The 288,358-nt window shown below is 38.6% G+C and overlaps 2 protein-coding genes and 1 long non-coding RNA gene across 5 annotated transcripts in view; 2 read left to right on the top strand and 1 right to left on the bottom strand.

The window, feature by feature from the left end:
* The first annotated feature begins 89,048 nt into the window (after positions 1-89,048).
* Positions 89,049-214,778, top strand: nav3 (neuron navigator 3). The gene is given in 43 exon segments (XM_043236579.1): positions 89,049-89,547; positions 126,933-127,050; positions 127,635-127,687; positions 136,581-136,653; positions 141,493-141,676; positions 148,232-148,300; positions 152,740-152,888; positions 156,089-157,115; positions 161,122-161,234; positions 168,259-168,367; positions 173,723-174,091; positions 175,167-175,298; positions 185,641-185,761; positions 185,986-186,253; positions 187,177-187,906; positions 189,457-189,891; positions 190,063-190,104; positions 191,952-192,103; positions 192,230-192,418; positions 192,509-192,561; positions 193,343-193,363; positions 193,715-193,738; positions 194,265-194,288; positions 194,508-194,585; positions 198,046-198,129; positions 198,941-199,052; positions 199,499-199,623; positions 200,761-200,781; positions 201,784-201,807; positions 202,651-202,826; positions 203,135-203,221; positions 204,110-204,263; positions 205,419-205,605; positions 206,720-206,817; positions 206,918-207,013; positions 207,091-207,259; positions 207,343-207,578; positions 207,791-207,945; positions 208,578-208,649; positions 208,827-209,023; positions 209,110-209,228; positions 209,323-209,526; positions 212,047-214,778. Coding segments are annotated over 43 exon segments (7,245 nt in total). The 5' UTR covers positions 89,049-89,271; the 3' UTR covers positions 212,167-214,778.
* Positions 162,561-164,365, bottom strand: LOC122342624. Its single transcript, XR_006250620.1, has 3 exons — positions 163,386-164,365; positions 163,193-163,257; positions 162,561-162,801 (listed from the first exon to the last, which is right to left on the bottom strand). It is a non-coding gene; the product is annotated as an uncharacterized LOC122342624 (long non-coding RNA).
* Positions 214,779-230,892: 16,114 nt separating the features above from the next.
* syt1a (synaptotagmin Ia) overlaps positions 230,893-288,358 on the top strand; it is a 157,816-nt gene continuing 100,350 nt past the window's right edge. The window contains exons 1-2 of one of the 3 annotated variants that reach the window (XM_043236652.1): positions 230,893-231,115; positions 279,005-279,060. The gene's annotated coding sequence lies outside the window, so the exon portion shown is untranslated. The remainder of the gene's footprint in view (positions 231,116-279,004; positions 279,061-288,358) is intronic. The other 2 variants (XM_043236655.1, XM_043236654.1) reach the window with 2 other exon arrangements.

Here is a 288,358-nt window from a genome sequence, read left to right on the forward strand (position 1 = left end):
CTAGTTTTATAATGAATTATACATAAATGTTTAGGTGTTGCCTAGTCACTGAACTAATAAAAGAGTAAAAAAAAATGTTATTGCTTAACTTAATTGGATTATATGCACTGTACATGCTTAAAACATGTAATTCAAATCACTTTTCTTTTTGTACTCTCCAGTAAAAAAAAAGAAAAAAGGTCTGATTTGTGATTTGTTAAAAAACGGTTCACACGTTTGAAATATACTGAATAGAGAATGACTTTTACAGTAAAAGCTATATAGTGGATAGGACGATTTTCAGCTAATAATGTTTTTAAGCTTTTAAAACCTCAATGAACAACATTTATCCTCAAATTTATGAGCTGAATTCACTGCCCTAACCATTTGAAAAGAGCTAATAGCTGTGCCAGGGAATCCTCCAATCAGATTTCCAAGAAAACCGCTCTGTTGCTCCCATTGTGGCCCACTTTAGATCGTTGGTGTGTGAACGCACACTGTGGCATGGCTATTTGTTCTGCCACATGCTAGCTCCCTAATAAAGCACTTGCTAATTTCACACCTTCCTTCTCTCTCTCTCGTCTCCGAAACATCATATCAGTATTAAGTACTTAATAGTAAATTGCTGAAATCAATCCCTCTGCTCTTGCTGTTTGGAGTCTTAATGGAAATTTGGATTGAAATAAAACCAAGAGTTGCAGTTCTCCTAGCAACAGGCTGTGTACGTCTGAGACCATGTTGTAAATGATCTGAAATTATAACGCTGTGTGGAGGATGTGTGGTTTAGCATGTCTCCATTGGAGAAGCTTTGTCTCTTCTGCACCACAGCCTTAATGAAATTTTAAAATAGCATGAAACCATAGTTTGTTTTAGCCTGCCATTGCTGGTCTAGTTAGTGGAGCTGTGTGCTGTGCTGTTCATCAGAAAAAAATGTAATATAGATAAACGTGTATAGATGAATATAGATAGATAATATAGATAGAAGAATACCTTTCCCAGTATACATTAGCTGTGGTGACATTTGAGATAAAATGAATTTATCTTACTATTCTAACTTAGAATTGCTTCAGTTTGGTTGTGATTCACTTCTATAAAATTCATTTTGCGTTTGTTTCGTGACATTTAGACCTTGTTTGTTTATTTATGTGGCCTTTAAAATGCATTTTCACAGACAGCCTGTTAATCTCAGAGTTTCTCTTCTCACACACTCCTCTAAGCTATTGAGCTCTTATCTTCTAATGCACCCCGGCATTTTAGGAAAACGTAATTTGCTAAAGCACCGAATGTCGCAATAGAGGGGCGGAATACAAAAGAGAGGTCTCACAGCAGTTTAGAAGTGCACCTGTGATGTTCTCTGTTTGAGTAAGAGAAAGAAAACATCTAATGACTCGTTGAAACTACTCATCAATACTCGTAAACACTCATTTAAACACACCTCTAGGCTGCTCCTTACATGTCCAGCAGTTTTGCGCTGTGTTTGCTGTCTACAAACAACATTCTTTAGTACTGATGTTCTTGTGACACGAGGAGGAATCATCTGAGCTCAACAAGTACAATTCTGCTAGTCAATCTAAACGCCTCCGTGTCTCTTCAGTGCTGTAAGTGCAGCTGTTTTTCCATGTTGTGTCGATGCCTCGAGGGCCGGGGGAATTCTGTTGGAGTGTAGTCATGCTGTTGTGGATTTAGTCAGCGATAGTCATCCATATGCCCACCTGAGACCCACCTGTCAGAGAGGACGTGATGGGGATAAGGGAGAAAGAGGCTGTTTGTCTCCTCTCATATATTTAAATTAAGATCCTTGTCTGTTCTCAGCGAGGGAGGGAAAGAACTTTCAGAGCTGCAGGTAATTGATTTTTGGGGTTGAAATTGCCTATATGCTCCACAGCGCTCTTGAATCCATCCTAGTGGAAATATTAGTGTTGGGAGGAAACGCATAAGAGCCATCGTAAGAAGAAAAAAAAAAGTGAGGAAATATGTTTTTACCAAACCAAATTTTATTTGAACTTAGCATGCATTGTGAAGTGGTTTGAAACATAAAAAAGAACTCGTTCATCCAAATACCATCTCAGTTTTGAAAAAAAAATGTTTTGTTTTTTGCTCATAAATCCTTTCAGCAAGGCCAGGCTTTTGTTGATTCCTTGCAATAGTTTCAACTGTCTGTGTTTGAGGAAGGTGCTCGCAGAAATTTCATTGGGTCATTTTTCAAATCATATTACTGTCATGTTTGAGGAATGGCTGTGTTTCTGTTATTTTGCATCTTTTTTTGAAGTTGACTGAAAAATCTCACACTTGCTGTCAGGGAAAAGAGCAAGGATGACACTTCTGAAAGGTATGTTTTTCCAGACGGCAAGTTTAAAGCTGCTGTAAATGTTTTTTTTCTTTTTTTCCAGCTACCTGACAGATATCACTGAAATTGGTGACTTTTCTGTATGACAGCTCTAAGCTTTGTAAACAGTAAAAAGAATCTTAACACACAGAGTAAAAAAGTAAAAGCACACTAAATTTGTAAACTTTAGATAAAAAAAAGGATAGTATAGTATAGTAAAAAAATAAACAAATGCAAACTTACAAAATACAAATGAATTGTCTATTTCTCCTTTTTTATTTAAACCTAGTTTTATTTACATACTTATTGTACATACTTTTAATGTACAGTGAAATAGTTAATTAATTATTGTAAAATAAAAAAATATATACATAATATGAAAATAAAATTTAGTTAATTAATTTGAAGGATGATTACTATAACAAGTATGCTTAAAATAAAGGTTTTTTAAAATAATTGCAAATTAGTCCACATCACAAATAATGATAACAGGACTTTTTTCCACATTTTTTTCACATGATTAATGAGAATTATAGCCAATCAAAAGCCATCCTGCCAACTTGTAACATAGCTGTGGTGAATGTTTGCAATGGTGTGGATGCTAATATAGTTATGTTTATAGACTTGATGCCAAGTCTGGTGGAAGTGGCTTTAGATGGCTAACAAAAAAGCACTTAGGAAAATGCCTAACAAAACCACTATTGCATTGGACCTTTCAAGCACCTGTTCATTCAGTATTCTCAAGCATTAGCTTATCAGCTTCTGAGTTCAGAGATTTTATTAAAGGCAGACAAATAGTCTTCAGATCCCTTAAAAGCCTTGTGTTTTTCAGAGCGGGCAAAGCCTGGAAACCGTCATAAATGAGCTGAAAATATAGATGAAAGTTCATGTTTGCTGCAAGACGATGTGTTTGTGCCAGAGCCAGAGGAAATCATTTTCTCCTAATGTATGTACATAGTAAATAACCCAGCACTGGTTTATTTTGATTCATGAGTCAATCAATGTAGCTGCGATCGGCTGTGGCTGCAGATGGCTGACGGGGGTTCCACGTTGTCTCCCTCGGTTTGCCGTTTCTTTATTTATTTATGCCAGAAAGAGGGGGGAGAAAGTGATAAACAGAAGGATAGAGAGGTGATCTGGAGAGAAATAGACCGTATATCTCTTATCAAAGCAGCAATCCGCTTTGACATGGATGAGCGTATCGATGTTGAACTCCTTCTCTTTGTTCCACGCCGCATGTGTGCGTACAAGCGTGTCTGGAGAGCATTTGATCGAGGGTGGATCCGTGTTTGGCGCCGCACTCCCGACGCTGTCGAGTAGGGAGGGGGGAAGCTGTCATAGAGAGTGTTTGATGTTTGGAGTTGCGAGCTTGTGTGTGTACGTGTGTTAGAATGTGTTTGTTTTTAGGGGCTCTTTGTGTCGGATGTCCACCTGTGCGTTTGGCTGTGTGCGCCAATGTGTGTGCGCTATCATGTTGGTTTGCGTAGTACAGAGATCTTGACCCCTGGGGACCAGCCTGTTCATTATTCTTCTTAAAAGAAGCATTAAAATTTCATCAGTGCAACGCAATATCCGCTTCAGCACAGAGACCAGAGCGTAGCTGGGATGGGGAAGGGGGTTGGGAAGCTGAGCATCTCTCTCTCTCTCTCTCTCTCTCTCTCACTCTTGGATTGGTTGGAAACGTGGAGGACGGCACACACCCTTGGATTGTGATGGAAGTGATCGAGTGGCCCTTTTCGTGCTGTCTGTTCGTAGGGTCTGGTGCATACAGGCGGGGGCTTTAAAGGAGGGGTCAACGAGGACCAAGTGGATTTTCCATCAGATTTAGGCACTATGGCACTTGTTGTAGTACAACCTGGCTCTCCATGTGAGCCTTGCCCACCTCCTGCAGGGAGGGATGCTGTAGACACACTGGGGGATTGGAAGGTAAGATAGGCATCTGGTGTTTCTACATGAAACTCTACCTGTTGGTCTCTCTGCATGTGAGGTCCCTGTTAGGACTGGGTGATATTGAGTATTCAGTTCAAAAATAATTGTAAAATATTTGATAATTATTGCATTGAATTTAAGTACATTGCAGTGCAATTTAAAGACAATTTTGAGCACTTACAGATCCTTCCTTCATTGTAAGTGCTTGAGTATGAAAGTGTTAAAAAGCATCATATCTTCTGTTTTGTGATATATATCCAAGTTTAACAGGTTTTTGGTAAAATTGTAGTGCAGAGGTTTGGGTGTTGATTGAATAGAGGCGGATCTGACTGTGGTCTGATTGATTGATCCATAATGACTTGATTAGTCCGGTATACATCACCAGAGAAAGGTATGCTTTTTCACCAGAAGGTTGAGTTATGATATTTTGATTTAAAATTACAATGTAAACTGGATAATAAGATAAACGCATAGATAAACGCATGCATTGAAGAAAGATATAAAAAAAATATTTATATATTTATATTACTTTGAAAAATAAGCATTTTAGGAACCATATTTTCATTTCATGCTGACTTTAGAACTTTCATGCTGACTTTTTAAAAGTCACTAGTTTAAACTTCAGACATAAAAATACCATGACTTTGTAAACTGGATTTATTGTCACAAATCAGACAAACTGTTAAGTAAAAGTATTTTAAACTCAAGATTTGTAGCATTGCAAAACAGTTTATGTATACAAGATAATTACATTATGTTAATACAGATTATTATATTAATATGAATAATGGCATTTTTTACTGACAGTGTAAAAATGTTTTGATTCATCATACATTAAATATTTAAATCATTCTAGTCAAGAACTTAAATGTTGGTTGTTTCTATATTACTTCAGTGAAATAACATACATAAACATCTTTTTTTAAGCTAGGTTGCACATACTCATACACAGCAGATTTATAATGCAGTGTTTCGCATTCTTTTGCCTAATGTTGATAAATGAGGATATAACGGTGGAGCTGAGTTTGAATGGCTTAATCTCCTGCTCTTCACGAACATGTGTTCCACACGACATAAGGTGTGCATTGTGCATTGTACTGTTCATGTCATGCCACTTTGTCTCCTTAGAGGACCTTGTGAGAAAGTCAGAAAGCACAGCTGCCTGGCACCTGCCACTCCCTGTGCATATGCTGCTTTGTTTCCAGCATCTTACCTAGACGCTCTTTCATCCCTGTCTTTCCGCTTCTCTCATTTTATTGTGGCGGCAGTAAGAAGCTGATGAATATCTCCCAGGTCAGTAATGGTTTGCGGTATGTTGGAGCGTGTGGTTGAGCAGGGCCATGATCGCTGGGTAATTCACCTGCGTGGGACACTGGATCTGCGCCGTTGCATGATGGATCACCTCTGAGGATGAGGGGGGGAGATAGAGCGAGAAAAGGAGGGGTCCTGCTGGTGGCAGTATATCACGGTCGGGATAATAGAATTCTGCAGAGTTGACAGATCTGCGCTCACCTAATATCCTACCTGCATTTCTGCACAGCTCGGGTCCCCAGCTCAGATCGCACAAGAACACTGCTAACCCACATTCCGACAACCCTTTGCCTCTTATGGGTCAATGGCTCTGCTGCGGATTGAATCTGAGGTTGAGGATGATTAATTGTCAATAACAGGCTTGATGAATACAAACTCCGCCCCCACGGCCGCTGTTGCTCCAACGGCTGCCTTCACATTCATTAAATGTACTTATGACTTCCATCTTGATAATGACTAATGTGTCTAATCCACTCAGCTTCACAGATTACCCAGCTGCCCGCTTCGTTAAACGAAACCAAAGTCTCGAATCTGTGCGGCGGCGGCGGTTTCACGACTCGAGACACTTTAAGTGATTTCCTTTTACCGTTGAGTGTGTAAAGTGTGAGATGGAGTTTGTTTACTCTGAGATGGATTTTCCGAACGCATTGAAGATTCTCAGCGCGGTCCACTCGCAGTACTTTTTTCAGGTAATCATCAGCACGGAGCTGTGAAAATGCACACCGTTCTCACACAACTTTGATTGCGTTACGTGTTGCAATTTTCCCTCCCATTACCTTCTCAGGTACTTGTGGTTTAGCAAGCAGTGCCGGGGCTCGCCTACAGGTCGGATGAGTAAAATAAGAAGAAGGCTTCTGCAATCTGCACCCGTAGCATGCCTGCATTCAGTTCGCCGTTTATCTGTCATTTTGACGCATTCATGTGATTTGCTAAGGCTCACACTGTTCAATAAATACCCATGACCAGGAGCGAGCGGTGGGGGGTTGGCGGGAAGAATGTGCATTTGTGTGTGCGCTCTGGTCACAGGCTGTTGCGTTGTGTATATATACCCCCGGGGCGAAGGATGTGTGTAGAAATGAGATTTGGGCCCAAATATTGGACAGAAGAAGTTGTTTTATTAAGGAGACCATGGAAACGAAGAGCATCTAAAATGCAACAAAAATTGAGCTGAGCGCAGAGGGAGGCTGTATATCATGCCGGCAATTACACCTCAGTGCTACGCCTTGTAATAAAAGCGATTTTATGCAGGCAGAGTGCATGAATAAGATATGTTCATGGTGAAGAAGATATAAGAATGGAAATCACCACTGAGCCATCAGTGAGGTCAAATCTGACCTCACTGTCTGGGCGGCTACACATTCTGTTCAAGTGGTGCTGGTTGTAGTAGTTTGAGAGTTAAATCACACTGTAACTATGTTTATTTATATATATATATATATATATATATATATATATATATATATATATATATATATATATATATATATATATAAAATTCAGCTTTTTCATCACAGGAATAAATTACCTATAGACAACAGTTAGACTTTTAAGGTTTTTAATTATTATAATTTTTTTAATCCTAATTATTCCAGATGTTCTTATTTATAGATTTTTTTTTTAACCTGAAGTGTACATTTATTTTATTTAAACAGAAAAACAGTGGCTGGACCTGCTGAGCATCAACACCCTGCTACCCGGCATCCTCAAAAACAGGAAAGCGAACACAAGAAAACCCTTTATAGGATTTGATCATGGGATTTTACATGTTAACACTACACGCTCAAAACTGAGATTTCATGTTATGATTTGGTCCCCGTTTCTGTGGTTCTGCCAGCTTGCCGTAATGGGATTTTACCGTAATCCCTCCATAATCTCACTAGATTACTCTGTTCTCTAGATTAGCAGCTCAGGAACTGAATGGAGAAGGCAGTTCTGTGGTTTGGTATTAGTGTAATCTTAGTATAATTGGCTTCTAATTCGAAATCCATTGAAACGAATGAGTGAATAAAGGTGTTTTATGTCTAGCTGTGCTTGCTCTGCCTTGAATAATGAGGCAGGGACTGTTGCTCAGATAGAATATTTCTTGCTTCTGTTCTCTGAATGAGAAAGGGAGTGCCACAGAATGGTGGAGAGAACAAAGAAACGAGTGCTGGCTTCACATTTTTACACAAGGGAATGCAGAAGAACAGGAAAGAACATTGTGCATAGTATTTCAAAAATTTGATGTAGTATGGGGAACCTTTGTAAATGATAAGTTACCCCGTTTTTGCTAAATATTAAAGACCTAAAGCATTTGATTCAAGTGTTGTTTATATAGGGCTTTTCACAACACGTATTGTTCCAAAGCATACTTAATGTACAATAAATGTGATTGGAAAGAAAAGTGCACATGCTTTATGAACATGACCATAAGATACTAAAATATTTGAGACATTTGAGAATTTACTCAAATGCATTAACCTGCTTTTTTAGAAGTGGCACTGTTGTAACACCATGTTTTGGGCGCTACCAAGTATTGCATGTAGACTTACACGAAAATCCCATGACATATTTTTATTGAAATCATTCAATGCCACGATATAACCTTCTGTTACTTTCTTGTATTGAAAATGTATTGCATGTTTCTGTGGTTTCATTTTTTAAATATTGGATATATTCAGATTTGATAAGAACAGTACAAGATCTCAAAGAGAAAGAGATGCTTGGTATCCACCTGCCTGCCTCTCCCTGTTACCGTGACAACAGGAAAGCCAGGGTCATTCCAACAGCAGCAAACCAATCAACCCCATCAGAGAAGGACAAAACGTGTGGTACTCCACCGAACTGTATCAGGGGAGGGATGTTTTCACACTATGAATGATTTGAACAGCGGTGTTACTATGTAACTGTGTAAGCGGCCACTGACCGGATCGTTTCCCGGAGCGGCCACAGTGTGATGAGCGGATAACTGTTTGTTTTATAATCCCTTTTGTGTGTTCCATCCTGTATTTTGTTTGCTCTGCTACGGAGTAGGCCATGCAGGTATATGGGCTAAAGTTTAAGACACTCTCCTTTTGCCTGAGGGCTCAGGGCTCGGTAAACAGAATTGTAAATTCAGCTCGGCCTCGAGGATGCTGAGAAACTTTTGTAGTAAATGGGCACAGTTGGGACTCGCATAGATACTGTTATGACAGTTGTTGTCCAATTAAACGGCCACGCAGAATGTATTCAGTAGGTACTGACATCTAAATTTAGCTTTTACCTGTGTGTAATGTTGTATACCTACACATAGGAATCTGTCGGATAACCTTTGCATTGACTTTATAATTTCTTCGTCATCATGTTGTTCCCAAATTGGACCTACTTTTTTCTGTAGAAAACAAAAGAACATGTTTAAGGAGATAGATAGGACGTACCATTTCTGATTGAACTGCCTACTTTACTACACTTCAATTCACAGTACAAGCCACGCCCTCTTTTATCCCCATTCAATATTCTGTTTCTCATAGAAGTACATTACAATATGGAAGTAAACTCTGAATTTACAGTTCACACGAACTTTAACGGTACATGCATTTGGTTTTGGTCCAAACAAATCCAAAAATATGCTACATAAAAATAGCATTTTTATATATTTATATTGCAATTTTTTATTAGTTATTGATTTATGTATTTCTTTATATGTCAAATTAATTTTTTTATTTTAAATTTTTTGTGGTCAGAATGTTGTTTTATTTTATTTTCAGTTTGTTTCCAAAGCAATATTTAAAAAATGTTGAAGTTGTTCAGTTTTCAATTTTATGTATTTTGGAGTGTTGTAATTACAAATGTAACTGTTTAGATTTTTTTTATTATTATGATTATTTATTTATTAGTTAATAATAGACAACGAGCCAGAAACAGTCCATATGATTTGCTTGCTTAGTCTCACAAAGTCATAAACATTAGCTTTTTATTTGAGAAACATACTAAAATGTAAGTAGTTTTTCATAATAAATCTTCCTCTCTTTTGTAGATCTTGAATATCGTTCGTATTTTCCCACAGATCAAGCCACTTAATTCCAGATATGATGTCATGCAGCTTTGGAATGACTTCACACAGGATGCACTATCCCTTCAAAAGCCTCATGGCTTGGAAGCCACAGTAAGAAGTGACATACCAGATCGATATTTTTAAAATAATACATTTTTAAAAGCATTAGCCGATGCACTTCGAATCAATACCCAAATCATATGAAAGGACCGAACGAATCAGAGTTCGCTGCATTTGTTCTCGGTAATGCTGAGGCAAGCAGTTGGCACAGACACAAGCAAGTCTGACACGTTTATGTCGTATGGGGGTTTCAATAGCCCGTCCAGTTTTATTTAAAGCATGTTGCTTGGCATGCATTTAGAGTGATGTTACAGCTCCTCCCGTTTATCTCTGAAATGTGCCTCGTTCACGGCCGCTCTCTCTGCAGATTTCCCTCCATAAACCGGGAACGGGAATAAATCACTCTCGGGAAAGCAGTGAAATCAATTTATTGCTGGCGAAATAAAACTCATCTTTTGTCTTTGCGAGTGCGGGGAGGACAGGTACGAAAGCTCGGCTGGTAATTACACGTTTATTATGTTTTAATCATCGTCTGTCTGAGGTTTCTCTGCTATCGGTTGATCCCTGATGGACACATGCCGGGTTGGGCAGACTATTTGTGTGCGCAATCTTATAACAGTCTTTTTACCACTCTAGCACATCCACGGCTCTGCGGTTGCCAAGTGTTCAATTGCCAGTCAATTTTAATCTAAATTTGAGGGAAAATCTGCGTTACTTAATTTTTATTATTGGTATTATTTTTGATTAACCGCTTAAAAGTAACAGATACTCAAAGATTTATATAACAATGTTTTTGTTTGTGCGTTGCAATGCCTGATGCATTATGGGATGCCTATGATCAGTTGGGTGTTTTTAATGTCACTGACCTCTGATCTGTTATGAGACAGTACAGGAGACATCTCCATGCTTTGATCGCTTCTCCCTGAGGAAATCAGTGGAAGTCCACCATAGACATTTACATCTTTACATCAAATTAAATTGGCAGCACAGAGGCCAAGCCAATGAATCATATTTTATTGGATGTACTCTAGCTCACTGACTATGAATGCTCAATGAATAGCAAATGTCAGTAAAAGGGCAGAGAAAGAGACTTTAGTTCGTCAATACTCGGTTGCTCTAGATGTCACACTGACTTCACAATAAAAAAAAATTAAATCTTTTACAGTGCTATTATTGATATCCTGTGCTATCCTACAAATTATTGATATCCTACAAATTTCAAAGGATTTTCACAGAAATATTTTAGTTTTTATAAAAATCAGGAAGATTTTTGTAATGTAAAGTGAACATAAAAAAACTATAACTATTTATATAATTTCATTCATTTTTGTTAATCTTCGATTTAAAGTTTTCTTTAATGTTCACTTTACAAAAAAATCTAAAACAGAATAAAATGTGCCACATGGCTAATCCAATCACAATTTCATATATATTATTTTTAATAAATCATGCTTTAGAAAAAATTACGAGGCTGCCTGTTTCTCCTCAGCTACTTTCACTGATTCTTTCCATAAATTGTTTTTTGCACATATTTTTTTTTTATAAGTAGCTCTGGTTTGTTTAAATAACTATACTTACGACTGAATGACACGATTAAATCAAACATGTACCTGTCTGACCTGTTTGAATTAGCACATTGTTATTCAGATAGCAAATGTGATTTCTTTCCACTCTATTGGTTTAATAACAGGCTTCTGTTCTCAAGTGTAGCGGGTGTATATGAGATTGCCCGCGTATACCCGCTTCATTTGCTTTATATTTCTGCCTCTTTTTCTAATCACAATGTTCTGGTCTACAAATTTCTGTATAATTATTGCGCCTGGTTTCGCATTAATGCCTCTGGCGACAGACTGGAAGCCAAGATATCCATTACAAGGGCACATACATTTTGTACGTGCAGATCCCAACATGGCAAAGTTTGCTAAATCCAGAACCACATTACTTTTACCATATTGATATATTCTGAATTCAGCAGTTATTTTTCTCTCGCTCTCTGATTGTGTCAATTAGCTGTGAAATATGCAAATATGCATATTGCTCTTGAAATAATAGAAACTGTTCTTCACCTCAAAATGACAACAATTTAGATGCTTTTATCTATTCAGTTTGATAGGCTGGTTTCATACCAAATAAGTACTGCCCTTACTGACAGGGGTACTCTTAGTAAGGGCATTTATTAAAGTAAATGCTGTAAAATGAACAGCCAAATCAGGTATGAATGATAGAAACCATGGAGATATGCAGAGTAAAGTGTGTCAGTCCTTTGCAGGGACATGTGAATGTTTCTTTTTTGTAAAAATAAGGGAAATTAGGACTAATGAATAATGCAGGAGATGGTAGCACTCGGTTGTGCTCTTCAGAGGAGCCTTCGAGTGATGCTGTGTGTTTAGTGCCTTGTAAGGCAGATGTAGCATGTAGATTTATGTGCATTTGTTGATTCAATCAAGCTATTGTTTTGCAAATCCTGTGAGACCCAGGGCCTATTTTTCTAAGAACCGTTCTCTGACAAATAACAATAACATAACAGTACTATCCCACTATGAATTCCTCAAGATGGTTCTTTCCATCTGGATTCAGGACAGTCAGACTGACAAAAATGACTTCTTAATTACCTTTTTGTATTCCAATTTTGACAAAAGCGATAACCACATGTTACATTGCGGTATAAAGGAAAACAAGATGACTGCAACTGAAAATCATTGGGGATGTATATCAGTTCATTTTAAGTGAACCGTTTCAAAAATTTGATTCAGTTGAGCCATGGCTCAAAAGAATTCACAGAATTGAGAATACTCAACCAGTTTAGATTTCTTAGTGTGCCTCTTGATGCATGGCGAGAGGTCAATATGAAGGTAAAAATAAAGAAAAATACAATAAAAAGTTGTAGGAGATGTAGGAGCTAGACAAGAGTAAAAAAAAATTGGCACGGGGAGGGCGGTTAAATGGACGCTTTTACACAAATAGCCACAAGTCAATGCATTCTGAGGTTTAAGAACTATTATTAACGAAATCCAAAACCTAGTATATCTCAGTCCTAAAGATGAAAATTGTGAATCACGAGCCAAAGTGTCTTTCCGTGTCATTTTGCTTTATAGTGGTGTCCATGAACTTCTAACATCTTGCAAGTCAAACACCCTTTGACAGGCCAATGTTTTGAAGTCTGCCAAAAGGGCAGACAAGGCCAGCCATCGATCCTGTGGTAATTGCTCAGAGCTTGGTCTCTTCCCAGAATGCCTCTTACAACCTCAGCATGACTCAATCCTTCCGTTCTTTAGCGGTTTGTGGAGAAGAAGGGTGAAAACAATCACGTGCCAAAGAACAAACGTGTGTTTATTCATATATGGAGAAGAACACTAGTAGCAAAACTCACTTTGATATGCAGATACACTGCCTCCCGACGCTCGTTGCGCAAAACACCTCAAGGGATATTGACTTTTTAGGGAGCGCTAGGTATTTTGGTGAAGCAGCTTCACATTTGGTATGCTGGGAATGCGAAAGATGCTCTACGGAAGAGGGCGGCATTTCCTGCAATCAAAATGCTACCTTTACATTTATAATTAAAGCCAATTACATGACACATTGAAAAGGCAGTTTTTGCAAACATAGACATGAAGAGGCCTATTTTACGAGCAAGGCATTTTTTTATTCTTGAGCAACCAACAAACCAAAAATCAAAACAAAAACAAAAAGCAATATTACACATAACCCAAAATGGCAAACAAAGAACAGGCAAGAAAAAAGAAAACAAAACAAAAAAGAACAAAATAAGGTTTACATAAACCGAAACGAAAACAAAAAAACAGGCAAGACAAGTAAACAATGCAAAAGAAAAAGGTTTACATATACATTTAAATGAGGAACTTATATGTCACTGACCCTTTAATCACTGTGCCATACTTGGTATGTAGTTTCTGATAAGTGAAATGGTATGAAATAAAATAATCTGTCAAATTGCTTAGCCTGTAATTTTCTACTAATTGAACTGGTGCTGTCATTTAATATATAGTGGTGTATATTGATCACTTGAGTGCATATGTTCCTTTAATATCCTTTTTTTTGGGTTTAATGGTCATTGTGAAATTGCTGGGTTGAAAACATCAAACATTGATAATGCTGACTTATTTACAACAAATATTGTTCTGAAAGCAAAGCAACCAGCAGAACAAACCGTAGGCTATGTGTGACCCACTGAAAATTGATCTGTGCTGCACATCAGCAGGTCGTGATGCACTTAGTGCTGGTAGTGGGTCACATGAATGCTCTGTCCAATTCTTTGTGTTGACTAGCACAGTGTTGGGTTTGGCTTCCCATGCATCTCATAACTAAACAAAACATGCTGAGGAAAGATTGCTGCGCGAGGTGAAATGTCATGCATATGCAATGCAACTTAACACACTTCCTAAGGCCGATGCTGGCTTTTTTTATTATGATGACTTCTTCGTATCTGTTCTGAGTCTGATAAGATGCATCTGTTTTCCAGATTTGATGACCGAGGATGCATCACTGAGCTGGACTACTAGAATACCCACACAGGGATCTACTGGCTGGAAATGACAAACTTCTGAATGGATGTTTTCACGTGTGGAGAGGATGCTGGTCCCTTCGTCCTGCTGACGTGGTCTCGGTAGTTTCGGGTGCATCTCCGTTCCTCTTCATTTTCCATCTCCTGTTCTTCCAGAAAGGCCCACCTCAGTCCGAGAGAAGATGTGACCCAGGCAGAGGAATAATCTGGCTGCCTGTAGCCCCCTCCCTTTCTCCCACACGTTTGGCTCGTAGCTTCTTTCTCTCTGTCTTTCTCTCTCTCACTTGGTCTCTCTTGGAGATATTACCGCTCTCACCGGGGATGGATGTACCGCCTGAAACCAGCAAGCATGTAAAGAAGTCCACGAGTCAAAAGCTTGAGGATCAGAAAAAGGTAAGACATGTGGTTCATTCCTACCACTTCCACTGTTTTCCACAGGGCTGAAAGTTCAAGACCCATCAGCAGGGAGATGAGATTCTCCACGCTGGTGTTTTTAACTTTGCTCAAAGCTGCAGCTGTTGGGTTTTATCTGTGCTGTTGGTTATTTATAACAGAGATTCAGGTAGTTCTGCAGGGGGTGAATGAATGATCTGTAAAGTGGAGGGAATTACAGATAGTTATTATCAGGTCCATTAACAGTAATTGTTATCGTGTAAATAATATTGAGTAGGTCAAGAAATCCAACCTATTATAAATTTTGATCTAATATGCTCAGCAATATTTTCTTTTTAAATAATCCTTAAACAAAATACGAGGAATTGTGAATGAACTGCTTAATAAAATAAATATATCATTTATTCATTATTTAGTTTTTGGGGGTTTTGGCTTTTTTAAGTAGAAAAAAGTTGCCATTTAACATAAGAATGGATAAAGAATATCATGAAATAAAAGATTATATGAAATATTACTAAGCATTTTATCAAATATACATTTTATTTTTGCTTAGCCAATTTTTGGAGAGGTTTGCATTTTTTTTTAATTTTGTAAAAAACATCAATTTAAGATTAGGGGAGGGCATAAAGGTTCTGTTAAAGTTACAATAGGCTTTTTATATGGAATTTACTGATTTTTGCTGTTATCTGAAGAACTTAAATTCAGATTTGGAGTAGCACTGGGAAGTTGTTTAGCGCCTCAGGTCTGCTCTACATTCTACATCTAGGACACTGTCCTTCTGTCGCTCACACTGCAGGTGAGAGCGGAGCTCCTGCTCTAAAGTGTGATTAGTTTTTAACACTTCGCCTATGGACATGAGAGAAGTGTGTGCGCTGTTTGATCTGGATGGAGTCCCGCTGACCTGAATTCTGGCTAATGAGGTACCTGTGATAAGCCATCTTTTTCCCGAGAGTCCCCAACCTGCAGTAGACACCCAGTAATCTATCAGTCCTGACACCTGCAGAATCATTAGGAGTTGATGAAGTTAGGAACTAGACTTTATTGGGGTTTTTATTTCTGTTTTAGGCCTAACATCTACCGGGAGGTCCCATATTAGCTCTTTAACGATACAAGTGGCAGAGTAGTAAGCTTCTGCGTACCTTTTGGAAAACTGGATTTTTTTTTAATACAGTAATTAGATCCAGTTAGTTTCTTTAGTTTGTTTGGCTAGTTTTATTCAACTTTTTCACATTAGTCAGATGTGGAAGTACTTGGATTTTTGTTTTGTTTTGTTCCTTTCTGGAAGATGTTGTTTTCAGACATCCTCATTAAAGGAAAAGGAAAATTTTGTAGTTCCAAATCTGTATGAATTTCTTTGTTCTCCTGAACAAAGGAATATATTTTGAAAAAAGGTTTGTAACCAGACTGTTTTGGTCACCATTGACTAAAGTATTTTGTAAAATAAATGGAAGTCAACGGCCTGGTTACAAACGTTATTCAAAATATCTTCCCTTGTGTATTGCAGAACAAAGAAATTCATAGAGATTTGGAACTACTCAAGGTTGAGAAAAATGATGACAAAATCATTTTTGGGTGAGCTGTTCCTTTAACAAAATGTCTCTTGCTCAAAGCGTTGCTCTGGTGATTTTGAAGGATTCCATTAAGCCTCCATTATTTTTAGATGTTATTCTGGGTTTGATTGCCGCTCTCATGTGCCATTTGAGATTTGACGTTGCGTTTGCTTTACTAATTACAGAAATTGGTGTGATTTGTTCTGTACAGCACATGAGCAAAAATACTGCACAAGCTGACAATCTCGACATGCAGAAAAGTGTGGAAAAAACATATGCGATGCACACAATGCAGTAAAACTGCATCCAAAACAAGCATGATGTAATAAAGCTGTAACTTCTAAGAGGGAACCCATGTAACTCTAACCAGAAAACAGCAAAATCGTGGTTTTCTTCGCTCAGGATAGCCCCACTCATTGAAATCCCAAACTTCTCATAAATGTATGTAAAGCATCAAGAATCACGTCACATAGCATGTCACGTAACATGAACACAAATAACTTTGGTAATAGAAACTGGTCTTGATTAATTTTGCTCTATGTAAAAACAGTTTTTTTTAAAAAGGAATAATAATAGAAATCCATGGAAATCATATACCACTGTGTTGTTTATCAGCACACCACTTTGTTGATATTGTGACCTTTACTTCTCTGTGTTTTGGCTCTCACAAAACCCTGACGTAAGTGGAAGAAAAGGAGCAACTGAAGAAGCAGCTTCTTTTATTCCATTTCCTCATTGTAGTGAATAAAAGCTTTGTGAGGACAGACGGCTTTGATCATCAGTTGCGGAGTGCCCATTGTCCTCCTCATTCATCATAATCATACACTCTTACGCTAATGGAAAGAAGCAGGTCAAAATACAGTGTAAACACAGAGAGTCCGCTTGAATCAGTGCAGTGAAGTATTGATGAAGAGGTGTCTTTGTGGCTTTCCACTCTGCTGATGTGAGTTTCAGATAGAGATGGCCAGAGGTGATCGCTCTCGAAACCGGGAAACGCTGTATGCTAATGGACAGGAAGAGCTGTTGAATATTTATTACAGAGACTGACCATCAAGTGTGGCACTAGAGGTTTACCCACCGTTTCAAGAGACGTCCATGAGGAGAAAGTAGGAGAATATAAGAATTCTGTTCATACCAGAGATGTTTGGCTGCACAAGCTTGAGTTATTGAAGCAGTTTTAAGGTGGACAGATCTGATCTTAGTGGTTTCTCACCCAGATGCCATTGTTGTCGTCTAAAAGTACCTACTTATGTATTTTGAAAGTGCTTCGGAATATTGTTTGGGATTGTTGTTGTGTATTTGGATTTGTAAGCACAGTTTTTCTCATTTGAATTCACATGCGATTCTGCTGCTTAGGTTTTAGTCAATTTAGTTAAACATCCATACTGTTGTTTTGTGGTTGTCATAGCAACATTTTATCCAAAAGTTTATCCATACTTTACTTTCATGTTTTTCCTAACCGTATAGCCTCATTTTGTAGGATGATAGTAGCTTTTCCCCACAAAATAAGTGAAGTGACAAATCTTTTTTTTTTTATGACACTACTTTTATCTATCATGAAAAAAAGAAGACTTCAAAATATTTAAATATATAATGCTGTCCAAGCATAAATCAGTTGTCACAGTCAGTTATCTGTAGTGTCAATGTGAAAAGCATGTACAGCTATACTAATGCATGACATATGTCTCATTAATAATTTAGATGGCACAGTTTACGTTAACGTCATCAGCATCAAAGTGGTAATTCTCACTGGATTTCCTCGCATCTTTCGATGAGAAACTATCTCCAGTGAGCTGAGAATCCGACTGGGTCATGATATACTGTATGTAAAAAAAATATGAATCAATTATTAAATGTTTTATTTCATTTGAAAAAAAAGTATGCATATGAAAAAACAAGAGTCATATTTACTAAACAAGGCAAATAATCTTGAAAGACAGTGGAGTGTAAAAGAAAGGGAGTGCTAAATTCTGTGGATGATCTAATGACAATACGCGAACTAGAGTACACAGATACCGTCAGTGCATTTCCATAACGACCAACGCAATCTACCAAGAGCAGCGCAAATTAAAAATTACATGGCTTGCCAACTGATATTTTTGGGTAACATCTTCCTCTGGCATTCCAAACAAGTTAACGTGAGTGGAGAAAATTCTCTCTCTTTTAACACACGCTGAGTTTTCTGCAGAGCCTCCTCCTAGAGGCAATTATCACAGCCATGTCAAGCGCAAAATGGATAGAGACACGCTTTTTCGGGCAATAAAATAATAGTGTAAATACCGGTAAATTGTAAACCTGTAAATTTGTTTATTCATTTCATTACATGGCTCAGTTTTAACATGCTTTTGTTTTAGGGTTCTCTCCATTTGGAACGACGCAGTGTCACGGCTGATTCTTAGCGCACCCATGCATTAATTAAGCGAAACGCCCCGTTGCTTTGCATATCTGCACAATCTGCTCACGTGCAGCACACTAGCCACTTTTGACCAGATGCGTATTCCCCATTCAAATTAGACCGAAGGGAAACCAAGTTTCTCATTTTCCTTCTGCCTACAGCTACCTCCGGCAAAACGGCCGGGCAGAATGGAGGAAACTGCTGCGTTTGGCAGCTCTGCAGGGCTGTGTTCCCAGCAGAGCGCCCGACTCCACAGAATATAGTGCGCTTTATAATAAACAGCTAGATACATGCACAATCACTTAAACACAGAATCATGGCTCATACAGAGCTTATTGTCTCTCCTGCTCTGATTATTAAATCCGTCTATGGTCCTGCCGCCCACTTTACTCTTATCAGCCCTTTTCCGAGCACTAATTCTTGTAGCCCCTTTTGGGACGTGCCGGCTACAATGAACGATTTATATTACATTATGTATAGAGTCTGAGGGAGTGTGAGTATATGATACGGTTAATTGCTCCCATTTATCTTGTCTGGAGGAAGGTAGGTTCTTTAGCACAGCCCACCTTCCTCTCGCCCGTCCCTGCATGCTGGGAGGATCTGATAGGTGGGTATTTCTGCATATTGGAGTTGAGAGGCAGTGGTCCACGTTCTCTCTCCACTCACACCTGCTCTCCATTAGTTCAGCTTGGCAGGGAGCAGCACGCAATTATCAAGGCCTCCCTGAGCTCTTCGGCCAATCAGAAGGAGCTTTGGATTTGCTGACACTCGTCTGACAAATGCCTGCTGTGCACCACCATTACCTACCACTGTCATTGGCTGTGTTCAGAATAGCATTTTGTGTGCTGGATGTACTGTACATTGCATGTTATACCGATTTTCTCATTGCCTCGTACATTTGCTAAAATGTGCATTATTCATCAGAGCAGACAACAAGGAGGAATACTGTTTTCGATGATGCAATGTGCTTGACACTTTCCTTTTTTAATACGACTTATGAAGTCAAAGCTATATCTATTTTAAATCTTTTTCTTGATTCATTAGTTTATAGTATATGAGTATAATCTCGGTATCACTGCTGCAGTGTCTATGAGCCCGATACTGTGATGCTACCATAGCCTCATCGTTGGCAAATGTATGCTCTTAGCATTAATAAACTGGGTCTTTAGTAGATGTCAGATGAATAATTGAAGAATCCAGTCATAAAAACACAGTGCTTCTCGTAACATTGCTGTAACCACGCTTGAAATGGGATGTTGTTTTCCTTTGTAACAACTTGAAAAACTATTTCGCCAGCTCTATTACACAGCTTGTCGCTTTTAATTTGCTTCTACTCTTTTTAACAAGCCCGTTTTTTTTCTTTAAAGGTTAGCATGCGATTCCGAATCTTCCTTTTTCGCTCAGTTTTATTCAGCTATAAACCTGTTTCCCGGTTCACTGCATGACAAACGTGTTTTATCTTAGGTTAAATAGTGATTTGGCGCCGTGTAACGTGAAGGACCTGCAGTCTAATCTTCTTATCGTGAGCTGGCACACAGTCTAAAGGGCGGCGTTGAAGCAATGAACCCACTTGACCTCGGGCTGACTGCTGCTGGCAGGGGCAACGCTCCCCTACGTCGCAGAACTAGCACGCTAATTCAAAAGAAGCCCCCTTTTGCTCTGCTCCCCCTGTGATGTCTGTTGCTGGTCTGGGTCTGAGTCGCTGGGGGATTAGCCGGTGGCACCGTGCCGAAGAGTCGGACTGTCTGGATGTCACAATATGACTGAGTCACCATAAAATTTAACCCGCAGCTTACAGGAAACTGTGAAAATGCGTGAGGAGAAATACATTTGGCATTTTTCCATCAAGAAAGGAAATTTGTCAGTCAGAGTCGACTTTCAAAAGAAACATCACTTTTGCACGCACGTGTTGGTGTGCTGTAATCAACATTTTAGTCTCTCTGTCACAGTCTTTGTTATTTCTTCTTTTCGTTTCTTAACCTTGACAGTTTGTTGAGTGTTAGGAAAGAGAATGAGGTGTCAGTGGTTTCACATCTGTTGTTTCTCTCAGGATATAAAGTAAATGAGGATTTGTGCTACATAGACATGAATTATACTTTAAAATAAAGATATAATAATATAATATAATATAATATAATATAATATAACATAATATAATATAATAAATGTTAAATATTTAGATTTATATAAATAATGTGACATTTCTGAGCAATTTTGTGGTACTTTCCTTGATTGATGATTTTATCTGGATAATTTTTATTTGGCTGTGGGTCCTGTACCTCACCTGGTTGCCCATTGAACCCATTAGCCTTTAGCATCAGTATAGCAACACATTGGTAATCACCCAAAACAGTGCCTGTTGCTCTCACATTTCCATTTCATCCCAAGTCTAACCTTTTGTTTTTAGCCTTTATTTGTTTCATAGACATTAAACCAGAACCAAAGCAATGCCATGACATAACCCTAGTCTTATTTACTTTGGCACTAAGCAAATTGTAACACCATATTGTCACACATAGATAAATTCTAGATTGATATTCTGCCCGACTGGCTCATTGAGTTTCACATCTTGCCGGTTTTCCTCCCAGGGAGCTTTCTCCTGTGGAATACATCCCCCGCAGCCCTATCTAACCAAAGAATTCAAATAGCTTCACTAAAGCTCCAGGAATCCTTGTCCTTCCTGCTTCACCCATGATGCCAGTCCCTTTGGTTATTGGCTGCACCGTGATGAGGAGATGAGATTGCTTTCTCCTCCAGCTCGAATATCCTTCATTGATTGTCCCTATGTAGAGATACATCAACTCTGTGCCTTTTAGAAGCCGGCTTTAAATCACAGGGCGGCACATGCGCTTACAGCGGGAATGAGAATTCAAATAGATCGCCAGGGATGTATGGAAAGTATACGTCCACCATAAACTTTCATAGCAGGCTTTCTCCAGCTGTAGCGACGCTAACATGCTGATTTCCTGAAGTACGGGCACGTCAGAGAGTCATAACGCAACCTAACCCAGCAAAATGTGTAGTTGAAAGAGAATCCCATTATTTGACTAGTGAGGCGAAAGTGTAAGTGAGTCGCATTGCGGGCTGAGGAATAAAAAAAAGAACAATTTGTATCTAATATTGCAACCAATATAAATGGTAATCGTTTTGGGGCTTCAGACATGCTCTCTCTTACGGTAATCAAAGAGCCTGGAAGCACACGGCTCTAAATCTAGTTTCAGGACGCCCTATCAGAAATCAGAGCTGACAGTATAGTGGTAATCATAAGTCTGGCACTAATTCAACAAAGCTTGTCATATTTCTTTTCGCACCTAATGGGGAAACTCAAGGTTCAGTGACCTGTACAATGAGTTTAAACTCTGAACACTGTGACTCGCTCTATGCCTCTTTATTAGAGCATATTATGCCGGCGCTGAGTGCTTAAGAGTTGGGCGGTTTGATTTTAGACTTTTATATACGCTTGGCTGGTGATTTTTCATTTAGTTACGATCATCAGGTTGCATTCAGTCATAAATTTGCATTCATGTATATTTGAATAAGTCCTTCAGTGTATTGCAATCAGAGGTGTAATTCACTAAAAGACTAAATTGTATATATTTATACTATATTAAAATGCAACATATTATAGGCTATAATGAAATAACCCACTGTGTCTGTATGGATTTATTTATTTATTATTTAAGTGCTTCACATTTAAATCAGAGGGATAATTAACTAAAATATTGAATTGTATTTATGCATGCATTAATTCAATAAAATAATTACAGTTCTCATTGCTTATTTGGATTGCGACATGAGTTCAGATCATTGGGGACTTGGGTTAAAAATGCTACCAAAATAAACAAAAATGCCTCTCATATTCAAAATACCATTCACTGTTGCACTATTGCAATTAAAACCTGCATAATGTAAGTGATTATACAGACCCAACTATGTTAGAAACATTCAAATAATCACAGATGCACTGGGACAAAAGTTTCTTGTTTCTTTTCACACACATATGGTAGCAACCAAAAATAAGGTAAATCAAAATTTAGAATAACTCGAGGCTGGTTGCGGTAATGTTTGATTCAGATCAAACAAAGATTATATTAGGTAACCAGATATTCTACTCAAGCTATTTCCCAGTTCACCAGTCACTCATTTTCAACTCTTCCGGGACGGTAGATGGTCTATTTAGTTATAAATATCTTTTGCTCTGACAGCTCTGACTCCCACACTGCATTGCAATACAAACAAACATGCCTGTGCACATAGCGCTAATCACTTGCTTAACTTATAGTTGACAATAGTCATAGTAAAAGTCTCGTATGTAGTAAAATATAATGCCAAATGTGTAAAATGTGTTGCTGATATTCCTGCAGTTGTCTAATCCACATTATAGAAGTGTGCAAATAATTTTAAGGAGGTTTATAATACATGGTTACTCTACTATCCTAGTTCCTGTTTCAACCTGTTTTAACCGTATTGTGTTGATTCTGTTCCATGCAGAAATACTGTTTGCAAAAGTTTTGCAACTGTGATTTTATAAAATGATAGATGTCTGCACTTTTATATCCATGTCATATCAATTCCCTGTAGAGTTGTTTTTCAGCATATGCCTTTAGTATATATACATTGAAATTGAGCACTTTCTGCTGTTCAAGAATATATGCGTTTCTGGTGGCATCTTGTCATGTTTTTTCACTGATATCCGTTTTACCTGCATCAAAAGCGCAGCTGCTCTTGTTTCTGTATAAATAATATGAAAAAAAACCCCACCTCCGCTCTTTGCCCATCAAAGCAGGAGTCATTAGCAGTCTTCTCGCTCTTTCAACTACAGTGTTTGTTTTTGTTAGACCTGGTCGTTGGGAAACATGACAGATAATTGACGTATTGTTACATCTGCATTCCTCAACAACAGTGCATCATTTTCCAGAACCTCAGGCTGTCAATTTCCATGCATGCTTTTCTATTCTCTACCTTTGAGTTGCGTTGCGTTGCGTTGTGGTCTCGCATTACTCTATAAGAGCAAGTGCAGTCGTTGTTTCTTGAGCAGCATGTTCGTGATTTTTGTTGTCTTGATCATTTTTACAACCTAGAAATCTCTTAAAACAAGCCTTTAAAACAGGAAGACATACGTATAATGTACAGTACTTTTACAAATATTGGAGACTGCAATTAAAAAGAAATGAATACTTTTGTTTGACAATTTGGTTTCCACATAAACATTAAGCAACACAAGTGTGATAATAAGATCAAGAAATGTTTCTTGAGAATAAAAGCTGCATTTTAGGATGATTTCTGAAGGTTGCGACACTGAAAATGGAGTAATAGCTGCTTTGCCATCACAGGGATGAACTTTATTTTAAAATGTATTAAAATAGAAACAGTTGTTTTAAACTGTACCTCAAAACCCCAAATTTAGAATTTTAGCGCGTGTTTATCAAAAAAATTATTAAAATTCAAAAAAGCAGAGCAAATTATCCTGGTTTATATTGATTGAGTTTAAACTGCATGCAAATGTATTTTTAATAATGCATTTTCTCAGCAAACTTATCTCAAGTTTAAACTTTTATAACAATTTCGAATGTAATGTGTAGAAGCACAGTTGCATGCTTTGATATCTTCCCATCTGTTGCAGTCAGGAGCCCTGGTCACAGGGGATAGTGCAGTGAAGATCGGTGTGTTTGTGCATAGCCACAGTCACATCTGTCACAGGTGACTCATGAGTTGTGGGGGCACTTTGCACCATGGGATACAGAGCAAGATGAGCTGGAGGGATATTTGTGTGTGTCCTTATGGCACTAACTGGCAAAGAAAAGCAATCCTCAACCGACACATGATTGCCACGATTGGTCATCCTTGCATAGTTTCAACCTGCAAAATGCACCAAGACTGATGTATTGCACCTTTTAAAGCACTTTACTATTATCAGATGACACTAATATTACAGCAAGACCTTAAGCAATGATCATTAAAGTACATAAAGTAACATAAAGTCTAGCCACAAGCCCCAAAATAATCTCTCAACTTCAGTGTCAACTCCCAAAAAGACAGTCATGTGTTTAAACTTTCATTCACCTCTGTTTAAAGGATGTCAGTCAGAAATGTAATCTTGGCGTCACTCTGAGTATCATTCCATTTCCATCAAGACTCTTTAGATGCATTTACCAGCGTCACATCAACAGTTATTAATCGCCGCGCTGCTGCAGACAAGCATCCATTACTCTCATCGCCCCTTTTTGACAGGCACGGAATCATGGTTTTTCACTCCTGCCCATAACCGTCCCACGCTACAATGGAATAAGTGCCTGTGCCTGGGATTACAACAGAACCGTACCGGCTGATTTAGGGCCAAATCGTCTTTACTCGCCGTGAATGTCACTGTAGCTGTCCGTCTCATAGGCAGAGCACAAAGCTGTCAAGGTTTTATTCTTGACACACTCTCTATCTTTCTCTTCTCTACTGGTGGTAGAGGAAAGATGCGTGCGCATGGACTACTCTTGTGGTGCTCACGCGTGTTGAGACTGACAGATTGTCAGGTGAAGGGTCCTGTGAGTCTGGCTTGCCCTGTTAGTTTTTAAAAGGATACCTCCACAACTGTCTCTTTACATGAACATGACAACTATTTAAATAAATAATAATAATAAAAAAATGCCACCATCTGCACATCCTAATGTTATGCAAGCCATATGTCAAGACAGGATTTTCTGTTAATACAGAAACATGTCTTTTTAAATCCTAATCATATAAAATGTACCTCCTTTCGGGTTCAACACACACGCAAATCACACATCAAATTGTTTGAGTGACATGATGGAGAGTAACTGAGCTATTTCTTTAACAACAACAACAGCAACAAAAATAATACTAAGTTGTCCAAATCCTCTATATATGATCTATTAAATATATCTGTTATTTAATAAGAAATTACTTACAACTACATTCTCTCTACAGTCTTTTCGTGTTTATTATAAATTGAACTGGTGAAATATTTAATGTTGCCTTGTTTTCTATAGTTCAATATGTTTAGCACTCTAAGGCTAGTATGAGTAAGTAAATGCTGTAGTTTTGACCTCTGGTGGGATGTTGTGGCTGTGTGTGGGCAGCTTAGCAGTGAACCGATCAGGGTTTCTGAAGAGATCAGGCCAGTTCCTATAAACTTGCTTCTTATCTTCTATGGAGGTGTTTGCTAAACGTGTCTGAACTTCAACAGTCAAATATATCCTGAAACCAAGCAGTTTTATAACGGTTACATTATGCTAGTTTTTCTTGGTTGGCTTCCATAAAGGGAAAATAAAAGGTCTTCATGACATGTCAGTAATGTTTGAAACCATTAGTGTGTGGAACGGAGATAGAGAGATCATCTTAATAAGGCAGCACTGGTTTTGGAAGAGCAGCTGAGTTGTGGAAAACAAATGGCCCTGCGAATAAGACAGCATTTCTCTTAGCCTGCGGTCACTGCACACTTTGGGTTTGTGGGAAGATCCTTCAAGGTCAACACTAACAACTTCTGGGTAAAGCCACATAATATCCATTTCCTCCATAATATCTCCAAATGGTTTTCAAGCTCTGAAGCAAATCAGTTTTGTTTTAGAGTCCATGACATTGACCTGTCATCCATGAGCTCATGGGTTACATAAGGCTGGCTTGTTCCAAGCTGACCGATATCGTTTTTCAATTAAAACTGGATTTAAGTTGTCAAACATCAAATTATAGAAGGTTTGAATGATGAGAAAGTAGCTTCTATGCACTAAAGACATTTGCAATGCTCAAAAAAAAAAATCAGCCTTGCATCCTTACAGGGATCAACATTTTTAAACAGTAAATTAAACCCGTTAGGCTATAATTTGAAGTAAATGTCATGCCATACGATAATACGTATGGTTTCATTGGACATCAGAATGCAATATTTTGAGAATCCTATATTTTGAATGCCATAAATAGATAAAAACAGCATACAGCTTATTCCAGTAGTTTGCTGTTAGCATGTTGCTATGCTAACACAATTATCCTACACGCAATTTCAATATTTTGTTCAATATAATCATAATTAGCATTTACGCAATTTACCTTGTTTTGTCTTTACACAGATCGCATGCTTTTTCGCAACATCCTTCACTTTGCGTCTTTGATGCCTTACAGTAATGTCTGGATAGTCATCCCACAGAGCTTTCGTATAACCGAAATGGCGAAACCACACACAACATGCTTGAACAACTACCTCATTCAACGGTGTAGATTTCACGCCACAGATACCCCGACCTCCTTTGTTGCCCTGTGCACAGATCGCGAGATGAGACGGCCGCTTTGCTGGTGTATTTACCGATAGCCCCAACAAGCGCCATCTCTCACTCTCGCTATCAAAGCGGCTGATAGATTTAACAAAGACTGTTTACAAGCTAGAGAAGAACAAGTTGGTTGTCAGATATCTTGTCCACAGGCTCTTAGTGTTTGATTTAGTGGTGTGCTTCACACAAGGACAACAAGTTCTTGCAGTCAGCCGAATTTTAATGCACTATTCGACACAATAACAAATGAACAGCACGACGTCAAAGTAACGGGTTGCTGTAGAACACATTCCCAACGCACGAATATAACTCTGATTAGTTATTCTGGATGTGCTTTTTACAGTTTAGTTGCTAATGCTAATTAATTTTGTCGTCCCCAGCACAGACCTCATGCTCGGCTTAATCTCTTTTTGACATTCACACGCGCCACATGCGAAAGGTCAATCGGTTTGTTTAGGTTTATTTATAATGTGAGCTGCATCTGTTGAGCCATTACATCACCCAAAACAACTGGCCAATTACTGCATCAACAGAGGGCGAGTATTGCAGGTCTCCGCTGAAAAGAGCAGTTCTGCTACTGTAAGTCACAATTTATTGACAACAATAGTGTATGCTATTGCGGTCGAGCGGTAGAGATGTGTTGGATGACTGTCACCCAAGCCTTTTGCTAGGTAACAACAGCTGTACCAGCATCAAACCAGCATCAACCAGGCTGGTGTTTTCAACAGGGTCTGATTGGAAAGGTTGCCCACATTCCTCGCCACCTCTCTGCCTTCCTCCACTTTAAAAGCATTTTGCTTCTATTAAGTTAGAAGTACACCTCAGGCACTTCAGCATCTGGCTGTACTGTAGTAATTGCCCTCTAGCAAGAGATTTGCACTCTGTCGGAGCTTGAGTCTGTGCTGCGGATGTCACGAGAGACAGGAAGAGTGTAATGATAAATGTCAACCCCGGTACTCAGCACTGTCTTAGATAGTAGGCAGTCCTAAATATAAAATGTTAAAATTCATTTACTGTTAATACACTACAGTTTAAAAATAAGCAATCACACATTTTTATTTATTTATTATTATTATTATTATTATTATTATTATATTAAAGATTCCTCTTATGCTCATCAACACTGCCTTTCATTTTGATTTGATTTGATATGCGCACACACACTCCTATTTTTTTCCTTCAGCATTACGTTTTTACATTTTTCCCAGTTCTTTAATTAAATGGAAAGTTCAAAAGAACAGCATTTATTTGAATCATCTTTTGTAACATTATAAATGTCTTTCTCGTCACGTATGATGAACTTAATGTGTCCTTGCTGAATAAAAGTATTCATTTCTTTTTAAATAAAATCTGTATAGCATATAAAATATGAGACATTTTTTTGTAAACTAAACATTTTAAATTAATTCATTTTTCAGTTTTATTTGTTTTTAGACCATTTTTATGTGTAAATCAATATTTTTAAACGTGAAGGACTGCTTATATAGAGTTTTAGCACTATGGAAAACATCTGTGCTCCAATGTTATTCCAGGCTGAATCTGGCCCACAACAGTGCAGATACCTAAAAAGTATATTCAGGTCCCTCTCTCTTAGTCAGGTGCCATGGCATGCTTTGGATTTTTCCACGGATGGAAAGCGTGCAGCCTGGGGAGAAAAATATATCATCTTTTTCAATAGCTTTCCATATAGAGAGAGAGAGGAACGTTTGGACGACTGGCACGAATCCTAGAAAATCTTCCTAAGAATTTGCTCCAGGCAAGACATCATATAAACACTGCAGGATTCTGGACTGAAGTTGGGTTAATGACAACGCATCATGTCAAAATAGTGTTTGTTTGGTATCAAACAAGGATAAAGTGCAGCCCCCCCCCCTCTGTCATTTTCTTTTTTTTTCTTCTCAGAAGGAAATCGATCGGGTGGGATATCTTTGAAAGGGGGAAATTGGCCTGATTGCTAGTTCCCAGTGTCTGTAACCATGCATCTTGGGTACATTGGCCAAAAGTGACGGAAATATCAAACTCCCATTTAGACTGTTACTCAAACAAATGGCTTCTGTTTATTGATCGCTTCTGCGTTTATTGTAGCGATTCATAAAGACTAAGCCGTTCGATTCGCGTGTCAACGCTTGAAAACAGTGATGACGGAAAGATTAATCTGTAGATAAAAGCTTTTACTTAAATGGATTGTAGCCGTGCTGTTATAGTCTTCACAATGTCCTCGCATCGTTGTACCGTCACGTGTTCGATGGAAGTTATTCTTACACAACACATCACATAATTTTCTTATCGATATTGATTTTAATCTCATTTTAGCAATTATGTGGTTAGGGATCGCAGTTGTATGGGTTGTTTTCTTGAAATAGTTGTCTTTCCAGACAGAGTGGTACCACGTAACAGTGATGGGCTGATTATAATACTATAGTATTTTGTTATAGGCCTATACTTATAGGCCTATATTAATTCAGAAGTTCGAGTGTAAATTATACGTGCTGTAATGTTATTATGCTGTTAAGGAAGTTAGGCATTGGATAGGGCCAGGATTATTTAAATAAGCACAGTAATATATTATATAAACACACATAAATACATTTATTAATCATACAGCATGATAATTAAAAGTTATACATTTTATATTAGTTTAGCTGTTTTGCTTCATTTGTTTTTAACTCAAGCAAAATATTAAATATATATTTTTAAAACTTTTCAAGTCGATTTAATATCATCGAAAATCGAAAAGAGAAAAAAATCTAATGTAATATCTTAGTTTTATTCACTGGTTTACCCAAAAGTGACTAAAAAAGTGATTTTGGTGACTAAAATGTAGTTTGTAGATTAAAAAGAAATACATGTCTAAAAAATACCTTTGACAGCACCATACAGTAATCTTCTAACTTGTTTTCCTGAAACTGGGAAATCTTACAGCTAGTGCTGATAAATATTATATAACTTTACCTTTTAGTTCTCTTACTCAGTAGATGCGTTCCACTTTCTCACAGTCTCTTAGTCATACTCGTAGCGTCACCAGCTGTCATCTCCCTCATTAGTTGGCTCTCTGCAGATGTATGCCGCGTTAGCATCTTGAAGACAGACAAGCCTAGTGGACTGAACCACTGAGAAACGGTGAGTGTGTGTGTGAGAGTGAGTGGGGGAATGAATACAGACCCCAGTATCGTCTGAGCACACCTGCACCGTTCCTCATCAGAAAGCAGCTGCGGAGGACTAATCCCCCTCCCCTTTAATCCCCCGCAATTAACAGACACTTCATCACACCGACATGCAGCCACTGCCCTCACCAACCTCTCGACTGCTGTAAAACGAACACACAGACATGTACACAACTCTGTTATATTTTAATTAGGTCTGCTGATTAAAAGCTGTAATCAGACTTATTGTTTGATTTTATTGCATGAATTTATTTACATGAGTTTATCATCACAGTTAATCTTTTTATTGATGTTACATTTTTAACTTAACCAAGCATTTTTAATTACCTAATTAAAAAAATACATACATTATATATATATATATATATATATATATATATATATATATATATATATATATATATATATATAAAATTTGTGTCAAATCACAATACAAGTTATGAAATTAAGATAAACCTGTGTGTGTACAGTTTATTTGCATGAATTCATTATAATTCTTTTATAATTTTAGTATATATTAATATACTAAATTAGTTTTGTTGCTTATGTTATGTTATTACGCTATTGTGAACATAGAGTGGGTGCTGCATGGAAAGGTCCTGCTGTCCACATGAAAATTAATTTAGTTTCATAGATAAACACATACTGTTGAGGCCTCCTCCCTTTGTTCATAGTTATGAAAGAAAAGAAAGAGGCTCTGTGCTCAGCTGACCAGATGTTTCTTCGCTACTGACCTTTGGGGCCCAAACTGCTCAAACCAACAATTGTGTTGAAGGCCTTCACTCATATGTGCTGTAAAACGTTGCCTCCTCTGAGGTCTGTGAAGTCAAGTAAAACTTGATCTCAAATGAGAAAATATGTTTTACTCGCTTTCATTCTGACTTATGCAAGTAAAGTTAGCCTGCAGGATGTCTGAGGCTTGTTTAAAAAAGTTCCTCCAACACTTCCTCTCCGCTTGTCCCTGGAGCTCAAGCATGAAAGAAGTCTATTTTGGTGAAAGTTCAATTTTAGATCTGTCGATAGGAGCTGCGCGTCCATCCCTGACTTCACTGTTGCTGTGGCAACCTCTGCCCTGTTTTGTGAGCAGCAGCAGTAAAGCAGTCATAATTTGTGGACCATGGAAACTGAAGAAGACCTGTTGGGTGAAAAGTAAACTACAGGCATTCAGTAGAAGATGAGGACTGTTCATGCGCAAAGTTAAAAGCCAGTGGAGCAGTGTCGAAATTTTCAGAGAAAGTTAGAGGACAGGAATTTCTGCCCTGAAATGTGTAGAATCTGTATTTACTGAATTTTGCAGTTTTTATTTTAACCCATATAAAAATGTTTTTTGTTGTTATTTGAATTTACTATTTGTCATATATTGCACATACTATTTGCATATTTCTTGGTTACACAAAATTTAGGAAACCTTTAGGGAAAGAAACAAACAAGAACAACAAAAACAGCATCTTGTGAATAACCCCAAAACATTTTTTTTTTTTTCCAAGTTTGAATAAATGCCTTTCATTTAGTAGTTAGCAAGTGTAGTATGTAGTAAACAGTGTGTTTAAAAGAAACGGGTCTCAACTCTCTAACAAGGCCAGTGAGAGAGCAACAAAGAAAGAGGAAACAGCAGGACGTGAACCTCTGAGGGATTGAGTGTCACTCAACCATAGGGTTTTGCTTGTTTCTTGACACGCTCGTCTCAGGGAGCTGATTTCCTCTTGTTTTACTTGAAGTTCTTGAAGTGTTCATAACATCATAGTAAACTTTTTCAACAACAGCTAACCCGCTGCGGCCCTCAGCACTGCTACGTAACCAAATCATTACGTAACATACAGAAGCTGGGATACATATATAGGGCGCCTGAATTGTCCCTGGAACCTAAACCGGGTCTGATACTTCTTTTTTTTTCATAAGATCCCTGCTTCCCTTACATGGCCTTCAAATGTCACTTTGGTGCCAAATTAAGTAGTTTATGCATGACAAGAAGTATCAAAAGTTGGTGGAAAATGCGAAGAGAAACCTCAGAGGTTTGATTCTGTCAGCGATGTGACAGCAGAATTCTGCTACTTGTAATAGCTATTTAATGTCCCATGTCATTGTCTTTCTTCATTTTAATACAGATCTTGTAATTATATAATGATCAAACCTCTTTGTGGTTTCTCTACAATATCTTCAAATCTCTGGTTCATCTTGTCCTCATCCGAGTCCCTCAAAGGGGAATATCAGTTCTCAACAAAGGCACAAAAGGAATTTATGATGATTCTCTTTTCTTTCTTGGAGGAATGTGATAATGATGTCAATTTTCGAAGCTCATCCCGGGCTTTTTTTTTTTCTCCCTTTCCCTCAGCAATCAATTTGCAGCGCGACTAATTGTGGATTAAACATCTGAACGTCTTCCTCTCTCACTTCTGCCGGAGGGATGAAGAGAAAGCGAACGAAAATAATCATCTTGCTCATCTCTTGTCACCTCATACGGTCTCGCCATGGCATATTGGTGCCTGGCAGGATTGGGGGGGGGGTTGTCTTCATGGTGGCGGGAACAGTCGAACACACTGTCAAACTCAAAGCTTAGCTTATGTTAACATGAGATACCACGCGTTTCCAGAGATGCAGTCGGCTCCGTCACACTGCTGCATTAAGAGATGCCATATGTGTCAAGACTGCACAGCTCTTGGAAGACAGGTTTGAAAACTTGCTGCGCTCTTCGAGTTAGATAACTCCACACATGACGTTTTATTTTGAAATCGCATCTCAGTTGTATCTATCATTGAGAGGATGGAAATATATTCCCAGTGGGCTTGGCAAAAAAAAGTGGTGGGTGAAGAATTTTTTTTAAATGCCATACGACTCTTCTTTACGCCCAGTGGTCTTAGTTTTTATACTGACACCTATTGGCCTGGATGCACAAAGTTCGATCTTTCGTGATTTACTAGTGATTCATGCATGCATATTGCTTTTGCGAGCAACATTATTACTTTGCAGACTGGAGTCTTCATCTGTACATCACTTTAATTGTTTTTCAAAAGAATTCTTTCTCATTTTCAAACATTTTCAAACATCGAATACACCTTTAGGCGACATCAAAAATATCTGGAAAAAAGGTTACCTAGCATGTTTTTAATATTGAATTACAATCAAAGCTCTTGCTTGTAATTTCCCAAGGCATTGTGGATTCCCCTGTCCATCTGTTGAAATTTTAATTAATTCATACATGAGAGCTCAAGGCACGACAAACACCCTCATGTCCTCAGGTGCTTCTCCGAACTCCACTCTGCTCTAGTTTAATGCAAAATCCTCCTAAAGCTCGGCCTGCTATTTAGATATGCAGACTGTGTTTTCCATGGCACTGAACTGCTTTAGCTGAAGACCTAGAACCTGGGGAAATTAGATAATACTTGTTAATATGATTCAGTAAACACAGTGTGCTATCAGATAAGTCAATATGCAAATTAGCACACTCATAATAAACATTTCATTACTTCTTTTTGGGTTCAGATTTGGTAAATTTACACTCATTTAAAATTCAGAAAGCCTCGGATCCTACTCAAAAATGCACTTTGAATCAAATTTTTTTACTTTTTTTTTTTTAATAGAGAAGATGTTCATTGTAAGATTATTTCTATTAATATAACAGCTTCTTGTTTGCCTGCAGAAAAGGAAGTCAAGGCCTTCTGAGATTACTTCTAATGGCTTTAATATGAGCTAATAAACATCATATCAACATTCAGAGTAATGAGCAAGTGTTGTCTTGCCCTGTAGTCCAATCACAGAGCGCTGATTACTTCCTACTCAACATCCTAACCAATTTTTAACTATGCCACATACTCAAGCCAAGTCAGCTAATCTGCCTTCCTTTATGTGGCTGTCCTGTAATTTGCTGTCAGGTTCATTTATGAACAAGCAGTCATGCGACTTTTTGCTGTAATTTACTGCCTGCATTGCTTGCATAGAGCTCGCGTTCCCCACATATCCCTCCCGCCATGCGTAGAAATGAGATTTTAACTCATATTCAGCTTCAATCATTCAATCATACCAGCTCCACTTCCTGTAGAGATGATAAATGTGACGCCTTTCCCCAGTTCCCAAAGGCACACGTGCTCATTCTTCCATCCAATTACCATCAACTGGCCTAGACTTCCTCTCAGCGGAGGCGCTGGGACCCGTTATCTCTCCTGCAGCCGCTTCTCCGCGGTTAGTCGTACAGCCGGCCTCCGCGGCCTCTTTTAATATGTCCATATGCCACTTGCAGCGCATCATGAAAATGCGCCCCCACAGCGACGCATTGTTTCACCTTGGCAACAGAGGAAATTTCAAGCCCACCTGCCAGAGTCACACGGCCCGATGCCAGACTCAGGCAGATTTAATTAAAGAGACTCTAGAGCTCGCAAGCACCCGAAATAAGGGTCGTCACTGTGGGCGCAGAGAGAGAACAGGGAGGGATGCTGTTCTATTACGGCTATTGTGGAGCTCTGGATGCAAGTTATAATTTTGGGATGTATGAACAATGTGCCTGACACATAACAATCATTGTGGGATGCAGGTTTGAATCTGTACCAGTTGCATTCCTCCTCCATATTCTTCCACTTTTCTGCAGTGAATAGTCTATGTATAAAGGAAGAAAGTGGCAATCATCTGGGTTGAATTCTGATTTCTGTCATATGGCTTTAGATATGCATGACATGACCTCAGATGAGTCAGCCATTTTCATACGGCTGCGCTGGGCATTGAACTGATATCCATGAAAGCAATCAACACTCCACTCTAAGCTACAAAATATCTCTGAAAAAAGAAAACAAATGGGTCCTGTGGATACTGTAGATTGTTATATTTTTGGCAAATTTCAGCTTCCTCGATTACATAGTTGCACAGTTTTAAAGGGATTACGGAAATATAAAAACTCTGGCATTTTCCTTTTTGTTGTACCAAAGCTGTATGACACACACACAAAATGCATTTTGAAGAAATGGTTTTGTCCAGAGGTGAAATGTAATTTTGGACCCTGTTACTTTTCAATGTATGGACAAAAATATATTTTTTAATACTTGGCATTAAATGAGAATTCAGTTCATTTGTAAATAAGCCTTGCAAGATAGTTTAGCTGTATTTTTAGAACCTACATGGCTCTGCATATATAAGCAGTAATGTATTTTTGATCTGCATTATCCCAGAAAAATCATTATAAATGCACTGTAATTAAGATGCTCAAGGGAGCCACTGGAAAGACTTGATGAATCAGAGCTCTTTAATAATTCATGCTGATGATTTCTCATATTAGCGCTCTTGATAGAATAAAGTTTTAGTTTGTAAACTTCAGATCAAATTTCTGACCTTGCGTTATAATTAAGGTGAGTAAAACTCAAGATTAAATTCCTCGAGTTGTCATGATACACTACCATAGTCGCAGTGTAACAGGGATGAATGGGGATGGTTCTTTCAGCGCGTCGGCTCTCTAGGCTGCTTGTTTGATCAAAGGGTGGTCGAATTTTTAAAGTCAGATTCTCAGGATCACGTTGCCACTATTTTTTCTTATGTTGGTGTGTCAAACATCCAAGTAGACTTTCCCAGCGCTAGAGGATTCAGTTGATATAATTTCTCTATTTTGGGCTACACCTCATGTTGGAGGTTTAAACACAGCCTGTCTGGTGGACAGAACATGGCGAGATTGACTACCAAGATGATTGGACTTGTTATTTGACAAATGACTTTTTTGCTCCATCGTTCTTTCAGACATCTGGAATTAAACTTTGAGGAGATGTAAATTAGCTTGTGTGAGCTCATTGAACTATACTTGCTGACTTTGACTCTCAGGTATGAGTGAGATGCTATTTTTCATCTGGAATAAAACCAAATCAAATCCAGTCCTACGTAAATATTAATAGTGTCTTGAAGCTGTTTGTGTTCATGCTGGTATTGACCAGACTAGCTAAATGAATGAGACTAAATAGAAGAAATAATTTATTTTCATTTTCCATCGTGCTTTTGTCACAATGTTTCAATTGTTTCTGACTCAGTGGAGAGAAGACAGGCCACAGGGAACATTCTACATGTTGGCAAGAGGGGTCAAGTCATTTCAAATTTGCCATGACTAACCTTCCACAATGCAGCCGCTGGCCTGTACTTTGTCAACCAGGCAGGAAGACACATCTCCTGACCAATCTTCTGGAGCTCCATGAATCACATCTCCTGCTGTGGGAGACACCTCCACCTCTTTAAAGGTTAAACTATGCGTTTTGCATTCATTAAAATGCATGAACATACATGTCTTTGCTGCAGCTCTTTTTTTCTGGCGGCAGTTACAAAATGAGGAAATGATCAATGTCTGATTATGGTGCTGCTTCACCCTGAGGAGGTCTGTGATACCTGGAGATGGCTATCCGTTAACATTCCCATTCATCTCGATGGCAGTTGCCTGGATGCTGTGGGACGCCCTGGAAGTACACTATGTCATTTCAGTCTTTTTCCATCCATTTGGGATGTTGGTCTCTAGTATGTTCAATCAAGCCTTCCTTGGGCAGTTAGCTTCATCAACATAAACTATGCTTAATCTGCATAAGAAAGTTTTGCTGAACAAGGGTGCATTTTATAAGTTTTTATAAGCATTTTAAGTATTGTTAGCCAACTGTGGTCGCAAGTGTTTACCAACAAACAACTTGAACTGAAATGAGCTGGATAGTGACTCTTGACTTCTATTTGTTTTTTAAATCATTTCATAATTTTGAAACACTGAAACGAATTGAGATTAATAATAGCAGTAGTGTGCAGAGATTAATTACTTTTAAAATTGATTAATTTTGCAACATTAACACTTTTTTATAAGGATATATATATATATATATATATATATATATATTGCTTTTATCCACAAACGCTTGTCTTGCTCTAGCATTACGTAATCACTCAGGAAGGGTTATAAGTGGTTATTTCTTTTACAGTGTACTCAAACTAAACGCAACTTCAAAATCATTCCGACATTGTTATTTAAATTTTTTTGTGAAGGATATTTGGCTTTCTTTGACATGGGGGTGAATAAATCATGAGGATTTTTTTTATTCTGGAAGTAAAGTAATTATTAATAAATGAGTTATGTTGTTGTACGGAAACAGATCCTCGATTGATTATACTTATCGACCAGCTACCACGTCACCAAACTAGCATTAACCAGCATCAACCACCCGCAACCTGTGAAGAAATGTATGCTTTTCATTTTCAGAGCATATTATGAGTAAAGCCACACTCTTGAGCTCTTCAGAATATATGTTCAGTTTGGCACAAGTTGAAAGTTCGTGCCCTCATTAGTAGTGCATGGCAGGTCTTTCTGTGCTGCGTGTAGCAGTTTTACTCTTTTCTGATCCTCCTCTCATAAGTGTCGAGTTGACCTGTAGCTGAACTGAATAAAATCAATACCCATAAATCCAACCTGGCCCATCTTCCTCCGAGTTCATTTGCTCTAGTATGTTAGTTTTTCTCCCCTTCAAATTCAGGGCTTTTTTCTTGCTTTAGTTCCAAGTCATCACGCCCTCATACATCCAGAGAGCAGTTTAATATTGTGGCGAGGGAATGGAGTTTTCTGAATTAGTTGTAATGTGGTGAGGAGAGGTTCGCCCGCACTGTTCATTAGCAATAGCGATGCTATCAAGGCTAAATGGGACTCTGCTAATATACACTGGCGTAGCTTCATAATTAGCTTGTCACTTATAAAGAAAATCTATACTAAACACTTGTTTGTCTTCCAGCCAAGGATTACTGAGATAAAGTTTATCGGCATGCAGAGTGTGGTGGGTGGTGTTCATCTGTGCTGAGGATTTGACCACATTGATTAGAAGTTATCTCTGTTGAGGCTCATTTGCTTTTTTTATGAGATTTTTGTCTTTTAATATATTGGACCATACAGAAAGACAGGAAATAATTGAGGACTAAGAGAGGAATGGGATCAGGACATGACAGACATGGCAGGTTTGTGACTGGCTCCTTTTTATATTGATTATGCATTGAGTATTTTTGAGATAATACTTATTTTAGTAGCATTGCGCTACTATTAGTCTTTATTAGTATTTTAAATATTTTTGTTTATTAGTATATGTTCCATTTTCAATCAAAATGCTCTAAAGTTTTAGTCATTTTGTTTTTGCTATATAATTAATTTTATTATTATTTTAATACTGCATTATATATTACATTTTGAGTATAATTTCTGATCTTTAAAGATGTCAGTATCTTATTTTCATTATGTTACTTTATTATCTTATGTTTATTTGTTTGTTTGTTTAAATAATAAGTTATAGTTTTTATTAATATCTTAAATAGTTAACATTTGCATATGTTCAATTTTTATTTTAATGAAATTTCTTAAATGTCTAATAATTTTTTTAATTTTACATTTTAATATTCCAATACCCAGTTGTATTTTATATTACATTTTGAGTTTAATTTCTGATCTTCAAAGATGTCATTATGCTATTTTTATTATCATACTTTGCATTATGCCTATTAATTAATTAATTTAATTAGTTGCAAGTCAAAAATATATCATTATTCATTTATTCTTAAATGAATAATTCACCAGATGCTTCACATTGTATTACAATTAGGCGATGATGATGATAATAATAATAATAATAATAATTTGTTTTTTTATAAAACAGCCTACCTACACACATAATACCTCCACATTGAAGCTATGCATCAAAACCCTCATTTCATTCATCCCAGTACTTCAACATAGAAAAATGTCACATACACGCTGGCAGACATACATGTACGTATATTCGTTGGCTGTCACCTTGTGACTGTTGCTGATGTAGTTTTTGTCAATGACAGGCAGCCGGTGACTGACAGAGCTCATCTAGAGAACAGTGGCAGCTGTTTTGCTCCAGTCCCAGACATGGAGGAGCACGTCTCTGCACCGTCTGATCTGTCAGGACAACAGGAAATATGACAGGCCTGCCAGCGTAGTACATGCAGTCAGCTGGACCTTCTCCTCCTTTTCATCTTTTTCACACACCTGTCTGTAGCTCCGGCATTACAGAATAATGCCCATTAAAGAATGTCCTGCAAAATAGAAATGTGCTCGGTTGTTGACAGTGTCTTGGAGGTTTGCGAGGGATGAATTTGGTTGCCCATCATTGTATCCCGCTCTTTGTCTGCAGAGGAACGAGGTGTTGAGCTGTTTTGACAGAAGTGTTGCTCTGGCAGTCAGCGGGGCGGTTCGATTGTTTGATGCGGAGAACAGGGCCAAAGAAGGAGGCAATTCATTTTGTCTCACCATGATGAGCCTCCTCCCTCCATCCATCCCTATCTCTCTCTTTCTCTCTTTTTCTCACTGTTGATATTCTTTCTCGCCTACTTTCTTTGCTCAATAAGCCTCTGGCTGTGTTTTGTGCCACATTACCTCATTAAAACCTGCAGTAGACAATACGTTATCGGCGGTGCTTAATTTGTAAATTATGAGATGCCGGAACAAGCACTGGTGATAGATCTGACAGGTGGGGGATTGGGATCCCAAACAAAAAGTGTGCATTTTGCTACCAGCTGACACTGCAAATGAGATTTTGTGTTCACACCAAGCACGATAACTAGAAAGATAACGAAAAAAAAGATATAATGGTTCTCAATATTAAACGGTCCACATCACAACTATAACGATAAAGACACAGAGAACCAACATCGTTGGTATCATTTTTTTCCAGCTGATGAACGATACAAATATTGACAGCCAATCAGAATCCATTCTGCTGTCACAAGCTGGAGAATTGAAAGTGGCAGACGCGAGTGCGCTTAGATATCATTGGCACTTTTGCTAATTCTAGATACCCATTAGTGCACCATGGTATCACCATGCTATTTTCTTGCTCTTTCCACATCCAAAAAATTACCATTATGCTTTATTTAAAAGTAATTCTGCATTGTATTCAGATGTCTGCAATGCAGTCTCAAAGAAATTAACAGTGAGAATGAATGAGCAGACTGGAATGACAGTGAGATTGTCCTAGAGCACAGAGCATGAATGATTCAGAAAGTGCTAATTGCCGGCATGCTAATTCCTTATGAATCATTAAAATAAGTTGGCATGGATCCTTGTGTGGGTGAGTTTATAATGGAGAGGTGAGAGGGATTTATTAGAGTTCATGCTTTTATTATACTCTCGTTGATGTGCCTAAGAATATGTACTAATTGACACTAATAGTTGTTTATTCTGGATTATTAGCCTTCGCAATTTCTCTATTTACATGTCTAGGATCAGTTGCTTTAAAAGAACTCAAACTATTCCTTAAGTCTGTTATATTATTTAATCGTCTTCTTGCAGAGGTCTCACCGCAGGCCACTCATGCAATGCAACATTTATATTTCCCCATATTTGTGTTTAAAATTGTAAAGTCGTTGTTGACATATGTTTTACTGTTCATGACCTTTTTTTGCCTCTAACTCAAAGAAAACCGCTCTGACTTGCTTCCTAAATAAAAAAGCTTACGTAAACCCCATTGTACATCGGTAATGATGGACAAAGTGAGAATCTTTTGCTGACATATTGCAAAAAAATGCGCAAACACTCACATAACCCATAAGCCAGGATTATCCAGGCCTGCCTAATGCAGTATATCAATTTAGATCTTTTTTTCTCCTCCTAATGGGGTTTCAATGGGCCTTTTCAGTAGGGCACGACCACTGTAAATGACTGCAGCCTCGGCTATGGCCGTCTTGGGACTGGGGTAATAAATAAGCCCACATGGTGTTTAATAAAACAATATGAAAATATTGTCTTACCCTTAATAGCCTTGTAGAAAGGAGGGAGGTATAAATCAAGGCACGGGCCGTATACTTGCCTTACCTTTTCCAGTCCGTTCTCCTGGAACCCTGGGAGGCTGGTTTCTCCTCTGAAGTGTAAAACGAGCAGCCGTACCTCAACGTCCTCCTCCACTGCTTGCACAATGTCGCTCTCATTCTGACACGTTGAACCCGAGTTCTTTTGGTGTCTTCCAAAGATTTAACACAGGCTCCTGTCGGGTCTCGGCCTTAGAAACGTGATAACTTGTCTCCCGGTGACACCTCATCGGTTTTCTATTTAAACATTTAGCGCTGAGCCTTTTGAAGCACAGAGGCGGTCAAGGTTGTGTTTGGCTTCTGTCCACGCGGGATACGTTTCATGATTTGATGTGCCGGTGAAGAAAATGGACTGTTTTAGAACGTTCATGTTTTGTAGGATTTAGAAAAAGGAAGCTTGAGAGAACATTTGAACACAGACTTCAGACATCGCGCCTCTCATGGAATTTAATAGAGTGAGGGTTTTTAAACTGGACAGCCCTCAGGTGCTGCAAGTGCAATTGCAGTTTGTTGCTATATTATTGTAAGATTAAGATGTAATAAATGATTTCTTGTTTAAAACTGCACAAAATGCTGAAATATATTGAGTAAATTGTAAAAAATTATCAAATACTGAGCATAAGAGAGTTAAATAAATAAATACATTCATACCAACCCCAAATAATGTGACCTTACTTTTTATTTGATTGATTTTCTTTTTTATATATCATTTCTCAATCAGAGAATAGGCTGTATATGCATTAAATGTTTGGAGGGGTTTTCTTGCAAGAAAATGATCATATTTGGAGGCCCTTGGCATCACAGATTCGTGTTGTGGATGATTTCTGGTTCTATAACTGTAAGCAATACCTATCCACATCATTGGATGGGTGACTTTAAATACAAGCAGGCGTGTCTAATCTCAAAAACTCTTTCAATCCTAATTCTACCTGCATCTTGACACATTCCTAATAGCATTACGGTCATGCTGTCTGGACAGTTGATGGGTTTGGAAAGTGTTAGCCAAGGCAAACTCCTGGCACAGTGTAAAATGCAGCTCCTCAGTCCTGATTTTGTCTTTTTGGCTGTAGGCCAGATAATTTTATTGTGATGGACTCTACAGTGCATCTGGTGGTCTGCTCTGGAGTTGTTAGCTCTCACCTTTGACTGAGCACATCTGTTCTCTTGGCTCTTCAAACACGTTGCTCCGATGACCTTCTACAACCACACAGGAACAGGAAGTTAGACACAGACATCTGTTACACCAGTAAGAATCTTCCTTTTGTATATATATTATTGAGTCTATTACACGTCTAGTCTACTTTATTTTTCAGGTCGACTGAAAAAAAAATTGCATATCCACACTGCAGGAGGTTTTCTAGGAGCCAGTGAATCACGTTTGAGCTATTGAACGGATTGCAGGTTCTGTCAAAGGCCAAGACTACTTGTGAGATTGCCTCACTGTTTGCATGTTAGCATGTTTCTAACCTACAGTGACATTTTAATGAATGGCTGAGCAAACTGTGTAACTTTGTGTTAAGAAGGGCATCTGTGCCAGATGAACTCGTGCCCATTTTCAGCTCTCTATCAGGTCCTTTTCATTGTAAAATTATGCCATGTATCCCAGATTGCAGCAGCTGAAGTGTGAGGCACCACGCCGAGCGGCGGTCTGTCTCTCCCACACCATGAACCGGCTCCGCTGCAGTGGGAGTACCGACATCGTGGCGTCAGATTGAGCCTAAGAGCCATACACACGCAGGGATCCACCCCATAATGCAAACAAAAGGGGTGAATATTTAGAATCACCGGAAATATGGCATTTGAATTCTACAAATGCGTTTTCACAGTGGCTAGCGGGTGACAGGAAACCTCACATGTCGGTTGGTAGAGTAAAGTGGAGTGGAATGAAGCGGTGTGGGCTCTGCCGTTTGGACGGCCATGTCTGCGGGGTGCCCGCCAACCTCAGCCAAACCAGTACAGGCCTTTCCGCACCTCCGCTCCCAAATAATGACCCGGCTCGACAAACCAGAGCAAATCTCCCAGCACTGCTTGAGGTTTTCAAGCGAAGCAAATGGATTTTCGAGAAAGAAGGGCGTTTTATTTTCCTTCACCAACACTCATCAAATTACAGTTTCGTTGCAGATTCTAGCATCTAATTCAACGTTGTACTATCATATAATACTGACAGCTTAAGTGCAGGGTGCCAATCAAACTGACATGGAGGAAGCTCCACCAAAAGTGAGACCTAAGCACCAGACATAAGCTAAACGAATATGAAAGCTTTGAGACAGATTGAGCTTGAAGCTAAAAATGCAAGTCAGCCACCAATTAGTTGGAAAGATTCTGCTCTCTAGTTTCATATGTCTTCTTGTCATGTATTGTGAATATAAATTGAGCACTTGCATCATTATTATGAGTTAAATGTTAATTTGGAAAAAAATATGAATATTTTTTTTATTTTTAATTTTAAACCATTTTTTTAATTCATTGTGGTTTTGTTATATTTTTTTTTTCCATCTTCACAGCTTTTGCAGTGTGTATCAAAACTTTGGCTAAATTAAAACAAATGGAGCTTATAAAGTGCTCTAAAAAGTTACATATTTGGCATTTGCAGAGATTAAAAAAATTATTTCTGATGATTAAAAGCTATATTTTGTTTATCTCTGCACCTTTTACAAGCTTGCAATTTTTATTTTCTTGATTTTTTTTGTCCTCTTTTGTCACATCTGCTAAATGCATAAATGTTTGAATAACAGGAGCTGAGACTCTACCCAAAGTCTTGTTGATTACATTCTATATAGGACCTAGAAACAAAAGAAGTACAGTGCTGTTATATTGGATGCTGTTCATTCTTTGGCTCTCTGATCAGCCACTTTTGGTCTAATGTATCTGTAATGGCCCAGGACTAGTGATCTAGTGATGAACAGAGCTCGGCTTCTGTGCGCCGCTCAAAGCCACTTCATTACCTCCACTCTCCCTCTCTCGAACTCTTCATTACACCTGCAGTGAAGAAACCCTCAAATGGCTGCTTCTGTGTTTGGGATTCAGAAAGCTTCCCAACATGATGAACTGTTAAGACAGACGGAAACGGAGGGCATGAGAATGTTTTGTTTTGTTTTGCGCGTTACGCTTTGCTTCTTTTTTTGGTGTATGCTGTTTTATTTTCTGTTTTATATGCCGTTTTGTTATTTTTTGCCGCAGTATTTACTGAATAAGGCACATTGCGTAATAGGATTATTTGCATCGAAAGAAAACATTGAAAAAAAAATGACTTGCATTTGCAGCAGTGCTGTTTCAATGCATCTATTGTTTTGCTGAGCTGGGTTGCTTATGGTTAGTAGACAAGAAGCCTGTTTACTGCATGTTTTGCTGCTAAAAGATCATAGATAGACAATTAAAAAACACTAATAAATAAATTGTGCTACAGGTGGACTGACTTACCCTAGAACATCAGACAGAAAGGGTGTCGAAATGATGTAAAGATTGCATCCTGACAGATGGCCTGTGAAAAATTGACCTTTGTTCCTCCACTGTGACAGTAAAATAAAATTAGAATGGAGGGTGGAAACCAATATCTAGACCCCTAATATATAATTTAGAGTTTGTGCATGTGGCTCTACCAAAGGTCAACCTGTTTATGACCTTCACTCAGCTCCTCAGCCCATTAAAACTCCTGTTAGAGACATGAGTCAGACCCGTTCCTGTTCAATTAAATTTACATTAAAGTTCTTAGTGAAAGCATTCTTACTAAATTGGCATATGGCTGAATCATACAAAACCCAGTCCCAGTCACGTTACACCAAAAAACCCCCCAAAACTTAAAATTCTATTTTAATTGTATATCTGAATTGTTGGGTGAAATACAATCTAGATTGTTCCATGAAATTAGTGCCGGCTTCTAGATTTAACCACTAAAATTGTACTGATTTGTCTAGATACATTAGTCAGCAGCAGAGCTCTTTGTTCACCAAGGCCTTTTTTTATTTGTGTGTATGTGATTAGATCCCTGGGGGACGTCAGACATCTTGTAGCCACCTCACGTTAGTCCTGAGGGAATGAGATGTGTCAAGATTCATACAGCTTCCGTGATGTGGAGAGACATATAGATGGACTCTATCGATCCTCGGGGGAAATTCAGTAAAATAACAGAGATTACTTTGTTTCTAGCTTTTTTAGTAACAGCCTGTGAGTCATGCTAACAGGAAAATAAGCTCAGTCACTCCTGACTGAAGATTTCCCGTTGCGGAAAATGCAGATCTGCTTATGCTTACGGGAGAAGAAGTGATGTTTTAAGCTCTGTTCATAAAGCACATATAACTAGGGGAGATATTGATTGATTGATTGATTGATTGATTGATTGATTGTGTATATTAATATATGCACATATACAAAATGTGTAAATCATACCTATAGCTCTATGTAAGCGAACAATATTGTAGAAAAATGTGTTTGTTTTCATAATCTGATGATTTGCACCTTACAAGAAACACCAAGTCGTCTGCAGTACTTGTGCCAGCTTGGCAGGAGAAAGATTGATTTGGCTCTCTAAAATAAGCGAGACAGTCGATGAGGAGAGTAAATAACTGCTGACTCTGAAGCCATTAGAGCCTGTCAGACTATCTGTCTGCTCACTGTCTGTCTGTCTGTCTGTCTGTGTGCACAGCAGTTTGCTTCAGCCAATACATATAAAAAGCTTGATCATTTTGTAGACAGGAAAGACGTCTGTGTGAACGATTCCCTTCATAAACCTTGCTTTTCCTTTGCGGCCGTGTCTCAGCAAACCGCAATCTGAATCGTCTAGAGAGACGTTGCCCCGTAAAAGACTGAACAGACTTAACGCTGCCATCTATTGGTCACACGAGGCGTGACAGGTTTGCCTGAGTTCAAGCGGTGCACACTGGCCTCTCTCCACCTTTCTGTCAATGTCTTGCGTTCCTTCCTCCCCGTAGATTTCCATTACAACCGAGCCGAACCCGCAAACGTGACGGTCAAACGGAAGTTGAGCGTTGCATGCTTTTTGCAAGAAGAAATGACAGTGAAAAGCAGGAGCCCTTTGGTTTGTGTAATGAGCGCAGTGAAGCTGTGCCGCTAGAAGCTCGAATGACTCCCCTGATTATCTGAAGGTCAATTGAGCGTGCTATTAGGAAGTGGAGGCCGGAGTTCTGAAGAGTGGCGGCACCACAGCCAAACCGGTTAAGTATAAAAGGTCACGCATTCTGTCAGCCAGGTGCTTATCATGAGACCCGTCTCCACGCTGGGAAAAGTTCACGGGAGCTGATTGCATGAATATAGTGTGTGTGGTTGTTTGAAGTCTTTATTTAATCAACCTTTATTAGATATTAGGCAGAATGTCTGCAGCGTTTAATGAGCAACGAGCTTCAAAAAGGGATACAAAAGCGTCACAAATGTTATAAATGTTCCTGCACTTATGACTCAATCTCTGTTTTTCAGTTCAATGTCTTCTATAATTATAAAAGACCAGTGTTACATACTGGATAGAGCATTATGATATGATTTGAAAGAATGATTCGTTTAGTGAATGACCTGAGATTCAGTCTCATATGGCTTCACAACAGTGCAGAAGTATATATATATATATATATATATATATATATATATGTGTGTGTGTGTGTGTGTGTGTGCATATTTTTTTTTGGAGTTTGAGTTTGACAGATATAATGATGTTCATTATATTTAAAAGAATAGCCGGCGTATTCTTCACATGTTTGCCATTATAAAGGAAGCCTGGAGAGCCATTTACAGAGAACCTGTTTTCGAGTTTGAAACTGTGAGACAATAAAACTGTCTGTGTTTTGTTGTTGTTGTTCAACTACTTTTATCATTTTTTAAAACAAAGAACAAAGTCGCCAGACACAAGTGTAGTCAAACACATCCATCTAGAAAAACAAAACAGCAGTCAAATGCAAAAACACAGCTCTTGGCACCCTAAGGATGCTATTTGGGCGAGTAAATAATGACAGGATTATAATATGGATTATAATAAGGTGAACTTTCTTTTTAAGCCTTATGTTTGTGTTCAGGTATCTGTTGGAAAATGCCTCAGAGCAATGTACAGCGGATAAACTAAAATTACATCTATCGCGTCTCTTTTCACAATGATCAGTGGCACACCACACATTTGTTCTCATATCATCCTCTAAGATATGATAAATAGAGCTGCTTTATATAAATGCACTTCCATCTCTCTTTGTTCTGTCTTATTAGATGTTTGCAAACACAACCGTCACTATTCAAATTGCTCATACGTATTGTTCGAAACCCGAAGTATCATATCCTTGTGCATAATCCATCCTACAGACATTTAATAATACCTCAACTACTTTTCTAAGAGATCAGACTGAAAAGACTTTTTTTTTTTTTTTTTTTTTACTGCAAATAACATAGCAAATCTTTTGACTCTTTTATGGCCCCAGCCATAAATTCAGCAGTGTTTCAATCTCTCAGTCCTCAGACTACAAATGTTTCATCATATATGCAGCTTATTTATATACTTCTCAAGCCTGAAGTTTGATTTAAACGTTTACACACAAAGTCACAGTGATCAGCAAGATTAACAAACCATTCTTCATTTTATGAATATGATATTAATGAGCGAATGCAGACCACCCGTGTTCTCCTCCTGTTGCAACACTTGTTGCGTAATACTGTGCATCTTTTGTCTGAAACTACGCAGTTCGCTCGTATAAAGCAGCAGCGGAGTTTTTACAAGAGGTCAGATCTGGATAAAAGGAGATTGCCGCTGATGATTCAGGATCCAGCCGGCTGAGTCAAACCTCAACGAATCGCTTCCAACGGCTTCTGAAGATCAGAGCAAAGCCCCAGCAGACAGCAACCTGTCGGAAAAATCACGCCGCCACTCTCTCCAATGCGAGTTGCAGGCCTGTCTGCGTTTTATTAATCTTATCTTTGACAGGCCTGACTTATTCAACAGGAATCGCGGGATGAAGTAAAAGAGAGGCCATTCATGGCCTCGTCTGTTGCCTTTCTCTCAGTGTTTTCCTTCACGACCGTCGCGTCCCTAAAGGACAGGCGTGTGTCAGGAACGATCTTTCCATTGTCGTGGTATTTTCTTCCCTTTGTTTTCCTAGGCTTAGCGGCTGTAAGAAAACACATGTCAAGCCGTGGGGCATTTCCTGTGTGTACTTGTCTTCCGCTGGAAAGCAAACACCGTTCCCTCGCCTCCTTTCAATGGCGAGGCCGCTTTTTCCTCGCTTCGCTCTTTTATTTATGAGCCAACCTCATCAGAAAGAAAGAGAGCTTCTGTATGAATGAGCCACTTTGTTCCGATGTGTAAAAGCATTGTACTCTTGGATTTCCTTCATATGTGTACCACTTTTCAGAGCAATGGAAGTTCACCTCACAAATCACTCAGCGCTTTTGGCTCGGAGGAGACCTGGTGGCAGAAACGCTCTCGGTCGCGGTCGGAGGAAGTACTTGAGTCCAACCTTCAATTACACACAGTAAATCTGATCAGAGCCTGGAGAGCGCAAGCAGGGCTGCTATCAATCAGTCGTATCCCCAACCAGAGGCCAGGCTGACCCGCACCCCGTACCGAAGACGAGGTTAATTATGAGTTTTCAATCCAGGCCGAGGGGCTGATCTGTCACTATCTCTGCAGTACAGTAGGAATTAAACCAGCGGAGCTTCTAGGATTTCAATTTTAAGGCGGGATCAGTCCCTTACCTGAATATGAGCCGATGTGGGATTATTTATTAAATTGTGTATGTTGATATTTGCTTCACTGACATTTCTACTATTTCAATTCAGTGGAATTACTGAGGTATACCTGTAGTTTATAATAAATGTGCAGTGGCCCTTTTATATTTTAAATAACTTAAGCCTTAATTAAAAGTGTGTGGCTTTCATAATGCCAAACCAATTAGGATTTTTTAAAAGGATGCAAGTTAAACATTTTTGTTTTTAGCTTTCTTTTTTGCATCTCTGTGGTATGTGAGCATGAACTCAAAAAACTTCCTAGTAACTTATTTTTTTAAGTAATTTTTTGTGGTTGTAGCTCAAAAAGAATGCTAAAATTAACTGGAAACAACTTTTAAACAGTCAAAATATCTTAAATTTTATCTTCTAACCTTAAATTTGAAAAATTATGAACCATCTTTAAATTATATTTTAAAAGTTTAAATATTAACTTTTTGTTAATATTACAATACATAATAATATCATATATATATATATATATATATATATATATATATATATATATATATATATATATATATATATATATTATCAGTTATATCAACTGTAATATGTCAACTGTGTATATTTGCATATATATATATATGCAGTTAATCGTGATTAAATCATGAAGAATGCAAATGTTTTCTACAAAATAAACATAAATAATACAAATTCTTTATGTATATATTTTATATAATTGTTATCTAAAATAATTATTGAATAGTATATTTTATTTGTGGTGTTTTTTTATTAATGGTTTTTAATTTTTTTAAAAAGTTAAATTAAGACAAAAAAAAAACAGTTAACAACAAACCTCTTCATCAAAAGACCAAAATAGCGAAAAAAAATTTGAAAAATACAGACCAAAAATAAGATGACATTTTGCGGTTGTGGAACGTTAGCATTACACGATGAAGCACACCTGCGGTTACTCTACCAGGACACCTGTGGGAGCTGACATCATACATCTACTATACACCCTCTCTAAATAAGGTTAAGAAACGCCTATGAATTAGACATTTTGTATCCTGAAAATAGGCTTGACACCCGAGGCGTGTATGAAATAGACAGGAGTGTGTAAACAACTTTACGATGATAACTGCAGGTATCCAATAAAAGAGATTGGCGGTTTTGCGAGGCTTTACGCTGTCAGTGACTCAGTCTACAGAAACTCTTGCTGTCAAATGCCATGACATGTTCACCCTGGAGGAGCGCGAGAGGTTTTCGGTGTGGTCGCATGTGTATGTGCGCGCTGGCGATGTTCCCGCGTGTTGATTCTTATCGGCTCGGGTATACATTGGATGTCACACTGATTTGATTTAACGAGATAACGGGCCATCAATAAGCCTCTGTAGATTTTCAGAGCTAGACGCCGATTCGGGAGAAAAAAAGAATGTCATGGAAGCGATGATAAGGGCGCCATCCAATGCTTATTTGTTTTGTCTAAATTGAATTAGTCATTCGTTAAGCTAGTGGGAGAGTTAATTGGATTTGAATTAATTGAAGAGGGATAGGCTGAGAGAGGAGATGGTGTATTATTACCATATCAGGCAGAAAGAGGGAGAGATGATACGTAGTGTGGTGAATGTTAATATCTGGACGGATAGTTTTCGGGGTCTGCATGAGTGAATCCGTGTTTGTCGGAACCCAGCGGGCCTGCTGCTTTTGCATGCTTTATGATTTCCTCCTAGAGAAGCCGCCGTGATACTTGATGACATATTTATTCACTTATTTTTTTTATGTTTTGTTAGACTTCGGGTAGAAGGATTTTTGAGTGAACACCGAAGAGGTGCAATTGTTTTAAGAGCGATTCAGGCATTATTAAAGGTGCTGCAATTGATTTTTATATTGCAAACATAAATTGGCCCTTTCAGCCTGACAGATATCACTGAAATAAATGTCCTGTGAAATCACAAGCTGGCATAAAAAAGAGAGCCAATCAGAAACCTGTTAATCAGTAGAGATAGATAGATAGATAGATAGATAGATAGATAGATAGATAGATAGATAGATAGATAGATAGATAGTCACAGACAGACAGATAGATAGATAGATAGATAAATAGACAGACAGATAGATAGATAGATAGATAGATAGATAGATAGATAGATAGATAGATAGATAGATAGATAGATAGATAGATAGATATTGATGCTTTTGTGTGTGTGCATGTGTGTGTGTGTGGTTGCTGTATTGGCTTGACTCTCATCTCTCTTCAATATGACCAGCAGAGGGAGCTATATCAAATGGACTCTGGACATTAATGTGTGACCACATGCACATTTTGTCTCGTGGGGATACAGTATGGATTCTTTCTCCAGTAGGGCATCGATCAATCTACATGATTTAATGACTGTTCTCACCTCATTCAAGGCCTCACGCATCATTTTACAACCATCATCGGTCACTTCTACAGTTAGCGAAGACAGTGTAACCTTTTTAGATGTCTGACAGTAATGAATTTTTTTCGAGATTCGCTTTATGTTGATAATGCCGAAGTTATGGAGAGTTGTAGGTGGGTATTGAATGAAGGAAAGTGTTAATCAAGTGTAATAATATAATGCATAAAAAAAATCAGAATTTTTGCCGCATTTGTTTTGTATCTTATTGATTGATGATGAGGAAAGTTACTTTTAAAATAGTCAGTAAATATAAACAATAAATACGACCTCATGTTATGTCAGTCACATTTATACACAAAAAGTTTCCTGAAACTGGAGCTGCAGCTACTTCTAGTTTTCTCTCAAGACAGATATGTCAGTGAATAAATGGGAGAATGAGTAGCTTACATTACTTAAAGTGAAAAGTAACTAAAAGTAACTACATTTAAAAGTCACTTTTTTAATAGTTACTTGAAAAAGTAATCTGATTACATAACTTGCGTTACCCCCACACAGATAATAAGTATAATAATTGTTTTTATGCAGTTTTATATTAGTTTTTCAGAGCATGACAAAGATCATGTTTATCTCATTCTTTCAGAAGCAGAAGTTGCGTAACCATCTCTGTCTCAGCGGACGTGAGCGTGTGCTTCAGGAAGTGCAGTGATGAAGACTACGGAAATGAGGGTTTAGGAGCTAAGCATGAGACATGTAGCCCAGAGGCTGATTTCCCTGCTGGACCCAGTCAGCTCTGAGAAGTAGTAATTTAACTGTCTGTCTGCAAGAGACAAGAGGAAGCTGCCTTCACTTCTTGTAGAGCAGAAAGTAATGTCCTCCATAGTTAACACTGAATGTCTTGTCTTTGTTGAGATGGAAATCTTCAGCTTTGCCCTTTATGGGCTTGTAAGTTACACTTTATTTTCTTGTGGCATATGTTCTGTCACTTTTGATGTTATTTTAGCCTGACAGGCTTGCGTGATTTCTGCACGAGTTGGTTTTTGAGGCACCGGTGTGCTCATTTGAGGTTTGAGCTTTTGATGGACAGGTTTATGAATGAAAACAAGGGTGATTCTAAGTAAAACTGATATTTCAATGTGTTTTCTCAGAAAAACGAGCATGCACCTACACTTTGACAGAAAACGAGAGGAAACAAACTGCTGCAGGCACACTTTCTCATGCTGTTCATTGAAGATTGTGCCAGATTGTGAGGTCTAGTAAGTTTAACTGCATACTGGTAATTTATAGAGAACATCTATCTATCTATCCATCCATCCATCAACATTAAAGTGCCCCTATTATGGGTTATGAAAGGTTCATATTTTGGTTTTGGGCATCCCAAACAACAGACATGCATACAAGTTCAAAAAACACTTTCATTTTCTTTTAATATGCATTTATTTTGTAACTTTTATTCAACGACTCCCATCAATAATTTGTTTTCCAGACCCCTCAGGTGACGGGTCAATTTTCGTTTAAAGCAGTGTATCTGAGCTAAGAATGATTTAACCTTTTTTTTTTAAAATAAACCATTGTGAAAAAGACCAACAAGTAGGCAATATGTTAGTGTTTCATTTTGACGTCAACATGAAACGGCTTTTTAAAAAACAGTGACTGGTGAGCTTACAAACACATAATGCAACCCTTGGTTAAGAACATTTTAGGAACATGAAAAAAAAACGTTCATGGTGTTGTCTTGGCCTCTAAGTTTCCCATATCTTAATCCAGTTGAGCATCTATGGGATGTACTAGACAAATTCAATCCATGGAAACCCCACCTCGTAACTTACAGGACTTAAAGGATCTGCTAATGTCTTGGTTCCAGATACCACAGGAAAAGTTCAGAGGTCTCTCAATACATCAGAGCTGTTTTGGCAACACAAGGGGGACCTACATGATGCTGGGCAGGTGATCCATCCAGCAGCCCTTCTGTGTGATATTGCATAACTTAATCTTTTAGCTCAGTTTTGGGAGTTCTTTGCCTTGGGGTATTGACATTTCTCTGTGCATATATGAGTGAATGTATGTGTCTTTGCATGCAAACTGGGAGTCTCTCACTATTCCTCTATCTTTTGACAGGCAGTCTTTCAAAAGCTCCGAGCCAGCTCTTCACAACCCATCCCTCACAAAGTTTACGCTACAGGTTCCAACAAGATTACTTCTGTGGCACAAATAGCTTTCATTCAGCTCCATACTGCTCTTGTTTCATCCCCATCTCAAGAAAAGCTCCTAGTAACAAGGTCTCGCTGATTCAATAATGATGAATAAATGAAAGGAGCGTGGCCGTGCTGTATCATCCAACCTTGACAAATTTTGCTTTCTGTCTAAAGATTTCTTGTTCAAACATGCATTCAGAGTCTGAGAATAAGCTGGCTACATCTATGACCTTCTAAGAAGCTAAAAGAAATAGTTCACCCAAAAATTAAAAAAATCTGTTTTGATTTATTCAGCCTCACGTTGTAGCAAACCGGTTTGATTCTCCTTTTTATGTAGCGTGCAAAAGGAGGGCTTTAGTAGTTTCTGCTGTCTTTCATACGTTAAATGTAAAACTGTCAAGCTACAAAACAACACAGACAAATAAAGAACAGACAGGAAATCTTTTTTTTCATAACGTTTTGAAAATCATGAAAATTACTACATTCTCAAAATGTCTTTTTTGATTGCTTTGTGAGCGTTTACAGATGCATCTATATATTTTTTATTATAATACAGCAGCTAAGCAACTATGTTTTTAAGCAGCTAATAATACCATAAGTTAAATCTAGCTAATTCTGGCATATTCAATGCATCACATAGTGTTTGATAAGTACATGTGAATTTAACACAGCAGGGTTGTTTTAGGGTTGTTATTTACTATCGCTCTTTTTCCCACATTATATTGGTGTCTTAAATTACTATAATGCTCAAAATATGTAATTACACAGAAGAGACACGATTCCCAAAAGCCTAAGTAATTGATGTAATGATGCAGCAGGCCAAGACATTTAGCCTTGTGCAGTCCCACAATTGCTGTAATTACCCAGAAGATCTGTATTGTGTAACCTGGCTAAACCAAAGCTGGCAAATTGGCAATTTGTGGCAGATGTTGTTTGGAGGTTTGCTCTGGTCATCTTATTTCTGTATTTGACCATCTATTTGAGCTCCTCACGTTATGTTGTCCTGTTGATTATATCTAACACAAACAACCTATTTCTGGTGGTATGTTCAAGTTGAGCACCATGTTTCCTCTCATCTAACCTCCAAAACAACAGAAACAAGCAGCCGGCGAAATACTAACAGCCATTAGTTTTTTTGAGCGAAGAGGAAGCTGCCCCCAGATCAGATAAATCACGCTGTTTGCTTTTTTTTCCGGGCGGTGTTTGGCAGCTCGTGATTTCCCCCAGGTGTCTGAAGTGAGGACCATGACCGAGTCCACAAACATTAACGCTTCCCATCTTTTTCCTGGTGCCTTTGGATGCTCAGTAGAACCAGATGGTCCATTAGAAGAGCCCTTTGGATCTCCTGCCCACTCTTAACCGCTGCTACTACCAATTTCTATTAAACTTGACCGTAAAAATGACTAGCGGCCTTACGTGTTGAGTCATTTTGGCTTTGGTGGTGGTGCAGGTTTTTATAACGCAGGCTGAGCACTGCACTCAAAGAAAGATAAAGAGTGCTTTCACACTAGAGCTGGTTATTTCGTTCAGTCGGTGTGAAAGCGGTTTCCTAAATTCTGGTGCGCACCAGCAAACCGCAAACCAAATGTGCGAACTGCCAAAGACAGCTTGTTCTTTAGTATCCACACCAGATTTTACATCTCTCAATTGATGGGAATAGAATAATGAAATGGAATGTTCTGTGAAACATGATTTTGACACGCTGAGTGCGAATTGAAGTTGAAACAGCTTGAAATAGTAAGAGCGGATGAATATAAGTGCTTGGCTGCTGCCGTTATGCGCTCTGTTTCTCAGATGCTGGGCATTCTTGTGGTCAGGGAAAGGAAATGTCACCCACAATGGACTGAACTGGTGGTCCTCGCTGTTAACGTACACTCACCGCTCTGGGGTCTGCTCTCACATAGGTGGTCTGCAGGAGTAATGGATGTGGAATTACAGTACTATATAGTACTCTTTGTAAACGCCATTGGGTAATTCTCAAAGACTTAAATTATTAAAGAATAGCAGAGTTACAAGACAAAGGATATATTGTGCGGAGTGAGGTTTAAACATTTTCACTCCATCTTCTTTCAGCTTTTGTTGTAGAGCAATTGAAAGGAGCTTTTTGTTCTATGTTGAGAAGAACCAGCACTATCTGACAGTTAGATCTGCACAGTTCATCATAAAATCAAAACCATAATATGGTCATGTACAAGGCTGTTATTTAATTGAATACCTGTAGATAGTCTTCATGTGGTGTGTACTTTAAGGTGATGGAGTAGCACACAATGCCTCACAGTTTGATCCTTCACGAACCTGTCAGCTTTTCCATCTTCAGGCAGCTGTGGGGGGGCTGATGAATAAAATATCTAGTCATAGTTGATTGAATCATCACCTGCATGGAAAAAGAGAATTATGCTTCTATTTCCAGATGATGATGATAACTCAGTCCGTGCCACCATGCAATGCAACTTGCGTGTGAAACCAAACACCAGGGCGGTTATTATCTGTGTCAGGTCAAGACGAGTGCTGAATCCTCAATGAAAGTGTATGGTTTAAATTGCCACAGCGTGACAAAAGGATTACGTTTGATTAAATTGATTGGTGTACTGAATTCTGCAGGGCCTGTCTGCTGTAACCAATAACCCTGAGATATATGGAAGAGCACTGATTTGATAGAATTGGCCAGAATTGATTTTCACCAAACTTTTGGATGCTGTTTGTAATAAAGAAGCAAAACAAGTAAAGCAGGTGCAATTAACTTGGACCATATGACTTTATAAATGCCCTAGATTTTTCATTAGACATAGCAGTGCTGGATTTGTGGATGACATTTATCTCTAATCTAATCATTTTATCGAATCATTTGACAAAATTGATTTATTAATGTTTTTAACTTATTAATATTATTTATTAATGTTATCGACCTTAAAACATTTTTTGGGGCATCACATAAAGCTATTGTATGACATTAGCTTAATTGAATGGTGTGTACAAGTTACAGTCGACTTTTATGATGCTTTAGTGATGCATTTGAAGCCTGAAAGCTTCAGCTCACTTTCATTTTATTAAAACACGGAATGGCTATTCTATAAGTCATTCATATCTTCTACTCCATTTAGGAAAGAAAATCATGACATAGATTCGAAATGAAATGAAATGAGAAAGATTTTCAGTGAACAAATCCTTTCACCAGCAAGATTCTTTGGTCAACAAGATTCAGCCAAGCTGGAGTTTTCAGCAGAGCAACCTCCAAATGGGGCAGATGTATTTTTTCGCTCTCTTTCCAATTTGATGCATATGTATTCTGGTATTTAGAAATAATCCACACAGTTGGGGCTGGTAAAAATGCTGGACATCCTTCAATCACGTCTGTCTCCCAGTTCTTCGTTTATAGCCTCTTTCTCTCCTCCACTGATGTGAATCTGCTTTACAGAGCTGTAAAATACAAAGACACGCACACATAAAGACTTCATGACAAAGTGCAGGTCCTGCCCACACCGTATGTTTAATCTGGACCAGCATCTGTGTGGTATCTGCCTGTGCTGAATGTATCCCATTGTTTGCAGAGGTATTCACTCTTAAACTGGCATTATCATTATAGGGGAATTCTCCATGCGTCCTGCAGAACCGGAGAGTCTGTGCCAGTCGGCAGAGAAAGTTTTACAGCACCATTAGCTGTTTTGCCAGGATTGTGGTGTGTTATCTCTTTATAGCAGAGCAGAGGGACGGAGAGGGAAGGAATAGGATTGCTACAGGACCGTTGTTCGCTAACACAGCATGCAGGGACCGCAGCCAGCCTTACAGGGCTCAAAGCAAGGCACACTTCTTTGGATCTGCTGTGCTCGATCACTGAGAGAGCGAGCATACTCATATTTTCTCATATTTTTTCATATTTCTGTTGGCAGACGCTGTTAGCTCATTTACTCTGGTTTGTTTTGATGTCAAACAGAAATGGTTTTACACAATTTTGGAATCGCCTGCGCTAATGCTCTCCACCGCAAAGCAATAAGGGAGAGAGGGGGAAGAAAACAATAAAGAAAGAAGGAGAAAACATGGTTTGGAATAAGAGAGCAGGTCAAAGACGTGGCATTTTGCTCCCGTACTTGTGACTTGTGCACAAGGGTGCAGGTTTAAATTCAGTCTACGACGTGCCCCGATCCCCTTCTCAGTTTATTTTATGGTCTGCTTTCTGCTTCCAAAAAATTTTAATTCCTTAAACCAGGAAAAGTACAATTAAAGGGACAGGGGGGGCAATGCTGTTTCATGCATTTCGAATAGTTTACACTGAGAGTTGGATCCTGATGCTAAGCATGGACAAAGTTTCAAAAAGTAATTTGGATGCATGCATGAGTATTTCTGTAACAAAAACCTTATTTCCGGGTTTGTACAATTTTCGGAGAGTATTTTTTTGATCGTTGGTCTGCATGATGTAGATGACGATGGAAATCCACCCACCTGGAAAGCCTACCAGGAGCATGGCTTTTTTCGGAGAGAATTGTAAAACTTTTTTATGTAAATATGATAAAATTAAAGATCTGAAGATGGAGATCTGGAGATATGAAGGTTGCAATACTAATTGACTTTACTGCTTGTTAAGATTAACACGAGATTGGGTGAAACTGTTAGTTATGCAACCTTTAACTAAAACTGTTAAAAATATTTTTAATTGAATTAAATTTAATATAAAATAAAAAAGTTGATTTGCTGAAATTACTTAATATAAATCAGAACTAAAACCTAAATTGTAATAATCAAAAAGTTATTAATTCAATAAATAAAACTATCAAAGATATTAATAAAAGCTATAATAGTATATAAATAATAATATTTTAATAGTATATAAATAATAATAAAAAATAATATTTTTATCAAACCTAAAAGTACTTTTTTATCAGAATGTCACATTACAGTCAATCTTGTGGAATATGAGGACCAATAAAACTGGATGTCACTGACATTTCTTAAAATTTGGTGCTAGATGGCAATAAGTATTGGATGTGAAATTTATGGTCCAAATATTTTAAGCAAATAAAGGTTTGAATTTTCGTCATATAAGTATAAAAATGGACATGATATGTGTGTTATGATTATTTCTGCTGTTGTGCTGAGTTGATAGTGTGTAATGAATAGCATTAGTGTGCTGTAGGTATGACCCATTGATCAAAATTAGTGAGGTAGTCATGCTTTTGCTGTAGCCAACTGTATCATTTGCATATGACTCACAGGCCCCAGATGACAAGATATTACACCATATTTAATATCTCCAGCTCCATTCTTGAAATCTGTGCGGCCTTGTAACTGTGCTTGACTAATAATATCGATGAGTCTTTTGGACACAGAACATCAGTTCTGTGGCACCTTTTCAACAGTTCTCAGAAAACGGACATTTCCATTCGATAACAATATGTTTAGCCAGCACTTTTTTGTTTTCCTTCATTTTTCTTATTTTCCCTCCAGCACAGAGTGCGGTCTTTTTATGGTTTTTGAAAAGGATGGGAGTTTTCTTTGTGGCAATTTCTGCCATGCATGCCAAAACCACAACAGATGCGCCACTCGCAGGCCACTCTGGCTGCTTATTAGAGATTGGCGGCTGTCTTTAAGCCCAGCTGAGAAGTTAGCATTAGCAGCAGCATGTGACTCATTGAGGTCTTCCCTGCTTGAATATCCATTTTAACCTGGTATATCTGTTTTGGAAAATACACTACGGTTTTTCATTTTGTCTAAACTGGACTTTAGATACATTTGTCTCAGCCTGTCATTTGGTAATCTGTGTTTAACCAGCAACAGAGCAGCTACCAACTGATTATGCAAGTTTAAGGTGGTCAAACTGGATTTTGGATCTCAATAGCTGGTCATTTATCTTAACCAGCTAATGACAATTTTGGATAAGATTAGGCCATCCAATGACTATCTTAGACCAGTTTTTAACTGATTAGCAATTGATCATCTAAGACCAGTAAATGTGCAGCTTAGACCTTCTTGGAACAGCAATCTTAGTCGATTTAATGACTATCTTAGTCCAGTCAGTGACCATCTTAGATCAGTTAATATGGAGTCTAGACTGGCTAAGGCCAACTACCCTATCACACCCAATTAGAGTAGCTAGTAAACTAGTTTAGATCAGCCAGTGACCATCTTAACCAGATGATTACCTTAGGCCATCATAGACTATTTTATGAGCAGCTTAGTCTAGTTAAGACAAGCTACTAAACATCTTTGACCAGGTAAGGCCATCTTAGACCACCTAATGACAAGCTAAGACCAGCTATTGAACATCTATGACCAGCTTAGGCTAGCTTCAAGGTAAAACAGGGGTCATGTTCCACCTTGGACCAGCTTAGACTGAGTAACATGTATGACAACATGTTAAGAATAGAAAATGACCAATCTAGACCATTTATTATGCAGCTTAGGTCAGCTAAGTCCAGCTATTGACTTTCTTTTTGTTGTATTGGTCATTTTAGACTAGCTAATTAGCAGCTTAGGCTAGCTAAAGACCATCTTCGACCAACTAGTAATCAGCTTTAAGGTAAAACATGGTGCCATGTTCCAAAACACAGCTAACAGCAATACTAGCTAAACTGGATTTTTCAAGCGGCATATGAAGGTGATGCAACAGGAAGTGTCTTAATCGCACAGATTAAACACACTAAGATAACAATGTTGAGTAGTTAATACAAGAGTGGGATAGATCTTTGATTGCACACCTGCAGCGTTGTGAGGCCCTGTATACTGTGCTTTTTCAAGACTTGAAAACACTTACAGGTCCTGCCAGGTCAAGGAAAGGACACACAGAGCTTGTTTATACTCCCTCACTGCCAGTTTTCTGAAAAGTGAGTGAAAGTGCTTCTAAAATGAGTTCTTTTCTGCCTTGTGAAATCTTGGTGCACTGATCTAAGTAAAAATCGTGTGGTTTGGGGTGTATCGTCTGACCCTTTGCTCTGCTTCTGAATGGTATTATTACGGCGCTCTGATCCTAAATGCTGTTTGTGCTATACATGCTCATTTAAATCACATTAGCAACTTTCCCAGGGAAACTTCACCAGCAGCGCACGGCGTAAGAAAATACCTGGCGTGCGCACACTCACGCATGCTTAAGCGGACACACACACACACACACACACACACACATTTGTGGCTTTGATGTACTGCACAAACACAGTGGTGTGTCAGTTTTGCCAAGCTGCACCTGCCAGGCGTTCAGGAAAAACTGTGAGACGGGGAACATGTCTTACTAACCTGATTGCATTGTCAGGAAATGTGATGATTAATGTGGGTGTAATGTCTGTAGTCGAGTCCTGTGGGATTGCGTGGTTCCACTGTCTGGCCACGGAAAGGTCTCGCTCATGAGCAAGACTGGCATGTCGTCACACATCAGATTGCTACTATAAACAGCATGTTTTTTTTGTATTTTTCGTACTTCGGGAAATGCACTAGAAAATGTAAAAAAACACAATAAAGGTAGATCTTTATTGCTTCAGATAGATAGGAGTCTGCTGAAATCTTCAGGATGCAGAGAATATGCTTTAGGGAAACCCCAGTTTGTCAAGTTTTTCTGTATATAGCAGGGCAACTGTGTTGTTTTGATGCAGTTTGTTTTGGCAGGACCTCCATTTCCACCAGCTGTGGTGCGGGAGACCAAATCCGCCCGTGTTTCTGCTTTCATTCACCCATCCCTCTAGGCTGTCCCGGCTTTTACACCCAGATGGGTTATTGTCTGTGATGGATGCTGTCGATAACGCCTGCCCTTTACTTTAGACACACAAACACGTTACACTGCGCCCAGATCTGCCCTGCTCTCCAGTGCCATGCCCATGTTTTGTAACTGAGGTTTGGTTTTGTTTTTTTAAAAATATGAAAAAGCTCTGCCCGTTTATTTTTAGATCTGGCAGTGTTGTAAGTCTTATGCGAGTAGTAAATTCAGATTACAGAGAGGCATTCATAGCTTATTTTTGGATTGTTTTGTAGAGAATTTTCAACAAGTTATAAAAGAGTCCCATTACAGACGAAGATTGGGGCCCTTTTAAGTGTTATTGGAAGTGTGCTCTGAACAGTTCAGGATTTTCTTTATCTACAAGTCAAATAAAAGTTATTATAAAAGCAGTGAATCTTCAAATGTAAATGTCCTTAAAAATGGAAAATACATTTTGGAGTTTTTTCTCAAAATAATAATAATTAAAAATACATAAAATAAAAAAACCCTAACAACTTATGTATCTCATGTATCTTTAACTTTTAAATGTAAATATGTGCATTTTACAACAGACCTTTAAAATTAGGCAGTGACAATTTGCACTAAGTATAAATAATACAATAAACACAATTAGCAATAGGTGCTGTTTACAGTAAGATAAAAAGACATATTTGTTTAGAGATAGATGCTCTTTACGCTAAGTACAAATAGCAATGGATTCTATATACACAAAGTGAAAATTGTATATTTAGCAATATGCTATTTGCTAAATTGCTATTTGCTGTTTGCTAATTGCACTAATTTTAGATTTTATTTACAATGTTAAAATAGAAAAAAAAAAATCTGATATTTATACTATTTAATTCAAATAGTGGCAATTATCTAAGTTAGTGGAAATAGACAATACTAAAATTAAAACTTTTTTTTTTTTTACTGTTTAAACCACAAAATTAAATCATTATAAAAAATAAATACAAAAGTATATTTTAAATCATTGTAAAACTTTGGACTTTTAAATGGAATGTTTTGTTGAGCTATACTCTTTCTTTCCCCCAAACCCTCATTAGCACTAATATAGCTGAGGTTTTACATTTACACGGGGAAAATTCTGCTCTGAAAGTTCCGTTGAGTTGAGTGACGCAATCCGTGTAGTGATCCCTGTTGTTTATCTGGCCTCTGTTTTCTTTGGAGCAGCCACACAGCGGCAGGTATTGGACGCGCTCTTCCAAAAACTCTGGGCTGGAAACACATTTGAGGTCACCGACCAGTTATTAACAGCAGGACCCAATTAATACAAACACTGAGGCTTTGGTTTCACTAATTCTAGCCCATTTCCAGTTGTCATGTGCGTCTGCTTTTCTTTGGTTGTGTAATTGTTTACATCTGTGTGTGTGTCCATGAGCCGTCGTCACAAAGTGGATTGTTGTTGAAAGTCTCTGGGAGGCGTTGGCACAGGATAAGAGAGGCAACAAGGCTGTGTAGGCATTTCACTTTATGATTTTGTTTATCACATCTGTAACTTTGCAATTTGCGGTATCGATGTTTGCGCTGCATATGGTATCGAAAGTCCTGCTTTGTGCATTGTTGGACGTTCAATTAAGCAGATCTCCAATGCTTTTGCTTGCAAACAACCTGCCACTCTGGACTCAAAAAAGCCATATATCAACAGCAGGTTCTGAGATGGAATTAAATACTGGCTGTTTTTATCGCGCACTGTCTGAAGCACAGACTAGACGCAACCTGTGACATTTTCTTCTCGACAGCACTGCGCATTTGATGCATGGGGATGTCTGAGAGTGTATGGTGTTTAATAGGATTTAGAGGGTTGAGGATTGTACAGTCGTTTGAGGCGAGGGACGCTGAGGGAGTTTTATGTGAAAAAGGTTTCAGAGTAGGACAAAAATGTTAGTTTGTTCTTCTGTTTTGAAGTATGCGTGGGGCCTCATCAAGGACAGTTACAATATAAACTCTTGAATATTAAGTATTACTCAAAACTTTCATCTCTTTAGTGATTGCTCAAGCTATGCTTGGCCTGTAGTCTAATAAAAGGACCTGTTTACTGACTCTGATCACACGCCAAAAAGTTGTTAGAGGCCTACTTCTCCTCTAACATTTGGGCCAAGGCAGGTTTTGTGTGTGCTGGTGCATGTATTTTTTAAACTGTTTGTTCTCTTGCTTGTTTTATGTCTTAAAAATACGAAAGAATACAATATAGCATGTAATGTGAAAGTGAAATGTATAATTTTTCTCTAAAAAGCATCACCATAAAATTTAAATAACTAAATATATATACATATAGAAGTTGAGCCTACCTTTTTATTAGAAGTTTAGCAAAATTATGTAAATTAATTTATACCCATTAAAACCAAGCAGTTATTTGTAGTTGGGTGCAAATAATCATATTAACTTAAAAGTTTGTATGTATTTTAAATAATGTATCAAAGCTGTATTTGATTAAAAATACAGTAACTAGGAGTATTATGTTATGTATTATTTTTATTATATAAAATATATTTTAGGTAAAGAAAACACAAATGTCTTACTTTCACGAAAGTCTATCATTTTCACCCTTGCAGTTGAAAACAAATGACAGTATTTTTCTGCATGTATATGTATAGGGCTGCATGACTTGGTTTGTGCTAATGGCTTTCTTATGGGGAGATGGTTACGGCCCTATTGATTTTCCTTCTAGCCGCCTGGCCGGGGATGAAAGGCCAGGTCCCCGGCAGGCGCTCGCTATAGAGTGAGTGCTGAAAAGCAGTGGTGGGATAGCTGAAGTGCAGGGAGAGGATCCAAACCAATGTCCCCAGACCCGGCCCTCTTTACCTTGGGGTCTGCATAGGCTGAGGGAAGCCTGGCTGGATCTCTCGTGAAACGGAGCCAAGCCCTAACCACCGTTTGCTGTTGTTGGAGCAACCATAGTCCTGGTTGGTTAGGCAAAGATAGTGTTTATTTTTCTGTGAAAGAGTGTACTGGCAGTATATTCAACATCCTGGACTTTGTTTCATAGGGTCACATCATGAGGAATTAAATTTTCCTTTGAGATAAAATAGCTTGATGTACTATGAAAACATACAGTAACTTTCAGAAATTCTAATCTCCTAAATCTGTGGGGAAAAAATAACTTTTTAAATGTATGCAAATCTGTGACATCACAGAGGTTTAGTTGCGCAGTGTTTCTCTAATCCTGCCCTCGAGGGTGACTAATCTACACAGTTTAGCTCAAACCCTGATCAATCAAGCAAACCTGTGAACTCAAGAGACCTTGATTAGCTTAGCTAACTGGTTTCTTTGATTAGGATTGGAGAAAAACTCTCCAGGACAAGTTCAACACGTTCTCACTCCCAACTTGTCACATATTGAGGCTTGGACAGGACTACTTTGCTTCACTTTTTAATGCTCAATGTGCAGGTCTTCCATTGCTTTAAATAAGAAACCCCTGGCGTCAATATGCTATGTGAAAGGTTCTGGGAATTTTATTGTCATTTTCCAATTATACATATTAATATCGCCATTATTGCATTTATGTTTTCAATGTAAAGGTCACAACAGTTTTATTTATATTACTATTATTACTTATTAGTATTATTTACACATTTACACCTTTATTTGCAAGTAACCAAACTCCCGCCCCTAAACCTACCATTTGTCAATAAAACACAAGATATAACAGGCAGATACAACTACTGGCTTACCATAATTTATTCAATGTGTTTATATTTCAAGTCATTCGAGATGACTCAGTTGATGAATCAATTGACCTGTGGGTGGGTGGGTTAAGGGTAGGGATGTGGTTAGGTGCTCCAATGATTATAAATTTATATAAAATTACTTATTTATTACTTTTTTTTTTTCAAACCATTCAACTAAGATAAACAAATGAAAACAATGGAGGACCCTACAGGTTGAAATATAATACTAATGTGTACCACAAGAACCAAAAACAACACCAATTGGTCCCAAGCAAGCTTCAATATGTGACGAGTTAGCAGTGAAAACGTATTGATGAGTACATGTCAGTAATGAGCACCAGCTGATCAGAAGCCCAGTCTGCTCAGTCAGTGGGAAGTAATAAAACAGTATTTGAAAATGTTTTCCAAAATCACTGCTGTCCCTGACTATGATGCAGCACCTTTGCAATGTTAGAAAAGAGCACTTTTTCAGGATTTTTTATTTAACAAGGCCCCTGGTCCTAATAGTTTGAGCATCCATAATATATTTGTGCTTTTAAGCAACAAAGTCTGCTTTTTTATGACATTTGAGACTGTAATAGAAGTGACTGTAATGGGGAAAACTGCATTCCCATGTTGCTCTATGATGTCAATAGCATTGAACTTCCGAAAATCACTGTTTGGTCAACAGATGCTTGTGGTGTAATTTGGAAGTAGCATAACTGGAAATCTAACTGACGATTGCGGGGAGATTTATGGAGCACAACTGCTTGTCTTTTGCTTTGTAAACACTGTGATGTTTCTAAATTCATCTAACCGCACATCTAAATAAGTTGATTTTTCTGATTCAGCCCATAATTGCGTTGCTGAAAGTTCAGTTTGGAAACAGCGCACTATTCCAGCCGGTCTTCAAACCATCTGTTTTAAAGCACTCAACGTGTGAAGTCTTAACACATACCCTCTCCCTCTAAAATGCTCACTTGCCCGCACAGCAAATCAATTGATTTATTTTTACACTCGTGCCAGGCTTATTTCGCTTGTTTTAGCTCAGCAGATGCTGTAAATGAAGCAGATAAGAGGTCTTCCTGTACTGAATGATCTGGATCTGCCAAGAGCAAATCCATTCATTTCAGGGGCTTTGGGTGAGTTATATTCATAATAACATCTAAGACAGACTCCAGTGAAACAGCAGAGGAATACTTTCTCCATCCATTGTTCTTTGCCCTCCCTCTGGGCTCATTTAAACTCGGATATTGTTCTGTTTGGCTTCGTTTAAAGCTTAATTGGATTGTTATGAGGCCGGAGCCGAATGATTTTACATACAGAGCAAGTCTATTACGTGCTGGCATGTAAACACAAAACGCATTACGTATGACAAATGCGTATCTCCCGCGACCGGTCTGCAGCGGTTAGATGCTAAACACGCAGCATAATGGGAAATGAGAAGGTGAACCCACTGAGACAAAGATGAGGAGATGATTTGCGTCTCTCCTGTAAGATTTGTTCTATTCTTTGGTGAATAACCGCATTTTGACACATCTTATTTGCCTCATAAAATATATCACTCCCTGTTCTCACGTTCATCCTTCCAAAAGCACAAGTAAAATGCGGTTTGGCACAGTCTTTCGCAGTGTGAAGTCGTGGTGGTATATGAAAGAGATTACAGAGACAAGTTAAGCCAAAGCTTTCCATATGATTTCTGCTTTGTAGTATCCAGCTCTCCGCAGACAGTAGGGCCGGAGCCGTGGGCCACAGATGGTGCAGCCTGCGTGTCTGGCCCTGTCAAACATGCCTCCCTTAATGCCGAGTTATTAACGTTATGACATGCATACTGAAAACAGGTCATTTCAGATATGCACTTTAAGCTGTAACTGACATTGACCGTGTTTTTGCCTTCTTGTTGTCTTTTCTTTACAGTTTCTTTTAGATGCATTTAATAGATATCCCTATTCTGTCTTTAATTCAGTTGAAAGCCACAGTAGTTGCAAATAATTTGTTTTGTTGTTCCAAAACCCAGCATGCTGTCTGTGTAGACAACATTTTTAGGCATCCTTTCGACCTCTCAATTAAAGGGCTCTTTCAACTGCAGAATTATACTGGCTTATGATACCTATTTTAGCCAGATTTAAAGGCGGCATTGCATGTATCCTTCACAGAAAATGCAAACCCAGAATACATCCAGACAAATTTGATGGGGAATAAAAGGAGAACATAAAACAAAGTATAGGTCAAGAAAAATTGGGATTTTAAATATTTGCATTCAGTAGTGCATTTCAAAACATTTCCCTTAAAACCAGATTATTGCAATACTGCATTGTTAACTTATTATTTTATTTGCTCCAAATCTTGAAATAGAACACATTTGTTTCTTTTAAAAGTCAAACATGGTGCCTTAAAATGCAAAGTGGACTTTGCCTTGCAATAAAAAAAAAAAAAGCTCTTTGGAAAACAGGTGCCTCATAGGCAGTCAACAGCATATAATAGTATATTTAATATAGAGTGCTATTAATCTGCATTCATTTCCTCTTTAATATTGACTTGGCCTGGTCTCATGTCCTATCCTGTCCTTGTCAGAAGTTTTCCAGTGTGTCTCTTTTCATGTCTGCACAAAGACACAGTAAAAGCACGTACAGCATAAGAGAGTTTGACAAGATGCTCCAGGACAGCGTTTAATTGAAGATCAGACACATACCGCTGGGACTGAGTGTATCCATGCATACAATGCTACTCTTTATAGCCAGTTAAAGAGATAGCTCTTTAAAAAAAAAAAAATCATTACTTACTCCCCCTCATATTGTGTCAGACCTGTATGACACAAAAGAAGATTTTTTTAATCCATACTTGATTAAAGGCAGACGGTTTCAAAACAACATTGGACCCCATTGAGTGTCGCTGTCATTCTTTAATGACACTATACCTAACTTTCTTTTGTTTTCTTCCTTTTGTCTCTCAATGATTATTTGAAGACATTTGAAAACAAAACAACACATGCCTGGAACAACAGAGAGCATGTTGGGATATTTGTTAGCCATTGGAAAGCTACTGATCCGGCTCTGTCAGAAACAGTTGGGGGTCTGGCACACTACTGAGTGCCCATATCTGCGGCTTAGCATTCTTCATTCTGTCCAGTACACTCTAAGCCGCTACTTCCAGCCTGTTCTGGTTTAAAGAGGATGTCTACAGTACCTGCCACCAGTGCTTTGTTATGCTAATGCTAAGATACCAGCATATACAGTGTGATTGTATTTGTATTAAGGCTTAGTTTGTGTTCAGGAATCTGAGCGCTAGGCCGAATGCCACTGAATCAACTCAATGATCTCAATTACAACATGAGACACCCCAGGGGACTGTGCTCGGTCAGATGCAGAGAGGAAAGATGGGGTCTTTGGAAGGGCAAGAAATGGGGGGAAGGGTGGCAAAGAGAGACAGAGACAGAGATCAGGAGGGGGCGAAAAGGGAAAGCGACAGATGGTGGCAGGAGAAATGCAGGAAAAGGATTGAGTGTCACTCTGTTGGTGGCTGGTAGAGCAGAAAGGGGGGGCATCGGAGAACGACAAGACCTGTAAAGCAGATCATAACCAGTCGGCTCTGTAATCGGCTCCGGTATCTGGCCACTGCTCCATCTATTCCTCTGGACACATCTAGCAGAAGACACTTTTTTAGAAGATCTCAGAATACCAAATTGCTCTTTAATGCTCTTCAGGCCTACTCCAACTACTCCACGTTCAAACTTCTTAAGTCTAAGTTCTTTTCCAAGATGAGGTGGTTGGAGACTGTGCGATCGTTGTTCAAAAGGGGCAGTCGCAGTGCCCCCGTGACCCCTACCTCCAGCCCGAGCATGCCCTCCAAGAAGGACCACTCAGCCAAGCAGGTAAGAGATCCAAAGGCAAAGATATCCTAATTGAAGCCATTTGAATCCAAGCTTTAAATTGCATGTGGTACTTCATTTGGTAATGTATAACGCATAGAAATAATTACTTTGTGCAGTCATAAGTGCTATGCATTCTGTGGTTGTTTGTTTTAATGAGATTTTTAGAATGTATGTGATAACATACAAGCAATCGCCCAGCGACCTTAATCCATGAAGCATCACAGAATAAAGCCCCTTTATATATGTGCATGTGAATGTATATGTGTTTTATTCGTGTGCACTCTTTTTGGATAGGCTTTTTCTGGATTTCACGGCATGCTTCAAGTGCATTAAGTCCTGCTGGCTGGTTGATGACACAGTTATTGTATGATAATATCTTTATGGCTTTCAGGCTTATCTCTGAGAAGCACCCATAAATTCTCAGTCAGAAAGTTAATACCCTTTCCCTCAATGTCATATTTAACATTCAAGCTTCATGCTGAACTGTTGTTGACAATGCAGACAGACAGTATGCTAGCACATTCATTTCTTAGTGTTTTTTTCTTTCTTTTTGCATAGTTAGATATTAATAATGGCCAGCTCTGTCATGTGCCAGCCATTTATTGTAATAAAACTACCATTTGCATAATAATTAATTTTTGCATAATAATTTACAATACATTGTTAATATGCTATTATTTTTATGTGCAGTTATTCTATTCGTTTAGTTTTTTAAAAATGTTTGGTCCACTTTGTTTGCACCTTAAAATACAGCTTCAAACAGCTTCAAGATTCTTGTCTTGTGTTACAGGAATGCAAATTAGGCTTCACATATGGACTTTAAAATCTAGCTTTGTGTGTTGAGATATATGGGTGGTGAGGTTTGTGCCATGTTTGGACAATCTCACAACTAATGAAGATCAGCCAGTGCATGTTAAATGACTCCCTTCTCCCACAGACGGCAGACAAGGTCTGCAGTTACTGACTCGAGGTCTGACAAGGACTTAGCGCCTGACTGCATTAGTCTAATGACAGATAATGACAGTTCAACAACCCTCTCAACACAGGACCAGCACACCCACAATCAACAATTTATTACCGCTTACCGTCAAATCACCTTGATGTTTTAAAACCACTTTTGGGGAAAAACTAATTCAGCTATTACTCATTATGTTTGGATGATATCCCAAGAGAAACTGCTTGTGGAACCAGAGGAAGAAAAAGTAGAAGTAAAGTTTTTGCTCTTGGTCCTTTAAAGTCTTGTACATGTCAGTGTTGTATTCAAAACTAGCTTATTCAAGTCCAAGATGACATTTTATTGTATTGATCTTGTCTTTGACTTGGAAGCATGTGCACATGGTCAAGACATAGAATCTGACTTCTGACTTGGACTAGACTATCTCTTCTTCTTGACTTAAACTCTACCCCCTTTTTGGTCTGTCTTGATTAGGTCTCAACCCTCTTCGGTTCTTTTTTTGACCACAACTTAAAAAAAGGCTTGTCCATTGTTGTTAAAGAGGTAGCGCATTGCACTTGCAAAACAAATGTCATAGTTTCCCAGTAAATACATATGCAAGCTATTTTACATCAACTGTTAAAGATGCACTTTCTTTGCCAATATCTGTATTCCTATCACAGTAATTTTTACTCAATTTCTTGCTCTACCCACTAACCTCGAAAGAATGGGTACACTAGCCAGGTTTTAACAACCATTCCTTTCTATTTTCCCCTGTAACTACCACACTTGTCCATCACTGTCGACCACAACAGTAGATTCAGTTTAAATGCTGCCAGAAAATGCTCTGCTCCATTTATTTATTCATTGGAGAAAATGCTGAGTCAGAAGCTACTTTAAATCCTCTCATTATATTCCCATGCTGAAAAACATTCCTGCTTTCTGTTTAGTCCAGAGGAATCGCACTGGACGCCTGCAGTCACAGATTGCTCTTGATCATTGGTTACCCAAGAGCTCTTCTACCTGCTCACTCAGCACCTTTGAGATGGGCGGCACCACTGTTTTTTTGTCCAAGCACGTTCAACCGCTTTCGGGAATAATTACCCAAATCACCCAAAACTAATGTTAGTAGGCCTCTTACCAACAAGAAGTATCAAAACAAACCACCACTTTGCATCTTGTTCAGCCGCTTGCTTTCTTTTCTTCACTCTCTCTCTCTGAATGTTAGCATAAGCCAGCTTGTTCTAACATATGCAGACATGGGAGGTCTGCCCGACCCAAGCCAGACGGGCGATCAATGAGATGAATGGGTATGCTAACAGCTAGCATTTGCTTTTATCAATTCAGATTTTGGTTGGTTTCAGTCAATTACCACTTAAATTGCAACTATTCACAACAAACTGAATCATCACCGATTCAATTTGTTTCTGTCAGTCTTTAATTGATAAAACCAACCCCTGAGCTAAAAGAAATGTCCCAGCGGTAATTACGACGTTGTGGCGGATGTGCACTTATCTCATAAATATGATCATTTCGATTTGCTGCAATATATATTTTATGTGTTCATTTTATTTTCGCACATTCTTGCAACTTTTATGGCTTCTGGGTCCATTTGATCTAGAAGGAAATAAAAGAGTCAGCGAGCTAATTTGGTTTTGAGTCTTTAAATTCGACAGTACCAGTCAGGTCAGGTCGGGTTAAGTCACAGGGCCTCAAATTAAGGCTTCAATTTAATGCCTGTTTAGACCTCTAACACATACAATGAGCCTCCACTTCCTAAGAATGTATTATGAGTAAATGAGGGCTATTAGCAACATTAACCTTTAACCTCAACGCTCTGGCCTTTTTCCCATCACAGACAAAAAAGGGTCTGATGCTTATGTAGGCAAATTCATCAACCCCAAAATATCTGATTTTGACTATTGTCCAATGACTGGAAGACTTCACATTGTCATGTTCTATGAAGTCTTGCATTTGTCATTCCTGCCGCTGCCTGGAGCATCAAGTTCCCTGCAGTTTTTCATCCAGCCTCTGCAGTCTGGCACAGCTTGACATCTTGATGGTGTTGCCACGTCCATCTCTCTTTCTTCACTTGCGTGTGGAGAAGCTCTCCGGGACGCTGGATGCTGACTAACAGCATGTGCGACTGCTTCGTCACACGTGTCAGTGGGTTTTTGGGATGCAGCTGCGTTTCTGATCCTCTTCCTGGCTGCATTTTGTCTTTTTTTTTCATCAGCTCTTCTACACAGCTGCTGCGACCTCATGCGGATCTTTTCCAAGAAACAAATGAAAGGAAGCTCTCCATCCCTCTCTTTCCATCTTCAGCTCAGTGCTTCCCCTGTTTCCGTGTAATCCTCCATGCGGCACATCCCAGATTAGCCATCCCACAGTGCCTTGCTACAAGGACTCTAAATCTCACGCCTTTCCAAGGCTGAGAAACAGAGGAGAAAGTGCGAAAGGAAAAGAAGTCGTGAAAAAGCAAATGTTACGCAATGCTTTGTTCTTGGGAAAGTTTCGTGTAATCACTCCAGTGTGCTGCTAAATAAAATTGTGTGGGTTTGAAGATGATTATGTGCAAGCTTTCCCAGCACGGCTGGTTTGTTTGAGTGGTCTGTGTCTGTTTCCCAAAATTGGGCCAGTCAGAATGCGGGACCGACCCCGGATGAACTGGCTGGATGTTCAGTTGAACTGGGAGAACCAGGTTCTCTCTCAAGGATGCTTCAAAACTGGCTTTAGTTCTCGCGAACAAACTTAAAGATGGTTTGAAAATGCAGGTCGCCTTCCAAGGCCATAATCAGAGTGAAATCCGCACTCACAAGGCTCTCATTAAAAAGCACTTTATGAATGAATAGCTGCCGTGTGGCAGCGTGACTAGATCTGACTCACGGCTCCGTCAGAGCAAGTGGGATATTCCACATATTCCAAGGTTTCGATGGCATTCCTCACTCTCTCTCGTTTCACTCCCTCCCTTTTCCTTTGATTTTAGTTCTTTTTTTAACATCCTGTGGCATTTTACAACTATATACTGCCAAAATATCATAATTTGCCTGAGGCCTGGATATATATGTGCTCGCATCAATCAAGTCACCATAGTTCAGCTTAAAGATGTCTGCATTGGTTACTCGCAGCCAGGCATTTCCTGACTGTCGTATAGATAAATGAGCTTCATGCTACAGTAGTCCAGGAATACAGATTGAAGCATTTTGTTGATTGTGTTCCAGTAAGATGATAGGAAACACACTGGTGAATGACAGACATTTATATTACTGTGTTGTAAGTTGATAGAGGAAAAGCAGCTGTAATGAAAGGAGTTACATGAATTTAATTGGAAATTATGAAATAGCCTGGTTTCTTAAAATCTATTGGGCGTCACAGTTGGCTGGTCTCTCAGCATTTTTAATCTCAGCAGTTTTAAAGAGATGCAAACCCACCATCCTACTCTACCACCATCTATTATTTGGGTAATTATATCGTTGCTGCAAAAAAAATCTTGCTAGCAACTGGAAAATTCTATAAAAATCTTACGTATAAAAAAAAAAATCTGTACGTTTTTTCATGGTAAAATATCTATATATTTTTTTCTTTTCTTTTTAGTCTAGATTGTAGATATAGATATCAGTCAGGGCTGTTTCTGTCAACCTCTGAGTATAAATATGTATTTATTCGGTTGTCTGTGCAAATGGGAGTACAAAAGTCTTTGTTTCATACCACAAATGCTCTGGTTACGCTCTTATATGTTTGTAATTATTTTGGCAGTGCGAGACTGAAGTGTCATTGTGAAAGAATACTGTGGTTTTAATCCCTGTTCTGACAGCTCTTTTTACCACAGAGTATTAGCTATAGAGCGGATGTTTTAAAGAACAGAGGAACTAAGCCAGTCTCAAAAACCTTGGTGGATATGATATGGCATCCATTGTGATCATGCATGCTTATACATAGGTACTTTTTAGAATATGATCCCATTTATCAGCACTTCTGTATTAGGAATTTGTTCGCTGTCAGACATGCATTTATACAATTATTTCTTTCTAGTCAGTTATTACCATACTTTCTTTAAAGGGATAGGTCACCCAAAAATGGAAATTCTGTCATCATTTACCCATTATCAAGTTGTTCCAAATCTTCTGCTGAACACGAAAGAGTTGACAGTAGCTAATGACATCCATGTTATTGTTTTTTCCCATACTATCGAAGTCAGTGGTTACAGTCAACTGTTTTGTTATAATCATTTTCAAATTATCTTCATGATTCTGAGTAAATGATGGGAGAATTTCCATTTTTTGCCTGTTCACCATTACAACTGCTTCCCATCAAGTTTGTGAGCTCTCAGCTGTGTTTATTTTAGTTTGAAGAGGCAAAAACACATGTAGCTTTCTTAATTGTTTACCCACAGAGAAATTAGACAAGCTATCAATAGATCAAACTCACTGCTTTGCCACAGCATGTGCCATTTTCCCTATTGGCCTGCAGCATAGCTTTTAAAGTCTCAAACTTTACTATTCTTGAAGGAACAGTTCACTTAAAATGACAATAGCCATCGCTTACTCATGCTTGTTGTTTTCCGAATCCATATAGTTTTCATGCTGCCAAGCAGCACTAAAGGAATATTATAGGTTTATGTGTGGAACTAATTTTTTTTTGTTTGTTTTTTACTGAAAATCAGTGACACCAAACACCATTGGTTCTCATGCCACACAGCATATTTGCTTGGTCATAGAAGAACTTTTCGTCAGTCTCTCTATTCATTATTCCTATGCATTCAAAGGGATTTCAACCAGAGGGAGCAAAGGGACAGGCTTACACAATGCTGCTGTGAGAGAAGTAGTCCACTGGGTTTCCTGCTATAGAAGTCTTCCCTTCAGATCTGTAGCCCACACAGTCTCTGTTCATTTATACTGGATCATCAGGGTCCGCAGGGGAAAGGTCTTCTTATTCTCCGAGCATATCAGTGCCAGTTTTAGATGTACTCTACAGACCAACGCAGACTGTCTTATTGCACTGCAGTGTTTTACAAGCAGACAAGATGCCTTGAAGTTCAGTGCCTGGAATAGTTACAGGCGTTCGTGTTTAAAACAGTTGTTATCTGTACTTCTGCAGATACCCAGCTGTGTTTGGAGCCCCAAAATGATTAGATTAGCATTTGTCTGGATACCACTGTCTGATACACACCATGGAAGGGATAGCAGTATCATTGAGGCAAATTAGCAATGTATCCGTCACGCTTTGACTTGATAACATAACCTTTGGTTGCAGTGGAACACTATCCTCATGTGTTGACATTACAGTCTGCTGCTCCTATACGGGTGAATTTCACAAAAGCTGTCAAGGCCATAGACCAATTCACTTTTTTTTATATTCAAAATAGGCTCATTCATTCATTCTTGTTTATTTTATTTTATTCCGTTTGGACGTCACAGTTGACTGGTCTCTCAGCATGTCATTTAAAGAGAACGCATCATCCTACTCTATCTATTTTATTTTATAGGTGATTAATTGACCACCTGATTTTTGTGTGATGTTCCATATTGCAACAGCAGATTTTTATGATAATAAAATGCATTATATATATATGTATATATGGACCTAGCTGAAATGTAATCAAAATAACTTCACAGTGCATCATGTTGATCACTGATATGACTTTGACATGTTCTTGACAGGTTTCGTCAGGTTCCCATGTACACTGTTCATCATGTCGGCCATGAGGCCTTTAAAATTTGTACCACCAGAAGGGTTACGCAGCCTTGGCTTGGTCATGGAACCTCACGACCTCGGTCTGTCGTCCATGCCAGCTCACCACAACAGTTTGTCCATACGTCAGCCTTTAAGTGCACTCTGTTACCATAATTAGTAGGTGCAATCCCATTTGTGCAAACATTCAGCGGAGCATCTCGCTAGCATTTGCCAAAAGTGTTTCCCCCCTCTGCTATTAGCTGCCTGCCGAGTGTATTTCTCCACGCTCCCGTTCAACGTCTCCAGTGGTATTAAGCTGAGAGAAGCTCTTTCCCACTGATGAGGCCCGGCCAAGCCCGAGCTCCCCACTGACCTCATGTTTAAGTGGGTGTGCAGAGAATGTTGCTCTGGGTTAAAAGAAATAAAAAGAAGGAAAACTACAAACGACTGAGGAAAATCATTACGTGGATCTAATTATGGCTTCTCTCTCACTCTGCATTTACTGTTTTTGAGGCTTTCTGCAAGCCATATTTAGTTGATTTATACATTTATTCATGGCTTTTTGTTGTTTTGTGCATGTGTGTAAGTGTTTTTGCGTTTTTCTGTCATTTGCACTTGGCTGTGTTGCAGCTTTTCTGTGGTATGGTATTAACTGTACATCAACACATGGCCTTTTTATTTACAGTATTTATTTATTTTGCAGCCACACATTCCTTTTCTGAATGAAGCTGATGTTACGTTTTTAATTTTCCTTTTTTTTTTATCTGTTTATTTGAGTATGCAGTGCTCAAAATGGTAATGCTTCAATCTAAGAGGGGCACTCAGGAGGATTTCTCTGAAATTAACATTCCAAGATTAAGAAAAACAGAGATTTCTTGTATATTTGTGGCAATTTCACAGATGAGCGATCAGAGTATTTCCCAGAGAGCCTCCTGTCTTTGAATCTGTGATTTCACTGGCTGTTGAAGCACAGTATGACTATATTCAAGAACATTTAGCTACCCTACAATCTTTGTAGAGAACCTGAAAAACACTGTGTCCAAAATTATGTAGAATTTAATTTCAATATCAGTGGCATTAAAATTATGCTGATGCTCTGTAAAATAGAGCCGTTGCTCTGTTTGCTGCCATTACAGCTTCTAGGTGAGCTTTCTTTCAGATGTGCGTCCAAAATTATTCTGCTTGCTTACAATTCGGAAGATGAGAGGTTTATTTTAAGTTTGAAAAGTATTCTGAAATGTATCAAAGAAATCATGCAAAGGGGATGAAGAGTCTGCATACCGATTCATCCCAAAGATCTTTAGTGGGGTTTGTGTCTAGTTCTTCCACACCTTAATGGACCTTGCTTTGTGCACAGAGACACTATCACAGAAAACATACTCCATTTTAGTAAAAATGTTTGGCTGTATACTTGATGTTATGCACCTGTTAGTCATCAGTGTAGCTGAAATAGCCAAAGCCAGTAATTAGAAATGGGTGTTCACATATCTCCGGTCATGGTCTGTAGTATGTACTGTATATACTGCTTTATTTCTCATTGAGTAGTTTGAAGTTTTCTGATAACTAGTTTAATACCACTGTCACTATGTACCTTTCTTTAACTCTCATTGCTCCAGGGAGACTGTACCGGTGGTCATTTCAATGGTCAGTTAAGAATTGTTATCAAATAGGATTCTTTGAGATCGGATGAATTTCCAAGGAATGTCCCTTATAATATAACAATATATTGTGCGTCTTTATTCATGGGTATACAGTGCAATAACTAAAAGCGGGCATGGTACATTTACTGCAAAGTAGCATAATTTGTCATTTGTCAAGTGATGCATTTTAAAAACAGCTGTATTTGACATTTCTCTTGTTAATTCAGTCCAGAGCACAGGCAAGAGGCTTCACAATGTGATTTTAACAACTGTATGAATTCATTCTTACAGCATCATTTGGTCAGAAGGTCCTGCTTTGGCTCAATTTCAGCCTGAACTGTAAGCTAGCTGTCTCTCTCTTTGTCTGTAGCATTTTGTGTCTGCTGGCTTGATATGTGCCCTGACAGCATTTGTTTGGGTTGAAAATCATATCAGAGCAGAGCAGAGGAATTATTCTCACAGACCGAGTCCAATAAGGATTTGCAGCATTTATGACGGAGCCTGTGAATCTTAACACAAAACAGTGTGATTTTTGCAAAGGATATTTAAGCATCTTGCCCACCTTTTTATCAAGAACCAAGCATGACGTCTCTGTCTTTGAATAAGCGGGTACAATACAAGGGGCACAACTGATATGGCCCGGGCAGCTGAGTGAAGAACATTTGCTGGAGCCACCGTATCAGTGAAGCCAAACATGTGAAGCGAGTTCTACCACATTCCTTCCAGATAAGTAAGAAAAGCCCAAAAGTGGGACTAATTACTTACCGGGCTTTTGTTGAGGCCAAGAAAATGAAACCGCAAACATTCTGGTTTGTTTAAAACGACGGGAGGTTGATGAGCTGATGTAGGAAGAGAAAACCCTAAATCTGCGGAAACGCCGTGACGTGTTTTGCGAAATGATCTGACTCGATCAATCACCTTGCGTCTAGACCTGCAGACAGACTCATTTTCCTCATTGGATAAAAGCACTTTACAAATTGCACGCCGGACCGAGTATTCTGTGATGTTGAGATAATGCACGCATCGGCTCTTTTGAAGACACAGACAAAACTGATTGTTCTCCTCCAGCCAAGTTTTTCTAGTATCAATCACCTCACACAGTGTTACGCACCGCACTGATGTAAACAAACAGCAGGAAAGCTCTGCATAATAAGAAAATGTTAGTTGTGGAAAAACTGAATCAAGCTGACAAATGCGGCCTCAGCCCTACGTGCATCTCCTTCGGAAAGCTTTCTTTGAATTTAGAGGAACCTTTTTCTGACATGAACTATCACCACAAGTCATAAACAACATGTTTAGGCTACACGATTTATAGTAAAGTATAAAATACATAGTCAGTATTTTTCTGTGTCCATTTCATCCAAACATGCCATTACAATGAAACACCTAATTCGTTCTACTGATTTTGAATCTTTTATTTTTAAATTTAGCAAAATGTGTCATTTTACAACACACCAACAACAAGTAAAATTAGCAAAACCAATAGAAACAAGCCACAACACAGTAATTCCAGTCCTTATGTTCCACTGAAATGCTACAGGCCCTTACCAAGTACTCTCAGGATTAGATGGCCCTCATCCTCTCTCAGTCCTTTTATAGGCCTCTCCCCACGCGCCAGTGCCCACCCATGAATGATGAAGTGCTGGGTCATTCATAAGGCGGACATGGCACAGATTAGCACCGCTGTTTATGCTCTGGCAATGCCATACCCTTTTCACTGCTCAGGCCCTTAATTGGGCACCACGCGCTCTGGCTTCCTGCCGGTTCCAGCTTCCCATTTGGTTTTCGTCAGCAGGCCATAATGAAGAGAAATGAAGTGAGTGCTTTCACCTCTCAGCACCACACTACTTAGCCACATGGTCCCTGAAGTTTAACCCAGAGTCTCCCACGCCACAGCTTGGCTGCGGCAGATCCGACTTAGAAATTGTTACGAGGCCCCGTAACAACAGCAACACGGTGGGCACGTTCTTAAAACTGGGTGCTATGGGTATTATTGTGTCTAATGGGTTTATCTGTTTGACACGTCTAAGCAGATTGTGATTTATTACCTGCAGACCCCTTAATCCAAAGCGCTCTGTTGTTCTTGCCTTTTGGAGCTGCGTCAAGGTCTGATAAGCTTGTCACAATAGTTTACATCCTGTTAATCTCACCCATGAGTTTGGGACTAACCCAGGCAAAAGAGTTTTGTTCAAGTGCACAAGTACATGTGTAAGGGGAGAATGGGAGCGGGAACTCCAGACAATCTGAATATGTTGACGGAGGTGAGACTGTCGTGCCAAACCTAACACAGCGCTGGACGCTCTTCCAGAGGCCGGACCTGCTTCCTGGCCAAACACAATACATCCAGTGTTAGAAAACACAGCATCTCATGTAATCATGTCCTGGAGGCCACACGGTTCCAAGAGTTAAGCAAACAGGCTCCGAAACTCTCTGCTTAAACTATTAGATTCAGAGCATTTGGCAAGCTAAAGCCAGATGTTATTGGCTGTGAGATTAATAGACTGTAGACCTGGATATTGATTATTATACTCACAGTACTTCTGTGATAGCAGAGGTCCACTTTGTATCCCAAAAGCAATTTTATTCTAGTTTGAAATTATATGGAAGTCCTCCATCACTCATATTAGTCTTTGAATTACCACAGGATTCATTTCTAAATGTATTATATGGTCGTTTCATGCTCTTAAACGACTACATGTACTGTAGTAATATGTAATAATGATGAGCAACTTTGTGACGGCTTTTTTTGAGAGGAAGGTCTAAAACATTACACATCCAAAATATACAAAGGACATCGCTGCTAGCTAGAGGACACTAGCTTGATTTCACACATTATTTTATTTATATCATATTAGCATGGAGTGCTCTATAGATGGTGATATTCAGAACAAGGCTGTTAAAAAATTAGGAAATTGAATCGTGCGCAAAGGAGAGGGATTTCGCATGGCACCGGTAGCAATTATTTTTACTATGCTTCACTATAGCCTACGTTGTGGAGAGGTTCATACTCAAAATCATAATCGTGATCTAAAACATAGCTTTATATTGCATGAACTTTGACCAGAACACCAACACATGTAACAATGTTTTTTCTTTGTTTTGTTTTTTATCACACTCCCCTTTATCTTATGCACATTTACTACCAAAAACAGATTATAGACCATAATAAGTAATTCTGTATAATCGGTTTAATTTAATTTAAATGTCAAATGTTGCTGTTGAAGGCGAATTGCAAATGGCAAAAAGTGAGACGGTGATTAAGCCTACAGGTTTTTGTTAATGCTTCCTTTAGTGCGAGCGAGTTTGTTGAGTTCATTCCATTACAAATAGATGGGTTATTATTATTATTATTTTGTTGTTGTTGAACTAAACCTCTAATCTGAGCCTCCATCATCGTCAACCATCAAACATTGTTTTATTTTATTGCTGTAGATGAAAAACAGCAAACATAAAGCAACTGTATGCCTTTATGGATTCTTTTATTTCCTATAGCCCATTTTAAGGACAATTTAACCATTATTTTACAATGAATGAATCAATAAAATGAAATAAAAAACAAATAGGTCTATAAAAAGTAAAAAAAAGTATGTAGGTCTATACACAAAAATATATTTCACTTAAATAATTTAAAGAAAAAATGGGCTGAAGGCTCCGAAGTTTATGAAAAGTAATTTTAAAGCGGCATCCTGCTTGTTTTCTATATTTTGCAAAAGCTTTACAGTTTTGAATTCTGCTTAGCTTCTATCTGTGTGACCATAAATGACAGAGTAACCGTTTCCTCTCATAGAAGGTAAAAATAAAATGCAGTGATCACACAGGCGTCTCAAGCACACGCAACCAATTTGCTAACTTGACATCGCAACCTGTTCATCAAAAGAAAATATAGCTAGTTAAATAAACATTTAAAAAGTTACACTGCTCAATTTAAATAGTCTGTCCAGTCTGTGCCATTCAGTGTGAGCACCACCTCACTGTTAAATTATATTTTAGAAAGGAACTAAACAAAACGTTATTCATTGAGATGCAAGCTTACAAACTTGTGCTGAGTTATAATTATTATTATTATTATTGCTGTTGTTGTTGTTCTTTTCGTCAAAAGAAAAAACATTAATAACCTATATTTTTTTCTATTGAAAAGGTTTCAGAACAGTAATGATCAGGCCTACAGAGGAAATGCAAGAACAGAAACTTTAAAATACAGATTTTTCTTGTGATGCCTTGCAGCTGGACTTATATCACAAAAAATATACATTTTTATATATATATATATATATATATATATATATATATATATATATATATATATATATATATATATATATATAGTAATGCTTAAAAATGTTTAGATACTAAAGGTACTAAAATGCTGTCGCTCATAATGCCGTGCCTTTATTCTCAAAATATGCTATTATGACATAATTGATCTCATATTGCTATGACTTTGTTTACATCAATATGTCAATGACAGTAGGCTGCTTGCCATCTAGTCATAGCCAAAGAATTATGGTTTTATAACATATTGGCCATGAAAGGAAAAGAAATGCTATAATAAAAAGTTTACAACGTTTAAAAAAAACGCTACAATGAAATTGAGATTTGGGAGGAAAAAAAGGATGTGACACATACATTCTATTTAGCACTTTGAACTGATTAATTCGGTCCTATTAGCTGCGTGGGCAGCACGCAAACACTTAATGCAGTGAGCTACAGGCGACCTGAGTTCAAATCCTGGCCCTGAGAACCTTTGCCAAACCCATCCCTCTCTCTTTTCTTTCTTCTGAACTGTCCTATCATAATTGAGGCAGAAACGCAAAAACAAATCTATAGAAAATAATAATAATTATATTTAAAACTGTATATTTTAAAATCAATATTTAGTGCATTAAACTATCAGACACTATATGATTATAACCACAGGTCGTGGGCTGTAGTTCCAACCACATAAGCTTGCGGCGCTGTTTGTGAATGTTTGTGTGAACCATGTTTTCGGGAAACACAAAATCATTGAACTATGTTGGTAACAATTAAATTTATGACCATAGATGGCTAACAGTGCTTTTGATTTGCCCCCCAGAGCTGACCGTGGTGTTTGACTTGAGAATGTTGTTCATTTCACCACCTGGGGGATATTATATGAAGCACAACGTTAAAAAAAAACTACAAAAGCGTCTGCCGGGAGCTCCGTGATCACGCATGCCAAATTGCAGGCTGCCGCTTTTTTAATGGCTAGATCTGTATAGCTGAAATATAATGGAATATAAATATTATAAGAAGACCATTTAGTCATAAAAAAATTTAAATAAATAAAATATTATCGCTACCTTAAAAATAAACTGAAATATATGTTTTTGATGCTTAAACCTGTTAAAACTTAATTTAAAAGTAAAATATAAATAAACAGAAGAATAATAAAGTTTGACAATTTAGATTGAAAGTTTTGTATATGCATTTATATACAGTTTAAAATTTGGATTGTTTACATGCTTTATATCCAGGTGTACTTTTTTGGATCTTAGAGATCTTATTTAGTGTGGTCAGTACAATCCAAATTTATACTCATAAGCTAAAAAACATCCAGTTCTTTGATTCTAAATTCTCAATCCTGTTGCGTAGCATGTGCTTCAAGCCTAACTGTCTCTCTAACATCAGTCACCAAGCTAAACTTTGCCTCTGCGCTAAAATGTCTTTCCAAAGAAGTTCAAAAGAAAAAACGTCCCCTAATCTTAGTGAATCTGACATTTGAATAGCTTTAGCGGAGGAAATTTCTTCAAAGCAGTGATCTGTGTGCATGGGTGATTAGTAATAGAGGATAATGCACATGATGTAAATACAGTATCTCGTTGCTAATGAGTCAGAATCCATTAGAGGGGCCTTTCTTCTCGCATCGCAGCCACTTGGGCATTTTAAGTTTTTCGAGGAAGGCTCGGATTGAGTCTTTCAGAGCTGATGATTACACAGAGTAGAGGCCCATCGTAAACACACTGCTGTAGATGAAAGAGTCGTGCTCTGCTTAAACACACGCGAGGCTCTGATCTGCACAAGCGGTGTGGGCAAAGCCCCATTAAGCTTTCAGCATGCTCACATACATGAGATAAAGTGCTGACTCTACAACCTCTTACACCTATCTGTTAATGAGGGACGGAGTGAAGAAAGATAATTCACTCTGCAGATGAATATCAGCACTTCCATTATATATACACAGTCTTGGTGTTCTGGCTATGCCAACCTGAAGCTGTTTGTATCACAGCTGTCAAAACAGATAAACTCTGCATTGAACAACACATTTCCTTTTGTATTCTGTTACAAACTGCCCAATTAGACAGAAGGGGTCCACCTACTACTTGATGGTACTATAAAAATAGCTATATCTATGCAATCATTTGTATAGTTAACTTTAGTATGCAGTATCCAAAGTGCCACAAGACCCTGACGTGTCTCAAAAAGTATGGCATCCATCAGCCAATGAAATATAAGCACCTATAATGCAGGGTTAACGTAATCCTAATGTTTTATTGTTCCATCTCAGATGACCTGTTTTAGTAATTGCAATAGATGTATTCAAGTTAAAAAAAGCTACATGGAAATATATAAAAAAAGATATATAAACCTGAGAGCTGGGTAATGTGTATCTTAAGTGTCTCAAAGAAAATCTTGTTTCTACTGATTATTGTATTGGTTTGCTAGTAGTTTGATTCCTGAAGCTTAAGCCATTCTGCTCACCAGCAAGATTTTGCTGCTACAGCTGGTCGACCAGCACATTCTTTGATGTTTAACTGGTTGAGAAATCTGGCAGGACCCGGCTTTTTTTCAACAGGGTGCCCATCACTTGGTTCATAAACGTCTGTGGGTGTGCCGTCTAAGGCTTAGACCAGCCTCTCGTAGGCCTGAAGCGGTCAGCGTGCAGACTGGGCTCAGAAACCGCAAACTCATCAAGACGAAGCCTCCAGACGAGCCAAACACCCCGGCGTAGAGCAGTGAGTGTTTGGAGTAATGAGCTGGAAGACAGTTAGCACGCACCACATGGGAGGCCTCTAGTAATGACCCAGTGTCTCCACATCTGGTACTGCAGAGCTGAGGCCGGTGCAAGGAACTGATAGCGGAGTACCACAGGAGTGCGGGCTCGTTTCCCGAGTCTTTAATCAGAATCTCTCTCTCTGGGAGCACAGCTCCAGTGTTACGAGTGATCTGTAATGAGCAGGAGATGCAGCCACAGGTGACAGCACTGTATGTTTATCGCATGGAGAAACTGTGAGACTGAGTGCTATTTACAAGGCACACATGCTGATATCCACAGCAAACACTATAATGAAGCTGGGGGAAAAGGAGCGCCGCTCTAATATAAAAGAATGTTTAAAATAAGAACAGATGCAACAGACCAGTTTCTATAGGGGGAGAGAATGTGCTCTGAACACAACTTGGAGGCCTCAAAATTCATAGACATGTCATGTATCAGAAGCATACTAATAACAGTTCTTGCACAAAAACAGCTTAAACTAACTATAGTTTTAGATTTTGTATTGTATTGTAAATTTTGGTTGTATCTGATTAATCAGGCTATTTTTACTGTCTAAATGTAAATAGCATTAATTCTATATAATTTTTTTTACCACAGTTTACCACGTGATTTGGAACGATTTGTTCACTGTTTATTTAGGCTACTTGCTTGTTCATATTACACATTATATAAAATTACACTGATGACTCTTTTTTATTACTATATGAGGTTAAGTTTAGCTGTCGTTTGTTAGCCACCCATCCTTGGCTTTTGTGAATGCTTTTACCCTGTAAGGCATTGGATAGCTGTGACTCTATGCTGTTTGTTAAAAGCAGCTTGTGCCAGGATAAGCCACCTTGGAATGCAAGCTGGTGTGTTAGTGTTGATGTGAAAAGACCAGACTATTTTCTGATGAGCCAGTTGTGCATGTGTGCAGATATAATATGCTAGGGTTTGATATTGAGCCACAGAGAAGCATTACAGGAACCTGTCTGCTCTCTCTGAATGATCTACAGTATTAATGTATTTTCGTTTCAATACCTAACTGTTTAATATATATTTTTTATTAGACTCATCATTGTGTTCATTTCTAATAAAAAGGCATTTACCATTGACCTTTAGATTCTAAGCCACTGTGTGAAAATTGGTTAGGATAACAAAACTTAAACATTGAAATTCATAATGCTCTTGTGATTCTTTCCCCCTACTAATCATTTGTTTACATTTCCATCTAATTTCCACAATGTCTGGTGTGCATATTTCTGGACCCAATAATCTCTCAGCCGGTCTCACAGACGGCTGGACCTTTAACAGTTTGTCTGTGTTTGTTATTCTGACCTTGGCTACATAACTGCTGACTCCTGGGCAGCTGAGTGTTCACTGATCTACTATTGTGCTTGTCCATGTTAGTGTTGTTCTGCTGGGATCTTTAGTTGGGACTGAGCCCAGTGTTGTGGTGGCCTCTTCCTCTTTTTTGGATTGATGGCTGACCTCCCTTTAATGTTATTTTTAGGCCACAATAGGCACATTTGTAGTTACTGTACATCCGTGCCTTGCTTATTGTTCTGAATGGTGAGGTATTGATTTCTTGCTTGAGTTTTATCAAAACCAGCTGTAAAATCTTTCGAAAGAGACCAAATATTACACCTGTGGACTGAAGGGAGAAGACCATATAGTTGATATAAAAAAAAGTTAAACAAATTACAAAATCTGGAGTAAGGTTTGCAATGCTTTCTTATATTAAGTTGCAATTGTTTCTTATATCATTTACAATGACCTGAATGTAGTTTTTGAAGAATTCAATTTGATATTTTATGGTAAAAATAGGGGTGGGAGATACAGCAGTTATTAAATTAAAATGAGGAATTAAACCTTGTTAAAAGAATGATTGCATTAGTGTGGTTTCTTAGAAAAAAATTCTATGCATTATTTTTGAGCAGTGACTAAGTTGAGTATACTCGCATGTATAAGAAAACTGTTTAACTTGATAATTTTTCTCCTTAAAATAATCAAAATCTAAATTTAAACATTTCTTTAATTTGACATAAAAGTGCTTCAAACTACATGAAACCAACATAACTTCAAAGAGAGTTATGCCAGTTTTTTAAATAGATTTTTCTTTATCAAACACATGGTTATGTCATTGACCCTTGATTACTTAGCAGGTTTTGAGGTTTGATTGTTGTAGACGAAGTTGACCACTAAGTAGAAAAGTGGCAGCACTGTTTTTGGGTGAAAGTAGAAGATTTCCTGCTGGGAAGCAGGATGCGGCTTTGATTCAATGTAGTGTTGTTTCCACCCACTCCTTTTTGGGTTGTGGCCAAGCCACCCGCTCCAAACATGTTCCCGGGGCAGCTGGAATTTCTTTGACGTTTTTGCTAAATGCGTGTTTATAAGTTTGGCCATCTGAAAAAGGATAGTTCACATTCCATTTGTTCCAACCCCTTTGAATCCAAAATGGAGCGCAATTGCTTCCACTAAAATGAATTGTTTCAATCTGTTTCACTACTTGTCTCCATCACGGTGGCCTTAAGGGCTCAAAACTTCAATACGAAGAAGAAACGACGAATAATAAATTGAATAGATGTTCTTCCACCACCTCTAACCCTTGTCATGTCTTGATACTCTGTGATTCACTCCAGACTAGAAGTCTTCTTGAGGATTAGCATGGTAAGAGAATCTTAAGAAGCACTCCTCTGATGCTAATGATGAAAAATGAATACCATCATAGTGCCATATAAAGCTTATCTCTGGAGCCTGTAGCCCATCAGACAGAGGGTGAGAGCCCATGGAGGGCGTCAAAGGTTGACTGGGGAGTAGGAATCCATGACTCCAGCACCATGTGTGTGTTTTGTTTTCCATGCCATCCTATATGCAGAGGCGAGATAAGCATGTGATTGTGGTGGGGACCAGGTGCGTGACTATCAGCCTCTCAAGGGATTTGTTTTGACAGTGGAGAGTCCAAAGGGGATGCAAGAGGGTCAACCCCTTTCTCTTTTTCACAGGGAGAGCAGGCCACTCACTGACGTCAGGTCCCATGCAGAGATGTTCCGTATAATCAGGAACCACTGCTTTGGTTCTGCCTGGTATTTCATTTTTTTGTAACCTGTCAGCGCAAAGCCTCAGGCCTCTCACAATATTCCAATTCTTAGATAAATGTGGCAACCGGGAGCAAGTCAGCTGGAGATTTCCCAATGCGATCTTGGGCTCATTGTATAATGCCAAACCCCTGCTTTTATCAGACAGAGAGAAAGGAGAGTATCTCAGCAAACACAGCAGCAGATTTCCTTCCAGGCTCTTTCGTGGAAAGCAGCAAGTTGACTTAATCACACGCTATGATGCTTGGCCAGGAGGTTTGAGTCTTGAGATGCTGAGTTCCTATTTCCTCTCTTGGGCTGTGGCTTTTGGGTCTTCCATAATTCTCCCCCAACCCGAAAATCTTGAGGTTTCTCCCTTAGCCCACCCCTTTCCCCCGGTTCTGTTGGAATGCCCTTTTTCCCTGCCACAAGATACTCCACTGTGGCTTTGGAGGCCACCTAGAATGGAGCAACTCTGCTGAGCCCACATTCAGAAATAGAGATTGAGGCTGTAAATTTAGCTCTTGTCAGGGCTCCTAGCCTCTTCCAAGGAGCACTGCCCATGCCCCATCTCATAAGATGCATTGTTTGTTGTAGGAATTATGGTACTTCAGAGGTACAGGCCACAGATGTCAACTGTGCCTCACTAGACAAGCCCGAGGGAGCGAAGTCTATGATTACCATCATCGCCCTGCGGCATCAACAACAATATTACTGTCATTCCCATCAACATCCTCATCATGTTTTATGATCTTTGTCCCCGCTTAACCAGTTCGCTAAGAGTATGGGCTCTGATGTGGAGAAATGCGGTTAAATGTCTGAACAGCGCACTAGCAGTGACCTACCGAGCTCAGATGGAACTGAACCTGGAGGTTGTTCTGCTCCTGTTGACTTTGGCTTCTCTGAGGCAGTTAGCAGCAGACTTTTAGCTCAGCTTCACCGCAGTGCATTCGGAAAACACAGGTAGCTGGAAGTATGGCGTTCAGCAGTGCTTTTCCTGAGTGGCTAGATGATCTCTGCAAGGGAGACTTGAAAATTAAATTCAGGGTTCACTGTTGTGTTGAATCCGACCTCCTGCCTGGAGCATTCAGTAACATGTGATCCTCTGTGCACCTGGATTACTGAAGAGTAAATCACAGCAGTTTCTTTCAATATGTAATTGTATATCATTTTCTCAGATTGAAGGTATAGGTGTCATTCAGTGCTTTGTAAAATCACTGGATTGCACTGTAGAATAAAATATGATGTTAATGAAGAGGGAACATGTTTATCATCTCATTAAATGCACTTCATTCCAAACAGGCATACACAAAGGCTTAGTTTTGTGAGTGTTGAGTCTATCCCTTGAGGTATTAAATAAACTGTAGGTGCACAGAGTAGGCTTAGGAACTGGACGTTGCAGTGTTAAAGTGTTCCGATGTGGTGGAAATCCTTGCTGTTCCTCCACACATCCCTGCTTTTAAACTGAACCAGATGGGCTCTTTCCATATAAAACTTTCACTCCCTTTTAAGTCTCACACCGGGCTAACGGCTGTTAAAAACCATGGTACATGTCATATTTTGCCCACTTAATAAAGTCTTTAATACATCAAGGGCTGCTCAGTTTCACACCACAGTTGAAAATCCATGTATGCAGGCATTTTGCCAGGTACAAAATGACAGACTGTTTAGTGATCATGTGCAATGATTCGTTTGTCCTCTGTTCATGTGAAATGAATCGTATCTCCTGGGCTAAACATGAGAAAATGCCCTTATTATTTATTTGACATGAATTAGCAGGGAGGTCAGTGCCAGTGCTGTCAGCACCACAGTCAGGTTCTCCTCTTCACCCGCCACAAATGCTATGCAAACTGTCTAACACAAATTCAGTTGTCAGTCTACTGTCTCTGAGCCTTCCTGTCTTTCTGATTCCTCACCAACTATTTCCACGAACTGGGTGGGGATGATTGATGAGATGAGAGCGAAAGTAAAGTTGACAGCACAAAAAAAAGGAAGCGAGACACAGTGAATTGGAGTTTGGCAGCTAAATCCAGGGAACTAGACAACTTTAGTGTGGATTGTTTCCGGGATTAAAGAGAGTAGACCTTCTCTAACATCTGTTTGTGTTGGCCGTCACATATACACAGACTTACTTTCACTCCAAACAACCCCAAACGTTTCCCCTGTCTTTAGAATGTTCTTTTTGCACTCGTTCTTTCATCACAGCATTCAGTTGTTCCAGCTGCAGCCAGTGTGAGGTGTCTATGTCCACCGATCTGAGCTGGGTTACCGAGAGACTGTTTTGACAGTTGTAGTCGGAGTGTGATGCGCTGCTGTGGAATTTTCTTCAAATGACAGAGAGTTAGATCCATGTGTGTGCATGTGAGAGAGATTCAGGTCTGGGTAATCAGGCAGTGAGGAGAGCAGAGTGGTGGTTACCTTCCAGGGAAGTTCACGCCCCCGAGAGCTGTTTGGTTTTGTAGTGGCTCTCTGTCAGAGGAGGAGTGGAAGAGAGAGAGGAGGAGGGGAGAATGTGTAGTGGAGGAGCCTTCTCAGTTACTGAGATCAGCACACGCTGTCGGCAACAGAATGAGCGTGTCCGCGCTCTCTCCCGCTAGCGGCGTTCTGTAAGAGACCATTTGCCCCCCTCCCACCTCTTACAGTCCCTGCCAGACGTCAAGAGCAGACACACGACTCTTGTCTCTCTCTCTCTCTCTTTCTCTCTCTTGTGGGAGAACTCCACGAGAGACAATTCCTCCAATTTTTTCCCCTCCTGATTTCTCTCTGCGACTTGCACTCTGAGGGACTATGCCGGTAGTTGGCGTTGCATCGAAACTCCGGCAGCCGGCTGTGGGGTCCAAACCCATCCACACTGCACTGCCCATCCCCAACCTTGGGAGAAGCAGCATGGCACATGGACTGACACCCAGGACCTCGGAGCTCAGAGTCACCGAATCTTCTATGCTCTCCTGTCAGCTGTCACTCAAGACGGAGATCCATGATAGGAGGTCAAGCTTGGTCCCAGCTCCGGCCACAACTTTGGCACGTAGCAGCAGAGAGGCAGAGGAGAGCAAGATCTGCAAGGTCAGTGAGACTGGTGATGACGTTTTAAATGTGCAGTGTTTGGGTTAATGTTTAGAACAGGTACTGGTTCGTTCTACAGGTGGCTGTTACGTTGCCTCAAGCTGGTAACCGTTCTTGTGGAACTATGATTTCATGCATGTTTGGAAATAGACCAGCTAGATGCCTTGCAGACCACTGTAAAACTTTAGCAGGTGCCATAGATCTGTCATGTCTAGACATTTATATTCTATGTGGTAGCAGTTAATTTGCAGTGCATATGTATGAATTTGGATTTATTTATTTATTTATTTATTTCCAAAAATTTAAATTCTGTTATTTACTCACCATTCCAAATGACTATATATATATATATATATATATATATATATATATATATATATATATATATATATATATATATATATATTCATATTTATTTATTTATTTATTTATTTTTACACAGAAGAAAGTGAGTCATACAGAGAGCAGCTAATAAAGACAGAATTTAGTTTTTTTACTTTTTGACTAAATTATCCCTTTAATAACCACAGAAAATCTCACTACTGAATCGTATACTGTTTGAGTATGGCTAGTTTATCTTTATAAACCATGTCATTCATGTGGCTAATACTTCTAGTTTGCGAGCAAAATGTTGTAGTAGTTTAGCTGAGGCTATTAAGATCTCTATCTGTGAAATGAAGCATGAGGGCAGTTTTAGGGGGGTGTTTGTGGGGGAGATTCAGCCACCTGAGAAACCCTTGTGTGTAGTGGAGCGGTGCAGAACACTAACTCCCTATCCCCCACGTGTGGTGCTCCGTTACAGATAGATGCCTGGTGTTTCCCCCCTACTACTCTTTTCTCAGGCATCACTATATTAAAAAAAGCACAGTTGCTAGCAAATGATAGACACATATGGATTATTCTGAACTCTTTCCCATTCAAAACAAAAGCATGCCAAGGTTTCTGAAAGCAATTTTCATACATTTGGCTGCAAACCAGTGTGGAGACAGGAGGAAGGTGGGGTGCTTTTGAGTGAAGGAAGTGAGAATCTTTTAAAAAATCCCGCCAAGCAGATTCATTTGAGGTTTTGCTAGACCTGCCTGTCAAAACTGGAGAAGAAAAAAAAAAGACTGTAGGGAAAATACTTTGCTGTTTAGCTTATCCTAACCATTGTATTATATGTGACCTCCTTCATTTTCAGATCCTAAAAGGATGGATTTTCTTGTAACCTGCAGGAAGTATGTGCTAACTTCAAAGCAGGGCCGTGGTTGACTAAGCAGGGGTTTTTGGTGCAGTGGTCATAAGCATGTTCAGGGTTGCTGCAGGGCAGTGGGGCCGAGGAAGAGGGGAAGTGTGTTTTATTATTAACTCAGTGCTCTGTGACCTAAGACACTGTTCACTCAAGTGTCATGACCTTTAGTGAGGAGAAAGACTAGACTTTTTCACTTTATTTTGTTGTTAAAAATGCAATGGGAATGTTAAGACGGGTCATAAAGCTCAACTGAGCAAGCACTAGAATATTAATAATGTTACTGCATATCAATGTTTAATGTTTATTTGTCTGTTTCCTTAACTTAAGAAATGTCCCACCTGTCCCTTCCTGACTGATCACAGGGGAACAATTAGTCCTAATGTGGGCTTGTCCACTCAGGTCTTTCAACTCACATTAAAAGGGCTGAAAAGCCTGAGGCAGTACTGACTTTCTCCTGACAGTCTAGTTTTGGTGGGTCTAGTGAATGTCATAATGCAATGGCATGTCAGAGTGCATTCATTCAGTATATGTGGATTTGTTTATACCTACTTGCCTGTTTGGACATGTTTGTAGTCATTCCCACAGAGGGCAGCATGTTCACCTTGTTTGGTGTTGACACAGGCTTTATGCGGCTGCGGTTTGATTTAAATCCTGTGGCGGGACAGCAAACTCATGACAAACTTTGCATTCAAGGACATCAGTCTACTGCGCAGCTGGCGGTGTTGCGATCTGCCGGTGCAATTTATCAAGTTTCTAAACAAACAACAGCTCCGCAGAGCAAGATTTAAAGTAAACTCATGAAACAGCTTCACGGCTAATGTGTGGACAGAATGCAAGTGAGCTGTAGGATCGCTTTTGGACGAAGCAATCTACGGGAGCCTGCATAGCTTACAGTATGCAAGGGCCTCATGTCTTGATAGTGTTAGAGAATGTAAAAAAATGACGGTTGTGTAAGTGAAATATGCTGTAGTAAACAGATGAAATATGTGGTTGGTCTGGTTGGTGAACTGATTATAGCTGACTATGTACACTTTATACACCTGAGAACAAGGGCAGTAAGGTGTGTTTGGGAATGTGTGTGTCTGTGAAAGGCTTGCTGAAAGAAAATACATGAGCACGAAAAGAAGAAAACAACAGGGTGTTTTAATGAACCGTCTTCTGTATCTGGGAAATAAAAAGGGTGACGGAATGTTTCATAATTTAAACCAACTCTTACACAACCCTAGTACAGTAAATGAAAATTAGAACAGTTCTTTAATTCAGCTTCCGTTGCTCTGCATTCCGCGCACTTGACTTAACAACAGAATTGAAAATGGAATGACTCCACAGGGTGCTGTTCACTGTTATACAAGCCTAAAATTGGGACATGAGGAATTTGCGTCTTGTTCACAGTTTTAGATCATCAAATAAAACATCTGTTGATATAGATCCAAAAATAATGATCCAGAGTTTTTTTGTTGAGATAAATCCATCTGTTATATTCTATTACTCAAATTTATTGCAGTATTTATTATCCCAACAGCTTTCTGAAAATCATCCTTTGATTGCTTGTCTTTGAATGCATATGGGATGGGATGGCCTTCTATTCTGCATGTGGAAACAAAGTTTGTCCAAGATGTTGTTCTAGCATCCAGTGTAGAAGTATGGAAGCGAAATCCCATGTTTTTACGCCTTTTGCTGTATTTACACCTTTTATTTTTGTTGACAGTTTAACTTTGCAGTCTCCCTCAGATCTCAGAACTCAGATCTCGAGGTTGCTCATTTTTAGTGTAACTTTTCTAAGAGGATACAGTAGTTCAAAACCTATATTACTCTTATATGTCTTATGTGGAACAAAAAGATATTCCACTTTTTTTGACTTTATACGTGCAAAAATAATTAGGTCAACAAACCATTTAACTTTTTTAATGCCTCTCGGAAAATATCCTGTGGCTATTGTCACTTGATCCTGTTACATATGAATACACAGGCACACACGCATGCATATTCATGTTCATTCTTATTAAGTTTAGCTGTGCAGTTTAATAACGAGGTTCCCCAGAGCTCTGTACTTGTCCCATTCAAGATTTGTATGTGTGAGATTAAGAAGTCAGGGTATGTAAACAGGCAACTGACGGCTCACAGTGTGTTTGAAGGGGAGGCAGGGGAATGTTGAGAGTGCGGAGGGACAGTGCCAGCGTTTCCCAGCAGCAGAGGTGCTGTCGAGTGGTGAAACACTGAGGCTTGAGGTTGGAAGGGGGGTTCTTCTGTCTGTGTATGTCACAGCCATGGGTGGTCTGGCGTGCTGCGCTCCTTATCTGGAAGAGTGCAGGACACTGAAGACAAGTAATGATGCTCAACCTTAGACAAGCAGAGGTGGAGGCTCAGAACCATTACACAGCTTAACTCGCACGGAAACATACCATCCTACAGGTCTCTTAAGGGGTTGTGACTTGAAAAATCTAAATAGTCTAACAATTCACTCTTCTCCAACAATTCAAAATCTTTTCCAGTGTGCCTAGTCAGAGGTTGAGTGATGATGATGCTTATTCAGATAATATCAGATATATTGCTCTATTCTGTTTAGTTCATTTTTAAGGGTTTCCTGCTCCAAGTCCAGTCATTTATTTTAATTTATTTAATAAAAATGCTCATTTTGACTCCCATAAACAAGTCCACCCAAAAAAAAGTTAGAATTTCCACACCCTCATGTTATTTTAAAACCTTTTAATTCAGATAAGATAAAACTTTCACTTAAAAAAAGATGCAGAAGCACCAAAAGTTGACTGTTCCAATTTTTCCGAAGCCAATAGACCAATAGGCATCTTTTTTTGATTATTTCCTTTACAGAAAAGCTTCAAAAGGAAAAGTACAAGCAGCTCGTTATTCAACATTCCTAATTTTGTGTTTTACTGAAAAAAGAAAGTCTGATCAGTTTTGAACAAAATGAGGGTGAGAGAACGATTGAAGAATTCTGATATTTTGGTAAGCTATTCCTGTAAGTGTTTTGTGGTCGCATTATAGAGTTTGTTTACAAAACAGCCACACAAGTTTATATTTAAATTCTCTGGAACCCGAATCAGTCTTTATTTAAAACAGGAAGAAAAATTGGTCAGAAAAGCAGCATGCAACCTACATGAAAGATCTTGCCAGGCTCCCTTTTTTTTTTTTTTTTACAGGGGTGAGCAGTCCAGAGACCAAGAACACTCTGTGCACACAGCTCAATTTGAAAGAAAAAATTACATCTAATAACATTTAACAATCTGGCAGTTCAGTCATTTTGTTTCCCTCGGTTCAGTTGAGGACTTTATCACCAGTATCATTAAGTGGTCGAGCCCCCCTGCCATATCTGATCTTCTTAAATGGTGTTTATTGATGCGGCACAGCAAAGCTGCAGACTTTCTTACTGATTTGCACAGTGCAGCCGGTGGCCAGAAGTTGCCTACATACTTTGCACACACCAGGCCATATCCACAAACCCAGTACCTTACCTCAAGGCATTGTACTAGTTTAAAGGTTTAGCCATTAAATCATCAAAGAGAAGGACAAAAACTCTATGTACTTCCACTTTGGTGTTGTTTAATGCCATAAAAGTACTCAAACAACAAACTAACTAGTGAAGTCAAACTTATCTAGTTATCTAACAACAAACCAAAGACTAGTGGTTCTCAACCAAGGGGCCAGGGCCCACTAGGGGGCCTCAGCAGACTTCCAAGGGGGCCTCAAGGTGAATTAAAATTTAATTAAGTATAAATAAATAAAAATCAAGATTGATCTAATTTTAGTAAAAGTTGTAAAATGTATTTTTTAAAATCCTTATCAAGTAACCAATGAACTAATATATTATATTATTATATTAATATTAATATATTAACAAGTGATAAATATTTTTGTGGAACCTGCATTTTTAGAATGTATAAAATAAATAAATAAATTAGGGAATAAAAAGTATGTATGTAAGCCCCAAAGAGTCTTTATTAAAAAAATTAATAATTATATTTAAAAATACTAAATAATTGACTTTATTTAGGAATCGTTCTAGATTTGAAAACATGGTTTTGTCAGCTAACTTCAAGGGATAATAATGTAATAATTTGTGTGTGTAAGCACACTTCAAGTGGCTAGTCTATTACCTTTCACTTCCACTCTTCTAGTTTAATCTTTCTGTTCTTTCACTCCCTTTCCTTCATTGCTCTAATCAGCTGCATTTGTCATTTGTTACATAAACTTCTCTCATTTTCCTGGAGCATTCACTTCATTCCAGACCTCTGCTCTCCTTTACTTATTCTCACAGTTTGCTCTCTCTCTCTCTCTCTCTCTCTCTCTCTCTCTCTCTCTCTCTCTCTCTCTCTCTCTGTCATTGATGTTGTGCTGATAGAGGGATGGAGGCAGTGCACACACCTGGCACTGTCTGTATAACTGGCTCTGATACACGCCACGAGCCCAATGCCGCACACAGAGGTCACACATACACACACACACACACAAAGTCTTTCTCTTGGCCCGACACAAAGGAGGAACATCTGTGAAACCAAAGCATGGGGTTCATTAGCAATCAGCAGGGACTGGGACAGAGCGGACATCTCAGCATGCCGTTAATACGCACCAGGACAGGAAAGGAGGGATGCACATGGCTATGTATTTTTTACTGGTCTCAATTTTTACTAAAACAACTAGTTGACTCATTCCTGAAGTAGAGGAGAGGTAAAAAGAAAGAGTTCCGTTAGTCAGCCCCTCAGTAAGTCAGACTGTGCACTTTGTACACTGAAACGCGTGGATGTTTAGAGGTTATTGGACACTTCAGAAAAGTTTTGCTGGCTACTGTTTAACTGCTTTTCTTTAAAAATGTCACATGCATCTTTAAATATTAGCCTACTAGATCCCAGAAACCAGTCTGACTGAATCTTTAATAAAGTACCGTTTAAAGGTTTGGGGTCAGTAAAATTTATTTGTTTATTGTTTGAATGCTATCTCACAACCAGTTCATATGTATTTTATGAGGTGGCTGATTCTTACAAATTGGACCTCACTCAAATTCATAAGATTTTTGATAAATCATATGTTTTTGTATGATTTGTCTAAAAATCACCCGCAGTGACAGGTGTTTAGGTGTACAAATACATACAAACTGCATAAAATATGTACAATTTAGCAATAAATTGGTTTTAGCCACCTCATAAAATAAGTATGAATTGCTGTGAGATCAGGCTGGTTTTATTTTATTTTTTGATTAGATAAATGCGGCATTGGCAAGCATAAGAGAGCTCTTTCAAAAACATAAAACAGATCTTACTGAACTTAAACTGGCAGTGTCCATTATGTTAACTAAAGTGGCACAAACTAATATTGAACAGATGCAAAACTGCCAAGCGAGTTACTTACATTTTAAAACATACTTAAGATCACTGGAACACTTTGAGGTGATAATTTTGTTGTGATAAAGTTTTAAAGTTTCAATGACATTTGCAGTTGTTCACCCTAGTCCTGCATTTGGTTAAATTATTTAATCTGTGTTTTCCCAGATGACCGCAACAAATGAACCGTGAAGTACAAAGACAGGCTCTGAACTGTGTGTGTGTGTGTGTGTGTGTGTGTGTGTGTGTGTGTTCTCTCACACCAGCCAACAAACAATAAAATAAAAAAGCTGTGCCAGCAGAAACAAATTAGATCAGATAAGTGATTTAATTTTAAGAGATGGTTCAGATTTATTTGCTCAATGCAAATGTTTGTGTTTTTTTTATTCTAACAATTCTGTCTTGTAATGTGAGTGGCAATTTACTTATCATTTAATAAACCTTAGCTTTATATTTACTTTTGTAGTCAGTTTAAGCATTAATCATTTCTGAAAATTGATCCTCATATCCTGCCTTACCAGCTTGCCCCTGCTGACCAGGGGTTAAATATTTCCCATCATTCAAAGGGTGCTAATATTACTTTGGAAAGGTGTTAAGCTCCTCATTAACAGTGTTTAAAACTGAAGTGCAGTCTTATGAACAACAAAACTGTTCGGGTCAAGACCGGGGAGACCAGACATGACAGGGTCTGGCTTTTACCACATACTTTGCCTCTCTTTCTTTCTCTTGCCGCACAAACTCTTCTCTGTGCTTCCTTGACGAATAACAGAGCCTCCTAATCTCATAATTATGGTGTAATCTTCTTAATAGCATAATGCTTTGAAACTTTACTTGGTACTGAGTCTATATATATATATATATATATATATATATATATATATATATATATATATATATATATATATATATAAAGAGAGAGAGAGAGAGAGAGAGAGAGAGAGAGAGAGAGAGAGAGAGAGAGAGAGAAAGAAAGAAAGAAAGAAAGAAAACTATTGTCCTCCAAATGGTTCATGCATGGTTTAGGTCAGCCATTAACACAGTGGTTGATGTTTGATGGGCCTTGAATATCTCCCCAAAAAATGTGCAAACAAATATTCTCTCATAATGATCTAGTGAGAGGGGGAGGTTATTCTTGAGTGAACAGTCCATTACTGCGGTTATGAAAGTGGTACAGGGGTCCGTTGTGTCTCAGTGAAGCCATGTGATAACACACTCATCAATGCAGATGGTGACTCGTGTCAATCGCAGGCTCAATGTCTCTTTTTCGCTTCTGGTGTTATCCTTGTATCGTTTAACGGGTGTACCTTCACCCACACTTCCACTTCACCCACACTTTGAAGCTGTCTGGAAGGTATGTTGGTTTATGTCTGTAGTAGCATTTGCATCATAACAGTATGATTTTCTGTTTTTCAGCGTTTTTCAAAATCACATTCTATTTAGGCTTAGACTGTTGTGGTGTATTGCCTTGTATATATATCTTTTCAGGCTAGTTAAGTCAAACTGGCGCTGCGTGCTGAAGTGGTAATGTGTGTTTGGCTCACACCCCTGCTCACCTTCAAAGAAGATGTGCATGAGAAAGACTTACTGCATTGGAAGCAGATGGAAGCACCTACTGCAGATTTGTAAAGCTTTAATCGGCCCACATCTGCCCATTTCCTCTCTCTCACTCATACTTTATTGTAACTTCATAAAGGAGCAGCTGAGAGAAGAAGGGAAAGGACAAATAGGACTGGATAAGGGAAGAGAAGAGAGGAAACAGGATGAGTGACTAGGCAGATGAAGAGGTCTTCTTGGCTTTCATGGATCACAGCCCTCCTTTCTGTGTAGTCAATGTGAGCCAATATTACAGTAATCTGGAGTAAATCTGGTTTAATTAAAACACAGTTTTAAGAGACCGCTTTAGATTAGAAGCACATTGTATAGGGTGGGAGTGTGCCATGCTTTGTGTCCTTTGATCTTGTATGTACATACAAACACACACACACACACACATGCAAGACATACACCCATAGTACTGGAACAGAGTCTCCAAGTGGGCTGTTCCACTGGTGTGTATAGCCAAAACGTGCTCTGATATTCATTTTCCCAGGTTGACAGGAGCTATTAGTCATACGAAGGATAGCTAAGTTACATCGCTACAGGCTAAAGAGCACCACATTGAGAAAACGCCAGCCTCTGCTGTGCTGCTATGTATCTGTGTGTGTACTTCAAAACCGCAACAGCCTTGGAACTACTTGCCAGCAATTTTTGCTTTTCTGTTAAATTGTTCATAGGTGTGGCAGCATGTGACAGTTCTTATATTCTGGGCAAAAGATGATCCTTGCACTTGCTGCCTTGGGGGCTGAAGCATGTTTTGCTGAGAGTTGCATAAAAACAGGATACTGGAGTGCAGCGTTACAGATGTGCAGAAAGAAAGATTGGGTGAGAGGGAAAAGAGAAAGGGAGACGGGGAAATGAAGAGAAAGATATTTTTTGCAACATCTCAACAGAAAGGTGACCTTTGGGTGAATTAGTGGTAGTACACTGGTAGTACCATGGTTGAAGGTCTCTTTTATATGACTTTACAAAGCTCAACAGTAACTGTGTGAGAGTTTCAAGCCTTTGCTGAATCAACAATTAAAATTTCATCCGTTTTTTTTACGCCATGTAAACTGTGATATTTTCTGCACTAAAGTTCTGCTGATTCTGACATAAATGAAGATTATTTATAGATTTGTTTGTTTGTTAGCAAAGATGTCTTGCAAAACCATGTAGCCAAAATAGAAAAAGTATCAGTAGAGATATATATATATATATATATATATATATATATATATATATATATATATATATATATATATATATATATATATATATAAAAGGAGATATGGATGTTCCAGCCACAGATAGAGAAAAACTTTTTTAAAAAAATAAATAAATAAAGCATTTGGCAAGTAGAAACAAAAGATTGTTATTTTTGATCCCTGAATTATTTTTAAAAGAAAGATTCATGTCATTGGCTAAAAAAATCTGTGTAATTATGAAATAAATGTGGTTTAAAAAAGTAGGCGTTAAAGTAGGAGTTTATATTGTTGAAAGCGCTCTGATCAGATTAGCAAAAGGAGGTGTCAGATTTGATTCCGATTCCATAGAGCTTTCCCTGGAACTCCGTGCAATTCCATGATTCCATGCAGGTCTAGTGATTAATCAACAAGTTGGATGCATATTCCTGGTGGTCCAATCAAATTGCTCCCACATAAATGGAAAAGGAGCATGATGGCAAACATTAAAACTTGGACTCGAGGAGTATCGTTTTTGCACAATATTTTACTATGGGTAGCCATAGTTTAAAAAATATTTGCCTGGCAGACAAAGGAACTACAGGCGTGCCAGGCTTGCCCTGATCCTTCATTGTTTATGTGCATTTTGTGAGTGTGTTTGTTGGTCTGAGCTTGTTTTCTCAGGTTTATACTCTGAAGTAGCACTTGGCTGCAGGCTGAAAGCAGTTACGCTTTAATAGGCCAGTTGTTTACTCTTTTCTGCAGACCCACTCTGGATGCACTCTACTTCGGATCCTGCCTCTTTTCTGCCAGGTACGCTTTGAGCAGTAAAGTTAACATTGTATGGTGCCCACCACCGTCTTGCTAACTGATTTTACAATCCGCCTAGAAAGTGCCTCTCTTTTATGATAGCTGTAGGTAATGCAAACGAGCTTGGGAAATAGACCCACCTCCGTTTTAGGCCTACTTCATTCCGACTTAGTCAACACCACAGGGTGACGAACACTGTGAACTCGCTGACTCAAAGAAGACAATGTATTCAGATGGCTTGCATGAATAGATATTGGGTCCATAAGCTTTTCGTTGCACCCTGAAAGGAAAGGATTAAAATGAGACAGGGGGTCCAGTGGGGGGATGAAAGAAGAGGTGTGCTTGCCAAAAGCTGGACTTTTTTACGTCTGGCCAAGAGGCAGCATGAATGCCACATGCACCTGATCTTTCATCTCCTCTTGCTCATAGGAAATGGAGAGCAGATTGGGCTTTGGTTTACGTGATGCTCTTGATTGAGGACAAAAAGGAAAGGTTGTTATTGCGGTTAGCCATTGCGTGATCTACAATATAGAGGTCTGGCTTTGATGGGACTCAATGCTACCCTGTAATAGTGATCAGAGAACCCACTGAACCCAGGACAGGGGTAGCCATCTGCCAATAGCTAAGCCTTCTGTCGAGACCTTAAGAAGGTCGATGATGGTATAGAGAGAGACCAAATCCAGAGACCAAACTCTGGCAGACAGCTCCTTAAGGAATGTTTGGATTGGACCGCATCTGCACTAAGGGGTACACCGCTTACACAGGACTTGCACAGACTGGTGAAGCTATCGGGCAGCTTTAAGCAAGGATTGCAGTTGTGGTCTCTCCAACACGATCCCCCGCTGATAGCTCCAACAGGACTTCCATTCCCACTACTGAAAAGACTATAATTTAGGAAATTTGTTCAACTATTTGTTGTATTTGTTGATGGTCAGTGACATGGAGAATTATGTTCGTCTCCCTCATACGGCTGGCAACCGTTCATAAGGGCCTGGCTCTCACAAGGAAGAGTTTGGCCTTGGCTCTATTTGTCCACACTGAAAATTGCACAAGTACTCTCCCAGAGGTTGTGAGTAATTGATGAGTACATATGTTTCTGGGTTTTGCTCTTTAGATTCAATGTCTCACTCTCTCTTCGCTACCCTAGCACTTGGTCAGTAGAGACTCTGTCTTTTTTCACAGCTTTATGGTTAGGAATGTAAACCTCCTCCTCCTCAGGATTTGAGCCTATAGATTATATGACATGACCATTTAAGGTCCATTCCTAAGCTGTCCAGTTTTTCAGCAGTTAAGCGCTGACTTTATAAAGGTCACCTGCTGATTGATGTTGGTTTATCTATGACTGAGGCAGGTCTCTGAAGTCTTGCTCCAAAGCGGTCCATAATGAATCATTTAACAACTGTGTTGGGCTTCCTTAAAAAAAAGTAACATTTGTGTCGGATGTTTTTGATTTGATCTCTCATACGAGCTGCCTGGCCCAGGCCTAATGTCTGGATTTTCTAAGCGTTTGGTGTAGTAAAACTCAAGGGTGGTCTGCTTCCCTCAGAAGAGGCTTTAAGGGTTCAGATCGAGCCAAGGCTGATTGTACACAAGAAGGTCAGATGCAAGAGGAAGCCCTGTGCATTCCTACATTTCAGGCTTATAACTGCAAGAATATAAATGTAATAGCTGCACCTGGCTTGAACACAAAAAGTAATCAGTGCCTAAGTAGTTCATCAAATTTGGAAAACCAGCATCACAGGCTCTTTAGCATCTGCATGCGATGTGTTTACAAAGACATACAGATGTATGCGTGACTGTCTCAGGAAAGGTTAACAGATTTATCTATCTATGTCTGCATAAACCAAGTCCAACAATGGCTTAATATCTTGCATGCAGACACTATTATAAAATCCACCTGTTTTTTTGATGTAGGCTTCCAATGGAGCAGCACTCAGTACCACGTGCATTCAAGCGAATGTGTCGTAGTCTGTATTTACACAGCTGCAAGAGGACAGGAGCAAGTCAGGTGAAGGCCTTGGCCTCACGCTGGCCCAGCGGGATCCTCTGTGAGCAAACGTTGACGATTCGGGCCGCGATTCAGAGACACTGTCTGCCTCTGCAACCACTGCTTTCACTCCAAACATCGCCCTTCCTGTCTGGAGAAGAGCGACAGGGCATAGTCTATGCACACTGACATAGATATACACATTTAGATTCATGCTCGTATAAACATCAGGGAGAGAACATCTTTAAATGACCTACTGAGGGGTGTTGGTTAAACAGTGAAGCAGGGTCACGTAGGTTGCTGCTGGTGGTTTGGTTCAAGAAAAAGTGGATGGCTTCTCAAGGGTGACTGCTGAAACTTTATACTGTTGTGCTTGGCAGCATTTCCTCAGACTCACTGATACATGCCTGCCCTATTTGGACAGTCTCTGAGCACAGGGCCCCTCAGGTGGGGACTCTTAATGTGTGTGAGAGAGAAATAAGAAGCAGAAAGTAAGACAGACATTCTCTTGCTTTTTGACTGACTCCTGTTCTGTAGAGTGAAGAAAGGAAGCTAATCCAAAGATTCAGAAAATAAAAGCCAATCCAGCAGCTCTCCGAGAGTTTGAGATCAGGTCAACATAATGTCATGACCTAAGTCTGGTTATACACCTCAGACCCAGTTTCCACTTCCTTCTGTTTCGCCTGAGACAGTCGGAGAGCCATTTTTGCTCTTTGAATCTGTAACTAAATCTCTGGAAATGTTACTGTACACTGTCTATACAGTTTGAGTGTGCTGGAGGTTTGGTCAAAATCATGACTGACAAATCTATCCCTTCCTTAACCTCACTGTTAAGCCTGTCCTAAACTTTACTGTGTCCTGATACTGAAAACCACTCTTTTAGATCATAGGGGTTAATAGTTTTTGTGGAACAGTGTTTCCACCGGATTCTCAGAATTTGAGAGCATTGTGGAAAGTAGTTTCTTACAAGCATCCCACATACAATACTGACCCTTTACCCAGAGTAGATATTTTCAAAGTTTGTGGTTAATTACTCTTGTTGCCCCCAAGTCCCCTAGCTATGATCTCTAGCAGTAATATACTGATTGCCCGAAGCTAGCTAGAAATATTAATTCAGCTTTGCATTTTAGTTTATTAGTTAGTGAGGTGATAGAGAGAAAGAGAGTCATAATAATGTTCACACTGTCTGTTCTCTTTCCAAGGTCAAGATGCAAATGCCAGGTTTGCTTGTTTAAGACTAGCACCTCTGTCAAATTGTCTGTGGAAAGCCTTTTTTTCCCTTTGTTAAGATCTATGAAGAACTTTATTTGTGAGCTTGAAGTATCGTAGCATAGAAGCTTGTTAGAGCTACTGAATTCAGTACTGTTGTGTTTATTATTAGTTGTTAGTGCCCTGGATAATAACTATGCAGTGCACAAGTGTACTGTTTTGTTTTTCGACCTCTTCTGCCTCACAGATTTATTTACTGACATCCCTTCTAATCTCCAGCTGTTGGTCTTTTGGCAGTTCTGCAATTTTTGAAACCCCTGGGTGGAATTGTGCAACTTGATCTGGCATTTTAGACACAATATTTTGAAAGTGTCTTATGCCACCTTGAAGCTTAACAGAGAGTGTGAAAAGGTGCAGATTGCTGCACTAATGAGTCAAAAGAGGAACATGGACATCATAGTCCTGTAAAGGAGGGTACATCCAGATGGGCAACACAGCTTTTGCTTAATTATCATGGGCATGCAGGCGATATAAATACACCTTATCCATTCAGGTGACAGATGATAAGATAAAAAGCTTTGATCCTATTGCTTAGGGCTGGACAAATATACATAGTCCTAAATTCACAGTCATAGACAAGCAGACAAATCCACAGCTGGCTTAAAACAAGTACTTCCTTGGTAAGGTCGTTGACATTCCCACATCGAGAACTGGTTTGATGATAGTTATGCAATATTATCTGGCAGAGAGAGTGTGAGAGAGGGTAAGGGAGTTATTAGCAAACTCTTCTTTAAAACTGCTGTGATTGCGTCCATGCTTTCTCTGTCCTCATTCCCACAACCCACTGTCTCACAGGAAATCATGAATCTCCACAAAGTCTCAAAGGAAACACAGGATCCAAATGTGAGAAAGGTTTGTTTTCTTGAATTAGCGTTTCAACAAAGTGTTTAGTATCATGTTTTACTGCTAAACTGAAGACGGTTCCTGTTGCTACTGGCTTAACTCGATTGGCCCATGCAGCCACGCATTCCCAGAGAGTAAATCGCACATAAACTGTACTGTATGTGTTATGCTTTTATGAAATTTGACTTCAAAGTCTCTGTGTCAGCTTTGATGAAATACAAACTGCTGTTTCAGTCAAGTGTCAGGGTGATCTTGTGTTCTCGTCTCTTTCTCAGTGGTATCTGCTGGTGTACACTTACAGATAGACGGCAGGGTCATCCGGAGCACTGTGTGATCTGACACTGTGAGAAAGATACTTTGATGCCACCTTCATCTTCTCACAGCTTCTAGACAACAGTCATCCATTCTTTTCTTGTCTTCTTAAGAGAGCATAATATATTGACTGAAAGATAAAACAGTGCAAGTGTCTCCAGGCCTGCATATGTATGTGCTTATCCGTTTTGTATGTGGGTCCTCTTAAAAGAAAAAATGTTACCATGATTAACCATATTATATTTTATGTGTTGCGCTGCTGAAAAACACCACTTACTGGAATACCAAGTCATACCAGTTTAAAGTGGTCTAGATTTTTTTTTAAACAAGATAGGTAACCTATGTTGCTGGTCCAAATCAGTCTACCAATGTTTAAGGTACTAGGTTGAAAAAAACTGACTTGTACTCAGTTTGGATCAACTAGAAAAACCATGTAGTACTAGCTAACCCTTTAAACAATGTTTCATTAGATTTTCTACTGGGTATATGTACATTTCATGCCAACTGAGAGCCTACACCTCCCCCTCAAGATATGTTTCAGAGAGGCTTTTTACAGCCACCTGTACTCTCTTAAGGCACTATAAAAAATCCATGGATACCTGTCAACCTTTGTCAAAAACCCATGTGCAACTTTTGTGTTTGAAGTCTTATTCTTCAACTCAGCTGGAACTGATACAAAAGAGCATCTCTACTTATCTCCATCGTTCTAGATAGTCAGTGATAAGCTGGAAGCCGATTAAAAAAGCCTTAAAAGACATAATGAAACCATAACCGTAAGGCTGTAAAAGTGCTTTCCTTTAGATCAGTTGCTGCTGACGAGAGGAAACGATCAGCACCTGTTTGGACCAGATCCAGTTTATTGTTTTCCATGAGCTGTTGTTTATGATGGGGGTGGCATTGACTCCAGTGACCTCCAATGTTTTCTCTTTCATGTCTCTCATGTTGTGTAAGAGGTTTACACTTGCTGGAAATCAGCCAGAAACATGAAAAGTGAGAGTGCGATGGAAACTTTACCTTTCAAGTTTGTAGTAGTGGTAATTTCTCCTCTGATCCACCACCTGTATGCACTGTTTCTCAAAGCTTGGGGTTGGATTTGTCAAAATGATGTGAAAATATTCTTGGAGATATTTGGAGATAGTCGTGCTTATAATGCATTATACAGTAGAACAGGGATTTCTTTATTTTTTTTCAGAGCTGTTAAGCTCTGTTTCTTTGAGTTTCCCAATACTGTTGTGTTCCTGAGAAGCACAGAAGGAGGAAGAGGAGTGGGAGGAAGGGCAGTTAGTTTGGGGTCAGCTGAGGGAGCTGGCCAAGGTCATGTGAACGGCAAAGCTTAGAAGAGAGAAGAGCTTTCTGGATCCTGGAGGATTCTTTTTTGGAAACCTATTTCTCAGGCTGCTCTGAGGCAATGCAGATTTGAAAGTTTGGAGCTTGTTATTGAGCCATAAGCTTGCTGCCTTTCTACCTGAGTGGAACATGGCCAAACTTGTCATGTGATTTCTGCTTTTGCTCCACTGGTTCACTTGCTTGCTCAACTTGGATCAGCAGGCAGTATGACTTTGCAACTAAGGCACTAGAGAAGAGTCTATGAGAGTGACTGTATGTGTGTGTCACTATGTTCTTGCTTGTGTGTTTGGAATATCATATTACTAAATTGATTTCTGCTGTATATGTTGTGTACATTGTGTGTTTGCAGGATTGTATGTAGAACACACAAAAATAGATACTGTATTCCACAATTTAACATGCTTGACTTTTGATTGTGTCTTTTTTTTTATTGTTTGTTCACACTGCTGGTATGCCATTGCGAACATACAGCCTTTGTGTGCTTATATCCTTCTACAATGAGATGAAATGGGAAATAGGAAAGGACTAAAAAAAGACAGTCAGACAAACAACAACAAGACGCAGTCAAACATCCTTCCACATGCATCTTATTAATAGATCTCCGTTCTCTCTGAGGAGCACCTGATGCACGGCTCATCAGGAACAAATCCTCATCAACTCCAACTCGCTCATTTCCTCCTGATAAACAGATTCAAGGCTCTTTCTCTCTTTTTTATCTCTTGATACACAGTACTGATGTTGTGTGCTCATCAGGAAGGAAGCCCACTCCTCCGTTACCAGAGCGACCACATGCGTAAAGCTCCACTAATCTAGTGACACACTGATCTGATTGTATCTGCTGCTCTGAATTCGATTAGCCAAGGCTGCCGCAAAGAGATAACCCGCTCTATCATTGCTTGAGAAAACAGAGAGCACTGTCTTAAACTGCGTTGGTTATACTGTTAAAGAGTCAAGGTGACTGATAAGACTCTCAGATGCAATTGCCATCAATGGAAGATTGTGTCTTAATACAGAATTTGTACCTGTTGTTGTGTTTCGATACAAATCTTGACCTGTTATACTAATTAAACTCGGTGTTAAGCCCTTTAGTCGTGGAAATAAACATGATGTATCGGATCAGTTGTAGTCTAATGTCATTTCCTCAGCTGGAGATTGATATCCTGTCCATGTTAATGTCTTCTGACATCACACTGGTTTCTCCATTCATTGCAGACCCTCCCTGATTGTGCGGTTTAATTGTCTTCACATGCTCATTCAGTGACATTGGTTCTTCATTGCATTTTTTCTCACAGTGAGCTGCATCCCCTCATGAAAAACAAAATACAAACACCAGCTGCCACAAATCAGTTCTCACTTTCTCATCAGGCTTTCCCAGCATATTAAAGGAACAGATAGCAAATTGCTCATTTGTTCATTTATTCATTTGTCCATGTGGTCATTTGTTAATTCACAGTTGTGTTGCAGAGAACTTTGCAAACTTCGGTGGTGGTGCCACCTTAATGTTAAATATTAAATCTTAATCAAATGTTTTTATTTATTTGCTTCAGTACAGTGATGCTATAAAATCCAATTTTTGTTTAGGGAATCATAAGTTTTGGGGGTCTTTCTTTTTGATCAAAAAGTTTGAAAATCCCTTGTGTAGAAGGTTGTTGTATAGTGGCCCTTTAGTTCGCAACACAACAAAATCACTACAACACAACATGTAAGACTAATTTCATAGCACTGTGCTTATTTCACTTTGTTGTGGCTTGCTTTCATTGTGTTGTTCAAATTTGTTGTGACTTGTTTTTGATATGTTATGCTAATTCCATTGTTTTTGGCTTTTTTAATTTGTATTGTGCTAGTTTTGTTCAGTTGCAACTAGTTTTCATTGCGTTGCGGCTTGTTTCTGTTGTGTTGTGCAAATACCGTTATTGTTGCTTGTTTCCGTTGTGTTGGATCTTGTTTCTACTGTGTCGCGACTCATTCTGTTGTGCTAATTTTGTTATGTTGGGACTTGTTTCTTTTGTGTTGAAGCTTGTTTCCATTGTTTTGTGCTGAGTAGCAATTAGTGATTCCTTGTGAATTGATTCTGAAATTAGATTTTAACAGCAGATGGCGTTCTAATATATTTTTTATCCACATACTCAAATGTTCATGAAGAAGACCGCTGAAGGGCCCTTGTCCATTTAGCTGAGTCATGTAATTTCACCTCGGCTTAAAAAAGCTTTTATGATGTGAGATAAATGTAAACACAGCCCACTGTGAACACCCTTGTAATTTGCTTAAACCTATTAAAATTTTTAGGAAAGATTATTTTAGGTAGAGTATGGCTCTAAAGCCTTCTCCTGTAAATATCTAAAGTCAGAATTGATTCCAGAGGAATCACAGTGCATTTGGAAAATCTCAAAATCATTTCAAGAATCGATCATCATATAGTTTCTGTTGTGTTATGCTAATTTGATTGAGTTGCGACTTGTTTGTGTTGCGTTACGACTTGTTTCAGTTGTGCTAATTTTATTGTTTCGCGACTTTTTTTAATTCTGTGCAATTCTGGGCCACCATATTGTTGAGGATGGAATGGAGATAAATGAGGTATTGATAGGTCACATTCCAGATCTATTACAGATGAAATAAAGATAAAGTTAGAGCAGAGCTTAGCTGGTGGTCTGATCTTAAATCACATGCATGTGGGGGCACAGACACGGTGGTTCACCCCTTGCTGCTGATAAATCACGTGAAGGTTCGACATACAAAGATCTTAGATCTTCTGACATGAGCCATCTAAAGAGAGACTGCGAGTGAAATTTTAACAGTTATCCGCCTGCTGGGACCTTTTTAATCTATGAGATGCTTGTGCAGCTCACCAGAATGGCAGGCATTTAGCCAGTGACGGTTAAGGAGATGAATGGATGCAGAAGTCAAACAGAAAAGTGATAAGGCCAATATTTACAATGAGAGCCCAGCCCAAGGCTGCATACCTGCCATGCTCATCTGACCTCACGGGGCATGTGGGGGGGTGTGAGAATCTGTGGCCATGTGGAAAAGAGACAGGAGATTATTACTGCCTCAGAGGCACTGGGGATATTTAGCAGAGCTCCATAAAGACACTCAAAGTTTTGTGTCGGTTTTATTGCTGATTTGAACATTATGAGCTGTAGTTGCAGTCCTTATCTAAAGCTGCACTTAATAATTGAATAAACAGCAGTTTTCTCATGTGATACAATATACACCAGTAATATACTCCATTCTCCAGTAATATAGGTTTTGCAGTGTATAAAAAGTGTAACTTTTATAAAATGAAATTTCTAAAGAATTAGATATTTAGTCATTGGAAACAAAACCAATTTCACTTTAATTTATGGGTTCTGACACCACAGGGCATGTCCTAAATAGAATCTGACAGTGACATTATCTTTGTTTTTATACACACACGATCACAAAAAACACACCAGGCATGACGCTTGAGCAGATTTTCACGGAGAGTTTGCCATCTCTCCTCAAACGTGCGCGTTTGACGCGGCTCTACTTCTGCATGCAGGGCACATGCGAAACAATGCAGCAGGTGCTGGAGCTTCTGGGAGCTGTGAAGTGCGAGAGATCAAGTTCCTGTGGGAGAAAATGCGGGTTTGTATGGAGCTATAGCACTTTTATCAGGTGCGCTAACGCATATTTGGGAATGACAGAGCGCTTTGCCCAAGTGTGATCTGACATATTATTAAAGAGACTGTTTTCTCAGCACTAGGCTGCTTGTGAGTGTGTATGTGAGCGTTTCAGGGGTAAGATGGGTTTGTGGTGACAAGGGCATTCCCCCTACGGCAGCAAAATATCACTTTTCTGCCCATTGGGAAGAATTACCGACATGAACCACAAAAACCAGCGGTCGGGTTTGAGTTACAGGCAGCAGATTTAAAGGCCTTTTCTGAGCAGGCTGTATCATTTACAAAGCATTCCCCAGGACTGCATTTTTATCGGTCAGTATGACTCATGAGTTGGGCCAGAGAGCAGATTTTCACAGAGCCACTGTCAATGCATGTTGTTTGGATTTTTTTTTTAAACTGGTCTGTGCCAGTTTACATCGCCAGAGATGAACGTTTTTGGTTTTGTGGTAATTAGTGGTTTCTCTCTCTCAGAAAATCATCACGCTCTTAAAAAGTTTCTTTTATTTGCCGTTTTGCGTTCAAAGAGGCCAGGGTTAGAGTCTGATGAATGAGTTTAAAGCGACCAAAATACATATGTTAGAAAAACCTCCAACAGAGCTGCCTGAAAGCGCTACATGACCCAGAGAGAGAAAAAAAGAGAAAAACAAGAAGAGCGTGAGAAAAGAAAGAAAGAAAATGAAAAAGAAAAAGAAAAAGAAAAGGACAACAAACGAAAGTTCTTGCCATTTTGTTTGTTTAACGTTGCTGCACTATAATGGATTGTTTCTATGGGTGTTGTTGTGTGGTAGTAAATGATTTTAAGAAAGTTGTTATGTGGTTGCTAGGGTGTTCTGGGTGGTTGCTAGGTGGTTGCTTACTGTTAGAAGTAGTCTCACTGGGATTTTTTATCATCTGCCAAGCTAAATATTATAGTCAGATTATGAAGGAAAGAAACTTAATTTGTATTGATGCTTGATGCCAAATGTATTATATATATATATATATATATATATATATATATATATATATATATATATATATATATATATATATATATATATATAATATTTTTTTTTCTGAAAACCTAAAATTTTAATAATATATAATTATTATAATTATAGAATAATATTAAACATGTTAGGTGAAGTAAACATTTTTGGTTTTCAGGTGATGAATTAGACATCATATAAAAAATTCTTGCCAACAAGCCTTTTCAAAGTAGAATTTAATATAATTATTTTACATATTACTACTCTAGCATAATTTTGATCCAAGTAACGTCTATGAAATAGACACCAGGTTAAAACATGTAATCAGAAAAGAGCTATTAAACTCTAATTTCTTTTTTTATTTTGGTTGAAGGTTTTTCAGTTCTTGGTGATTTTCAGTTTTCGGTGCATCATTATTTAATGATTAAGGTTTTTCTATCCAGTAACTCCAAGAAAAGGCAATATTTAAAATGTTCTAAACTGCATTTTTAAAATGTCTCAAGTGTCTTATGGGCATATGGGATTTAATGACGATTGGCCACTGCATCCAGAAAGACACATCTAAACTTCAAAGGCCCTGCATGCCTCTTCTTTTCCTCTCTCACTTTCTCTTTCTCTGTCTCTCTCACACACTAGTTCTCTGTAGGCTTCCATCGGCACTGATGGATGTATTTCCCAGGAGCCTTTGCTTGATGACTCCAGTGAAGCCCCACTTTTCAAATTACGATTGACCGTCACTTTCCACGGCTATTTGCCTTGGATAGACCTTTAGTCAGTCTTGCCACAACGAATACACCGCAACATCGCTCCATCATTCCGGCTCCATTCATATCAAACAGACATTTACAGGCCATTAGCCTGCTCCTCTATATCACTAAGATATTTACTAGTGCATCCGGAGCAAATTGGTAATAAAGTAATCATACAAAATCACACGGGCCTCTCTCTGCGTCAGTGACTGCTGCTATGTGAGAACTTAATAGGAACGGAAAGGCGATCTCTCCCTCTATACTTCGTGCCCTGCCGCCACATATTGAGATGCTAAATCAAAAACACGCTTTGCTTCTTTTTCTTTGCAAAGAAAGGAAAAAAAAAAAACGTAGGAAGGGCTAGCTGGAAAATCGATTGTCGCAGTGGCTCACGTTTCCAGTCATATCGGAGTGAGAGAGAGAGAGAGAAAGCAGTCTGGGATGAGACGGCTTTTATATCATATTATGTCACCAGACGACTCAGCACCTGATTCTCTCATCAGCTTACCAGACAAACCCCTTCCCTCCTGTTGCTCTTTCCCTTTTTTTCTGTTAGCTGGGCGAGTACACATGCTGGCCCAGCGCCTTTAATAGCATACTAGACTTCTATAGTAAATAAAGACGTTTATGGTTTATTTTTATTGTATACAAACCATTATCACGAGGCAATATAGTGTTTTGAGTTCAGTATCGGTGTCAAAAAGCGATTTTTTTTTTTACAGCTTTGCAGCTCGGTTGCACAAGTTTTAACAGAACAATTAATGTACATTATGTGCTTTTTGTAAAAATACTGTATATGAATGTGCAAAAGTGATCACTTTCATACTGCTCATAAATTATTAGTAAATTCTAGAAAGTACCTTCTAGAAAAACATTGAATTAAATGTCAAAATCGCAATTAGTAAGACTGAAATATTTTCACATTTGCATGGTTTTTGTTTGTATGATTGTTTATTTGGATTTAAAACCGTGAAAAACATATTTTACAGTACATTTACTTACATTGTGCCGTAATATTGAGTGAAGCTTAATTTATAATCAACCTAGAGTATTCCTTTAATGAAAAGAAAAAAAAATTATTGTCTATATTGATAATATTATAGAGCATCAAGTGTCTTACTGCTTTTCATAAACCAGTCACGGTATTGTGACCAAGATTTCAAGATTCATTCTACAGGTGAATTTTTGAACTTCATGCTAAATCTTTGTGGGGAACTATTTTTCCCTTTTGAGAAATTCTTGATCATTTGGATTCTTATAGAAAGATTAACCAAAGATCAACCAAACAGAAGTGACGGCACCTTTGCAATAGGTGAAAGTTGTTTTCTTGTACTTTGCCACTATTTTCTGTAATGATGTGAGAAATGTCTTTATAAATGTGATATTTAGCAAGCAGAATGCAGCGAAGTAATGAAGCTGAGCTCTAAGTCCTCCATCTGTGTGTCATTTTTCTAGGCATAGTTGTCTTGTGCTCACATGTATTTTTAAAGGCTCTTTTGTTTCCATGGTGATGCAGCGTATGGGCGCAGTGAGGTTAAGGACAGTTGAGCTGCACTGCCTCATTTTCTGTCGCTCACTGTCATTCTTTCATTCAGCTCTTTTCATTGTCCTGCGTCCTCATTCAAATACGGGTCAGGTTCACGTTTACGAAAGCGTCAAGACACGCTGTGCTCTTCATGAAGGACAGATGTGTTTGTGTGTAGTGGGCTTATGCACAAAGACGGTGCGTATACTGAAAATCCAGACACACGTGCTTTCTTTCTTTCATTATTTTTAAAATCATTAATCTGATGATTCTTTCTTTTATTCATTCAATAGTTTGTACATAATTCAATGAGCTAATTCGTTCACGCATTCTGTCGTTTAGTCATTTTTCATTTGCAGCTCGTTTTACTTTTTTTTTTGGCTCTTCCTTTTCTCTATTCATTCATTCATTCATTCATTCATTCATCAGTCAGTTTGTTCATTTGTGCACTCATTCATTCATCATTTCCTTTAGCCTGACATGGATTCATGAATTCATTCATTCATTCATTCGTACATATATACAAATCCGGGTTGTTCATTATGCTTGTTTCTTCATTCACTCATTAATCAATCAGTATTATGGTTTCAGTTTGATCACATTTCATTCATCATTTCCTTTGGTCTGGCATTCATTTATTCATGAACATTCATTGTGTTCCTTCCTTCCTTCCTTTATTCATTCATTGTGCTTGTTTCATTTATCCATCAGTTTGTTCACTTGTTGTCTGTTTATTCAATTATTTAATTTATTCATTCTCTGTGCTCATTGTATTTGTTTGCTTGTTTTTTCACCCATTCATTCATTCATTCATCCATCCAACCATTCATTTGTTCAACCATCCAATAATTCATTAATTTAGCGTGTTCATTGTTTGTTCATTCTTTTGTTGTTATTTTTTTCAGTTGTCCAGTTTTTTCATTCATCCATCAGTTTGTTAACTTGTCTGCTCATTCAACCATTAATTCATTCATTCATTTACTTGTTTGTTCATTCATTTATTCAATCCTCATTTGCTTATTCTTTCATTCATTCGGTGAGTCCTCCTTTGCTAAGTTGTTCGTTTTTCAGTCAGTGACTTATTCATTCACTAATTCATTCATTTAGTCAGTAAGCCTGCCATTTCTCATTCATTCATTTATTCAGCCATGCTCATACACATCCCTGTAGATCTGGCAGTGACAAATTAAAGTCCTGACAGATATTTGGACCCAAATGTCATGAAGTTTTCAAATCCAGTCTTTTTTCGTCCCCCTTTAATGTATTCAGCATTCGCGCATATATCAAGTTAAAGATCATTAATCATGCCCATAACTAAAAAATGACTAATAGTTAATCAAACGCTTATGTATTCCATGTACTCAACAGGACTTATTAGAAAAATGTGTTTATTTAGTTTTAGTCACGTGGTCAGGAGCTGGAATATTATTTAAGCTTTTCATTCAGCTGTGGCGGCCCACAGTTCTCAGAGTTTAAGCACTGAACTCAGGAGGAGAGTTTTGGGTCACAGCAAAGGCTACAAAGGGCCACTGAGAAGTTCTCAACACCCGACCAGCTGAACTGACAAGCCATTACTGTTGTAATTTTAGATCTCAGTTTTTCCTTCTCTACAACTGCAGAGTTGACTGTGAATCTAGACAGACAGCGAATAGAGAAGTCCAGAGATTGAGAGTGGATATAGTGTCCTCACATATAAATGCTAGAGGGCTCCACGTCTCTATGTGTGTGTGTGTGTGAGAGAGAGAGAGAGAGAGCGAGAGAGAGAGACATCAAATCTTTTTCTTTAATCTGCCAAAATATCACAGAACTTCACTACTCTGCTTCACCTTTAAGCCCTCTGAGAATGAAAGAAAGGAGTGCGTATGAGGCCTTTTCGCCACATCCTTTAGCCAGTACTGCTGCCATAGTCATTGTAACCCATCTAGATCTGTATGTCACCCTGGGCTTAACTACTGCAGTTCACTCTGGACAAAAATGTAATAATTTGGCAAGTTAATAGACCCTTAGAATGGAGGGAGTGAGAAAAAAGCAACAAGAGCTGTTGACGCTCTCCTAAAGAGTTTTTTTTTTTTTTTTTAAGAACTAATGCAATTCGTGACACTCGATTTTACAGACAGACTGTAGGGGCATCTCAGTTTCCCCACCTGCCAACTGCAGAAAGAGGGAAAAGGAGAGGGATTTTTTTGGGTTTCCCCTCTCAGGTTTCATCTTCTGACAGCCCTCTCCTTAGATAGCACTCATCTCTAAAGGCTTTGCTCTCTGAGCCACATCACATTAGAGCTCTGAAGTTGTGACTGTGTGTTTTAGTGTCTTGAGGCAAATTGTATTTTTAAGACACAGTTGAACAATAAAGTGAGAGAAAAGAAGAAAGGAAAGTCACAGACAAGCTAAGCGGGCGGAAATAAGTGAGCCAAACTTAAACACTGTTGACTGAATGCGAGACGAAAAAAACCAAAACTTTTTAAACTCTTAATACTATTTATCATCATATCGATAGTTGATGATAATTTTGATATGATTTGATTTGAATTTTAACAGTCTTGTGTATATGATAAAAGCAATAATAGTAATAAATTGTTTATTTATTTATTTATACTTTATTTCAGTGGGGATCAATTTCATGATTCATAAGCTGTCGATAGAACTTATTTGGAACATTCCTTTCAGATGACTCAGAATCATCTTTTTCCCACTAGCAGCCAGTCTGGCCTTTATAAACATCCTTAAAGTGATCATAAGACTGGGTTTCCCTCTTCCTGTTCCCCTGACAGGTGTGCATTCATGTGCCTCTGTGTTTCCCCTCTCCTTTCCTGAGCTGATATTGTTATTATAGCTGTGCTGAGTGAAGGAGTGGAAGGCTGAGCCGTGTGCCAACTAGAGCAAAAGCTTTCAGTCGAGTGGAGGAGGAAATTTCATGCAGGAAAGCTGGTAAAGAGGTTCAAGGCGGCAGAGAGGCGTTTTTAGAAAGCATCCCAGGGAAATCCTGAACGACTGCAGGGCTCTTGACCTCTGACCTCAGACTGTCACATGACTCAGATAACGGGAAGTACGGCTGAACCTGAATGAGTCAGCACTGATTAAAGGCAGAGGAAAAAGCTAAAATGAAGCAAACACACAAAAAAATAAGTAACTGTCACTTACCAGTGATGACTCACGGTATGTCAGACATGAGTAACACACACACTCATTCGCTGGCAGATGTTTCAAACATCCAGAAAAGAAGCTTTTACTGTAAATGCCATCATTATGGATTACATAAAGTAAATTAACGTGACACGGTCGACTAAAACTTAATGTCTACCAGCCACTAACTTGTTAAGTGTCTTAGTGCAGACTCATTCTATCCACTAACACACACACAAACACACACACACACAAAATAAAACTTTTTTCCTCTGCTTTAGATGATGAGCAATGTTGTCCTCTTGCTGTAGAAAGAGGTGTTCGGTCATGACATCAGTTTTTAGGCCGACCTGGAAGGAGAATTCACCCTCAAGTTTTCTCAGGAATTTCTAATGGTTTATTAGAATAGTGACTTTACATAGATTTTTGCTTTAAAAATGCCCAGTTCTATAAAAGTTAGAAACAATGATTTCAAAACATGGCTTTAAAATGACTTTTAAAGACAGGAAATTAAAAAACAAAAATGGCTATGAGGAATAGAAGTACAGTATGTTCAATGTGTACGTTTATCTCTTACAGCCTTGTTTTTATTTCTATTAAATTCAATATTTTCTAACCTGGTTAAGGTTTATAATATAAGTTTGATCAGTCACATAAATTAATGTCCTTGTGGTATTTGTAGTCCTTTTGTAGCAACTTTTGTAGTAGTCAACAGTTTTAAAGCACAGAGTGGTTTCAAAGTGTGTGTTATTTATGCTGTAGACTAAATTGAGACCAAATCCCTTTAATTGACATTAAAAAGACTTGTCTATGTGGATATGTTTTCCGTAAAACAAGACGTTTAGGACAGGACTTGCTGATATTCTCATTCTAAACACCATTTGATTGGACACAGTTATGCGTACAGCGAGAAGAAACAGTCAGTATCTTCAGTCTTTCCCGAAAGAGAAAGACTGTGAATTTTAAATGTGTTAAAATGTATTTTGTCAGCAAGTACACTGGCATCTGGATGGCCTTAAATCTGATGCACATGGACTTAAAGCCACTAATTTTGATTTCATTGGGTCTTTAACCACAGACCTTTAACCACAAAGTGAACTGCTCTATTACAAAGTGTCTCTCTCTGTGTATGTGTGTGTGTGTGTGTGTGTGTGTGTGTGTGTGTGTGTGTGTGTGTGTGTGTGTGTGTGAAACGTGGAGGTCAGGGCAAACCCAAACTCAGCAACCCCGTTCTCGCTGTCAGTAAGAATGATGACAGACCCCACAGCTCTGATAGGCTGTCGGCCTGATGTGATGAAAACCTGTTTTATTGGTTCATAAGGTTTGGAACACGGAGATATACAGCGCTGCTATACGGCAAGGCTTTTGTATCAAATTGTAGCCATTATTCTCTGCGTTTGGTTTCGTTCTCAAATGACTCATAAGTGGATGAAAATGACTCAGCATATTTTGGTTTCCCGATTGTTGGATTCTGGTGTGGGTAAAATTCCAAGCTTTCCTCTTCCTCCCCCCCCTCGGATAGATACGCCACAGTATTGAGTGAAATCGGTGCCCTCTAGTGGGAGCTGCCGGTAGTGGGGCGCTAAGCAGACAGTCAGGCTCCAAGCAGTCCGGGTGAAGATGCAAATCAAAAAGCCATTAGAGAAAGCCAGCGAGTTAAATCACATTTGTGAAGGTTGCACAGATTGATTTACATAGAGAGAGAATGTGTCTCCTGAATTCAAAGTAACCATAATCCCACTCTCTGTATCCATGGAACATGAGGACGTTGTTGCGTCAAGTGTTCGACTTGACCAGCCCACATAATTATTGATTATAAAACCAATTAAACTTACGTCAATGTGACGGGAATGTCAGACTGCAGCAAATTCCAGCCCCATCTGTATTAAATATTAGTTTAATGCCACGTCAAAACCAAAGATGAGCCCGGGGTTTGACACTTATCATGTGGCATCCGTCTTGCATCATGGTTATTTAAAAATCAGGGGGTTTTCGGTACAGAAATACACATGGTAGCTGCATTACCCGTAATTCCTCACATCCAAACGTTATTGGTTTATGATATCGGGGCAGATGGGATGCAGTTAAGTTAACTGGCAGCGCACTTTGACTTTTGGAAAGCTTCATTTATGAAAGTACTTGGGCATTAAATCTAATCAGTAACCTTTCCGTGTTTCTACAATCGACTCAACCGCAAGAGTGTGTGTGGAAGAGGAAAAAAAACTAATAAATGAAAAGCAGATAGTGGGCATTCATATATACAGCATAGTGAAGGTCACAGGTTCATGCTATCATTGAGTGTGCAGTTATTTTGGTGTGTGTCACTGGTTCTCCCCGGGCTTTGACTCACCTTTCGGTTGCGGGTGAGTGTGAGGCCAGACTTAATTGAACACTAGCAGGAAGTGTGACTAATTACCCAGAGGAAGCAGACTGACTCGCTGCAGTGCTGCAATCGCTGCTCTTCCAAATGCAATACATCCTCACTGAAATCCACTTATGGGATGTTAAGTCAGTCTACTGATATAAAAACACAAGTGCGCTGATTCACCAGGACCCCCACCTCCACTTATCTGACAGTCATCCAGTATTAACTTTGATTGGGAAATACGGAGAAAAACTACTCTCCAGTATCCTGTTGACCTCTTTTTGATGTCAGAAAACAATAATGGAATACAAAACACTAACGAGTTGCCTGTATGCAGTAGGTCCGGCTTCAGGAGGTTATCACATGTCCTCCAAAACAGATCATTGGGTTTTGTAACAAAAATATTTCTATTTTTTTTTTTTATCCCAACCTTTGATTGGTAGCATAATTCTAATATTCTATGATGCCTGAAAAAGCTGTCTAGGTAGGCAGCTCCCTAAGGTTTTGGAGCACAGCTAATGTCTCTACCTCCATCCTCCCACACATCAGTCACTTGTTGCAGTCTAACTTGTGCTCGGTAAGGAGTTGATGGAAGCTAATTACACATTTGGTATTTACTTTTCTAAACTGGGTAATTTATTTAGTGAAGGTGGCTCTTACAGGTCTGCTGCTAATTATAGAGACATACGGAGAGACAGGAATAGCTTTGTGTCGCTAAGAGACCAAGCGGTACTAGCTAGTAGCGCTAAAATGCAATTTCCCGGGCCAAGGTACATATATTAAGATAAATAGGGTGTTTATACAGATTAAATAACAAGTTACGATGTCTCACACCCCAAATTCTCAGTTATTTAAAGGAGTTTTGAGTAACACTTTTCATGAAGTGTATATAAATGCAGTGCTAATGTGCTAGTCACTCTCTTTTCATTTATATCATACGCTTTATACTCGTAAACTCGCAGTTTTGAAACATAAGAAACTTCATTAATTATTTGACTATAAAACTCAGTCAGCATCACATTTTGAGTTTGCCGATTGTTAAAATGCACCGTACTCGATGAATGTGGAAAGACAAGTATTATAATGTATTAACTGCAGCTACAATTATTCATGACAACATAAACCCGATTACAATGTGTACCGTAATGCATTATGAATACCTTTAATGCATTATATATGGGCTACAGGCTTCATAGAAAGTGTTACTGAGTGTTGCCACATCCCAGTGCTACATTTCACCTTGAGACAACAGAATTATTTAAAGATTTAGATGGTTAAGCTCTATTTCTCCCAAGATCCCACTGGATATACTTTCATTTTCTAGTGTAGCCCTCATTATTCCTTTCCGCTGAATGAAATGTGCTTACTAATTAGATGACAAATATTTCTCTGGAAGCACTGCCTGTTTTAGTAATGACATGTTTTGAAATGAAGCAGGCTGACGGAGATCCCTCTTTTCTGCAGTACGGCGACCACATCAGGTCAAAGTAAACAACATCTCACTGTGTTTATTATGATTTCTGAGGTAATTGGTTGGATGATGCTGTCACTCAAACTCCATCGAGGTTAAGGTCAGAGTTGTCATGAAGACTTATGAATTGTGATGTACATACAGCCCTCATTGCAGTTTATTCTGGTCAAGGTCCACCCACTAGGAAGACTATTTGATGGACAACTTTTTCTTTACCACAGTTTTGTCACTTTTGAGGTTTGCGTAAAACCAACCAGTCATATTTGATCCAATTAAAACTTGCCATTTTTGCCAAAGTTTTCCATCCGAGGCTAGGAACAGTATGTCCTTCACCGTTTATATTCAAGAAATGCAGGGAGCCTTTGTAAAATGCCTTAAGCTTCCTGTAACTCCTGAATGTCAATTCAAGAAAATAGCTTATGTACTTTCTTCCCTCACAGTTCTGTCTCTAGCTTTCTTAATCTCTGTATCTTTCTGTCCCTGCTTCTTGCTTTCACTCTCTGCACTTCTGTTGATTGACAACTGGAAGAGAATTTAAGACACTGGCTCCCCTGCCGTGAGGTCCTTCATATCTCTGTTCCAGCTCTCATCAAACGAGAGTGCTTTGTTGGCATGTGTCTGTGTAACAGATTGAAAAACTTTCCCACTTTTCTGGGCTTCAGAAAAATATTTGAAAAGTTGTTAAAGTCAGTGTTATTTTATTTTGTTTTTGTTTTTATCTGATTGTGTTTTTATTACTGTAATGCATTCTTTTTTAAAATGACTGTATTCATTTGTCTAATTTATCAATACAATCCAAATAATACAGTTAATAAATGATAAAAATTTTATGCATCACTTAAAAATATTTTTTATTTTATTTCATTTTTTGGTGAAATATGGCCTAGATATGATCTTGAAAGGTTTTGTGTGGGAAACTGACGCACCTCAGGTTTTATAGACAAACTACAGGCCATTTGCATATGAGGAACGGTATTTTATTTGTTACTTGGCAGAAGTTCCAGCCATTAACAAGTGGCAAGGTTACAAATGTGTTTGCTTTTACAACGTGTTGCATTATTTTCCACTTAAAGAGGGAATTTTTTCCGTATAGTCCTCAAAGTAGAAGAGTTTGGCTGTTTTTTTGATCGTTTGTGGACCTTGAATGAAGTGGCCATGGGGCTGACAGGTGCTATTATTGGGGACGTTAAGTGAGATGAAGGGCTACTGGCTCTCTTGGACAAGATAATGATGTTTTTACTGGAAAGAGGAAAACCAGGAACTGTTTAAAGATGGTTTGTCATGGTGATATATTCCAGATGTGTCCAGTTAATGCAGTAGCCTAGATATCTCAGGGTGTCAATGTTGCATAACACTATTTTGAACTATTTATCTTTGCTACGCAGGCAGTATTCCGATAACCTTTTTCATCTCAAACTTGAAACTTTACTACTAAGCCACAGCTCAGATGTTGAACTGTTGATCACAAAAAAGTATTATATCCAAAGTTATAATATTGAGAGAAAGTCAAAGGGTCATTTTACCGTTATGCAACCTTGTTTCGCACGCACCATCATCATCCATTGATTTTTATGGTTTTCATCACTCTGGAGAATATTCTGTGGAGATACTTTAATTACTGAATGGTGGAGCTGGGAATTCTCTGCGTCTGTGTGCTTTAGTATGGATGTTAGCTGCTCTGTGGGGATTCTCGAGGGAAACTAGACTTAATGAGTCTGTTTGCAATGCCCATGAAGATTCTGACGAACGATCAGCCTTCAAACAAACACAATTAACTCCATTGGCAGCTACTGACACTGATTCATTCAGGTCACTTAATGAATCTGGCTGTCGTTTGCGTGGGTCTTCTGTCAAGAGCAGGTAAATGGCAAACCTCTTATATTCCTACGTGCTGGTATTTATCCCGATATACAATTAGGAGGGAGAGTTTGAAATTTCATCAATGGGCCAATGAGAATGTGGTCTGACAGAGTGGGGCGGGGTTTGCCTGAAGTACGAGGTCTCAACATGGAGTGCATTTCCAAATGTCAACTCTATGCCAAGTCAACAATGATAATGTCATGCCAGGTGAGAGGAAGAGACATTTGTCATGCTCTCATTGGGTTCGAGTTTGTGTGGGTGTCCTGTCTGTGAGCATTTAGGAGGCACATCTTTCAATGGGACAAGGGGCAGCCAAGGGCCAGCGCACACACAGGAAACTAATACTGACAGCCCAACTGCCTGCACTTCCTGTCAAAGCGCACAGTGGCGTCTCGTCCTTGCAGAAACGACAAACACTCTCGCCCTTCTCTGCTGAGGGTCTCGTCTGGGAGTGATGTTTGAAATACACATACACAACCGTACACATGCAATAAAACCCTAGACCCCATCCCCTTCCACTCTCCCCCGAGCCAAATGAGAGAATCACAGCCATATGTCAGCCGTCTGCGCTCTCGCTCATGTGACCGAACGCTGTGCCTCGGTATGGATGGAAAACTACCATGAAATCAACAGAGAAACTGCATTAAACTCGGTATTGCGCAGACTGACGGCTGGTGCTTTATGGGTAAACACCGGTGAGCTGCACTTGCTGCCGCCTCAGCCCTGATTCAGCAAAGTCTTGTACGACTTTCAGTTACAGTGTCACAAGATGATTCTTTTACCTTAAGGTGTCTCTCTCACACAGAAAAATAAGGGTTTAACATTGTACCTTTTTGGGTATAACAGCTTTTCCATGGAGCTTTTTGAACCCTTTAATTTTGAACCCTTATTTTTGCTTCAGACACATTCTGTATGCTCTCTTTTATTATTTTAGAAGTACTAAGTAAATTAATACATTTATTAAGGATGTAATAAATTCAAATAAGGAGTGACTGTAAAGACATTTTTCAAGTTACAAAATGTTTCCTGAGCACCAAATCTAAATCAACTTTGGGAAGTAAATTTGTAAGAGCGAACCTATTTTAAATTCCTGCTTTATTTACCTCTTTCCTTTGCCTCGACATTGTTTTCAATTATCGTAAATTCCTCTACTAAGATATAGAAGGGTTTACAGTACTGTACAGTGCTATATAACTCAATTTATAGCATTACACAACAGCCCTCAAGTGTTTCAGCGCTGGTAAATATTCCATATGTTTATGAAGCGCCTCATTTTTTATTAACAACACAATTCTATCCCTTCTCCTCCCAGTCAAATGATTTGTAATCTAAACTTCATCTAAAAGTATTCAAATAAACCCCAAATACGGTCTTTGGATTAGTCCGCAAGGCGATGAACTCACAGACCCTTCTGGCTGATGCATGACAGATTTTCTCAGCAGCTGACTCCCCCTATTGCCCGAATGTTGTTACTGCAGGCTTCCAGTACCTGCGCAGTTATAGGCACTGCATAGAGAGCAGACTGTAGAGAGAGCCGAACGCTGCCGTTTATCAGCGGGACGCTGAGGACGGGGACAACCTGGGCTCAGATACTCTTAAGAGGTACACACACTTCACTTGAGCTTAACTCTAGCAGGCTGAAACAGCAGGGACTGTTAACTGCTTCTTAGAGTCAGAGACAAAGCCAGGGGATCTGTGTTTTTGTTTGATGGATGTGTGTGTCTGGACGCATGTATGTGTGCGTTGGCAACCTGCTCGCGAGGGGAGGAGGCAGCGCTCATGAATGACGGCCGTATGAGTGTGTGTGCGTGTGTGTGTGCGTGTCCGTTTAATGCTGTGTGAACGCTGAGGGTGGCATAGTTGGGTTTTACAGTGAAGTGATGCATCAGCCAAACAAGCGCTTGCTCATTAATAGAGACAAAACCACAGTGTCAGAGCTGTTGGGATGAATCGAATATAATGGGTCGCAGGAAAAGAAACAGTGACGCATGATAAATAGCTGTGAGTGAAGTCACTGGGCGCAGATTAATGCTGTTTAGATGGGATTCGGCACACATCTGTGGACTAAGTAGCATCGGGACCGACTTTGGGATGTGTTTTGTTCATGTGAGCTTCTGCCGGTCTCACAGTGGGAAACACCAGCAAGTTCATCCCCTAAAATAACGGGACGGGAAACTGTTTAACCTTGGCTTGGTGTACTTCCCTCCGTGAAACTATCGGATTGAAAGACCGCTTTACAACCAGTTTCCTTCTGCCATAACAGTCGCTTATTTACAGCTGCAGAACGGCCCGTTTCACCCTCCCTCGTGCCTGAGTGTTAATGGCAGCATTGATTAAAGCATTTACAGTGTGCTGCCGGTTATCATGTGCATTCGAGATGCCAGCTTGCTTGCAACAGAGCTTCTCTTCGTATACCATTGGTTGTCTTGGCTGATAAAATGTTAATGGTGGTTTTCAGATAAACCAATCTGTTCCTAAGAAAGTAAATAACTGTGGTAATGGTTCACCTGTATCCACTGCGGAGATACTCCTTTAACCTTTTTTTAATGAGAATCTCCTTGTCCTCTACCTGTCAGATTTTTATTTTTAATTTTTATTTTTAATATTTTTATTTTTTTTACTTATCTTAGCTGAAGCATGTAATTTTTCTGACATTAAATACATTCTCTTATCCTAGCTTAATATGCAGAGTCAAATTTTAGTGAACCAGTTTTTCTTCAAAAGTGAAAATGCATTGGCTCTGTGGTATTTTCAGAACATTGCTTTGTTTAGCATCCCAACAGGCCCTGCACGGCAACATTAACTACATAGCATTTGGGGAGTAGTTGTTTATCTAGCCAATGGTGAGAGTGATTGGGAAACATGTTTGAAAACAGGCAGCACAGAAATAAGCTTTTTAACAGCGTTTCACATACGTAATTTTGACAGACATTAGCACAGTTTCTAACACTATATAAAGCTTAACTTTTGTAGTCTCAAAGAGAGTATATAGTGTAAAATATAGGTTCAGTTCTCGCTATTAACAAACCATTAGCTATGACTTTTGCATCAATAAACTCCTAATTTGATGTTTATCCATAGTTAGTAAGGTATTTGACAAATTTAGGTATTGGGTTGGATATAGAGTCATACAGAATATGTGCTTTATAAGTAATAATAAACAGCCAATATGTTAATAACTGGCATGCTAATAAGCAACTATAGTGAGAAATGGTCCCTATACTAAAGTGTTACCATTTCTAAAGTGTCACGTTTCTGGTGACCAGTTGACCCATACTGGTTAGGTAGCTTACCCAAACTTCACCAAAACATTCAGTTGAGAGCCATTCAAAAATAGTTGAGTGGTCTTACTTGAAATAATATGAAATGGACATATTCTCTTTGCTTTCTTCTGGTGCCATTAGTCTTCGAGTGATCATTAGTCATATGGCACGTATGGCCCAGGTGATTGGCTAACATCTCCATGTAACCCATTTATCCAGGCTGTTTGCTCACTGTTTGCTGAACTTATCTAGTTGATGTTATTAACTATTAATATGCAAATTGGAACTATAACTCAGGGTTACAAATATAGCCTACTGTGTGAAAATACTGGCTACAGTAAAGCACGAACAGTAGCTGCTACTAGGTTAACAAAATAAAATGTGTGCACTAGTCTCTTGCTTTTCCTGTTGTTCTTTGCTCTCTCTCTCTCTCTCTCTCCCTCTCTCTCTCTCTCTCTCTCTCTCTCTCTCTCTCTCTCTCTCTCTCATTTTGTTCTCTCCTCTTGCTTTCTCTTCCCATGTCTCACTTGCTTTCTTTGTTGATCTCTGGGTGCTAGAGGCAATAAGAGGAAGACAGAGTGATTTTTCTTCCCTTCTTTTCAAAGGTCCAGATGGACATTTTCTGCCCTTCAAGTGCATGAACAACTGTGGCACTGCGGCACCCCTAATTCTCTCAGCCCTCCATCAGGCAGGAAAAAGGGGAACTAGGTTGTGCTGCAGAGAATCTCTGTATTATACTCCGCTTCGTTTTCTGACCTTTCAACCACTGCATCAGTTTACCTCACCAACTCGCTCAGATTAAGCCACAGAAATACAAATTCCTCCTGCATCCTGGGCCGCAGGAAGAACCAGAACATCAATAAAATAGCCAAACCAGAGCTGAATTCACCTTGTTTTCTAGATGCTGTAAAATGTGTAAATTTTTTGCTGTTTTCTCTGCCGTGACTGGAGGTGTTGGCATGTGTGGTAGTGTAACTGTTTGTTTACTCAAGTCTTGGAGGTGACTGTGGTTTGGAGTGGTGAGCGGAGGCTTTTATTGGCTCTCTTTTGTATTGTGTTGAGTTTAAGTGGGAGGATGACTAAAGAGCTCTTCATCACCCTGTTCTTGTTAACGAGTCCTCATCATATGCTGAAACCACAACAGACGAAATCTTTGAACTGTGGCATCTTCGAACGGAATGCTTTCTTTTGCCTGGCGAAGGCATAAATGTGTTTAATTGGTCACTGTGTTTGAGGTGGCGAGAGAGTATGGCTATATATATATATATATATATATTATTTTATGAGTCGTTATGGTCTAAAATGAAACTAGCTATGTAAAGGGAAACTCCTTTGAAATTTTACTGGATTCGTGGGTGTAAATGAAATTCACCACTTTAAATACATTTTAGTACGTCATTCCTAACTTGAACATTAAGCAGGGTGTAGATTATGGGGGTTTGGGGAGGTCTCTTCACCCTAATTAGGGCTGAAACTGTCTAAGACAGCCAGAACTAAAGTTTTGATGGCTATAGCAACAGTAGGATGTTTGACCATTTTCTGTAAGGTTTAAAATTGGCTGGTACTTTGACAAAACATAAAAAGTAAAATTCATGGTGTCTGGATGAGCTGAAAAAGTTGAGCCCCCCAATAGTTTTTGTATAATTCACACAATGACTGGAAATGTTACAGACAAAGCTCCATACAGGCAATTCTATTAGTGAGAGGATGTGAGCTCAGAGAGTGTCCCTTGCCGCTGGGGTGCTCTCGCTTAAGTGGGAAATGGAAAACCGTTTGCCTAGTGTGCAATAAGATCTAATCCTAAGATCACAATGAAAGAGCAGAGCTCTAAGATTTGTGACATGAGTTTTTAAGGGGCCCTAGAACAGACCCCTGAGGAACACCTATCCAAGGAATCTTTTAGACATATTACTGAGACACCAGGGGGTTGCATTTGTTCGTACAGACCCTGCATATTAAGCAATAAATAAGGACTTTCTTAATTTAGTGTTCCCTGCATGCTCTTTCAACATTTCTGCTGTTGCACTTCTGGTACTGCTCTGAAACTTGTATGTATATATAAAAACCTGCTGCTCAAGGACTCAATTTAAGAGTCTTCAACAATGGTTTAAAAGCTCAATGTGCAATAGCAACATCCTTAAGAGAGGAATTAGCCTTTGGAAAAGTTAATTTGTTGTAAGTAGGTGCTATCCATGTAATCCAGATCTGATTAAATGGATCAGTGGTGTCACAATGTCATGTAAAAATAATCTATAGGAAATCCATGTAATCCATTACAAATGCTTACAAGACCTTATTGATAGTTTTGATTAAATCACCCTTATACTCAAGCCGGCTTCTTTTACTAAGTTGCTCTGGTCAACATGACTCAACCTTTTGTCAATCCAACCACAGACACATTTTATCTGCTCAGGTCTTGACAAGCTGACAAGTTGTCATTAATCTATATCGTCTGTTTAGAGGCTTTTTCCTTTGTTGTTCATCCATCTTCCGTTCCTCATCAGAATGTTTCCCTCATATTCCCTTTAGATCTACACAGATTGGGCAAACCATTATTTGGCCAAGTCCGGCTGTCCGAGGCTTATTAAGGACCTGACTCAGGACATACCCGATGGAGTTCTGCTGGCAGAAATCATCCAGATAATAGGTAAGGACACACACACACACACACACACACACACACACACATATACACACAGTGCAAGCTAATAAATCTTCACAGCTCATTTGAGTGATAAAATTATTTGTGTAAAACATAACTACTTAACTGCGATTCAGCTTTAAGTTATTCTGCTCACTTTCAACTGGATTAGAAGCCGTAGAAAATCAGCAACATGAGAATTGAATGCTATTTCAGCACCATTAAAGCATGTGTCTCCCATGTGTTCACTTTAGTGAGCACCAGAGTGGTGTGCGTTGTGTGCATGTGTGTCAGTCTGTCTTTTTTATTTTTCCTTCTTTCTTTCCCCCATCCCATTTTCCCCTCCTCTGGGCTGTCCTGAAACTTTATGATGAACCTCTAGCATACAATGGCAGATCTTATGTCACAAACTCGCAACCAACAGCTGATGAATTAACAGCCGTTCATTTTCTCAGCATTTTCTCCCACACTGCAAACATACACATGCTCATTCAGTCACAAGCTCTCACAAACTGCAAACGCAAACTTGGATGGAAAGGCCAGAGGTTTTGGTAGTGCAGAGGTTTAACCCAGATATATCTCTGTTGCAGCTAATGAGAAGGTGGAAGATATCAACAGCTGCCCTAAGAGTCACTCTCAAATGGTAAGTGTCTTTTTTTAGTTATTATATAATACATTAACAGCGTCATGTCTGTTCTCTACATTATTGTTTCTTTTCTATGTTTTAGTTTTTTTTTTTTAAAAATATACACCAGCTATAAATCATTCTTACAGATAAAAATATTTTGATCAAAAAGAAAAATTGCTGTAAACATAATGGTGTCTACATATAAATTAAAATAATTAAATTAACATTAAAACTAATAGTTAAGGAAACAAGTTAAAATAAAAAAAAATGTTATTAATTAGTTTATTTATTTGTTTGTTTGTTTGTTGTTGTTTTTTTTTTACAACTGTATTATATAGCTATTATCTGTGGCATATTATAAACATCACGTCACTGTGTCATTTAGAAAAAAACATTCTCATAAAATTGCACCTGTCAGAAAATCAAGAAAGCGCATTATTATTTTATTCCTTCTGGTCTGCTGATTCCTGATGTTTTTGCTGATGATCCTGCAAAATAAAGATTATTTGCTGTTATCAGTGTAGGTAAGGTCTTATATGCTTATGTTGCGTTTCTACTGTAGCACATAGCAGTGATTAAACTCTTGCTAAGCTGTACTAGAGTAAAGGCTTTAGTGGCCCCACAGGTCTTTTCTGCAGTAGAATGGCCCGGCAGAGTCCTGAGCTATAACTCTCTGCATGTCAATGAGTACAGCAGAGAATCCTGGGATAGTTGCTGTGGGCTTCTTCTAACAACTCCCATGTAGGTATGCTTGTCAGATTGGAAGAGCACAAAGACCCTAGTAAAAGCTTAGGTTCAAGGCTAACTGTGGTGTGTGTGTGAGTATTTTAGAGGAGGCGTAGGAGGTTTCATTGTTCCATTCAGTGCCCATTGATCTTGCACCTGCTGCCAGCATGAGTGTGTACACGTATGTAGAGGTTTTACGCTGAGGAAGTGTGTCTGTTTATGAGAAACTGTTTACGGGAAGTTGAGGTTATGGAGGAATTAGACATACACGCGCTGTATCGCAGCCAAGCTTCACAAGCAAAACATCAGCACATCGTTGCAGATTGGCGGGAGATTTCTCTGTGATTGCTGAGTTATTTGCCAGTATTTGATTGTTAGGAACAGGTTAATGTGCAAAAACTTGTTGTTGATAATAGGATTCTGGTATACATTCTTAAATAGAGTATAGGAGTAGTTGAGCCAAGAATTTTTTTTTTCTTTGTCCGTGCAGTGAAAGTCAATAACTTGACCCATTTGAATTGATCTGAATGGAAAGAAACAGTTGAAACAGTTAAAAAATTTGTCTTTTCCACAAAAAAAAAAAAAAAAAATAAAAATAGCGGTTTGGAACTAGTCCTTTAACCAGCTCCACCTCCCATAAACAAGCTTAATCAGAAAAACTGGTCTGGTTAACCATCATTTTTTGCTGGTTCACCATTAAAATTCATGCTTGTTTAATGGTCATTTCTAGAGGGTGTTGTGTAGGATGGGGTCATTTATGTGTGTTAAATTAGAGGATAAGAAATTTCCTGGCCACAGCCTGGTTAACGTTTTCAGGAATAAGTCAGGAAGCTAATCTATTGTGCCCTGTTTCCTGTATTTGTTACTGTGTGGCAGTTAATATTAAACAGTAAATCACGTCAAGCCTCATTGCTCAGGGAGTCGGCAATCTGCCATAGAGGAATAATCAATTATAACTATCCTTCAGAAAGGAAATTCCTTATCGATTAGGATTAGATAGCCCTCCATGCACTTTCTGCTACGAACCAATGAAAATTTACAACTTTGGCATTAGCTGAAAATGCTTGCTCACGTCCGTTAAAAGCACCTGTTAAAAGTGACTCAGCTTCAGTTAAATGAGTGTACTGTTGGGTGCTTTCCCAGGCAATGAAGATGGTTGCTAAATTACATGCGTAATAAACTCTCTCTCATTGATCTGATTGGTCTCTTGGGGCTTAATTAAACTGGCATGAGGAGAGGCAGATAAATCGCCGCCTACAGGCTGTCTGTTCATTCACTGACCCTTATGGAAACGTTTGTCTTTTGAACCGCGACTGCACCAGAAGCTAAAAAGGTAAGACCCACTTTTCCAAAAAGGAATGGCTACGATCCCAAGGCTGGTATTCTGATTAGTCTGGCATTCCGAACATGTTGGTCCACCAAATGAGCCCTCACTGCCATTTGTGGCCTCGTCAATGAGAGACAGCTATTTCTGGAGGTTATGCATCAGAATGGGAGTTCCCCTGGACGTGAGCATATCCAAAAAGCCTGTTTTGATTAGCAGATCCAGGGATTGCAACATGTGGAGATGTCGCCGAGGCATGTACATAGATTCCTTTGTACATAGACCTCTCAAAAATCATCAGAGGCGACATATTGGAAAATTGGGCAATTCAATATGCAGTTTGTAATCTCATTTAGTATTAACATTAAGATGTCACTGAAGAGCCTCTTGGTTTCTTAGTGGTTGTTTCGTGGCTGACGGCAGCTTCATCAAATCCCTGTTTGCACCTCTTTCCTCTCTCATCAGGCATTGTTAGGACAAATTCGGTCTGACAGTGTTGTCTCGTCCCTAAAACTGGAAACCGCAGGAATTGAGCATGCAGAGAGTGCCTTTGAACACAACCAGACACCCTCCAGCTCAGAGAAAGAAAGAGAGAAATCCAAAGAAATCCGTAAAAATCCATTCGACTGAAACAAAACGTCAGGATACTAATCTGTGTAATTAAAACGTTCATTAATAAACCACATTGCACTTCAAAAGACTACAGATGTGCAGGCACATAATTGGACCGCACTTCCCAGAATACACCACATACACCTCGGTATTGTAAACTGTACATGTTGTAACCGCAAGTCTTTCTATATGCAATACTTGTACAGTTGCCGCCAGTGTCTTCTGCAAGTTTGATGCGGGAGATGCTGAATGATTGGCTACCTCTCCAGGTCGTGTGGGAGGACTGGTGCAGTTAAGTGTGTTAGGGCTTGTAAAGTGACTGCATCATCTGGGCTCCATCTGTTAGCAGCGTACAGCCTGACAGCTGAGAGATACGCTCCTTGCTTTGTCTATCCCTCTGATGGCGTACCGCATTCACCTTCATGTGATTAATACAGCATTCCTGTTGGCTAGAGAGCACAAAAAGCTCTGCTGGTTTATTTTCTAGATATCAGTTGGCTGGTCCACATGACGTCAGGATCAATGAAGCCATTATTTAGGTTGTTTGGTTAGTTAACATGTTGGCTCATGATGGACTTAAGTTGTTAGATTTACACAGTTATTAAGTTAGTTACTCAAGAATAAGCTTCAAACTTTATTCAATTTGGTTTGCTGGTAAGCTTTTGGTGTTGATTTAGTTCATTTGCATAATGGGCTAGTTCACAAAGAAGTGTGACGATGAGTCAATATTGAGTTGGTCTGGTTATTTAGTTCCATGTTAGTTCCTGAAGAGAATAAACTTCAGAACTTTATTGAAATAGTGTAGTTAGTTAATGATCTAGTTTATCAATAAATAAATAACAGTTTTTTGATGTTGATTTAGCTATTTCATACGTGAGTTAGTTCCTCGAGAAACATGACTGGCTTGTTTTTTGAGTTTGATCATTAAAAGATGAATTTTGAACTTGTTTGAGTTTGATTTTTAGTAAATAACTTACAAGTGTCCTTTAAATAATACACATCTACATTTAATCGGTAAGCACACTCTTTTTTAGCAGACCTTTTCCCCTTTTATCCCTGTTTTTCCACTTCTACTATGACACTTTTTGATCTAGCAAGTGGTGGTCAGCTTACATATCAGTCATTTCTTTTTTTTTCTCTTTCTGAGCTCTCTCAGAGGGGTTAAGCAGACATTTCTGAGATATTTTCCACCCTGCGATTTCGTATGTTTAACGCCACACACTTGACGTTTACATTTGATTTGTGACGTGCAGATTTGTTTGACATTAGCAGTGACCTTTCCACCTGGGCTTGTAGACGTAAGAAATGGTTCTGATTGTTTCCTGTCAGATATATTTACTCTCACTGGACTGTGATTGTGCTTTGACCTCTGCTGTGGGAGGATCTTTTTTTGGATTGATGGGTCTCAACCTCAACCTTACTTTTGACAGGGAATCATTCTGGTAATTGTCTGGATTTCAGTCCTCTTAGAAATTACCTTAAGGTCGGTGGGTTCTGATGTCTTTTTCCTTCCTCAGACATATTTGACACGTTTTCAAAATCTAATTTCCGTGTCCTGTTGTAATCATGTATTCGAAGACATTTTTACAATCAGACGAATGAAGGAAATGTTCCTTCATTATATCGTCGACAAACATATGTGACAGACATTTTAATAGAGCTCCAAATATCCGGTCTCCCAGAGTGAAAATCAGAATGTCTAAGCCTCTGATTACATCTCACTTGAATGCTTTTCTGCGGTTCATTCAAATTCTGCTCTGCAACAATAAGAAGCTTAATAATACCACACAGGGAAAACTATAGAAGTGAGTCTGTGAAGTCCCAGAGAAACTCTGATTCTTTTAAGAAATCTACAAAGAACAACCCTGTAAAACAGACAGTGACGAGGACAACCACAGCAAGGGTTCTTGGTTTCAGATGATAATATAGAAGGGCTAGATGTGTGACGTGACTATGAGAGCAAATCTGTCACCCAAAACATTACTCAAAGATCCACAAGCCTTACTTAGATGATGGCCTTCAAAGGAAAGTATATCCAAAAATGAAAATTGCCAACATTTACTTCAAACCTGTATGACCATCAAAAGGAGAGACAAAAATGAAGGCTTTGCTGGTCACTCCAATGTACGCATTTACAAAGAAAGTGAATCAAAGCTTTCAAGATTCAAAAAAGCATGAAAATGCATTCTAAAAGTGTGATATATTCCAAATCGTTAATTACTATAAATCTTTTCATCTTCTCGAGTCAACACAATAGATTAAAATAATCTGATTCTTTGAGTCAAATCTTTTTTTAATAGTTTAGTTTACTTCAAAGCACATGTTGCAGGCAGGCCGTCCGCTGATGCTGTACCTCCACCAGTCTTGTGCAGGGCAGCGGCCGCAGCCTGATCCATTTAGTTGCTAATTAGACAGAGGAGGCCACAGGAATTTAATGGCTGTCGTCATTGGCTGGCATCATAATGGCTCAGCTACGGTTGTTTGTCTCAGTGCCCACTGGGCACATAGAATGGCATGCTAAAATTGGCAATGAGGTGGCTCTAACAGAGAGACCTGCCAAGCATTACTGTAACACTATTAGTGCAGAAATTATGTGCTATGATCTTATTTGTTGCATCTGTGTTTTAAAATTAAAAGTTATTATTAATTTAGCACAGAAGTCCGGAAGAGCAAGGTGTTTTTATTTATATATTTTTATACTTGCATTGTACTTTTAATTTTAATAATGCCTTATGGCAATTTAGTAGCACTCTTTATAGTAAGTAAAAAATTTTTTTTTTTTATCTTTTATCTAAATTTATAACTATAATCCTAAATTTATAACTATAACTAGATAAAATAATAAATATATAAAATAAATATAAAATAATATATATATATATTCAAAATTGCAAAGTTATAATATTTAAAAATAACCTACTGCACAGACTTTGTTTTTGCTATGTTCCTCACTCCGATCAGAGGAAATGAAATGAGCAAAATGACTGCAGCTGTTTGTCTGTAAAACCAAAAGTGCTGGAGAAAACACAGCGTTTATCTGTTCTCTTGGCTCTGAGTGGTTTTTAAGTGAAAGCCATATAATTGAGGCCTGAGACCATTTGTATTTCATGGTAGTGTTGAAGCAGCAACACTTTCCAAAGCCAGCGTTCACCCTACGGTTATATGATACGCTTGGAGCCAGTCCCTGCGCAACTAACTGGGCCCCTCAGCATCTGGATCCGCACAGCCGGACCCGAGTACAAACATTTACTCTGCTTTAAAGCCTTGCTCTGATAAGTGTGTTGTATAGATTAAACACCATCAGATTTATGATGTTTGCCGCTCGCGGCGACAGCAAACTTAAACGGCTCGTCTTTGTCATTTCAACTGAGGGACTCATGGTAATTTTCCATCCTTTTTGCATCCATGTCAGCTCTCAAAACTGCTCGCTTATAAATTTCTCAATATTATTTTGTGAAAATATACCTCATCAAAACATTCTCCTCCCTAATTTTGTTTAATGACATATCTGGTGCTGGAAAATGTCAGTTTATGTCGGAAAAACAGATGATCTGACTTTCCCGGAGAGTTGTTAAAATCCCACATGGTTTGAAAAACCGCTCGGCAAGCGTCGGTTCGGCAACTAAAGCTGCTGAGAGCTCTGCTCGCCATTAGCGTATAGAATCACGGTTTGTGTTTGTGTACATCGCTGTAGGCCGAGAGACAGACTAAAAATAAACAGAACGATGGGTTGATGGGACCGCTATTAAAACGTGGATGGAATTTCCATCCTTACTTAGGGGATTATATCCGTAACAGACACCAAACTTGATGATCTCCTCGCTTTTAGAACGTAAACCCCATTTGTACGTCTGTTCGCACACGTCTGTCAATCAAGAATGTCCGCTCGCGCTTTTAGTGTTGAATGTTCAATCCGTCGCTGAGACATTACCAGATATCATATATCGTAAACACTCCAGAAAAGCGTTAAACGATGCGGTTGAAATGCCAGACCAGCGTTTAGCGTTCGACCGCATTAGTACGTTTGATTTTCGTTGAGAATGTCTGAATCAGTTTTTGGTCGGGACATGCTGTCGGGTACCCATGTGCGCGGGTGCCGTCGTCTTAATGAGACTGCAATGAAAAACAGCCCATCTCTGGTGCACCACACATGTTCTGCACCATGTTGCCATTAAAAGAGGTTTATGAGAGAAGATAATCAAACGTTTAAAGGCGCATTAGGCTCTTTGCGTGTGCGGCTGTGTGTGGGATGTGTCATATGAAAAACAGCTACTTGCCGTTGGGACAGATGTCAGAAGAAACAAGATGCTGTCGATACGGATCAACTTAACAATTGCTCATTCATTCGGCATCCTGTGTGTTTGCGAGAGTGCGTGCGTGTGTGGGAGTTAATACTGTATGTGATCTGTGTGGATCTTTCTGGCTCAGTGCTGGACGCTGGGAGGCACAGAGGTCAGAGGATACTGGATGGATGGAGTTGTGTGAAAGACTGTAAATCGCTTCTGCACTAGGACAGCTGTGAGAACGACCTTAAATTGAGTCCAGTCATCCCTCACAGCGGCACTGCAGCTTTTTATTTATTTATTTATTTGCAAATAATGGCAGTTAGTGGTGCCTGTATGAACTGTGGATATATACACCATTTTTTGAGTCCTCATAGAAATTTTAGCCTCACAAATAAATATATAAACAATTCTAAAGGGTGTGTTTTGATATAATTACCAGCTGAAAATAATGCAATTGAATTAAATAAATGCTGTCTTGAGTTTAAATACATTAAATACATTATGGCTTGCAAAACTACACAGGAAATTAATGATAAAGCCAATCATTTATACAGCTTAGCTATCTTTAACTACAGACAGCTGTGGCTGACCAATTAGAATCAAGTACTCCAGTCACCTTAATGTACTTTTTTTTTTCTCTAAGACTTTATACATTATATCAGATATTTAAAATGAATGCACTGTATGAATAAGTTTATTCAGTTCTGTTATTCTGTTTTCTCTGCATGCTGGAATGTAATATGAATGTGCTTAATGAAAGACACATTAGGAGTAAACAAGCTAGCATTCATATTATTACAGCAATCATGAATTTCACTATTATTTTATGGTGTGTGTGTGTGTGTGTGTGTGTGTGTGTATTAGATATGAATAATGACACCCTATTTTAAGGACCAATTCAGTTCATCATTCATATTACTAGCATATTTGCTGTTTATAAAGCACATATTAATGCATTAATAAGCATGACCGTATTTTTAGGTTCCTACCCCATACCTATACTTAACGACTACCGTTTATTAAGAGTTTATTGAGGCAAGAGTCTTAGTGAGAATTGTTCCCCAACTAGCTTGACCTGAATATTTTCTATTAATATTACACATCTGATCATCATCTGAAGGGATAGCCGGGGCTTTGCAAAACACTTTGGAAGAGCATTAAAACTGTGGAAATTGTAGCTAGAGCGAGACAGTGTAATAAACAATATTAATAACTGTGCACAGTAGCAGTCCTTCAGGGTACTGTATGAGCTGAGTCAACTGTCTTCGGTTCTGTCACACAGCACAATGCATTCCACAAAGTATTGCGTTTGTCGCATAATAATACAGTGCGGTCTGGCCCATTGACCAGCACTGACCTTACTGTACCACTTCTCCAGCACTCTGGCCTACACTAACGCAGAAAATGCGAGCCATGCGTATCACGCGACCAAAGCCCTTTTGTGTGCCCGTGAGCGCAGGCGCCAGGATATTACCACGCTCTCAGCCCAGCGCTGTATTATTACAGCCCTCGATTGGACCACATCGTCACGGCCGGTCTGTCTGTCAGCGTGTGTGTGTAGGTGTGACACACTGCCGTCTCAGTGTCACGCTCCGGGTGCGACCCGCAAAGGTTAGCCAGGGGTCATGACCCTGTCTGACGCCCGACAATAGAGCCTTTGTGGGCATAAGAGAGTGGATGTGTCCTCGCACAACGTCGACGTGCTCGCGTCAGCCACCGGTTGAGCTGTCAGACATGCTGAAATGCGCTATTACTGAAGGCGGCCTTCTGAAGAAGCCATCGCAGGCTCCATCAAAGGCTTTGTCGAACTCTGAATGCTGACAGTAATGTGTGTGAGGTTCAATGGCCGCTTCTCTGACACCACTGCCCGCTCACACCACACACCGTCCACATCTTCACTGACAAAACCATGAGCTGGTAAGTTTGCTGTATGGCTGATCTCTTTGTTTTCGTCTTTCAGATTGAGAATGTGGAGGCTTGTCTGAATTTCTTAGGGGCCAGAGGAGTCAGTGTTCAAGGGCTCTCTGCTGAAGGTAAGTTGATAGCAACTGCTAAATGCCTTCGTATACACGAATAGGCCTGCTATTCTTATCATTAGCGCAGTTCACGTCAGTATTATTACTGTTTATAATTAGAATAAATGAACAGTTTGAACAGTTTTTGAAGGATTGAAGGGGGAGGGACATTAATATGACATCAAATCGTGTGGTTAGTTTACATTTTTGTAAACCCTTTAGAACAGGGAATGCTTATTTACTAGTAACTACGCCTTTTCTCTCAATAAGTTTATCATTTGACGCTTGTTAATAGTTAGTAAAGTAGTTGTTTAGTTTAGCTATTGGGTAGGATTAGGGTGGAAGAATTAGGTAAAGTAGAATAAGGCTTTAATATGTGTTTAAGTAGTACTAATAAACAGCTAATATTCTAGTAATATGCATGTTAATAAGCAGCTAATTAAGCGAACCTAAAATAATAATAATAATAATAATAATAATAATAATAATAAATCCCACAATTGAATCAATTATATGAAACATAATTGGCATTCCAAATTATAAAATGGGTAGATCCCAAAGATTTGCATAAAAGGAGGGGCTTAAGACATATCTAGGTATATTATAGAAAAAAAAACCATGGGCAACAGGATGCTCTAAAATGATTTAAGCTATGAACAATTTGTAATTATGTAATTTTGGGGCCAATTGTCATTATTAACTAGTTGCTTATTAGTGTGAATATTACTAGCACATTGGCTGTTTATTAATACTTATAACGCACATTGTAATGCATTATTTTCCAAATTTTAGATTCTTTAATTCTACTCAATAAGTACAATTGAATTGGAAACATATACCACTAAATATATTTTGAAAATGTTAATCCTAAATAGCTGTCACTAAATGAACACTGCACAATGACCAGTTGTATTTTTATTAACAAAGTTATTCAATGCAGCAGCAGTGTTACCCTTGTTTTAAATGGAAAACATGGAGAATCAAAATCAAAAAATGTTACAGAAACATGTTTTTATTAAGTAGTGTTTAATTAATTTAATATATTAAGACTTCCAGTTTCCGTTGCTAAAAAAAGAGGGGGGGAAACAAGAAGCCTTGTCATAATTATAGCAGAAATACCTGAGGAAATATTTTAATAACCACACATTTACATCTCAGAACAAAGCGGAAAAAATCATTATTTTATCATTTCCATTTAATTCCATGCATGCACCGTTAAGTATCACATAATTATAGCTGCACGAGTGGCGTGTGTTTGAGTCCGTAGAGACCTGTTGATATTTGAATCTGATCATTTTTAAAATGTTTTAGGTTTCTTAAAACTGCTGCATCGACAAACCGCAAAGATCCTTGATCTTCTATTTTAGCATAAGTAGGAGCTTAAGTGTACTAAATGCAGTGTGGAATGATATCATTAACCTAAAGCAGCTTGGATACTGTATTCACTGTCCCGCTAAATTCAGCACCACGAGTGCACAGGGTCCATAAATATACGGCGTATTGGGTTTCTTAAGGCTTTTATCACACGCACCTTCCCTTCCACAGGACTGTGTTTGTGTGTTTATTGAGCATCTTTCCTAAAGCTGCGAGTAGCTATCTTAATTAAATTAGCTGAGGTTTCAGAGTTAAGGTTTTGAAGGCTTGCATACGCTTGTGTTTAGTTTTTTATGAGGCATGCCGACTCGAGACCTTTATAAAAGAAGTTGTTTTTTTGTGTTTGATGTGCCTGAGCGTGTAGGAGTTTTCCAAGGAATATAAAAGTAATAATGTCTAAACCACAGACAGTATGTCACATACATAGAATTTTCTCTTTACTCTTGAATTGATTTCTTTTTGAACTTATCGCATGATTAAATTTGGAAGAGATTAAATCTCACTCCTCCTGAAGTTTCTTGAATTTATTTAAATAAAATATGCTATAATTAAATAACTCGAGTAAGAAATTACTTTTTTTTCAAGCTTAAATATATAAATAACAAAAAAAAAAAATAAAAAGTGAGACAACATGTTTATTATTTTTAATATTATTATTAAGTAATATTTTAATCAGAATTTTTAGTGCTGCAATTTATTTTCATATAATACATGTTTGTGCACTGTGTGTATTTATTATGTATTTGTAAAATACACAAATGCATGCATTTATTTAAGAAAAGTTTTATGTTTATATATGAAATATAGTTATATATGATATCAGTTATACGAATGCAAAAATACATACATAATTTTATTTTAGATGCGATTATTTTTAAGAAAAACTTGGGACAAAGTTGATACTGAAATCAAACCTAACCTCCCACACTATGGAAGGATATCTGTGCAATAAAAGTTTGCTCATGACTCCTGCTGAGTGTTATCCTAGCCTTCTTTCCCCCGATAATGATAGGTGCAAACTCCCAATATCCCTTTTCCTGCTGCAGTGGCCATGACTCTCTGTTCACAGTGTGTAGGATATCAGAACACACAGCAGGACTCCGGTTTTAAGTGCTTTTAAGTGCAGGGCACACCGTGACCTGTGCACAGAGTGAGCTTTGATCTCACTGGCTGTGAGGATCCGGGGGAAAAGGTGCAGTTTGTTAGCAGGGTCGGCCTTAAAGACTTCTCCCAGGGTCAGAGGGGGCACCTTCACTAGTGACCTGACCGTGAAACCCGCCTTGACAAGAAACACACACGTGTATGAAGACTCCGTGCTAACTCAGCGTAACTGAAGAGGCACTTCCGCTGAGCTGTTTAATCCTTTCGCTCAAATTAAAAAAAAAAAAAAAAAAAGAAGCCTCACAAGTCAAAGGAGATCAAGCATGTCCTTCTGAGGTATTCGAACAGACAGACATTCATTAATATGTAAAATACAGGAAGCCTGTTTTCACAGAAATCACTTTTCCTAATCTTTGCTTTGTTGAAGGGATAGTTCACTTAAAAAAAGAAATTCGGTCATCATTTGCTCACCCTCATTGCAAGTCTGTGTGACTCGCTTTCTTCTGTGAAACAGAAATAGAGGGAGCTGTTGAAGTACAAAAACGATAAAAAAATGCATAGTAACACTTTAGAACAGGGAACACTTATTCACTATTAACTATGACTTTTTCCTTGATAAATTCCTAATTTTCTGCTTATTAATAGTTAGTAAGGTAGTTGTAACATTTAGCTATCGTGTAGGATAAGGGATGTAGAATGAGGTCAAGTAGAATAAGGCATCAATATGTGCTTAATTACTACTAATAACTGGCTAATATTTTAGTAATATGTATGCTAATAAGCTAATAAAGAGACTCTAAAATAAAGTGTTACCATTATTATTTATGCTTTGATTTTGGTACCAATTCTCATGATTATTTAAACTCAGTAAACTCAATGTTGTATGCACATCCAATCCACTTTGGCCAGGGAACGCTTGAACGCAACTGTATATGGAGGAAGCGGTCAAGGACACAGCACTGTAAATAGATAATGCATTCACACTTCTCTGTCCTCACTTCCCTTAATGAGCCTGTCTGAACAGATATGCCTTTGACCTCGTGCAGCGAGTGACAGCAAGACCTAACGACTCCGCATTTAAACTTCTGCCAAAAGTGTGCTAACTTGCTGACAGCTTTTACTTTAAGTTTCAGATTTAAGTCCTAGCTAATTGAATATTTCCGGATGTGACAGTTAAAGGGCGAAGTCTTTGTAAAAAAAAAAAAAACTGCTGCAACTTCTATAATGGCATGGCCATGGCATTTATGGAAATCATACAGAGCTTAATGTGAATCAACATAGCCTTTGGCGAAATCTAAATGCACTCCATATGTTGTTGCACAGAAAAACACCAAATACCTCCATTAATGCAAATATACAAAATGTATTTACAAATTAGCCCGCAGAATAAACGGTTTAACACATTATTGCGCCTTGCCGTTTTCCATATTGATCTGCAGTGCAACAACGCCAAATAGCGCCAAATTTCTGTTGCCTGACCCAGAAAATATGTTTGACTGAAACATACCGTCTGAGTGCTTTATTATGTAGAATACAAATTACAGCTCTGCACGATCCCAAATTGAACCGGGGGGGAGATTAATAACCCCAAACACTGCTGACGGGCAGAACAAGCAGGCGGGCTGTCAGAACTTCTCTTTAGCGCTGCCTCAGCACCACCATCCTTCAGTTGCTTTCAGCGCCAGCCATTAGCAGTGTGTGAGTATGAATGAAGGCCGTTTCATAAACGGGCACTAGAGAGTAAAGCGTCGCTGGCAGGCGGAGCGCAGACAATCGATGCCTTCGCCTTCATCTTCAATCCTTTATCTCTGTGATCAGGGCGACGGCGTGCTGGCGCTTATTCAGACTCGCAACTTCAATTTTCGGAAGGAAGTTTGAAAAGCCTTCCTCATAGGACACCTCACAGCGCTCATTTGCATCGTCTCTGAATCAGGATAATAGCATTTGGACTTTTAAACTCCATCCGCCACTTCAAAGCTTTGCTTATTGAATCAGCGTCTCCTCATAAAAGGTCTCAATTAGAGGTCGATCTTTTCAGTAATTGTTTATAAATGTTAACATCTATTTTATGACGCACAAGACTCCAGACGGTCAACTGACCGGGCTAAACTTAGATTATCCAGACAGTTTTTAATATTGTCATAGTGTATATCACTTCCTCATTCCGAGCAGAACTCATCTGCCCCGTGTTTTCAGCTTATTGTAAACAAAACTTCAACTTCCCTGTGATGAGGTTAACTGCCATGTGACACATCGGCGGTTTTTTGTGCCTTGATTCTGTGCTAAGAGCGCGCTGCATTTAAGGTTTAGCGCATCACTGTAATGCAGGATTAAAGAGCTCTTTCTGTGGTGCTTTCTAAATCTGGTTTGTTTGATCTTCAGAGGTGTGTAATGGGAATCTGAAGAGCATCCTGGGTCTGTTCTTCATCCTGTCCCGCTACAAGCAGCAACAGCAGCACCAGCAGCAGTACCTGCAGTCGTTAGTGGAGCTTCAGCAGCACGTCACACATCAGACCACAGGAGCGGCGCCAGCGAGCCAACACAAAACACAAGACATGCAGTCCAGGTAGGACACGTCTTATAATATCTGTTGCTGTTCACATCTGCATCTTTAATCCTGATATATAAATACCTACAGATGGGCAGATAGACCGACAGACAGACCGACGAACAGATAGATAGATAGATAGATAGATAGATAGATAGATAGATAGATAGATAGATTCTGTAATAAAGAATCATAAATTATCATAAATCATAAATTATCATAATCATAAATTATTTAATATTAGTATATTATAAATATAATATAATGTATTTTTATATATATATATATATATATATATATATATATATATATATATATATATATATATATATATGATTTCTTTGTATTTTGTTGACATTATTATTACTGATATAACAGTAATAGTAAATCAATAATATAATTAGTGCTGTCAAACATTTAATTGCGATGAATCACATCCCAAATACAAAGTTAATGTGTATTTTTATTTGAGTACATTTATGCACACACACAGCACGCAGTACATACACATGTATTATGTAAATATCAACTCTTTTGAATGTGATCAATAGATTTGACAGCTTTAATACATATACATTCGTATATACGATGTCATATATACAGATATCATATGATAAGAGAACAATGTATGTGTATACCTACCATATTTTAGGGACAAATACATAACTAAAATTGAGCTATATATATATATATATATATATATATATATATATATATATATATATATATATATATATATATATATATATATATATATTAATACAAAGCATATATACACATATATACATTTGAACTGTATTAGTAAATATCTACAGTAACGGACTATGATAGCAGTGTGAATGTGTGTGTTTACCAATTTGGGACAAACCTCATTTTGGGGATACCTGTATAAAATAACGGTATCAAATATAAATCATTTATTCTCATATTAAAAAAAAAAGTTTTCTGTGAGTTAGAGTTAGTTTTACAGTATTTATAAATCTTTGTGTATAAAAACAATAGATATTCTGTGCAGTGTGTGTGTGTGTGTATTTGCACGCCATGACTGTGATGTAAATAGATGAGTAATCTTAGCAGCAACTATGAAGAGGAGATGCCACACATGAGTGCCGTTACACAGCCTGGCTCACGTTACCTGACCCAGAATGCATTTGTGTGTGCGTGTGTGTGGGACAGGCAGAAAAACACGAGTGTGCATTTTGTAGTGCTGAGCTCTGTGTTCTGTCAGCATTCACAAGTGCAAAGAGAAGAGAGCGTGGAAGAGAGTGAGAGAAAGACAACAGCTGCCCCTCATTCTTATCCGGGGCCCATGGGAGCTCTCTCAACTCACATCCAGCAGTGACAGGTGTTCAGAGGGCCTTGGACTGCCAGCCTGAAACACACACACACACACACACACACAACTTAAGCATTCCACACACACACACACACACCAGATGACATCAGCGAGCAGAAGCGGGCCAGGAGGGCTGTCGATTGGCCGCACTCCTGGAGGATGTTGTAAACGCAGTCTCCTCAGATAACTATCTCAGTTCTCTGTCCAGCTCCAGACAGCCGGCTAAAAAGGAAGCTATTGTATGCCGTTTAGGAAGCGTTTCTTCAAACATTTACTGGCTTGGGGTTACAGGTGTTAAAATGGGTGGCTGGCTAATTTTCTTTTCGTGAGTCTGTGTGTGTCGTGCAATTACAGGGGTCTGGGAGATTCATCAGCTCTGGTCTTTGGCCAACAGCACAGAAACTCTTAAACAGACTCTCGGGGGTTTCTTAAAGCATTTTAGCTTACTGGCAAAAGCGTACTTCATACTCAGTGAATAAACTCATTATTTTTAATGCCCTTGTGGTTACTTTTTGTGCCCAAAAAGGAATTAAAAGTTACATTGGTCTTCCGTACAGTGTCCTGGGTAAGCATAAGTCATATTGCTAGTGCTAAATAAATTTACTGTTCTGAAATTTCATTAAAAAGCCACTGAGTATATATTTTATGTTTAAAAAGAGTACATAATTATTTTGAAGTAATTAAATTTGACTGTGGACAAAAACTTTGCTTCCATTGTTTCTGGTCTGAGAGGAAGCTTTCTAATTTAATATAGCAAACTCTATTTTTCAAACGTTTTGGAGATTTTTTTATTTAATTTTTATTTAATTCATTCTTACAAAGCATTTATTTAATAACGAAATACAGTAAGATCAGCAATATTGGAAATAACTTTCTATTTTAAATGACAATTTCCAGCCATTTTTCCATTCTTCAGAGTCACATCAGAAATCATTCTAATGAACTATTTTGTAACAATGTGAATTAATGTCAATTTTAATCAATTTAATGTGTCCTTGCTTAGTAAAATAAAATCACAGTGTCCCCCAACTTTTTATCACTTTAGTAATCCTACTTGTCACATAATAATAGTTCCTAGCATTGGCTACTTACCAAAAAAAGGCAAGCCCTATAATATGCCTCACCCCTATTTTTATAGGAAATACATTGGCACACAAAGTGCACCCAGACTGCTGCGATTAGTGAGAAAAGATTAAAGATTAAATAACTTTTAGCACTTAAACTTTTAGCCAGTTAGAACATGGCAACAAAATATGCTGTTGCTTTTGCTTTTTAAAAAAAAAAAAAAAAGAAAGAAAGAAGGAAGGAAATTCACTTTTAACACCGTGACACCCAGTCAGCTGGGTATCTGTTTTGTTTTAAAGATCTAAATGCTATAATACTGCACTGTCTGAGATCCCTGGGAATGAGGGGTGAGCTTTTTATAACACACTCTGGCTGGTTTTACCCATAGGCACTGCTCCCATTTACAGTTTTAGAGATCCAGGCTTTCTATAGCCAACACCTGCTGGAGTGATGGTCACAGAGAGAGAAAGAGAGAGAGGGATAGCTGGACACTTCGGTGCCTTTAGGTCTGGGGAAGATATGGGGGGTGAAGTGTCATCCCTCCCTCTCAGCGCACCATGTCCCGAGGTGAACAGCTCGACTCGGTGGTCTCACGATTGCCTGCCCCCAGCTCACGGGACAGGAAGAGCCGACTGTCCTATGGGAGAAAGTCTGGTGGCAATAGGTATAGTAGTACTGACCATGTTATATATCAGGAATTTTGGCAGGAGGCCATATGGTGGTTGCTCGTTTTTTGGTAGCTTTTAAACATTTTTGGCACAAGTTTTTGGTCTGTGCTCTGCAGTGTATCGAGGCTATTGTGTCCCTCCGGATTTGATCATTATCCTGGGTCCACAGTGTGACATTTTATATTTAGGTGTTTAGTTCCATTTTTGGAAGTTGTCTGTTCTGCTTTGAAAATGAGATGTTTCTCTCTCGGGAGGTAAGTTCAAACTCATTTTATGGGTTGTTGAGCTTCTCTCAGTTTTAAAACTTTTCTGAAGTTTGGTCATTCTGCTTTCTATTGAATATATATATATATATATATATATATATATATATATATATATATATATATATATATATATATATATATATATATATATATATATATATTTCCTATGTTCATCCTAGGTGTATGCATAATATATATATATATATATTATATATATATATATATATATATATATATATATATATATATATATATATATACATACATTTTCTATGATGAAAATAAGAAACGTATCAAATGCATTATACTGTATAAGGTATTTTTCACAATAGACACTGTTAATTGCAAATGCTACGAATGCAGTACTTGTGTTGTCTGTTGGCATGTTTTATTTAATGCTTTTGCAATAAGTCTTATGTCTCTGTTTGATACGGTCTTGAACTCTATACTGACACCTGTTGTTGTGAATATACTGCAGCCACACACAAAAGCGGTCACTGTTGCTTATATGACTGGAAATGCATCTATTTCATGTAAAATCTTAATTTAATAAGCATACCTATAATATAAAACAAGCAGACTGGCTAATCTTGGGCCTTATTGACCAAACCTTATTGTTTAATTTTAAAATGTTCAGAATAGTGACCTTGACAGAGCTGTTCTGTGTGAGATTTCTCACTGTGAAGTATGTCTAGATATCCCATGGCAACAAATTTATTCCTGAGATTCTCAGACTCACCACTGTCATGCTGCTAGGCTGAACACTTTTAGGAGTGAGGGGAAAAGAAAGTAAGTTGTAGAGCAAATAGTATTTTTTTATCCATCCTGTCCCAGCTGAGTTCCTCTTTGAGCTGGAGGAGAAACGATGGGCCTCATTAATCATGTGGACATGATCGCATTCTCATGAGAGTGAATGAGAGCGAGTGAAAGACAGTGCTAGTGTCTCACTGGAGCTGTCTTTGGTTACAATGCTTGTTAACCTGCTGTCTTGCCTTCCTGTTTCACTGTCTTCCTCTCGTTCTCTCAGTCTGGTGAAGTCTTTGTTGCTCCTCAGGATTTTACTCGAGGGAGTCTGTAATTTTAAGTCACTCTCGCCATAGAAACCTGTTAAAGTGAAGCTTTCACGGTGGTCGTAATGATCTCCTTCTGAGGATACCAACCAACCTTCTCACCCACTTTGGGCGGCTTTTGAAAGAATCTTATTAAAATTTGAAAAAAAAATCTAATTTGTCAGTCTGTACAATTAACTTTTGGAATTCAGGAGAATCCCTGACTATGTGTGGCATTACACAATCACAACCAGAGCGTTCTTGATATTTAATGTAGAACAGGATTTTGGATCAAAGATGTGGTTGGGGTTATCTAGCATGGAACGTCAAAGAAACATAAATCAAATGGTTTCCAGTTGGTTTGTGATCTTTATCTGCTTGATCAACTTGATTGCCACTTTTTAGATCTGGTTTTGAACTTGTAAACCATCTTAGTTAGGCTGAGGAGGTGGTAGACCACTTTAAACTAGCAACAAATCATACTGCTACCTTCAACCAAAATGATCTGTTTTCCATCATGGTTGATGGTAACAGCACCTAGATGCTGTTTAGATGTTTAGAGATGTTTTTTTTGGGGGGTTTCCATTGTAACTATTGATCCATTACAAACTGCACATCCCTTCTTTCTCATTCTCTCTCATCCTTTGACAGTAATCAACTTCCATCCGTTCACAGACACTCTCATTCCATTACGCAGCGCTCACAAACCTGCTACACGCCAAAGCTTGTCAAGACACATTTCCCGCTAAGACACAGCATATCCAAGCATAGACAAACACAAGCGCACACCCAAAACGAACAAAGCCGGTGTCAGTCAGCTGTCAGTGGCTGGATTTGAGACCTGTGTAGCCAACTGTTTTGAGTTTTGTGCTTTGGCCTAGGGTGTTTGTGCTTTGTTTTAATGTGTGTGTGTTGTAAGTACAAGTCCTACTGGCAGGGCCTCCATCCATCATACAGTATATTCGATCTGACAAAATGCACTCATTCATCCCAGCCTCAGGCAGAGGGTCTTCTCTGCCCTTACAGATATCAGCTCAGAAACCTCTAGTACTTTCACCTGAACAGCCATAAAACATATTTGCGTGAAGTTTATTACATACTCGTACAGGAAAGCAAATCCAGCCTCTGGCTTTACGTGAACTCAATTACATCTATGGCTTCCCAAAACCCATACAATATACTGTATTTACATTTGATTCACTATTAATTTAAGGAAAATGGATAAGACTTGTTTTGATGTCAGCAAATCTAATGCCTTACACATTACAGTATGTATTTTCACATTAATTTGTATACTACATGTGCTACTTATATCTTTGTGGTTTTAAGAAGTGTTTTAATTTTAAAACATACACAGTGAATGTTTATCATGGTATAAGATATGTACTGTAAGTTATAATATCTGTTTTGGGTTGCACTTTATTTTATTGTATGTGTACTTGCATGTATTTGCAGTTTACCCGCCTAATATAAGTTCTGCTAATATAAGGTAGCTATATGGGATAGGGTTATGTTTGGGGTAGCTTCAGGGTTTTTACCTAGTTATTACTTTGTTATTGTGATTACTATAGCATGTAAGTACATAGCATGCACGTTTATTAATTTTGTGTGTAATCAGTATATACAAGGTTCAAGTAAAATATTTCTGGAAGAGGCGTGTGTGTGTATCTGTGAGAGAGTGTGTATGTGAATTTGTTTTATACTGTGACTACACCTACTGGAATATCTTCTCTGTCGCGTGGGATTTCTTTTTTTGAGTGATATATTGTTGTGAAGGTCAGTCTAAACCGATCAGTGATTCACCACTGTTGAGAATAAAGCCCTCGCTGCATTCTCACACATACTCTGAGGTACATATATATGGAGTCTGTGATTTAGCTTTGAACTTGTTAAGATCTGCAACACACAACATCAACAGTAGGACAGTTGGAGGAAATGCACATACTTGTGGTTTGAGACGAGTGACATGTCATGTGAATCTGAGTAGGCGCACACAGAGGCCATGCTGTTTGCGTTTGCACGTGCGCTCCCAGCCCTCGCTAAGTGCCGCCCTTATTGCATTAGAGAGAAAGATGCCACAGTTTGAAAAAAATTCAATCCAATCATTAACCTCATTCCTCTCTCTCTCTCTTTCCCTCCTTCTCTTCTCTCCCTTTTCTCTCTCGTTCTCTCCCACTACCTCTTTACAGTCTCACCGCACGATATACAAGTCCACCAGGTCACAGTGGAATAGCAGCCCCTCAGAAGAAAAACACAAGGTAGAGTCTTCAACTGTATCTGCCTGCTCTCGCTCTGTTCTGACACCTGAAACTCTCCACAGATCTTCAGGCTAGAGACCGATCTACTGATGTTCAAAGCTGTATAGCAAAAGATCTGGGTGATGGAAGTGGGTTATGATTGAAATGCTCCCTGACGGTGTCCGTTCTTTAACTGTAGTCTGGCTTTTTCCAATTCCAAACTTTTTCTAGAGCTTTTCTGAGGGTTTTGAGCTGAATTGATTTGAGATGAACGGATACAGAAAGTGGCGGATGAACCCAAGATCTTGAATGCGGTTTATTTCTGCCCGGAGGTTTTTTTCAAGCTCCAGCAGCAGTTGTTTGGCCCTGAAAACATTTGCTTCATCCTAGAGCTGGTGGGAAGCTTTGTGCTGGCGAAGCATTTCAAACAGCCCCTGGACAAACTATGTGAGATATGTGATGGACACTATGTGTGATAAAGTACTTAGTTTACTGACAGCCTGATGGGTAGGGTTCGAATGACGCCACTATTTGCTCAAAGACAACATGTGTCTGCAGGGAGAGGAACAGGAATGAAGACATTGCTGTTTTAATTGAAGTATCTGAGATTTTTTCTCAAAGCACTGATATACAAATGTTAAGAGTGGACACGGTACATCGGTACTAAATCTGCTTTTTCATGCTAGACTTTGCTCTCATCTTAAGTTCAGACATGCTGTATACTTTAATATATAAAAGTTTAAATAAAAATGCAGAGAGCTGTCCACACCTAATGTGGGCATACTGGGTGTAGCTTTTTTGAAAAATCGGATAATCTTATACATCTTAAATCAAATATCTAATATTTTATCTTCATTTTTCTATCACTATACACTACCGTTCAAACGTTGGTATAAATTAAGAAATTAATACCAGGCATTAAATTGATTGAAAGTAAAAAAAAAAAAAAACTGTTTTCGACATAGTTTATAAAGGTCTTTGCACAATGAGTTCGAAATCCTCATCTAACGTTTTTGCATGTTAAAAAACAAATACGCCCTCACATTTACACACTGCCTCTGTCTATCATAAAAAAAATTCAGATCAGGTTAGATCTGCGTTTTCACATCCATAGCAAGCATTTTGATAGGAAATGATGAATATGGAGAAAATAAGAAAAAAATAAATAATAAAAGCATTCAAAATTTTGGACTCAGTGTGCAATGTGCAAAAAAGGTTTCTTGCGCAACGAATCAACATATTAGAATGATAACTGAAGTATCATATGACATGAGCACTAGAGTAATGGTTGTTCGTGTGCATGTGTGACGCGTGTGTTTGTGTGAAATCAAAAAATGCAGCCTCGGTAAGCATTAAGCTCTGTTCAAAACGAGAGCTATAAAGATCGTCTTTTTATTCTAAGTGCACGCTCATCTGCTGCTTTAAATTAAATGTATTTTAGTGTTCACTGGGTGGGAAAAAATTGTTCTAAAAGTGATTTCAATGTTTCTCTGTGCCTTCAATGCAATTCTTTAACATTGAGAATGATATTTAGAGCTATATCTTTATCCTTATCTTTATAGTCCTTGGTGTGAACAGGCCTTTAGAGAGCTCTTTCAAAAACATTTAATACATCTCACCACTGTCTGCTGTGGGTTCACAATTAATGAATGTGGGGCCAATTAATGAATTTCAGACACATTTTAATTATAGTTCATTAATATTTGATATGTCCCAGTGATAGGCTGGTGGGTCCTATTGAGTTTTACTATTCATTAATAAATATTTTTGGGTACATGTTAAAATTAGTGTTCATTTAATTTTAGCAATATTATGTATTTATTTGTCATTAAATTAATTTAATATTTGATATGAGGCTTCAGAGGCGACTAATAAACACAAACCTTCACACAAACAAAAATGCGCACTCATGTTTGTTTCTTCAGAGAGATGCATATGAAACTGTATGTCTGAGACCTAATTAATCAGTTCAACAATTCAAGATTATTGTGCAGTAGTCTGGGTTAGAGAGAATATTTTAATAACCTATAATCTTGTTTCTTAAAGGAATGACAGCAGGACAGATAATAATGCATAAAATTAGCTGTCCTCTAGAATCCAAAACTTTACTTCAGTTAAAAAGATAGTATTAAGATTCACAGAATATGACAGTCTTATTTGATCCTTAAACGTCCTGCTCTAAATTTTAATAGGCATAATTTAAAAGATGTTATCTTCCATAAGGCCTTTTTATGTATGCGAGACACAGATTGGATGAGATGTGATGCGTTATTAAAATTCAGGGATTATTCAGAAGTTGAGACGTTTCACAGTTGAACTCCGTCAAACCCTCACGGTTTTCATCTAAGCCCCATTGACACTTTAATTAATACCCTAATATAAACAAGAACAAATCCAGAGACCTGGTCTTCCATCTGACCAACTCAGATTCAGCTACTGACTTTTCACTGACATTTAAAGCAGAATATGTTATGCCTTCACCATTAGTTTCAGCAAAAAAACTGTAAAAAGTTCAGTGCTTCCGTGCTATTAACCAAACAGATAGTCCAGCCCCCAACTCACACCATTGCTTTGAGCCAGTGTGTTGCAATGCTTTGAAAGAGTCATGGATTTTTTAGGCAAATCAGCCTATAAATATCATACTTGTCTTTTCATATAAGTCAGGATAGAATAAAGTCTAAAGCACAGGAAAAAAAAAAGTCACACCGCAGCTTTAATTCAGGTCTATTTTAGCAATGTTCTCCGTCTTCAAATGCCTGGTAAGCACTAAATTTATCCTCTGCAGGCAGATTTGTGTTTGTGAATGTAAACATGATACATATTTATGCAAATCATAGTCTAAGGAACATTTCAAGACCAAATTAGAAAGCCACATGTCTTATAAATGCTGATGTCAGATGTTGCCTGCATCTTTGAACCAGGCCAAACTGAATCTGCTCAGTTTTGATGTGTTTTGAGGAAAAATCTGCAGAATTCTGCAGATTTTTGCACGATAAAATGTGCTACGTGCAGCTGAGAGTAACACAGTCTTACTTACAGATAAAAACGTGATGAAATTAGGCTGAATATTTAATAAATAAACACACATAGCCCAGTAGGAAACTGCGGCGCTCTACAGACACAAATTCTGAAACTTAAACTGTTCTATTCAGACCCTGTCATCAGTTCAGACACTGAAGTCGGTCCAAATTTTCACCCAAATAACAGAATCAGATATGCTTGCATATTATCATAGCTGGCGACGGTGGCCTGCACAACAGGTTAATGGGGAAAAGCAGAAGTGCCTGATGGGAAATAAGCGAGTGATGAAACAGTGTCATTAGTGGCTTGATGAGACATGCACCTGAACTGCCTGAATCATCGTTCTCCAATCCATCATTTCTAGGAAAGCTATTTGCTCTGAATCTGCCTAATAAGAGTTTTCAAAATCACTTGATCATTGATAACAATTTCAGAGGATGATGGTAATTACAGATGGTTTATAAAATGTAACTATAACTATTTAAACAAAAATTGATTTGTTTAAATCAATTGTCTATTGCCATAATCGGATTGGAGTAAAGTGAAACATCTCAGTTTGGTGCGAAATTGAATCAGCTGTAATAAACGGCGTCGGTGTCAAAGAATGTTAAATTCCTGTTTTGTTCTCCCACGACAAGTTTATGAGCCGTTGTTAGGCTGATGTGTCACAGGGTCGTGCTTCCCAATTAAAAACTGCCGGCATTTGTGAGTCATTAACAAGCTTTGTGCACGAGTAAATCATCAATTTTATGAATACAGCGAGACAATGCAAAGAAACACACACATACACACTCCAAGCTAGTTTTATTGCAGATTTTAGAGCAACTAAGTATGTTTAATGTGTTGACATATTAAAAAAGTTGCTGTTTTGGAAGAAACGGTATATTAATCAACTCATTTTGTTGAATGCTGTCCATTTATTGGCTTGTGTGTTTTATTGTCGAACAAGTGAGTGTGCTATCTGTCAAAAGCCATTACCAGATGAAGTTATGACTACTCTCCATTTGAAGTAAATATTCACAGTATTTCATCTCTTTGCAGCTGTCGAATAATAAATTCTTACGTAAATAAAATCAATAAACACATAAATAAACTTTCACATTATTCCTTTCTGTAAGACCAAATATGTCCACAGGAGGGAAGGAGGGAGGGACGGACGGACAGACAGATAGATTAGTGTTAATAGTGCGATAGATAGATAGATAGATAGATAGATAGATAGATAGATAGATAGATAGATAGATAGATAGATAGATAGATAGATAGATAGATAGATAGATAGATAGATCGATCTAAACCAGTATTGTTTTAACCTTTGTTTTCATTTAATTTGAAAGTTTTGGTCTGTCAGAGATAAAACGTATGCTTGTAAATTTCATCTTTAATGATGTCCTGCGATGGAAACCCAAACTAATAAGTGTGTGTGTTGTGTGTTACAGGTTACCAGGTCCCTCCAGAGTCCCCGCTGCAGGCAGCGGCAGTAGCAGCAGTAAAGCCCACGGATCCTCAAACCTAAACAGACGGAGCCAGAGCTTCAATAGTATTGACAAGAGCAAACCACTTCAGTATGCTAGCGGCAACGACAGAGGTGAGCAATATACAAAATAATAATATTAAAATCAAAACTGCATACTGCATATCACAGAAACAGCAACAACTATATCCTGCTATCCACTAGATGGTGCCACTATCACAGGAACAATAGCACTGTGGCACTGGGCAGGATGCTCTGAGGTGGTTCTCTCATGCATTTATTATTACATTTTCATAATGAAATACAGTAAATCTGTGGAAAAACATAATTTCCTGGGAAATTAAAGTATAATATTTCACTGTGGTTCCTCTCTGGTGTTATTCACATCTGAAAAGGTGATCTGCCCTCGGCATGCAGTGTCCTCCTATATATTTGGAGATGACGTTTATGTTATATTTCTGCTTCCACATAACCAGCCTATTCAGAGTTCACTTCGGATTTCATCATCCTGTCAAACCTGAACCATCATTCAAAGCTGACTTCATAAAACCACATGGCAATTTAGTCACCAGTGTGTAAATCTCCACAGGCTAGTTGGTTACTTCATAAATCTGCGCTAGACCTAATGGAGTGTGTCGATTGAAGCCGGGTTGGAGTTCAAAGATGTGTGACCCGTTTTTCGTCCCCTGCTTCACCCTTCCCAGCAAGAATCCGTGCACAAAAACTCAACCAATTTTCTCTCACAGACTGTTTGTTTTGGCTGTGCTGTGCCCAGTTAGATTTATACCGGACTTTACTGGTCCTCGTTCGTTGTTAGCACAGATGCTGGTGTTCCCAGGCACTGGTTACGGGACAGGGTGAGAAGGTACACACAAAGCCAGACAGAGGGTTTCGCATGGCAGACGGGGCTTTGATGAATCAAAGAGTCCTAATAGGCGACGTCTCTCGAGAAAACCCATTCCTGCCCTTTTCCATCGTGCCTGACATTACTCAAAACCTTGATTTACAGGGCTACTGCGCTAATACTTCCACAGATGAGAAAAGCAAACTCCCATCTGCCTTTTTTCCCTCATCTTCCTTTTTCCTCTGTCCAAAAAGTCTGCCGCACTGAAGGAACTATGGGAGGGGCTGGTACTGTAGGGAGAAAGCAGAGCTCTGTTCCAAAACCCTAGTGAGCTGCCTACCTAGCATTTTAAGGCATCGTAGGTGTACAGTTGACGCAAAAGCTGTTTTATGCAGTAGGCAGAAAAATTATGCTGCCTTTTGAGATACAGTGTTTTGGCCAAATCCTAAAGGTGCAGTGATATAATTAAAATTTTGCAGGTAAAACAGGTCTACTGTCAGTTGTAGCAATATATATGAAAATCCATCATCCATTTCTAACAACAGTTAGGCTTTGATGTTGGTTGTTGTATCAACTTTGTTAGCTTAGCAACAGGCTAACATCAAAACTGTAAGCCAAGTCTCATCTGTGCTTCATTCTGCCTGCATAGCATGTTTAAAATCAGTTGCTTGGGGTTTTGTGACAGCACACCTTTGTAGCTCACTAGGCAGCTCACTAGGTTTTGGAACAAAGGTAGCATGTAGTCTTTCATTTTTATGGCAGGCTTGAATACAAATTTCATAATCCTGAGATTGACCTTTAATTGATTTAATCCTTAACCTCAAATCTGTCAGCACCCTGTGCTACCATCACCTACGTATTTCAGCACAAAGCTTCTCTGTGGAAGGAAATCTCACACTGTTTATAAACCCTATGCCAAGGTAGTGGGCACAAACACTTGCATGTTAAGTAGTCTTGTATAACAAAACTAATTTCACCATTCACACTGGCTGCAAGAGTGAATCAGCATGTTTTCTAGCATTAGCTGCTATCAAAAGCACTGTGTCCAATTCCTGGATTACTCTGAAGGAAATCAGGGTTTTTTTTAGTACATCCATTGAACTTTTGGCATAGCTTCATACAGTAGCACCTGAGACTAAGATGGGAGAGATATCAGAACTGGGCAGAGGAGATAACAAAGAGAGCCAGAGGCAAAGAAAATGGCTAATGCAATCCATTCTGGACAATAATAAATTAAGATAGAATATCTTCAATGCCATGTTTTCTGTCATCACACCTGTTAATGTGTTTGTTTTTAAATGTGCGTGGCATCCTATCAGACTTCCCAGAACAAAGTGGCATTTCTCTTTCAACATATAAATTGGTGTGGAGAAAAGGGTAGCTATGGTAACCACGTTTTGATGGTCTGGTGTGTGTATGAGTGTGAGAGAGGCTGTTATTTAAGCTGCTGTTATCTCCAAAGACGGGGTTAATTTAGCTGACACATGCACTGAAGACCGATCCACACAGCGCTCATTCAAAGTCCAATCACTGTTCACTCTACAAGATTTTCAATGGAACCAAATGAAGTCCCATATCCTCCTTTCTTCCTTTGTGTTTAAAATTTTTCGGCTTGACTATTTGATACATCTGGGTGCAAATCAAAGTTTTGGGCAGCCCAAGTTGTTGTAAGACTAAGTAGATTTACTTGCATTTAGTTATGTTGTAGTGCAGCAGAAGCTTTGGTGTATAACTGAACTTGTGTAGAATTAATCTATTTATCTATCTATCATCTGTCTATGCAATGATCAATTGATGCAATTATATGATATATACTGTTTGATTATTAAAGAATGTCATACATATTTTTTTGTCAGTTATGAATAATCCACTGAGATCTGGTCAAAGTAATCCAATTTATGTACACTAAAATTGTAAAACATTTTGAGTCTGGGCTCTGAGCTTAGTAGGTTTTTGTTGTCATTATCGTCATCAACATTGAACCAATAGTCAAGTCATAGACAAGTTGTATTTTAATTGATGCTACATATCTGCTTTGTCCTGTTTGATATATGTGTATCTTATGTTTCCCCCACATGGATTAAGTATTTTTATTAATGCATGTTATTCTGTTAGCCATGTTGATTCTGTGTAAAACATCACTGCATTTACAAAGAACAAGAGGGTATAAGGCAACAACAAAGTATTTGAATCCCACAAAATCAATTTAGGATCCAATTTTCTGCCTGAGTGCACTGCAGCACTGCTTGGGATTTCAGTATGCAGTGGGATTGCAGAGTAAAGATTTAGATGGAGCGCTATCTGTTCCCAGTGTATTTGTGGGACACTTCGCCTTCCCACAATCTCTTTCCTCTTATGCTAATATTTGATTATTGTTGTAGCCATGTTTTTTCCTCCTTGCCAAAGAAAAACTTTGTATTGCATCTAGGGTGTAGTTGTAATAGTCTAACAGATGTGTTCTCTGATGCAGAGTCGGTGAAGGGCATTCCTCTGCCAGGCAGCATGAACGGCAGTGGCTCGGTGCCTTCCAGCACCAGCGGGCAGCAGCTGGCCTCTGCCATCCCCTCTCCCACTGCTGGAAAGACCTGGCGCAGCAAGTCCATGAACATGAAGCACAGTGCCACCTCGTCTATGTTGGCCACCAAGCCGCCCAGCCCAACCGCTTCCCCAACCCCTCCCTCATCGTCTGATCGCCTCCGTCCCCCAATCACAGACTCCTCCAAATCAGCCCCCGGCAACCAGCGCTCCATGTTGGAGAAATTCCGGCTCATCAACCCTCGATCCGCATCCAGAACCTCACCCTCAGTGGCCGAAATGGCTCTCCAGGAGGAGGACGATTTGTCGGAGTTTGGAGATGAGGGGACCTGCAGTCCCACACCACCCTGCGGGATCTCAAAACAGCAGGGAAAGACCCCTGCATCCACCTTTGCACCCCCAAACAAGACCAACAACTGCAAGAACCACAACAATAAATCCTTGCCACAACCCAAAGACAAAGAGGACAAGAACAAGACCAAGAGCAAAGCAAGCACGCCACCCAAAGAGGAGCCAGTGATATTGGAGCCCTCTAAGAAAGGATCCAAGATTGCCAGCCTCATCCCCAAGGGAGGCAAATCTTCCACAGCCTCTGTAAAGAAAGAAAGTGCAATCCCCGCCTCCAGCGGCATCCCCAAGCCTGGTCTGAAGGCTCCAGCAGCAACCACCAAGCCTGCAGCTAGCCAACCCAGTATACCTGCAACTAGTGTACCTGCTACAGGTGGTGAGAAAACCAAACTTAGTAAAGGTGGTCAGTCTATATATATGCAGAGATCTTTGGGAGGATTGGAGAATCGAAAGACCAGCATGGTGTCATCAACAAGTACCTCAGCACTTTCTGGATCCGCCACATCTGGGCTGGGTGGTGGAGGAGCTCTAGGAGGTAATGGAGCAGTACAACTTCCCCAGCAGCAACAACACAACCATCCCAACACAGCAACCGTTGCCCCCTTCATGTATAGGTGAGTGATTCCTAAATGCAAATGCACATGATTGTTGAATCTCCTGCTTTGCATATTGTGCATGATGGTTGCTGAAGTTGTGGATAGTAGCTTCATAATTACAGATCCGTCATGTTCAAGCACAGAAAAGTACTTGAAATCCCACTTCTCCCTAGTAAAACAAGAATAGATTTAAAAGAGGTTCAAATCTATTAACACTGACATATCTCTTGAGACTGATATTAAAGTTATATTAATTTAGAGTACTACTTTTGAACAATACACATTTATTAAAATGAAGCTTAAAATGTGTTTTATTGTCACTATTGATAAGGGAAAGTATGATCTTTCAATGCAATATATTTGCTATGCCTCCACTTTACTTTAGTGCAATCAAATATACTTCAGTAAATCTTTAGTTACAATTCAGCATTACTTACGCATAATTAAAGTGCAAAACAATACAAAATTATTAGTTCCAATTTAGCAGACTTTAAGTATACCAGTAAAGTATGCTAAAAGTAGAGTTACGAGGTATTTTAAGTACACAAGTATGTAAATGCACTTGTAGTACACAGTATACAATACTTCAAATTTTACTTCAGTACTTCAAATATAGTTTAGTACTTTTATTTTTCACTATAGTTGTCACTATCATTGCACCTTGGCAAGTTAATTAATGGCTGGTGGGCTCTTTGTGATTAGTGTACTTTGTCCCTTGTTGTTGGATAGAACTGGTCGTTTTTCAGACTTCATCATATAGACCCAGCTGACTTCTAGTCCTGACAGGGCTACTGGGGTCCATACATCCAATGATGCTTAGAGACATAAAAGGGCAAGACTCAGACAAACACGACAGATCTGGGTTCCTGGGTTCTATTCTGGGATGTGAAATCATTATCATTATCCATGAGACAGCAGGACCATGTCTCTGTAATTACCCTCAATAGACAGGCAAAGATGAAACCCTCATCCCCAGGAGGTCCAAAATAATTACCTCATCTTTTACTTATTCTGCACACCACTAACAAGACATATATTTTAAAGAATCTCTTTTGCGAAATGTAACTTGGCTTACCAATAATTTATCATGAAGATGCACCAGAAACAATAGAATTTATTTTAATATACTGTATTATCTGCATGAGAGATCTCCCAAAATCTGAATGTTTCAGAGGTGGCCTGGTGGGAAGTGCACATGCTCTGATATGTTGCACAGTGGTGTTTCTTTGCAGGCAACCCGGGTTTCAGTCATTTTCGAATCAATCATTTCTTCGCTCTGCTGTCAGTTTGAAGGCAGAACAAGAAATTTGGAGGATGTCTTGTTAAATCTGACTGTGGGGGGTGATGGTAAGAAATGGATCTCTTTTGAGCATAGACTGTCTAGACAAGAGTCCTTTTTGGACCAGACGGAGTGAGACCCCGCTTATACACAGAGGCTGAAGGGGCATCGTAAAGCATGTTTAATTACAGGCAAATATATGTTGAACCGGCAATCTATCTATAGTTTATCAAACCAGCTTCTAGATGCAACAACACACACCCACTGATCATCTGTCCATTTCAATCGAGCAATACTTTGTAAGAAAAAGCGGTGGGTAAATGTCTCATCTCGACAGTATTATTAGCCCAAGTGGGTACTGCTGAGCTTTTGCCAGACCGCCTCGTTTAAGAGGCGTGGCATCCTACAGTCCTCACCAAGAGACGGATGACATCACAAATGATGACTAATGAGGGTGAATAGGTTAGAGTGGAGGAAGAGGAAGTGGGAACAGAGAAGAGAATATGTGATTGATAGGCAGGGGGCATTCATAACAGTTTGAGTCTGCTTATTACAGAGACAAAGAGAGTGCTAATGGGCCTGTGATAGACAAAAACTGTCATGAAAGACGAGAGAGTTGAAAACAAGACGGGGCGTGTATTGTCCTTGAGAGATTGTGTATGTTCAGTAACAGGTTTAATCCTTTAAAGAATAAAGAGCTTTCAAACCCAGTGACCCCTGTGTGTCATACCTGCACACACTGAACCTTACGAGTGTAGCAGTTCATTATTCACAGGAAGATGATGCCGTTTTCTTAACACTGTGTTTGGCATTCTTAGTGCCATCTCATAAGGATTATAACCTAAAGTCTTTTTGGAATTTTAAAGTGGAGCCCTTATCACACTCCACCACTGCAGATCTTCCTCTCGAGAGCTTTGCTTGACACTGTAAAACCCGCAGGGCTGCGACAGCACTTGACGGTGTGCGAGACGATACACTGCATTTTGAACAGGTCCGTGTGGTTATCATGCACTTAGAACTACACCTAGAGGCAAACTTTTAGGCATGCTTGGTGGGAGGAAGTGAGTTGAGGAAGTTGTATGACCAGCCTCAAACTGCATATAGTTTTCTTCTATCTATTCACTACCATTCAAAGGTTTCAGTTTGGTTAGAATTTGTAATGTTTTGAAAGAAGTTTTTTACTTAGTGGGCTATTTTTTAGTAAAAAAAATAGATAGTAAAAACAGCAATATTGCTATTAGAACTAAAATAACCATTTTGTAGTTGAATTTATTTGAAAGTGTAAATCATTCATATGATGGCAATAGGCTATATTATAAAATATAGTAATACTTATATATAAATGTATATATGTTTAACTCTTTTCAAAATATATACCGTGTGTGTGTGTATTTATATACATATAATAAACACAGTACACACACATGTATTATGGAAGTGGTTCATTTAATCTTTATGTTGGGAGTAAAGATACCTAAAAATGTTGTCTAGGTGGGCAGCTCATGTGGGTTTGAAAGAGAGCGTTCACTGGCATTGAGAACAGTGGTTGACCTTCCCTCCACTGCCTCTCCTCACATCAACACTCTCAGTTCCAGTAATGTTGCTTGAAAACTGTAATAAAAAGATTAAACAATGTGTCTGTTGCCAGTAAAATCTCTGCGTGTCCTTAGTTGACCTTCCATTGAATCTGTCTGTTTTGTTTTGTGCTGTTTCATCACTTAATGAGTTCATTCAGCTCACCAAGCCCTGAAGTTACCTGACAGTTTAAGCCCTCTTCTTTTCTGCTGCATTTGTTTATTTGCATTTGCAGAGTTTGTGTGATTTATGTGCATGTGTTTGTGTGCGTGTGTGTAGTCACAGGCAATGCAGCATCTCAATGGCATGATTGTGGAACACATGGCAAAACTAACAGTGTGACATGCCACTGAAATATTTGGCTGGTGAAGTGTGTGTGTGTGTGTGTGTGTGTGTGTGTGTGTGAGAGGGAATGTTTATCTGGATGAGTGCAGGTGTCCTGGGATGCTTTGTTGTAGGTGTGGTTGTTGTGCCTACACAGTCAGTTTTCCCAGTCTATTTCAGCTAAATCTGAACAGCATTGTGTGTTCATGTGTTTGCCAGGTTTTGTATATTTTGGGGGGCCAGGTGCCCCCACAGTGACAAACCTGTTAACTATAAAAAAAATCACTAATCTGTGGCTTAAATCAGAGTAAAATCTTAGGGTTAGATTATAGTAGTACATTTAGTCTATAATAAGTATTTTTTACATTTTAATTTGAATGACAGTAAATTATAATAATAATTATTAAGTAAAATGAAATATTTAAAAATAACAAATGATTTTATTGTTGAATTGACGTGCCAAAAGAAAACTAAACCTAAAGCTAAAAGTACATCTACTGAAACCTAAAACTAATAAAAGCTATATAGAAATATTTAAACTTAATTATACATAAAATTACACACAGACAAAAAATTACAAAAATAACTACAATTGAAATGGAAAACAAAATATAAAAATGAAAAATAAAACATAATGAGAATATAATATAATTATATAGTATATCAATTTACTTTATAAAATCCCTTTTAAGGTTGCTTTTTTTTTTAAAATAAGTGGCACTTGGATTGATCTAATGCAAAATTCATGTTGACTGTATGATAGTGTTTAAGCATGCAAGCAAAAAAAATCTACTCTATGTGAAATGCTAATAATTCATATGTAATTTTTCCTTTTGCTTTACTCAGGACATATTCAGAGAACGACTGCACTACCGTGGCCCCCCCTGAACCATGTCTCAGTCCCACAAAAGACCTGGTCTACAGCAAGACCGCCAAACAGTGCCTGGAGGAGATCTCAGGTACAGTAGGACAAGTACTGCCACATGTGCACATGCATGCCTACACACAGTCAGACATACGAGAGCGACTCGAGCCTAACACACACACACACACAGAGGCTGGCACAGATTCTCTCTGCAGGCCGCTAGTTCCATGTTGCTGTCGCAGCAAGAAAAGGTCAGATATGACAGGTGGACAAAGGCCGGCCTTGTTTGGGAGGCCAGCCTGCAGAATGTGTTGTTTATTTGTGCATGTGTGTATTTCTCTATGTGTGGGACTGTGATGTGACAGCTGATAGCTGGAGATAGGTGCCTGGGGTTTAGGCGCTGCTTACACACATCCCTTAACAACCAGCCGGTGAGCAACTGTAAGAAATAAATGCAAATTTTACCCAAATGCTGCATTTACCTGCGCTGCAGTTTCTGGCATTGGAGGGTGCACTATGACACGCGTTCCTGGTTGTTCATTTGCTGTGTGCATATTTATCAGCACAGTCACTGTCGTTATATCCCTCTGCAAATGCTTTTGGTGTATTTCATTAATTCTGTACGTGAGAAGAATTAATTGGTTTGGGATCTGATCGTCCTTGTCTGTGCATCCCGAGGTTCCCTGTTGTTACTTTAATGCATTTAGTTTGTAATTAACCATCTAAAAAAGCTCAAAACAAACCCGACTGGAAAATCGTTGCCCAAACCAGCCCACTCTTCTTTAATGAGATATAAATTAGTGCTCCAGCGTGCACAGAAATGCCTGGAATGTCAAATTAAACCGAATAAACTGCAGACACGATCACATAAGCACAAAGCGGTCAGTGTATGCACGTCAACGAGAATGCAGCCCTGCTGTGGTCATTTTGAAGGTGAGGGACATTGTTGTTTCCGAGCGGATCTAGAAGCAGCAAGAACATTCTGGCTCATGGTCAGACATTTGTTTTATGTGTTGCACTGCTTTTAGAGAGTTTTGGGACTGTTGAAAACAAATGAAGAAAATAAATGCAAATTCTAAATGATGCATGTAGAATTTAAATATTTAGTGAGTTTTTATTAACAGCTAATATAGGCATTAGGCTGTTGCATGTTTGATATAAGCAATCAAAAATGATATGCGTAGAAAGTATTAACTGCAACTTTGAAGTGAATTTAAATAAAGCTTTATTATCTTAAAAGTTTATCCTTATTTTAAACAGGAAGTCTTTCTTTCCTGCGAAACTGGAACATCACAGAAAAATCATTTTTCATCTTAGAAAGCATGTCTGCAGGCTTTTTTCTACATCTGCTTATGTTGAAAATGCCGTGGTTTGGTTAGTGATGCTGTCAGGGAAACCCTCACATCTACTACTTTTAGATGTTAACCTCAGAACTCACTTCCTGCACTGTGGGTTCCGCCCGGTTGTAAAATGTGCTCTACTCGATGTAAGTACAAAAGCAAAATCTCTGCATGCACCTGCTCTGTTTTTAGTTGGCTGATTGGTTGGAGGTGTTGCTGAAGCTTATGGCAAAAGAAAAAAGATGATTATGACATGTATTTGCTGAATTCTCTGGAGTCTGATTTGGGTAATCTTCTGTATTGTACCCAATTAATTGAGTGCTGAAAAAAAGAAAAAAGAAAAAAAAATGGTTAATTAAGAAATATTAGGCAAGTAATTTGTTAATAGCTTGTCGGGAGACTATAAATGCCAAAATTAATTATAATATAATATAATGTCAAGATATAGACATTTTTACCTGTTTTAGCACAATATATTAATTTGAATAAATTTTACATAGTTTGTTACAGTATTTATTTTAAAGTATTATATTAAATAAAATTATATTACTTTGTTTTTTTTTGTATAATTTCCCTGCTAGTTAATGATTATGAAGCAAATGTATCTGAACAACCTTCTTCATTATAAAGAAAGTCTAAGGAGAAATCATAGTGTTACAAGCCAGTTTTGTCTTATGTTATTCCCACAACACACATACACACATGCACTCACATGTTTTGCTGCAAAGGTGTGTGCCGAATCGGTAGCTAACAGCAACAGGAAACAAGCCATCATTGCTGCAAAGAGAAACGGAGAGAAGAAAGAGGGAGATGGATAAGGAGAATGAAGCAGCTCACAGCATGTTAAAAGGAGCAGGCGGACCTTGAGCTTGTGTCTGAGAGAGCACACACACGCACACACTCACTCTCTCCTGCTGTCCCTTGGAGCGAACCACATGCGCACGCTCCAGTCGGTAATTAATAGACAGAGAGTGTGAAGAGTCTCCGCTCGCCGAAAGAGAAAAGAGATGCCGTGAAGGACGCGTATCACGATTTCACCGTAATCTGGTGCAGATCTGCTCTCTATGAGCCTCCGTGCTGCATTGAAGGAAAGAAGTGAGAGAAGAGGAAGACAGGAGGAGTATGCACCTGGATGCTGGTTATTGGCTGCGCTGAGCAAGTGTGTGTGTGGGCAGGATGATATTTGAAGCTCCCCGGTGCAAGGGGCAGCTTTGCGACTGAGCGTGTATGCCAGCAGCCACCTGAGGCTCGCAGATCATGTGAGGAGGAACTAACTTCAAGGCAAGGAAGAGAAAGTGTAAAGACCGTGTGAAAATATGAAGCGAGGAGCCGAGTTTTCCGTGTTCCAGGGCGGCAGCCCGCCTCGCAAGTCACCGCAGCCTCTCCCGGACAACTTAAACCTCCGCAAGCAACGTTCTCTCGGCAATCTCGTGCTGCTTAGCGATGGTGAACAGAGGGTTTATGCCTTCGAGCTGGACGAACCACCTTGTCCACCTTCGACAGCCTCCGGGACATCGTCTTCGTCATCCTCGCCCCAGCATGGCCGAGGTAGCTCCCGTAGACATCCGGACAGCGGCACCCGAGCTCGCTCGCTCTCGCTGTCCCTCACCAAGGTGCTTTCCCAATCTGAACACTCCCTTATTCCTGTGCCCTGGGGTCGAAAGTCCAGCCGGATGGCTCCTGCGCATCAGCACCAGCGGCCTGAGATAGTGGTGGAGAAAGCGGGCAGCTGTCGTAAAACGGATGAGGACCCTCGGGCAGGTCCGAACCAGGGCACCGAAGGAGACTGGGAGCTTGAGAGTGCCAGGGAGGAGAAGGCACAGCTGGATAAAGAAGTTATACTCACTATGTTAGGAGACCTGGAGCAGGTTTTGAACCCACAGACACGCAGTAAGTGCAATGCCGCAAAGCGAGTTGCTTAAACTCATCAGAAACATATTGTAAGCTGTCACTGTTGTAACTGTCAGTTTTATCCTTGAACTCTTGGTCGTAACTGCATTAGAAATGGTTCTGGGAGGTGTCTGGTTGAATTATGGTTCTCTGAATGTACTATAGGAGAACATTTAGAAGCCAGTTTCACCTGCTGGCTATTGAAGTGCTGCCATGCTGTCTGCTGCACTGATCAATAGCTCTATTTACCCTCCCGTCGGTGTGATCCATGCTTTTATTCCTAGTCCATGTAGTGTTAACCATCAACCACGGGGCTGTTTGTTCACAAGCCCAACACCTCATCTAATTGAAGTAATTCAGTTCCCTGTAGTTCAGTCTTACAGCAGTATTCTTTCGCACAGCTTTTGTGTTGACAAAGGCAACAGTTCATCTAAAAATGTATATTTTGTCTCAAAATGAGACCCTCATGTCTTTACAAATGTTTGGGAGAAATTCTGCGCTTCAGTGAAAATCACTGCCCGAAAATGCTTCAAAGTATTATCAGTAAAGTTTTGGCTAAACTCTCAGTTTTGACTACTTTCTATACAGTTCTCTATCTCTATACTTAAAGAGGTCATAAGACACGATTTCAGGTTTTCCTTTGTCTTTTCAGTGTTGCAAGTTGCATTTAAGATCTGTATAGTCGAAAAAAATTACATTTCAAACCAAAAGAGGTATTCATCCTAAACATTGCGATTCATCCTTGCTTCTTTAAAATAATCATCCACATATCTATGTCACTGAGTGGGAAGATTTGCATAAATCTGCCCAAGTGTATGTACAAAGAAACAAGGCATAATAATTCTCTCTGTAGTATTGTTGCCGCTACCACCATGGAAGCTGAAATTGCAAATATGATTAGGGGTGTAACATTATCGATGACTTGTCAATCAGAGCTTGCTACACTTTTCAGAAGAATGAGCTTTGTTTAATTCAACGCGTTTCAGAAAGTCAGGGCAGAGAGGAGCACCATTAATGTACAGTATGTGGAAAAAAACTCATTTTGGAAGCTCGTAACACATTGCATCACATGACCCCTTTGCAAAACTCCAGAATGTCATTATGCACAGAATTTTTTCTATAGAGATTAATCATGCAGCTTTTTGAGTAAAAATGTGCTATTATGCAACCTGAGTAACTCTACAGCAACACCTCATCCACCAATTAGTACACACTAGCATTGTGGCAGTCAAATTAATATTTTTTTCTTTAAAGTCAACTTTTAATATTAGTCAAGGTTTCTGAGTTCAAGGTTCAAGATTTTTATTTTCCAAGCTCTCTCTGACACTGAGAATTAAGCAGGTTTTTGCTACTGTACCATTAACACTATATGTAAATGGATAAGCTCTTTTGCAATGAGGGCACACAAACCTGCTGTGTCACACATTTGCATCTCCATTTGCTCTGAATTATGCAAAATCCAAACCTCACAATGCATCCGATTCTGGTCTGAAGCTGTAGACTCTGAGGTTAGCTTTCACTCTGCCACAATGAGGTTAAATCAGTGCAAACTCTCAGCTACCATCTGATCAGACAGAGCCAGCGGTGTGTCCTCACGCCCTCCTTTGCTGCTGACAGGCTCAAGTGGTGCTTGCAGAAATGTGTCTGCTCACCCAGAGGGCAACAAGTGCACATTATGCCACCCAGAGCCCTCTTGATCATCACATATCTGAGTCAGAAGTTCTTATATGGTTTGTTGTTATCCAGCATTCACATGCAGTGAGAATAGCCATGCACCTGCTATGTGTGTGTGGGTTTGAAATGGCCCTGTAGCTCTATATGTGAGGTGCAGGGGAGAGAAATTACTTTTTTTGCCTTACACACTTTGGCCGAATGGTCCATTACAATCCCATAAAACAAAGCCTTCTAGGTAAAAAAGAGTCTGACACATTCACATGGTCATGCATTTTTGTGCTGTAGAAATCAGGACGGTCATTTTTCAAATTAGTATGGTTGAGTGTTTTTTTATTTATTTATTTTCATTTTAGCTTTAATATTTGATGCAGTGTGCTTTAAAAAGGATGGATTTTTAAAAATAAGAATTTTAGCCTGGTAGCTGAAATTGCCATTTTAGAGAAACTACATTCTTATTTTGTAATAAATGAAATCGTCTGCTGTGAGGACTGCAATTTTGTACAAAGTGCTCTATGTATAGTACTTATAAAAACATACATATCTCACAGCGCTTTAGACCATGAACTTTGCTTTTTTAAATTGATGTTTAGCAATTTAAAAGCATTTTGACTATAATAATGCACCCGGTGCTTCTGAAAGGAATATAAAACAGCTTCAGGACCAACTTTTTGCCTTTCATTCTGGTCTAGGATTGGTGGTTATTCATGACATTCTTGCACTCAATCAATCATCTACCATCTCAGACGGATCTTACAGGTGGCTTAAGTCAGGCTGACTTGCATGATTGCTTCTGTTTGTCAGTTTGTCTTCCAGAAAACAGACTGATTTGACTGTTTATCTGTCTATAGGAGCGTGTCCAGCTCTTTCAGCAGCAGCACAGATGTGCTAACACACAATATGGGGTGGCGTTTACACAAGAGAAAAATAAGCTTTGACCTTGAGGTGTTTGACAAGTGAGAAGTGCTGTTAGAAATAGTTGTGGGTGTAAATTTTAATGCGATCCATCATGTCTCACATGGGAATCACCTCTTTACTAAAGACTTCTAAAAAATGTAAGGTCACAAATGAATAGTGAAATTAATGTTGTGAAAGTAATTATGTTCTGATGTACTGTATAACAATTTCACTGCAGCATAATCATAATCAAGATCAGTGCACATATATACAATTTTTTTCTCTTAATTAGTGTTTTACATCATATGCAATTGGCATTGTATTTTACAGTCAGGAGGTGTTCATTAGTGCCAGACGTCATTGGATCAAGAATCAGGTCTCTGATGGGATGCGGGAGCTGTTAGACCTCCTACTGCCATCATCAGCCTGTATGAGTGTCTCTCTGAGTGTCTTTGTTCAATGAGTTTAATGCAGTGGAAAAGAAGCACTTAACTGAACCTCTGCAGATCCAGAGCCTGAACAATTCTTTCAAGCAAAAAATCATATTTAAATGAAGATTCCTGCCTTCGCTGTCTTTTTCTGGCTTTGTAAGGGTGTTTTGCTATGTGTTATTAGTTAATTTACTTATTATATTTATTTATTTTATTAAATAATAGAGAATGGAGAAAAGAATAGATCGATAACATAGGTATACTTCATTCTTATTTGTAAGGAAACAGCATGTAAGCAGCATTTCTGGAGTCTACTTTGCCGATTTTAAATAAATCAGTTGAGCGAATGACTCATTAATCACTAACAATAATGCTGTAACCTGCAGAAAAGAATTACTAAATTATCTTTAATATGATATCTATCTAATAATCTTTAATGTGTGAACAGATCCAAATAATTTATATCACAGAGATAAATCCACTTTTGCTCATAAAACAAGTATTAAAACAAATGAAGTAAAAGGACTGTTTAAGCCTGTTTAAATTTGACATATTTCTGCTTTATAAGCAAATCGTGCCCCAGCCAAACTTTGAGCCAGGCTTAGGGGTTAAGAAGCGGTGTCATAGCGCACGGATTACTCCATGCTTTGCGGAAAAGTGATGACCGTGAAATCTGTCCCTTTATCCCATCAGCTGCACAGCAAGCTGTAACTTCAGCATCTGAGTTGACATGCAAGAGTAGACAGCCTCCGCTCACTAACCGCTGGCCGCAGCATGTTTGACTGGTTCATATGCCGAGTCCGTTCTGCCTTCCAGACTATTTACTAGCAAGTGACTCGGTGCCTGTAACAGGGTCAGTAACCAATGTTTTCTTCTTTCTATCCACCAGGGGAGGATCCAGAAACTAGACGGATGCGTACAGTGAAGAACATCGCTGACTTGAGACAGAATCTTGAAGAAACCATGTCTAGTTTACGCGGGACGCAGATTAGCCACAGGTGAGTGTTTGGTCAAATAGTGCAAAAACAGTGGTTTTGCTCAAAATGTAGATTGTGAAGGTAATGAACTAGCACAATCTTAATCCAAAGCTTTTCGCGAAAAGTTGTCGCAGTGCGTTCTGGGATTGCCTTATCCGCGAAGATATATATAGCATTTGAGTAAGACATCATGAAAAGAAAGTTCATTAGCTCCAAAACAGTGACAGCTGCACTTTCCAAAAATTGGGTCTCTTTTGCCAATTTAATTTCTTTAAAGACAAAGCTCAGTTTGGCACTCATAAACAATGCAAACCCCCGTTGTGCCAACATCTTTGCTAACAAAAGACTCTCACCAATCTCATTGCGAAATGAAAAATGCTCTCATTTTTGTGGAGTTAATCATTTATTAAAACCCAAATTCCCAAACACCCAATTACTGCAGAAAATACATAAGCGTAACCACATTCGTCCAGCCTATTTCAGCACCTCTCTCTTTATCTCACTCACAATGTGAACGTAATTTCACAGGAAAGTGGTTCAGAGGCAGCGCTCTGACATGACAGATGGTGTTGGCCCTCTCTCTCTCTCTCTTTCCCTCACGGGGAGCATCTTCTTTGGAAATCAATGCTTGGCCTTTTTGGGGTTTTTTCATAGCACATTGCTTCTCAAAGGAGCCAAAAAGGTGTTAGACACTTCCTCACCCTCCCTCGCCGTAAAGCTAACCAGTAAAGAGCCCATGAATCAAAAAACTCCAACCCTTGGAGTTCATAATGGTCAGATATATATTGTTGACACACGGCTGTCAGGCTGTGCTCGAAATGAATGAAGATAAGGAAAAGCTATTCTTCACAGTGACAAACTAAATAGAGTAATTCACTAGAATATGTTTTATAACATACAACAGATGGAAAGAAGATAGTGATCCAGCCAGGGCTCTTTTAATTGTAAGGAGAGCTCAATTTTTCACCTTTGTGACACCGGTTGGTTGTCAGGAAGTTGAAGTGTGGTTTCCTGAAACATTGGCCCACTAGGTGGATTCCATCATACGTACGGTGGAGTCTCGCAGGAGCTTTTCAAATTGACTTCCATTCATCTCCAAACATACCATATGATATATATTCTGAAAGAGTATAGAATGTAAGTGTTCTTTCAGAAGCTTCTGCGCATCTATTCACCGCTGTGTTGGAAACGCCACAAAGCTCTATTGATCTGAGGCTGTGTTCGTGTTTTGAAGATTCTCTGAGCTTTAAATATTGATTGATGAAAAAAATTCTTCTTCAAGGTCAAGACAGCATTTAGAAGAAAATAAAAATCCCTCAAGAGAATCAATTGTTGACTCTATTGAAAACTATTTTGTTACTATATAGGCAGCTTACATCAGTGTTAATTTTTAATTTGTTAATTTTTTCATTTTGTCTTAATCTTAGGGCCAGATTTACAAAACAGGGCAAATTAGTGTTAGAACGCAATTCCATAAAAGTGCAGATGAACACCCTGTGGGCGATTTACACAGGTGCAGAGAACACAGACGCAACGTCTCATTTCAAGACTTTTTGCTTTATATTATTAAATAACGCTGCAAATACCAGTGAATTGACTAGCGCAAATCCTAGTAAATATTAGTAAGGCGAGTCACAGAAATAATTGTTCAGCGCTAATTTCCCACGGCATTTCTATAGTAAATACTGTAGTTTTTAGTTTTTAGTCCTGTAGTAGTTTTTAACAGCAACTGAGGGTTTGTGTTTGCACAAGATGATAGTAAATCTGGACTTTAGTCTTTTAAATTAGACTTAGTCTTATTCTTGATGTACGTTTTAGTTATCATATTTAGTCACCCTTGTCTCATTTTTAAGTCAAGCTTATGTCTACTAAATGTCTGAGCATTTTCATCTAGTTTTAGTCAATAAAAAGGCTTCGTCAGTTTTGGTCATACTGTATAATAGTTAAAGATGATTTTGAGTGAGTGCGTGCAAAAAATTAAGCAAAACACCAGGCGTAAAATATATCTATTTAACAGAGAAGCCCTGATTTGGGGAAACTCCTGATATCTGGCCACCACACACATGAAAGCTTGTGTAATATATGCATTCTAAATAATTTTTGCAAAATTTTGAATAAAAAAATACATTTTAGTCTCGTCTTTCAGCATCAACGATATTGTACGTTGAAGAAATGGTTATTGAAGATTTCAAACCAACGTTAAGAGATAATTGATTAATATGTTGTTGATCAGTGCCTCTCTGTCTGATAGAATCCCACAGGATCCCATTCATCTAATAGGAAGCTGAAAAAAGCTCTAGCTCTTTTCCCACCGGTGGCTTCTGTAATTGTGTTCCCTTTTCTTAAGGCCATTGGATTTCTGGTCGTCCGCTCAAGGGATGGCAGAGGATTCATAAAAATGCTGCAGTCTTACCCTTTCCCAATAGCACTAGCATGTTGCTAAGAGACGGGGGTTGTCGAGAAGATGAGACATCAGGAATATATATAGTGGAACTGTCAGCTGTCATGAGGAGTGACATCAGAGAGGGAGATAAACGCTGGTGACTGGGCCAGAGGGGGATTCGGCAGATCGATAGATTAGACAGAGCAACCCGCCCAAATCTGCATCCAGTGACATTAACTAAGTCCAGATACATGATTTATGTTCTTAGCGAGCCATAAACCCCAGCTCATACACTTCTTGTTGACTTTAATTTAAAGACAGAAAAGAAAGTCATTGTTTCTTAGCTGGCCTGGGTTCCTTGTTCAACACTATCGGGAATAGCACATAATAGCATACTGCAGGGATGCTCGCATTACACATTTCCGGAGCCACTTTTAGAAAATGCTGGGTGACCAGATGGCTTTAAACCTGACCAAATTTTTGCATCTAAATCAAATTCCCACAGGTTGAAGTTTAAAAAATGCTGCAAAAGACATTTCCGTTTATTAACATTGGTTATTAGCTGTGATTAACCAACAATTAATAGTGTTTTCGAAAGCATTTATTTTAAAATATGTTGAACTGTATGAATCAATTTATAGTTTTCTAAATGTTTTTAATTATATTTTCATTTGTGCTTTTCTATTACTTCATTTTATAATTTTTTATATTTGTGTTAATATTTAATATTTTAAACTTTATTATTATTTTAATTTGTTTTATGTTTATTTAACATTTATTTCATTTTCCAAAGCAATGATTGTCTTTTTTATTTAATCTAATTCTTTTTCATATTAATTTTAGTTACTGAAATGACTTTACTTCAGAAATAGATTTTTATTATTTATCCTTGCTTTCCTTCCTGTATGAATGCATCTAATCCATTTTTGGCTGTACTGGATAAAATAAAATAAAAAGATTTACTTGTAGGATTTAGGATTTACTTTGAAACATTTGTCAGTTCTTACTTTACAGTTAAAAATCCAGAAATAGCTACAGCAAGTAACACATTGAATTAAACATGAAATTTGAAATACTTTTAACGTTATGGTATTTTGCTAAAACATACTTCTGTAATCTGTATTTTACAGTGTACCCTGCTAAAGCCCCTTTTCTTATTTTTTTGCTTGTATCTTTGCTTCTCATGCTTCTCATTTTTGTTTCTCTTGTCCACATACCGGCACTATTTTAATAAATATCCTCAACTGCATGAACCAGCTGTGCTGTGTTCAGACTGCAAAATTCAATATTACTGCTCACATGCCCTATCTATACAAAAACACTGGTCAGCCATGTTTGTGACCGTCCCTGGCTTGCTATCCATCCTCCATTGCTGCTGAGTCACAAGTCTCTGGTGTATTTCATAACAAGAGCATCCACACACAAACAGAACATGCTTTGATAACCACACTTAAGCGCTGGCGGCCACCCTTTCAAATATACCAAGCACAGCGGAATAACAATAAGCACGAAAGCTGTTTCTGTAAATGAGACCTTTGGATACTTCAATACAATACACATCTACAGCAGCTCGCTTTTTCACAGTATTTGAAAGTGTATCTCTTTCATAGGACCTTGTTAACCGGCTTACATGCTAGCTAACCACTAATGAGATTCATTCTGAATGGACTTTGATGGTGGGGATATTAATATACCGGCGTTGTAGTCATGACAACATCGCCTTGTGCTGATGACTTATTTGTTAAGTGACACTCATTTTTGACCCCCTGCTGTTTTCTCTCGTGCAAGTAGCTGACTGTCCCATTACTGTGGATTTGTTGCTTGCAAAGATTGTTTAAACAGACTATTTTACACTCATAAATGACGCTTAATGTTTACATATATTCTATCATTATATAAATGTACGCTAGAAATGGAAAGCGTCTCTGTAATGTGACTGTCTGACCACTAGAGAGAGCTGTTGCAGGACAGTCTTCTTGCATGATGGGTGTGTCAAGATCTGCATTTGAGCATCTGTCCATATGCTGTTTTCGCACGCTCCCGCATCAACAAGCTTGTGATGTGTGGAGAGGCCTTTGCACACATCCGTTCACACATCGATCGTCACGCAATCAGAGACATGGACGGAGCACTTAACAGAGGTCAGGAGGTCAAACTGTTGCGCCCGTGCTAACGTGCTTGTTGATGGGCTGCTGCTAAATTGAATTGGATTAGACATGACACGATGAGAATACCTTCCATTTTATGGAGAGCAGCAATAAAACACAGCCACATTGGCAATCTTTCTGCTTCAGCTGGGTCCTTCACACCACGCTGAACACTCACAACCTACAGATAGAAGACCTGCTGTGGAGAGAGACGCTGTCTAATATAGACATATCAAGGATCTGATGTGGGCAGGATCTTATAAGCACACGGCTGTATGTATCAGTTAAAATTAAGGTTGTAGTTATGATTTTGAAAGTTTTATTTGATTACATTTTTTGTGATAGGACAGTATTTAGACAGTGGGATAGAAATTGGAGGGAGGCTTGAACTCGGGACGCCCGTTACGCAACGGGGCTATCTAGTGAAATATGTTTTAAAACAGCATATTAGAATGATGTTTTGAGGATCGTAAACATAAGAGACTTCTTTCAAGAGCAAATTAAAGAAGTCTCACCGGCCACAAACTTTGGAACAGTGATGACACAATTGTTTTGCAGCAAAGGAGCTCAATGGTCAATCATATTTGTGTGTTCAACATAGTCAGCGCAAATATCCAAGTCACTTGTTGGGTTTTTCAAACTCTAAGCTTTACTTTAGAAACAGTGCTGCGGTGCGGGGTTCAGATTGGTCCTCAAACCATCAAGCAAGCTCCTCACCTTGGCACAGGTGCTGGATATTTATGCGTTTAAGTGGCAAGTCAGCGTCTTGCAGAAACAGGATATTGATCTAATTACCCAAATCCGCCTGCAGTCCCAAAATTCTCTCTTCTAATCTCTCCTTTGTAGCACCCTTGAGACAACATTCGACACCACTGTAACTACAGAAGTGAACGGTCGTGGTCTCCCCGCCCTCTCAAGCCGCTCTTCCCCAATGTCTTGGCGTCTCGGTCAAGCGTCGAGTCCCCGTCTTCAAGCCGGCGATGCTCCTAGCTACGCTCCTCCAAGATCCAGTGCCAGCACCACTGGTCGCTATGGTGACCCCTCCAGGTTGTTATACACTGCCCCCCTGAGGAGATCGGCCGCCTCAGGGGTTCGAGGGTCTGAGCCGGGAGAGAAGGGCGGGATTTCAGAGGCAGGGCCAGAGGTGGATGTGACCGGATACGGGAGCGATGGTGACATACTCGCCAAGAACGTACACACAGATGATATCAGTGGGTAAGAAACTATGAAATTAGTAACCATGTTAAGAAACAAACAGGGCCTTCGTTTGATCAGGTCGGTCGAACCATCAATCGCTTTTTTCTGTTGCCGTATGCGATGTTCACAAAGGAAAGGCTGTTTGAAACGTATTCCATCAGAGCAGAGAAGCAGTTACAGCTGTCTCCCAGTATCCTTATGTGGGTGAGAAACACCGTCATATGTCTCTGTTTGGAGGAATAGCTCAGGGTCACGTATACATCACTGCGCGATGCGCTATTGCTTCTGCCCTTGCTGTCTCTGTGCTGATGAATAGAGAGAGAAAGAAAAATAACTCTAGAAATGAAGTCTGTAAAAGACTGACTCATGCAGGAAACAGAATATTGATACTTGAACCTGAAGAAACTTGCATGAAAGTGATGGATTTGGGAATGCTAAACACAATACAGCTCCTGCAGGCAGTACATCAGCCTAAAACAGCATGATGCTAATTATCAGTACGTTAATGTTTTTGGTGCTCTCTCATCTGTGACATGATTATAACTCACTGATTCACACCTAGGAGCAGTTAAAAAAATATGTGCAATGCTCCATATACACACAAAGCAGTGTTGATTTAGTAAAAAATGTTGATTTAAATTTTTTTCCTTTTTTAATATTAATATTTGGTTGTTGTTCTGAACAAATATTTTAAATATATTACATTACGAAAGAAAATGTATAAATAAATAAATCCATAAATAAATAAACAGATGAATTAATACATAATAATATAATTTATTACAATTATTATTTAAATTTAAATAAATAAATAGTCAATTAAGCTCATTCGCAGTATTTGGTTTTAATCCGACTATAAGTTTCTGTGAGAAACAGGCAGAAATTGAAGTATTCTTTTACTGAATATTTAGTCACAGCTCTCAAATAAAACATGCAACAACCAATATCTTTCCCCACACTGAAAAAACACTGTCAAATCTGAAAACAAAGTTGAGTAAAAGAGCTGTTTGTTTTCCCCAAAATATTTAACCTCACTTATATACCCCACGAAAAATGCTCTCATATAATAGTTCACTAATTTGTTGTTGTTTAGTTACCACACAGACGGAGGTCTTTACTCACGGAACGTCGACCTTTACTCTCGAAATGTTGGACGTCCACCCGAGATGCCACCTGCCCGAGAGGTCGTTCAAAAAGGGGTTAAAGAGATGCAAGGGGAAGACAGGTAAGACTTTGTTTTGATTGTGGACACCTGCAATATTCTAAATATATACATTCATAATGTAGAATGCAAGCAGTTCTGTGTTATTAAGCCGTAGAGTTAGTGAATTTTCACACATTTAAGGTCTCTGAGGGTCTATGAAACAACTGACGTGTTGAGAGGAAAGCTCATTTAAGGAAGTAAAAATGTGTGACACTGTGGTACGTTGGCAAAATGTTTAAGAAATGAAGTTCATTACATTGCTGGTCTCCTTCACTGTGTCATTCGATAATAGGACCCATAAATGTTTTAGCAGAAACTCTCATCTGAGTGATTTATATGAATGTAACACCATTTTGTGAGCTCTTTGAAGACTTTAACAGAGTTCAGATCAGGTGATGAATGGCATTCAGCATTTGATGGACCTGATATCACCTTTCTGTGATCAATGAGTTGCTTCCTGTCTTTGTCTGTGCTGTTTGAGAGCAGAGATTAATGACTGGGAGTGAATGTAACTGATGAGGTCCAGACAGTATCATAACGGCCTGTCAGTCACATCTAAACCTGTATCTTGTCTGCTGTCAAACTAGGAGTTGAGAACATCTTTTCTGTATCTGTACGTAAACAAATCTTTGTTTCGTGAGACTAAAATGCAAAGCATATTTTGACAGGAATCACCTGTTGGTTAATTTCACTTAATTGATGCAGTCAGCATAACGTCTGGTCCACTTAAAAGCTTATTTGGACAGCTTGATTATATATCAACATCTGTTAATGACCAAATTACAGTGTTTACAAGACATTTAGGGTTGCGCAGATGTTATTCTGAGAACTAAATGAAATGATATTATTTACTTTTTTATAGCAGTCAAGCAAAGGATATTTTATGTCCATTCATTCATAATAGTTATAATCAGCTATTAGCAGTATGATTGTTAATTGTAAACTGTTTAGTTTTAAAATAATAATCATAACCATTTAGTATAATTGAGATTTTTTTTATATGCATATGTATTTTTTTGTTGAGGTTTTTGTTGTGTGTTTTTGTCCCTTTTTGTCTATTTTATTATTATTATTATTATTTAATAAATAAATCAAATAGAGAAATATTACCAACGTTTTTATAAATTAATTATTTTATTTTTTATCTTTTTTTGTTTCATTAGCATTTTTAGTTTTAGTTACCTATAATAACCCTGATCATAATCAGCAAAATTGCGTGATGCAATGATGACGTTTTCGATTTTTGGGTGTACAGTTTGCATTAGACAGTTGCATCCATGGACTACCTGCTGCTTCGCCTGGAATTCTTGGCATTCAAGCTGTTTCCATTCCCCTCCGGTGTCAAATGTTTTTCACAAGCTAAAATCCAGTAAACTGGCAGAGTCTCGAGCCTCGGGGAGGCATCGTATTTTGGTCTTGCCTCCAGTAATAGTCAGTCATTCTGTGGATAAGCATCAGCTGTGCTGAAGGTCCCCAGACTGAACCTCGCTCCCCAGACTAATGAACCCTACCTGTCCAGAGGGGATGTGACTGAGGAAAACTGTCAGCTCACAGCCCCCTCGACTTCAGATTGGCATTGGCAAATTTCTCTCTCACTTTCTCTCCAATCCTGATAGCTTTCACTTTATTGGCATTTTATTTTAGTAGCAGCTCATTTATTTTACTGCTGTGAATGATTACTGAATGTTTAGTAGTCAGTACCTGTGTGTTTTATGGTAAGTATTTCACCGACCCCTGACTCCCTGACCAATTACTGGCTCTAATTGGCAAGATAAACATGATCCCTGTGCGCCTGTTCTCCGTGCGATGTGATGTTATAGGGTGGAGAGAGCAGAAGGTTCCAGAGGGACTCATTACGGTCGCTGCTTAATGTCGGTCCAAGTCTGGATCTCACTCTTCTCTGCAAACCACCGATAATCTGCAGCAAAAGCCATTACTTTGTTTTGGTTGCTGCAGAAATCTAAATTATACTGCAAACGAATAAAAACAAGATTGTTAAATAAGTGGTGTTTCTGAGGATTATGGGTTTGAGCAGACGCCTGCTGATGTATCATATTGCATTAATTTATTATTATATGTTTATGTTATATGTTGTTACAATGCTGTCAAATTTTAGATAAATTATTTTTGCACATTGCGCAGTGTGAAGCCAACAAGAAATGTAGCGAGCCAGACTCGAAGTAGCATTGCCTGCATGAGCATCCAGGCAAAGGCTGAAGTGTTGACATATGCAGCTGATGTTAGCATCTCATATCATCGCTCAACATGCTCGAGGCTCGCTAACTTTCATCCGTTTGAATAAAAGAGGCCGTCGGTAGTGTGTTTGCGTATTGGCAATGCGTGGCAGTGTAATTGTGGCTGTCATATGCTTTGAGCGGCCATCTGTGTGTAGTACCTCAAAGAGTGTGACTGCTGAGATTTGGGCATTTAAACAAAGCTTACTCCCTCCCTCTCCTGCTGTGGCGTGTAGCTCAGTTTGAAACCTTCAGGCTGGGGAAAATGAGATTATTTCAATCTGCCGTTGCCCTTTTAAAACTCCGACTGCTGAATAAGCAGCGATGCAGCCCTGGCCAACAGCAACACGTCTCCCTCATAATGGCAATCATAGAAATCCGGCCTAACATGCAAAAGTGGGCTGCTGCTATTAAATCGCACCATAATCTCACAGTGTTGTTTTTAGTAATCCTGTAATATATTCATTAAAAAGACAAAAGTGTTGACTTGCATGAAACAGGTCATTTGAAGCCTTCGCAGGCTGAATGGAATGGGAATTGAGTGTCTGTCTGACAAAAGGTCGTTCATGCATCATTGTGATGATGTCTGGAAATCAGTTACCATGAGATTAATCCAATGGTGGCTAAAAGACTTTAGCTATAAATACTCCCATCATGCAACATAGATGAGGCATGGCTAGCGGCAGCTCTGAGGTTGAGAAAGCAGGACCCGTACGACAGCGCACGGACATGAATAAGTAAAACCCTTCGCTTTCAGACTCAGAGAAAGAGGCTGGCTGCTTATGACAGCTTGCTCGGCATTTTTGTACTTGAAAGGAAAGCTTTGGGGATTGGTTCGTGTTTATTCGTGAGCGGGGAGTGAGAGCGAACGAGAGAACGAAGATATGAGGGTTTGTGCGTGTTTGAAGGACTGATGTTAAAATGATCGGTGGTTTTGTTATTCTGTGGTAAACAGCGGGAGGATTTTGTAGTGATGTGATTTTACAGTCATTGATAAAGATTCCTATTAGACAAGTGACTGATTCAGTGTTTTTATACACAAGTCTGACAGGATCATTTATTATTCTAAACTGAAAATGATTCGAACTCCTGCACCTCCATTTATCACACTGAAATGGAGTCATGGAGTTCTTTCAGGTTATAGATGGCCACTGTTTTATCTCATTTGGTGCAGGAAATCACTCACTAATTAAGATTCATTTGCTTGCTTCATAAACGAATGACTATTTTTGCCCTGCTCCACATATGTGTGTGTGTGTGTGAGCCCCCTAGAACCCCTTCGACCAAATTTATAATATAAGTGCTGTCAAATGATTAATCGTGATTATTTGCATTCAAAATAAGTTATTGTGTATGTACACAATTGTGTAAGTACATGTGTATGTACTGTGTATATTTATGCATATAAAAATGCACACACATACTGTATATATGTTATACGTATTTATATAGACTTAATAAATGTACACAGTGCATGCACATATTACGTAAACCTTTTTTTATAAAAAACGAAACAACAGCAGTTCAGTAATTCAGCTCATAATTGTTAAACCGTCATAAATATGTAGATCTATATCACTTATATTGGTTTGTCTCCAAAATGTTATTTATTGTGCTTTACAATATATAATAAGCAATTTTTGTCAAAACATGATGGTGCATAATTTGCAATGTATTTAGAAACAATACATCAACTAGATGAAGTGTAATTGAAAAAGCTGATAGTAGCTTGTCAAACTCTTTTTGAGAAGTATGTTTTCTCTGTATTTGAAGTCTCTAGTAACACTTTGCAATATCCGACCATGTTTCCCATGACTCCCCATACTGGGACCCCCTGCCATCCTCCTGGTTTGTGTTTCCTTCTCTTTGCATTCAAGACCATCCATCAAAGTCCACCAAATCAACCAGAATCTGACTCGAGACAGTTTAAGGTCAACCCACATGGTTTCTTTCCTCAATAGTAACGGTTTCATGTCAATAACATTTGCTCTTCTCTTGAGACTTTTCTACATAATTCATCCTCATTTTCAATATACAGACTTTGTTGGTATGTCAATGTAAATGTCTAACTCCCCCAGATATGTTAAATAGTAACTAAATAGCCCTTATTTTCTTGTTTTGAACTTCAGCTTCAAGCATTTACAGAAGAGCAGAGTAATTATTGTGCTGTCTTAGTATTTTACTACGTCCTTTATGTGTCTTTCATTCAAATTCTCTTTAATTTGAGATTTAAAGACATTAGTTGCTTGCATAGACAGCATTTGTATTTCTTTTTTGCAGACGGTGTGCATCTGTTTAGATAATAGATTTAACAGGATACTCTGCTAGTGACAAACGCTGCTCAAAGTCAGTAAGTAATAGAGCATTTGGATTGATCATTGCCCTGGGGATGTAAACAGAAACACTGTCCGCATAAACAAAGAAGAAATTTCATTAGTGCCTAGGCAGAAAAACCCGGCCTACATTACTACATTATTTAATGGGTTTTTAAACTTTTTAGTGCAGAAGACCTCTAAATATGAAGACTCACTTTCTACAGTAAAGTGTCATTGACATAAAATCTTGTCATAAAAAATCAAAAGCAATTGAAGTTTTATCTTGAATATAGTATTAATTCACTGTAATATTAATATAAATAACCATTTTTGAAGTTCAAAGCAGCATTAAAGAAAAAAAGAACTGTGAAAATGTATATTTTTTTCTTCTCTTAGGTGTGTATATATATATATATATATATATATATATATATATATATATATATATATATGTTAACTTGTAATATAAATTTTAATTTTGTACTTTTGTACTGTATTTATATAATATATTATAATTATAGAATTTTTCTCACTGATTTTTTTTTATTTTGGGAGGTGTGGTAAATATTTCACAGGTAATTCATTCATTTTTATTTTAGTAATAGTCACATGTAATATATAATAGTTGTGATTCCATGCCTTCATGATTAAGAAGGCAGTGCAATATAAATGGCTCTAAACTGCCTTTTCTTCAGCAGAAACTAATTGGGTACACGCACTTCTGTGATAGAAAAGAATAATACCCTCTGGACATTTAGACAGATTTGTTCAAGCGCAATCACCACAGTCTTATCAGCTGTCCTTTCAACATTTTGTCATACAGTCACTAATCAACAATCACCTCTTCTGTGATTGTGGGTTTGTCTGGTTCAAAAAAACTACAGCTTCTACATCTCTGAGTGGTGCCAGTCTATCGATTTACAGAAGTAATGCGGTGTATCAGAAGCTCAGGTCCACGGATTTAGTGTTTTGTGGCGGCTGGTTGTCGGTTTCCTCTGCAATGCAGAAGTCAAGTGCATTTTTTTCACTCAATTCCAGCGGAGTGACGTTTGACTGTCCCTGATTCCATAAAAGACATAGTCATTCTCTGCCTCCACAAGGTCATTTCTTTCAAACTGATTTGATTAAGCTTTTTTTTTTTTTACTTTGAATGATGCATTTCGTTATGGCCCGTGTGCATTTATTTAATCATGACCATTAAGAATTTATAAATAAGAGTTATTTCTATTTCCTAAAGTTTTAGCGCATAAAGGTCATTGTGCATTATTTGCCTTGTGTTACCCAGCACGCAACTTCAAGTTTGACCCTGACTCTGACTTTGATTGGAGTCTGTCTCTTCTGGCAACGCCCCAGTTGGTTGAGGATGTCTGAAGCATTTCTCAGAGTGCATGATGGGCCCAGGGAGGGGTGAGGTGTGGGGGGTGGGGTGGAGCTGTAAGAAGTGGCGAGATGTTGCTCTCTTCCCTCCAGCCCGTGTTTCGCAACCAAGCAGGTGGGTTGCATTCTTCCTCTATCTTCTTTCCCCTCCTTTTTTCCCTCTCCTTTGCTTTTCTCTTTTGATTTCTCCTCCCCTGGAGCTACAGCATGACATGGGCAGCTTGCACACAGCCAGACAGCATCAATCGCAGGGCGGTGAGTTAGTGTTCACCCTTTCGCCTCACTCTGTACTGGTCACTGCTTTTGAGACATACTTTAGTATGTTGGTGACTCTAACAGGCCCGTCACCGTTCTGTTGAACGCACTGCTAAAGCTCTAGATATTACCTTCAGGTTAGTACAGAATACTGTGTTTTCGGTTTTTGATGAATGTTTAGAAGATTTACTCAGTTGATATGTATTCTTTTTTTATGTTGTACATTTGAAAAAGCTGTCAGTGTGTCGTTTTATCAGTGTGAACATTCGAGGACTGCTAAATGTTGTAAATTGTCCCTTTGGGGATCATTGGATAGCAGACTTTGTTTCTGTAAATGAGTTTCTTTGAAATGAATTAGCATGGCATCGTGAAGAATTAAAAAGATTTAACATGTCCTTAAGACTTCTTATTGTAGTCTTTGAATTCTTGTATTTCTTGTTTGAGGAGGGTTTAGTTTGATTTATAGAAGTAAAAAAAGACTGGTTGATGACTGCATGCCCTTAAAATATATATATATATGTATACACACACACACACACACACACACACATACAGGTAAAGGACTGTTATGCAACCATGCAGACGACGGTTAATTTGTTCTAAAATATGTTGCTTTACATAATTACACCACAGCATGAAGCATATTTAACAGACCAATAGACACAGTTAGTGATCGAGAAATTGATTTGTTTTGATCCACATAGGATGCAAATCTAGTTTTATTGAGTGTTATTGTTGCAAGGTTCTTTCATCACTGAATATTGCATGAGAATATTACTGTATGCTTGAATGGACGTTTGCACCACACACTCAACAAAGGTAAAGCGAATGCCTGCACTCACACTGTGAGGCGTTTAAATAAAAAGACAACAATCTGTGAAAAATATTCACCCAAGGGCGTGAGTCAGAAACACATTTTATGTAAATTATGTACGAATTAATGATGGGTCATAACTAGAAAAGACATCTTCTTCAATAAGACACAAGTGGAGGCAAACATTGCAGGCAGTTTGAGTGTGTTTTGTCACGATGGAATTGCTGTCATGAATGGACCGGTGTCTAAGGACACGGTCCAGAGACTACGCATCACACTGGTCCTACTGTCAGTCCTGTCACAAATACAACAGCACAGGAAAAATATTAATACAGTATTCAGCCTATATAGGCAAGCTTCTAGGGCAGCTCTCTGGGGCTTTTATCTTGCTAGCAATAAGAGAAAAAAAGCATTGCAGATTGTGGTAATCAGCTGCTTTTTCCATAGCTTAGATCTTAGATTGTATTAACTTGATACTGTACTGGCTTTTAGCATGTAAAGCATAGCATTTTAATTTGAATTTGATTTGATTTGATTTGAGCATTTTAGCATTTTGTCCATGATGTATGGCAGCCTACAGTGCATAAAATGGGATAGAGAATCATGATTAATTTTAAATAGGAAAGAATGGAGAAGACAGCATGAATGTTCCTGTAAAATGATGGTGGATAACTGTAAAGTGTACTGTTTGTCTCTTTGTATCTGGAGGCGGAGCTAAGACTGCTTATCGTATATCGCCTTTTCCAGGATCCACTGCAGATCATAGGGCATCACATTTCTCAAAAAAAAAAAGTCACCCCTAGGCTGAATTACCTGTGCCAAATTTTTATAAATTATATTTTGCTTATAGAAAATGCTATGTAAAGAAAAAAGTTAATGCTTCTAAACAGTCAAACTTTAAATCCTAGTCATGTGCTTTATAGAAAGCCTTGTAATGTTATCTTAAACTGCACTAAAGGGAACTCATTTTCAGCTCATTTTGCCATCATTGACAATGTGCTTTGACGTATAACATTTGTCACAGTTAATTTTTCATGGTCAATTACCCGTGGCCCTAAGCATCAATTCTCAAAATTCTAAATATTCTGAAATAATCTAAAACAGCCAAACCCAAAAAGACATTTTTAACACAAATGAGATCCTACGTGCAGCTCCCTGTGAAGTGGAGTTTTAAAGTAGATCTTTAGGCACCTGCATATCACTGCATAACAGTGACCGTGCTCTTTTCCTGCTGATGTCATTCTCTCGAAGCAGTGGGCACACTCAGCGGAGACAAGGGTGTGTGGAAACAAGACTGTCAAGGTGACCTTAACCAATGAGCCCCTGCCAAAAAGTGTCCCGCTGGCAAAGGATGCCCACCTAAGCTTGAATAGCACAGTTTTAGATGTTTACTGTTACATTGTGGGAGGGCAAATGCAGAAAAAACTCTCAGGCAGGGTAAGGTTTCATCAGAGTGCATATTAGGAAATTGTTAACTGGACTGAAGCATTTGGTGATTATTGATTTGTGTAGGTGCTCCGTTGCAACACTTTGCATTTCAACTTGCCGTATTAAGCTTGATTTAACATTTATCTGAACTCGGGACTGCCAGCACATCATAGCACAAACAAGTCAATAACTCTACCCAGGCGTTAAAGCATTAGCTGCTAATGTGTGTCAGGCCACTAGATACTGAAGTCATTTCACTCTTGAAAGGTTCCAACTTATGCATTGTTAAAACACAAGTTTTAGGCACAAACACTAGAACACAAGTGAGAATCTCTACCAAGTAATATAGACTACTAAATGTTTTGTAGCAGCTTGTTACATTGATATAGAATTTGTGCATGTATCAGCTTTGTTACATTGGCTTCAATCTAAACAGATTTAAGAAGCCACTCTGTTATATAATAGACTTTAAAGTTTGGCATCTCTAATCTTTAATTTACATCATTGTATAACAGTATCAGATCTCAAGCTAAATGTGCCAAGTGCTCCTGGAGTTAAATAAAGGAGAAACAAGGATGTTGAAAAATCAATAATGATATTTTTAGAGTGATTGCGCACATACTCGCACCCACCGAGCCTCTTTCTAATGCTGGAATCTTCAGAAACACCCACACGCTGGTGTTAAGAGCCCTGCGGGGTCTCTCACAATTATTATCCAGTCGCATTCAGCCTCTCAAACTTTTCTTTCCTTCTCTGTCCTGCATGCATACATTATAAAAGTTGAGCAGATCTTTACTAGCTCGTCAAACATTTCAAGAAGCTGAAATGTCCTGGACAGGCAAGTCTCCTGGGTAGACGTGAATCTATTGAAATTTCAATGCCAACACTGTTCTGTAAGCATTACTCAGAATCCTAGAATCGATATGAATAATTGAATTGTAGATACTGGCATCAGGAAAGAGGTTTGAATATTTCAGTGGTCTCTTTTTATGTCAGAAGATGTCGGTAAATGCCAGGATGTTTCTCTTTGTCTTGTCTAAATTGATTTCTTGTGTGTAAAGCTGTCAATTTAGTCTGTAAAGCCAGGCAGCAAACAGCCACCAGTCATCAGAGAGTTAAACACAAAATCTCTATGATCAGATCTGAAGAATTCATTAAATATGAGGACATATGCGTGCACACACATGATCAAACACAGTTCGCTTAGCAACACTGGAGAAAGACAGTAGGTGATAAATAACAGCATATGACATATCTGGTGTAATAGACCGAAAATGAGGTTGCAATTGACTAGGCCAAGTCTGTACAATTCCACTTTGGCAGTAATAATAGATTCATATGCATTCACACTCAGCTTTCTGCTAGGATTTTCAACTGGGTCAACAAAGTCGAGGGTGTCACAGCTACTGTTTAATATCCTTCATTAATTAGACATGGTCTGGTAAATGGAGAGCAATGAGAAGGTAAGGACTGGGGAAAAGAGAAATATTGTCAATAGTTAATGAGAATTGAAGTGGTGAAGCTGCAGAGTGGACTAATTAAGCAAATTAATATGAATAAGATGGTGACAGTGAGTCAACAATAGCAGGCTTTGAAATATGAATGAACGTGCATTGCAATCATATTTCTGGTGCTTGTGAAGAATGTTTGAAAGGGTCTAATCAAAGACAAACCTTGTGGGGATGAACTTCATATTTCCAGAAGATAAACCAAAGCACGAATGTGAATTGTGTCCACAAGAGAAAGAAATGCTCATAAATCAGACAAATAATGTCATAATTGAATTCAAAAATGCATTAGTGATACACAACAAGCATGATAAGCAATGGGTCATCTTTAATGATGAGTGATTTGACGCATTTATGGTTTGTCAACAACTTTTTTGCTGTTTTTGTTTCTGCTTATAAAGACTGTATTTTTTTCTCTTTCTGTCTTTACAGCTGGGATGACAGTAGTTCAGTCAGCAGTGGTTTGAGTGATACTTTAGATAACATCGGCACTGACGATCTGAATCCACCCACATATTCTGGCATCTCATCTCGCAAGAGCAAAGCAGCACAGGTGTGCATGCACTCTAGTCTTCTTTATTTCCTTTCCTCACAAACACATTTTTATAAATAGCTTTGTATCAGCAATCTGTCAGTAGGCCGCAGCAGATTGAACAGACTGAGAGTTTTGGACATTTTGCTTTGGCTAGTAAGAAAAGTTTGTCCATCTGTCAGCTGGATTGCCAAAGTCAGATTTCTGTATGTGAGCTATATTTTGTGTGTCTTGGTGATTCACAGTCAAATAAAGATACGCACAGACATACAGAGCAGGATGCTAGCAGCTGGGCTGGTGCTGAGGATCTGAAGAAGGTTGATGAAGAGATGGAGCCAGGGATGGACAAGTGGAAGACTTCATCCTCTTCCTCTTCATGCCAGGGTGAGGATGTTGGCCAGAAGACAGGTTTGTCCATGTCTCAAACAGGCTCCTGGAGGAGGGGCATGAGTGCCCAGGTTGGCATCACGCCACCGCGGACCAAAGGCACGTCCACCTCTCTCAAAACACCAGGTATCAAACTCTTATACAGTCGTATGTTGTAAAAAAATAAATAAAAAGAAGCAGAAGTTCCTCTTTGGCCCTTTACCAAAACCTTTAAAAATTCTCTAAAAAACTTTTGAAAATAGTCGCAAGTTTCTGCAAGGAAGCATGAAAGAAAAGGATTCCTTTTAGCTGGTTACAAAACCAAAGATTGCACAATTTCAGTGATATCTTTCGGTAGGGGACCTTTTATACATGGTGTTCTAGAAAATTGCTTACTGCAGCTTCAAAGAGAAGGTGAAATCAAAAGAGTAGAGGTAACTTAAAGGGACTGTTGAGCGTTTGTTTTTTTCCTTTATCTCAGCCAACTTTTGCAGCTGAACCTCTGTCAAGCTACTTTTTTGGGATACTCAGCAGGAACAAGTAACTTTGGCTTAGCGTACCTTAACTGTGCTGTTTGCTGAGTTGCAAAGAAGTGCCACTGTCTAAAACACAGCAGTATTTGGCAGACTCGCTTTGCATTGTATTGGTGATGATTGATTGAGTTGTGAAAGTATTTGCAAAATATGTGCAAAAACTGGCCACCCATGGCTAGCAGTATTGAATAATTAAATAAGAGGTACCAGTGTCATAACAAACAGTAACATTTTATTTCTATAGAACACTTTAGACATTCTACTAACAGTAAGTAACTTTGCAACTACTGTACATGCCAAGTAGCAATCATTAGAGTATTAGTAGACTGCTTAACATCTTCTAACACTTTATTATAAGTCCACAACATGCAATATACTGACTATGAGACACTTGGCAACTGTATATCAATTATTCTAATAACCCTGAACCTACCCTGACAGTCTGCTCTAAAAGTCAGTACACATGTAGTTGCTAAATAATGGTAGTTAGTTGGTATGTAGTTACAAAGTTAATAATAAAAATCTTTGTGCTGATAGGTAAAACAGATGATGCCAAAGCATCTGAGAAAGGCAAGGCCCCATCTAAGAGTCCAAGTATTCAGCGCTCACCATCAGATGCAGGCAAGAGTAGCGGAGATGAAGGAAAGAAGCCACCCTCAGGCATTGGTCGGCCGCCTACTACAAGTTCCTTTGGCTTTAAGAAGATTCCAGGTCCCGCTGGAGCCCTCATCACAGCCAGCGGAGCCACTCTGGCCAGTGGTTCTGCTACTCTAGGCAAGGTACCCAAGTCTGCAGGCATCGGAAAGGGCACAGGAATCGGCAATGGTCGGAAGACGAGTCTTGACGGCGCTCAACACCAGGACGATGCAGTTTTATTAGGTTGTGGAGGCTCAAAGGTTCCACTCCAATATCGCTCCCTACCTAGACCGGCAAAGTCATCTAGTGGGGGAGGCAGCGTGGTGGGCCGCAGTGGGCATCGTTCTAGCTCTAGCAGCATTGATTCAAATGTCAGTGGAAAGTCTGCGGGAGGTAGTGGAGGGGCGGTAGGAACCCCAACCAGCACAAAGAGAAGAGACCCCGGGAAAGTAAGCTCAGGACGCTCAAGTCCCATCACCATCAACCAGACGGATAAAGAGAAAGTGGCAGGGTCGGATCAGGAGGGAACAGGGTTGTCTACCTCCCCCAAATCCAGCCCCACATCCACCCAATCTGGACTCAGACAGCCAGGCTCCAAATACCCAGACATTGCATCCCCCACATTCCGCAGGTAACTGACTTTCTTTCTGAATAAAATGACTGGGTAATAGGAGGACAAGAAAAGTTAGACAAAGATGACAAAAGGCAGACACAAGCAGAGATAAGACTAAAATATGAAGGCAAATTAGGCAGTTAGCTTCAGACAAATGGACACAGGCAGACAGTAAGAAATAACAAATGCTTTTTGTGGTTTGGCTCACTTCTGAGATGTCATGACCCATTGGCCAGAGCAGAGGAAGCGTTCCAGCATGTTTCCTTAGTATGTGAGCTGCCTCTGGCTGCACTGCACTGCTGAATTGGTTCACTGGTGAGTTAGGCTTGCTTTGGAGATGGACAAATTACAGAGATCATTGTTTTAGACTTACCCAGTCTTCCATCTCACTTTTGTATGTGTTCCAGCCACTATTAGACGACCTGAAATCTCGTCAGCAGCCCACAGAAGCGTTGATAAATAGACCAAGATGTAATCTAAATCAGTAGTTCTTAAACTGGTTTTGGTTCAGGACCAGATTTCACTTTGGACATCAAAGGATGGATAGCCCAATGCAATGAGGATAGGACTGAGATGTGCTCAACAATTTGTACACTGATTAACCATGGCATCAGCTAAATAGGAAAAAAGTTATGTCTAGAAATTTGATTGGTTTCATGACAGGATGGGATTTACTGCACAAAACAAAACTGTGGTGAGAACAAATCAAACAGATAAATTTATATGTATTGATTTAATGTAGTCTGGCTCATTTTCTTTTATTTTTTGTACATTGTTAATGTAGGATTAAGTCTTGTTATGCAGCCTGTCCGTAGTGACTAGCTCATTTGGCTAGCTTCCACTAAAAACTGATTTTGTGCCAATTTGTGATTGAACACAGCCTTTATCTCAACAAAAATTGTAGAAAAAAGTTAATCCTGTTTAATTTACACAATTATGCCTTAATTGTGCATAATCATTTGTGCGTTTAGCATTGTAGCTCCCTGCTGTCTGTGACTCTGCTCTCATGTTAGACCTGCAACCCATTTTTGAGAATCTAAATCACACTGCAGCTTTAGTAGTCTGTCTCAGCACCTCAGAGGATAGTTGCGCACAAGACAGTGGAGGGTCAGATTGCCACCTGGTGGTTATAGTGTATAAGTGCATATATGAAAACACCTCAGGGAAAATGATTTGCCATTCAGATCAGATCAATTCACAGATGATTAAAGCAGACATGTGAGTGTTTCCAGTGCACTGATCTCTGCATTATTAGGTATGTGCGTTTAAAAACATGACTTCGTGTTGCGCTCCTCTGCTCTGTGAAGCCGAAGTGAGTAACTGGAATTGCTTGCATCACCTCTGGCTGTTAACTGTTATTACTGGAGCCTTACAGAGATAACTATAAGCAGATCTGCCACTGATTGTGATAATGAGTAAAATCTGGCCAGTGCAATTATGCATGCACATGATTGAAATTGCACGGTTACATTTACATTCTTTCACGTGGAACTAAACTGTTTGCGAAATCAATTGTATTCAGTGCAACAATGCACATGATCAATTTTCTGCCTTATCACTTTGCCCAGGTTGTTTGGCAGTAAGGCCAGCAGTAAACCCAGTTCCCCTGGCACCCCCGACTCTGGTAAATGCCCATCGGCTCTGGGCAGCCCTCATGGCACACTGGCACGGCAGGCCAGCCTGGATTCACCCTCCTCAGGAACAGGTAGCCTGGGCAGCATGGGTGGGCAGAGCGGAGGCAGCAGCCCGCTATACGGCAAAACGCCCGATCTGTGTACTGACTCTCCGGCATCTAGTCCGGCGTCAGGCCTCTCTCTGCCCTCTAACGCCCGACCTTGGCCACCAAACCTCAGCAGTTCATCTGCAGGCAGTAAAGACACATTGAGCTGCCACAGTATGACCAGTTTACACACAAGCTCAGAATCCATAGACCTGCCGCTCCCACATCACCATGGGCCAAAAGTCACCCGCACGGGCAGCGTCAAGTCCACCCTCTCTGAGGGGTAAGTGCAGTATATCCAGCTAATGGTATTCGTTGAGTGATAAAATGCGTATTACATGATATGTTAATGAAGCAGTGAAGCATTAAAATCTATTAGTCATGATTTTATCTTAGCTATTTAAACTGCCTGTTTGTCATAGATAACACTCTTATTTTTCTTCTGTTTTAACAGCATGCCTCTTGACAGAAACACTCTCCCTTAAAAGGGATTAAGGTACTAATGTCACCACTATCAATCTAATTGTCCTCATAAGTATGTTTTATGTCCTCATTTCTGTTGGGTAACTAGTGTTAGAATTGCCACTACATGTGCTAATTTATGTATCAGTGCATCATTATAACACTAAGGCAGTCATGTGAACAAACCCCTAACACTAAATACTAAAATTTGGCACCTCAAAAAAAAATCGTGAGACTTTTGTGATTGCTTTTCAAAGTGAATAAACCTATATCTTTAACCTGGCTATTAAGCAGGGACATGTTCAAGTAATCAAAAGTCACAGTAAAGACAGTCACAATTTATTTATTTATTTTTTAATAATTGCAGCTATTTTAATCATTATTTAAAATATCCTGAAAACCTGTTTCCACAATAATACTACTAATACTTCAAAAAAATATATATAAGGACAACTGAAGACGAGAATAATAGCAGAGGGGTAAACAGCACTGCCATCACAGAAATAAATTACATATTTAAAATAAATGAACATTAAGTTATTGTAAAAGTTAAAACCTGCTACAAGTGGACAATTGAAATTGTAATTGTAATAATGTTAGAATATGTCAACCTGGACCACAAAAAAAGTCATAATTGTGCATTTTTTGAGATTTATCAAAGCTGAATAAATAAGATTTCCATTGATATATGGTTTGATGTGATAATATAGATACAACTATTTGAAAATCTGGAATCTGAGGGTGCAAAAAGAAAATTACATTTAAAATTATCCAAATGAAAGGCTGAGAAATATATATTACTAATCAAAAATTAAATATCTTCATGGAACATAATATTTACTTAATATCCTATATTATTATTTTTGTCATAAAAGAAAAATCTATATTTCTGACCTATATGGTGTATTATTGCCTATTGCTGAAAATATACCTGTGATACATATGTCTGATTTTTGTGGTCCAAGGTGACATATTGCTGTGTATTACATTGTTAATGCAGAAAGAGCCTACAATTCTTACTGATCCTAAAGTTATGAATCGTTATGTACACAAGGCCAGAACCTGAATCACATCACATCTATAGACTAGAATATCAAAAGACTTGGGAATGGGCTCTTTTGACCTGAGCCAATAAGTATAAGAACACATTAGCAACTGCATAGCAACATTCTGACAACGAACCACAAAGCTGGCAGTGTTGCCTAAATGTTTTACATACTGTATCCACAGTGACTTGTCAAACCGCATGACTCACCAGTCTTCCGTTTATTAACGCTTTTAGCAAAATAGAGAACCACAGAAACCACAGCATGAAAACATCACAATGCTCTCAAGAAGCAATTAAATACTCACAAGGACAGGCACAGTATTTTAATCAAATCAGACTATTGTTTTCAAACCACTATAAAAGAGGCGTGCATTCGCGATGAATGATAAACTACCCAAATGCTATATGCGTCTGACCTTCTGTATGCAGTTAAATTGCAATGTGAGCAAATCAGTAATAGTCTGTTAGGTCACAATATGGTATTTTATACCGAAGGCTCAGGTCAGTTCACTGAAGATAGTCCAGTCAGGTAGATCCACGTGATCTCTGTTAATTTAATGGAAACTGTCTTTCAAGCACTCTGATAAGACTGCCCACTGCCGAAAGCTATTACCGCAGAACAATGGATGCGAGACTGTGTGGGCTGTTAATATCATCAAGCTTTTATTGCATAAATCATTTTTACACTCTATTACAGCCAGATATTTAGTGCTTTCAGTCTCGATATTTGGAACAGAGTTTATTTTCCAAAAACAATCCGAAAAAGCATTGCATTTTGAGAAAATATTATAACCTCACGGAATGGCTAAAATATTTGGTTTGCACCCAAAAAGGTACCCTCCATCCTCCAGACAGACTTCACACGAGGAAGGAAAGGAATGGTTGCGTTCTCACTCCACTGGAGGACTGCAGGACACAGGAAGTCCACTTTCACCACCGGGCACAACCAGCACCAACACTGGCAAATACCACTATTCAAACCTGCGTAGGTTAACTTACATCATAAATCATTGATGCTTTTTAATAGTAAAAAACTCTTGATTATTCAGGATTCTGTGGACAAGTAATATAAAATGTATATTTTTGTGTCATCTTGATCTTTGTGTTGCAGTGAGCCCCACCAGTATGTCGCAGTATAATCTTCCCAGCACCAGTATGAGCCGCTCCAACAGTATTCCAGCACAGGACTCATTCGAGCTGTATGGAGAAGGACACACTTTGGGGGGCAGTGCCACCTCATTGGAGGAACGGCCACGTGGGATGAGTCGGTCTGGCTCCTTCCGGGACAGCACAGATGAAGGTTAGCATTGCAGTTCTATTTAAGCACATGTCTGTTAGGAAACAGTGGGCTGTCGCATTAATTTTTGTTGTTGCTCTGTTCTGTCTGCAGTTCACGGTTCTTCTCTGTCTTTGGTCTCGAGCACATCATCCTTATATTCTGCAGTAAGTTATGTTATAGTCTTCTTACGAAAGTCTATTTTACAAAACAAATGATACAACAGGGATAAAGAATGCACTTGATATTTTCCTTTAAAATACTAGAAGGTGAATATAAGGTCTTAGTAATGTTTATTTATTTATTAATTTATTTATTTATTATTTTGTACATGTATAAGTTTAGTATTTGGGGTAAATGGTAATGATAAATTCATGATAATGTGTTTGTTGAATAAAATAAAACACAAAACAGAGTTATGACTTTAGCCCTGTTGTACCCTATAATGATAAAAAATATATATATATATATATATTGAATTTACAGTACGATTATGTATTTTAACTAATTTGCGTTTGCATTTTGTCTTTAATTTTTTAAATACACACGTTTCTATTTATCTTTTTCATTTTATAACTTTTTCCTTTTAAAATATAATGGATACATTTTACATTCCTTGCTTGAATCATGCTTTCTATAATAAAAATCATCTTAGTTCATAGTAGATTGGTTAATATTAACTGCTAGTCTCTAAATAACGGTAACATCATACATATACTGTTTCCATTTGCCTGAGCTTGAAAAACTAATAACTTTAAAGATTCATTTCTTTAAAAAGTCATCGATTTGAATACTTGCAGTATACTTACAGTACAACGTCCTCTATTCATCAAGGCTATGAATGAAGACTAATGAGATTTAGAGATGTAGTTTACCCACCTCAGAGGCTCATGGTGGCTCAGCGTTGTGTCTTTGCCACTATTTGAACACACATTTTCTCACTTTCAGGTGCTGGCATTTTTAGACAAGGTAATAATTCATCATGCAGAAAGCCTGTTTGTATTTACCTTCACATTTTCAATTACATTACAAACCCTAACAGTCTAACATTTGGCTTCAAATCAGCTGCTACTAACGGATAACCAAAAACCTGATCCAAATGGCAAAATTCTGATGATTGGATATTTTGTATGGCTTTGTGACTTATCTTTAAGTGTTTGCAAAGAGCTGGTGTGGATTTTGGCTTCTTAATTCCTTCTTCCTATTGGATCTATTAGGAGACTGATTTTGAGGTTATGTGTGCAAAAAAAAGCTGTTGGGATGTTGGTAATATTGTATTTGGATAATTTAGTGTCCTTTAACTGTTGTTTTCTTCCACAGACGGAGGAGAAGGCGCATTCAGAGGTAAGAATATCTTGTTTCCTACTTATATTTGGGATTTTTGTAGAAGCAAAAATGTAAAAGCAATATGCAAAAGGTCAAACAGGGATACACTTTCACAAAGTCCAGCATCAGTTGGTTGACTGAACCGGACAAACAAACCAATGCTTTTAACAAGTGTTTCCAAAATTAAAAATGTAACCCTATGTTGCATTATTTCATGCGATACTCTTATGTAATCGATCACTATACTTTACTTTCTCACCGACAAACACACACCTTCATAATTTCACTTTGATTTGGACTCTTGTTCATTCGATCACTGATTTTCCTTTGATTTCACTTCATTTTGTGTTTGTGTGCCATTACTGTTCTCTTTCCTGATAATGTTTTTGTCCAAGACTGGACACTTTTATATATGCTGTGTCATGTAACATATAACGGCTAACTTAAGTGCCAAAAACCAATGTATTCCTGTTTCATGGTTGAACCTGCATTTTGTAACAACATGCAACGTAGAGTTAATTCTGCTCTTCTTTTCTCAATCAAGGGCCAAACAGTCCAAAATACAACGGTAATTTCTCATTTCACACACACTCTTTTTAGTATAATGCAAGAGAAAGCACAGGAGAGTATTTTATTTAGTCTTACAGAGTGCTTACCAGAGGCCACTGATTGATATATAGGTTCTTTTGTTACTGTTAAGCAAAGACAATAAAAGACGTTTATTCGCTATTACTTTAGTGCGCAGCTCATAGAGGTTTATAATGAAAAACCATTTCTCTTCCTACAGCAAATCAGAAAACTGAGGAGAGAGCTGGATGCTTCTCAGGAGAAAGTGGCGACCCTGACCTCTCAACTGGCAGCCAACGTGAGTGTGATGCAAAAAAAAAAAAATCTCTTCCATTTATTTTAAATTTAAACGCATAATATGCGCCTGTGCTGCTGCAAACTAAAAAATAACAATGCTCATTTTGAAAGTAATATACAGAAAATATATATATTTAATATAATTAGTGCTGCCAAACGATTAATTGTGATTAATCGCATCCAAAATAAAAGTATACTTATGTATATACAAATACAAACACATGCATGTATATATTTAATTAAAATATGTTATGTTGATACATTAAATATATTCATTTATACTATGAAATATATTAAATTAAATATAAAAATTACTTTACACGTAAATACTTTCAAACTTTCAGAAACATCTCTGCATTTAAATGCACAGCAGTGAGTTTTAAAGTTAAACTGTTCACAGTCGGTATGTTTGGGAATTTGACTTGTCATAATCTGAGTTGTGCATTGAAAGCAGCACAAAATCCCCGACGTTTAATTTTTGACTGGTATTCTGAGAAGTCTTACTTTGTGTCCCTACACTGTCAAACTAGGACATTGCGTTTCACTGCGTCACATTAGATTTCTGTGTGAAGGCTCCACCGGAAGAGAGCAAAGTTTGGACCTGGCTTAGCTTTACTCACTTTGCCGCCTCTGGAGTGACGGAGGCAGGTGTGATGAAGGGCTCGGCTCTCTGACAGTTCAGTGAGAAGTGTGACAGAGCATGAGACAGTTGCTGTCTCTCCACTCGACCTCCTCTGTGATTTGTGTTTGACAGGAATCGTGTATGGGAGAACGGCTCCGAACTACGTCTATTCAAGTCGTACAATAGTTGAGTGAATTGAAACGTCTGCTCTCCAGTCGGATGTTTTTGAAATTCTCAGTGTCAGAACAACTTTTGAGAGTTGGTGTTCATTGCTCGTGGATTCGAAAGAGTTTCTTTCTGTTGAATCCTGTTGCTCCACGGCAAGATGGTTTATTAATTTAACGATGAACTAGCTACGAAGAAACATATCACGTAAAGATGAAATGTTGGTACATTTGGACCCAAAGTTAATTTAAACACTAAACACAGATGCCTGATTTCCATTCCATTAGATATCAAACCAATATCAAACGTTTTCTTTTTAAATTTAGCACAAGCATACTTTTTGAACAAAACGCTTGACGCCTGTGTGAACTTGAGAGAATCTTCCAATATAAAATTAGCTACAGATTACAAGCAAAAGGTACAAAATTTGCTCTAAAGAGTAGGGTAAGTATCCGAGATTGGACATGAACCTTCAAAGTTTCTTTTATCCACAATTTTTAGCCCACCCCTTGGACAATCTCTGTCTCGTGTGCATTTGTGTATGTAGTTCTGTGGTGTTTTGCTGTGTGAAAGAGCTCAAGGATGGCTGTGGCTAATAGTGGTAAATGCTTGAGCTAGTTCGCTGTTTTGGCCGCAGCAAAGAGAGCCCAAATCAGTTTGCTCAGATGTTGTCAATATGGCTGCAAAACATCTGGATTTCATCACGTCCGCGCAAGGTAGGGTGATACCATGTCATGTGACTTTATTTATGCGGTTTAACGTAGCGTTTTGGTGCATAGCATAGTAACTGTTATGTCAAAATGTCCACCTTGAGATTATAGACTGGCGAGAGTTTGTGTAGAGGGATTTGTGTGCCAGGCACCTTTGTGTACGGTTTCTTCCTGTTTCAGGTGTGCTTGACTGGGCTGACAGACTCGGCGTGGACAGGTAGTTGAAGGAATATAAATGGATGGACAAACAGGTCAGGGCAGGGCACGTCGTAAAAGTGTGTTTATAGAGGCGCTCTCCCATTAGAGTCACTCAAGCATTTGGCATTGTGCCTCTCAGTGTTCGCTTGGCTTCACTTCCTGGCAGGCATTTTAAATGGTATGTACCAAGAACCTTTTCAATACAGCTCTGCTTACTGATGAAGACGAAATGAAAAAACACAGTGATCTTTAGGCTTACAATATTAAATATTAATTTACAGCTGTTTAAAACTTTTAAATAACAAGAAATAATCAAGATTTGTTCAAAGACATATTTATTTATTTTTACTTTATTTTATTTTTTTGCTAGTTTTACAAAAGCTCTGACTATTGCATTGTGCATTTTGTTTTTGTTTTGTGTCAATTCTAAAAAAATGACACAAAATTATTTTCATGCATTACATCTAAGATTGTTTCATTTCTTGAACATTCGTATATTCTCCTTAGCGTTCATTGACATCAGACGTCTTTTCAGAGTAGCTGAGGTCAGCGTTAGAGACGTCTCCTCCACCAAAGCCCTGGGGCCTTATGTTCAGACAAGCCTTAGACATTGTGGATCCTTTGAACTCCATCGCAGTAGCTTAAACCTGAAACATGCTTCAAAGCCCTTGGCAACTGTTGAGTAGTTCACAGAACTATTCAGCTTGCCGGTGCAGTATAGATCAGAATTACCCAGGAGGAACTCTCTGGAGACTAGGTGGATACAATAATATATACTTTTTCGTGCTCAGGTACCCAGAGTGTGTTTTAAGTTTTTATACACGGAAGGATAAACCTAATAGACCGGTGAATGTATAACGCAGGTCTCACCTCGTCTCACTTGTTTTACACCCACTGCATTCACACTACAGGTTTCAAACATGCAATGTGAGTCGATTGCTTTCTTTGGAATGGGACACAAGTATGCTTCTTAGCATGAGGCTGTATTCTGCATACTATTTAAAATGATGATAAAATGAGGAATGCATTGGCTGGTGATTTTAAACTGCAGCTGGCAATGTATGTCATTTAAATCAGCAAATATTGACCATTTGAACTTTTCTGAAATATTGCCAGTTCTGTCAAATCAAAGAAGAAAATAAGGATAAAAATGTAGAATTTTACTTCTAGTTTAAAAAAAATTAAATGTCAAGTATAATATTAAATAATATTAAGTGTATGATATTAAAATCTTAAAGGTTTAGTATTGGCAAGATGTATTACAATTGATGCTTTAAAGTGTTAATTAAAATGTAGAATAAATTAATTAATTTAAAAAAAAATTACAAAAGAGTTAATGCTGTTGTTTTGAATTTTCTGTTCATCAAAGAATCCTGGAGAAGAAAAAAAATATTGAAAATTAGATTAAAAAAATAATACTAATCACAGTTTCCACGCAAAATATTAAGCAGCAACACTGTTAATAATCAGAAATGTTTAAGAGCCAAAAAAGCATATTAGAATGATTTCTGAAGTATCATGTAACTGTGTAAAATTCTAAATGTATTGCAAAATAAATAATTTTAAATTGTTATAATATTTACAGTAATACTATTAGTATTTGTTTTTTCTTCATACAACTTCTGCACTGAACTTTGATAACCTTGAACCTAGTTGCAAGTTTCACTTTGCAACAGTTTGTCCCAGAATTCGGTCTGGATTACCCAGTGGATTTGGTGAAGTATCTTATGAGAAGCTTGTGTTAAACTCTGTGTGTGTTTTGACAGGCACACCTGGTGGCGGCGTTTGAGAAGAGTCTGGCGAACATGACCTGTCGACTGCAGAATCTAACCATGACAGCGGAGCAAAAGGTAGGAAAGGTCTTAATGAGTACAATAGCTCCAACGTTTCAGACGTTTTCAATGTCAGTTGAGATTCAGTAGCACATACCGTATTCTACAAATCAGAAAATAAATATTACGTTCTTCCAAACCTCCCTCAGCAAAACCATCCAGTCATGTAAATGTAACCTTCAGGTTAAAATGTGAAACTGCTCCCTTAATTTGCACAAAGCACCCTCATCGACTTAATGAGTTCCTGCCGCTGTTAATCCCTCTTGAATAAACCATCAGAGATTACAGAGGGACGTCTTTGTTAAAGCGGCCTGACTTTCAATTAAAAAAGAAACGTTCAAAATCCTAACCTCTGCATATAGAGACCGCGTGGCGGTGAAATAGCAAGGTTTGGGCCCCGTAGCACATGCTCGTTTTCTCAGATCAGCGGGGCGCTTATGTCCACATGTGCTTTTTTGGCTGGAAACATCTGATAGGGGAATCAGACAGCTGGCGGGACGAGGGAGAGTTTGCATTCAGCATACAAAAGAGTTTGTGTAGGGTCAAAAACTGAAAATGCCATGTGGCTCCCTTCCTGTCGAGTGATTCTGAAGTTAAGCTGATGAGATATTTTGATTAGCAATGTTTGCTGGCATCACAAGTATTACCGTGCATGCTGAAGAGTTCGGGATTTGAACAAACCGCTTACCGTATAAGTGTTTAACTTCAGCCCTGAGCTACAGACATTAATCACGATCATGTGGCTTGATGGGAAGAGGTGTGCTTTTACTTTTCTGAGCAATTAAGGTAAGTGGCTCGTATTCAGCGTGTTTGTGTGGTTGTGTTGTAGGAATCCGAGCTTGCGGAGTTAAGAGAGACCATCGAGGCATTGAAAGCTCAGAACACAGATGCTCAGACGGCCATTCAAGTGGCCCTCAACGGCCCCGATCACGTTCACAAAGGTGCTGCTTGCATACATTGAAATCTGTCAGAACGTCTGTTTAAATTAATAAATGAATATTAAGGTGCAGTCAGACCAAGTCCGCTCATCTCATGTGAAAGATTTTGTAGCGTGATGAAGTTGGTTGTACAAATTCTCCACATTGACCAGCAGAAAGATGCTTGGCTTGAACGTGACTTGTGAGGACTTCTGTTTTAACGTGGCATAAGATCACAAGACATTTTTCTTGATTTCCATGACAAAGTAACACATAAAGCCCTAAATGCCCTGTAAAATAGACAATTTAAATCAGTTCCTCAACTTTTAACAGAAGAAAGAATCTTTTTAAGTGCTTATGTAAAACTGTAAGCTTCATGTTTCTGATCTTGGCCTCGTTCACTTCTTTTTTAAGTATCACTGTAACTCAAAAATGTGTTTTTATGCATTGACCATTGTGTGTGTGTGTAGCAGATCTGAGGATCCGTCGACAGCACTCGTCAGAAAGCATGTCCAGTATTAACAGTGCAGCCAGTCACTCCAGTATGGGTAGTGCCAAAGATGCAGACGACAAGAAGAAAAAGAAGAAAAGCTGGGTGAGTCACTGCACAAGGCTTAATCATGACACAACAAGACTCGTCCACATTTAGAATGATGACTACAACTGTGATGAAAGACAGAATTTAAAATAAAAATCATTTGAACTTCAGCGCCCTAAAATGCAGACGCATTAGCAAGATTTATACAAATATACTGTCTTCACTACAACAAAATAGAAGTAGCATAATGCATTCAAATAAACTATAACTTTACTCAAAACTACATTTTCAGCATTGTTTTTGCAATGAAAGGTTATTTTAGTGACCTTAAGGTTTTATAATCAGAAATAAATTTTAAACAGATACTTTGTATTGAAGTACAGTTTTGTTTTTTTGCCTTATATATTTAACATACTTTAATATTTAAATTTACATAAAATGTGATTTTCTTGTCTGTAAAATAATATTACCATGTAACCATTCATACATTTCGTTAATATCTAATGATCTCCATGCATTTTTAAATGCAACCTTTATTACATTTAGGGGCAAATGCTTGATAAATGGTTCATAAAAGTTATGACGTTGACCCATATCTATATATTAATGCCATCAAACAATTAATAACAATAAATGGCATCTAAAATAAAAGTATTCATTAACATAATTTACATGTGTATACTGTACATTATATATGCATCTAATAAACATATATGTATTTAAGAAATATATGTTATGTTTATATGTTTCAAAATATTAATATAAACATGTTTTCTAAATATACACATGCATGTGTGTGTGTTTATATATACATAATAAATATACACAATATATTTATTATGTAAAATTCTGTAGGTATTATTTTGAATGAGATTAATCAAGACAGCACTACTATGCTTTAATGTGTTTTAAGTATTTGGCAACTGTTTTTACAACCTTGACTAATATCGCAAAAACAAAATAAGTAGAAAAGTGTGTCTTGATAATGCTTTTATTAAAATCTTCTACTATGAAGATATTTTAATCCAGTCATCATTCTACTAGTGGCATCTGCTCTCAGTTTCGACTTTGGGAACATGAAGTACACGTAGCACAAACATTTCTGCCATTTCACCCCCTTCCGGCTATCTCTCCCTCTTTCTCGCCCCCTCTCTCACACTTTCTCTGTCTCTTACTTTCTCACCACACCACCAGGGCAAGGATAGAGGACACAAGGTGACTATAACACACCCTCAAACTCTCCTGCATGCCCTTATGGGGGACCCGACATGCCCGTCCCACTTTTGCCCCACCACTGGCCCCTCGAACCCCTGAACTGCCTCACCCTTCAGTGCTTACCCTTGAAAAAAACAATCTTTATATCTTCTTTTCACTCAAAAAGCAGTCATTACGGATGATGCATTTGTGCACAATTGCGCATGTTTTACTTCCAGTCTGCTGTTCTAGCTCTAGTTACAGATTTATTATCTCCTAACGCTAGCGGGCCGTTGTTTATTCTCATTTAGGGTGTGCATTAAGTCAAGAGCACTTGAGGTAAACAGCTGTTTGAAAAACATTGGCGCTGTGTGCAGCTACTTGCGTTATGGCTACTTTTCCTTGAGCTGCCCTGGACTCTCGTAATGAGAGCAGAGCTCAAACTGAGCTCATAAATACAAATCACCTCTTTATTTATGCGCCCATTAATTATTCATCTGCATAATTTGAGGCAGTGTGGCCTCTGGATTCAGAGACTCTGGAAATGCTGCTCAAAGGTGAAAGACGGAGAGAAAGCAAACTAAAGAGCGAGTGAGTGAGACGAGGGTTTCAAAACAATATATTCATAACAGGGCTAAACAATAAGGACGCGTTGTGAGAGTATCGTATAACAATTCGATTCATATTTCCAAATATTTCTAAAAATACTAAATCTAGATTCGTTATTTCGTTTAGCATTGTCACTTCACTCCGTTCTGTGATTGTTTACATTTCTTGTGTATATTACATATTTCGATTAAAATATATTATAATATTAAATGCAATTAATACATACATATATGTATGTACGCTTTTTATTGTATAAGATAAAAAGATATATATTTATGCTCTAACACACAGCTCCATGAGTCATTCAGAGCTAATCAAATGGACAATGAATAAATGCTGCCGCTGTGTCTGATTATTCTGGTCCAGCGGTGTTCGTATCAGTCAGTGGTAACAGTGAGTGTGTTTTGTCCATAGGTGGCTGATTCCATCCCCGCGCAGGTCAGTGTTTCCACATCCCGCATCACTGCGGCCGATTGCCTCTGATAACCTTACCCCCTAACCTAACCCTTACCCCCCTCTTCCCGAATCCTAAGTATTCCTGAAACGTGTGCATGACACCAGCATCCCCCGTCCCACTGACTACCAGTATGTTTCTGCTGCTTAATAAGTCGTGCTCAGCGAATTATACAAGCAAACCGTTAGCACTCCTTCCAAAATGTTCATATGATATATATAAATAATCATCCTTATTTTTAACATTTATCTTAAACTGACCGAAAATCCCCCATGTGCTGTGTTTATCTAGACAGGAACGCTTTCGGCATTGAATGCAATCCAGTATTTAGTTCTAGGTTACATCAATTCGGGAAATATGCACATATTTACGTTTGAATGCAAAAGGAAAAAAAGAAAAGGAATATTTCAGGCTACAAAAATACTTTTATCACAGAAAATAAATCACCCTGGAAAGCTTGTATATATAAAAAAAAACAAGCAAAAGAAAACTGTTAACAGAAATGCAATTACAGTGGAAATCTTGTACAGACTTTCTTTGTAGGTGCATTTCTGTGCACATTTTTTTCATTAATATTACCTCGTAAGGTAAATTATTTTCTGTGATAATTGGCAGCATACGAGTGAGCCAGAATATTTATATAATCATTTTTTTTTAATTGTTGCTGGAATATCCAGAGTGAGTACAGATACATAATCCTCCTGAGCTATGAATCTTTTTAATCCATTTCTTCAGAATGTTTTGAAACGAATCAGTGTTGTCTGGCGACATTAATTAACTCAGTCTTTATTAATGATATTATATTGATTTGTGTTGTTTGCTTACAGTTGCGGAGCTCTTTCAAGCAGGCCTTCAGCAAGAAAAAGACTAACAAGCCCCAGTCGTCTCACGATGAGATTGAAGAGATGACTGATTCTTCCCTTCCTTCTTCACCCAAACTACAACACACCAACAGACAGACCAGCACCACCCAACCACTGCGCTCATCGCCCTCCACCACAGAGTGAGTACAGACACGCATATATACAGTACATATACACCTCTGTCAAATCAGCTACATGCATAAAATATTTGCAGTGTTTTTATATATTTTGTGTCTATTTCAATGACAGACCTCACTAGCACATCAACGACCACAAATCATTTTTGTTTTCCATCAGTAACTTCCATTTTCTCTATGGTTTAATTATACTTTTTTTACTTTTTAACCTTATCTTGTACTTTCTTTTTTGATATTCGTATTTATATTTCATCCTTTCCCTTAATCATATCTGTATTCTGTCCCTGTTCCTCAATGTCATGTGTGTTTAGAAAGTGTTTTTGCGATAGCAAGTCCTCCCCCATTTGGATGCCAAAGAAAAAGTCAAATGGTCATGTGGTCTACAAGCACAGATCTCGGTAACAGGCACAGTGTGGCATGCTGGGAAGGGTTGAGAGTGTGCTGTGACTAAAATCACCAAAGTTAACCAAAGTTGTCCCTTCCCCTATTTTCAGTCACATTTCACAAGAGCATTTTATGACACAAACTAAAGTGAGTTTAACTTGCAAGGAAAAATGTACTAAATAGTGGAAACCTTTATTACAGTTATTATAAAAAAACTAATAGTTTAGGAATAAAATCAGGGATTGCCTTTGTCTGAAAACTTTTAATTATATATATATATATATATATATATATATATATATATATATATATATATATATATATATATATATATATATATATATTGCTTTAACTTGAATAATTTGCCCGTGCTTAATACTGGAAAAAATTCTTAGGAGTTCCACTTCCTGTTTGTGTTGGTAATGTGCATAATTTCTAAAGCTGCATTCTATTTAACTAAAAATGTTGGAGTTTCTTACCTGAAAAAACCTGACAGAATGCTACTAAAAAGTGGAAAATGTGGAAATTCACAACTCAAAGTATGGAGATGTGTGATGTCAGTTGAACTTGGTTGCACCCAAGAAAAATGACACAGTTAATACTAAACATTTACTACTTTACCTCTCATCTTTCAAAAAATTGAACGATGTTTCAGAGATATCAACAACAAATACTTGTGTCCAACCTTGAATGGAATGCAGCAAACACCCCTCACAAGTATAAAACACAAAGCCCAGAGTGTATATGTGTGCATCAAAGTGTTTGTGTACATAAATATTCTGACCACGTCTAATACTCCAGGAGTTTGTTGTGCATTAAACCCACCTGTGTTTTGTAGCTCTCTTGGATGTGTAACCGTGTTGTGACTCGCTCCTCCCTGTACGGTGTGTGTTTTTGTGCAGACTGTGTGAATGTACAGAGGCTGAGGCAGAGATTATCCTCCAGCTGAAGAACGAGCTGAGAGAGAAGGAGCTGAAGCTGACTGATATCAGACTGGAGGCGTTAAGCTCCGCCCACCACCTTGACCAGATACGAGAAGCTATGAACCGCATGCAGGTACGCACACACACACACACACACACACACACACACACACACACACACACACACACACACATCCTGACTCACTCCAGAGCTCTGCAACATTATAACAATGCCTAGTGTATTCTTACAGTGTTTTTGTGCAGTGCAGTAATTTATGGAAATCTGAGTAACATTTTGTGCTCATCAAGGATTTATGTGTTTAAATGAAAAAATAAAGAAAGAAAAACAGTACTATTGTGAAAAATTAAAGCAAGTTAAAAACTGTGTTTTCTATTCCAATATATTTTAAATTGTAATTCATTTCTGTGATGGAAATGCTAAATTGTCAGCAGCCATTGCTCCAGTCTTTAGTGTTGAAACCATAATACATTTTTAGGATACTTTCATGAATACAAAGTTCAAAAGAGAAGCATTTATTAAATTTTATTAACTTTAACGTGAGCTATTCATTTCTTTAACAAAAACCTTACTAACCCCATGCTTTAGAACAGTCTATGTAGTAATAATAATAAATACATTTTAATTAATAAATAAATACGTTTTAATATTATGGCAAATCACACTATTATGATACACTAATAGCAGTGATACACGGAAAGCACTAATAGCAATGACAGGTAAATCATAAAGCGTTTCTGGAGTCCCATATACTTTTTTTGAATTGATTTATTGAAACTCTTTGCTGGCAAATACTCGTGTTACCTTGTTCTACAAAGTCAGACCGCATGATTTAAAGTTGTTACAGAGGGACTGAATGACTAAGATCACAGAAACTGTTGATAAAAGGGCTAAATTGCTCTAATTCCAAGATAAAACAACCAGACGGAGTTGTTTATACTTTTGAAGTATCTGTCTGAGCTTCCCCTGAGCTCCGGTTTGCAGCGCATGGCACACAAGACTAATCTAAAGATTAAAGAAATCTTTAAACTAACTTCTCACAGTCATTAAAAGCATTTAGAAACTTAGACAACGGAAAGCAAGTATTAATCTTCATTCAGTTTTGAAGCGTGTGGGCAAAGTTACTTAACTTTCCCCTGCTTAATGTTACCAAATATGGATTTTTTTAGTCACTTAATATTGTGTGTGAATTTAATATGTGGTTCAGTTCAATTTGAGATACGTGCATATATTTGTAAACTGTTAACATTACCTGTTTTTTAAATGCAGAATGAGATTGAGCTGCTGAAGGCTGAGAACGACAGACTGAAGTCCAGCGGTAACACCACACCTGCTGCCACCCCTGCTAAAACAGCCCGCCCCCCTTCAGAAACCTCCAGCACATCCTCCTCTTCCTCACGCCAGTCTCTGGGGCTGTCGCTGAACAACCTCAACATCACAGACACCATTATGTCAGGTTAGACTTTGTTACTGAGTCTAACAATGTCTGTATGAAGTGTGCAACATCAAAATGCGGCCCTGTCTTTGTTTTGAAAGATTTTATTTGTTATGGAAGCAGCTAGAATTTAAATAATTTCAAAATATAACAAAATATGTCAAATATAAAATACTATGCATCAAAAGTGCATCAAAAGACATTTTTCAGATAAATAAAGTATATACACTATGAATAGGCATAAAGAAATACACCAGTGATGTCCACTTTTTAACATTAATTCAACTTATTATTACTTTATTATTAGTGTTTTGGTGATACTTGATGCACAGTGTTACATTAGTCCTTCCTTGCGAGACTTGATTCTGTTTGGCATACAAGGTCGCCATTAAAAAGCATTGCGAGCAAACTCGATACATATAATCTTCTCGGCCCACGTACATATTTTTCGAACTGATGATTTCGTTTTTCCACCAGTGTGCTCGGGCTCACAGACCGCAGTGTAGATTTGCATATGGCCGTATTATTGATGATTGTGCTTTGGCGCTGATGAAAACTCTGGCACGGGGAAAGAGCGTTTCACAGCTGCGCAGGAAAAGAATGAACCCAGCGAAGAGTGAAATGGCCTCTTTTCTGTAAGGGGGGATTTGAACGGCGGGCCTGTGGCCACGTCTCGGGACAGGTTGGCGGAGACTCGTTTGGACTCCGGCTAATTAAAAGTAGTGACTTCTGCGTTCTCTCAGGACTTTGGACTGCTTAATTGATGGAGAGATGTGTGGAGGAGCGCTAGAGCGTGGGCAGACGTGCGGTGGAAGGACGTTATCACCCCTCTGCAGAGCAGCGTGCCAGACGAATACAAAGCGCTTCCCTCCCGCCCATTCTTTCGCCGCACTCCTCCACTAACAGCCTTCTTCCTGTATTCAAAGCCCTGTTAAAACCAAACGGCTCTGCTCCACAGACGGCAAAGCTTAAAGGAGTCGGCGTTTAACAACAGTCAAAACTGAACATTAGTGTCTTCGCTCGCAGAGAAAAGTTCTTCTCCCCCACAGTTAATGACTCATTAGGTCTTTTGAGTTGTTCAGGCTTTGATATTTGCATCACGAAGTGAGTTTAAAGTTTGCTTTTGTGTGCACAGATATTCTGCTGGATGACGGCTACGAGGGCAATCTACGGAAAGAGGGCCGAAGTGTCCGTATAGTGGTCACCATCAACAGCGACTCCAACAAAACCAAGGTTTAGAGTGACTTCAATTAGTCCGTTTTGATTACAGTAGCTATTCTGATGCATAAACAATACCTTATGAGCATCAACTCACATCCTCTCATTATTTCAGGCTATGCAGATGAAGCAGTATCTGATTGGTTCCATTGGCGTCAGTGGCAAGACTAAGTGGGATGTTTTGGATGGTGTAATACGCCGCTTGTTTAAGGTGCCAGTTTAGCCTCTTGCTAAATTAATTTCAAACGCCATATTTCAGATCTAACAGATTCATCCGCTTGGATTTAGGAGTATGTGTTCCGCGTGGACCCATTGACCAGTCTGGGCCTGAACTCGGATAGCATAGTGTGCTACAGGATGGGGGATGTGGTCCGATCTCATGCCTCTGAGGTTCCTGAACTCTTGCCATGTGGATATCTGGTGGGTGACAACAACGTCATCACAGTCAGTCTCAAAGGTAAGGAACCTTTCTTGAAGAGTCCATAAAAGAGGTCAAATGTGCTGCAAAGATCTGAAGCAAGTGTCTTTTTGTTCGTGTAGGTGTGAAGGAGGGTAGCATTGATGACCTGGTGTTTGACACACTGATTCCTAAGCCCATCATTCAACGCTACTTAAACCTGCTGATGGAGCACCGTAGAATTATACTGTCTGGTCCCAGCGGAACCGGAAAATCCTACCTAGCCACTAAACTAGCTTACTACATCATCTCCAAGACTGGTCAAGAGGTGACCGACACTAACCTGGCTAGCTTCAATGTGGACCAGAAATCAAGCAAGGTACGTAGTCCCGGTCTGGGATACGGGTTTTCGTAAGGAATTTGTAAAGTGTGGCGCTAGTGGAAATAAATGGCATTGCAAAAATAAAGCGGACTGAGACTGAAGTTTGTCTGAATTATATGCATGTTACAAAATAAATTTGACATTAGTATTTAAATAGGTTTTTCTGCAGATTGTAACACTTAATGGGCTTTTGCTTTCTCTTTAAGCAGGATCTTCGGCAGTACCTTTCAAGTCTGGCCGAGCAGTGCAACACAGAGGAGTGTGAGATCGAGCTGCCCTCCGTAGTTATTCTGGATAACCTCCATCATATTGGCTCCCTTAGTGACATCTTTAATGGGTTTCTCAACTGCAAATATCACAAATGGTGAATATTCCTGTAAATTCCTGTGAGCTTATGTTTATTTAGCTTATTTAGGCAATAAGGTACAAGAGACCTGCTATACTGTGTGTATACGCTACCATTCAAAAGTCTGTGGTCAATAAGGCTTTACATTGACATTGCATGCATACACCTATAGACACTCGCTTATAAACTCAATCCATGCATATACACCTATAAACACTTTTTTGTCGATATGGTTCCATAAAGAACCTGTAACATCTGAAGAACCTTTCCGTTTCACGAAAAAATAATAAAGAGGGTTCTTCAGATTAATAAAGGCGAAGAAAGAGGTGGTTCTTTAAAGTACCTGTAACTGATTGGCTCTTTGTGGAACCAAAACTGGTTCTTCTATATAATGACTGCAAAGAACCTTTTAAGCACCTTTTATAATAAGCACCTAATAATAGTAAAATGGACATACTTTTTCCACACAGTTTAACATTGATTTAAAATTAAATTTGTATTAACTCAACATTTGAATTAACTATAATGTATTTAAGCTTTATTGACCTGTAAGCATTCAATACTGGAACCACTCTATGACACCCTTTATTGTAGGTGATCATATATAAATGATTTACATCTAATAATGTGCAACTGTTTTTCTTTCACAGCCCTTATGTCATAGGAACTATGAACCAGGGTGTGTCCTCATCTCCAAACCTGGAGCTGCATCACAACTTCAGGTACTGCTCTCAGATGGTCGTGAAAAACACAAACAGCATCCGATGGTTGTTATTTCAGCCTCTCGCCACTTGGGGGCCACAAGTGACCGTATTTCACATACGGCCCGAGAAAACGCACACATCCACGGATCTTCCCAGTCCTGTTTCCAATCTAATGTCAGAGCTTCTTTTCTTCAGGTGGGTGCTGTGTGCCAATCACACCGAGCCGGTGAAAGGCTTCCTGGGCCGATTCCTGAGAAGAAAGCTGATTGAAACTGAGATTGATAAAAACATGCGCAGCAACGACCTCATCAAAATAATCGACTGGATTCCTAAAACCTGGCAACATCTCAACTCCTTCTTAGAGGCTCACAGCTCCTCAGACGTCACTATCGGTAACACGCACAAAAAAGCATAAGCCACAGCTGATCAGGTTATTCTGCACAGAACAGAGGTGAGACATTTACTCTGTCGCTTCCAGGTCCTCGGCTGTTTCTGTCCTGTCCGATGGACGCGGACGGCTCGCGTGTGTGGTTCACTGACCTGTGGAACTATTCTCTGGTGCCATATCTACTGGAAGCAGTACGAGAAGGACTGCAGGTAAACATGCAGGCACACAAACACTCATGTATAGTTTTTTTCCTCACAGTTTGTAGCTAAAACTCTTTGTTATCTGCTTGGTTCGTTGCTCCAGCTGTACGGTAAGAGGGCGGCATGGGAGGACCCGTCCAAATGGGTGATTGATACCTACCCCTGGAGCTCGGCCTCCCTGCAGCATGAAGGCCAGTCACTGCTGCAGCTGCGCCCGGAGGACGTGGGCTATGATGGCTACAGCTCCTCTAAAGATGGAGCCGCCTCCAAACAAGTGTCTCAGAGCGACACCGAGGGAGACCCACTGGTAAAGATAGCTTCATAAAACGTAGCGCATCTACATAATACACTGCTGTTCAAAAGTTTGAGGTTGAATCAACAACTTTGTCGAATGCTATTCTTTTTTGTGTGTGTGTACTTTAAAATGTAGTTTATTTCTGTGATGGATGAATATTCAACATCATCATCATCTATTCATTCATTCAAACATTATCGCTATTATTATTATCATCGTCAGTGTTAAAAAACAGTGCTGGCTATTCCGTGCAAACTGGATGAATAGTAAGTTCAAGAGAAAAGCATTTGAATAAATATTTTGGAATATTATAAATATCCTAGCTGTTACGTTTGATCAGTTGCATGTGTGCTTGTTGAATAAAATCATCAATATATATAAAAAAGAGATTCATCCCAAACCTTTAACTGTAGTGTATGCTCTATGTTGTAAGATACTGAGAGAGACATTGCTAAATTTTGTCTTGCTAAATAACCAGCTCTTTTTCTATATATACTAGAAACTGCCTGAGAGCAGCAAGGTGAAACATGGCCAATATTTCAGAGAATGAGATAATATTTCATAGAAACTACGAAGCCTATGGTGCTATCTACATCAAATTACCACATACAATTTTTTTCTAAAATGTCTATGGATAATAAACACCAGGGGATCAGATAACCTCTCTGTTAGTGATAGCTGTGTGTGTTTGTGTGTGTGTGTGTGTTTGTGTGTATGTATGTGTGTGTGTGTGTGTGCGTGTGTTTGTGTATGTGTGTGTGTGTGTGTGTGTGTGTGTATGTGTGTGTGTGTGTGTGTGTGTGTGTGTGTGTGTGTGTGAGAGAGAGAGAGATAGCTGAGCTCTCTCCTACCCTCCTGGGGTCATCACTGTACTGTAAGTCTCTGAATATGAACGCTATGATATTAATGTCCTGTAGGTGGCACCACTTAGATATTTAGCACAAGCAGTGGGAATTCTTCATGAATCGTGACACATGGGCAGAACGAATGTGTTTGTAAATCATAACTAGCTAATCACGTAATTTGTTGCATTGTTCACAGAAATTTGTTCTAATATTATTTCATAAATTAGGCCCAGCATCAAAAAAATTTACGTTGTCAAAATGCTATCAACTGGATAATGCACTGAATATGATAACAATAACTTTGGCTTCCCGAGGTCAAAGGCACACCTTTAAACAAACATTATCGCGCCGTCTCATCCTGCTGTTTTTTTTTTTTTCTGAGAACAGACGTTCAGAGATTATAAGGTGACAAAACTGCTGTTGTTTGTTTAAATATCAGTGATTAGTTTGCTCTGATCGAGCACTTGTGTTTCTAGGTGACAGGGTTTTAATGTCGTAGTGTCTCTCTCTATTGTCCCTTTGTGTGAATGTCGAGGTACAAACATTTCATCCGTCTGTGTTTGATGCAGTGTTTGTCTTTGCGTTACACGTTATATTTACATTAAGCTAGCCGTTGATGTGATTTGTGTGTGTGTTTGTGTAAAACACTTTGTGGTTTATGTGCTGCACTGAAGTGGTGTGTCGTGTGTTTGTTCAGCACAGAGTTTCACTGGGGACTGTAACGTTTCAAAGTAACACTGCATGTGCTCTAATCAAAAGGACTTAGCTCAAAGAAATGCAGCGTTACTTTTTACATTTATCATCATTTGGCAAATAATTGCGGGCAAAACTCATTTCTAATTCATTTGAGTATATGCAAATATACAAGATTTCACAACAGGTACGAGTTGTTTCAAAATGTCGACCCTGTCTGACTTCTGTGTGAGCTTTGTTTTTATCGGTGGTCAGCTGACATTTTCTGCCTGCGAATTTCAGCTGAAAATTTGCTAATGTGACTGCATCTGAACATCCTGGCTTCTCGTGTTTCTGTTTCTGTTTTTTTTTACAGAACAACAAGTCCTGGCTATTCATTTTTGGTTTTTTAGTGCTTTCAAATGAGTAATCGTTTTTTGTACATAATATATGCATGTGCACTGTATATATTTATTATGTCTATATAAATGCACATGCATGTAAATGTTTCAAAAAATCTGCTATGTTTATATTTTATATATATATATATATATATATATATATATATATATATATATATATATATATATATATATATATATATATATATGTGTGTGTGTGTGTGTGTGTGTGTGTGAATATGAATATAGACATGTAAATATTTTGAAGATATATATTTTATGTGTGTGTATTTATGCATACTGTACATAAATATACACATACATATATTATGTAAATGCAAACTTTTATTTTGGATGCGATTAGTTGTTTGACAGCACTTTTTTTTTTTGTAACATTGCTTACAGTGATCTAGAAGACCAGTTGCTTTTTTTTTATTCTTTTTGTGAGTAAATATAGAGGTATGTTACCGGAAGAAGGACATTTCTCATTCAAATGCAATGTACTGCCTACTTTTCCCTCTTGAAAAGCAACCCAACGTGTGTTATTTGTGACCCGCAACCCCTGCCGAGTAACATATATCTTCCACATACGTCTTTCCCTCTCTGTGCATTAGATGAACATGCTAATGAGGCTACAGGAAGCAGCTAACTACTCCAGCGCCCAGAGCTGCGACAGCGACAGCGCCAGTCACCACGACGACCTTCTGGACTCCTCGTTGGAGTCCGCCCTCTAGGCCCCGCCCCATCGGAAGAAGTCGTCTTCTGACCGCTTTCAAACCAGAGCAAAGGGCCCACAGGACTTGCGCTTATGAAACAGGCTCACGAAACGCCTGACGCCTCCGGCGGTGAAAGGACGCGGAGTCCAGGACGCGGCGAATGAAAAGGTGCTGGTGGCGCACAAAAGTGTGTGCGCTCACGTAATTGAAAAAAAAAACAAAAACAAAAAAACTGGAATTTTAGTTAAGTTAGTTAAACATGTTTACAGAGGCAAGTGTTTATTTTGAATCCGCTGAGGCGCGAAAACCTAAAGGGCAACATTCAGTATCCTGACCTCAGTCGATAAACCGGTGCTGCCGTGGTGCCAAAACCAACACGCGGTTTACACTCATCTCGCCAGCACCCTTCACGAGCCGCCTCTAGCCGACAAGCACAAGCGTGCGACGCGTCATTACCGCTACTGTGAAACCCCGCGCGCAATCTCCACCCGTTTCACTGCCACGCGCACAGTGACCCGCAGCACCCCCCGCACCGCACCGCGTTCCGTTCGGCCGTTTGCGTGGTTCCCTCTCCTCTCCGCGGGCGCCCGTAGGGGAGCGCACCAGCTTCGTGAAGAAAAAGACCGGAAAATGGTGCTTTCCCGCTGCCTTAAACGTGCTGAGCTCCGGAGACGCGACGGCGTAGGGACAGAACCGATCGAACGTTTTCCTATAGATGCCACGTCCACATATTTTATTTTTGTTACAATTGGTGTAAAACGCGGCATTGCGATGGTCCAAATGTATAAAAAGTTTAAAAAAAAGAGAGATGTTTATGTAATCCCAGTTGAGCTGGGATCACTTGAATCGAGAGCACAAATCCGCTTCGCTAGCATGCCGTTTTTTTACTTTGCTATATGTGTGTGCTTGCACGCGGAAATGTTTTTGTTGTTTTCTGTTCGTTTTTATTTTTCCCGTTCGTGCGGTCGAAGAGTCATCCATCCCTTCTTTCGTTTGCTACGTGGGTTTTGCACAGTTGAAAAGGTGATTGTAAATATCCAAGTCTTGCACAGCCTCTTAAAGATGCACTCTTGCCCGGTCGGTATCGCGTTCCCGCTCTTTCTAGTTTAGCGTTCCGCTCTTGTGATTTACAGAGGAAAAAAAAAGAAAAATAAAGAAAAACAGCAAACCAGCAACCTGTCCAAACCGTATATGTCTTGTAACGACTGGTTAATATACAGAGCTCTAAACTGTACAGTGAGAGGTGAAGTGTTTTTCAATTTCAGAAAACTTTAGTGTCAGTTTACCGTTCAAGGGCGTAAAGTCATTTACCTCCGCAACGCATCAGAGCCCAAACCGCATCTCGACTCGCATAACGCTGTTACGCTTCCCGTCCTGGTCCCTTCGGACGTAAACCTCACTTAAAGACCCCTTGAATGTTTTACCGTAGATCCCGACTGCCGAAAATAGCCATCACTAAGAGTTTCTGACCGGACGGAAACGTGTGCGCATCCTTAAACGCGGGATGTTTATGAAAGACGAATACTGTACATTTTAAATGTGTATATCCGCTTGAAGTATTTTTTATCAGCTTTTAGGAGAGCGTAAAGGACCTCGAAACTCACAGGCAGACAAAAGGCCAGAAGTTGAGGAGCAGCGAAGTCAAATCAAGCGGCGTGGGTTTCGAGAAGTTTTTGAATAAGGAACTATTACAAAACAAACAAAAAAATGATTGGAAGACGCTTTAGATAAAACTGAGCCCGTGGTCACTTGGCCCAGCTACTAAATTAACAGCAGGCAAAAATGTCTCGGAAAAGTTAAGGTTATGGTGATTGGCGAATCCAAAGTAGTGGACAGTATTCGAGCGCGGATGCTCCTTACGCATCACCCGGTTTACCGTGAAAGACTTTTCCTGGGATTATATTTTAAGAGTTCGCACATGTTTACAGTAAACGAGTCTCTGCTTGCTTGACCCACGCGGTCAGGAGATACAAGGTGCTAAAGGTCCGCGTCCCAAGCCTTTACCGTGTCCAGCGTTCACCTTCGGACTCGAACCGACTCATCCTCACTGCCACAGTTTTACGGGCTTTAACCTTCGAGTCTTGTTTTGTTGTTGATTCGGGAAGGCGCTTCTTTTTGATTCCTCCGCGTTGACCTCCAGACTCCGTGACTCTGTGCCTGACGCTTCGCCCGTCGTACTCGACGGGAGCGCGGTCAAGGTTTCCAGCCGAACCTCAAACGCGAATAAAAGCGGTTGTCCACGGTACATCACAAGTCGTCTTTTCGTTTCCGTCGTGTTGTCGGTGAGCGCGTAACATCGAACCGCTTCGAAAATGTTTCTTTTCGGGTGGAACATTTGTTGGTAGATGTTTTATATTTTGTACATTTGTAAGTAACATATCATGTAAATAGAAAGAGACCACGATTTAATTCATCTGGGGGATTTTGTAGTCTTTGTAAAGCCCTAATAAATGGTATTTGGTGTCACCCGCGCATTGAGTGTTGGTTCATTATTTATATATTTATCAAAATGATTTTAGAATTATGTTTTGTCTTTTCTTTTTTGTTTGTTTGTTTTATCTGTATGTCACATTTTGTCTGGAAAAAGTGCTATTCCGTTCAGTTTTACCAATAAATGATTCACTCATGAACCTTGTTGTTGCCCTCTTGTGGTTCTGGAAGTGATGGACACGTCTGAACGTACATTTCTCTACAGCTTTTCGACCTTCAGGTGTATGATTTTTAATAACACCACTCCATGCATTAAGAAAGACATATTTAAAACGTGCACGTTTTTAAGACTATAAAAAACATGCAATATTTGTAAGGTGTTTATTTTGCAAAATTGCATATTGTCTCAAAAGAATATTACAGTGTATTCTTCGTGGAGAGTACATGTGATGTGACCTCGTGTCCATCAGATGCACTCTTCAGAAACTCTAATTTACGCATATATTTGTTTATATAGTAAATAAGTATCCATATTAGGATGCATTGCTACTCGTGGCTGCTAACGAGTGAATCAAACTATCAATAAATGTTTCGGGTGATCTGCGGTGTGATTTGTAGCCAGACAGGCAGGTCCTCAGCAGATAATTACATTAATTTACGAGCGAGCATCATCTTTGTTTTGTCCTCAAAAGTGGCAAAACCAGCACACTTTATTCAGTTAGGAGTCCATTAATAAAACTTGGAAACTTGAGGGTGTTTGTTCTCGTCGAACTAAATCAGTCTTTGTGAGATCACGAACGAGCAGATACCTCTTCCTAGAAACCCAAACAATGACCGTAAATATCAAGAGCCTGGTCTCCTAAAAATGAGTATAAACAGAACGCTAAATAAAAATATACGCAAAAAATACACTTTGGCGTATAAATGACACGCACGTGTTTGACGTGCATATAACGCTAAGTTTCGGTGTGCATGTGATATGAATATGAATGTGTGCATCTTATAAGCAACTTTCGCTCACATAGGATGCTCGTTTACCCCAGTCCTACTTGTGCGTAGCATATGCACGCCAAAGTGTATTTTTGCATATCAATACCACTTGTTTTCTTTTTTTATTCGGCGTACTATTTATACGCATGCTCACGCGATCGGGTAAATATCAAATGAGGAACGAGGCGTCTAAGCACTGCCTGTTTGGGATAGGTGTAGTTTAATGTACTAAAGAGCATGCGTCAGCATTCACTGCAGTGGACCCTTTGGTTGACAACTCATGCAATGCTAATTTTTTCCAAACTTTTCTCACGAAGAAACAAATCTATCATCATCCATCTTGGATTGAATAAAGGTAAAGTTGGAGCAAATGTTCATTTCTACCTTTTGTTCGGTTTCTTTTTGAGGAGTAAATTTATCTTCTGAAGTCTACTTATCTCATGACATCAAACCAGCAAGTATGAGATAAAAAAAAATGTCTTGGCCACGAGGAAGGTGTCTGCTTGCTTTCCAGAAGAAGTGATGAAAACCTTTAGAGTTTAGCTGAGTGTAGGGCTGATCGACGCTCTCCGTTCCCTTCCCAGCATCACCCCGAGCTTCAGTCTCTCTGGGCTTTCACTTGTCAGATAAATAAATGGCTTATCAGTGTCTAATTTCATAATAGCTAATTATTGATCTGCATGAGTTGGCAGTGTAATTGAAATGAGGCTGGAACATTGTGTCTCGGAGTGCTGGGAAAAGAGCCGACCTCACAGTGAATCATTCTCTCCGGTTCACAAAAGACGTCAGTAGATGTGTCCCCTCCGGCGGAGGAAGAATTTGCAGTAGATTAAAACTCTTTGCTATGTTGATGACATGAGCTGATTTGATTAGTGAGAACATTTTACCTTTTTACCTCAAATAGACTACGAGGTACGCTGGAAGACAATTCCCCGCAGCACCTGTTCTTGGTACAAATATTTTGTGTTATAACAAATTGGTACTTTGTCAAAATAAGCTAAAGAAAAAAGCTTATGCAGGAACATCTGATTCAAAAGTGTCACACAATTATTATAAACTATTCAGACTCTATTTACTGAACTTTTAACACAATCAGACAAAAATGTCTGCAGTCCTATATATATATATATATATATATATATATATATATATATATATATATATATATATATATATATATCATGCATGTATTAAATATGCTAGGCTATATTAAGCACAATAATTTCAAATGATGAAAAAAGTGATATATGGAATGAAAACCTTCAGTATGAAAAAAGTGTATTTTAATTAATTAGATAATTCCAATCGTCCTCCTATCTCTTGACATCAGGACATAGTCAGATTTACTAAAAACATATCATATTTTTATTTGCGTTCAGTTTTAAGGTGATTCTCTGATATACTGTACGTGAACATCTTTTAAAAACCGCTGGCAAATAAAGTTTTCGGTTTCAGTGAATCACTGGTCTAAAGAAAATTTTAATTTTTAAAATTCTCATGATCACGACTCGACTGCGTGTTGAGCTAATCAAAAGCAAAATAAATCAAGCACATATAAAATCTCTCATTTTCAGTGGGTTGTGAGTCGTAGAGGTCATTTGCTAATCATTATAATTCACGAAGACCCATGAGATCGTCTAAAATGAACAGAAAGCAGAGTTGCAGTGGTTGCATGAGAACGACAAAGTCTTTCCTATTAAAAAAAAAAACAACTTTTATTCAGAAATAATAAAAAGTGCCTTTGTGTGGCATAATGAGGTAAATTATAGCTTGAGCGGTCGGTGAAAATTACAGGGTGTCAGTCATTTCTGTGAGTTGCTCTTAAACACCCACATTAATTATATCAGCTTCACATCAGTCAAGCTTTTATCAGGTGGGTGTCTAAAAATCCTGCGCGTTGAATCGTTGTTTCAACGGAAATAGATTTCTGTGCCTCGTTTTTGTAAATAGGCTATTCGTTTTAAAATCAAGTGCAATGTTAAAACTTTGAAGTTTGGGGTCTGTAGTCCCACCCTGAGCTGAGAGATGCTACACTGAAGAGTCTCTATTCAGGCCCGTCGGTGGTGCTTTAAGGTGCAGGTTTCGTTTCTTCTTCAGACGAAACTCTCCAGAGGCGGACGCAGCCCTCCAGCGCTCGGCTGGTAACATGTATGAGGGCTGATAAGTGAAAAGAGCCGCTGTCAGGCAGATTTGTTTGCACGAGTTCAGGTCAAAGGCGTTATGGACAGCATGCCATCTCTGACTCCATCACATGCCTCTTGTATATCTTCTTACGATCCCAGAGGAGCTCCGAGCTCAAGAGGAGAGATAAGATGGGTGAGAATCTGGATGCAAAGATAAGGCAGAGGAGGGAGGCGGTGAAAGAGATCACATTCATGACTGCTAATCCCAAATAAATATGGGAAAATATTGGATTTTTATTTTTATTCCTTGGAAATAAACTAAATCAGTAAGCTTTAAGGAACCGTGGTGCATAGTTCATCATTTAGGACAGTTAAGGGGACTTGTTGGGCATGGGTCCCTAAAAACACATTATTATTTTTATAAACATCTTTTTGAATGCACTTTGGATGATTCGGATTATCTTGCTTTTCAGACTAGCGGAAAGAAGGCTACATTTAAGCGATTTAAGTGCAGTGCAAATCATTTTCATTTAAAACGACGCGCTTATTAGAATCAGAACTATTAACGAGTGAATCACTCCGCCCGTTCATTTGATTTAAACGAGCCGAGTTCGAACGAGTCTGAATCGATTCGCGATTCGGTCAGAGTCACGCTGACAGCTCACGCGCGGCTTTTAATCTCGTGGAGCGGTTTCTTTCAGCGTTTAAAGTCTTATCGGACGTCTTTAAAAGACACGAAACGCGCTACGCAAAGTGGAAGTAAACCTAGACAAAAAAAGTGAAAGCAAACCTGCGAACGTGTAACACCCTGTCGTTTGTCGGCGTTTAAAAGGCGTTTATGAAGTTCAACACCTGCACGTGCAGCTTGTGAACGACTCGCCTCAGGTAAACAAGTTCTGTGGTTTACAAACAAGTTTACTTCTTCTGGGTTATGCCATGGTCTCGTTAAGTATATAATTGTTTGTACTTTAAATAAAAGTGTCAGCGTCTGATAAAGCGTCTGATAAAGTCAATATTATGATAACTCATAGTCTGTTTAAAGGAAGTCGTAGTTAGTAATGTGTCGTGAATAGCATGTCTCGCATCATTTAGGCTAGTCATTTCAGATATTTGTCAACAAATCTGCCAAAAGTGTGCTTTGATTAAATCAATTCGCAGTGAATTCAAACATACCTAAATGCTAATATTTATTAGCATAACAAAAATCAAATTGGACCTATTTGTTTACTTTTTCAGTGGTGCATTCAGCGTGGGCAAAAAAACAAGAAATATCAAAACTTCCTTGCTGCTATTGTGTGCTAATCAACAAACAGTTTGCAGGTAAGTTCAAAAAGCACATTATTAGTGCTTTTCCACATACTGTATCCAAGTTAGAAATCAAATATATATGCACACACAAGTCCCACGTCCTTGTAAATCGTCAGCGCCCATTACTAAAGCAACCCACGGGAATCTTCATGCAACACCTTGTTGCCTTATTGACTAAAGGCTTAACGGATTCTCTGTATCCGTCATGCTCTCCCGCCTGTAAGCCGGCGTCTTAGCGATCGTCTCCCCTCCGTGTTTGGCCAATGAGATGTGCTTGACAGATGAGCCGGATGGCCTCCTACCCCACAGTCATCCGCTAGAGCCCGGGCCCCATTTCCAGAGCACAAAAGAAACCATCAGAGCCTAGAACCTGCGGAGGGTGCAGGGCTGAAAAGGAAGAAGAATTAGCAAGTCTAAGTGTGCGCAGAGAGAATGAGAAAGGAATGACTGGAGGTCTGGCTCGGGTCACCTTCGTAGATTGAAAGGGAGGCGAGAGTCACCTGCAACAGAAATCTCTGACGTGGCTTCAGCTCCCCGCTGTCCATAAGATCAGCATTTCAGATTTCTGCATTTACACAAATTTACATGAAAAGCCTCGTTTGCTTCTCCCGACTCCCAGAAAGTTTACGGTTCTGTTGGAAATCCGCAATGATAACGCAGCGCCCCCGGGTAATGTAACGTAACATAGCGTCTCCCAACTTAAAGGTCACCTTAAACAGCTCGAGGAGGATTTGCCATAGTTTGCTCTCCAATCACACATCCTCTTCATTGGAGGAAATCAGCAATCAAGAGAGAATCGCTGAGGAATTCATGTCATATAATCATCATTTGAGATAATTGCACCTGGGCCAGTGTAGACGCAGCGACACGCCTCTTTACATGAAAAAAAAAATCCTGCACAGCGCTTGAACGGGCCATTATGTTAGTCGAGCTTTCTCTGCAGCAAAAACCGCCATAAATTAGTTTTCACTTCACCGTGCCTTCCTACCTTTTGCTGCCTTTTAAGACTTAAAATATGTAAATGCATTAGTCATGACTCATACACCTTGTTAAATACGATTTTGTCTCTTCTGTGAGCACCTGCAGGTGTCAGACTGAATGACGCTCAATTATAGTCAAAATCCGACATATCCAACCACCTGAGGCTTATCTGAACGGCTGGACAGAAATGCGTCTTGTTTGGCAGCCTCTGTGTGTATTAGCATTTATTTATAAGCGATTTTATTTACACGTTGATTCGTCCGACTTTTTCTTTTTTGTAAGCAGATTTGAAATAAGACTAAGAAAGGTATCGAATGTGGTCATTTTCAGTGGCAATGGTTATTGACCTGTGAACTGTCCTGTCCTTTCTTCATAAATATTACATTAGTGTTTGTTTGGAAGAGTTTCTTTAAGGGCCACTTATAAAGTTTTTGAGACAGGGACAGTTCTAATTTATTTATGTATTCATTTATTTTCTGGCCGTTAGAAATAAACAACCTTTTTTTTTGGTGCTTTTAAAAAAAGTACCTTTCGCATTTTAAACTGATCAGCGGCGCTTCCAGATGATCAGGGATCTTGTTCAGCTACTCGTTTTTTAATGCCGGGATCCTTCAGTCGATCCTTCAGTCGAGGGATGCACACAGCCAAAAACTACTAAAAGATGACCTTTTCCTATACTTTATTATTTAGCTTTTTCAAGGTTTATTAAGTATAATAGTATCTTTATTGCGAGTTCTGCCTCAACGTGACTGAACAGACCCAGTACGTTTGATTTTGTGAAAACAGCAGTCATGTACTGCATTCAGAAATTCTCAACTATTCTTTCACTGTCTACCAATTCTGACCAGCTACGACTTCTAGGACCGCTTAAAAATATGTATGTCGTAATACATAAGAAAAGATACCACTGCCATTTCATTGCAAGGCAAAAAAATTGACACAAACTAAATCTTCTGAAGGGATTGCGGTCAAGAGACGTATATAATGTGGTCTACAAGGTGCATTTTTTAATAGTATGTTTGTCTTTATGTGGTATGACAGACTGAACAAAGACCAAGATATATAGAGGCTGAAAAATAAGCGTCCCCCTTTCTGATCTTAGTATACACTGATATATTGTGCAATCTAATATTTAATGCAAACTCCCTTTGTTCATACTTCAGATGCGAATAGTTTCTTTTCTGCAGCAATCGTAGAGTCTACGTGAAGTAATATGTGTAGCAACATAAACTGGACAGCTGTTTTTAAAATGTGACAGTTTACAAAGGGTCTCGGTGTCTTCTCTTTTCCACGCATTACATTTGTCTCCACGGTCTTTAGTGGGTGTCCGACGACATGAGGCTGAAAAAATAAATAAAATAAAGATGTAAACAATTGCAATTACGCTCACAGCCACAACCGTCCAGCGTGTCAACAGCACTGTGAAAAATGAGTCAAAGTATAAAATGGAGAAAATTGCATGCCCATAAATATGCAGTAACCTGCATAGCCAAAACATCAAGCATGCTGAAATCAATGGAGGAAACATCATTTTGATAAAATGAGGCATGGGAGTATACAACAGCCTAAAAATATCACAAACACAATATGTCTAGGTACAGCTTCCTGAAAGATGCATTAAAGAGCTTGTGTACAGTGCGCTGAATTTATTTTATACATATAAAACAAACAGGGCTTTTTTTTTTTATATAAAATGTGCTGGAGAAGTTATGTTTTTTTTTTTATTATCGTGCATGCAGCACTGTAGGATTGGATGTGTACCCGCCAACCTTTAATGTACAAAGTGCTAAATGCAGATTAGTCTACAAGTGGCTAACATGAAAATGTATTGCTAGGCTGCAGGCTACTCAAAGGTCACTGTTGAATCAAAAGCTAATTATCTGTTTTTTCTTTTTTTGCTTAAGCCCGAGCAGGATAATACTTGGGTTGCTTATGTGTGTTGGTTATACGTAAGGTGTGCCATGGAGTCTCGTGGCCTGCGTGGCACATACGTTAAGGTGGAGGATGGTGGAAATGCACTCATGTGAATAAGTTAGGACACTCTATTGAACTCCATGGTTTTCCTGAGTGTTGAGAGTAGTAGTTATTTAAATTGATAGATTTCAGCATTGCTAACTTTTTTTTTTATTAATTAGGAAGACACTGTATAAGCTATATAATAGTAACTAATAATAGATGTTAACCAATTGATTAATTTAGGTACTTTATCAGTGCTGATAATAAACTATGACTTAATGATATAATATATAATATAATCATTAATAGTAATATTAATTTACAAAGTATGGTTCAGTGCTTTTTTTTTTTTTCTTCTATTTTTATTCCATTTTCGTATCCAACTATCAGTTGATTTATTGGTGTCTGCCGGTCCAAACTAGCTAGCTATCGTTATCGGTGCAATCCCCTATCGTTTGTTCTTGATTAAATAACCGGTGTTAGTGCGGAATAACATCATTGTAGCATGAGAGTTAGAATTAGCATCAAACATCATCTTAGACCAACACTTCGGTAAAGTTCACAGTAATTACGTTTGATTATCATTTAACACAAAGTGGTAACATTTAAGATAAACCAGTGCATCATCTGGACATCACTGAGCTTTAATTTAAACAATCGCACCAGCTTCACAATCACATTCAAACGCAGTGAATGTGTCTATTTGAGTCAACAGATCGATGAGGTAATAGATGACTGTGACCTAAGACCGGGCTCTGCATCCCTTAAAGAGTTCAGCAGAGGCTTTTGTTTATCTTTGCGAATGATTCAGACACATGCGGAATATCAATTCATAACACTTAAGTGCTTGAGGAAAGCGGATCTTATCTCAATCCTTATAAATGCTATCAGAACGGTTCGCGAGGTGGTCGTTTTCTCCGATTGATCCCTGCAAATAGTGGCCGTCATGTTGAGAACTCTTCCAATAGCCCAGGTAATCAAATGCACAGAATTGGTCTCGTTCGGTGAGAGTCACGCGTTGAGGTGACTCATCCATTTGTGAAAAAAAAAAAGTTACTGGCTGCTTAGTTATGCACACCATTTTGCTTGACAAAATATGCTGGCCTTGATCCGTATGTGTCTTTTGAAAATTTTGCTATGTGGGTTAATTAATGTTTCTCAGCTGGTGGGTGGTGTCCCAAAGATTCTCTCATAGGGTCATAAACAAGAGGCAAAATGCAACCAGTAAAGTCAGTATATCCATGTAAACAACCACGGTTTCAATACCATAATAAAATGTACTTATCTTTTATTTCATCTTTCAGAAAGAAGGTACAATGCTTCCCATTTAAGACATTGTTAGTATCAGAGGTTTACCAATCAGACTCTGTTAATGTGTTACACATTTATTTGTCACTTGCTAAACAAATGCCATTATGGACAGGTGGCTCCATAAACCAAACATATATAAGGTTATGTTAAATACAGATTCATTGGACATGAGGATAAACACTCGACTGCTGGCCAGTTTTACTAAACAGGGCAAACTAGCATGAGAGCGCAATTCCAAAACAGTGACCAAATTTCTGTTGGTCATTTGCTGACGATACACAAAAATTAAGACTCAAAATCTTATTTGCTTATCGACTAATGCAATATAAGTTCAGCGCATGTAAAGAATGAGGAGATAAAGAAGCCACAATACATTTAAAATAAGTTTGCTAGAATACTATACCTGGTATGAAGCAAATTAAAAATGTCATGGCTTGGCAAACGATATCTTTGGATAAGGTGTTCTTCCAGAATTTCAAATAAATTTATATGTGTAGAAAAAATTCTGTTCTCTTTCAAATTTTACATCTGAAAGAGAAACTCCTACAAATGCATGTTCAATAAGGTCAGGCACAGAAACTGTGTCCATTCATCACTTCACATTCATCACTGCATGTCTTTAGTAAAACCTGGCAGTATAATTTTAATGCCAAAAGACTGTTTGCGCTGGCACAAACTGTTAGTAAAACTGTCCCTAAATGTTTGGCTGCAAGCAGTGTGAAACCCTCAAAATTCAAGAAACGTTTAGAAACCCAAATGATCAATTGTCCTGCGTATGCTTTCATTAATAATTTAACGCATTGTTGGACCTCATTTTAAGATTTTTGTTTACTTTGTATGATTAATATTTTTAGCATTGCGTCGAGTGTGATGTCTGATAGCATTCTGAAGCAAAGCTATTTAAAATTCACTAGAAGCTTTCACAGGTACAGGTTAAATTTAACAGCGTGTTTCCATTTAGATGTCATGTGTTAACAATGGGAGCCATTGTTGAGAAGCCTCTGTAAAGTGCTTATTGCACACAAAACCAGCAACACTTGTAGAATTGAGAAATCAAAAAATCAGAAGATTGGATTCTGTGTTTGCTAATGCATTTCGGCACAAGGGCTTTTATCAGGGCTAAAAGGAAAAAGGCTAATTTAAAGAGAGTGCTTCAGCAATGAGCCCAAAAACATGGAAAAGTCTTTGCATCTTCTGGTGCCATCATCTTGAAGTGAGTTTTGGGTTAAATGCCTGAAACGAAGTCTGTGGTTAGCACAGGTTCAATTTATTTAGTTTTATTCTAAAACAGAAAAAAATATATAGTTACAATTATAATTTCCTCCCGTTTTTTTTTTTTTTTTTCAATTTTACGTGACTGCATAGGTTGTTCCCATCATGCCGAATTCATCTACAGCTACTAGTATGTTTAATAACTTTCTCCTTCATTATCCTCCTTAAAATTCATTTATTCGCATCGGCATAAAAATTAACAATGCAATGCATAGATTTAAGAAAATGTGCATCAGATACAAGCAGTGCCTCATTCTGACATATTTACATCTGGAAAAAAACTGATTTATTTATAATTAATAGCTAACACACGATGCTTTTATGATTTAGAGGTTTGTCCTGATAGTTACATAGAATATAAATTAACATGGCTGTCTGTCTTTACCAAAGAAATAAAAAAGCAGACTATCAGTATTACATAGGTTTTTTTTCATATCATATTGCACTTTCATCGTAATATGGGTAAATTATATTGCATGACATCAGTCGCTGCTTACATGCATACTGTATGTGTCTTTAATGTATCATACTGTTGACTATCTAGATGCATATATCATCAGCCTCAGTGATGGAGACGCACATCCTTAGTACACAGTATACCGTCTGGTTTATTTCAGCTTTCTCATTTGCTGGCAGATAAAATAAACACACTTTCTTTAGACCAAAAGAAAAAGTTTCTTTGACTTCTTAATTGAAGTGTTTTAAGTGCTTGTTTTTTTCAATGAGTACTTTGTTTCCATTTTGTATTTTTTCCCCCTCCAATCACTTGTTTTGTGAAGTTGCACAGGACTAACTAGAGTACCAGATGCCGCTGCAGTAATTTGCCAGAAAAAAGGTCTATATGAATGATAAGAGTGAACAAAGCTGTAAGATTAACTGTTGGAGCATATACAAGGCTAGTAAGCTTAGACGTCTGCTGTCAAAGAGTTTTAGTCAGTCACTTCACAAGTTCTGAAGGAGCTGACACGATTACTCACAGGCTTACGCGCCGTTTAATAGTAAGTCTGTGAAGTTGAAAATTATGATTATCTACAGTATGTCGCAGACAGAAATGTTATCAAATTGGACAGATGCTAAAACGAAATAGCTTCTCTCTCCAATCGCTAGAATTAGTTGTCAGATTACTGGAACAGTTATTATATTTCAAGCGCAGTCATACAAAGATCAGTGACATCACAGGGTTTTCCAGAAAAAGAGTCTGAAATCTATCACGTGTGATTGTAGATGTGGTGAATTTGTAATTGTTGGGTTTCAAGTGAGAAAAACAGGCTGCTGGCTCATACAAGATGCATGAAGATCTTGCCACCGCTGTCTTGAATTTGATTGGCTGGACTTTGTGATCAGCTGCATGTTAACCATTCAGCACCCCCTCCCCACTAAATTCATAAAAGCATGTTTCTCCTTTGCTTGTCTTTCCTTTCCTTTCCTCGTGTTGTTCAGCCAGTCCTGGCCTTGTCACCGGGCTCTGACAGGCAGGCAAACTGATGGACGCCCACACACTCTCTGCAATCTAACTTAGCCCGCAGAACGAATCAGCCACATTGAAGTCACAGTACAAGAGTCTCTCCTTCTCGCACTCGATTGCCTCACTAGCTCTTTCTCATTATTTTTTTCCTATTTATCACTTTCCCTTAAAGGAATAGTTCGCCCAAAAATGTAATGATGCTTTTATTTCTGTCGTTTTTGGGCTTGACAGCCTCAGTCCTTATTCACAAATTGAAAATATTGCAAACATATTATCCCAAATTTGTTTTGTTTCCAAGTAAGAAAGAACGTCATTTAAATTTGAAATGATAACAAGGTGAGTAAATGATGACAGTCTTCATTTTTAGGTGAATTATTCCTTTAAAATGCAGATTCTTCCTTTGTGCTGTCTTGTCTCTCCCTCTCTCTTACCCTTTCACTGGCAAAGATGACAGGGTAGCGGCTGGGTGTCACTCTGTCCATCAGGCACTGACAGGCGTGTGGCCAAGCCTCTGCTGAGGAACGCCAGTGATCTGTAAACCACCGAATGAGAGATGCACGTGGCCCCCGGGGGCGAGGAGGGGCCTCCCCGCATGACTCACTCTTATGCAGCCAGGGAGAAGCGTATCATTACATTCTCAGTGACGAGTGACTGATTTGACACATTACGGAGGTGTTAGCCTGGTTATAGGAATAAACTTAAATTCTCACTTGTGGAATTGCTTGCATAAGACTTTCTAGAGCCCTAAAAGTCAGTTTGACAGTTATGATTGTGTACACAAAGCATGGCAAGACTTTAGTAAAGAAGGATAGTGAGTGAAAACTGAAAGCACATAATAGGGACTGTTGAGCACTAAGAAGAATTCTTCCAGACAACACAACACTGCAGCAATGGAACAGCAAACCTCAATATTCAGTTTATATTCAGCATCATGTTTTCAAAGAAAAAAAACTGACCACAGAGAGCTTCACAAAGCCAACATTCTGTAGAGCTACAACTTTTAAAATTTTAATCAGTGGCACCAAGATAAACTTCAACCTCTGCCCTGGCCAGACAAGTCACCTGAGCATTATCAAACCACTGAAGGCAATTTTAAATTGATAAGTCAATAGCAGACACTTCAACATCTCTATAGTGACTGCCAGATAGACAACATTCAGCTGGAGACTACTCAAAACTGCACGAGTCTATTACATCTGTATATGCAGATTTTATTAATGTTTAAGACTCCAGAGACCTCAGATGTTGGAGAACTGATTGGCTACTAATGGCTACATGGAAAACCAGTCCTGTGCGCTTTTAATTCCCTAGCAGGCTGATGCACAATCTAGTGCTGCAGATGGTCGAAGTCTCTCTATTAATATATAAATATATATTATTTACGTCACTTTGATTTCTATAGTCCTGGTGTAGGATTACAGAGAGCGCGTGGACACAACATTTTTCATTGTAATGTCAGTGAGTTCTTGTATGACAGCCATCTTTGTCATTGGGACTGACATTTGAACAATGTTGGGCTAGCGATTGATGGGAATTCTGGGGGCGAGGCCAGGCTAATGAAGCCAGCAACGGGTCAATGCTTGATACAAATCTTTTAAGTCAACAGGGAGAACGCCCAGGTCTTGGTACCGCTAACACTAGGCCAACATTAGGCCTTGGTTTGCTGGGAAGGCTGGGCAGAGGCCAAGCTTCTGCTGGGTGAGGGCTATTTCTGAAGGACACTGGGGAGGGTACAGCTGGTGTCCCTGCTGTTCGGAGTGTAAAGCAGCCAGCCTGCTGAAACAAAGCCAATCGGCTGCTGCTGAGAAACCGTCTGTCCTCAATGGAATCAAAGCCGTCGCTTGTTCTTCTTTCACCTCTGTTATGTGCACTCATCTGCAGTTACTGTCTATACACCTTACAGTACAACCTTAGAATGTGGAAAAGTTCAAGCTTTCTTGGTCTTAGAATAACATTCTTAGTAGCTAGTCAGATTTGATGGTTAGATATGGTGAAATGCTCCTGAATCAGCATGTTTTACTGGAGCAACATAACTAACTCTAACCCTGACCATTAAGCAGTTTAAGTAAAAAAATATATTTTGATTGTAATGCCCTTACTCTAAATTCTGGTTGTTGAGCATGTTGTTCTATCTCCAGCAAGGACCCAGGAACATATTTGACTTCACGGTTAATCTGGTGCATGATTGATGAATGTTGTCCTTTTTTGTTTTATCATACTTGGCTAAAGTAGGCATCAAGATTCCAAGACAATTAGGAAAAATATGAATTCTGAGAAAAATATTGATTGTCCAATTTTAAGATTGATGTTATACTCTGTGAATGTGACAATGTGAAATTACTGTTTGGGTCACAGACTGCAAGCAAAGACAAATCTACAGTATAACATGACCGGTTTAGTCTGACCCTTGAACCAGTTACTCCTATGATCCAGTTATCTTAAGTAATTCAGAAACATATTGCATTTATTTGTCATAATCGTCTTTTTACAATTATATGTAAGTCATGAAATTTTGCATGAAATTAAGCAAATGCCTGTTATAATTGAAATCTACCCAAAGTTATCTGAATTGAATCTGATAAAAGCACATTGAAATCAAATTGGGAGCTGGTGACTCATAATTGGATTTAATTGGGAAATCTGCATCGATTTCTAGACATAGATGGTATAAATGTAAGCATTAAGTTGCTTAGTATCACTGACATCCTGTCGGTTACTCCCTGCACCAAACCTTGTCAGTTTCAATGAAAAGGTGCGTACATGTCCCTTAATTTGCTGAAATGCATCTAAGAGATCGGAACCTAAAAGTTACTGCTGACGTTATTGCAGTGTGTACAAGCGCAGTCACAGCCACCTGCAGCACACTGCATACCAATTCAAAATAAACCATGATGACTATAATTAATATTCCAGTCAGCTTAAGTGCACATTAAATTACCTACAAACTGCATCAATAATGCATGATCTTGTATTTCTATTGCTCCAAAGAAGCATAGTGTTTGAGTTTGAAATACATATGCGTTTTCTTTTCTTCAAAAAAAGAGGATGCAATTAGTGTTTGTTTTGCAGGTCTAGAGGTGTGTGAATCAGGTTATCTCAAGGTAAGAGTCAGTATGCAGACACAAGCAATGACTTTGTACTTTGCTGATCACTCTTTGATGAGGCCATTTGCAAACACAGAGGCATCTCTCAAGAGACTGCGGCAGGTGCAGTCACAGCAAAGTGCAGAAAAAGAAAAACATTCATCATTCAGTTGTTCATATGGGGTTACAAGGTTACTGAAGAACCTGAAGTCCCTGAAGAACCGTTGCAATTAACACTCTCTCATGCTGACCACTCCCTGTCATTGAAATAGGGTTAAATTCAGGAGGGTTTCCATGGCGATTCGCCAGGACACATAGAAGATCAACATGTGTCATGTCACTTCACAGCCATTCACATCAAGTTTCGATTTGTAGAAGGAAAGAAATAAAGCAGGGAATTGCATCTGTGTGAAATGACAGATAAAAATCAAGACTTGTTTCATAGGCGTAAGAGTTACAGTGTCGCTTTGTACATCATGTAAAAAGAATCATTAGGAAAATACGTCACAGCGATTAAGTTAAACTGATCTGGAAATTGCATTATTCATGAGCAGTTGTTTGACTGAAGACTGAACATTGTTTAGAAAAGCTGTCTATCAGGCCGTTATGAGTCGGCACTGAATCAATGGCACTTAACAACAGCAACAACATATTTGTGCACATTAATGGATGATGTACAAATATCAAATACACCTCTAAATCAATCCAATACTTCAATTTTGCATTTTTTATTCTTAGTGTCTTCATTAGATGCAATGCCATGCTCTATTTAACTTTTTTATTTTCAAAACATAATTAATTGCTTCATTAAACACCTCATTAAATGAAATAGCGATTTAATTTTCAAACACAGCAACCATACTTTTCTTTCTTTTTAAAAAAAACTTCTTTAATAATTTGTAAGTCTTCATTACAGTAAAATTTTAATTGCAGCATTTTAAGATTTTGCATTTTACAACCACCATTTGCAAGCACAAACAGTCTGGCATTTAAGTTTCAACAGAAGAAATGAGTCATTTACCCTTCATACTTTTTATATCTTTGATCTTATGCAACAAGCTGGCCTTTTGAAGTGGAGGCATTTTCGCTATGAAATTATCAAGCTTTGAGGACAGCAACAGTGTGGTCCACATAAGAGACATCAGGCGACCCGTGGGGAACCGTTATTAGCTATATCCGCAGTCCAGATCCAGGCCATTTCAAAATTAATGAACATTGGACCGAATAATAGCCACTCTACAAGCATCCTCCTTTAAGATGGGAGGTCAGGTTGCCCAGAATTCATCCCATTAATTAGCACCTGCCCTTCCCTGACAGAGGGCCACCATTGCTATTGATGGAGCTCTCTCTGGGGAAATCACAACCTCTACACCTAGACGTTCTTCTGAGACTTCATGCGTGCACAAGCGTCTACAAGGCGCCGTGCCGGGACTTGCCACATACACCTTCCAGCTTCCAACCTCCTGAAGTGCGTGAACACTCTCCCAGGAGGGTTTCGTAAATGTCCTTGCCCGTCCTTGCCCTGCCTCCATCCTTTGCTTAGGATGTGTGAGGATGCTAATACTAGCTGAGAGGGTCATCTTAGTTGACTGCTGCCAGAACCATCGCCTGCTGACTGCATCATCGTCCACGGTAGCCAATCGCAGCCAAGGACTTAGTGATGCTGTGCCACTCTCACTGGAGGGATTCCGAAGGAAGTGTCTCGTGACGGCGCATGGTTAAACAGCCAAGAGTCCCTCTCTCTCTCTTGCTCTCTCACTCTCTCTCTCTCTTTCTCTCTCTCTTCCTCCCTCCCTCCCTCTCTCTAATTCAGGACTGGATGCATGCACGATCTGGTTTTTAAGAGGGATAGCACATTACCATGCACACTACTCCCTGCAGGCTCAGCAGAGAATAGCGACAACAGCAGCTCACTCGCTCTCCCTCTCCACCTCTATCAGACAAGACTCCTCCTCTCCATCTCTCTGTGACTCCCTCTCTCTCTTGCATATGATCTGTACTTCACTTCCTCCCAGCTGAAGCAGGAGATAACAGCACGCTACACACAGGTAGGCACTCGTATTTCACTCTCTGAAGTTGCAGGTGTTCAGCTGCTGCTGGTTTGTTTCGTATTGAATGCAATTCTGAAAGAGACCTATACTGGGTCAGAGTAGAGCGTGCCATCATAAATGCCCGCCCCTACAGCGTGGCATTTGTTTTCACGCCAACACTGCTTTTGGCACCTTTTCCTTCCTCCTCCTGGCCAGCCGGGGAAGGTGGTAGTTTACTGGTTGGATGGTTCCTGTGAGAAACCCATCATCTACTGCCACGCTTAGCTGAGATCTGCTTATCCAAGTAGGGGAAAATGATTTGCACATTTGTAGCTGGAGATTGGAGATGTGTTTTCTTATGTGTAGGTTTGTGTGTGGGAGTGTGTGTGCAGGTGGGCGGCTGAGGTTGGAAGGTAGGAGCGATGGAAGCTGAGATGCTATATTCATCCCAGGGAAACTAATCCCACTACAGTTCTCCGTATCTGATAAACACTCTCTTCGTCTTTTCTCCCTCTACCTTTCATGTGTGATAGGTTTATCTTTGGCAGTGGACAGTGGATAATTAATGTAGTGGAAGAAATTATTTCAGAAAGGCAGATAATTCCCACAGTAAAGAGTTTCTTCCCTAGAAACCGTTATTAGTTCTGCTCTGGGAATCACGACCACCAGTGTATATTTGGAAACAGATGGCATCCAAAGAGAAAGTAGGTTTGAGTTGCGTCGCCCCTCAAGATTATCAAACCGCACTTGACTTTTCTTTCTCAACTCAAGCTCTTCTTATGTTTGCAATTGTTGGACTGAGGATGGATTACATAAGAATCTGAAATCTCTTATAGTCATTATGTTATGAAGGACTTGATCCATTGTGGCTAGCTCCTGCCCACATCAACAAATGCGCCTGTCATTACCTCATATCTCTGTTGGGCAGATCAGCCGTTGCTATGCATGCCTAGTGAGAGCAAGGAGCAGGGATTGCTCGACTATAGCCTTGGGCTTATCCAATTCAGTTGTGCAGATCCTCCTCTGGAATACATTAGTGCTTGAGGAGCTGCGGTAAAACAGTTGCTAAGTGATACCAGAGAAATAGCTTCGAAACCTCCTCAAAATAGACCGCCACTTCAGATGCAGGTAGTGCACACGTGTGGTTCTTATGAATTTACCAAAAATGCTTTATTTACATTTTTACTACCAACATGTTCTACCAGAATTATTCAGGTTCACTGGTGCATTGGTTCAAAACCATTAAGTCACAGCAAGTAAACAACAACAACAACAAAACTTTACACTTGTTGATTTTGTCACTAGTTTGTATTTATATATATTTTTTAAATAACGATGGACAATAATTATTTAACTTATAAAGTACATAATCTGCATGACCATATTTTATATCCCATACAAGTTTGAGGCAAAAGTTATAGTTAAAATAAAGTTTGTTGTTGTTGTTGTACAGATTCTGTGTGAATGATGATTTGTGCAACAGAGGAATTTAGTTGTTACTTCTAAGTCTCATCCCATTGGTAATATTCTTCACCTGAGAGAAACTGTTAGTTTGAAGTTCCACTTTGCAGAGGGTCTTAGATGTAATATTGGCCCATGAGAGGTTTTCTAAAAATCACAGCAACAGATTTTTTTACCTTTCAGGGCAATATGGGATGGCAGATGTTGGCCCAAATATGTCACGCCCCCTGCAGTTGCCAAGGGCAACGTCGTGCATTATCAGCCTTGTTAAATATCCATTAATGAGGTGAGATACAAGCCTGGTACTGCCGAAAGGTGAAGTTAACCATCCCTTCTACTGTCGCTTACGCTCAGCAGGCTATCTCTGGAAGTCTTTAATGTCAGCCTGCGAGATTAGGATCAGTCACCTGGATGATTTTTTTTTGTCATTCGCCTACACAGTTCCCTTGTGTGTTGAGATTAAAGGTGGAGAAATAAATGCGAGCGTGTGTGTACATATATGTGCGCATCCGCAGAGGCCAACACGCTGTTGTTGGGAGTAATAGCAGACAGAAGATAAAAATAGCGGCTCTATTATGATTTGACCTTGGACAGCTGGCTGACTGGCTGCAGATACCTGGGCGAGGGAAGTGTACGGATCACTGACATGCTCCGTGAAGAGTCTGGGGCAGCCATGATAAATGTGTGCAATAATGGAGGGCTATGTTCTCGTTGCGTTACACCACAGCCGACGCAGACACCATCTAAATGATGCTCACTGTGGGTTTGAGTAAATGGGACAGATTCAAAACCAATAATATATTACAAACATGGAAAAATGAAGGGGATCTTTTTTTGTATGCAGTCGAACTTTCAGTGACCAGATTAAACGGTCATAAGTCATAAGGTGATGTTATCATTTATATCTATTAGATGGTATCCATTTATATCCATTGGATTGAGTGTTAAACCTAGCAGTGTATTTTTGGGACCCACACCAACAGTAAGGAAGTAATTCTTCACCCAGTGACTGAGATGGATAACAGAAAAACAAGCCTGTGTTTGTACAGGCAAGCAGCAGGGGTCACACATATCACAAGCAGCAAGGACTTGTGGGAAATGCGGATGAATAAATATTGTTTGATGTATCAGAGAACAGGAGCACTCTCAAGGTCAGTAGGAGAGCCATGAAACATTATGTTTGTCAAAGTGCTTTGACCTAATATGATATAGACCCATCTATCTATGTCTGTTAATAGTATGCCAAGTGCCATAAATAGATATTGTTGCATATGAATATGCAGTATTTATTCTTAAATGTTATTAATAAATGTTAATGCCTAGTCCACCACTAATGTAAATGAACTTGTATATTCCTTGTGTATATATGTACGTATATATATAATCATGTGAATGCTAAATTGCTAAATTCGGTTTTATCTCTCCACATTAATGCTAGGGAAATACAGTAGATGCAGTTGCCTTATTGGGGCTGTTCACTGTTCCACATATTGCTAAGCAACGGAGGAGAGGTCCTTAGAGAATGTAGCCAGCCTTCTGACTCCATAACACAGCCTTGGCACATGCACGCACACACACACACACACAGATGGTGGTGAGCAGATCTCGTTCCATAGCGTTTGCTACGCCTGTGTTACCATGGAGGATACATATGCACGTAGTTAACGGAAGTGATGTAATGCTCTTATTTTTAATCAGTGCACAAGGGGGCAATCAAGTGGCGATGTCTCACCTTGAGCCCTAAATATCTACAGTGCACAGACTGTTGTTGGAATTAACCATGACACCTTTCCCAGTTTCCTACAAGTTCAGTGCTTAGAGTGTAGAAGCAACAGCCTCTAATTGCCATCTATTATTTTAAAATAAAGTGAGCATTTATTTTATTTATTTTTTCAGGATGCTATTTTTAGGTTCATTAATTTTGCTCCAGTGGCAAAGTATAGGCCCTTTTCTATACAATTAAAGTGAAATAACTGAACGTAAATACAGGACCCTGATAAAAATGCAAATTTTAGAAGGCTTTTGCATTTGAACTCTTCATAAATTTTAAGAGTGCTGTCGACTGATTAAAAAGTGTTATCAAAATTAATTGCATTGTATGCTTATTAAGTGAATTAATCATGTAGAGAAAAGGCCCCAATGAAAATAACCAACAGATATTAGCTGAACACAAGAACACTCCCTTTGAGAACAACACCATGCTTTTCCTGTGCTGCCTCTAGTTATGTCATAAATTAATTCTCTTTAATAGATTATTTTTAATATTTAGTATGTCCTTTTTTTAAAATTATATTGAACTGAAATAATATTGAAATAATTGCCAGCATTTAAAGTTTATAGTCCAATTTTGTTGACTTATTTTGCTCGTGGTCAAGCGACAAAGACCTTCTTGATCGCAGTGGACCTACACCGATAATACTAGGATTACATGATCAATACAGACTTGATCAAAACAGAGGAAAAGCATTTTGGCTTTACAGAAATCCTCCTAAAGGCATTGTCTGTAGCTTGGCCAAAACATAACATGGAAGTAATCCAGATACTTATTCTATTGGTTTTTCTTTTTTTTTCTTTTTGTATGAATAATGTTTTGAGCTGGAAATATTAGTCATCAGCCAAAAATAAATGAATAAACATCAATGGATGATGAATTGATAGTATTTAAATACTAACATTCTGTTTAATAATTGTACTAGTAACAGTTCGTACAATAGTAACAATATTACTCCTACAACACTGAGCTTGGTTGGGAGTCACACTGTATGTAAAATTAGGTCACTTCCATTAGCAAACTTTAACAAGATGAATTCATGAAGAATGTTATTGAAGAATGTTAAACCCAGTGACAGGCAGCAATTTAAGAAGGGCTTAATAAATTCTCTTTCTGCACGGCTTGTCTCACTTCAATTTTAGCCACAACAATTCAGCATGAATACGCTCTAGTGACAATTAAGAATAATTGAATGCTTTCACAGAAGTCACAGCTAATAAGCATCAGCATTTCATTTGGTTGAAAACAGGGCTATGAGTCATCAATTTGTCTTTCAGGTGTCACCACCCAGAAATGGAGGGAAAATCACAAATCACAGTGCAGAAATTCCCTTTAACGTCACTACACCTTTATGTGATTTATCTGATTTCAGAAGTGTTTAGGAAAATTGGGAGGTGTGATTGAAAGGAGAATTGCTTTCTTTTTCCTTATGAGAAGGTTACGGAGGAAACCGCCTCCCACTTTTTTTAGATCTTGGTGTTCCTGCTACAAGATGCCATCCTTCACTGATTTAGGCACTGTACGTGTCTCATGTCAATTATTACTACATATAAACCCATGCTCATATAGACGCTCTAGCTATGTGGTCTAGTCCCCCGCTGACGCCCCCTGCTCCCACACCACTGCTTGAAGGTGAGTGTGTCGGAGTCAGGGGGGATTAATTATTACTAAAGGGCAGACTCTGCCACAAAGGTGGACTGGAGGACATTTTGAATGTTTTATGAATCTAATAAGGGAGGAAAGAGGAGAGCAAGAAAAAATTGTGCTGCGCTACAGTTTAGTCGCAGCTCATGTGCCATTACAGGAAAATTACAGTATGATAAGATGCATCAATGCATGTTACAATAGTTAAGGGTCTTATAGCACCGTTTAATTTAATGATCTTTAGAGAACGGTAATTACATTTTATGGGAATTTTGCAAATGTGACAATCCCTGACTACAACTGGGAAGCAGAAATACATACAGTGCATAATACAAACGTGCAGATGTAAATATGAGGGGTATCGGGATTGAGCATAAATACATTTTTAAAAATATTGCAATAAAAACTCAATATTCAGTACAAAAAAAAATTGTGACTGTTTTGACTGAATTATTAAAAGAAAAGGCTCATTTGTTCGTGAAATGGACTCTACTGGTAGCACTGCATGATAGCTTTTGAGCTCAGCCAGTGAAGACAACGCAACAGAAAGAAGTGTTGTCTTGACATTATTTCACAGTATGCAGTCTTTTTATCTCATCACATTTGATTCAGAAGAGCGCAACTCTGATAAAATATAATTTATTTTGCTGTGGCACTGGAGATTTAGAAAAGTAGTGCAGGAAGCACTATGTGCAAACTCTCTCTTTAGCTGTAATCAGAAACATGAGTCAGACAAAAAACGTGTGTGTGGGTGCATGTGATTGAAGGAGCCGTAGTTTCTCTCTAGTGTGGACTAGTTATTGCTTTTGCCCTTATATTGAACAGACCCCACTGTCTTTTATTACAGTGGTGAATCCCCCCTACTAGGCTCCACTGAGTCCACATGGGCACTCAAATTGAGTTTGAACACCTTGTGATGGGAAGAGTGAAATATATCTGATCTCTATTTTTAATCTTCAATCTTGAAAAAGTTCTGCTTTGCACATAAATATAATGTTAATGTCTGTCTGACAATGACTTTTAATGCCAGGAATGTGTAAGTTTTTTTTTTTTTTGCATTCTTTGACAATGTTTTTTTTTTTTCACATTGATTCTTAAAAATGCTTCTTTATCCATTGAAAGTATGGCAGTATTGTCCTATTATGCCCCTTTTTACAATATGTAAGATAAGTCTCATCTATCCCCAGAATGTGTCTTTGAAGTTTTCACTCAAAATACCCTGCTAAAAAATACTGTTGCTGAGTGAAAGCAGAAAATCCACTGTTTTAATGCTTGTCTCTTTAAATGCAAATGGTCAAGTGCTGCTGTGCCTGCCCCCTTTTTAGGGCTGAAATCATAACTAAACAAATTTTTAAAAATGTGGTTTTGATTATCAAGTTTGAAAGTTTTAAATAATGTTAGTTCTATGGTATTCTGTGTGCACTCATCCAAAGCACACACACAGAAATCAGCTGTCACATGGCATGCGAGTGCTAAAAATCTTTCATGTCTTTTTCATGTCATGTAAATTGTTAAATACACACAAGTTTATGTTTAAAAACACATTACATAAAAAGTTGTCTATGTCTGTGAGGGTAAATGACTGGGAAAGAAATGACATGTTTATAGTAGATATGTGTGGCACTGCTCTCTTGTTTCCTCTGAGTGTTCAGTGCTCATCAGTGCAGAACATTAAGCATACTTTGCTCAAACTTTCACCATGTCATTACACTGGTACACAGTTGTCAAAAAGGAAATAGCAGACTAAAAGTGGCAGTAATGTAATAATAAGATTCCCTTTCTACATCACAGGAGACGCAACATCCGAGCGGCTTGTTTTTTGACCAGATTGCAGTGAAAGGCTTAGCAAAAATTGACAGAAAAAAAGTTTTCTGGATTGGTAGATTATTGCATAATGTTAGCATTTCATTAATGTTCTTAAATTTTTCGTATCATAAGAGGAGCAAGGTGCACACATTGGCCGCCTCTTTCTAAATGCCTGCCATGATCTTCCTCTCATGCAAACAGACTTGCTGTCGCTATGGCGACCGAGTCTCCTGCCCGCCATAGCTTGTCTCTATGAAGATTTACCATGCTCATTCCCTCCGTGTGCTGTCGGGCTTCTAGTGTAAAATACTGCAAATGACTGTCTACATTGCAAACATTAAAAGGGTTTGTATTCTGCATCCCTTCCCTTGCTGCGTGTTGCAGTCTCCTTTTTAATCTTCTGTCTGGTTTTGCTTCCTGTGGTCAGTTGTGAAGTCAAGTCGGTGCTTTTTGGCAGAAAACTAAATTGTTTGCGAGCTCAACGCAACCCAATTGCAGAAATAATAATACGGCACAACAGACCCACGTTACAGCTCTCGCTGTGCAAAAGTCACATCAACCAGCCTCATGCTTTTCGTCTCCTCTTTGTTTGTCTCCTGTTCGTTTAAGCGCCTGACAAATGTGGGGCTCTTTGAAAGACGTACCATTTGAAGCACTCACGGTACTGTCAGCACGCACTGTTTCGCGCCGAGACTAAAACGAGGCTTCCCCCAAAACATGTCCACCCAGCCCCATGTAAAAACACTCATTATCCTCTCGCCTAACGGGCTGCGCTCTCCAGCGGGGAGCCAGGCCAGTCCTATTATTGGCTAATGTAATGATTTATAAAAGAGAGGCAGGAACAAAGATTATCTAATGAAGAAAATACAAGACTGCGAGAGATTAATGCCATGCTGAACTCCATGCTACCCTTGTATGATTGAATCACACTCGACAATCTTAGATGAGTCTTCTCTATTTTCTGTATTACAGTGACAATTTTGGAAATTAAGTGTCTTGATAGAGAGAGCTAAGCTTGTTTTGGGACTGTGAAACAAGGGTTTTGTATTGTTTTCTTGCATCGTAAGGGATGCACTGAGTATTGTTTTGGGTAAAATACATCCCTTAGATCTATTGATGACATTCCTGTCTTGCTGGTGACTGCCTTAAAAGAATTTCCAATTTTTCCTTATTTGTGTAAATGAAGAAAAACATGTTACCAGCAGTTACTATGAGAATTTATCAGGGTAGTCAAACTTAAGTTTTAAATGAAAAAATGCAATGCTTCAGTGAGAAATGCTTACTGTATATCCTGGAAAGTAGTCTTTCATAGACTTTTAATTAGACTTTTTTTAGGTGGAAGTGCTGTCTGTTACTGTAAAAAAATGTGTATGCCATATGATAGGTGCTTAACTTCTGTTTCTCTTTCTAGGATCCCAAAGCATCTAGGTTTACTTTTTTACATGATCATGATTTGTATCAAAAGACTGTGTTGATGCAATTTCTCAAAACTCTTTCTGTGCAAAATAAAAGACAATTTTCATGTGATAAATATATATTTTACAGTTAAAACAGTTGAAACCTGCCTTTTATAAATGTGTTTGTGGGTGCACATTTGCCTGCTGGGATTTCATTTGTAAGTACATTGGTTCAGAATCATTGTCTGTTGTTTTTCAAAGCGCTGCATGTCGATAGAGCTTAACTTGTATTTAATCGAGGTCTTTTCTTTAAAGCTGATGTTAAAGCCTGTATAAAATGTAAATTTTCTAAAATTTCATTGATTTTATTGAAAAACAGTTCATCTATGCATATGTTTTTGTTTGACCTTGTTCATTTATTAACAATCATCTCATCTCCTGTGATGATGAGAATTTAAATAGGATCAGGGTGAAATAGTGGCGAAGGTGTTTTTCTCGTATTATGGCGCATTCAAAACAAAAAGGCATTCGTCACCGCAAAGTCAGTGAAAGTTGGTAGGTCGTGAGATATTCTTTAGATGGAACAAATGTGTGACCTTCCGTACAGATGGTGAAAATAGAACACACTGAGATCTGTCAGCCAGTGCCTTTTTGGCGACGTGTGAATCCTTTCTGAAGTTTCTGTATCAGTGAGTAAATCACCTCTGCGTTGACAAGGCAAAAAAAAAAAAAAAAATCAGAGGAAGTCAAAGTAGACGTGCCAGGTAGATATGGGTTTGTTCCAAAGAGTTTGTTGTGTGTTTGTTGGATGGATGCATCATGAGATGCCAAAATGAGAGTAGATGGTCCTGCAATTTTTCTCCCTTTACTCGAATTTACTGAGGCATATGGCAAGAAAATTGAGAGTGGAAGAGAAAGGTTGATGGAGACAGCGAGAATGAGAGGTCAGGTTGTGATCTCAGCAGGACCGACTGCTTTCTGTTCCTTGCTCTCTTGTGTCCCAGCATGGGGTACATAGTCACACATACACACAAAATCACGAACAGCTTCTTGTTTCTCCCTGAATTGAGCACAACAGTCCCTTGTACACTTTGCTTTAATAGCGTCCACACAATAACGACAATCACTTTCGGTAACCTTAATTAGTTATGCAGATTAGAACGTGATATACTTGCCAACTGAGTTACTGTTGCGCTGAACTTAATGAAAAAACATGTTAATTACAAATGCATGAATCCTAAACCTGAGATCATTAATGACAATTATCCTCATCATATATTCAAATGAATACAAGCCTTGCAGCTAGAGATGATGAACATGGATCTAACAGATGTTTCATGTAATCCACGTGAGGGGTGATAAATGGCATGATGGATTTGCTTTTGTCTGTAATGAAGGAACTCGCATGCGAGATGTCATGATGTGAAGATAAATTGGTAGGATTCTGGGAGATTTGTCAGGAACAATGGGGTTAGTGGTTGATTATTTAACCTTAGTGTTGTAAATGATGGGATGCCATGAACAAAATGGGATCCTCTTGAACTTTCTTGAAGAACTTCATTAACGCAAGTTGTGCATTCATCAGAACAGTCTCTAAACTGATGCTCTGGGGAAATATCATCTGTCATTTCAGTGCTTGTTCGTTTAATTTCGCATTGTGGAGGTTTCATCCGTGGCAGTACTTGCCTAATGCTTATCTACCTGCCTCTGAGAACATAAGAGACCATGATCGATCTTCTGCAGTATAAAGGATGAAGGATAGACAATCCAACGGATATGATCATACTATATCAGTTCTCTTTGCCAAAACTCCAATCAAATCAATAACTCCTACTCGCTCCGACCTGAGAACAGGTTATCGGCATAAGGAGGAGTAATAGGCACGTGAACTTGGGAAGAGGTAGAGCGAGAGACTCCATTTGTGATAAATGTAGGGTGAGACGTAAACGTCAGGACATGGTGTCCCCTGGTCTCTGGCGATAAGCACCGTGTTAAAGGGTCCACTCGTGTGCAAGCAGGAATTTCAGTCTGTTTCCATTTAGCGGACTTGTCAAGGACAGCCACAATGTCATGAGAAAGCCACCACATCGAGTCCCACTCACAGATTACCAGGCTCTTCAATCAATAACCTTGCATCTCCTGTCTGCCGCTGTACACACATGCCCACTTGTATTTAGTGTGAAGCCTTCAAAATTCAGCTGATCTCAGTTTAATACACAACAGGACATTGTTGACATGCACAGTGTAATTTACAGAGACAGGACCTGTTCCTATTATCAAACTGAGAAGAAATATGTAAAGTGAACATTTAGATGCAGCCACCTTGAGCTGCCCATGCTGAGGTTATTATCTTCACTGTCAAAAATATATGCAAAAATAATACCTTTAGGGGTGTTTTTCAGTGGGACAGTACCCTCTGAGACAACTTTGCACTGTACATTATCTAGCCTATGTTATTACCTATAGAGTTGTTATATGTACCCTGAAGATACTAAAAGTGTAAATAACAATTTTTCTACTTTTTTTCTTAATGTTTAGTATATGAAATGCTTCTCCTTTACTTAATCAATTACTGGAAAGACTCAGTGTAGGCAGAATGCTGCAGTGAAGGACTATTGCCACTAGATACTGCTCCTACCTGACAACTGAAACTCTCCTCTCTCATGACACACAGGTTGGCACCGAACAGTCAGACAACTCAGCACACATGCTCTGTGTTCTGAGGAGCGGAGGGAAATCTGTGTTTAGTAGGTGGCAATTTAAAGCTAAGATGCAGAGGAAATATATCCATTACAGAGTATTGATCATAAGAAAAATTAAAACCTATAACTTTTTTTAATTCAGAGATAGAGTCTTGATGATACATTTGTTTTGTGGGGCTACATTTTCTCTCTCTCTGTCTCTCTCTGTCTCTCTCTTTCTCTCTCTCTCTCTCTCTCTCTCTCTCTCTCTCTCTCTCTCTCTCTCTCTCTCTCTCTCTTTCAACTATGCCCACTGACTCCAGATTGCCCCAGGTTGGGCAGCTGCTCCAATGTGTATTGTTTTTGTTTTTTTGGTGATATCAAAGGTTTTCTAAAGTCTGGTGGTGTAATGTAAGGTGCTGTACAACCTTCTTCATGTCAAGCATAGATGCTTGCAGCATTATTGACAAAACACCCTCCAGTGGTGTCAGTAAGTGTTCATATAGTATTGTGTAGACAGACCTTTGACTGTCTAGTTCATACTGGATCATATTGCTTAAAAAGGAAGAGACTGACTGATTCATATTTAAAGTGAACTTAAAGAAATATCTTGAAATTATTGTGCAGGAAATTATAAAAAGATATTAAAAAGATACTTCCTTTATACAATTTAATCTAATTTGACAGTAAAGACATTTCAGTTTCTTTCAAATAAATGTTTTTTTTTCTTTTATTAAACCGTTTGTTAACCTTTTTGCACTAATAAAAATAAGCAATATTTCTTGAGCACCAAACCAGCAAATTACAAAGATTTCTAAAGGATCATGTGACTCTAAAGGCTGAGATAATAGCAGCTGAAAATTCTTTGCCATGACGAGAATAATTTACATTTTTGTTTTTCATTGTAGTTTTGATCAAGGCCTTGGTTAACATAAAGGAATCACAATGATTAAAAGAGTAGCGTAAATCAGAAAACAAAAACCTTATCTATTTTCCATCAGCCAATCAGATTAAAGCTTGCAAGGGAGAGGAAGCACTTTCACATTTTTCTGAATAATAATGCATTTGAGCAGCAGTACTCACAGCAAGAGCTCCAAGTATGAGCAGTCTGTCTTCAGTTTGTGCTTCTTCTCCGTCTCTCTTCATCAGTATGACAGTGGAGCTCAGGTTTGACCTTACTCTCACTGTGTTGTCTCTCTTTTGCATCCGTCTCGCTTTTCTTTCTGTCTCCATTTCTTCGTATCCAACTGTCTTCAGCTGTCGTATAATCAGTTTTCCTTCAAAATGCCTCATCTGAACCTTATGTAGGCCCTGCTTGCACATAGCCATCGGCATGTTATGCAGCTTTTGTCTTTCATCTAATTTACAGGGACACCCACAAAACAAATGGATGAGCCAAGGGAGGGTATGTTGTCAGACCGGAGACATTGTTCCACTCATTTATCGTCTCTTCTAGTTGCCGATGGTTGCAATAGTATCGTGGGTGATGCCAGACTGCTTCGGCAAACATCCTTTGACGTTTATTTGATAAAGTGTGTTTGTTCCAGCTGCTGTTAGATCTGAGCCCGGGGACAGAGTGGAGACAAACGTTTGGTAACTGCCATCCATGCAGTGAATGTCTCTAAGCCTGGAGCTGTGGCTCGAGACAGGTGGAGTCATCTGGGGGGTGTTCTGAATTAGAAATTGATGTTCCTGTAGTTCTAAAAATAATACTATATGCAACTAAATTATGGAGTGCAAAGTATCTAAGAACGAAAGAGCTTGATTTGAGATAAAGCCAAATCAAAGCCTCCCCAGACATACGTTACAGCCTCAACTACGATACGGATGAAAGTAAAGCCCTATAACAAATCTCTTTTTTCCACATTTAGACTAAGCATTACATGTGATAGTGCTGTGTGACAGTGTCAGAAGGTGGCGTGTAAATGGTGTCAGGGGTGGAGGTGGCACTAGAAGGTGTCTGTTCTTGATCGTGGATTTTTGACGTCAGTCTGGGGGTAATGAACACTCAGTGGTGACAAGATAGTGCTAGTTACACCATCATCTTATTCATACCCTCTGAAATACTCTGACTCATAGCAGATCTGTGCAGGTCAGGCTGTGGATAAAAGGGTGGCCAAGGCTAATGTGCAACATATGGACCTTTCTTTCTTTCTTTTACTATTTGTTTTCAATATATAAACTCAAGTGATTATGTATTTTTAGATTAATTCAATTGATTAATTAGTCTGATACTAATTAGTCTGTGTGCACATTGTCAACATGATATTTCATTCACAGATAATGATGTCTAGTTATTATAAATTAGCCAGAAATTGTACATTTTTAAAAGAGTCCCATTTTCATTAAATTGTATTTTATAATTGCATACAATTATAAATCTACAAAATAACTTTTGGTAATTACCCCAATCCTCTTTCTGAAATAAAAAAAAAAATCCAAAACTGAAATTTTCCACTCACAATATAGACTACTTTAGTTGCTTTTAATTATTTTAGTTTTAGTGGGTCGCAGTATGAGTAGACCTGCTATCAGGGCTAAATATGGAGGTATATTTCCTGTGGGTATGTTAAGGTATTTGCAAAAACGGTGTGTGACCATGAAGACATATAGAGAGCTTAACATCACTCCCGATGCTGAGCTCTACTGCTGCTTAAGAAGCTCTGACAGCTGTCTGTAGATCTGTAGTATTATTGTCATAGAGGTCAAACTCAAGCAGTGAAATTCAGCACCTGCCTTGTGGACAGCTCCCTTAGAAATAGCCAGATCATGTTACAAACCAGTGAGAGGGAAAATTTGCAGTTAGATTATTCATGATTTTACACACACACACACACACACACACACACACACACACACACACACATATATGTCAAACTAAAACAACAACAATACTACTACTACTAATAATAATAAACATTAAACTTTAAAATTAAAAGAAAAAAACACAATTGGTTTCAAATATTATTACGGTGTCATTTTCTAATTTGATAATCTGAAAGCATGAGCATATGTTTATTTTTGTGTGTTTGCATCTGTGCCGTTGTTTTGCGCATGAATCATTACAACCCTCGTTGTGGTCACGTCAAAACAGTCATGCAAACGGCCCACACGCCAGCATATGCATAGATCAAACACAGGCGCACCTGTTCCAACAAGCTGTCAGTTTGCACGTGTTCTTTGTTCTTTGAGATACAAACCTGGGAAACCATGATGTTGTGACATCAGCAGTGTCATATGCTCACTTCATGCTAACAGGTCATCCAAAAATCTCAAACCCCCAGACCCCTTGATCAGTAACACTCTATTAGATTTACTACTGAGTTTTTTGTTTTGCTCAAACTTGCACAGTCCTCCTTGACTGTGCTAAAGTGAGTGCCCGAGGGTAGACAGTTCCATTAGAGCAGATGTCAAACCACTCGCCTGCACTTGTATTGCCGGCTATCTGTCTCTTATGTCACTGACACAAAGAGAGAGGCAGTAAACTGTGGAGCAACTTGATGACTGTTCAGTCAATAATGGCTCTTTCAGCTTTTCATCCACTAAGCAAGGAAAAGCTCTCTGTTTCACACCATCATCTTTTTTTTTAATGCCGGCAGCCGTTCAAAGCATCTCTTGCTCTTCGGACTTCACTTGATTTAATAGGATTTGACTCTGGATGGCGGCGTCTTGTGGTCTCCTCCGAAGTGCTTGATGGATGTAAAATCAGGTTTTATTCTAACAACTTCTGCGATTGTTGCATCTCTTTGATCCTTGCCTCACTGTGATTGCCTTATTCTAATAAGCAGTCACATAGTAACCAAAATCGAGACAGGCAAATTTAAATGTGACAAGGTTCAAAAGGAAAGGAAACCGCTCATGCCCGGTATTCACCGCGGTATTGTGATTGCGCTTCGACTGAGCTATATTTTTTTCCACTATTTTTGACCTCAGTAAAAGGCAGTGCCATCACTCACAGAATACAGAGCTGCCAGAAATGTCAGAATTTACATCAAAGAGACATGGAGTCAACAAATGTGACTCTGTGTGTGTATGAAGTGATACCTCAGGGACCTTTTTCTCCTCCCTTCACTTCTTCATGTCTAAAGGCAGGATGTGCATATTTATGCAGCCAGTGTAATGGCTGATGGGTTCATAAAGCCTCTTTCTTTCTAAAACAACGACTCGCCAGCAAATCCAGCAATCAGCTTTAGGAGGTTTTTGTAATTGATATTAAACACCGGCTCTGTTCTGAATCTGCCCCTCTGCGTACATAGACTGCTAAATGATTTCTTCCAAGTGAAATGAAACCGTAAAGTCTAAAAATGCTCAAGGTAGGATTCAAAATAGCATGGATATTGGTGGGCTTGTCGCACTGCATTCTGGGATCGCATTATCCATATATATTAGGATACATGTTATGCTGCTATATTTGACGTATTGGAACATGCAGCTATACGGTTACACTTTATTTTAATGTGGCCTTGTTACAATGTAATGCATTTTACAACTACTAAGTAATATTAATGAACTAATTACTAATTAACTACTTTATGGTTAGGGATAGGATTAGGGTTTGTCTTAGGGTTACTTGCATGTAATTATGCATAATGTATTGTTTTTATTACAATTACAAGTATATGTAATATGTGTAACAAGGATACCTTAAAATAATTGACCAAATTTGCTATAGAATAGGCCTATTACAGAATGATTGTTAAATAAGATGCCTTTTGATTGGAATTAAACTGTGCGCTAGAATTAGCAGCAACTGAATGTGCTTTTTATTCAGTGCCACAAACAGATATTTTTTGCACTTTATCACTTTGCGTAACTTCATAGATGCCATTGGGCAAATCATTGAATTCTTGACTAATAGATTGTGGCACAGGGCATCAATAGGTGTCCATATTTTTGTATTGTCTGAGTGTGTTTGTGCATATCCCCCGTGTCAAGCTTATCAATTTGGAGTGAGCTTTGTCCGTTGAGCTGGAGGGAATGACCTTTCACAACGCGCTACATGCAGATTAGCGTGCTTTGCTCTGCCACTGAGAATCATTTGCACATTGTAATAAACCGCAGGCCTGCCTTTGAAAATTAATTAAACCTACAAATCTGAAAGCCCCAAAGTGAACAGAGACCAAAGCTGAAACTGTCCACCCAAAATCTCTTTGTTCTCCCAAATAAAACACAGAGGTAAATTTGCATAACAGTTGTTGTTGGTGAGCTGCCAGAGAGCAGTCACATTGGCCTGAATGTGCTTATTCGAAACTGTGAACAATGGCGTGAGCAGAGGAAAACGGCAATGTGCCGTGAAATGCGGACAGGGCATTGGTTGTGGACAGCGTTTGAGGCGAGGCGATTGTGTACTTTTAACATGCCGTAAAATGATGTCCTCGTCTTGAGTCGGCAGCTAGCCTTCAGGTGAGAGAACAAGTCTGCAACGTATTCATTAAACCCTAAAATATGAAATCACAGCCATTTAATGGCACTTTGCACCTTTAGCCCTCCTGATTTGAATGCGTGCTGCATAAATAATTCATAATTCCTCAGTAATGGCAATGCGCCAGAGTTGTAGTAACCCCCGATAGTGTAATAGACTGAGGTTTCTTTTAATACTGTGGCTTTACCGCCAGTCACCTTAATGACTTACCCCCAGTCTTCACAGAACCCTGGACTTCCTATTTTCAGGGCAGGATGGCATTTAAGTCCAAGTAATGAGTCTCCTCTGAACATGAAAGAAAACCAGCCTCGCATTCACTTCCTTAAGTGTCTCGAATATGTGGTGAACGCTATCTGTTAACCTTGCTATTTATCTCAATGGCTGCTGCTCAGCTGGCACAGTATACTCTTCTGAAGTCTGTAGTTTGAAAACTGTCATCTTTGCTCACAGGCGCTCAGTTCTCAATCCAGCTATTTATGTATTTATTTACAAGTCAATCACCATTAATGCCATTTGAATAATGAAATTATGACAGCACTGATGGCACCACGTTATTGTGGACAGTATATCAGGTTCTACAGCAATGTGTAGGTTGCTTGATTATTAATGGCTATCAATCGAGAAAGATGCTTTTTACATCCAGATGGTGGACCATGCTAACAAGCCAAACCTTGACCTCTTTTGACTACCCAGATGCTCTTGTCAAATTGCCCCTCTTCGGGCCTCTATTTAGTCTGCACAGTAAAGAGGGACAGAGATAGACTGTCAAAATGGAATGTGTCCAGAAAATTACTTTACAGTGATTGTAGAATAATTGACAAAGACAAGTGCTGCCAAATTGGAAAAGATGACAGAAAGTGCATTAGCAGTGGACAATCCTCTTTGAGCTGTAGTTAAAAGCATGTTTTTGTTGCCGTTTTCTATTGATGAGACAATGTCAGAAAAGCCACTGAGTGTCTCATGCAGGCCTTTCATCTTCTTTCAGAGAAGTCCGAGAGCCCCCAAACCCCACCCACCCCAAAACAGTGTAAAATATCCCGACAATATCAAATTCCAATCTGTTCTTTGTGTTAAACTTCAAAAGGTCTCTCACTTTGAAATACAAAAATCACATCGCCCCAAGCTGCCTACTCAAAGAAACAAAATTTTGCAAACATACTTTTAATAATCTTTTTCATTACAATGCTCATGTTCCATTCAGTATTGCGTTTAAGTGCCCGTTTTAATTTGAGACGCTGGATAACTCAAATATTGTTTCATCACATAATTACATGTGGCACACCACAAACCAATTCAGTTGCGATCCAATTGTACAATTATCTTTCACTTAAATTGTAAAAATAACCGTATTGCACTGTAGGAATGCTTTATTCATTTTTTTATGGATGGGAGCCTCAATGTACTGTGTGTTTTTGCTTCTCAGATTGTCAATATAATATTGATAACTGGCTACTTTCAACTGGACAAAACTGACCTAGATCCATGAGACCATCCTTATTTTGCAGAAAGAAGTGAATTAATGGAACTGTGTGATGATAAATTGTCCAGCAGATGGTTTGATGAGCAGTTTTATGTGCTCTGAATGGCTCCGGGAAGGCTCCTAATTGATGATTTGTTTAAGGACCGGTGTGTTGTTTATAGGCACGATGTGCTCCAGTATGTGATGAGCTCATGGACAGGAGAGATTTAAACTCTTCATGATTTGCAGGACTGTCTCCTTGATCCAAACAAACCAATCTATACTTCAGAGATACCCTATCAGGAAGCAAGAGGAAAGAACCAATGTAAATGTTCCTGTTTGGTACATTCTGTTCTCTCATTTTTATGTCTTTGCTGGGTAAGGTATTATAAGTGCTTTAAAGTGTATTAAGTACAGATCCCTCTTTAAGAAGGTTAAGACATTATTGATTTTGGTGCAAAACAGACACCTTTGGATCTTGTGAATTATATGCCGTCTGAAAGGTACAACTACAGTTTATATTATGAAGTGCCACATGCTTTTATATCTTCTGCTTTAGGACATTAACAACCATTGTAGATGGATTCGTAACTGATCGGTACCACACCAACCTTTCCTTCACATTTATTAAAACATTAGATGTATTTAGGATTAATGTCAAATGCCTCCCACAAAATAATCCACTGGCATATAATGAAAGAAAATTAAAGGATTAATTAAGTTGTTTAAACGGCTCATGGTATTGGCATACAACCTTTCAGCTTAAAATGGGATGACATCTTTCTTAATGAAAAAATTATAGGTTGCAGTCAGTAAAATTGTGCTTTCCAAGCCTGATCATGGTAAAATAAAAAATGTAAGAAAAATAATAACAATGAATTACACCGCATAAATTTCTACATTAAAAGCTCAATTCATTTATACTGACAATGACAGTGCATATAAACTTAAGCTAAATGAATAGCAAATAGCTACAGTGATTAAATGGAAAACAGAAATTAATCTCATTATATATTTGTGTGCATTTATGGTTTCGTTTGTATGTTTTTGGGGTTTTTGCCAAAATGCACTACCAGCACTTTGTTCTAAAGCACAATCTCAGTCAACTAGACACGCACTAAATGAAGGACAGACACATCAGACACATTAGAGTGGCTAATATTTCCTAGTGTTCCCAATGAAGCCACAAATTCTTCTGCTGACCTTTGGCTAAATAGGTCCTGATGAATGTCAGTGTAACCAGTGTTTCTTGTTGCACCTCTCAGGACAAAAAACCCTCAGTTTTAGGCAATTGAGGCAGATATTGCCCAATAAAACAAGACCCTATGTGTGGATATCTGACGAGGAAGTATTAATGTCTGAGTACTTACATAGCTATTTGTGGAATTGGAATGTATTTGTAGATTGCTGAAAGAAATCAATCCAAGATTCTTGGAACTGGAGCTGGAGCCTCATGTTAGTTTCTGTGATTCACTGAACCTGGTTGGACTTTGTTTGCTTTTTTCATGGTTTTATTTGAATTGGAAAACTATTCACATCAGAATTAGCTTGTGCAGACCAGAACTAGAGTTGGCACGTTTATTTTCAGCCAGTAAAACTGATTTATAGATGTTAAAGTCCAGTTCTAAAAGTTTCTAAAAATCAAGACATTTTGATTAAACTTAAAAAAATAAAGAAAATAATAAAGAAACAAAAAAAGAAATAAAACATGCAGCTATTAATTGTGCATTTACCAAGCATGTACGCAAATTGTCCTTTCATACTGACTTTTGGCTCTTTTCTTCCAACTCTATGTAGCTTGTTGTTCTGAGAAGTGCTTTATTTTGTTGATTTAATTGAGGACTGAAGACCATTGTTTATTGCAGTTAGTAGTCATAGTAACTGTTTTGAGTCACAAGATGGGGCCAATTAGCTTGATTCAAATTCAAACTTGAGTATACAGAGTGAAATGAAGGAGATTTAAGTAACCACAGGTATGTTGTCATGTTCGACAGTGAAATATTCAGATGAGCACTCATTATACAGAAATACCTGACCAATCAATGCCACAATCGGCCGATCAGAATCAAGCTTACTGAGATGTGCTCTCCAGCAAAAAAGGCTGTTGTTCATATGCTTATCAAGGCTAACACATGTTTCCTGACTGCCTTATCATGCCTTCTGTTCGCTCTCAGAGGACACAATTGCTGGAAACACCATCTGACCGACTGCAGGTGTTTGGGACTGTCCATTTGCATCTTAGCAAGGTGAGGTGGCGTCCCCGTCTGCCCCGAACAATTGCACTGTGATACCCAAAGAAGCATGCCGAGTAAATGAACAATGTTGACTGGGCCCTGACAACATCTCCACTGATGGTAACTGTTCTGCAGTTGTCCAAAAGAAGGCCTTGTTCTCAGCAGGCACAAAGCAGGGCACCTTGCATGTATCTCAGGGACTGTGGTTTTGAATTTTAAGACTATGTAAAGAGTGCGGGCCTCGCACTTGACATTTTACAGGTAAATTTTGTGTCCGAGGCTCAGAAAAGTGCTTGTAACAGTAAATGCGCTCTGGGTCGTGTTCGGATCTGCCCTTTTCTGTTCTCTGCGGTGACATAAACAGGAAATGACACACACTGCTCTGGGAAGGTGAGGGAGAATGTGGCCAGTGTACAGGCGCACACGTCAACACAAGCCCATATGCTCGTCCTCTTTAAAACTACTATAAACACACTGCTGTCTGTTTGATTTCCCCTGGTAGATGCAACACTTTGGAGTTTTGAAGCAAACTCCAACAAGACGTAATTAAAAGAATGACGTAAAGTCTTTTATTAGCGGTTACAAAATACACCTAAGGTGCAAATTGTTTAACTAATATAGCACAGGTGCAAGACATACAGTGCTTTTATTTCTCAAACCGCTTGAGAAACGCATGCCACCTTGTATATGTAATGCGATACCCGCAATAGTACACATTGTATAGCATGTCACTGATTCCTCAAATACCTACTCGCATTTGCTTAAACATATGCCCTTATGCAGTAGCATCCTGATTTATCCAAATCGAACACGTTTTTCTAACTGTGAAAGTTCTCTTGGTAACACTTTACCATAAGGTTCATTAGTTGACTTGTTCATTTTATCATTTCCTAATGCATTATAAAAATCACAAGGTATGTTTGTGAATGCTAGTTAATGCATTGTGAGGTACCATGAATAAAAAAATGAAAAAAGAAAAGTGATGGGGTGTTATGCCGTTTTGTGCTACCCTGTCAGATTTTGCTACCTCATTAAAAAAGTAGGTAGTACAATTTAACAACGAAAAATGTTATCTGTCAAATTTTGTTTTATTAATGTCTACACTAACTCTACACCTACCCCTACAGTAATGCAAATATAGTAATTATGTGTCGAATTTGCACTTAAAAGGACTCTAAGCTACTGGAGACCAACAATAAATGTTTTTTCTACTTATTACATTTTTTTTATTAATGTCCACACCTACCCCAACCCTAAACATTTGCTTACAGTAATGCAGATACATTAAATATTGTTGTTCATAGTGAGAAAAATGCGGCAATATTGAAATGCGCATTACTTTTAATTAGTTTCTTATTCTTTTTTAATAAGAATAAGATGACTGTTAACTTATCCTCAGTGAGCTTTAGTTTTTGCTTTTTTTTTTGGGATATTGAGAATTATGGTATCAAAAATTACTCCTATCGAGATAGACGATTTTAATCATATCTCCCATCCCTGAGTACACAATACATATTTAAAAAGTAGTGTCTTTCTGTCCGTCCATATGCAGATTACTTTGATTTAAGTTTTTTAATTGGGATTTTAAGACACTTCTGTATTACACAACCCACACAGTCAACTCTGATTACACACTACACACTTTAGCTTATATGGTAGATCAGCTGGTCGTCCTATTCTGTGCGGTGTATACATATTGCACATGCTCAAAGGATGGCTGATCCATCCTGTCATCTTGTATAAGTGTCCTGCTAATCTAGTGTGGGCTGACCACCCATGAGACCAGCACTTCTGACTCTAAACTATCAAGTCTTCCTCTCTGTGAATCTGGTACTGGCTGTGTTGTAAGCAGGGAAAGGTCATAGCATCCTCCTTTCAGACCTCCCCCAAGTACGCTGCTGTAATCTCTGTCCTTGTGCCAAACCTCCTACTGCCCTCCAGTCTGTCCCCACACACACACACACACACCTCTCATCCTCCGTTAGGCCTCTCGTCTGTCCCTTCCCTTCTGTTTCATCTCAATTCTTCCCACCTTTCTATCACATTCAGTTTGCCCTTTATTAATTTCACACTTTAAACTAATCCTAACAGCCCCTCAAATTACAATGGAGCGTGACTGGCCGCATTGGAGCAAATCAAGTTGATTATTTATTCCCTGGGCGCTGCTTGAGAAATGACCCTCTGGTTTTTTTTTTTTTTCCACTTGTGTTCAATTATTTTTCTCTGTGTCAAATTTGTGAAGCTTTATTCTCATTTTAAGAAGCAAATCCTTTGTATCAAAAGTATCCAGTTAAGACCTGCTATTGATTGTTGATGGTTTACAGGCGTTCTAGCAGGTTTAGGGAACTTCTTATCTTCCGAACTAGTTAGGAGTAGTAATGAAGAAAAGAAATGGTTTGTCCATGACCGACTGATGCTTATTGCTTGCAGAAATGGAAAGCACCTGCCAAAATCACAAGCTCCAATCAGATCAGCATATGAAGTGGGCAGTTCTTGGCCGGAATAAGGTGCAAAGCGAATCAGATGCTGTCGATGGTCTAAAGTCTGTCAATTTGAGAATAAAAATGGACCAGGCTGTGAATTCTGAAGTTTCTGTAAAAACTATTTGCTATCTTAATATATTTTTGTTGTTTTGTGATGGTTTATATCACAAAAAAACCAACCCCTGGCATTCCAACTCTGCAAAAATGAATATAATGCCAGAAAATTGACTGCAGGCATTCCAAACCGACTCTAAACTCTAACGTTTTCAGGCTTCGACCCATCATTAGACATGTAAGTGGCACAAAGTTATTTATATTTAGGTGTGTCTGCACTCCTGCATTTCTCCGTCATGCCGGGGCTGTTTTTCTGGGTCAGAGAGAGACAGAGTGAAAGTGAGAGACGCAGGCAGGCGGATCTTACAGGATGCATCTCCTGCACAGAGGGGAAGCGGGCTTATTCAGTTGGCACCTCTTCCTCCTCTTCTTCCTCTCTGGCTAAATATAAATGTGACTGGCTGTCAGCAGGGGCTGTGGCTGTCGCTGCTGGTGGAGATGTCAGTTGACCTTGGGGAGTTACCAGTTCAAATAGCTCACTACAGAAACAGTAGGGCATGGGTTTTGCTGGTAATGAGAGGGAGCATGTGTGAGAGAGACAAGACAGAAAAAAAATAAATAAAAAACAAGACAATGTGCAGCATAATACAATAGCATTTTACTTGCTTTCTCCTGTCACTCACAGACATATAATTGCAGGGTGCTTTGAATAATGCAGACAGAAACTTGCAGGTAGCATTGCAACTTTAGAAAGGGTTATTATATTCTTTTGTTTCCAGACTTCATCTCCATTGTCTTTTCCACATTTACGATTTTTTTATTGTTAAGGCTACACTTATAATTTCAGAGTTCAGTTATTAGTTTCCTAAAAAAAGTAATAGTTTTTTTTTTTTTTTTACATTTATTTATGACATGCTATACATTTAGATTTCTGGTAATCCAATGATTGATGGTTCCCATTGACTTTCCTTATATGGTAAAGTCAATTCTTACCAATATTCTTTTTACATTAATAGTTTTACATATTTACATTTAGCAGGCACTTTTATAAAAATTGGCTTACAGATTTACTTATTTTTTTCCCCTACATTTTACATTTTCAGAGTTAATAAGACAGCATTTCTGCTTTCACAATTAATTTAGCTTTGTTTTGTTTAAACCCACATCCAGTCAAATTGAGCTTAAAGGCAACTTCCTATAAAACCCACAACAAAACAGCTGTATCTAATGATAAGTAGAACTAACAACATTAAAGGGTGCTCCTTACCCCTAATTTTCACCAATCTTGCAAAGCTGTGAGAGGTCCAGTGCTGAGTTCCCGTTTTCCCCGTATTGGCGGATGGAGTATACACAGAATACAGAAGCCTCATCTGGGTGTGGAGACTGGCAGCTCTGCTGCAGCCATATCGCCCATATCAATCATTCCAACTCCTTTGCCGATGCCTCATTGGTCATTGTTTCAACCTTGAGCATTTTTTTCTCCACATTATCTTCATCGCTGCTATCAATCACCCAATGCACTTTCTCACTTTTTGACACGTTCAGGAAAGCAAAAGCGGAAATTTCTTTTGTTTTGCTTTTTTCCTGCCTCGTACCCTCTAGTTGTCATTTCATTACACAGTCACTTTAAATAATTTCTGTTTTTGAGCATTTGGCCACCGCTGCTCAAATTGTGCTCCAGTCGAGAGGAAGGTGGTGTACTAAACACACTGTGTTTAAAGCACTTTGTACTTATTGTTCCAAATTTGAGGCAATGACTTTCAAGAGCTCAGTGAAGAGAGCTGCGGGTGGCAGAGGTGGGCGGCTGCAAACATCATGGTGCAACTTTCCTTTGTTTTGTTCCTGCCCTCTGCTGTGCCTGGGTTACATCCTGTCCCAATGAAAAAGACAGATCCCCAAAGGGGACGTAAAGGTCAGGGGAAGATGAACCCAGCAGCGGTGACCCTCTGTCACTCCCTATTTTCCTGAGAAGTGCATCAGCGGGCAGCATTAGCGGAAACCCTCAGGACAGCACTTCAATGAGGTATTGATCTCAAGCCTTGATGAAAATAAAACTTTTCTTAGGCTGAAAAATTACAAAAAAACAGTGAATCAACATGAACTACTGCAACCTAACTTGCTGACCTTGATATTTTAAGGTCTTTTTCATCTCTTACTGGTGCAATCAGTTTTGAGTGTCTTATGTAATCGACAGCTTATTTGTCTGCAGCTGGGAAGCCTTGACCTGGATTGGCATCAAGCAGTGGCCAATTGGATAGAGATGTTCGTAATGTTGCAAGATGACAAACTCAAAGCTTTCATTCACGAACGCCTTCACCGTTTAGGCTTGATGAGGCAATCACGGCGTCTTATTGGCCTTGCTATTGAGTGCCCGTCTCAAGGGGCAAACCATCAGACAGTTGTCTCCAGACCTTTAGAGCATTTGCCGTTGGACTGCTATTAGATGCTACTGCGCCTCAAAAGGACACTTCATTTGACTATTCAAGTTAAGGCTTAACTAATCAAACTGAAGCTCGATGAAAAATATTTAAAAATGAATGGAAGTGAGACTGGCCAAATGCTCATGAAATACTGATGTTTCTCATGAATAATTAATAAAGAGGTTTATCTGGGATTCAGACTTGAGGGTTTACTTAACGCCTTGCTGAGCAGTTGAGCTTGAGGTACAGGAACTGAATACGCTTTCCAGGTGCTTTGTTTTCTAAGCACCGCAGACTTCAAATCCAATTGCTGTGCTGTGTCAATCAAAATAACAAAAAAAACAACATGTTCTGACAAAGTGTATATATACATTGCGCTGCGGGAAAACATTTAATAACTGTCTAGTTTTGTTTTTTTTTTTTTTTTTTTATAGCAGTGTTTGTGTTGAATGAAGCTGTTGGATTATAGCATTGATCATAATCTGCAAATTTAAATATGGTGCATTTATTTTGAAATGTGGCATTAAAAAAACATATAATAAAAAAAAATTCAGTTAGGAGAAATTAGTACAGGCTTCAAAGACAAAAATGTATACAAAATGAGCTATTTTTGAACTTTTTTTTTTATATGCAATTACATTATTATTTGTATGAGCTTGAAAATGATGTACCAAATATTTGGCATCGTTGCAATATATATAGAATGATTATTTTGATTATTATACTTTTTGTCTGGTTCTACTGAACATCCATATTGAAAGCAACGCCTGCTGTGCCAGTCTCTTTCAGGGGATACACAAACACACACACATTGCCATCACAAGAATGAGTCGTACTGACATGGAAGGCACAGACTAGTTTGCACAACATAAAAAGAAAGCTTACATAACCAACATCCCTGTTGTGACTAGAGCACCGATCCATGCGATGAGAAATTGAGAGAGCCTTAATGCTCTGTGGTCGAGATTCTGACTGTGCAATATTCACACAATCTAAATGTCATAATGAAATCAGTTTTCTAGACATCCAAAGATGGTACTGCCTATGGAGTGTGAAATTCTCTAGTAACTGGGAAACCGATCTAATCACACAAAGATATTTGATACCTTCCGATCAGAAGATTAGACATAACTTTACAGTATAAAAGCCACGTCGGCTCATGGACAGTGATAAAAATATCGAAATGCTTTTCATTTATGGCTGATTACATTTTCATTAGGCTGTAATGAGCAATCAGTATGTGATTTTCCTGAAGAGGGCTCCATCGCACAACACTAATTACAGCATCCAAACTCCAGACGTGCAAATAGGATACGATTGGTTCAGACTCGCTTGGCTTTGCCTGAGCTCACTAGAAACCGAGGATCCTTTGTTTACCAAGCATTTATAATGAATGTAATGTGGCATTCGGAAATTACAGTGTTCATTTTGCTTTTGCCAATAGACATTAAATCCAAATTACAGCTGGAAATTGAGCTTCGTCAAATGAAAGGATTGTCTGACATTGGATTCATGCACAGGATGCAGCCAATCAAACTCACAGAAAATACATGATTGCGTATTACATAATGTTAAATAACAGAACATATGGGAAGAAATAACTATAGTTAATTTCTACAGAAATGAAGAAACCTCAAATCATCGGTCACCTTTGATCAGTTTAATGCATCTTTGCTGAATAAAAATATGAGTTCCTAACTTATAGTAGTGTCTTTACAGTCTTTTAAAAGCCTTTACTTTTTTTAACTATTATATTGCTAGAACTCTTAACGCTCTACCAGAATGCCCGTGTGCATTATAATAATGAGAGTTTAGTGAAGGTGTGCGCTTACTGTAATTGACAGAAAAAACAATGCAAAAAATGTAAAACTCTGTTACGTGCCGTGTGTGTCTGGTTGTTTGTGTGGTCCTTTTGTTTGTTTTCCCCGAGAGCGGTCTCTCTTCCGGCCCCTATCTCTCGTTCTTTCAGGTACGCGTTTGCTGATTGGAGGATGTGGCTGTCCATCATCGTTCGAGTCGCCGGTGCAGCCAACCCGGCGTCTTCCGGCAGTTTAAAAAGCGCTGCTTGTTACGTCGGTAGCTCAGAGCTTGTAGCTCAGTGCTCATTGTTCAGTACTCATTGTTCAGTATACGCAGGTGTTTCGTGACACAATTGATTTGTTTCAGTTTTCTGGTGTGTGCTAATGTCTAACTCATTCAGTTCCGGCATCTTGGTTGATATTGTTGCCTAAGAATTCTGTCCTTTCTCTTGGGGAGAAGAGAACAGAGGTTAGGACGCACGACACACATTTTTGCGTAGTAATTTCATGTTAGACACACCAGGTAAGGAGTGAGCGCCTTTTTGTACTTTTGTTTTTCGTCTTGGTGAGAGTAGGGTAGTTCACTGGACATGCACGCGCTGAAGATTTCGGTTTGTTTTTCACATTTTTCTTTGGTTAGTTTACTGGGATATTGGGCTACTTAGTTTGGGGTTTTGTTATATTTATTTCTTTACTTTGGCGCCTCTCTTAGTTCTTTTTTTCCCCTTCACACTTTGTAAATATTTCACGCTCTCTTTATCAGTAGAGTATAATAAACCGCTAAAACTGACTCTGTCGTTGTGCCTGGTCATTTTTACAACTCCGCCCCAGCATTAATTTTAAATGTTGCGTCCTCACCCCTAGACCACTTTTAAAAGTACGTAACAAACTCGTACAGTTTTGAAATGATGGATCAGATCATTTTTTGGATCATCATCAAGATTTTCTGGGCAAATCTAACTTTGTTATACATGTAATACTTGTGACACACTGTAGGTACTTGGACACCATGGAAAAAGAAAGCCTGATAATAAAGTTCAAACATTGTTAATTGCAAGCGACCAGTCAGTAAAAATAAATAAAAGAACAAATAAATGAATTGTAAGCAAGGACAAGTATAGTATAGTAAAGTTATAAATAAAGCAAGTTCTACATCTAGGCCTGATAAAAAAATAACTTTTATTTTTATTCACTAGGGCTGGGTAAAAAATATTGATTTCTCAGTTTTAATTGTTACTTGTTTTAATGAAAAAATTATTTATTCCTTAATCCCAATAATTAATTAGTCTAGCCCGCTTTGTTACTTCGGTTTGATTTAAAATTTTGTTCTTTTTATTACAATGTAGTACCATCATGTTTTTTAATTTTTACAGCATTGCTTGAGAGATTTCCATGTCCTGTGCCTGATGTATATCCAAAATCATCTTGAATCACAAGGTTGTGAAGCATAATCAAGTCGAACTGTGAAATATTTTTGCAAAAGTCCTAGTTTTCACTGTATAAATGAATACAGATTAATCTTTCTAAAGCTGTTTTGTTTTTTTGATAGCATAAATGACATAGACAGCAGCAAGTAGTTGTAAGCTGCTGTCACTTTAAGACTTAATGCACAGACTGAATATAATCATACATATCCCATTTCTTTCTCAACTCTTAACATAAGACGACCGTGTTTATGAGAATAGTTGCAAAGACAAGTAATTTAATGTGAGTGTATCTGTTCACGTACAAGGACATGTCTAAGAGGAATCAACCCTTGTTTCAAAGAGACTTTTATAGAGCATTGGTTTTCAATAGCAGTCTGCTAATTTTCCACAGGCATTTCATTTTATGTGGTATGTAGTCATGTTCCTGCTCTGGCTCTTTCTACCAAGCGGTCTTTTGTTTCAGAAGAACCGTATGAATGTCCCAGTAATCAGAGGTCTGAAATAAACAGTGTACTTGAGTTTCTGAAACACGATCCCTTTTGAATCGGTTAAACAAAAGCTTATTTACAACAGATGCGCGGAAGCCAATCAAATGCCGCCCCTTTTGCTTTATTAAGTCGAAATGAGGTCTGACCAGGAGCACTCCATTACCTGAGGTATCTTCGTAAGACACCGCCAAACCCCAGCTGGGAGGCAGCAAGCACTTCCATTAAAACCACTATCTCATGAAAGCAGTGATGGCTGGGGACCTGGGGATGAAGAATGGAGATCTACTTCCTCTTCTCTCAACCACCACTTGTTTTTGGGGTCTCAAAGGCTGGAAACGCGCATCCTCCCCTCCTCTTGCTTGTTTGATTCCCTCTCCAGAGAAATTCTGTCTGAACGGCCAAGGATGACGATAACAAATGCTCTTGCTGAGGCAAAACAATATAATGTGTTCTGGGTATTTATCTCATTAGTCAACTCGCACAAGAGCGACAACGCACCCAAATGAAATGGCCAAACGGCGGGCGACATTGTGATATTAAGTTAGCATGCTAATGCTAATTCCTTCACAAGCTTTGCGCTGGTGAGGAGGGTAGTGGGAGCTGCGTAAATGCTGAAGGGTAATGAGCAGATAATTATCCGCGGGCCCTATGGGACCCCTGCAGTACAGACCCTGCTGAGGACCGTCTGCGTTATGAAAAGCGTCTGTGTGCTAAGGTCAGTCTGGTGTAATGAGTGTATACATGGCCTTTAAGGTGTTCATATTTCACTAAACACCTTAGATAAGAAAGTGAAAAAAGCAGCACTTAAGAGTATTACCTGACATTTACAATTGCTGCAAACTTATGCAGCGAGAAAATTGCATGCAGTGTAAATTCATTGACCTCAAAAGCAGGCTACATAAACCTGTCATTGTATTCAATGACGTTTAGTTTCAGTAATGTAAACTCAAGCATAGATGCTCATTCATCTAGGCCACTGAAGTTTATCATGTGCAGTTCAATTTGTGTTACAATTTGTTTAAATTAGAAAAACAAATATGATATTGCTTGCTTTAAATATTTTTAGAAACAATAAAGCCACATAAAGTTACCCGTGCATAATTTCATATTTGAGGACATTCTCTACAAACATTTTCTAAGACCATGCCTTTTGTTTTTATTCAGTCATTATTAGCCTTTATTCTGGTATTACAAGGTTTAGCAATCCACATCGCTGGGATCCCCTGTATACCAGTATATCGCCCATCTTTAGTATATGCCTGTGCAGAAGTAGATTTTAATTTAGTCTCAGAAACATTCACTGTAGTAAAAAGAATGGCTCATCTTGGTCTGGTCTGCAGTTGGACTATTTTCATATTGTTTGAAGACACAGTGTTTTATAGGGGACAAGATGTCTGCAAATAATACAAAATTAGTCCAATTGTAATGACAGAATTTCACATTCTGAACATAGGTACTTATTATTTGGGAATAAAAGAAAAAGATAAGTTTTGAAGCTATTAACTTTCCCCAAGGTTAGCAAGGCTTCATTGTCCCAACTCACATTTGCACCACATGATATTGCAGATTTGATTACAGGCAAATAGGGGTTGGAGGGAAAATCATTATTTCTTTTCTCACCATTCAAAAGGCGGCTTTTTTTTATAGCTACACGAGTGGTCTTAAAAACCATAGCCGCTGCTGTACTTCTGAATAGGCGCTTGATTAAAATGTCAAAAGTAATAACCAGGAATGAGAGACAACACTTGTATAAGTGGGTGATCATTAGACCACCTTTAAGGGCTTGATTGCCTTTATTATTGTAAGGAAATAGGAAATTAAGCTGTGTGCCCAGATACATGCAGTGTTCAGTGTTACTGTAGATACCTTAATCAGCCAGAAACTCAATTTGAGGTGTATTTTACTGAAAAAGATCACAGATTTTTTCATGTAATGAAATTGGCTTTGCATTTCTAAACCTTTAATTAGAAACCAGGTTTTGTGAAAGGAAACGGAACAAAAAGCTTTGCAGTATTTTCTGGTGGACTGCAGAGTAGCTTGCACACAAAAGACCACGAGAGGAAGGTGAAAGGTCTTTGCCTGAGAAGCTATCACTTATCTTTTAAAGATGGGTGTGGACTTTGTACCATAGTATTGATGGAAATAAGATGGAAATAAGACTGTAATAGCTGAATGATTATCATATTTACATAATATTTGCATTGTATTAACATGTGCCTTGTCATCCGACTAATGCTCATTCTTCATATGTCAGACCTGAACTGTCCCGTTGGCACATGTAATATTTTCTAAATGCATTCTTTTCACTATTGAACAATTTTTTGATATGACAAATGCAGTTGGCTGCACGTCATATCTTTGCACCATGCAGTATTCAGCTTCATAATTATGCTTCAGCATTTTTGTTAAAAAAACTGAACAGGATAATAGCCCCTCTTACATTTTGTTCTGGAAAGACGCTATCCTTCCCAGTATTTTAAAGGAAATTGAATATAATCTCAACCTAATTTCACCTGCAAACAAATAACCTCCCTGAAAAGAAATTGTAATGGCTATGATTGCTTTATTTGCAGTAGGCTTTTGTTGAGAGTGTCTTCTGTGGTACTTTCACCTTCATGTTGACTCTGCGTGGAGTGTGTTGGGGTAGATAAATGTAGTTGTTCATCTTGGCCCTTTGTGTGTTCTTCTTTGACTGATGTGTTCCTGTACTTGACCTGATTCTTCATCTTGTATGATCAGCCACTCTATCAGCAAAAATGGTATGTCCTTCAAACTATTTCATTGTCAACTGAAGTGTTTTTGTACCAGTAATGGATGTAATGCAGAATGTCGTTATTATGCAATATGTAACATTTTAATCAGACTACAATTAGATGACCTTACCTGAAGCACTGATTTACTTTTAAAATTGTTAAGATGACACTGACTTTTGAGAGAGGTTAATATTTTATTAGACATGACTCAGAGGTTCCCATTCATTAGTTTGCATCGTTTTGTAATAATGGAGGTAATGACGTACATTGACTGCCAGATCTGGGCTACTTCTTATACATGAACACTTGAGATATACACAAATCATTCAGTAAAACAGGGAAGAATTGCATAATGTTAAATTATCTGAGATAATGTCATGCATCTGTTAAATTTCCTTTAACCCAAAAACGCTATGCAATGTAATGCAAATTCATATATAGGTGGAACACCTGTACAAAATGATTTTATACAGAAAATTCCTTCATATGAATGAAATAGACCACAATTTGACAAAATACTGAGAGTGCAGTAAAGAAAAGATTTTGCTGAACAAATGATAACACAGCCAAAAGTTTGGACACGATTGAATTTGTTTCTCATTATCTTAAACCTCAAGATAAGAGGACTTATAATTAAATGCTTTGTGTTAAAAAAAAAAAAAAAAAAAAAAAAAAAAAGGTTTTATACTTGTCTACTAAATAAATGGGAAATATTTAATTATAAGCCTGTCGATCAAAATGTTCAAGATGAATAGAAAGTCTAGTCTAGATTGTCAAGATGAAGAAAAAGCTGCAAGCTTTTAAAGCAACTAATTTAAACAGCATCCCAGTATGCACTTCAGGATATTGAGACGGTGTGCATTGTGTCTTGCCTTGGAAATAGACTTTTGATGTCTCCTTGATTCCCAAACTGGCATTTATACCATTTCTGGTATATAGTTCTGATAAACATAAAATAAAGAATGAATAAGGAAGTCCAGATGGAAAAAGAGCGCTGATAAACACATCTCCACCCAGTTCCTCCTGCTGTCTGCTGGCTCTAATTTAATCCCCCAGACCTCTGGTGCCAGCTGCAGTCCTGAGTCTAGCCAGACCACTGTCACCCAAACCAGATTAACGGCTCTAATCTACAGGGCTTTCAGATGCTGCTGTCGCCATGCTCCTCACTAAACCCACGTACGCATTAAACATCCAGCTAATCATTCGGCCCAGGCCAAAGATAGACTTAGAAATTAATAAGATTGAGCGCCTAATCCAGTGATGGATGTTTAGATCTGGCTGGTGTAAATCAAATCACATTTGATGGAAAATCTTGCATAAGTGCACGGAGCAGGAAAGCATTTTTTTGGATGTTGAAGAAAGTTGCTGGCTTGACTCAACATAAAATTGTTAATATGACTGTGACTTATTCATTATGTATTCATATAAGATGTAGTCACTTGCTTTGTGAAACAACTTTTATGATCAGTTCCACACTGGTTTTCTGCTCCTCCAATCACCACCTGTAAACAATTTCGGCTCTATTCTGGATACAACATTCCTAAGGTCTAATCTTGCTACTACAAAGCCTATTGCATTCCTCTAGACTACTTGTTCTGCACCTCTCTTCTGATATCTCTCTGTATTCATGAACGCACACAGGATAAACCACATGCTAAATAGCAGGGTTGTGTATTACAGAAATTTCATGTGCTTCAGCGGGGGGCAGCTTTTGCATTGAAAGCGACGTGCTTCTCCATTTCAAACGCATTGTAGTTCTTTTACAATGGCCTCTGCTAAGCGTACCTCTTATTCCCTTCGTGTCTATCAGGCCATCTCTAATATATCCCACCCTCTTGCTTTAGAGAGAGGCAGCCTGGGCTAGATCAACTGTAAAAATGCATTTCTTTCCATGCTTTCCATAGACTAACAAACAGTAGCAGATCAAATCATAATGCAGAAGTGTTTCATATATTGCGATGGAAAATCTAGCAATTGCTCCTAGCTGTTGTTAAGGTAAGTTTTTTTTCAATCATGAGGTGGCTTGTGGTGTTCAGCCAGGTGCACTTGAACCAAGACAGCCATGAACATCTCATGAGATGAAAGTATGAATATGCTTATGCTCTCTTATCCATTTCAATTTTTGTCAAGGAGTTGCATAACAGAGTGGATACTGTACAATAACAACGGATGAGAAAAAAAGTAGGAAAAAACCTAAAAATTTGATCCGTCTAGGAAGATATACTTAGTTAAATGATTGTATGTTCAGTTAAAATGATGCTAAAAATTGAAGCTGCATCCGATTCTTCACATACCACACCAAATTAGACACTGGCTTTAATGAGGGTTGCCAAGCAACCACTGAGGCATCTCTTACACAAAGTTAGTATCTCAAGGCTTTTCAGAAACGAGTCGTGCCCAGTATATTCTTCCCCCTTCTCTCTTACCTTTTCATGTGCCATCTGTCACCATTCAGAAATAATCATCTCTCGCCATCCAAAAGGCAGCTATCGCTCTGTAAACACAAGCGCAGTGCATTTTTTAATCATCATTTGCATGTTAACTGTAATCACACATCGCACTCAACTCTAGGAATCTATCCAGTTTGCTTCTCATTCATTTTACATATCAAGTCAAATTTGTAACTTTGACAGTGTTTCTAAATTTGCACCATTTTTCAAAAGTTTTGAATTAACTTTTGTCTTTTGAATTAATTAATGAATTTCAATATGTTTTTTATTTATTTTTATGCAAGAACCACCACTTGTAGTTCGGTTCACTTAGTTAATTTGGTCCGGACAAAAAAGAAAAATGATATATTTGGTCCCTGTCCACTTAGTCTTCACGTTGGCATTTTTGACAATGAATCTAAAGATAACGAACCTAAAGGTGTAGTGATACATTTACAACCTGGTCATGTTGACTTATTCATGCCAGAACTTTGCAGCAATTTGGGTGTAAGCCCCTATTAACCAATCAGTCTGGTCAACGCTGCTTTAAGTCGAATACACTTTACGTGACTGCTTGACTTTTGCTCATTTTGTTTTAGCTTACATCGCTCGTTTTTGGCTAGCTTAGAAGTATTTGCTCTGTTTTGCTTTCCTACTTCGTTTGAACAACACCAAAGTTTGTTTGGAAGAGGACCAAAACTCTTTTCTGCAGTCTCGGTTCACTTTAACAGAGCTATAGTAAGAGCTGACAAGTAACCAAGAATTATGGTCAATCTCCTTCCTGAGTTGGGATTAACAGTAAGTGTTCTTTTGTGTTATTGTTGCAAGCTGTCCTGTGACAGAGTCTGCTGGATCTGCTTGCCCCTAATTCTAAGACATCCTGTTGTCTTGTCCTGGGCTTCTTTGTGGAATTTTGGCTCCTCAGGTTTCATTGTTCGAATCCAATCTTAAAGTGTCGGATTCACTCTGAAACTTTACAGAACAATTGTTTGTTTTAATAGAACCAAACATGACAAGTGAGCATTCTTTTAATACAGACAAATGTAGACAGTTAAGCCCTATTTTCATTACAATGTAGACTTGCTTTTTTTATGGTCAATTTAAACTTAAAATGTGTACACTAATTTGAAAATCTTATTATTTTTTTTTTATCTGGATGTGCATTGTGGTTTTTGTAGTTTTTTTTTATGGAAGGACATTTGAAAAACTTGAAATTTAGTTTCATAGGCTTTGTGTTTTTAAAATTTTAATGTTTAGCTATTAATGGGTCATTGGATCCTGAACAAAAATCATATTCAGTTTAAACCTCTTCAACACTAAGAATAAACTAATTATACGGGTTAGAATGAGCAACCAAAGATTTAGTATATGAGGTTAGCGATTTAAACAAAAAGCTTTTTCATAGCTATAATTATACACATTCCTACTTTATTCCTTCATTCTGCTTCTGTTATGATAATGTCCATTTTGAATGATGATTTCCACAGAGACACACAAGGACAGAATGAGCTCAATTGGTCTCAATTGAGTACAGTGCGAGAGGGGCCGTACTCATTGCTGTGCACCTGAAGAAGCCAAATAATGCATTTTGATTGCGTGATTATAGCTGCGGCTGATTCTGAGTGCTGTCATTCTGTCTTAATGGGCTTGCCGAGAGGACTGCGCTCAAATTCATATCTATAAAGGGCATAGTGCTCATCAGGGGGACGGCAGCTGTAGTGTTAATGGTACTTCAGGAGGAAGAGAGGCTGTGATGTAGAAATCTGGGGCCTGCTGGCAAACAGCAGAAGAACTGGCAACCACTGTATTGATGTGAGATCTCTAGCTAGAGCTTGAAAGAAGATTACACAATATAGATTAGTGAGTGCCACTAGTTTGGGATTAGGTGCACAGGTTTAACCGGATTAGAAGTACTGTTGGATGTTGAACTAGAGCTGATGTGGTGCATTTCAGCAAGCAGGTTAAAAGTAGGTTACGAGGTAATAAATAATGTGCAAAATGCAAATTAGTTTGCTTAGTAAACCAGGACGCCAGAAGGAAAAGCTAAATTATGCTCTGCACATTTAATCAAAGGATCGGCAAAGTGTGGGCTTTTCCAGTCACTGATACTGCGTTTCTGAACAGTTTTATGAGTTACTCCCCAAGGCTTTTACAATACAATCTACCCCTCATAGCCAGGTAGCTAACATATTTCCACCCAGATGTTTTCCCTCCTTAATTATAGTGATCTATATTTATTTTCAGCCATTGGATGACAGCAGTCTGGGCTATAAAGTAATGCATGGTTTGTAATTGCAGGTGGGCCCAGTGATTTTTCTGTGCTGTGGACTGTGCGCTATCTTCTATGATTGCTACCTGCAGGAAGAACAGCTGTGCTGCTTCTGCTTCGCTGCTAGTTTGTCACCCAGGCTTAGGATGAACTGATCAATCAGACCAAACCCCACACGCCCTATTCCTCAGGTCTTACAGTCCAAAAAGCAACGAGATCCAGTGAGACGTTTAAGCTGAAGGTGGAATTTAGTAGGCAGGTTAGGGTTGATAGTTCTCACGTGGACAGGGGGCTGACTGTTAATTTTGCCTTTACACATTTCTTCTTGGTCATGGGGCTTTTTAATAATAAAAATAAATATTTGAGTTATGTTAATGCAGATGATGCATTTTTCACTAAAAATACAGGAGCTAGAATTGGGGATTGAGTGTGGAAACGTTTAATGAGGAGCTTCTGATGACATTTTGTCAGGCCTTATGACAGTAAAAATGAATCTTAATTTCCTGTCAGCTGTTCTACTTTGCTTGTAGTGTGTGCTCTTCACTTACACACACACACACACACACACACACACACACACACACTCACACACATATGGCCATGCACACTGTAGCCTGTATCATTTCTTATTAAAGCACCAATGGAACTACAAGCACGCATGTTAAATCTGCGTCACATTCAGCAGAGGCAGCTCTTAAAGTAATAGCAGATAAATAATCTAAATAATCTTGATGTTTCTTTTCTTTATCGTGTCAATATGGTGTGGTGGACAAGTTTTGTGTTTGAGAAGCAATGCAAGAGGATTAATATATTTTGAAATGTTTTTTGAAACATTTTTGATTGAAACTAGCAGAAAAGTTGCATATAGTTTTACCTTGAAGCTAATAAACTTGGACTGAAAGATGTTTTTATAGGGCCTTAAAAGGCTATGTGACATTGAATTTGACTTTATTTTTGCAGTTCTGTGTGGTGCATGAATCACACCCTTCACCTTTAATAAATGTTGTTAGTCTTACTCAGGGCAATTAACCACCATTCATCCATTGTTCCAAAAAAATAAATATATGTCCCATTATCTTTAATATACTTGGAATAGCTTTGTCCGCTCTGTTCTCTCTGCTGACAATAACAACACTGCATTGCAGAATAATAGCCAATATTTCATAACCTAATACGTTTCACCCCTTCTAATCAAGTCCAGTCAAATCCCCATGAATAAAAACATCCTGTAATTTTCCATCTGAATGTTATTTTTCATTTGGAGCTGTTACCTTACAATATTAAAAAAGTTAAATACATGGTGCATGGAATTTTTTAAGGATAATTCACTCAGATTTAAATTCCATCATCATTTACTGAAGTTCATGTCATTCCAAATCTGTATTGCTTATTTTTTTGTCCAGATGGTATTTTGGAAAATGTTGGTGACCAAACAGTTTTAATGACAATTGACAACAAACACACACTTTTGAAAACACCCATGTTGGCATTTGTGCTATATGAGGACTCTCCATAGCTGTACTGGTTTTTATACTGTTGAAACTGTATGTGCTATTGCCCTAAACCAACCCTACACCTAACCCTACCCCTTATAGGAAACTTTATGCATTTTTAAAAGAAACACAATTTAGTACTTATTTAAGCCTTTTGAATTATGGGGACATTGGCAGTGTCCTCATAAACCACCTTCAAGTTGTAATACCTCTATCATACCCATGTCATTAAACAAATTGTGTCCCCATAAACCATAAAAACCAGCACACACACACAAACACAACCCTGTCTTTTGTGTTTGATAGAAGACAGAAAGCCATAAAGGTTTGGAATGACGTGTGAATTTTTGGATAAAATGTAAGTGTAGTATAAAATCAAGTTAGAGATTTAAAATCTAAAACAAGGTAGTGTGTCAATCTACCAAAATTCAAGTTGCTTTAATACGGACAAGAACATTACTGATGGTAAATGGCAAACGCTTTTCAGTGTGAATTGTATTCACTGATGCTGGAATCTGCAGGTAGGCGTCTGAGCCAGTCGGTTTTGCTGTGAAATGTCACGCAATTGATATGTATGACAAAGCGAGTGTTCCAGACGGCGAGCCTTGCCATCAGAGCAGACCGCTGGCTTGTTTTTCTCCTTCATCTGTAGCTGCATGATTATCACTGCATTTTGATAACGTGCGAGCGTGATACTGAGTGACAGCTCTGGCTCATCATCCGCGACCGGATCAAAACTGACAGCTAGCTTCTGTGGGACAGTCCCTTCTTCCTTCATGTGTCTGAGGACACGCGGGAAAAATGAGGGAAGGACGACGCTGAAAACGAGTCTGCATTTAATTATGCCACCGGCTTCAATAGACTGTAAACTGGAATTGATGTGTTGAATTTAATCTTCGCCAAAGTGTTCGTGGCTTACTCGTGGTGTTTAATAAACGAGACTTTTCATGTTAGCACCTTTCAGATTTCTTCCGAGGAGTGACATTTGAAAGTGCTAAACTAATTATGGTGTTTATGAACTGACCACTAATCTCAGAGGAAAAAAAAAAGACAATTTTGCACAGAAATGTCAAGTTCAAGTAAAACTTGAATATATATTAATGGCACTTTTTTAGGCTGTTTATTTGCATGTTTATTCAGAGGCTGTCTCGCATGTTCTTTGGACTCAAAGTACAGTTTGTTACCTCACATCTACGATCGCACGTCTTTCAATGTGAAATCTCTCACATGATTCACACTGCCAGATTAAAAAGGTCCTGTTCATTTCGGTCAGTTGATCAACACTTAATTATTCTGCAAATTTCCATTTGCAGAATAATTAAAGTTCTTGGCAATTGTTTTATGTGCAGTTGTACCGTATAAAAACATGCCATTTTGTGTCAGAAGTTGTAATCTAATAAAACTTTACTTCGTCAGATCCATCTGTACCCGTTCCCACCGTTAAACTCAGTTCGAATAGTCCCTAGCTCAAGGCATCGTAATTGGATGTTAACTTTCAGGCTGGCGGTGTGAACAAACTGCAATCGTGAGATGAAATTCAAAAGATGAGGCCTGAGATTTTGATATTAATAAAAGCCATGCAGGCTGTTTTCTAGGGTATCATCAGAACGACGGATATTATGCCGGTGTTCCTGGTTCCAACCGCATCAGCAATCCATTGTCCAACCCATTACTCCTATTTACCACTTTTATTGAATAGATTGTGATCACATCTCATTTAGAAATGCATTTACGGTTTGCTCATTTACCTTGTTTGTGTTGCATAACATGCATTGCAAAGTAGCTTTTAATGGAAATGAGGCTGGCTATCTCCACAAAATGGGTTGCTTGAGAGATGTAAGATTATAGAAGCCTCCATTTTAGAATTTCCCAAGCACTATACTGTTCACGATGTGGGCACTAAGTACCTGCATAATTAACTCGTTCAGCTAATATATTTCAATGGATGATTCATTTGGCATCCTCTGTTCCACAGAGTAGAGCTTGCTTTGTAAGATTCATGCTAATATAGGCAATTTTATCCAAGAAGCAGCAAGCTTTGAGCATCTCAATGCCCTCTCAACTGCACGGCCCCTTGTTGTGCTTTCTTTAACCAAATGAAGTCAGACCAGTCAGGTCTCCCACTGTGGCTCCGTCTCCTCCCAGCCTGTGCCACTTTGAAGTCTGGAGTAATTAGCCGCTGCCTGTGAAGTAGCATCGCTAACTGTGATGTGCAGACTCCATTTTCACTGATAATGATCTAGGAAATGTTCCAGCACATTTGTTATCAAATGCATTGAAACTCATGACCTGAGTCTTTGCAAAAAAAAAAAAAAAAAAAAAAAAAAAAAAGGCATCCCGAGTGGCACCAGAAGGTGACTGCAGTGAATTCCATTTTGACAGTTTGCACTGGCATTTATATACACGGACATTGATATTTAGGGTTATTTTAATTTTTTTAAATACTTATTTAGCAAGTGAAGACATTTAAAATGTTACAAAAGATTTCTAGTTTTGAAAAATGCTGATCTTTTCTAAGTCCTAAAAATATCAGGCTGCACAACTGTTTTCAAAACTGATCAAATTAATAGGCCTCTTGAGCAGCAAACCATAACATTGATATACGATGGATCATGTACCAATGAAGACTGATGTAATGATGCTTAAAATGCAGCCTTGACGTCACAGGTATAAATAATATTTTAAAACGTATTATTGTAGAAGACATTTATTTATTATTTAAATGTAAATAATATTTTAGATTTAGTTTGGGGTAGGCTTTTGCATTATAGTTTGCATGTTCCTTATTTCTTTTAATTATTTTTATTAGCTCAAATATTTTAATTCAATATACATTTTATATATAAATTTGTTTTGTATTAAATATTTGCTTAATTAAAACTACTTGACTTATTTCTAGAATTTCCGATATATGAATTTGCAGACAAACACCAGTAGGTATAAATCATGCAACTGCCATTGAAATGAATGGCAATGTTAACAGATAGAGTTCTTGGACACTGTCTGGGATGTGACCTACATTTTCTTACCCAGTCAAAAACACATATAATCAAGCATAAGGTTGGCTGACATGTCTTTACAGGCCTGGGTTTAGGAGCGATGAAATGTGTTTCAAGTCCAGCAGAAATCGTTTACAATTCCTTGACATCTAAATTGTTTGGCACTAAACACTCACCTCTACATTTCTTCTTTGCTCACTGCCAGTGAGTCATTCATGAAGGTCATAGTCCGATTGATTTCTGAGAGGTGGGTGGCAACATGCCAGAAAAACAGTACATTTCCATTCCCACTCTTTTTTGGCTGTGTTTATATATATATATATATATATATATATATATATATATATATATATATATATATATATATATATATATATATATATATATATATATATATTGTTTTGTTTTGCTTGGAATGCTGGACATTTCTGTAGACCTGTATCTTAAATTACTTCATCTCGAATGGTCAAGTAATGACTGTCCTTTAGTTGTCCTATCTTAAGACAATGTTCTTTAAAAGGATTCAAGACAATCACAATCTTTCAGTACTGTTGTTGATTTCCACTGATCATTGGGTTAAGTATGGTTTTTGATGTCTAATAAAGAAAAGCCATGTTTACTCTCTCAAGAAACCCTGAATCATTAATCAGGGTCCTTAATTGAGCCTTTTTCAGCCATCTAGTTAAGGGGCCTTGATTATTACAGCACACAAGGCAGGAGATCTCAGTTGAACAGTCCTTGGCTTTCTGGCTCATCTCAATGCTTAATGAAAGCCACGAATAGACATAGACCACTGTACTCTACTGATTGTCCGAATTATACAATCTCCTTCAGTGATAGCCCAGTCTAATGAAACACAGAGAGAAGAAAAAAGAACACCTCACGTGTGGGTTTGTGGGTTACCTTTCTTATTAAACAGAAACCCAAAAGTGTTAAAAAGTGGCAGAGACCGAGGTATGGACATTTATAAAGAACCTTAGAAAAGCAAAGGATCCTTGACATTTAATTAAGATCAAGAAAAGTGGCACAACATTTTGAGAGGCGCATGTGAAGGTTATGCTCTTTATATGAGTCTAAATGCAGAAGACTACAATAACCCTCAGCATTGACAGATAATTTACAACCAGATTATTAACATAGATGCCAGTCTAAAAACAATATGTGTGTCTGTTTTGGGAAAGCTTGCTATGTGTATGGTCTCTGGTTTGTTCATTCCAAAATGGGTAAATCTCATTAAACCTTTAATAACCCAGTTTTGGGTTATTTCTTTTGATTGTTTCGTAATTTCGAAATCCATTCATCCGTCCATCCATCCATTCATCATCTTTTAAACAGTGTGTGTGTGTGTTGTAAGTGCATTTCTAACATAATTGTGACATATATCCTTATATGCACACTTTATTCCGTTGTTCTCAAAGGAAAGTATTACTGGATATGTATAGCCCATATGTATTGATCATTTACAATAAACAATTTCAAATGACTATTACCTGGAAATGGTTGTGGACCCTTAATTCCCCCTCAAATGAAAGTGCACAAAATGTGATGAAAATGAGATGAAACAATACCATGTTTCTTCAACAATATCATGCCTCAGTTCACTTTTGTATGATTTATGAAGTGTAAACAGCCCCTGCTGTCTTTATAAAGGTGCGTGTTGTTGTCTCCGAGCCACAAATGAGCCTGAAGCCTGCGAATCCCACCACTCTTACAGACAGCACCTGATTGTGTTGGCCCATCTAACCGTCCGACCAGCTCCCCTGATACTTATTTCAGAATCATGTTGAAGCCAGACTCATTTTAGCTATTTTCCAGAGAGACTGGAGCATGTGAGCTCAAATTGCAGCTTGTTACATTTAGGCAATGTTGACTCTTCTAATTGCTGTCTGTCTGGCTCTCCTCTCTCTGTTGGCCTGTACCAGAAAGTTCTCTCCAGCCGACGCTGCCCCTCTGAGTCATGTGCATTATCCGAGATGCAATTGCACCCGTGTTTAACATTAACACGCTTTGGAGGCCGTCGCAATCAGTGGTTCTGCTGCATCGCTACAATGATGTACATCACACCTCTGCCCAGATTATGTTGTAGTTTTTGGCCTCGCCAGTCAGCTGGGAGGTATTGGCTAGTGGGACCACAATTATATTGCTATATCTGGTGTTCACTTTCTCTCTGTGGCTCTCCACAGCTCTTTGCGTGACAACCGAGCGCTTTGGGGAATTTAATTAGGCTTTGTGCAAAAGCTGTGCAGTTGCTCGCTGTGCCCTGAAGAGTTGTTTCTTAATGAACAGTTTGCTTTGAATGTTCAAAGCTGCATTATTTGCATTGCATCAGGGGTAATATTTGATTTTGGAGGAGTGCATGTTGCTGTTCCAGGGTTTTTGCTCCTTCGGGAATATATTACTGAACTGTAGTAGTTTTTTGTGGAGTGGCAAAGCATTAGTAGTAAACTCCAAACTACTACCTTGAAACCTTCTGCTTTTGTGATTTAGATTTTTTAATTTTTAAATGAACTTTTATTTTTGTTTTTGACTTAACATTTACACACCATAAATGTTGAACAGCCAATTTATATAAAAAAAGATCAATATAGTAAGAACAGTATAGCATAAAACATAAAATATCATACGATTATTATATAGATATTATATTTTGAAATGTTATTTATTTCTGTGATGCAGAGCTGACTCCAGTTTTCAGTGTCACGTGATCATTAGGAAATCATTCAAATATGCTGATTCGCTAATGAAACATTTATTATTATGTTCTATTTTGAAAACAGTGGTGCTGCTTAATATTTTTGTGGAAACTGTGATGCATTTTATAGAATTATGTGATGAGTAAAAGCTTGTATTACATAAAAAAGGAAAAAGAAAATTACTTTCCTGTTAGTTTGTTGATTTAATGCATTCTTGTTGAAAATGTTATTCAATTATTAGTAATAATTAAAAAAAAAAACTCAAGGCAAATTTTTTAGCGGTAATTCTGATAAAAGAAGCATTTTATTATGTCATTTTTGTCCTTGTATCTTCAAATTTCATGTGTGGAAACTCGTTTTGCATAGTACATAGTTTCTCTTCTTTGCATGGCTGTGTAATTGATTGCTACTGTATATTTACGGTTATTGTTAAGAGACTTCTTCCACGCACGCTGCATTTAAGTAAACTTGTGCAAAGTGACGCAATTAAAAGCATTTGAAATCAGTAAAGTTTTCTGCATAAGGATGATTTCTTCTGTTCTGCCTTTCATGTTCCCAGTAGAGTATTTCTTCCTTTTTTTTAAAAGGGGCCAATTACATGGCCTCAGTATCTGCCCTGTGCTGTCAGTGCTGCAGGAAGCAGAGGTATATGGCCTATCAAAACCTGCAATTAGCTCTGTGGCCTTTTACTGAAGACCACTCTTATTGGAGAAAAAGACATGATAGGAAAAAAATCCCAAAGCCAATAACTGCATTAACCCTCATCTTCAACCTTTGTACCAGTCAAAATGATGCCCTTAGAAGTTCACTTGTGTCATTTTTATATCATGTAACCTTATTGAAGTTTCCAGTATGAAAGAAAACTTTCAGTAACTTTTTCAACTTTTTCAAACTTTATATACATCTTCATATACTTTGTCTGTTTCACATAGAGCTTTCAGGGAATGTGATGTACTTTTCTTCCAGGCTTTGAAAAATTGCATCGAAGACGGTAGAAAAAAAAAATACACAAGCCTACTAATTATTCAAGTGCATCATTATTCTCTCATAAATTTCCCATAGCCTCCCAGTCCCAAACCAGCTTGTCTGCATAACTATGAACAGACATGGCTGCTGGGTTATTGACTACAGAGACCGTCTCTGCATTTAATAAGAAATTGGTCACTCTCGTCACTATACATCCCTGTCATTATACTGTACAGTGCTTTGATGCAACCTGTGTTGTTAAAAGCGCTATATAAATAAAAATGATTGATTGATTGATTGATTATTATGAGGCTTTAAGGCAAAGATGAGAAGTGTTTATGGATTATGCATGGAGCACAGTCTGTGTATAAGCGGAGCAATCGGCAGCAAGAATCACGCAGAGCTTTGATTAAGTTCTTAAAACCATTTTAATTGCACCAGTGTTTTTTTCCCCCCTTTTTTTCTTCCTTTTCTTGTCAGAGAAATGTTATGTATTTATTTTAATCTGGATCTGTCTACAAGTCAGTTACTTGATATTATTATTATTATTATAATATGTGTGTGTGTGTGTGTGTGTGTATATATATATATATATATATATATATATATATATATATATTATATAAATTATATATATATATATATATATATATATATATATATATATATATATATATATATATATATATATATATATATAAAATTATGTAAATTATATATAAACTGTAAACTGTTCCTCCCCATTGAGTAATAACTCGCATGTTTAGAACTTGACAAATTTTTAACTATATTTTCTTCTTAATATGATCTTTATCGATAGCGACTTTAATTAATTAAATGAACACCATCTGCCTCTAAATGAAACCATGTTGCATCCAAAACTATGTCATTCATTTTGTAATGGTCATCAGATTGAAAAGTGGTCCTCTTATGCTGAAGGACCATTTTGAAAAGCCTGAACTTTTTAGAGAGTGATCTTGTATCATGCATTTAAATGATGTGGTGGGCTGACAGTAATGCAGAATAAAATTGTGGTCATTTGAAACTGCTTTTTAACAGGTGGCCTCCCATCTGTCCAATGTGCTTTTAACCACTCTCTCTAATGAGCGCTAGGTCACCTTGGCACACTGATCCTACATAAATTAGAAACTTTTTCTCCAACAATAAGTTGGAATATGTGACTCCAGTCTGATCCTTCACAATTTGGCCTAATCTTCATGTTCTTCAGTTTGTGCACTACGGTTTGGGAAAAGTCAACACAGGCTGTAATGCTAAATGGCTTGGTGTCTTCAGCCTTTATGTACTGTAGCTGCCTTCATCATGTAGGATGAGCTTTGGAAGCCTTGGCGTTTGGCCTTTTGTGAGGCAAATTTAATGTTGAGTCATGAGAGCGGATCATGCAGTGTATCAGCGAGGGGCGATGAATACAAAATGTCAAAGAAAGAAAGGATCCCAGAAAGTCCTTGACACAAAAAGTGTGGTATTGTCACCATTCTCTCTAGCAAATTAGACACTTCATCACAATGAGGTTGTTTCTTTCTGGAGGAAATCTTAAGCCCAAATAATATCTCGGCATCCACAGAAGTTGTTAAAAGAAGGTGTTATTAAAACTCATCTGTTTCTCAGTTGAACAATGCAGGAAACAGTCACACATTTTAGACATTTTGCAGACTTTTTTTCTTTCATGAAAGACCTACTTCTAGGTGTAGAAAAGTTTTTTTCTTTGATTAAGTTCAGTATTAGCCTCTGGTGATGTATTTAATATGTACTTTAGAGACATGCAGTTGTACTGGATTACATTGATTAAAAGCTATTAAATAGTCTTAAATAATTTGAGTTGAAATGCATTTAATTCAAAATTTATTCTGTTTTGTTTGCTAAATTATTTGTGATTAATCACTTAAGATGAGTCTTTGTGAAATATATGTGTATATGTATAAATACAAATGCATTGCATGAAGACAATGCATGAAGACAAATTGTATGTTTATATATTAAATATATGTATAATATAAATTATTATAAATTATACTTTGTGGTAACCATTTGGAGCTGGCCCCTTCCTCTTCCAACACAACTGGACCAATGCACAAAGCAAGGTCCATAAAGACATGGATGACAGAGTCTGATGTGTATGAACTTGATTGGCCTTGTACACCTTTGGGATGAATTAGAGCAGAGACTGAGAGCCAGGCCTTCTCGTCCAACATCAGTGACCTCGGTCCATCAGTGACCTCACAAATGGACCAACGTCATATTGAACCCTATGGATTAGGAATGGGATGTCACTTAAGTTCATTTGCGAGTCAAGGAACACTTTTGGCACTAGTGTGTATACGTGTACTAGTGTGTATACGCATACGTGTTTAAAAACTTTAATTTGTTTTTGTTACATTTGTCCATTCGTCTTATAAAGTACATGGAAAATTATAGATGTTTTCTCTAATTTCCTGGCAGCTGTATTGTATGCATTAACTGTTTGGTTTTAGCGGTTTTAATTTGTGCAAGAGTTATTGAGGTAACAATTGTGTGTTTGAGACGGCATTGAAAGACTTGGCAAGCGTGTAGCTCGGCTTTATTAATTGAATACTTCGGTAGGTGGTCAGCGGTGTATAATAAATCATACTAAACTGGGGTAAATTGTCTAGAATTAGTGTCTGCGTGTTTATCACTTGAGTCTCGAAATGCTTTTTGGAAGTTAAGTAATGAAGAGTGGCATCCACTGCAACTGGGGGCAAATAAAATGTAATCATATTAGAGAAAGAGGGAGAAGGGAGAAGATAGAAGGAATGAATATTGAGTGTGTGAGAAAGAGATTGAGTATGGGAATTATTTAATACAGTGCAAGCACTGCAGCCATGGAAATTATGCAATTATTATAAAATATTATGTGGTAAATGTCCCATTCTTGCACATTTATATTAAGAACTTTTGTGCATGTCTGCTCTTGTACGAACAAGAAGAATAATTTTATATAAACAGAAAAGCTTGTGTTATTGTATTATCCTTATTTGTAAATAACTGCTTTCTTTGTACTTATTGAATTATATATACATATATTATAAAATGCACATTCTAAAGTGAATAATAATATGTAACCTGTGTTGATTGGTTTTAACTAAGCTTTCTTTTTACTTTTCCTTGAATAATTTCAATTTTGGAACACAAGACTGTGCACTTTATAATTAAGGGAATATTAAATTGCCATTAATTCTCCAGAGCTCAAACCTACTTCTCCTTCATATTTAATTTAAGGTGACTTCCTCAGCACAGGTCTTCTTGTGGACATTCAGACATTGTAATTCAATTCTACAATGAGCAGTCTGTTTTATTTAGAGCTGTGCTAATTAATGAACATCAGACTGGCACACTGTACAGCTCTGCCTTCAGGCTACTTTAAAGCTGTTATTCAAAACATATTTAATTGAATAGTCTGAGTAAAGTATGTGAACCTCAGTTCTGTTGGGAATTATATCAATGAATAAGGAAAATCTTATATACTAATGTTTATATTCATGTACTTACTTCAGTTTACCTGAATTCCCCATGTATAGTTTGATAAATATGTTCATAGTTGTTCCTTGGCGTGCTTTGCAACCTGGTCATTTCCTGTTTTTATATACGCACAGATGGCATCCTTCTTTGGGCCCATCGCTGGACTTTATGCTCTGCCCTGAGGCTGAGATGATAATGTGTGGTGGAGATGGCCATCTCTGTGCTAGTGTTGTGCTAATGTGATCTTTTCTCTTCTCCTTACAGTGAGCACAAAAGAAGAACCAGAGAAGAAACGGAAGAGACGACTGTGCTTTCTGTAGGTACTGTGCTTTTTGTTCTTGTGAATCTTATCAGCTTTAGTTTAGTGTTGTTCATGTCGCACTACAACTCTGGAGATACACAGTGCAATTGTACTTAGATCTTTTAAGAAACTGCAAAGAGTAACCGCTTTTCAAAGAATTTAAGATAGCTGCTATATAATAATATTTCAACTGATATCATCAGTCCATCAATCACAGGGCAGAGTTTCTTCTCTCTCTCTCTCCCTCTCATTTCTGTATACTGTAAACAGTGTTTGTGTGAATTTAAAGCATATTACCGGCTATGAGTTACCATAAAAAGCAGCTTTTTAACAGTAGTAAATTTCTTTAGTTTCTTTAAACAATTAGCAATATAGTATGAATTTACAGTAATCTCTTGTACAAATTCAAAGCAGTATGGTTATGTCCAGAGTAATGAGCTGGCACTACGGTTTCCAACAAGAACTGCATCTTGAATAAATTATAAGATTGATTGATTGATTGACTTATTGCCCATTCTATGAATAAACTACAGTTTGAAATAAAAATGTACAGAACGTGTGTGAATACGTGTACAATTCCGAACAGAAAACGACAAAATACACTGATGTACTGTAAAAGCCTGACTATGGCATTTTATTATGAGGACTTTTTCTTAAACCCTGGCAGTCTCTCTAATGCTATCATCTTGATTCCCGGCTGATTCATCCAAGTTAAGTACCCAACTCCAGTTTACAATCTGAGGTGTCAGGGATGTTTGAAGCAACTAGTAATTAATGTTTCCACTGCTACTTTGCTGAGCTGTGTGTGTGCCCCCTCTCATGATGAATGGAGCTCCTGGACCCTGTCCCAGCTGTCATATGTGATTGATGCACTGTGCTTGTCTTCGTCCGGGTTTCTTTGTCTCGGTACCTCCCTTCCCCCATCCGATCTTCAGCCTCATCCTATTAGCCACAGTATTAATCACCGCCAGTGCTGCTAATTGCTTTATAATCCCACCCCTGAGCCGTACAATGTGTTGAGAGAAGTCACCTCTGAATCCCATCACTTTCTCCGTTGTCTTCGTATCTCTGGCTCGGCCATGCTTGTTTTTGATAGCAGTGTATTACCCATGATTCCCTTCCTACCCTAATCCTCTTCCGATTTCTTCGACAGATAATCTAACCAAGTCACTGGCCATAAAAACTGCACCCATGCTGATGTAAGAGACAAAGGGCCTGGTCGGATTTGTCAGAAAGGCCATTCAGAGGGTAGGAGGCAAGCGGAGGTCAACCTCAAGCACTAAGCCTAAGCCCTTTTGCTCATTCCAGAGAGTGAAATCTCAATCGGATTTCACTCCTGATTAGTCTAGGTCAGGATTTCTTAATACATTGCCAATTCACATTTTTAGTGATCTGACTAATCAAACACAACCAGTTTAGTTTATAGCCTTAAGAGGGTCTCAGTAGAGCAACTGATGAACTGAATCAGGTGTGCTAAAATTTGGGAGATATCCGCAATGCTTTTGTCGCGGCTTGAGAAACTCTGGTGTAGGTCATTCAAGCATTTTCACAGAAGCTAAGGTGGAATTTGACGTTCACGCTTCATTCCAGATGTGGCTTTGGGTAACTGTACCGTCATGAGAGAAGACACAGTGCATTGAGCATGGAAATTGAGGATTATGGGGAATAAACTCAAGCTTGAGCAATTGGCTCAACCAGGCAACCCTGCGGTCACGCTTTGATATTTTATTTATTGCCTCCCTCAGCGATTGATGATATCTTTTGTCTTTCTGAGAGTCGGCGAACATAAATTCTCCAGAAAGCGAAGACACCTTGTTGGGCGCTCCTCGTTGATGAGATAGATTGACAAGCCACTCAAGCGGTCCTCGCTAATCAGAAATCCCATGTGGAGAGCAAAGCCCTGGGAAACTCATTTAAAGTTGTCGGACATATTGTTATGCAAAGCACATCAATGTCAATATAGAACAATCAGGAGAAATATGAGAAAAATCAATTCATCTGTGAAAATAATCAACACACTGGCCTTCTTGGCTTGTCTTTCATCTGTCTGTATCAAGGCATCAGGTTATGGATTGAAATAATTTAGAGATGTGAGGTCCAGTAATGGAGGCAAAGACCATTCTGGAGATATTTGGATATTTGGAGCTTTTACAGTGCTGTTAGTACGCCACGTCTCGTCCTCGGTGTTATAACAAGGCGTACATCATCCCTCTCTAGAGTGCATTAGGGGCACTTTGTGCAGGCTTTTAGTACCCTCATTCCACAAGCAACCCTCTTTCCTCTCTTTACTTGTGCTTCCTCTCTTTTGCCACACTTTAAACAGCATATTACCATCGCTAACCCGTCTCCCTCATTTTCTCCACAGATAAGGCAGATTTTTTTCAGGCCTGTGCCTAACAGCACAGGCTATGCCCAATGTTCCTCTTTTAATCCATCACATTATACTATTTCATTTCTTCTCTAATTCGTTAATCAGCGAAGCGCCCAAGCTGATATGACCACAGTCATACCAGAAGCAATTTCACATCTCCGGTTCGTCTCTCGATTTCTGCCTGGTGAATTCTCAGATTGTTCCTTTAATAACCTTGTCATGGATGTATCACAGCTTTTGGCACATGACTCACGTTAATGCGTCGGCCCATTAAGAGAAAATTAAGGGACAGACTTTTGCATAGGACTGTCTTATCAACGGCTGACAGATGGACATGTCAGGGAGACATGCCATGGGGGTATTTGGATGCAGCGGCGCATGCTGAAGAGTTAATCCTGGTGTGTGACCTCTAATAAGAAATTAGACATGAAATGCTGCAACAATAAGTGGGATTATTAACAAGAAAATGTGTTATGAATTTGAGAGCATTGCGTATGATGTCTCAACTAGCAGAAACCAGAACTTTGAAGCTGAATTAGCATATCGTGCTCTGAGCAATATTTTATGCAGGACTAATAATAGTATACTATGAAGCATGGTTTACACCCATGGAGTTTAAAGGGGACTTTGGAAGGTCTTCTACAAATGGCAGATTGCCTGATGGTTTTTCACACCATCTGGGGTTTCTTGCGTGCCACATCCTATATCAAAGATGACAACACTTACTAAAGGGGCTCAGACTATTGACAGAAGTGGGTGGAAATGCTTATTTAGGGAATCCATTTGCAGATATATCACAGTTCCAGACTATTCCATAAATCACAGCACATAAAGTAATATTATTAATATTAAAATGTATGTTTAGATTTTTCCTCAAGTCTGTTGTGCACACCAAGGTTGCATTAACTTGAAATTTTCCTGTAATAAGTAAAATGTTTTATATATTGTAAAATTAATTTATTCTTGTGATTGCAAGGAAATCTTGATTTTAGAAGCCATCACCCCAGTCTTAAGTAAAAGTTGATTCTTCAAAAATCATTATTTTTTGCTGATTAGGTGATAAATAAACCTGTCTTATTGTTATACATGTTAAAAATAGCTATTTCCTAAGATTGTTTAATTAACAGAAATTTTCTATCTTTTTTTATTATATATTTATACTGAGCATTACTAAACTTCTAAATGTTATACTATAACATTTCATTCTCATAATATAGTATAAAGTAACATTTCATGGACGGTAACAAACATTTATGTATAGCAAATGGATGTTCTCAGTTCTCCCCCTATTGTCCTGTGTGGCACACAGTTAATTGAAGACCCTGCTTGCACCCTGATTGAGAGGTCTACTTCTGTGGTTTAATTATTCTCATCCCATTTTCTTTTTATGCCTGATCTCATGTTATTGTACAATGGAGCAGTGATGATGTTAGTGTCAGGGACACATTTTACATCCATTTATAATTAGAACAGAAACCTAACATGGCTGTTCAGACAGATGCTAACAGTATCACTTTCATGCCAATTTCTCCATGGTAACAGAGCCATGTGACACAGTTATTCCGCTGGCTGTCAGTGAAGCGGAGCTGGCAGGGGGGCTCAGAGAATGTCCAAAGGTCTCACGTTCACTCAGTCATGACACTGACTCTAGGTCAGGTGATCTCCCGCTTTTACATGCTCTTTTTGCTCCATTTCTATTGGGTTAAAGATAAAGGCCAATGGCGGAGTGGACATTTTTAGATCCAGCCTATGAGATGCTAGGCACGTTCCTCCGTATGGCTGTTCTGTATTATGATGTTTATCCCAAGAGAGACCGACTGAGGCTTTGAAGAAGCTTTGCATTAGATGACACACGTACACACACCCATCACTCTCAGACATTACCTGAATCAGAGGCTTGGATTTCCCATGATTCTCTGTCAGTGCTGTTTAAAGGAAGCAAGGGAAAGCAATGGTCACGCATTTCAGCTAGACCTCTGCAAAGAGAAAAACAAACACGGCAAATAACCCATGGGAAAGCAAGAGTCCACTACAATCTGCTAGACATCAAAGACAATGTACTCTGCTGAATACCCGCAAATAAGTATTCTCAGGCCAAATAAAGGTGAGTGGCACCTTGACTATCAGCATATAAAAGCTTCTCCGTTCAGAAACAAGACAGGATGAAATTTATCCTGAGCCACACACGCAATGGCATTTTGCCACTTAAACAAAATGAAGACTAATAAAGCATGCTTTTCGCATCCCTTCAGCAATTATATAATGCCTACTGGTGCTGATTATTTAGACAGGGTGGATAAATCAAAAAAGCACATATGCTTTGATTCCAATTAGGTTTGGTGAGCTTGAGTCGGCAGTATTGGTAATTTGAGGAGCTTAAAGACCTCACCGACCTGACTCTGCCTCTAAACTCCATGTGACTCCCCTCCATGGCTGCTCTGCTGTGAGTTGGTCACGATGAATGCCAACCAGCCCCCAGGGTCTTTGAAGTCAGATGCTTGCATTGATCTCCAGAGCTGCCCATCATCTCAGTGGCGCGGTGGAGTGCTGTCCGTCACAAGCATACCTGAATCTCCCCAGGTTCAATTTTTTTTGTTGATGAAATTGAAGCCTTACAGAAAGGGCACTGCATACTAATACAAGACATATTTATGCAAGCTGTCTCTGTCAATGATCGTCTCTGCCGTGAGTCAACACAGCTTGCATTTTGATGCATATAGAAATATTTTGCTCTGAATATGTTTTGCGTGCAGCTCGTCTACTGATAAGTTGTAATGTGCTTGGGTAGCAGCTAGTTTCAGTGAACTGGCAAATTACAGGTAGCTTATTCATTTATTACTTTAGACAGTATTTAGTGAAATAGCCAGCAGTTGCTTCCTTTGACAGATTTTTGTTTGTCTGACCCTGAAAGTCTGAAAAAAATTCACAATTCTCTATGAGCATGTTGAGATATTTGCCAGAGAAGATGGCATAAGATTGTGAGATTTGTTAAATTTAATTACAAATTTTAGTTATAAATTAGAGGAATTATAACCCAGTCTTATGAAAAAGACACATATGTTCTGTATAACGTAACCCAAAACCCAAACAGTTGGTAGGGCAATTTAGAAACTGACAAATTTGCCAAAAGGATTATTAGGTATTTTACTGTTACACAGGACAAAGCTTCTAATTATTTTTTGCATCCAAAGTCTGGCATAACCTAGATCGGTATGTCTATGTACTGGTCCTACTCTTATTTGTAACACACATGATCTCTCACTTTTACAGTTTCAAAGAGGCTTATCACTATTCTTTACTTCTGTCACACCTGCAAAGTCATAGCTCTCATCTGCTTTAAGGCAAAGTAGAAGAAGCGGTAAAAGGAAGGGAGGAGTAGAGAAGAGAACCAACCCACGCAGTGAGCTGACCTATGCCCATTGCAACCTAATCATGTTATCCACGGTAGCACAGCAGAAATGTTTCGGGATGTTGCATTAGTGGGATCAAAGCGAGAGCATCTTAATCTGTTCTTGAACTGTCTGAAATATCTAGGGCAGGTTTTTTTCCCTCTTCAAATTGCACTAAGATCTGCCGTCGGTGAGTCATACACATCATCGCAGGCTCTAGGCGCTTCCAAAGCAGTGCCACGTTAATGCAAAGTAACATTTGGTTAGTGTAAAATATTATAAATCACATAAGAGAGACGCAGAAATAACTGGATTTGTGCGGAAGGAAGGGTTGGTGTATGTATTGCTGACAGTGTTTGTGTGTGAGTAAAAGCAGCGTATGAGCATTTTAGGTAGCAACTGTAATCTAAATACTTTTTTCAGCCTTTTAACATGAAGTGTAGGTTGGTGTGCTCTGGGATTATGTCTAGCCTTTAATATGTATTCGGCAAATGCACAAGCTGTACACCTATTTTGTACTGTATGGGGATCAAACCGATTAAGAAACCTCCTAAAAGAATCCAACTTTACCTAAAGTGTTTTTTTCACCCATATGCCAAGCACAGACAAACCTGTCTTCTATTCAGCGTATAATATTGAATTGGCAGTTTACTATTTGTAAAAGTGCTACAGAATGCAAACAGAGATCAATTTGGTTCCATATGTAGAAACACTATTAATTTTCTCCATAGGGAAATTGTTTTTTAAACAATAATTTTCAGAGAGTTAGGTTTACAGAGAGATCCAAAACAAGCTATGAGTTTAAGTGATGGTATAAGTTTTGTTTAAACTAAAATTATTTGTTTCAAAACTTTCTTGTTAGTCAGAGTGCCACTTTGTGACGTAATAGTGTGGCAAAACGCCACTTCCGCAGAAGATGATCAACGCCTGATCTGCATCACTGCCTGTTTGCACATGTAGTAGGTAAATAAGAGTGGCAAATGCAGGTCTATGCAGAAACCAAATAAAAAAAGATTGTTCGAATACAGGAAGATTCTGTGTAGTGTAAATACTGCTGAAAAACACACTTTATATTACATTCCTTCTGTTCCCAACATTAGGAAAGAGTGAATTAACTTTATATTTATTTTCACATCAGTAAGAATTGTTTTCACATGACAAACACTGTCTATTCAAACAGTTGTTGAGGGTCAAAACAGGACAGAAAATACCGTTACGTGATGTGATTTTTTTTTTTTTTTAATGTAAAAATCTCGATAATATTGTAAGTGGACCTCAGAAAACATTACAGTTCATGACTTTTTTAAGCAGAACAAACTAATGGTAGTATTACAGTATCTTTATATATAATGTTTTAAACGTTAGACAAGGTTAAAAGAAAATATCAGGTAGAAATGTTCCAGATAGTCCACATACTCAATCAAATGCAGAATGAGATAACATCCACTCAGTTCAGGTGGGAGCAATCTTGTTTTCTCAGATGGCATGTTGATAAAGTATAAAATTGAAACAGCGAAAGCTTTTCTGGCTTTTTCATCCTAAGTAATGTGAATCGAATACAGAAACTTGGACTCAAGTTACTGTGCACTGACGGCTCTACTAATTACACGCAAATTGTGTGTTCAGCAAACTTAATCGGGCAGAGAAATATTGAAACAGTACATGGGGTGAACTCAATCACACAGTAATGCCTCTTAAATCCACTCTTTGCAATCAGAGCTGGGCAATTCCAGGAAAATAAATTGTGGACCCTGCGTTGATGTTGAAGGAATGCTGCTCTTAACAGCTTCTCAACATGGTTCTTTAAATGTTGCACAATACTAGAATGAATTTCTTGCACTACATATGCATGTGTACATTTATCCGATAGTAATTTGCACTTCAGCATAAACCTTAGCTGTAATTTAGAGTAAACATGAAATCACATTTGACCCTGTTTAGTTTCTTAATGTGTGTACTTTGTCCTGTTATTTATGATTCATCAGTGCATGTTATTCAAGAAAAAAACACCTTGTGTGACTTGCTCAGCATTTAAACGGACTGTGCCTTTTGGCTGAGATCATCTACAGGCCTGTTGGTATACCAATTAATAAACAAATAGTGAATATTTTAGTATTAATATTTGAATATTTCAGGTTGTTGATTTTTTTTGTGGAATCATTGTGTGTTCTATGAACACTTTTTGTAAACATTAAACATTTAAAAAATGTGATTTCCAAAGGGTGTTATATGTGGTACATTAGCAGCAAATAGGATCTCCATGCAGAGGGAGAAGGGATTCTTCTCAGGTTGGCCTACAGGAGCGTGAGCCAAAATGCCCAGATGCTTATTAAATGCCGCTTTGGCTCACAGGCGGCTGTAAATTGAACATGTGAACGTAATTCTGAAAGTCTGTTTGTTGTGTTCAAACACAGACAGTCCTTCTGCTACCCTTCCTTATCTGTACACATTCCTGAGATCAGCCCACCCATCCTATTTAGTTATGGCTGTCCTTTGATAAAGAGTTCAGGATATTTCTGTTTTATCTCTAATATCTTTAATATTATAATAACTTCTATTTCTTGCCCTTAAGGGGACAGTAAACTTAAAATAAATAATCTAGGTTTAATGCAAGTTATGTTCAGTCGACAGTACTTAAATTGATCCTATTTACTGTACTATTTTTGTTCTTCACTGATTGGCCCATTCACTTCTATTATACTCTAAGTGCCTTACTGTAACCCAGATTTTATTCTTTATTTCAAGAAAATAAAGAGTCAAGTAGAAATTAAGTGCTGTCAGTTGAGGTTAACTTGTATCGAACCTGCAGTATTCCTTTAAATGGGCTTGGAGTCATTTCAAGGGCAGCCATACAAAAAGCTAACACACAAAGAAAGATAATAATACCTACAAAGAACCAGCAGTCAGGTCACAGTCCGTAAATTTTTTACAGTTCTGGATGTGTCCCAAATGATTTCTCATTTGAAACAGCTGTCAATGTTATCAAAAATTGGAAGCCCCATGTGCGTTGTCTTGTCTTTTGTTCTTTGTGTTTCCACTCTCTGTACCCGATATGTGCCTTGTTTCCTAAATGACCTTAAAATAACCTCGCCATGTCCCTTGGGATCGTACAGCTTAAGAGCTAGAGTTCCTTGATAAGGCCAATCGCAAGACTGTTTGACTGAAGCTACGCCAATTATGTCTCCAGTGGTTGTTTGCACCATTTTTATCACAGTTTTTCTTCAAATCAATACCAAGATTTGCGAAAACATGAAGACTACATTTCATCATGTTGGCAACAAAAATGGCTTTTTGAAGAGTTAGTGCCCCTGCTGAGAAGAGTGTGACTTGGTGAATCAAGAGGCAGAGGAAGAAAGAAGTTTCTCCAGGATCCACAGACAGTTATGTAAGTACCCACAACCTGTCAAAGCCAGAAAATCCCTTAAGAAACAGCATCGTCTGTGCAGGAGATGAGAAGCAAACACCTCCAAATCAGACAGGAAACTTCACAAGAAAGCAGCAGATCAGTACACATGTTCTAGAAGTGCTTCAGGCTTCTCAAACCTAAGCCTAAAAGG

Source organism: Puntigrus tetrazona, chromosome 4 (assembly GCF_018831695.1).
Source record: "Puntigrus tetrazona isolate hp1 chromosome 4, ASM1883169v1, whole genome shotgun sequence".
NCBI lineage: Eukaryota > Metazoa > Chordata > Actinopteri > Cypriniformes > Cyprinidae > Puntigrus > Puntigrus tetrazona.